This window comes from Leucoraja erinacea, chromosome 16 (genome assembly GCF_028641065.1).
Source record: "Leucoraja erinacea ecotype New England chromosome 16, Leri_hhj_1, whole genome shotgun sequence".
Lineage (NCBI taxonomy): Eukaryota > Metazoa > Chordata > Chondrichthyes > Rajiformes > Rajidae > Leucoraja > Leucoraja erinaceus.
This window is the reverse complement of record NC_073392.1, coordinates 43146335-43390127: the sequence shown is the minus strand read 5'-3', so window position 1 is coordinate 43390127 and position 243793 is coordinate 43146335. Positions and strand designations below refer to the sequence as shown.

At 42.2% G+C, this 243793-nt stretch overlaps 2 protein-coding genes across 12 annotated transcripts in view; both read left to right on the top strand.

Annotated features, from left to right (window-relative positions):
- The first annotated feature begins 3639 nt into the window (after positions 1 to 3639).
- Positions 3640 to 177896, top strand: iars1 (isoleucyl-tRNA synthetase 1). Of its 2 annotated transcripts, XM_055648264.1 has the most exons (34): positions 3640 to 3705; positions 12874 to 13001; positions 14501 to 14657; positions 15233 to 15352; positions 18120 to 18202; positions 29818 to 29935; positions 32342 to 32489; positions 39786 to 39873; positions 45753 to 45813; positions 46230 to 46325; positions 52168 to 52290; positions 52592 to 52683; positions 65397 to 65495; positions 75440 to 75566; positions 80354 to 80427; positions 83747 to 83941; positions 87532 to 87618; positions 90318 to 90401; positions 94935 to 95079; positions 95262 to 95382; positions 95689 to 95780; positions 97970 to 98047; positions 106361 to 106482; positions 107883 to 107985; positions 110151 to 110234; positions 122815 to 122989; positions 123808 to 123920; positions 128664 to 128759; positions 134372 to 134548; positions 138583 to 138703; positions 142938 to 143063; positions 157824 to 157967; positions 166722 to 166874; positions 175954 to 177896. In XM_055648264.1, exons 2-34 carry the CDS (start codon positions 12883 to 12885, stop codon positions 176034 to 176036), a joined length of 3804 nt encoding a protein of 1267 aa, XP_055504239.1. In that variant the 5' UTR covers positions 3640 to 3705; positions 12874 to 12882; the 3' UTR covers positions 176037 to 177896. The 2 variants fall into 2 exon arrangements, with proteins under 2 accessions (XP_055504239.1, XP_055504240.1); XM_055648265.1 differs by lacking the exons at positions 3640 to 3705; positions 12874 to 13001; positions 14501 to 14657; positions 15233 to 15352 and adding an exon at positions 16335 to 16473.
- A 56689-nt stretch (positions 177897 to 234585) lies between these two features.
- The window catches only part of atp2b2 (ATPase plasma membrane Ca2+ transporting 2), an 840804-nt gene continuing 831596 nt past the window's right edge, over positions 234586 to 243793 (top strand). For 3 of the 10 annotated variants that reach the window (XM_055648256.1, XM_055648257.1, XM_055648258.1), the window contains exon 1: positions 234586 to 235079. The gene's annotated coding sequence lies outside the window, so the exon portion shown is untranslated. The remainder of the gene's footprint in view (positions 235080 to 243793) is intronic. The other 7 variants (XM_055648263.1, XM_055648261.1, XM_055648262.1 and 4 more) reach the window with 6 other exon arrangements.

Here is a 243793-nt window from a genome sequence, read left to right as displayed (position 1 = left end):
ACCTAACAACCTCCATACATGTAGGTTCATATAAATACACTGCAATGTTCATCAATTTAATTTTAGAGACACAATGAACTACAGATGCAGATTTACAAATCAAGACAAAAAGTGCTGGAGTAACTCAGCAGATCAGGCAGCATCTCTCGAGAATACAGACGGGTGACGTTTCGGTTTGGGACTCTTCTTCAGTGAGCTGACCTGAAATATCACCCATCCATGTTCTCCTGCGATGCTGCCTGACCTGCTAAGTTACTCCAGCACTTTGTAACGTTTTCAATTTACTTTTAGTTCCATATACTTTCTGACCTCCATTCGCATCAGTCTCGCAATATATTTATTTTCAAATGCCTATCCTCATATATAACCATATATAACCATATAACAATTACAGCACGGAAACAGGCCATCTCGGCGCTTCTAGTCCGTGCCGAACACGTATTCTCCCCTAGTCCCATCTACCTGCACTCATACCATAACCCTCCATTCTCTTCTCATCCATATGCCTATCCAATTTATTTTTAAATTATACCAACGAACCTGCCGCCACCACTTCCACTGGAAGTTCATTCCACACCGCTACCACTCTCTGAGTAAAGAAGTTCCCCCTCATGTTACCCCTAAACTTCTGTCCCTTAATTCTGAAGTCATGTCCTCTTGTTTGAATCTTCCCTATTCTCAAAGGGAAAAGCTTGTCCATATCAACTCTGTCTATCCCTCTCATCATTTTAAAGACCTCTATCAAGTCCCCCCTTAACCTTCTGCGCTCCAGAGAATAAAGACCTAACTTATTCAACCTATCTCTGTAACTTAGTTGTTGAAACCCAGACAACATTCTAGTAAATCTCCTCTGTACTCTCTCTATTTTGTTGACATCCTTCCTATAATTGGGCGACCAAAATTGTACACCATACTCCAGATTTGGTCTCACCAATGCCTTGTACAATTTTAACATTACATCCCAGCTTCTATACTCAATGCTCTGATTTATAAAGGCTAGCATACCAAAAGCTTTCTTTACCACCCTATCTATATAGAGATCCACCTTCAAGGAAATATACACGGTTATTCCCAGATCCCTCTGTTCAACTGTATTCTTCAATTCCCTACCATTTACCATGTACGTCCTATTTTGATTTGTCCTGCCAAGGTGTAGCACCTCACATTTATCAGCATTAAACTCCATCTGCCATCTTTCAGCCCATTTTTCCAAATGGCCTAAATCACTCTGTAGACTTTGGAAATCCTCTTCATTATCCACAACACCCCCCCTATCTTGGTATCCCTTTTTAAACAATGGAACAACATGCGCAGTATGCCAATCCTCGGGGACTATTCCCGTTTCTAATGACATTTGAAATATTTCTGTCATAGCCCCCGGCTATTTCTACACTAACTTCCCTCAATGTCCTAGGGAATATCCTGTCAGGACCTGGAGACTTATCCACTATGACTATGAGTTTCAGATAACTATGATGGGTTGCATTTAGGGAAGTCAGGCCAGAGCAGGATCTTTAGCGTGAACTGTAGTGCCTTGGGGAGTGTTGTAATGCAGAGGGATTGGGGAGTAGAAGTACATAATTCCTTGAAAGTGGTATCACAGGTAGATGGATGCTGTAGAAGGCTTTTGGCATGTTGACCTTCATTAATCAGGGAATTGAGTATAGAAGGTACACAAAAATGCTGGAGAAACTCAGCGGGTGCAGCAGCATCTATGGAGTGAAGGAAATAGGCGACTTTTCGGGCCGAAACCCTTCTTCAGACTGATGGGGGGTGGGGGGAAATCTTGAGAGTGAATGTTTCTGGATTAATTTATGGGAATTAAACATTAAATTCCTTCCATTTGACATATAAATTCATGACAAAGTGAGTTTTAAAAATCATGTTATATTGTGAATTCTTGTGTGAATGGGATCAGTTTGTTATTTGTTATTTGGATATTTAGGCTATTTAAATTTGTTTGCCTTTTCTTAAGAAATGGATAGATGTTTAGATCTAGTAATTGAAATTAGATGAATTTAATTGATTTGATGAAACTGATTAATATGATTTTTTTGTTGGGTATTTACTATTTGTTATAGCATTTAACTTCATCATTTCTATCTTTTTTTCTAAAACTGCATTAATAACTCGTTTCTGTTAATGCTGTTCAGTGTTTTTTTTCTTGACATTTTAAACAGATGTCTTTGAAGAAGAAATGCAAAATTGTCAATCCAAATGCCCTGCAAAAGAGACTGATTTAGACAGCAATCGCAGAGATTATCCGAATTAGGACTACTCCAAATGTGATGATCAACAGGACATTCTTAATGGGAAAGTAGCGGGCAGAAAGGCATGTCATGTGTGGTTTGAAGAGCAAAAACCTGTAGTTTACAATGCCAACATTGAAAAGTTGAGGAAAAACAAGTTGTACAGAGTTGCTTATTGGTTACAATCTGAGGAATATGATGATGCTACTGATTATGATATGCCAATGTACCATTATGATCTTCTCCATAAAGACTTGGTCTTTTGCTAGAAATTGTAATTTCTTTACCTGTCTGTTATGGACTTACAGCATATAATACAATAATATTAAAGTTCTGATCTTGAGAATATTACATTTTTGAATTTTCAAGGCAGTCTGGGTGTTTATTACTATTTCCGTCACAACGGTCAATTTTGTAATTAGCTACAATTAGGTAACTAACTAATTATATGCTTTAATTTCAGGTCATCCAAGTAAGATGTTTCATATTTGTTTCAGAATGCTTCAATCTATAATAACTGAAAATTTCATTCAGTTCTCTTAATTTTTAAGAAAGTTATGGGCTTTTATGTCAATTGATTGTCCTCGATCACAGCTTTTGTGTTGTCAATGGAATAACAATAGGGAACAAGATGCTAATTTTTGAGTATGAAAATAACCATAACTTTTTTAATGCTGAAGATATGAAAGTGAATTATGTATCAGATTAGAGTTATTTTTATGCTTTATCTGGTGGGATAAATTACAGGCTTGATTTTTTTAAATCTCAAAATTGTGTAACATTCCTACTACCTGACCCGCTGAGTTACTCCAACACTTCATGTCTGTCCTCGGCGCTACCTGACCAGTTGAGTTACTCCAGCCCGAAGAAGGGCCTCGACCCGAAACGTTGCCTATTTCCTTCGCTCCATAGATGCTGCCTCACCCGCTGAGATTCTCCAGCATTTTTGTCCACCAGCATTTCACAGTTGAGATACTTTGCGTGTACATTATCTTCAGTACTACCCGAGCCGCTGAGTTTCTCCGGCATTTCATGTCTGTCATCGGCGCTACCTGTACGTGACCATTTTACTCCAGCAATTCGTGTCCATGAAACATAGAAATTAGGTGCAGGAGTAGGCCATTCGGCGCTTCGAGCCTGCACCGCCATTCAATATGATCATGGCTGATCATCCAACTCAGTATCCCGTACCTGCCTTCTCTCCCATTGACCCCCTGTTACCCTTAGCCAGCACATTCGTGTAGCCAATGAACTGGCCTCAACTCAGTCTTCGGCCGAAGGGTCTGTTGCCCGGCTTGCGTGGCGATGACCCCCATCTGTCGACGGCCTAACCAACGGGAGGCGAGTACATTGGGAGGTGCCGCCCTTAGTTACGGGGGAGCCAATGGGCGGCGGCGTTGCTGATCGGACGGGGGGTGGGTGAGGGGCTCGGCGCTGCTGTGGATGCGAGAAGCCGGTGAGTGTGGCGGCCATGCGGCTGCGAGCAATGCTTGTGTCTTTACAGCCTTTAGTCGCGGAGAACACTCTCCCGTGTGGCGGGGCACTGAATCTGGCCGAGAAAGGCAACGCTGTTGGATGTTTGGAGCCGATTGAGGGAGACAAGCATGACAGCCGGCCGGCTCCTCGCAGCCAGGCCCTTCCCTTCCTCACCCCTTCCCTCCCTATGTGTAACCATCGGTCAAATGCCCAGACCTCTGCATTAGCTTGGCACCCCACGGAATTGCCGATCTAGGGGCTCTCTTCTGTAGATACCATGCAAGAAGCAAGTGCCCACTTTCGCTTTGCTCTCGATTCGCGTGTCATTCCGATACATTGGGAAGCCGGCTTGTGTTGCAAGTTGCCTGAAAAGATGTTTATTTTGTTTAGAGCGTAGATCCCTCGTCAAATCTCTAAACTTTAATTTGCTGAAACATTTACATCGTATTTCAAATATATGATTTATTTTCTAGTTTAAAAAAATCTATTATAAAGTAGATCTTGCGACCATTTGCTAAATATTGCATCAGCCTGCGGTGATCGTGCGATGAACTTGCTTTAGAACAGGAAAAGGCAGAAAGACTACTGTGAAGATAATTTATGAATTATCAACTTTTTGTAATTGCCTATGCTAAATCAAAACACATTATGAAATAAAATGTATTTTCACCTATAATTATATGTTTTAGCGGTCATTGTTTAACTCTGCATTAGTTTTGCCTATTTTCGTAGCTTGTCATTTTAAGTGTGAATGATTTCGGAAAGAACATGTGAAATTGTGGCGTATCATTTTGAGCAACAATATTTTGTTCTTGGTTGTTGGTTTCTTGGTCCTCCAAAATATTCCAAATGGAATTTAAACTGGAGGTGGTTAGGGTTTGTTTCTCTTTTCACAAACCACTTGATTGAAGATTGTGCTGTTTACCTGTCTGATTTTACGTTGTGTCCCTGACCATAAGTGTTTATTTTAAAACATTGTTAAATCGATGGGATTTTATCTAAACACTATATATTGATGTTACCAATGCACTTAAACAACATCTGTAATTTACCAAGACCATTATTCATTCATAATTGATTACTTTGATAATAGAGTATTTGAAAACTGTTTGTAGATGAGCACTAACAAGTGCAATCTACTTTAGGAGAATTGTTTGTTCTCAGAATTAGGATGGTAGATTTTGTGCCTGCTTTAATGACAGTGTCCACTTCTTCTTGATTGTGGCGTGCACAGCCTAAAGTTGTAGGACAACTTGTTCTATTTGATCTTATATGATTGTGCACACCAGGTTGATTGCATTCGTCGAAACAGGGCGGACCAGATGAAGGTTCCAATCTCCCACCCCAACAGTGTCCACTGATTCATTCACATCAGTTTAGCATTTTCTGGTAATTCTGACTATGCTTAATGCTAAACTAGAGTTTGCTTTGATCACCCAAGTGAGAATATTACCACTTAGCTATAATGAGGAAATCTTTATAAATACAGGTAGCTCTAATGTGTTAATAGAAAGTCCTGTGGGCATGAATTTTATTGATTCACATTTCACCACAATTTAATGAATATTTGCGTAATGGTTATAGAAATGACCAGATGTAGAAATAGTCCTTGTTCCAAACGTACACTGGCACCATCCCCCAATTCTTTCTCTGCTATATCAATAATTACATTGGGGCTGCCTCCTGCACCTGTGCAGAACCTCTTGATTTCATTAACTTTTGCACTAACATCCACCCTGCCCTCAAATTCACGTGGATTATCTCTGACATCTCTCCCCTTTCTTGATCTCTCCATCCCATCACAGTGGACAGGCTATCGACTGATGTCAATTATAAACTCACCTTGTCTCCCATAGAAATTTGGACTATATTTCCTCCCACCCTATCTCTTGCAAAGAAGAAATCCACTACTCTCAATTGCTGTGTCATGGACATGTGCTATTTCTTTAGTAAGTGTGATCTTAACCCTGCTGTCATAGATGGACCCCTCACCCACATCACCTCTGTGCCCTGCTGTTCAGCTCGTGTTCCCTCTCTAATCAGATGGAACAAGGTAAAGTTACATTGATCTTCATTTTCCCCCATCAGCCTCCACATTCAATACATCATTCTCCCACATTTCCACCATCCAAACATGATCCCACCACTAGTACATCTCCCCATCCCTATCTGTTTCCTCTTTCTGCAGAGACTGCTTCCTCTGCATCTCCTTACCTCACTCATCCCTTCCCACCCAAGTCACCTGAAACCACTGGTGATATAACTCCTCTCTCTATGGCTCTTCCATCATATATATCCAGCAGTCCATCCAATTGAGACATAGGTTTGCATGAACCTCCTCTAACGTCATCTGCATACGGAGCTCTTAATATGGCCCTTAAATAGGCAAGATCAAGTGTAGACTAGGTGATCGTTTCACAGAATACTTGCACTTGGTCCACCAAGGCCTGCAGGAACTCCTCAAAGAAAACAATGAACATTAATAGCCCATTATCTATTCATGTGCACTTTATCTGTTTTATTTATACATGTGTGTGTATATTTATACAATGGTATATAATAATAATAATAATAATAATAATACATTTTATTTATGGGCGCCTTTCAAGAGTCTCAAGGACACCTTACAAAAATTTAGCAGGTAGGGGAAAAACATGTAAGGGGAATGAAATAAATAGTAGAGACATGACTAGTACACAGTAAAGACAGAATTCAATTCAAAACACAATATGAGGCAATTAATGCACAGATGAAAAGGGAGGGAAACACACTATGGACACACTGATCTGTTCTGTATTCATGCCTTCTATATTCTGGTGTGCTGAAATAAAGCAAGAATTTCATTGTCCTATGTGGGACACATGACAATAAACTCTCTTGAATTTTGAATCTCTTTGTTGATCGCCATGTTAACTCCCTTTCCCGTTCCTATATTGATCTGTCAGTCCTGGGCCTCTCTCCATTGCCAGAGTGAGGGCACATTGCAAAACTGGTGAAATAGCATCTCACATTCAGTTTTGGTAGCTTCCAACTCAATGGTATGAACATTTAATTCTCCAATTTTAGGTAACATCAAAACACCACCCCTCCTCTCTCTCCCCCCTCCCTCTCCTTCCTCCTTCCCCCCTCTCCACGTCCCCCCTCTCCTCCTTCTCCCCCCCCCCCTTCCCCTTTCCCCCTCTCTTTTCCCCTCGCTTTTTTCCCCCCCACCTCTTCTTTCCCTCCCCCACTCCCCCTTCCACCGATTTCATGTCCCTTTTATCCTTTTCATCACTGGCTCTTGTCCAACCATCTGCAAATTAAAAACAAAAAACTTTCACCGATAACCACCTATCACTTACCAGACTTTGCCCCAGCCCATCTTTTCAAGCACTCTCCCCCCCCCACTACAATCAGTCTGAAGAATGATCCCAACCTGAAACGTTGCCTATCCATGTTCTCTGGAGATGCCGCCTGACCCGACAAGTTACTCCAGCACTTGATTGATTGACTATTCAGTTAAATAGTATTCTATGTTTTCAAATGGAGACCAGATAAACATTAAAAGAAAATAAGGCATTCAGCAATGATGAACGAGCAGTACTGTCAGATTATTTTTGGAATACACTAGCTAAGAATCCTGAAATATATGTTTTGTATTTCAGTGATAAAAGTACTAATAGTCCCTGATACCCATGCCTAGTTGACACCTTCCAAGACAACATACGGCTCTCTCCGCTGTTCAGTTCACCTTTTTTTAGTGTTTCCTACACAAATTCCATAATGGTTCCTCTGTAGTGCGGGAGGAGAAGGGTGTTATACACAAACGTTGATTGCTGGTTGTAGTCAAATTATGTGAATTTGTGTATACCACTCTGTCCTACTTTGCTGAATACCATACGCCAACACGGCACTGATTTTTATTCATGTTACACTTGCATGTACTCAGTGCTTCCGATTCCTATGGTATGACTTCTTATGGGTTTCAGTAAAGTTCTTTACCCTATTTGTTCTTTTTGGCTGTTTTCCTGGATAATTCATTTTATTTTGCATATTGACATCAACTTTTGTTGTTGTCTGATTATTATCTAACTCTTTTCCAGGCTTCTAAATTTGCTTGTTGTGTTTTGATATTTCTTTCTCCGGGTTTAAATTCAAATTTGAGGATTTGAATTTCTGAGGATTTTGGTTTTGTTGGTTAGGATTTGGATGCTTGAATTGAAAAAGTATTGTCTTCATTCAGAGTTGGTCGGTGTACCAATGAAATTTGTCCACATGTTTGAAAGACTTCACTGAAGGGACGAATGATGTCATGGAGGCAAGATGGCATAAAAATAAGAAATAGGTGATCAAGGTTACATCCTTGGTTGAGAACTAACTGTAGAAGTGAAAACAAAATCCACTATTTGTGGGTTTCTGATAGTGAGCTTATCTTTAGCAGCAACTGCTCAAACCTCCTTTCTAAGCCATGCCATTTTTAAAGCACAATTTCCTTAAAATCAATTAGACCATTCCTTTGTTACATCTTCTAATCCTAATATCAATATTCTTTGTTTTACCTGCAAAGCATCTTAGGGTTTAAGAAGGAACTGCAGATGCTGGAGAATCGAAGGTACGCAAAAAAGCTGGAGAAACTCAGCGGGTGCAGCAGCATCTATGGAGCGAAGGAAATAGGCAACGTCTGAAGAAGGGTTTCGGGCCGAAACGTTGCCTATTTCCTTCGCTCCATAGATGCTGCTGCACCCGCTGAGTTTCTCAAGCATCTTAGGGTGTTGCTTGCTGTTGTCTACTCTAAAGGGTCTGTCCCACTTAGGTGACTTTTTAAGCGAGTGCGGGAGACTCTGCGCACGCCTCATGATCATCACATGGTCGCCACATGTTCACTGGTCGTCTCTGGTGAGTCTTCTTCATGGTCGCGAGAAGTTCTGCATTCTGGGAACTAGTTTTGGCCTCAGTATGGTCGCCGCAAATTTTTCAACATTTTGGAACATTTTCTGCGACCAAAAATTGGTCGCCATGGAGAAAATCGATAATCCTGTATTCGTAGGTGCAGTTGTGGTGGGGTCGCCATGTAGTTATGGGTAGTCGAGGTACTTGTAGGTAGTTTTAGTTATTCGCCTTTGCTGACTCATTGTTAATCGCATTTTCATTGGCTCATTGGGGGAAAAAAACGTAAGCACGAGTTTTCAGAACCAAGGATAACCGACCGGTAATGTGAAATGCCTGCCAAACTTCACAGCTGTGTATCTCTGGCTTCTTAAAGGATGTCTGGCTTCTTAAACGTGTCTCCCCTCCCCCCCTCTTTTAAAGGACTTACCGTATACTGTGCTAGCTGTCTTAACCTTCCTGTTCATCACGGTGTGTGTCTGTATCACTTTGACTTTTCAGACAGTGCTCTCCCGCTTTCCCTGGTCCCCGCCGTGTGTCTGTGTCTGACAATCGCCGTTCCAGTTCCTGGTTTTTCAGCCAAGTGCCGCGAACTTCACAATCGCGGGCAGTCGGCTGAAAAACCGCTTAAGTGGGACAGGCCCTTAAGCATGTTATCATTCCTTTGCCCTACTGTCAGTATTCCAAATTTGCCTTGTCTCATGTTGAAGGAAAACAAATATTAATTGTCAGTTCTCTTTAAAACTGCCTGAAACTTTACAATAAAATGATGTTTGTTTGTGTTTTCATATGTCACAACTGGTAAATTTTATATGAAACAACTGGAGATGATCTGTTTCGACTAAAAAGTCAAGCAAATCGCCAATATCACATAAAATACTACAAAGTTACTTTCCCAATCTGACTAGATGGGATCTTGGAGCCAAATTGCCATTCTCCTGCAGATATTTTTCCTGTGACACCATCACTCCTATTCCCAATTCATACTTGATAGGGAGTTTAGCCCACAGTTTGTGTTGTCAGATACATTTCTCACCTCCTAATTTAATCTGGAGTTCTTCATCCTGTATGTTCTGTTCTTTGTTTGTTCTTTGTTCTTGTTCTAGATTACAATCTAGTTAAATTGTTTTACTTCTCAAATTAAATTGGCATGTCCTATTCATTTTCTTCTCGAATTCCAGCTCTAATTTTTTTGCTCTATTTCAGTTCCTCCTCGTCACAACTTACATCTTCAACCCATGCTTTTGCCTTGTTTTCCCCATGGCCATCTTTCTATTTATTTTTCCTTTTGGCATCCTTTTTTGTAATTTACGGTATTTGATCAGGCACTTCCTGCACCCACACACAACTTCCATCCGGCACTCAAATACACCTGGACCATTTCGGACACTTTCCTACCATTTCTTGACCTCACTATCTCCATCGCAGGTGATAGACTTCTGACCGACATCCACTATAAACCCACTGACTCCCATGGCTATCTTGACTATTCTTCTTCCCACCCTGCTTCCTGTAAGGACTCCACCCCCTACGCCCAATTCCTCCGTCTACGCCGCATCTGCTCCCAGGATGATGTGTTTCACACCAGGGCACCGAAATGCCCTCATTCTTCAGGGAACGGGGGTTCCCCTCCCCTACTATAGATGAGGCTCTCACCAGGGTCTCTTCCACACCCCGTAACACTGCTCTCTCTCCCCATCCCCCCACTCGTAATAAGGGCAGAGTCCCCCTAGTCCTCACCTTTCACCCCACTAGCCGTCACATACAACAAATAGTCCTCCGTCATTTTCGCCACCTCCAACGTGACCCCACCACTCGCCACATCTTCCCATCTTCCCCCCTGTCTGCTTTCCGCAAAGACCGCTCCCTCCGTAACTCCCTGGTCAATTCTTCCCTCCCGCACCACCCCCTCCCCGGGCACTTTCCCTTGCAACCGCAAGAGATGCTCCACTTGTCGCTTTACCTCCCACCTCGACTCCATTCAAGGATCCAAGCAGTCATTCCAGGTGCAACAGAGGTTCACCTGCATCTCCTCCAACCTCATCTATTGCATCCGCTGCTCTAGATGTCAGCTGATCTTGTTGAGACCAAGCATAGGCTTGGCGATCGTTTCGCCGAACACCTCCGCTCGGTCTGCATTGATCTCCCTGATCCACCTGATCTCCCGGTGGCTCAGCACTTCAACTCCCCATCCCATTCCGAATCTGACCTCTCTGTCCTGGGCCTCCTCCATGGCCAGAGTGAGCACCACTGGAAATTGGAGGAGCAGCACCTCATATTCCGCTTGGTCAGTCTGCACCCATGCGTCATAAACATTGAATTCTCCAATTTCCGGTAGCCCTTGCTGTCTCCTCCCCTTCTCAGCTCATCTCAGCCCTCGGGCTCCTCCTCTTCCCTTTTCCTTTCTTCTCCCCTCCTTCCCCTCCCCCCCCCCCACCCTACATCACTGAAGAAGGGTTTCGGCCCGAAACGTTGCTTATTTCCTTCGCTCCATATTGCCTCTCTCTGCCATGTCACCCAGCCAAACTACTATAGATGCTGCAGCACCCGCTGAGTTTCTCCAGCATTTTTGTCTACGTTGTCTACTGGGTGCAGTTTACCAACCTGTATATCTTTGGGATGTGGGAGGAAACTGGAGCACCCGGAGGAAGCCCACAATTCCCTCTGATACCTTGGGCTATCATCTTCCGCAGCGTTACTTGCAGCACCTTATCAAAGGCCTTCTGAAAATCCAGGTAAACAACATCCACGGCCTCTGTGCGTGTAAGAAGGGACTGCAGATTCTAGTTTAAACCAATGATAGACACAAACAGCTGGAATAACTCAGCGGGATAGGCAGCATCTCTGGAGAGAAGGAATGGGCGACGTTTCGGGTCAAGAACCTTCTTCAACTTAAATTTCAGGTCGAGACCCTTCTTCAGACGGGTCTGGTCCCGAAAAGTCACCCAATCCTTCTATCCAGAGATGCTGCTGTCCAGCTTTTTGTAACTATCCACTGACTCTACTTGGTGTATCATGTATTTACTTAAAGAATTCCAACAGGTTCGTCAGGCAAGATCCCCCTTTCAGAAAACCATGCTCACTTTGGCCAATTTTATCATGTGCTTCTCAGTACTCAGAAATCTCATCCTCTATAATGGACTGTTATTAAAATCTTACCAACCACTGAAGTCAGTCTAACGGCCTATTGATTCCACTCTTCAGCTTTGTTCCCTTCTTGAACAGGGAGCAATATTTGAAATTTTCCAATCATCTGGAACCACTCGTGACTGTAGCGATTCTTGAAAGATCACTACTAAGATCACTACTAATGCATTCGCAATCCCTTAGTGCTACCTCTTTCTGAACCCTATATGATATCATAATTGGTCTGAACTGATGTTTGTATTTCAGGTAGAGCCTCTTCCATTATGTTTTCATAATTTTAGCCCATTGTTCCTTATGTTTTGTACTCCTTCCAATTTTCATATCAAGATACATAAAATGTTTAAATTATTATATTAAAATTGTGCTTTTTACGTCCTGCTTTATTGTCTGAGAATTGTTTAGTACGTTGAATGGTCCTCCTGCTTGATGACTGCAACTGCTGGCCCCAACTGGTACAGATACCCACTGGCTTGAGCAAATGTCAAATCCAAGCACATAGATTGTTAGATCTTTAATCAACAGTGAGGTTTTGATCGATTGAAAGATATAGCATGGTAAAGGCCCTTTGGCCCGCCAAGTCCATTCTGAGTATTGATTACCTGTTCTATGTTGTCCCACTTTTGCAACCTGTCCCGACACAACTTGCAGAGGGAGGGGAATTAGGAGATTTACACAGGTCAATTAGTTTACCAATCTGTATATCTTTGGGATGTGGGAGGAAACTGGAGCAACGGAGGAAGCCCACAAGGTCACAGGGAAAATGTGAAAACTTCACACAGACAACCCCCAATGCTTGGATCAAATCGATCTCCAGCACTGTGTGGCAGCATCTCAACTAGCAAGGCTAATGTGCTGCCCATAATGCCCCTGATTTCCAAATTACTTATAACTACTTGAACCTCTTTGCGGGGATTGTTTCCCCAAGTCATAATTTCTTGTTACTTGTTTGACTTAAACCTTTCAATTACTTGAATGTGATATTAGTATTAACAGCTTGGCTGTCCAATGTTTCTGATATCTATTGCTAGCTAAGACATGATCATAATTTTTGATCCACTGAGTTTATGAATTTGCTGAATTTATAACATCACTTTGTTCCCTATATTCAAAAGATTATTTCTTTCTCACAAATTAGATGTAAAGAATGGTTCAACCCGTGCCCGAAACCATCAACTTCCCTGCCGAGGAAGAGCAGATACTGAAGATCTGGAAGGAGTTGGACTGTTTTCAGGAATGTCTGAAACAATCTAAAAACAAACCAAGGTAATATATCTCAGGGTTTAAGAGGGAACTGCAGATGCTGGAGAATCGAAGGTTACACAAAAAAGCTGGAGAAACTCAGCGGGTGCAGCAGCATCTATGGAGCGAAGGAAATAGGCAACGTCTGAAGAAGGGTTTCGGCCCGAAACGTTGCCTATTTCCTTCGCTCCATAGATGCTGCTGCACCCGCTGAGTTTCTCCAGCTTTTTTGTGTAACCTAATATATCTCAGGGTTTTGCCCAGTAATTAAAAGAGAGCTATTGACATTTTGGTGAGATTTTCTCCAGTCTTTCTTCATTGTACAAACAAGGTACCAGTGAACCCTGCTTTATGGAAGTTTGGGTAATGGAAATTTGCCCCATACAACTCATGATCAGAAAATCTGAGGTATGGAATACAACTGTATTCAGTCAGAATATATGTGAAACATAAACACATTTTTTTTTTTCGTGACACTCACCCAGATGATGCGAATTTGCGTTGCGGAAATCATGATATGGACTGTTTTCTAGGAATGTAGCTCATCTGCCCCATATCTTCCAAACCTTTCAACCCTCACCCCACCCCACCAAAATGCAGGCTACCTGCAAAAAGTATATTATTACCTTAGTTGCCGAGTGAAATTGGGTGGCACTTTCAGGTAACATTTATTTTACTATACAGTTTCATTAGTTTATTTTCTATTTGCTAATTGCTAATGTGTTGTGCTTGAACTCACTAAAACAGCCACGATGAGAAGTTTAATTTCTTGTGAACAGCAGCCATGAAAGAGTACAAATGTTCCACTCCACTATCACAGCAATATTTATATTTGCCTCTCCCTCAATATCTGTGAAACTTTATATTTTTCTCACCACTATCTAGTTTTGAATGACTGACTTGACGTCCTTTTGATCTCCATAAACTCAATTTTTAAAAATAATCATCTCTCGGTATTGTCCTTGACATATTCATGGCTGTACATCAGTCTAATCTGCCATCCTGAATTTGTCTCCAGGTACATTCATTGGAAACCTTCATCCTCCTTATTAAATTGTGTCATCAATCATGATTCAACTCCACTATCTGTAAGGTTCTCAGTCTCCAGTCTAACTTTGTTCCAAATTGTTCTTATTTTCTAGAACACCCACCTACTCTACCTCTGGCAGTCTACATTAATGTTGGCAAATCTTTCAGCTTTGTTGGAGGTGCATTTTCACACTCTGTCTTTTAACCTTATGCACCTTCCAACTTTTTTCTTTTTTCGAAATGTTTTTCTAAAATACGATTTGTTCTCTTTAAACAAACTTTCAGTCGCCTTTTGCGCCCTTTGTCCTTTTACTTTATTACTTTTGATGTTCATTTTCCTTTCATAGCAAGCAGAAAATATGCCAAAGTATTCCTGTATAACTATATCATTATATTTATTTTCAGTATTGACTTTGTTGATAATTGAATATGTGCCTGATTTACTGATTTGAATTTAATTGTGGATTATTTATTATCAATGTTGGATTTCACAGGTACACTTTTTATGATGGTCCACCTTTTGCCACTGGCCTTCCACATTATGGTCATATTCTTGCTGGGACAATAAAGGACATAGTGACCAGATTTGCTCATCAGAGTGGATTCAGTGTGGAAAGAAGATTTGGATGGGATTGCCATGGCTTGCCTGTGGTAGGTTGCTGGAATTGATGTTATTTCACCAGATTGTTATTCTACAGGTGCACAACCTTTTATCCGACGATCCAAATAACGAAAACCTCCGAATAGCGACATTTTTTCGGTCTATTGATGAAAGGTCCTTGAAAACTTTACCGTGTAGGTGACAGCGGAACCTCCGTCGTATAAGAATAACTAAATCCCCTTTCATAAATTATATTGCATTTTTAACTATATACTCACCTCATTATCGTTAGCAATTTTTGAACTGACATTTACACAGTGTAAGTTGATTGCAGTTTTTTAACTCATGCAGGCAGCAGTAGTTTGTCAATGCTTCAGTTTTCACCCCACCTGTCCCGAAAGGAATCACTCCCCTCTCCAGCTCAGCATTGCCCATTTTGTCTTAAAATGCTACAGCATTGATTCATTAGACGTTTTAACCAACGGAACTTGACCCCCATTTTACTGCAATGTCCCAGATCAGCAACTGAGGTTCCAAAGAAATTAAAGAAGCTGAGGGTCAAATTAAAATTTGATCCCTGACAGTTTATCATGTATGAACAATTTTCTTTTAATTTTGTGTGTAGGAATATGAAATCGACAAGACGCTGGGTATAAAAGGACCTGAGGATGTAGCAAAAATGGGAATAGCTGAATACAACAGACATTGTCGAAGTATAGTGATGAGATATTCGGGAGAATGGGAGGTAAGTGTTGCTGTACAGCAGAAAATTGGAAACATTCAATTTCAAAACAAAAATATATATATATATATGGTCATGGCACCCGCGGGGGCTTTGCACTGTCTTCGGCGATGGCTGCAGGTCCCCCGGAGACACACCAATTGGATTCCACCAGGCTCTCCGCAAGCCACCCAGAGGCCCAAGATTGCTGGCCCAATGTGGGGCGGGTGCGGCTTTCTGGAGTGCTAGCATGGGGAGTTCCTGTTGGCCGATGGGAACTGGTTTACAAGAGTGGGGTTGTTTGCATTGTAGGCCGAAGGGCGACAGTTCCCAGTCTCATCCAGTCCAGGGGGTGGCAGACTCAGTAAACTCACCCCCAGCCTGCAAGCACGGCTGGACAGCCAGCAAAAACTGCCAGGGGCAATTCTGCTGAAATGAGGAGGCAGGGGCTGAGGGCAGCCACTGTCGCCGTAGAGAATTCCCTCTGGAGTTGGAGGGGGAGGGGAGTAGGGTTTGGCCCCCTGCTATCCCAGGGACAGGGAGACATTTTCATATTTTTTTACAGTTGCAAAAGGCACATTTCAATAGACACACAGTTGCAAAATTCACAGTTTAAAAACACAGCGAGGGCACTCACAGGTCAGTATTCTCAGTGTTCTGTAGATTTACCAGCTCAGCCACCAGTCGTGACCCAAAAAAATCTCCCTCCCCGACATCTGAATTACAAAGTGTCTGGTCCCAAGCCATAAAAGGTTGTGCCCATTATGAAATAAGAACTTGCGGTAGTTCTGTTTTAAATATATCTGCCTTTTGCATTTATTCTTTTTAACCCCCTCCCACCTGATGAAACAGGGTTGATTGCAGTTTTTCTGATTGTTTCATTGCGTGTCTGAAAGGAGAGCAGGATTGAGGAAATCTTGCTGTTTTTGAATGTTTGAGGAAAGAAATTAAAATGAGGGTCAAATTAAAATTTGATCCCTGACAGTTTATCATGTATGAACAATTTTCTTTTAATTTTGTGTGTAGGAATATGAAATCGACAAGACGCTGGGTATAAAAGGACCTGAGGATGTAGCAAAAATGGGAATAGCTGAATACAACAGACATTGTCGAAGTATAGTGTGAGATATTCGGGAGAATGGGAGGTAAGTGTTGCTGACAGCAGAAACTGGAAACATAAAATTAAAAAAAATTATATATATATATCTCTGGCCAATGTGGGGCGGGGGCTTTCTGGAGTGCTAGCATGGGTGTTGTTGGCCGATGGGACTGGTTTACAAAGGGACATTGTAGGCCAAATGGATTATTGGGCTGGCAGCTCAGTAACTCAAGCCTGGCAGGCTGGCAGCTCAAAAACTGCCAGGAATTCTGCTGAAAACAGGTGAGAGACTGTGAGAGAGAAGGGGGAAGAGGGTGGCCAATCAATTTTAGACATTTTCATATTTTTGTACAGTTGCAAAAGGCACATTTCAATAGACACACAGTTGCAAAATTCACAGTTTAAAAACACAGCGAGGGCACTCACAGGTCAGTATTCTCAGTGTTCTGTAGATTTCCAGCTCAGACAGTCGTGACCCTCTCCCTCCCCCATCTTACAGAGATGGAGCCACACCCACACTTGCGGGTTTTATAGCCCCTCCCCCTCCCACCAGAAGGGGTGCGGCCTTCATTGCGTGATTGAGGAGAGAGGATTGAGGCGTCTTTTCTAAAATCAATATACAGTGCAAACAGGAAGTGGTCAAGTTTAGAATTTTAATTATATAGCTATATGATCTCTCAATGGAATGAACAATGTAGAAAACGTAGAATCAAAAATGTTTTAGGTTGTAATGGAAGAGGGTTGGAGAAAACAACGGTGGGGGAACTGAGTGCCAACTGAGAAAAGTTGGTGAACACTTATTAATTGCTGCTGGTCTGTCAGATAACAGAAGATGAATGAGAATAGAGAGAGGGGTTAAAATAATACTGGAATTGTGAGGAACAAAACTGTGATTTCTAAAACCAGTTGTGAAAGAGAAAGCTAAAAGTACTCAGTGTGTCAGGCAGCATTTGTGCAGAGACAATAAAGTGGCTAATGCTATAGTTGGAACTATCCAGTCTGAAATTAACTAAAAATGGCTGGTGATGTGAATTCACTGAGTCTCGATGGCTGTGATGTGTTTAGTTGAGAGACAAGCTGCTCCTCCTTGAATTTCGTCCTCAGAATTTAATACTGAAGATTGCATGCTATAACGTAATCTTCAACATTTTTTTGGATAATTATTGAATATAGCATACACCCTCCCATATTGGTGTGTATGATTTGGGAAGTCCTCAAAAATTTTGTAAGAACTCTTGTTTCAAAAATAGGATCTCTTTGGCTGGTTTGGCTACATGAATTGGCCTCAATTACCTTCTGTGGCAGAGAATTCCACAGATTCACCACTCTCTGTGAAAAAAATGATTTTCTCATCTCGGTCCTAAAAGACTTCCCCCTTATCCTTAAAGTGTGACCCCTTGTTCTGGACTTCCCCAACATCGGGAATAATCTTCCTGCATCTAGCCTGTCCAACCCCTTAAGAATTTTGTAAGTTTCTATAAGATCCCCCCTCAATCAACATGATGTAATACATTAACAGATTGGGTCAAGTGTGTTAAATTTTGTGAAGTTATTTTTTCATTATCAATTATCAAAATTATCAATATTATCAATATTACAAGACAACAAAAAACTGATGTTCATTATTTAGCTTTTGCTGTTTATGATAAAGCTGAATTAAAAATGTTTATGAATGTTATTCTTCTCCATCAGACTGCTATCACTAGATTGGGACGCTGGATTGATTTTAAGAATGATTATAAGACCCTGTACCCATCCTTCATGGAATCTGTCTGGTAAGTCATAAAATAAACATGCATTTTTTTGATGATAATTTAATTTAAATATATTTGGTGACTGATTACTCTTATTCATCCATTTAATAAAGTATAATTGAATAATTGAATTGAATTATCATTGAAGACAAATAAAGAGGAAGCCCATTTAAGATGGAAGTGAATAATTCTTGAGGTTTATGCATTTTTGGAATATTTCACCAAAAGAAAATGAGACATTGAACATATTTGTGACAGACATACAATGATGTTTGCAGTGCATGGATGTCAAGATGCATGTGCAATAGGCAGGAAGATGGTTGCAAGTCCAATGTCAGACTGGCCATATTAAGAGTCATAGATAAGAAAGCACATATTTAACATTGCAGATCTCGACTGAGTGACTCTAAATTTTGGTGGTGGATTTCCAATTTGCGGACTGCAAATACTTTCATAACAGCCCACATTTATTAGCTTTTACCTGCATAAGCTTATTCTCTAGCTTCACAATACACCAAAACTGAAGTGTTGACCTTCTGGTTCACTGCATGCCAATCCCAGATTGGGTGTGCTGGAACGCTGATTCCTTAGTAATCAATATATCGTGCAACCTTTAAAATCTTGCAGTGTTTACAACCCCCTGTGCCCATCAATCATGATTATGCTGACCTCTGTTGCTGTAGCTTGAGAAACACGACCAGGATGTGAAAGCCATTGTCTGTGTTGAATGTTGTATTATTCCTACTATAAACCAGCAAGTGACGTTTTATGAGTTAATTAATGTAAATTATTATTTTATGTGATTTGGTTGTCATTATTCACCTATCTGTATCTGCTGCTGATGTTCACTAGATTCCCTGCACACAGCTTAAAAAAAAATCTCTGTGAAGGCAAACTGAGTAAACATTTCATTGGCTTCATTTAATAAGTAGCTTTATTCTACTGTAGAACACGAAGTATAATGGAAGACAGATCTCACAATGAGTTCATGTCCTGTTTGTATACATTTACAAAGCTAATCTATATAATGTGCATTTATAATGGGCCAAAGATAGACCCAAAAAGCTGGAGTAACTCAGCGGGACAAGCAGCATCTCTGAGAGAAGGAATGGGGTTGGGATCCTTCTTCAGAATGCCCCCTTATTGATTGTAAATGCCCAAAAAGGGGTGAAATTATTTTGGACCAACTGCTGGCTGAAATACAAACTAATATCAGGGTGAAGCTGCAGGTGGCTGTTGATGCTTTGAAAGTGTGAATAATCTAAAAATATTAATATTTGTCTGTTTGCCATGATCAGATTAGCCTGAAGATAAATTCCAGATTTGAGTACGGTGAAGTACGGAAGATAGAGTGGCAGGTGGCAATAATAAACAGCCAGAGAGCCTTGATAGTTCGTAAATCTGTCAAGCGGGTCATGCTGAGTGTCAAGTCTTTCGAGGATGGGGTTGGCATCGTGATTGGAACTCCATTATTCTGGCTACTGATCTTCAGTTGGATTCGTGCCAGGGGACATCCTGATGGAAATATAGTGTGATTAGGAAAGTTTGGATGGTGTTCTAATCATTGAAGATTGACTTCTTCGCTTCTAGGCTTTTACAGTTTAACTGCAATTTGTTGAAAATATTTTTGGAAATTGTCTTACTGCTGCAATTGTTCTATAATGTTTATAAGAACTAGTTCGGTTTCACGTTTTAATAAATGTGAAACATTTGTTGACATTTATATACAATGTAGTATGTATTTATTTGTTTCCAAAGGACTGAAAGACTACTTTTGTCATCACCTTCATATGATCAAAGAGCTTCTTGGCCTGGATTTTCTTTGGTGTAATTCTCTGCTTACAATCACCTTTCCTGTTCCCCAGAGTTCAACATTTACCTTCTGTGGATCAGTAGGGCTGAATTAGCTTGCTGAGATGAGCAGCAGATCCCAGAAGGTAGAAATGTGTCTCACTAGAAACGGTCGCACCTGCAAAGCTCGTGTGGAATGACAAATGACAAATCTATATCCTCTGTGTGTCAAGTTTCAATGCTGCCAGTTGTCATTGTTCTTGAAGAATTAATTAAGAATGAGATTATACAATTTACTAACATTTAAAAAAATCAATTAAAACACTGTTAAATATTTAAACAGTAAAATAGACGTAATAAAAATTTGTACTGTATCCCAGCCATTCTTCCCTGAAGCCAGAATGCTTAATGTCTTGCCGAGCTTTTCTACCTAGTTGGTTTCTACATGTAGTCCAGTGACAGAGTGCAAACTGGAAATCACAATTGGAGTTTAGCAGCAAGATTGAAACGCCCACTCTTATGTGGGTAAATGTTGAATCTGTCAGTAATTACATGCAAAACGTGGACTCTTGGCTGCCATAGATTTTGTCTGGACGTCTCTGTAAAATCATTTCCTCCCACAGCCTTCATTGCTTCTAATTCTTCACTGTTTTTGCATCAGCTGTTTTGTCAAATTCATCAGGCACATCATTCATTCAATGAAAACATCATCCTATTCAATAGTTTATTCTTGCACAATCATAAATCACAAATTAATGAGCAATTAAACCAGGTTTAATGCCCAATCCTAATTGGGATACGTTGGTGATGTGGTAAAATTCCCAGATTAATAATTCAGTGATTTGGAATAACAATCCTTAGATTTCAAATCCACCAGGACAGCTATGGAATTTAAATTCAATTAATAATCTGAATTTGGAAATAAAATCTGGTTTTAGTAACAATAAGCATAAATAATTACTGGATTGTTGCCAAAAACTATCTAGATTGCTATGTCTTTGGGGGAGGATACAGGGCCGTCTTAACGCATGGGCACGCTGGGTAGTTGCCCGGGGCCCCATGAGCACATGCTAATCTATGTATCGTAAAATATTATTGTAGAACATGAAAACGGAGAAGAACATCGCAAGTGCATGACGGCATATTTGATTCGGCATAAAGAAACTGGAAGTGTAGGTGCACTGCTCTGCCCGGGGGCCTAGAATGCTGTTAAGATGGCCCTGGGAGGATACCTGCTATTCTTAACTGCCATGGCCTCTATGTGCATAAAGACCCATGCCTTGTGGTTGATTCTTAAATGCCTTAGCAAACCACTCAGTTCCATCATTAGTACTGCATTTAAACAGAGGATAAAACTTGATGAAGTTAGCATTGACCTAGGCACCAAAGTTATTCCCAGCCCTGTTGCTGTGCAAAGTCCTCTTCACCAGGGACTGGTGTACAAATTGGGAAAGCTGTTCCACAGATGAGTTGGGCAACAATCTGACTTGATTGCTTTCACAGAATCGCACCACCAATAGGTGAGATTCATAAGCGGTGGGAAAGCCCTTTCCTGAAAGCTGTTCAATTCCACCAAAAGTGGTGGCATCATAGTACGCAGTTGAAGGAATTGGTTCTTGAAGTCCCCAACACTCTGCAGACAGTGCAAAGTCACATGGCAATAGTTCAAATGTGGACAAGATAGCTTCATCCTGATCGCCACCTACTGTCCTCCCTTAGCTGATAAATCAGTGGTCCTTTATATTGAGCAACACCTGGATGAATTTCTGTGTCCATCACTAAGGCTCGAAGGGCCGAATGGTCTACTCCTGCACCTATTGTCTATTGTGTTTACAGCAACAGCACTGACTGAATCTTGAGAAGCAGCTTTCAGTCAGAGTCATCACTTGGGACAAATTTACCTGACAACATCCTCGTGAATCTCAGTGACCTGTGCATCTGTCTATGCTGGAGTTGGCACAGTCTTTGTGGAGGCAATCTTCTGTCTCCACACTGAAGATTATGTTGTCCACCACAATCGTGCTTAATAATTTGGACTCAGAACCAACCTGGACGCTGTAAACTGGGCATCCACGAGGACCTGGGATATCAGCAGCAGTGTAATCTCATGACCCTGTATATTCTTCACTCAACTATAATGCAAGATGATCAAGCATGGTTCAAGCTCCAACAGATAAGTGGCAAATAAAGTTTGTGCCACAAAAGTGCTAAGCAATGATCATCTCCACGAATGGCTCTGCCTTCAATACCATAATTCCAACCAAACTTGTCTCCAAACTCCTTGTCCTAGGATTCAGCATTCCTCTCTGCAAATGGATCATTAACTCTCTGACCCATAGAGCACAATCAATAAGGATAGGCGACGAAACATAGGTGATGAAACTCCATAATAATTCTCAACACTGGCAAGGTTGCATTCTTAGCCCCTTACCATACTCTCTTTTACATTGGTTACACAAAAAAGCTGGAGAAACTCAGCGGGTGCAGCAGCATCTATGGAGCGAAGGAAATAGGCAACGTTTCGGGCCGAAACCCTTCTTCAGACGGGTTTGCTTTTTTACATTATTGTGTACTACTCTCTTTTACATTATTGTGTGACCATATATTGCTCTCACCTCACGTCTGCAGATGACATTATTGTGATAGGCCATAGAAACATAGAAAATGTGCAGAGTAGGCCATTCGGCCCTTTGAGCCAGCACCGACATTCAGTATGATCATGGCTGATCATCCAATATCTGTATCCCGTTCCTGTTTTTCCCCATATCCCTTGATTCCGTTACCCCTAAGAACTATAACTCTCTTGACAACATCCAATGAATTGTCCACTGCCTTGTGTGGCCTACCCCATATTAAATGGCCTACCCCATATTCTTAAACTGTGACCCCTGGTTCTGGACTCCCCCAACATTGGGAACATTTTTCCTGCATCTATCCTGTCCAATCCTTTAAGATTTTTATATGTTTCTATAAGATACCCTCTCATCCTTCTAAATTCCAGTGAATCCAAGCTCAGTCAACCCATTCTTTCATCATATGTCAGTCCTGCCACCCTGGGAATTAACCTGGTGAAATCGCTCAATAGCAATAATGTCCTTACTCAAATTATGAGACCAAAACTGCACACAATACTCCATGTGCGGTCTCACCAGGACCCTGTAAACTACAGTAGGACCTCCTTGCTCTTAAACTCAAATCCTCTTGCAATGAAGGCCAACATGCCATTAACTTTCCTCACTGCCTGCTCTACCTGCAGGCTTACTTTCAGTGACTGATGTCCAAGCACAACCAGGTCTTGTTGCACCCCCCCTTTCCTAATCTGACAGCATTCAGATAATAATCTGCCTATCTTTTCCTGCCACCAAAGTGGATAACCTGACATTTATCCACATTATACTGTGTTTGCCATGCATCTGCCCACTCTACCAACCTATTCAAGTCCCCCTGCAGCCTCATAGCATCCTCCTCGAATCTCACACTGCCACCCAGCTTTGTCTCACCCACAAACATGGAGATGTTACATTTAATTCTCTCGTCTGAATCGTTAATTATATATTGTAAATAACTGGGGTCCAAGCACTGAGCCTTGCAGTACCTCACTGCTTGCCATTCTGAAAAGGACCTGTTAATTCCTACTCTTTGTTTCCTGTCTGCCAACCACTTCTTTATCTGTCAATACCCTACCCCCAATACCATGTGCTCTAATTTTGCACACTAATCTCTTGTGTGGGACCTGGTCAAAGGCTTTTTGAAAGTCCAGAAACACCACATCCACTGGCTCTCCCTTATCCATTCTACTTGGTACATTCTCAAAAAACTCCAGCAGACTAGTCAAGCATGATTTTTCCTTCATAAATCCATGCTGACTTTGAAGGATTTTTTGAGGATGTAACTAGGAAAATGGACAAGGGAGAGCCAGTGGATGTAGTGTGCCTGGACTTTCAGAAATCATTTGATAAGGTCCCACATAGGAGAGTAGTGGGCAAAATTAGGGCACATGGTATTGTGGGTAGAGTGCTGACATGGATAGAGAAGTGTTGGCAGACAGGAAACAAAGAATAGGGATTAACGGGTCCCTTTAAGAATGGCAGGCAGTGACTAGTGAGGTACCGCAAGGCTCGGTGCTGGGACCGCAGCTGTTTACAATATACATCAATGATTTGGATGAAGGGATTCAAAGTAACATTAGGAAATTTGCAGATGACACAAAGCTGGGTGGCAGTGTGGACTGTGAGGAGGATGCTATCAGAATGCAGGGTGACTTGGACAGGTTGGGGGAGTGGGCAGATGGATGGCAGATGAAGTTTAATGCAAATAAATCTGAGGCTATCCACTTTGGTAGCAAAAACAGGAAGGCAGATTACTATCTAAATGACGTCAAGTTTGGGAAAAGGGGAAGTACAACGGGATCTGGGGGTCCTTGTTCATCAGTCTATGAAAATAAGCATGCAGGTACAGCAGGCAGTGAAGAAAGCGAATGGCATGTTGCCCTTTATAACAAGAGGAATCGCATATTGGAGCAAAGAGGTCCTTCTGCAGTTGTACAGTGCTCCAGTGAGACCACACCTGGAGTATTGTGTGCAGTTTTGGTCCCCTAATTTGAGGAAGGACATTCTTGCTATTGAGGTGGTGCAGCGTAGGGTTACAAGTTCCCGGGATGGCGGGACTGTCACATGCTGAGAGAATGGAGCAGCTGGGCTTGTACACTCTGGAGTTTAGAAGGATGAGAGGGGATCTCATTGAAACATATAAGATTGTTAAGGGTTTGGACACGCTAGAGGCAGGAAACATGTTCCCGATGTTGGGGGAGTCCAGAACCAGGGGCCACAGTTTAAGGAGTAAGCCATTTAGAATGGAGACGAGGAAACACTTTTTCTCACAGAGAGTGGTGAGTCTGTGGAATTCTCTGCCTCAGAGGGCGGTGGAGGCAGGTTCTCTGGATGCTTTCAAGAGAGAGCTAGATAGGGCTCTTAAAAATAGCGGAGTCAGGGGATATTGGGAGAAGGCAGGAACGGGGTACTGATTGGGGATGATCAGCCATGATCATATTGAATGGCGGTGCTAGCTCGAAGGGCCAAATGGCCTACTGCTGCACCTATTGTCTATTGACCGATTCTGTCACTGCTTTCCAATTACGCTGCTATTACATCTTTAATAATCGACTCAAGCTTCTTCCCCACTACTGATGTAAGGCTAACTGGTCTATAATTCCCTGTTTTTTCTCTCCTTTTTTAAAAAGTAGGGTTACATTGGCTACCCTCCAGTTCACAGGAACTGATCCAGAGTCTATAGAACATTGGAAAATGATCACCAATGCATCTACGATTTCTAGGGCCACCTCCTTGAGTACTCTGGGATGCAGACCATCAAGCCCTGAGGATTTATCTGCCTTCAGTCCCAACAATTTACCCAACACCATTTCCAGACTAACGTGGATTCCCTTCAGTTCCTCCCTTCCTTAGTGAAGACAGAACCAAAGTTTAAGTGGTCTGCCATATCCTTGTTTACCATTATAAATTCACCTATCTCTGACTGTAAGGGTCCTGCATTTGTCTTTGCTAATCTTTTCCTTTTTGCAGATCTAAAGAAGCTTTTACAGTCAGTTTTTATATTCCCTGCAAGCTTTCTTTCATGCTCCCCCCCCCCCCCCCCCCCCCCCCCCCCCCCCCCCCCCCCCCCTCTCCTCTTAATTAACCCCTCTGTCTTCCTCTGTTGGATTCTAAACTTCTCCCAGTCCTTTGGTTTTCTGCTTCCTCTGGCCAATTTATATGCCTCATCCTTGGATTTTGATCTTTGGATTTAAATCTTAGATCTTCCTTGGATTGGCCAGATCTCAAACAATGATGAGACTATCAGGAAGCAAATAAGAGACATTGGTAGCATAGTATCAAAATAATAAGTTCACCCTCAATGTGAGCAAAACAAAGGAGTAAGTTATCAACTTAAGAACGCATGGTGTAGTGCACAATCCAATCTGTATCAGAGGTGCTGAAGTGGAAATGGTCGAGAGTTTCAAGTTCCAATGTGTAAATATCACCAATAATTTGTCCTGGTCCCATCACATTGGCACTATAAGCTTGCTGATGTTCTGCTTGCTTAGAAGACTGTGGAAATTCGGCATGTCTCCAATGATTTTTACCAATTTCTATAAATGCCCCATAGAAAGATGGCGATACATCATACATCACAGCTTGGTATGGAAACTGCTCTGCCTATGACCAGAAGAAATTTCAAAGAGTTGTGCATACATCCCACTAGGTCATGCAAACCATCCTCTCACCCTTATCAACTACATCTACACCACACACCCTTCAGATAAATGTCGATATAATCAAGGGCCACTCACACCCTGGTCATTTTTTTCCTTCTCTCCTGTCATTAGGGTAGAAAATATAAAAGCTTGAAAGCACTAACACCAGATTCAAGAACAGCTACTTCAAGCTGTTATCAAACTCTTAAACAGAACTCTCATGTACTAAGGATGTACTCTTAATCTCCCATTGTGACTCGTGCATTTTTAACTGTATTTTCTCTGAAGCTGCAACACTATATTCTGCTGTCTGTTTTTCTCTTGCACACCCTAATGTACTTGCGTATGGTATGATTTGCGTTGGTAGCACTCGCAATAAAGTTTTTCACTGTATCTTGGTACACGTGACAATAATAAACCAATACTAATACCTTCTCCAACAAGAGGAAAATCTATTGCTTACCCTTGGTTTTACTGTGGCCAATTTCCCCCACCATTAACATCTCGGGGGCAGAAACTCAACTAAATCAACCTCAGAAAGCAGGTGAAAGATCCAGTGGTGAGTGATTCATGTCCTGATACTCAAGCCACAAGTTAGGAACATGGCAAAATACTCCCCACTTTCCTGGATATGTGTACCTCTGGCCACTCTAAAGCTTGACACATTCTTGGACAAAGCAAACTGTTGAATTGGCATTCTGTCAAGCACCCTAAACATTCCCTTCATTACCAATTCACAATGGCTGCAGTGTGTTCATTCTACACAGTTTACTGCAGTTAAATGCCCAGGTATTCTGACAGTAACTACACCAGTAGGGCAAGTAGACACGTAGCAGTACTGCCACCTGCAGATTCATCATCCTGACATTGAAAAATATTGCCAGTTTGTCATTGTCACTTGTTCTTAATCCTGGAATCCCCCCCCAAACAGCATTCTTAATCTTGAGAAGATGAACTGCCACATATTCCCAAGGGCAATTAGGTGGGCAATAAATGCTATGCCCAGATGCCAGCAATGCCCAGATTCGGAAAAAAATAAAATACAAATATAGGTGATAGAAAATGCTAGAAGGGTTAGTAGAAGGGAAATTAATCGATACAGTTTGATTCCTGTCCCACAGATGTTGCTAACTGGTTTTATAACATTGCTATTATCAGATGGCCAGCAATATACATGATTTTTAAAATGTTCTGCAAATAATTGGTACTAGGAGAGGTTATGTGGGCATCTAGCAATTGACGATACTTAGTTGAACAAGACAACGATCATTTTGGGAATGAGAAATAAAGGAAAATATTTTTCCACCAAGTTCTTAACATCAAAAATAATTGTTGACCTCTTAAAAAATATATATTTGATTGATTTGTTTGCAAATCAAATAATATGTTTGGTCACAGTGAGTATGCAAAATATAGATCCACAAACCGGTGGAACTGTACTTTCATAACATTTCCAGGAGGTGGCACTATGGATCCTGTAAAAAGCTTACATGATGATGTTTTCTCATGTTTCTGGGAGCAGCATTTTTCATTGGCGATTGTGGAAATTGCTGGAAATTCAGCATTTATTGCCCATACTAATTACCCGTTTTCACTACTTGTTCAGATGCTTTTAAGATCAGCAATGGTGTCTGGACTCTGCACTTCCAGGTAGTAAAGACCTGACTGGGATTGTTTGATTAATGCAGTTTAATTTGCCCATTGCTAGTTAGATTACAATAATTGTTAATATAATGACCCTGATACTGTCAGTCGATACCACTGATTACGAGTTTTTGTCAAGGATTTGTGTTGACCAGTCTACCTCTGATTCTTTTGAATTTCTACCAATTAAATTTAAATCTAATACTGAGGACCCCATCATTGCACAAGCCAGTCACTGACCAATTTGGTTCACCCTTTGATTCAAGAAACTACTGGATGCACAAATAGACTTAACATAAGAATATAGGAAATGGAAGCAGAAGTAAGCCATTCAGCCTATGTGCCTACCTTGACCTTCAGTAACATGGCAAATCTTTTTCTCCAGCACCACTGTACTCCACTCACCCTATATGTCATGATTGACTTAATATCCAGAAGTCTAGAAATCTCTGTCTTGAATACACCAAGTCATTGAGGTTCCACAGGCCTCTTAAGTATATAATTCCAAAGTTTCACTACCCACTTGAAGATTTTTACTGATCTCAATCCTGTTTATCAAACCCTTTATATTGAAATTATAAACAGTGCAGGTCTATCCACCACATCAACCCTATAAGAATTTTGTGTGTTCAATAAAATCACACCGCATTCACCTAAATCTTGTTGAAATCAGCTGCAAACACTCCTTCAATCTATCGTTGATAGTAACAGCCCTTGATAGCAGGTCACTGAGCATGCCATTTCACTGAGCATGCCATCAACGAATTGGAGTAAACTTTAAAGTCAATTGAAGCAAAGCTGGTGGATTGGATTGGATTTGGTGGAATTTGTCATGGTCTGAAGTCATCTTTAGCATTTAGGTGGATTGCTATAAACTAATACATTTGTTTTAGAACTTCACAAGTTTTTCAGCTCAATGTTCATGGCTGTTTTAGAAGTCCCTACCCTGGGAAAAAGACTGTGACTATAGACCTTATCGATTCCCCTCATAATTTCATAAACCTCTATAAAGTTATCTTAACCTCTTAAGCTCAAACGAAAAAAGCCCCAGCCTCTCCTTATAACACAAGCCCAGTCCTGGTAACATCCACGTGAATTGTTTTTGCCCCCTTCGCAGCTTACTGACATCCTTCCTATAGCTGGGTGACCAGAAATCCACACAGTACTCCAGGCCTGAGCTCGGCAACGTCTTGTACAATTACAATGACGTCTCAACTCCTGAACTCAATACCTTGACCAATGAAGGCAAGGGTGCCAAAATCTATCTTCACTGCTCTGTCTGTGTTGCTATTTCCAGGGAATTATGTACTTGTATCCATAGGTTGTTCTACAATACTTCAGGTCTCTGACATTAAATATGTACGTCCTATCCTGGATCAACCTCCCAAAATGCTCTTTTCTGAGGGTGTTTCCATCTGCCGTTCCTTTCCCCGTTTTCCTATCTAATCGGCATCCTGTTGTACCAACAGACAACCTTTATCATTGTCCATAGCACCAATTCACAAACTAATCATGCTACCTTACATTCCCATCCAAATAGTTAATATGTATGACAAACAACAGGGGACTCAGCATTGATCCCTGTAGCACACCACTGGTCACATGCCAAGAATCTGAAAAATAGTCCACCACTACTACTAGCCTCTGATTCCTTTCACAAAGCTAATATTGGAGAGCTAACTTTAGATCTCATGTGAACTAACCTTCCAGGCCAGCCTAGTATGTGGGCCTTACTATACTGAATTGTGGAGTGCATCAGCATAAAGTTGCTGCTTGGTTGAGTTGAAACAAGGAAAAGAAAAATCAGCAGACAAATTTCCCCATCTGTCATTGAGAGAGCTATGAACTTCATGTAAAAAATTGTGACGGAATAAACTTAAATGGACAATAATCTGACTTTGAAATGCAAATGTTGCTATAATGTACATATTTACATCTGTTTTCCTTTCAGGTGGGTGTTTAAGCAACTATACGATAAAGGACTTGTCTACAGAGGTGTAAAAGTTATGCCGTTTTCCACCGCATGCAACACTCCTCTTTCCAACTTTGAAGCACATCAAAATTATAAGGTGACAAACAAACTTTTAATTACAATATTTGTACTAGTGTGGTTCTAGTTATGGCACTAGGGTAGTCTACTTCAAACTCTTCAGAATTTTGCATTCCAAGACTAGGTGTTTTGTGATTTTAATTGATTATAATTCTGGAAGAAATATAAATCAATAGGAAATGGCTCTTATTGCAAAGGAGAAAAGGTCTGTTTTCATGCTGTTTGACTATGACTAACTATCGGGTGAAAAGCTTGGTGATTTGCAATTAATCTCTAAAAGCATTGATTTCTGCCCTATATGAAGAATGATGCATTGTAATGTTTTTTCCCTCAATAATAAATGAAAATTACAAGCCTTATTTGGCTCAGATGCTTTCGTTAATTTATCAGTGGTAAAAACAATTTTCAAAGGTAAGTTTATTGTCACTATTTTCTATGTGTCTGGGGAGAAGGCAGGCACGGATTATTGATTGGGGACGATCAGCCATGATCACAATGAATGGCGGTGCTGGCTCAAAGGGCCGAATGGCCTCCTCCTGCACCTATTTTCTATGTTTCTATGTACCAATTAAGGTACAGTGAAACTCAAATTTTGTTGGTATATCTATCTTCTCAGCCCTAGTTGTGAAACTGATTTGATCAAATTTACGAGGAAATTTGCTGCAATGATAATAAACATGATGTAAAGTTGCTTGCTGGTAATGCCTTTCCATCTTTGCGTTATCATCATTGGGTGAATGGGTACCTTTCATAAATTTCCCCCAAAGAGATAGATTTATTTGAAGAAAGTTATCCTTTTTGACCTCCTGATGGGATATAATACTTCTGTTCAGAGGCGACGCAGTTGCCTTCATGTGTTGAGTTTAGTAGCGTTAGATCAGCTGAGGTGCCCTGGCTTTTAAAGATTAAATTGCTTTTGTAGTGTGAAATTCGGCAGATCTAGATGTGAAAAATCTTATTAGTTTTTATTCTGAAGATGAGGGATTGACATTTTTGAGAACCAGTTAATATTTCTTAAGGGTGAATTAATCATTTGTTTAAGATGCAAGTTTTGTAAGCAGTCATGAAACTGAAACTGAGGTTTTAATTTCCTTTCTATTTATTCAGCCTTTGTGCCACATTTCCACATTATGGATTTTATTTCTGAGTTTTGTATTCTGGTTTATTATCAAATGACATTGTAAATGCCACGATTGTATCTGCCTCCACCACTATTCGCAATGCATTCCAGGTACTCACCACTCTCTGTAAAACAAAATTTGTCCTGCACATTTTCTTAAAATGTTCCCTTCTGATGTTAAAGCTATTCCCTCTAGTCTCTGACATTTCTACTCTGGCAAAACGGTTCTGACTGCCGATCCTTTCTATGCCTCATAATTTTATATATTCCTATCAGGTTTCCATTCATCTGCTAAGGCTCCAGGGAAAACAACCCAAATTTATCCAATCTCACTTAATAGGCAATACCCTGTAATCCAGACAGCATTCTGGTAAACCTCTTCTGCACCCTCTCCAAAGCCTCCACGCTCTTCTTGTAATAAGGTAACCAGAAATGCACACAATGCTCCAAATATGGCCTAATCAAAGTCCTGTAAAGCTCTCAGCACAGCAGCAGAGCTGCTGCCTCACATCATCCAAATATCTGGGTTCGAACCTGTCCTCGGTGCTGTCTGCATGGAGTTTGCATATGCTCCCTGTGACCACATGGGTTTCCTCTCACAACCCAGACTTGCAGGTTTGTAGGTTATTTGGCCTCTATAAAATAGCCCGCCAGCGGGTGAGACACTTTGGTCTCGAACCGTCATTCGCCAAGCTCGAACACTCGTGTGGAGCTGGCGTAATCTGAGCCGACCAATCAAAGCCGACCTAAGTGAACAGCTGAGGGTATGTGCAGCGGACGACGGAGCTCGTCTTCACTTCACAGTCAACACGTTAACACACACACCTTGCCCTTTTGTACTAATTGTTAAGCTGCATTGTTTATATATTAAACTGAGTGTTTATACAACACGTGAACCTCTTCACAGCAGTGTTTAGAGTGGATGCAAAAGTGGGTTAACATAGAACTAGTGTGAATGGGTGATCAATGATTGGTGTGGACTCGGTGGACCGAAGGGCCTATTTCCAAGTTGAATCTCAAAACTAAATTACACATTGCTTCCTGACTCTTATACTCAGTGCCCCAATGAAAGCAAGCATACCATTTGCTTTCTTTATTACTCTTGTCCTGAAACATCTTGAAATCAATAGCCATTAAGAGCATTGTTCATTTTTTAATAATGATTCAAAAGGCATGGTAATTGTTAAAAATATAGTTTGGGATATGATCTCTTCCTATATGTCAATCGAAATGTGCAAATAATTTGCACTTTAATGTTAATTCTTCGACTGTGGAAAGATGTATAATTTGATTTAATGCTTGTAGGATGTTCAAGATCCTTCTGTGATTGTGACTTTTCCACTGGAGGAGGATGAAAATATTTCATTGGTAGCTTGGACAACAACACCATGGACCTTGCCCAGCAACCTTGCTGTTTGCGTCAGCCCTGAATATCAATATGTGAAAATCAAAGGTACTTGTTCTGAACTTATGTGCATACGTTTCTAAAGCTTGGAAGATAAAAACAACTTTGCATTCCACTGTATAATCCAGTTAATGTTAACAAATCTTTTGTGATGTTGTTTACTAATGAGACAATAGCTGGTTATTAAGAGGAAGTGTGGACATGTGTACTGGAAAGGTGCCCAAGGCATTTGTAAGAGTAGATAAAGTTAATATTCCGGTTCCAGAAATGTAAGTCGTTTCCTCCTGAGCCCCAGATGCCATCCATCATTTCCACAAATTAATCAAATAGTTTGTTCTAAGTCCATGGTCACAAGTGTGGTTCTCATTAAGATTGCCTTAGGTTCTGTGCTAATTGGCAGAGATAGGAATGGTTAATCTTTGGATTGACATTTTTTCATCAAATCTAAGAAAAATTAACAGTGACACAAATTTTAAGGTGTAAACAAAGTGGGGAGGAGAGAATAAAATGGAAGTCTGTCATTTAGTGGAGAGCAGGAGAAGTTAAATATAGATGGGCAATGCAGCCAAGCGGGAAGGCATTACCAAATAATGAGAAACGGGTTTAGTTTAGTTGAGAGACATAGCATGGAAACAGACCCTTTGGCCCACCGATCCCACACCAATCAATAATCACCAGTTCACACTAGTTCTATGTTATCCCACTTTCCTACACGTCGGGGGTAGAGAAGGCAAATCAATATATAAAATTAGAAAATATGCCTTTTCTGGTAAATAAATTGTCTCAGAAAAATGGTAACCATGGTTTCATTATGTACACTGGGAATATTTTACACAAAAAGATTATTCCACTTACATTTTTTGAATTGGCTCTTTCCAGATCCTGATCTGACCATGATCAATATTATGGTGGTTATGTTAGTAAGACAGTAATCCAGACAACTGGGATATGGTATTTCAATTCACTCAGTAGTCTGGAAACTTAAGATTATTACGAACATTTCAGACGGGAGGAAATCTGCTGTCCTATTCTGATCTGGCTGAAATGTGGCTTCAGACCCACAAAATACAGATGACACTTGAATGGCTTCAGAAGCCATTCACTTCATGGATAATGAGGGATAGACAATAAATGCTGCCTTTTACATTGATGCTTAAATCGCAATCAGGGAGTAATTAAAAAAAATCAACCTTAATTGAGGCAGAGGACGTAGAATTATTATTTTACCCAACTGATAATATGATCCCATGTGGTCACATGACTTTGGGTTCAGTTTGGGTAATGAGGTTGTAGTTCTGGCATCTTCTGTAAATTAGTAGCCTTCGTTTGCTGGAGATAAATAGAATAGATAAATAGAATAGATGAACCTTTTCATCTGAAAGTGATACCTCTCACACTTGCTTTCAAGTATGGTTTGCTTTCAAGTAGATTTTGGTTTCAAGTAGTTTTTCAGAGGCAGTGCATTGTCAAATTAAAAGAAGCTCGATTGATGTTCTGTTCCTATTCTGTGGTGCTACGGAGTGGTACAGTGTATGCTTGTCACTGTAATGCCTTGCCACAGTTGAAATGTGCATTTTATTAGCGGTGATCATATTGTAGCAATATATAAGTTTACTGTTGGAGCCTATCTGAACACTACATATGAAAAATGTATATATTATTTTCATCTTGTTGTTCATGTGATTGACAAGAGTGGGATTAATTACTAACCTCCTACTCTCTGCAAAACATGGCACCCCAAGTGCCTCCCCACAGGGTTCTCTGATCTCTTAGCTGCTGAAAACAGTCCAGGAAGACTCAGTTAAGAATTGTTTGCACTGAGTCAGTTGCTTTTGAGTAAATTTGACAAGAGTCACTCAAACAAAAAGAAAATCTGCTGTTGCTGGGAGCATGAAATAGTAAATAAGGTAGCATCTTTGAAAAGAGAAACAGAGTTATCATTTCGGGTTCTAACAAAGGGTCTTGGAGTTGAAATATTAATTCCCTTTCTCTTTCTGCTGATGCTGTCTGATCTGTTTAGTCAGAGAATTATACAGCATGGAAACAGGCCCATTTACACTAATCCCATTTGCTCATGTTTGACCTGTATTCGTCTAAATCTTTCCTATCCATGTACCTGTTCAAATGTATTTTACCGGTGTTACCAGCATTTACTGTTTTCATTTTTTAAAGACAGTCATTAGGGTGTACTGGTATATGTGTCAGCACTTTTGGGATTGAGTTTGCCTGCAATGCATCTATAATTCAAAAGCCTCCAAATCCTTTGTGTTAAGACTCACATATTAATAATGGACATTTGAGCAATGTATAGAGGCTAGCAGATGCTGATGAATATGCACCTAAGCAAGAAGTTAATGCTTTCAGGGGAGAAAATAAATGAAATTGATCAGAAGAAAATGCCCTTGTTCGCTGCACAGTCCCTTTATTTTGGAAGTCTATGCAGCCTCTGATTTTGTTTTGTCCTTCACTGTCCTTCAACACCTACGTTGCCATGGTAACAAAGTCCGACAAGTAGCCTGTATTGCAGGTACTTTTTTTTTTCAGACGTTGAATCGTATGACACATACGTTAGTAGCTTATCAGCTTAGCTATGCCTATATTTAATTGTAGAATTATTTCTGTGACTTATGTTTTGCTCACCAACCAGTAACAATTTTTGATGTCTTTGACCCAGATAGAACAGTGTTGTTCCCCATCCTCTTCACTCAACAACAAAAGTACGCGTTTATAAGGAAGTGTAAGGTACTTCATGGGAGGTTTTTATGAAAGAAATGTAATTGAATCACAAAAGAAGACAGAAGATGGTTAAAGAGTTAGATTTTTAAGAAAAGGGTGGAACAGAGAGTGTCATAGAGAGATAAAGCATTGAAATAGGCCTTTGGCCGATCAAGTCACAGCCTACCATTAACAACCCATTTGCATCAATTCTATATCAATCATATTATTTATATCCTGCATTCTAATCAATTTCACACACACAAACACACACACACACACACACACACACACACACACACACACACACACACACACACACACACACACACACACACACACACACACACACACACACACACACACACACACACACACACACACACACACACACACACACACACACACACACAAATTAAACCAGAATCAATTTGCAGGGGGCAATTAACCTATCAACCTACACATATTTGTTATGTGGGAGGAAACCAGAGCATGGAGGGAACCCGTGGTCAGTATTTAGGTAGCTCTACTGACTGCATCATTGTATTGCCTGGTTCAGTGAGTTATTTCAGAGGCTGTGGAAAGCTGAAGACACCTGCAAAGATGAAATCGGGATGGACAGGGTTGGAATTTAGGTTCTGTGGATGTTTTGATGATTAGAGGAGATGCAGGGACTATTATGGATGAGACCATTGCTAGGCAGGGAACCCATAATGATCAGTGAGTGCAGTGAATGGAGTAGTAAGTGTTGGGATAATGCTTTTCATGGATCAAGGATGCAACATTAGAGACCCACCAGGACAGCTGTGGAATATTCGATGCATGTTAACAGCAAAAAACAGTATTTGTATGTTTTTAATGTTGGAAAATACTGAACAAGCTTCAAAGGATCCTTATCAAATGAAATTTGTCAGCCTATCATGAGGAGCTACTGGGCCACATATCCAGAAGCCTGGCTGAAGAGAGAGGTTTTAAGAAGCATCAGTCAATATGGAGGTCAGCGAGCACATGTTAATGTGTGGATTGGCATTTAGTAAGAGTTAAGACACAAAAGTTTTGGGTAGGTTTGTAGGGTTGAAAGCGGCCAGCAATGCATTGGAAATAATAAGTCTGTGTGTAACATAGATATAATTGAGGATTTTAGTCGCAGATGAGCTGAAGTAATTAATAATATCAAGGTTGAACTTTTCCTACATAACAAAAGCCCCTTTCAGATCACCTTGTCTATGCCAACTATGATGCCTATTTATACCAATCCCATTTTCCTCCAATCGGCCTATTCCCACTAGATTTTTTTTCTGTCCAAGCCATTGCCCAAGTACTTTTTAAATGTTGTAGTTGTATCTGCACCCACCACCTCCTCTGGTAGCTGGTTCCAGATATTCACCCTCTGTGTGAAAAGCCGACCCCTCAAATCTCCTGTAAATTTCTACCCTCTCACCCTTGATCGATGCCCTCAAGTTCGAGATTCCCCTTCCCTGGGAAATAGATTCTCACTATCTATGCCCCTTACAATTTTTTAAACCTCTAGAAAGTTTCAACCTCTTGCGATCCAGTGTGAATAAAACCATCCTGTCCAATATGTCCTCTCTCCAGTTGTAAGCTTGTCTTTTTCGACTTCAGCCATTTGCTTGGAAAAGGTATAGTGTTGTTGGCTCAGAAAAGTATTTGTTTCAGCATTCCAAATTGTGATTATGGTCATTTGCAATATTTCACTTGGCAAGTTTCTGCTTGTTGAATCCTGTAAGTCAGTGAAGCTCACTAATACTTCTGAAATGGTAGAGGGGCCAAGAGAAGTAGTGGTGAGGCAGAATTGGTACAGTTGGTGAGCGTGTGGAAACTGCCAACTTGTTGTGGGCTAGTACAGTGGAAGGACAGTGTATAAATTAGATATAGGAGGGTGCTACGGATAGATCCTTGAGATTAGCATGCAAAAATGGGAGATTTTGTAATTAATGCATGTCTGGCTGTGAATGCCTAGCGAAGGTAGATGCTAATGGCAAGCCGTATGAAGTTGGATGAATAGAACAATTTATCTGTGTCAAAGGTTGCTGACATTTCAGTTGCACAGAATGTCTATATTTTTCTTTCGAAAAATTCTAAGCTAAGAAGTAGCAGGCATGGTTCATAGATCCTTCGATTCAATTTGTTTAGTCGATATTCAAGGGTGGTTTAGTTATTTTGGCTTTGGTGCAAGGGTAGAAGCATGACTGTGAAATACCAAGTTCTTACAAAGGAATGAATAAGGTTTCAGAAGTGTGTGAGCTAATGATGTGGTGGGATGATGATGGTGATGATAATTTATTGTCACTTGTACCTAGCTAGATGCAGCACAATTCTTTGTTTTTGCACACAAAGCACACAAAAGAGTCGCCACAAAGGCACCGACAAAGTTACAAAAAGTACTCATCCCTTCTTCGCCCCCCCACTGGGTCCCGCTTAGTTCTCAGCGCCTCCCCCCACCCCCCACGCAGGGACCCTTTTGTTCTCAGCAGTGTGGCTCATGCACCTCGGCCCAACCTCGACCTTGGCCCGTCTCGACATTGAGGCTCCGACCCAAGCTTGAGTGTCCGAAACAAATTATCCTCGGCCCGACCCGACCCGACCCGAGCTTGCCCGCGGGCGAGTCAGCCCTGCGTGCTGGGAATAGCATCATATCAGAGATGACAGTGGGTGATGTTGTTGGTGGACTAGATATTTCACCTGCTACATGGTCTGTTTACCCCTCTCATAACTATTCCTGATTGCGGTGTTAAATGGATTTGGCCATGTGTTGTGAGATATGGTACTAGGAGCACAGATACCTGGGTATAATGTCAAAAGTCTCCCAGCATTCAAGCACTCTACAGTAAAAAAAAGAGCTGATTTATGAAATGGTAAAAGAAGGGATATAAGTTGCTTGAAGTTTAGTGTTTTCCCACTAATTATTACAACATTAGGGTAGACAAAAATGATGGAGAATCTCAGCGGGTGAGGCAGCATCTATGGAGCGAAGGAAATAGGCAACGTTTCGATTCGAGACCCTTCTTCAGACTGATGTGAGGGTGGGGGGGCAGGAAGAAGAAAGGAAGAGGCGGAGACAGTGGACTGAGGGAGAGCTGAGAAGGGGAGGAGAAAGCAGGGACTACCTGAAATTAGAGAAGTCAATGTTCATACCGCTGGGGTTCAAACTCATTCAGTTATTGTACAGTAGCTGATAGCTGGCTAGGCGTGGATAAAAATGTGTTGAAATCTCCACAGTCATGATGTACCCAACTGGAATACTGTAATATAGATCTTGTTAGTTTTCAACTGATTATATTGCTCATTTGATCTTATGGAGGTGAACTTCATGCCTCCAGAAGCTGATTTTTAATGATGTCCCAAGAACTGCAGTTGGAGTTGGTTTTGAATGAAAGCTTTTTATCTCTTTTGTAGTCCTATGGCTAACCATGGTAAGCAAAAATAAAGATCACAACATTCTCAGATTCCAGGTTTCCATTTGTGTGTTTTCATATCAGCCAGTGTAAAGCAACACACTTTTGAGTAGTTAAGAATCATTTCATGTGGTATCCTTGCTGTGCTAAACTGGTTACCTTTGCTGTGTTTTTCAACTAAATTTGATGATGATAAAGTAACCGAGCAAATGTCTGTAAAATCATATTTTAATTGGGATTTTTCAGAAGTTGTGCACAAAACATTTATTATTTTGAGATATGGTGTTAATGCAGAAATGTGACATGATCCGAAAGATCATCCATGGTCTTGAATCAGAGCAAGTTCAAGCGACCAAATAACCTTGCGTTTATATTTATTTTTGTCAGCACAACACAGAATAGTGGAACTGTAGTCAGTTAAGAACAATATTTTGCATGGTGTAAATTGAAAGAAAATTTGGCTTAAAATACGCTCTTTATCTGTAATTTATTAAAATTTATGAACTTTGTACTCGCAAGAAAATGCATAAAATGCTATCGGAGTGAGTAAGGGGCCATGTATTCTGAGCTAAGTGATTTGCCTACTGACTCCCCCAAATGTTTGCCCATAAACAAGGATTGCAATGGAATACTTATCATTTGATTTGAAAGAATAAATGCAGAATCCAGCACAAAGCAACCTATTCAATTGTCATCCCAATTACCACCCTGAGAATCCACTTCCCTCAGTCGCTTGAGGCACTGTTATAGCTGTAAAGTGCACTTCAGCAACTTATCAATGTTTCTTTAACAGTACCCCCCCAATCTGCAGCTTGTGCCACTTAGATAAATAGTGACAAGCGATGATGATCTCCAAATTTTCTTGCTGGCTTTTCACATGGAAATTGATCATATTTCACTGCATCTCAGTCTAAATTCTGGAATTCCTTGCTTAAGAGCACAGTAAGAATAACTTCATCACAGAGACATCTATCATGAAAGATGTGTGGTTTGGGTATTAAAAGGTAGGCAAACTAGCGATTTTAACATCCCAGCAAAAAACAAAAGATAGTGACAAATAGTTTTCTGATCTGAGACTCTGTTGCATAAAAACATATTCTGCCTTCTGATTGATGCTGAGATCCTGTCTTTAAAATTAAATAAGCAAGGTAGCAATTTATTTCTTGTAGGGTTGTCAAACTAAACTGATGCCATGTCATTTTTTTTATAACAGAGATCTCTTCTGGAAACATTTACATAATAATGGAAGCCAGACTGGTAGCACTCTTTAAATCTGACACTGAATATAACATCCTCGAAAGGTTAGTGTAGGATCTCATGCTTATCATGTGATGGTGTATTGACTGTTTGAAACACTTGTTCTATTCCTTAAAACACGTTCAGAAATTGAATGATTCACTGCTGTATTTTTTTTTGTAAAATAACAAATTGAATATTACAAAAGTAACTATTTACCAGTCAGTTGTTCATGACAATGCAGATGGACTTCAATATTTGTTTCCTACTCTTGTCTACAAAAACAAAATGCTGCAAACACTCAGCAAGTCAGGCAGCATCTGTGGAAATTGAAATAACATCATGTTTTAGCCAAGGACCCTTCTCAGAAAGGTTCTTTTTCCCTTCTCTTTCACTCGCCGTAAAGTTTATTCTACTTCTGGCAATGATGTTGTACTGAAGGGTCAAGGGTGTTTAACTGTCTAATGCACCAGAGCAAGAACAATTAAATACCTGGTTCAGGTATTCAAGGAAGAGGAGTTCAGTTTCAATCTGAGCATGTTTGATTGCAGAGAGACGGGAGAGCATGCAAAGATATTGAATCTGCATAACTATATATATCACATGAATATTTTATATAATGTATATGTCCATTGTCTATCTTTATTGGTATATAGTCTGTCTGTGTTATAAATATTACTTGCACATTTGGAGTATGGGGGAAGGCAATTTCAATCCTCTGTGTAACTACATGTTGCATTATTTGAATTGACAATAAAGTTTACTCTTACTTTTACTTACTTTTACTTACTCTATGAGCTTCACGTAAACAAGGAATTTCATTGCACACTGGTGTATATGACAACAAACTAAATCTGACGTGAACTCGTTAAAACTAAAATGATAAAAGCAGGTTTATGGTTTGCTTCATAACCAGTATATTGAAAAGTTAAAATGGGAAGCAGTGTTTTTTTTTAAAAGACAATTTTATTTTGAAACCTAAAATCTTTTATCAATGTAAACATTGAATTAATTAGGGAAAAGTTAGTGTCCTTCTCCAACATGCAAATAACAGTGGAGGAGAGATCATTTGTCAATAATTGATATGAAAAAGCTATAGCAAAAACCTGGAAAGAAAATTACCATGATTGAGTGGTTATAGTTACGTCAAATAATTGGGAAAAGTTAATATCACTGTTCTTGGATTGAAGACGATTGTGAGATGTTGCTTAGAGAGGGTTTCAAATTGATTGAAGGTTTGATAGTGAAAAATTATTCCCACTTATGACTGAGCAGGAACTAGAGTTCATAGATTTAACTTTATAGGTATACTATTTAAAGGAAAGATTAGGAATATTTTAAGGATGGGGTTAATATTAACCTGTTTGCATTAGTAATTTAAACATGGATTTGTACAGTTAAGCACATGCTCTTTGAAAGCTGCAATACAGTTTTGTGCTGGTCAATGGCTGATATGTTGTGTTCTATGATTTTTACTTTCATTTTTCTAGGTCACTTCCTCATTTCTTCCCTCCTCTGCCAGTTTTCCCTTTGCTTTTATATCTATTTAATAGTTTTCTTACCTGCTATCAATGTTTAAAGCAAAGAGCGGCACAGTGATGCCGCTGATAGAGCTGCTGCCGCACAGCGCCAGAGAGCACATGATCATGACTTTGGGTGCAGACATGAGCTACGATCAGGATTGTTTGGAGTTTGTATGTTGTCCCTGTGGTTGTGGGTTTCCTCCAACATCCCAAAGATGTAGTTTAATTAGCTTCTGTAAAATTGTCTCGAGCGTGTGGAAAGTTGATGAGAAGGTGGGACCATTGAGAATTAGTGTGAACGGGCGATCAATGGCGTGGACTTGTTGGGCTGAAGTGCCTGTTTCCGTGCTGTATTTTTATACTAAAATGAAACTATCACAGTCATAATCACAAGAATACTTTATTAGCCAAGTATGTTTTGCAACATACGAGGAATTTCATTTGCCAAGTCAGTCATACAAATAAAAAGCAACGGAACACACAAAATACATTTTAACATAAACATCCACCACAGTGACTGCTCCACATTCCTCACTGTGATGGAAGGCGAAAAAAAGTTCAAATCTCTTCCCTTCTTTGCTCTCGGGGGCCTTAAGCCCTCCGTTGACGGGACGATCTTGACTCCTGTAGCCGGCAGTGTTTGGGCCCTCCGCATCTGGGGGATGTCAGCTCCCCTGCGCCGGCGATCAGACCCCGGGTCGGGGTTGGTCGAGCCTCTGCGTCGTTGGACTATATGTTATTTACTATCCAATTCCCAATCTATTGCATTCAATCTGTCGCAACCACACTCAAAATTTGAGGTCAGCTCTAGGTTCCAAGACCCTTGAGTTTTGTCAAAAATTGATGTCTCCCAACTAAGAAGTCATGGCACAGGGGTGTCATTGTGAAACCGGATGTTATTTCTGAGGAGTTTAACCATCTCATGCACAATTGTACTGTATTTTTTATCAGATTTTTAAAAGAACTCGTAGGAGATTTATTGGTCCTTTGACAAAATCCATTGGTCGCTTTCACTTATTTACTTCCTTGTAACCTATTCTTTCCCACATGCCGTTCATTTCTCTTTTTATTTATTTTGCCAAGTACCTGTAGAGAAGGGTACTTTACAGTTACTAGTCAACCTTGTAGCATATCTTTATATGATGGGAGGAAACTGGAGCACCAAACGAAACCCATGTGTCACAGGGAGAATGTGCAAATTCTATCAAGCCATCAGCTATGATCTTGAATGAACCAGATTATTGAAGCTATGCAACTGCTGTAAATCTGTCCAGACAGTTATAAATAAATATGAGGTTACACAGAAAAGCTGGAGAAACTCAGCGGGTGCAGCAGCATCTATGGAGCGAAGGAAATAGGCAACGTTTCGGGCCGAAACCCTTCTTCAGACTGATCAGGGGTGGGGGTGGGTGGGGACAAGAAAGGGAAAAGGAGGAGTAGCCGGAAGGCTGGAGGGTGGGAGGAGACAGCAGGGGAGCTGAGGAAGGGGAGGAGACAGCAAGGACTAACAGAATTGGGAGAAGTCGATGTTCATGCCCCCGGGGTGCAGACTCCCCAAACGGAATATGAGGTGCTGTTCCTCCAATTTCCGGTGCTGCTCGCTGTGGCCATGGAGGAGACCCAGGACAGAGAGGTCAGAGGCGGAGTGGGAGGGGGAGTTGAAGTGCTGAGCCACCGGGAGGTCAGCTAGGTTATTGCGGACCGAGCGGAGGTGTTCGGCGAAACGATCGCCCAACCTCCGCTTGGTCTCACCGATATAGATCTGCTGACATCTAGAGCAGCGGGACGCAATAGATGAGGTTGGAAGAGATGCAGGTAAACCTCTGTCGCACCTGGAACGATTGCTTGGGTCCCTGAAAGGAGTTGAGGGGGGAGGTAAAGGGACAAGTGTTGCATCTGCTGCGGCCGCAAGGGAAAGTGCCCGGGGAGTGGGTGGACCGAGAGGGAAGGGAAGAATTGACAAGGGAGTTATGGAGGGAGCGGTCTTTGCGGAAGGCATAAATATGATCAAGTATGAATAGGATTATGATGTGTTGGCATAAATATTGATCCGGGTAAAGTAAAACAACTTCAGTACGTTGATAGCCGTAAAAGGTTCAATGAACAAATCTAGATTTTCAACAGTCTATAACTCTCAGGCAAATTAGATCACTGTCTGCTATTTCCTGAGTTCATTCCACCTAGGATGGCACAGTGGCGCAATTGTAGAGTTGCTGTCGTACAGCGCCGGAGACCCGGGTTCGATCCTGACTACAGGTGATTGTCAGTACGGAGTTTGTACGATCTTCCCGTGACCTGTGTGGATTTCTCCAGGATTTCCGGTTTCCTCTTAAGAATTTCAATTCTTATTGTCCCTTCTTGATTCATTCAAAGCAAGGGGTTGAGACAATAATAATACTGAAACATAATTTGTATAATTTATTCACATATTTGAATAGAGACTAATTCCTCCTCACTGGGTCATCAACAGTGCTCTGATGGCTTTAAAAATAGTCAGTTGAAATGGATAGATGCTGTGAAGATTTAAACTTCTGCTATTGTGACTTGCACTAAATATATATTTAATAATGAACAGTCTGGAAAGCAATTAAAATTATTACTAACTATAAATGGCCTGATGCATTTTGCAAAAAAAATTAATTTGCATTGTCAGATTTGGATTGCTTAAAGAACCCAGAGAATTGTGTTGAAATGTTTGCATGCTTTCTTCAAATAACTAACATTTCCATATGTATGATCCATCTAAATCAGTAATGCATAATTTTGCATCATCAGTGTGATTTGTTTTTTTGACAATTAGATTGCCATTGCATTAATGTTAATACTATAGTGTGGAAGTTATTTAGATGCACATTGCTATAAATCATTGATGCAAAATGGTAAGAGAGCTCAGGAGTCAGGAGATTGCTTGACTTCAAAGCACACTGAAACCATCCAAGTGAATATTTTAATGCTTATGATTTACAAAACAAAAATGTTTCATCTAACTTTCTGAAGCTTTGACAAAAAAGCCAAATTTAATGTACTGTACTATGCTTATTCTTCACGGTTATGGTAGCTCTTTTTTGGGAGTAAAAGTGGTTCTAAGTAAAAATTGAAGAGGTGCAATATTTCATGGATAGTTCATTTTGAATGTAGAATTTTAAAATAGAACCAGGACCGAGAGCACAAAGCACATCAGGCAATATCTGAAGAGAAATTAATTACGTTTTCAGGTTTGTGATCTTTCATCACAACTGGACAAAGCTAGATTCCAAAAGAAGGCTAAATTGTAGAGAAACTGGAGAGGTGTAGAGAACAAAAGGGAATGTTAGTTGAGGGGAAAGCGATGACTGACAAGTGGTGGGGAAGCTTTGTGAAAGAGGTTTGAAATAATAATTAAATCGTTTGAAATAATGTCTATATTTTAATTGTAGCTAAATGAAATATCAAATTTGCATAAAGAGAAGAAAAATGAATTTGAGAAATGTGAGATACAATGCTGAAATGGCTGATTATTTTAAATCATTAAATTCATTTATAAGTTCAAAATATTATTTTTGGAGGATGAAGTATTCTTCAATTTGCATTGAGCTTTGTTTGAACAAGGAGGGAAGCTAAAGATCAGAAGGTAAGAGTGGAGAATTGGTGTCAGAGAGAAAGGAAGGGTTGGAGTCATTCTTGCAGGCTAAATGAGATATTCTTTAAATCAGTCACTCAATCAGTGCTGTGTTTTCTGCAATGCAGAGAATTGTAAGCTGTATACTGAATTGAAAGAAGCATGTGTAAATTGCTGCTAGACCTGAAAGATTTTTGGGAGGTCCTGGATGGTGGGAATGGATGATGTCTCTGGTGGGATGAAATCAATAATATGCTGCTTTAGTACTTCACATGAAGATGCAACCAAGTATAGTTTGCTTGTGATGTTTCAGAATGATATCAAAGATCCTATGATTAAACGATGTTGCCATCCATCCTTACTGCAGCAATGAATACCACAAAAACAGGAGCTAATAGATTGATTGGGCATTTATCGCCTTCCTATTTGAAAGTCACACTTCACTTCCTGAAAGTCACAGGTTCACAACTATTCCTTATATGGCGGTCATTTCATTCAAATAATTTTGAATTAATAAACTGTGTTTGAAATATTTGATAGCATTAGAAATCAATGATTTTTTACACAGTTTCACTGTTAGTGTTTGTATCCTTAATGTTAATACATGCTTTGTATCTCATTTTATTTCCTTTTCTCAATAAATAATTTTCTGCAGGTAGAAATAAATGGACAGTTGGAGTGTGGCTAAATATATCGTAATTTAGCTAGAACTGATAATTGTGATTTATTCTATTGGCTCGTCTGGAAGAGTCAAATTACATTCTTGTATCGTCGGTTAAATAAAGTCAATTAAAAATTTGTTTTTTTCCTTTCCCAAATAAAGATTCAAGGGCATTGCCCTGAAAGGCAAGAAGTACAAACCATTGTTTGATTATTTCTTAGAGGTAAGGACAGTGGTACACCCATATGCAATTTATCACCATTGCTAATCATTGACAAAATACAAAATGTTACACCATGTTATTGATAAAATAATCAACTGCAAACTCAGCAGTCTAAAAGGAGGAGGAAGGGGGAAGAGGGGGAGAGAGAGAGGAGGAGGGGGGGGGGAGAGGAGGAGGAGGGGTGGAGAGAGGAAGAAGGAGAGGGGAGGGGAGGAGGAGGAGGGGGGGGGGAAGAGGGAGGGGGGAAATATACATTTCTTTAGTCAAAGGGTGCTGAATCTGTGGAATTCTTTACCACAGAAAGCTGTGGAGGCCAAGTCAGTGGATATTTTTAAGGCAGAGATAGATTGAGAAAAGAACAGGACTAATCAGGGTTGGCAACAAATGACTATGTGCTGTATGTGTTTGTCTTGTAGTGCAAAGAAACTGGAGCTTTCTCAGTGCTTGTAGACAATTACGTTAAAGAGGAAGAGGGTACAGGTGTTGTACACCAGGCTCCATACTTCGGTGCTGTAAGTATTCTTATCAATTTTCATGGGAAAATTGGGTAACATTTCCAATGTGCAGTCGTACCTTTTGTAAATTCCATTTCTTCTCCATCAGTGTATATACCACATACCCATTGTGGCATATTTTCTGTGTCTCCAATTAGTTCTAGTTCCATTTAAGTGGCTCTGAATGATAAAACTGTTATAAGAAAAACTCTGGAGATGGAAAAAGGAATACTCTTTTTTGATTTGAATGATTGATGGGGACCATTGCATTGCCTGGAATTCTTCAGAATGTTATTATTAGCAGTAAACTGAAAATATAACAATTGGGACCAGTGCAGCATTTGTAGGATTTGCATCCTGTACGCTTTCCAATAAACATATTAATCTAGTCCATGTTTCTTTGTGTGTGAACTTTTCAGTGGAATTACTAAATCTTCGCATTGGTGATGATAAAGTATGTTTACCTCCGTATGAAGTTATTGTTTTCTGAAGAGACAAAGTGGATGAATACACCTTGAAGTGTATTTTTCAATTGTTTTCAGTTACGTAGATTCTGTTTCTCAAGTATGAAATGGAATGCCACTAAATTTAAAAAATCCACTCCATCTTGTGGCCCTGATAAATTTCACTCAGTTTTGTTATCCATTTCATGAACACACCAGGGAATAGTTTTCAGTGGCAATATCATCAGCCTTAAAAAAAAAATAAGTACCACACAGAATTTAACATCAGTGGGAAAACCACATCGTCATTGGTATCACATTAAAGTTCTGACTTGTTTGTGGCTATGTAATGGCTTAAAACATGGTTTCAAACAGGTAAAAGCAATGCGCATGGCTGTTTGGTTAAACTTCTGATCGTAGCCATTTGCAATGGATTATTTGTGCTAAATCTAACGTGATACCTTTGTTAGACCTCCTTGGTAATTCTGCACGGATCCTTAACTGCCGTACCTGCAGGATGATCTGAGCTTGGGCCCTCCATTCTGCTGCCTCTCTTGATGGCAGTGGGCTACAGTTGGCATTCGTGTCTTGAAGAACCAGTGACCCCACCACTTGACCACCACCATGTTGCCTTTCATAGTTCACTGCTTTTAAAGGGCATTTTCATTATTTTTTTAAAGGTTTCATATTTAGGGACATTTAAAAACGTTACCCGAACGTGGCGCCGACGGACGAGAAGCCGAAGAAAATAAGTCGAAGCCAAAGAACCGAATGGAAACGAGGCCGAAACGCCAAAAAACCGAAAGAGTACGAAGACGAAACGCCTACTAACCGAAAGAGCGGGATGCCTAATAGCCAACTAACCGAAAAGCTGCGTCGCCTAAAAGCAAACTCACTGAATGGCCGCTCTGTCGAAACAACACCTACCCGAAAGGCGGCGTCACCTACAAGCCAACGAACCGACTGCCGCTCAACAGAAAAGTCCAATAATGGACATGACTTTGCTGGGGGGGCGGGACTTGTCAGCGATTGGTCCAGACCCCCCCTGTCCATCACATCACTGTGGACGGATGAACATTGTCCCACACCTTCGCTCCACCCGACCCGCAGCCCGCGGAGGGTGGCCGTGGGAGAGTGGGGGCTGTCCCGAAGGATGCACACCTTCAACCGCTTTCAACTTGGTGCTTGGGTTCAGATTCGCCTATGGCTTGTGTGGGAACATGAACCTCATGCTCCCGTCTCCCCTTTTCTCTCCCCCTTCTCTCTCTCCCCCCTCTCTCCCTTCTTTCTCCCCCTTCTCTGTCTCCTCTCTCTCCCCTCTTCTCTCTCTCCTCCTCTCTCTCCACTCTTCTCTCTCTCCTCATCTCTCCCCTCTTCTCTCTCCCCTCTTTCTCTCCTCCCCTCTCTCCCCTTTTCTCTCTCTCCTCCTCTCCCTTCTCTCTCACCCCCTTCTCTCTCTCCTCTCTCTTCCCCTCCTCTCTCTCCCCTCTCTCGCTCCCTCTCTCTCTCGCCCCCCCTCTCTCTCTCTCTCTCCCCCTCTTTATCTCCCCTTGTCTTTATCTCCCCTTCTCTCTCTCCCCCTTCTCTCTCTCCTCCTTCTCTCTCTTTCCCCTACTCTTTCTCTCTCCCCTCTCTCTCCCTTCTCTCTTTCTCTCCTCTTCTCTCTTTCCCCCTTCTCCCTTGTGCTTGTGTGCATTCTGCAGGCAACAAGACGGTAATAAATAAAACATGCTTCTTGTTGTCAAAGGGAGAGGGGGGGGAAGTGGGAGGAGATAAAATTGTCCATTGTCATGCAGACTTGTCATCGACCCGCCAGGGAATGTGTGTGTGTCCCATGTTTTCAAAGAGATTTACTCTGCCCCGAGCCGTCTGTCCCCGTTGCTGGGGTGGGGGTGAAGGTCCGATGGCGGTGCATTCCGGTCAGTGACTCTGGGTGGGCGGACGCTCCCGCCGGTGGAGACGGAGGAGAGAGAGAAGCGGGGGAGAGAGAAAGGAGAGGGAGGAGAAGAGAGAGAGAGGGGAGGAGAGAGAGAGGAGAGAGACAAGGGGGAGAGAATGACAGGAGAGGAGGAGAGAGAGAGAGAGGGGAGAGAGAGAAGAGGGGAGAAAAAGACAGAAGGGGAGAGAGAAGGGAGAGAGGGGGAGAGAAGAGGGGAGAAGAGAGGAGAGAGAGAAGAGGGGAGAGAGAAGAGGGGAGAGAGAAGAGTGGAGAGAGAAGGGGGAGACGGGAGCGTGGCGGTCATTTTTCCACACAAGCTGTAGGTGACTGGGCAATCTGAACCCAAGCACAAAGTTGAAAGCGGCTAAAGGTGCGCATCCCTCGGGACAACCCCCACTCTCCCACGGCCACCCTCTGCGGGCTGTGGGTCGGGTGGAGCGGAGGTGTGGGACAATGTTCATCTCTCCACAGTGATGTGATGGAAGCGGGGGTCTGGACCAATCACTGACAAGTCTCCCCCCTCCCCCCCCCCCCCCCCCCCCTGGCAACGTCATGTCCATTGTTGGACTTTTCTGTTGAGCGGCAGTTGGTTCGTTGGCTTGTAGGCGATTCCGCCTTTCGGGTAGGTGGCGTTTCGACAGAGCGGCCATTTGGTCCTTTTGCATTTAGGCGACGCAGCTTTTCGGTTAGTTGGCTTTTAGGCGTCCCGCCCTTTCCGTTAGTTTGCATTTAGGAGTTCTATCCTTTCGGTTAGTTGGCGTTTCGTCTTCGTACTCTTTCGTTTTTTTGGCGTTTCGGCCTCGTTTCCATTCGGTTCTTTGGCTTCGACTTATTTGCTTCGGCTTCTCGTCCGTCGGCGCCACGTACGCACACGTTTAAAACCAGTTTAAATTAAATTAAAAATACAAATTTTTAAAGATAAATATATTGTCACTTTGAAGCAGTTAAGACATTTTAAAGAAAAATATACCTGAACATCACCCTGCCTTATTAATTATTTTCAGCAATCCAATTCAAAGGAATGAGATCATTGTTTGTACACCAGTCAATGCTGGCATAAAATATAATGTGGCGGGTGAGGGGATATGATGCCCTTCCTTTCCAGCAGTCCTGTGGATTTTGCTACTGTCTCTAATGTGGCAACGTTGTAGGTCAGGTGACCCTGCTGGTCATTATGGATGTGCTATCTATATCGGAGTGTGATCTGGCCCATGAAGTAAGATTCTCTCATGAACAAGTTAAGTGAATAGTAGAATACAGTTTACCAGTTGAATTCTGCAGTGTCCACCTCTAATCTCTAAGCACTCCGATGGATGTGAAAACAACTGAGAAATAATTATCTAATTTTAGGGAGAAAACCCAAAATATGCATCAGAGAATGGATTTCGATATAATTGCCTCTGAGATACAGATCTTGAGACTGGGCAATGTGATAAAAAAACTATTTTGTGTCACAGCTAATTTTGCAGTGAATACAGGGATCCAAAAGGTCGAGGAGATCATTTGGATGATGAAGACTCTTTTTAAATGATTTGTTTTACTGAGTTTTTTCCCATTAACTGACAGTCTTTCCTTTTGTTACAATCACGAGTTTTGATCAGTTTCCTGTGCATTAGTGGAGTGATCTTTTATTGACTCAGTTTCAGAAATAAGGGATAAATTGTAAATTAATCATCATTTACCATGGCCAAAACTACTATCAACACTTGAAAGGATTAAGTTGTTTTTTAGGTACTCAAAAAAGCTGGAGAAACTCAGCGGGTGCAGCAGCATCTATGGAGCGAAGGAAATAGGCAATGTTTCGGGCCAAAACCCTTCTTCAGACTGATCGGGGGTGGGGACAAGAAAGGAAAAAGGAGGAGGAGCCCGAAGGCTGGGGGATGGGAGGAGACAGCAGGGGGACTGAGGAAGGGGAGGAGATAGCAAGGACTAACAAAATTGGGAGAATTCGATGTTCATGCCCTCAGGATGCAGACTCCCCAAGCGGAACATGAGGTGCTATGCCTGCCTATTTGTCGGTTACGTCGAGCAATCCTTGTTCAATACATACCAGGGCCCCATCCCCGACCTCTACCTCCGCTACATCGACGACTGCTTTGGTGCCACCTCCTGCACCCGCACACAACTGACTGACTTCATCCACTTCACCACTAACTTCCATCCGGCACTCAAATACACCTGGACCATTTCCGACACTTCCCTACCATTCCTTGACCTCACTATCTCCATTGCAGGTGATAGACTTCTGACCGACATCCACTATAAACCCACTGACTCCCATGACTATCTGGACTACACTTCTTCCCACCCTGCTTCCTGTAAGGACTCCATCCCCTACTCCCAATTCCTCCGTCTACGCCGCATCTGCTCCACGGATGAGGCGTTCCACACCAGGACATCTGAAATGTCCTCATTATTCAGGGAACGGGGGTTCCCCTCCACCATAGATGAGGCTCGCACCAGGGTCTCTTCCATACCCCGCAACACTGCTCTCTCTCCCCATCCCCCCACTCGCAACAAGGGCAGAGTCCCCCTAGTCCTCACCTTTCACCCCACCAGCCGTCACATACAAAAAGTAATCCTCCGTCAGTTTCGCCACCTCCAACGTGACCCCGCCACTAGCCACATCTTCCCATCTCCCCCCATATCTGCCTTTCGCAAAGATCGCTCCCTCCGCAACTCCCTGGTCAATTCTTCCCTTCCCTCTCGTACCACCCCCTCCCCGGGCACTTTCCCTTGCAACCGCAAGAGATGCAACACTTGTCCCTTTACCTCCCCCCTCGACTCCGTTCAAGGACCCAAGCAGTCGTTCCAGCTGCGACAGAGGTTTACCTGCATCTCCTCCAACCTCATCTATTGCATCCGCTGCTCTAGATGTCAACAGATCTATATCGGTGAGACCAAGCGGAGGTTGGGCGATCGTTTCGCCGAACACCTCCGCTCGGTTGCGTAATAACCAAGCTGACCTCCCGGTGGCTCAGCACTTCAACTCCCCCTCCCACTCCATCTCCGACCTCTCTGTCCTTGGTCTCCTCCATGGCCACAGCGAGCAGCACCGGAAATTGGAGGAACAGCACCTCATATTCCGTTTGGGGAGTCTGCATCCTGGGGGCATGAACATCGAATTCTCCCAATTTTGTTAGTCCTTGCTATCTCCTCCCCTTTCCTCAGTCCCCCTGCTGTCTCCTCCCATCCCCCAGCCTTCGGGCTCCTCCTCCTTTTTCCTTTCTTGTCCCCCCCCCCCCCCCCCCCCCCCGCCCCCCCCCACCCCCGATCAGTCTGAAGAAGGGTTTCGGCCCGAAACGTTGCCTATTTCCATCGCTCCATAGATGCTGCTGCACCCGCACTGAGTATCTCCAGCTTTTTTTGTGTACCTTCGATTGTCCAGCATCTGCAGTTCTTTCTTAAACAAGTTGTTTTGTATGCTTCTTCCGAACTCCATCACCCGAACAAACTTAATTTAGTATTTCATCTGCAGGATGATTTTCGTGTCTGTGTGGATTATGGTATAATTCAGAAAGATTCATCCCCTGTGTGCCCTGTGGATGCCTCTGGTTGTTTCACAGCTGAAGTGAAGGACTTTGCTGGACAATATGTGAAGGTCAGTAGTTGTGTCATGTTCTGATTGTGCAACATTTCTAGTTGGCTGAGCATATCAACAGATGGATTAAATGGTAACTGATTGTCAAACTTCCATTCAGTCATGTAAAAAAAGTTAAGATTCACAGTTAAGGTTTATTTCTGCAAAGTGCTAAATAAATAATAGTTTAGAAGATTGCTGCATTAATTTGTATTTGTCATGAATTGTGTAGATATATATTTAAAATATTTATTTCAAGATATGAGTTTTAACTTGAAATTGTTTAGCGTTTGGAATTAAATCATGTCTAATTTCCTTTTAGGATGCAGACAAGAACATCATTAAATATCTGAAAGATAAGGGTCGACTGGTTCATTGTAGTACCTTCAATCACAATTATCCATTTTGCTGGAGGTAAGAGCTGTTATAAATGCGTGAAGCCTTCAATCATTCTATAAGGAAATTAAAAATGTGCTTGCTATCATTTGAGTGACATACCAGGGCTTCTGATTGTGGACAATTATTGGTGCAAAAATAGGCTGCTCAATTATCAGAAAAAAAATGAAACACCTTACGGTCTTACCCTCTTCATGTAATCACTCTCTGGGAAGTAAACTTTCCCAAGGTAATTTCCAGATGAATGTATCCTCCAGAATCGGGTGAGGAATTTGCCATCTTAAATCAAAATCTATTGCATTCAGTTACATCATTTCCATCACTGCCTTAACTAAATAAATCAAAGAACCAAACTGAACAAAATGCTCACGTTAATTTTAAAAATAATCTTGCCATTTATAAAGTAGTCCAGATTTTCATGTAAGTGACCAGGCATTCCTAGAGGTTTAGGCTATTGTAGCGATGTATGCATTACATTAGGATTGTTTATTAAAGATGTATAAGAGATCATATAAGTGACATTATTATTCACTGCAAACAATTTTCTGGGATTGTTTAATTTAATTTATCAAGACCATTGACAGAAAGCAAGAAAAGAAATGATGATCAGAACTCCATTCATTAGTTACATTAGTGAACTTTAGGATAAATTGCATGAAAAGGCATTTGAGCTGCAAATATTCATTTTACTTCTCATACAATCATCTTCATTATATCAAGTATGTTTGAAATGTTATAATGATTTGTCTGAAGTTGTCTTGCTGTTTCCAGAAATACATTACATTTTTTAATGCCAAGAAATTTCCCATAACATCATAATATAATTTCAGATGAAGATGACCTATAAAGCAATATTGTGAATATAGACAGTTATGCTGCTTGAACTCATTCCAACCTTTCCGTTAATCATGGTTCATTCGAATTTCAACTTCAGTTAACCACAATATCAAAATCAAACTTTTCATTTATACATGTATCACCCACTTCTCATGTAATGTCAGAAGAACACTCAGGGTTTTATCAAACAATATTTTGTATCTAGTCCCAATGAGGCAATATTAGGCCAGATGAGCAGGATTTGGTTAAAAAGGCATGTTTTAAGAACATAGAAAGCAGAACAGTTCAACACAAGAACAAACCCTTCAGCCCACGATGTCTGTGCCAAACATGATGCCAAGATATGGGTATTTTTAAAGCGGAGATTGAAAGGATGTTGAATAGTAAGGGCATCTAAGGTTATGGGGAGATGGCAGGAAAATAGGGTTGAGAGGGAAAAGTAGATCAACCATGATAGAATGGTGGAGCAGACTTGATGGGCCGAATGGCCTACTTCTGCTCTTGTGTCTTATAATCATAGACCATCTCTTATCTTCCTGCATACAATCCATATCCCTTCATTCCCTACATATCCATATGCCTAACCAAAAGTATTTTAAATGCCACGATCGCATCTGCCTCAACCACCACTCTCGGCTGCACTCACCACTCACCGCCCTTGCTCTGCACATCTCCTTTAAACTTTGCCCCTTTCACCTTAAAGCTATGCTTTCTGGTATTTAATTGTTCCTTCCTGGTTAAAAGGGTCTACCTATCTATGTCTACCTTATCTATGCCTCTCATTATTTGATATACTTCTATCACGTCTTCCCGCCATCTCCAGCATTCGAGAGAAAACACTCCAAGTCTGTCCAACCTCTCCCTGTGCTAATAACCCCTAATCCAAACATAATTCAGGTAAATCTTCTCTATACCCTTTCCAAAGGCTCCACATCATTCCTGTAAAATGGGGTGACCAGAACTGCACGCAGTACTCCAAATTTTGGAAAACTTCATCATGATTTCCTGAGTCGAATTCAATGTCCTAACATATGAAAGCAAGCATACCATATGCCTTCCTCACCACTCTATCTACTTGTGTTGCCACTTTCAGGGACTTATGGACTTGGACTTCATGAGCTCTCTGTACATCAATGTTAAAGGTCTTCCCATTAATTCTAATAATTATACAATTAATATAATTTTCCCTTACATTTGACCTCCCATAGTGCAACACCTCACACTTGCTCGCATTAAACTCCACCTGCCATTTCTTCACCCATTTCTGTATCTGATCTACACCTGTTGTATACCTTGACAGCTTTCCCCATAGTCCACAACCCCAGCAATCTTGATGTAATCTACAAACATACTAACCAATCTGTCTGAAGAAGGGTCTCAAACCGAAATGTCACCCATTCCTTCACCCCAGAGATGCTGCCTATCCTGCTGAGTTACTCCAGCATTTTGTGTCTATCTAACGTTTACGTCCAAGTTCATTTGAATATATCGCAAATGGCAGAGGTCCCAGCACATATCCCTGCGGACCTCCACTGGTCACGGACCTCCACCGTGAAATTTGTATTTTTACCACAAACCCGTGTCTTCTATCAGTAAGCCAGTTCTGAATCCATACGAACAAATCACTGTTAATCCCATGCATCTTAATTTTCTCGATCAGCCTACGATAGGGGACTTGATGAAATACCTTACTAAAATCCATGCAGAGCCGATCCACCACCATGACCTCATCGATCACCTTTGTCACCATTTCAAAAAAAACTTGACAAAATAAGACATGACCTGTCATATCACAATCACAATAATACCCCAATTAACCCATTCCTCTCCAAATGGAAATCAATCTTATCCCTAAGAATCCTCTCCAATTGCTTCCCTACCACTGACGTGCAGCGCACTGGTCTATAATTGCCCAGATTTTGCCTACTTCCCTTCTTAAATAAAGGAATGTCATTAGCTACTCTCCAGTCCTCCCAGGCCACGCCAAGACTAGAGAAGACGTAAAGGTCTTCGTCAACGCTCCCGCAATCTAATTTCTTGTCTCTCTCAATAACCTGGGATAAATTCGATCAGATCCTGGGGATTTATTGACCTTATACCTCCTCCCTTTAGTTTAGAGATACAGCATGAAAACAGGCCCTTTGGCCCACCGCGCCGACTGCAATCGCCCATACACTAGTTCTACCCTAAACACAAGGGACAATTTACAGAAGCCAATTAACCTACAAACCAGCACATTTTTGGAATGTGGGAGGAAACTGGAGCACCCAGAGAAAACCCACATGGGCAAAACCGGCAACTGGAACAGCGACTGTCAAAGTAGAACGAACACACACACACACACACACACACACACACACACACACACACACACACACACACACACACACACACACACACACACACACACACACACACACACACACACACACACACACACACACACACACGCTCTGAGTGAAATTCACTCGATGCAAAGCCAAGGTGAAACCGCGATGAACACGAAGGCTGGCACTGTACTTAAGACGGTGAATGCACAGTGTACGGGAAGGGTCACGTAAGTCCTTTAAAAGAGGGGGGGGGGATTGGAGAAGGAGTGGAGACAACTTTTAAGAAGCCAGAGATACACGGCTGTGAAGCCCAGCAGACATTTAACATTACCGGTTGGTTATCTTTGGTTCCGAAAATTACTGCGTACGTTTTTTTTTCTCCCAATGAGCCAATGAAATTCACCGGTCAGCACCGGCTAGAACCTAGGAGAACCTTCGACCTTCTGGCGACCCACCTACGGCACGAGAATTCTCGCTACTCTCCTTGGCGTTATTCTAGTCGCCGCTAATTTTTCTCGCTAACTCCCCGGCAACCACCGCGAACATGTGGCGACCATGTGGCGACTGCATTGTCTCCTGCAGTCGCCTAAAAAGTCGCCTAAGTGGGACAGGCCCATAAGACAGCAACTCCACTGCTGCGCCCCTGTGCCACCCTCCCCCTTAATTACAAACTGTCCTTGCATATTTGTATTTTCCACACTGATCTCGTTGTACTCCATGCCCTTCTTCTTGGTGAAACAGTTGTAAAGTGCTTGTTTAGTACTTCATCTACATCCCAGACTCCAAGCACTAATTCCCTCCTTTATCCATAAGCGGTCCTATTTTCTCCCGGATCGCCCTCTTGCTCTTAATAACAATATAACATGCTTTGGGATTTTCTTTAATCTGACTCATCAAAGACATTTTGTGGCCCCTTTTAGGCCTGCTAATCACTCGCACAAATTCTTTCCTCATTTGCTTATATTCCTCAAGATTCCATCTTCTTAAATCTTGCATGTGCTTCCTTTCTCTTTTTGACTACATTTACAACCTCTTTGGACATCCAATGTCCCCTTACTTTGCCATGCTTATCACTCCTTCTGACTGGAACATACCCGTTCTAAACTTCGATCAACTGGTCTTTAAATGACTCCCACATGTCAGATGTTTAAGAAGGAACTGCAGATGCTGGAAAAATTGAAGGTAGATAAAATGCTGGAGAAACTCAGCGGGTGAGGCAGCATCTATGGAGCGAAGGAAAAAGTGTCGAGAAACGGCCCAGAAACGTCACCTTTTCCTTTGCTCCATAGATGCTGCCTCACCCGCTGAGTTTCTCCAGCATTTTTATCTACCCACATGTCAGATGTGGACTTACACAATCACAATCGATCCTAGTGTACTCTACCGAGCTTTTGCCTAATAACAGCGTTGTTTGCCTCACTCCAATTTAGTACCTTTCCACAAGGTCCAGCCTTCTCCCTAATCAAAACAATCGAGGGAAATGTGCTCACTATCCTCACAGTGCTCCGCCATTGAAACACCAGGCACCTGGCCAAGTTTATTTCCCAGCACAAGGTGCAGTATGTTACCTTCTCCAGTTGGACTATCCACATACTGTTTCAAGAAACCCTCTTGGATACATCTCACAAATTCTGCTCTGTCTAAGCCTTTGGCACTGTGCAGTCAATATTGGGGATGTCAATTTGGCATCTTGCAGTATTCTGTACACATATCCATTCCTCCATCTCCCGCTCGCTATATGGGAGCCTATAGTACAATCCCATTGGAGTGCTTTGATCTTTCTTATTTCTTAGCTCTACCCATATTGTCTCAGAGGGCAAACAGTCCAGTATGTCCCCAAACACTGATTCAGGCTCCATAAGTTCATTTGCTTTCCCCACAATATTCCTTGCATTGAAATAAACAATCTTCAGCCCATCAGTCTCACCAAATTTCTACACCCCCTTGCCTTCTATTTTATATCCTCCTGTGTTGCACTAGCAAACCTCCCTGCATGGAGAGGATTTAGGAGATTATTTTGAACCTGGAGAGTTAAAAAATAAAAGCAAAGTTGCGTTGGGACAGAATTCCGGGCTTTAGGGTCAATGGAGCAAAAGGCTCCCAACAGCGATTTTGTAAAGACCAGAATTGAAGTCATGCAAAGTGCTTGGGAGAGTGCAGGTTTGGAGCTTTCAAAGATGCGGAAATATGGGGAAATAATAATGAGTGGTAGCTCATGTTAATATAATCACTGAAGTGATTGGTTATAAGATATGGAGCTAAGGAATAGTTTTGCTTGGCTCAAATTGGTGGATTGTTCAAGTGAATACTGTTTTTGCTGGTAATCAGAACATTTTGGAAATGGTGATTAGGTCAGACAGCATCTATGGAGAGAGAAATAAACGGTCATATCAATTATCCTTTCATCAGATCTGGAGAAGGTTGGAGATAAGATCCGTTTTAAGATGCAGAGAAAGGGATAAGTTAGATTTCAAGTTTGAAAATAATGCACGGGTCAAAGGATTTGGTAATTATGTCACTTTCCTCTCGATTTGCATCATTGCCCATTTGCCATTTAGTATGTCCTACATTCAACCCCTTCACTGTTCCACCACATCCTTTCCTCAGCCAATAGTCAAAGGAAATGGTTTATGCAACACATCAGCTAAAACAAAAGCAATTTTGTGAGGAGGAAATAGATGGACTTTGTTAAATTAAAAATTGGTGAGTACATCAATTCAGGGTTAATTCGAACACCATTGTTGTGTGTGGTCAGGTACAATATTAGACAGTGGCAGTGGCAGTGGGAGAATAGGGTTGTCTCAGGGGAATAATGTTTCAAAATCGATATCAAACTTAAAGTCTTGTAGGTAAAACACTCGATGGACTGTCTTGAAATTTTAATTTAGCTGAACATTCATGGTATTTTGGAACAGGGAGTTCTATATTTCTAGCTGCTTCAATATTAAAATTCTTTCCACATTATACACTCAATTTAAACAGACCTGTTTCCGATAAGGTCTTATTTGTGCTGTTATCTTTAGGTCCGGTGTGACAGGGGATTGAAAGCCTTTTTGTTGCTGTTCCAATTGCACAAATGCGTCAGTATTTTTAATACATTAGATACCTGAATCTGATCCATGTTTTCTATTGGCAAGGTTTCATCTTTTTAGTAACAAATATACCATTGTGTAAACATGCATGGGATTGCCCTGAGAAATTTTGAAAATTGTTGTTCACTTATTGCTTAAGTAATGAATTGGGTTAACAGTTTATTTTGTCAGTTTAAGTTTCAGTTATAAGAAAGTAATTTTCCAAACCAAAATTGAATTAGCGAAATTATCAGAATTCAGGTTCGGAACTGCTGTAGATTTGGGAGGAACAGCAGCAGCAGATTAGCAAGAGATACGACTGATTGGCTCTAGCCCAAGTGGGAGGAGAGAAGTGAGTCAGTGTGGGAAAACAGTTGAAAACTGAGGAATTTGCTTTGTAAATTGGTAAATCAGGCAATTTATCAGTCAATTTAAGCAAGACGGCTCTTAGCGAGCGGCAGTGAGGGAAGTGCCCTGTGAGTAAAGTGTGAGTCTTTGGCTCGAGAGTCTTCGGCGAGGAGGCTGAGGAGAGGAGACCACGCAATACGCTTGAGAGGTAGAGACGAAAGAAGGAGATGTCAGGCAAGCTGATTCAGTGCGATGCTTGCAGTATGTGGGAGGTCAAGGACACCGCTGGTGCCTCTGGCTGCTACAAATGCGAAAAGTGCATCCAGGTAGAGCTCCTGAAGGGCCGTGTTGGGGCACTGGAGAAGCAAGTGGATGACCTCCGGTTCGTACGAGAAACTGAGTCGTTCCTCGATAAGTCCTACAGTATGATTGTTACACCTAAGGTACTGGAAGAGAGAAGGTATTGTATTGTCTTGTATTGTATTCTCGACAAGTCCCGTACAGTACGACTCACAAGTTACAAAAATAAATAATAAATAAATAATAAAACTAAGGAAATTGACTGTACAAACACAGAACATAAAATGGCAGAGGATGGCACCATAGTGGTGGAGACAGTGAGAAAGGGAGGGAAGCATGGAATGCCAACGTCCCCGGGTGGTGTACCTCTTGTAAACAGGTTCACCTGCTTAGAAGCTGTTGGGACAGAAGACGTGAGCGGCGGACTGGCTTGCGATGCGAATAGGGCTGTTGAGCCAAAACCAAAAAGGCCTAAGGCAGGCAAGGCCATTGTAGTGGGAGACTCCATCGTGAGAGGTACGGACAGGGGTTTCTGCGGCAACAGACGGGATGCGAGGATGGTGTGCTGCCTTCCCGGTGCCAGGATCCAGGATGTCACGGACAGAGTGCAGAAAATCCTCAAGGGCGAAGGTGAACATCCGGAAGTGGTAGTGCATGTCGGCACAAACGATGTCGGAAAGAAGGGGATGAATATTCTGCAGCGTGACTTTAGAGAGCTCGGAAAAATGTTGAAAAGCAGGACCTCCAGGGTTGTTATCTCTGGTTTGCTTCCAGTTCCCCGTGCTGGCGAGAGCAGGAACAGGGAGATACGGGACCAGAACGTGTGGCTGAGGAACTGGTGCATGGGGCAGGGATTTAGATTCTTAGATCACTGGGATCTGTTTTGGGGTAAGGGGGAACTGTACAAAAGGGACGGATTGCATCTTAACAGGTGTGTGACCAGCATTCTGGCAGGCAGGTTTGCCACTGCTACACGGGTGGCTTTAAACTGAATAAGGGGGGTGGGGTGTCGAATGGGATAGTGGAGGATGGAGTTAAAGGGAAAGGGTTTCTTAAATGTGTGAGCGTAGAGACCGAGGGGTGTAAAATGAGGGTAGAAGCAATAGGTAGCAAGGTGAAAAGTAAAAGTGGCAGGCAGACAAAAATCAAAAAGGGCCACTTTTCAACATAATTGTATAAGGGGTAAGAGTGTTGTAAAAACAAGCCTGAAGGCTTTGTGTCTCAATGCAAGGAGCATTCGTAATAAGGTGGATGAGTTAAATGTGCAGATAGCTATTAATGACTATGATATAGTTGGGATCACGGAGACATGGCTCCAGGGTGACCAAGGCTGGGAACTGAACATCCAGGGATATTCAATATTCAGGATGGATAGAGAGACAGGAAAAGGAGGTGGGGTAGCGTTACTGATTAGAGAGGAGATTAATGCAATGGAAAGGAAGGACATTAGTTTGGAGGATGTGGAATCGGTATGGGTAGAGCTGTGAAACACTAAGGGGCAGAAAACGCTGGTGGGTGTTGTGTACAGGCCACCTAACAGTAGTAGTGAAGTTGGAGATGGTATCAAACAGGAAATTAGAAATGCGTGCGACAAAGGCAAAACAGTTATAATGGGTGACTTCAATCTACATATAGATTGGGTGAATCAAATTGGCAGGGGTGCTGAGGAAGAGGATTTCTTGGAATGTATGCGGGATAGTTATCTAAATCAACATGTAGAGGAACCAACGAGAGAGCAGGCTATTTTAGTCTGGGTATTGAGTAATGAGGAAGGGTTAGTTAGCAATCTTGTTGTACGTGCCCCCTTGGGCAAGAGTGACCATAATATGGTTGAGTTCTTCATTAGGATGGAGAGTGACATTGTTAATTCAGAAACAATGGTTCTGAACTTAAAGAAAGGTAACTTTGAGGGTATGAGACGTGAATTGGCCAAGATTGACTGGCAATTAATTCTAAAAGGGTTGACGGTGGATATGCAATGGAAGACATTTAAAGACGGCATGGATGAACTACAAAAATTGTTCATCCCAGTTTGGCAAAAGAATAAATCAGGGAAGGTAGTACATCCGTGGATAACAAGGGAAATCAGGGATAGTATCAAAGCGAAGTATAATGCGTACAAATTAGCCAGAAAAAGCAGCATACCGGAGGACTGGGAGAAATTCAGAGACCAGCAGAGGAGGACGAAGGGCTTAATTAGGAAAGGAAAAATAGATTATGAAAGAAAACTGGCAGGGAACATAAAAACTGACTGCAAAAGTTTTTATAGATATGTGAAAAGAAAGAGATTAGTTAAAACAAATGTAGGTCCCTTGCAGTCAGAAACAGGTGAGTTGATCATGGGGAACAAGGATATGGCGGACCAATTGAATAACTACTTTGGTTCCGTCTTCACTAAGGAAGACATAAATAATTTGCCGGAAATAGCAGGGGACCGCGGGTCAAAGGAGTTGGAGGAATTGAGTGAAATCCAGGTTAGCCGGGAAGTAGTATTGGGTAAATTGAATGGATTAAAGGCCGATAAATCCCCAGGGCCAGATAGGCTGCATACCAGAGTACTTAAGGAAGTAGCTCCAGAAATAGTGGATGCATTAGTAATAATCTTTCAAAACTCTTTAGATTCTGGAGTAGTTCCTGAGGATTGGCGGGTAGCAAACGTAACCCCACTTTTTAAGAAGGGAGGGAGAGAGAAAACCGGGAATTACAGACCAGTTAGTCTAACATCGGTAGTGGGGAAACTGCTAGAGTCAGTTATTAAAGATGAGATAGCAGCACATTTGGAAAGTGGTGAAATCATTGGACAAAGTCAGCATGGATTTACGAAAGGTAAATCATGTCTGACGAATCTTATAGAATTTTTCGAGGATGTAACTAGTAGCGTGGATAGGGGAGAACCAGTGGATGTGGTGTATCTGGACTTCCAGAAGGCTTACATAAGAGATTAGTATACAAACTTAAAGCACAAGGCATTGGGGGTTCAGTATTGATGTGGATAGAGAACTGGCTGGCAAACAGGAAGCAAAGAGTAGGAGTAAACGGGTCCTTTTCACAATGGCAGGCAGTGACTAGTAGGGTACCGCAAGGCTCAGTGCTGGGACCCCAGCTATTTACAATATATATTAATGATCTGGATGAGGGAATTGAAGGCAATATCTCCAAGTTTGCAGATGACACTAAGCTGGGGGGCAGTGTTAGCTGTGAGGAGGATGCTAGGAGACTGCAAGGTGACTTGGATAGGCTGGGTGAGTGGGCAAATGTTTGGCAGATGCAGTATAATGTGGATAAATGTGAGGTTATCCATTTTGGTGGCAAAAACGGGAAAGCAGACTATTATCTAAATGGTGGCCTATTGGGAAAGGGGGAGATGCAGCGAGACCTGGGTGTCATGGTACACCAGTCATTGAAGGTAGGCATGCAGGTGCAGCAGGCAGTAAAGAAAGCGAATGGTATGTTAGCTTTCATTGCAAAAGGATTTGAGTATAGGAGCAGGGAGGTTCTACTGCAGTTGTACAGGGTCTTGGTGAGACCACACCTGGAGTATTGCGTACAGTTTTGGTCTCCAAATCTGAGGAAGGACATTATTGCCATAGAGGGAGTGCAGAGAAGGTTCACCTGACTGATTCCTGGGATGTCAGGACTGTCTTATGAAGAAAGACTGGATAGACTTGGTTTATACTCTCTATAATTTAGGAGATTGAGAGGGGATCTTATAGAAACTTACAAAATTCTTAAGGGGTTGGACAGGCTAGATGCAGGAAGATTGCTACCGATGTTGGGGAAGTCCAGGACAAGGGGTCACAGCTTAAGGATAAGGGGGAAATCCTTTAAAACCGAGATGAGAACTTTTTTCACACAGAGAGTGGTGAATCTCTGGAACTCTCTGCCACAGAGGGTAGTTGAGGCCAGTTCTTAGCTATATTTAAGAGGGAGTTAGATGTGGCCCTTGTGGCTAAGGGGATCAGGGGGTATGGAGAGAAGGCAGGTACGGGATACTGAGTTGGATGATCAGCCATGATCATATTGAATGGCGGTGCAGGCTCGAAGGGCCGAATGGCCTACTCCTGCACCTAATTTCTATGTTTCTAAAACGAACATCAAACAAAGGTCAGAAATGGGAAGTAAATATATATTGCATTATACATATTGTTCTTGTTTTAGTCTTTTGCAAAGTATGCATTGGCAGTGAATGATCCTCAACAAAGGAATTAGAAGAAAAAATATTAAACTATCAAATTTACTTCCCAGTGGGTTTATTAATACATTTTAATGTTAACCTATCAGTACAGTAAATCTTCAAATTTAAAACATTTGGCATTTAGGGTTGAAATGAAGATGAGACATGATAGTTAAGTGTAATTTTGTCTCAAGTGCTGAAACACAGTGACGAAACAATGGTTAATCTAATAAAGGAAGCATTTTTGAGATGAAATATGTACAGAACACAGAAATTTGGGATAACCAGATTCTTATTTTATGCACCATATTGTGAAACAGAGGTTTTATTACTTTTTAATGCACATTACCCAGCTCTGATACATCCTAACATTGTTCATCTGCTCTTACTCATCATACATTTCACATAATCCAACAGAAGAGTGAATAAACTAAAAATAATTACTTGAATGTGATGTGATATGTGACGTTTGCATTGAATTTAGATTTTCTTCTGCAAACTTGTCAGTGAATTTGTTCCAGAATTTATTGGTAAAATTATTTGAAAATGCTGCAACAAGCTTAAAGGAGATTGTAGGGTCACAGAAATGGTGCAGCAAATAACATCTCATCTACATACATTAAGTGGATCAATAACAGCATGACTTTAACCATAGAACTTATGTTCTTGATCTTGAACATAACCACTCCTAGTAAATTGTTTGAGTTTGCTATTTAATGGTCTACTCAAACATTGCATATTTTTGTAAGGATATGTTAGTCATCTAAGCTACTCACTCAGTCAAATTCCAGGTGGGTGTGGAAGAGCAATTGACATTGAAGTTTGCTTCACCAAATTTTAGATATGACCCAATGGCAAAAATGTTCTGTTTCAATAACAATATTCAATTTCCCAATGACCCTCAGAATAGACACTTATCCTACATACAGTACAATATACCCCATGCCAAAGGGGTTGCATTCCTAGAAAATTATCACCATTTTCCATCATGCAGTCCCTTGACAGAAATTGACCATTTTTTGTTTATTTTTCTTTTTTTCCTCATGAATTCTGAAAGAGCAAATTTTTATTCTGTATCTTAAATATTTTGCCAATGATTTGTTAATTCCTTAAGGACAAATTGCTGTTACCGAATTGCCTTAATGTGAGGGTACACTATAATTGTTCCGATAACATTCAGGCAATCCTGATATTTCATTTAAATAAAATTGGTGTTCAAGGTTCAAGTCCAGAATTGGTTGGAAATTGAGTAGAGCTTGCACAAACATGCTCACATTTACGGGTTCCTTTTGCACCCTTCAGAGGAACTTGAAAGGTAATTTTCTTTTTGTCGACATAATGTGGCCAGGTGCGGCAGGAGTGATCGTGTGCTTCCTGAGTTCAACCGTGAAACTTGTCTAAAGATTGTTGCATGCAATGCAAGTAACCCAAAGAAAACTGACAATCCAGCATGACCAGCAGCTCCCTGGAATTATTATCTGCTGGATTAGCTTTTAAATTGCCTGAGATATAACATCCTGTTTTGTTTGGTTAGAATTGGGTTTGCAATTATGTTATTTGTGGATATATAATTTTCTTAGCTCTTATTTATGTTTCAGGCCATTACGTCCATGGAGTTTGTTTGTCCAGTAAGATCCTCCAGAAATGTCATAGGTTATTGTCTTTTCACAGGTCGGACACCCCACTTATTTACAAAGCTGTTCCAAGTTGGTTTGTGCGAGTGGAACACATGGTGGACAAACTACTGGAGAATAATGACAAATGCTACTGGTAATGAATCATCTAACTGAACATAAATATTAAATTGTGCTGTAAAATTGCGATAGTACGTTAATCATACTGCTTAGTTTAAACTGCATAATACTCCTGGTATTGATAGAAGTAGATATATGCTGCGCAGAGTACGACCTAATTCTGAAGCAGTTTTTGCTGCACAGTAATACTTAAGAGTTAAACATAGAAACATAGAAATTAGGTGCAGGAGTAGGCCATTCGGCCCTTCGAGCCTGCACTGCCGTTCAATATGATCATGGCTGATCTTCCAACTCAGTACCGTACCTGCCTTCTCTCCATACCCTCTGATCCCCTTAGCCACAAGGGCCACATCTAACTCCCTCTTAAATATAGCCAATGAACTGGCCTCAACTACCCTCTGTGGCAGAGAGTTCCAGAGATTCACCACTTTCTGTGTGAAAAAGGTTTTTCTCATCTCGGTTTTAAAGGATTTCCCCCTTATCCTTAAGCTGTGACCCCTTGTCCTGGACTTCCCCAACATCGGGAACAATCTTCCTGCATCTAGCCTGTCCAACCCCTTAAGAATTTTGTAAGTTTCTATAGGATCCCCTCTCAATCTCCAAAATTCTTGAGAGGATAAACCAAGCCAATCCAGGCAATATTCCTAAGACAGTCCTGACATCCCAGGACTCAGTCTGGTGAACCTTCTCAGCACTCCCTAATGGCATTTCGTTGTCTCCTACAGTATTTGGACAATGAAAATTAAAATTGAATCTGAATCTGAATCTGAATCTGACATCCCCGGAATCAGTCTAGTGAACCTTCTCTGCACTCCCTCTATGGCAATAATGTCCTTCCTCAGATTTGGAGACCAAAACTGCAGGCAATAACCGTACGCAAGACACACGCAATGGTGTGGTCTCACCAAGACCCAGAACAACTGCAGTAGAACCTCCCTGCTCCTATACTCAAATCCTTTTGCTATAAATGCTAACATACCATTCGCTTTCTTCACTGCCTGCTGCACCTGCATGCCTACCTTCAATGACTGGTGTACCATGACACCCAGGTCTCGTTGCATCTCCCCCTTTCCCAATAGGCCACCATTTAGATAATAGTCTGCTTTCCTGTTTTTGCCACCAAAATGGATAACCTCACATTTATCCACATTATACTGCATCTGCCAAACATTTGCCCACTCACCCAGCCTATCCAAGTCACCTTGCAGTCTCCTAGCATCCTCCTCACAGCTAACACTGCCCCCCAGCTTAGTGTCATCTGCAAACTTGGAGATATTGCCTTCAATTCCCTCATCCAGATCATTAATATATATTGTAAATAGCTGGGGTCCCAGCACTGAGCCTTGCGGTACCCCACTAGTCACTGCCCGCCATTGTGAAAAGGACCCGTTTACTCTTACTCTTTGCTTTCTGTTTGCCAGCCAGTTCTCTATCCACATCAATACTGAACCCCCAATGCCGTGTGCTTTAAGTTTATATACTAATCTCTTATGTGGGACCTTGTCGAAAGCCTTCTGGAAGTCTAGATACACCACATCCATTGGTTCTCCCCTATCCACGCTACTAGTTACATCCTCGAAAAATTCTATAAGATTCGTCAGACATGATTTACCTTTTGTAAATCCATGCTGACTTTGTCCAATGATTTCACCACTTTCCAAATGTGCTGCTATCCCATCTTTAATAACTGACTCTAGCAGTTTCCCCACTACCGATGTTAGACTAACTGGTTGCTGTTTTTTTAATGACATTTGATACTGTTATTGTCCATACGTGTATCACTTTTTTAGTTCTTGTGGTTAAGTTTAATTTGTCAAACATGACACAGTTGAAAATCTTTTTCCAACATTTACAGGCATCTAAAATGTAAGCATTTTTTAAAACAAATGCATTGGACTGCTCCAACTAATTCAACTTTGTGAAGAGTATCATAAACTAAGAACTAGTGAGCTGAGATTTCAGAAACAACTGCATCCGTTTGGTGAACATACAACTGCAGTGCTGTTAGGTGGAAAGTACCAGAATTTTGACCCAATGACAGTGAAGAAGTAATAATGATTTTTGTGTCCAACCTGGCCTGCTGCAATATTTGGAGATGATGGTTTGCAAATGTATTTGACATTGGATTCTTTGTTGGTGGAAGTTGTGGATTTGAGATTTTTGAGCAGCAGTCGGAGAATTGGTGATCTTTTTCTATTACCCATTGTGCTTTCCCCAATGGTGAAATTAATGGGATACCAGTTATCAATAGTTTAGAGCTTTGAGCACATATTCAATGGAACTTGTCATTTCAGTCTGCAAAGAAAGGAGACATCCCAGTTATTTTGACTGAACTTAGTCCCAGGTTTCCAAAAGTAATGCCATCCCATTCCTTCAATCAACTAACATTTGCATTCACACTAATTAACCTGCACAGTAGAAGAAATCGTTTTTTATCATGTACACGCTCACCTTCTGAAAAGGTGAGTTGTATGAAGCAACATTGAGCTTCAGCATTAAGCTATGTGAATCTATCTGAATTGGGTGGAATAACAGTTAGTACTGCTGGTAAGCAGCCCCAATGATCAAATTGGAAGTTTTGATCCTAACCTCCAATGCAGTGTGGAATTTGCACTATCTCCCTATGACCATGTAGGTTTTCCCAGGTGCTCTGTTTTCCTCCACATCCCAAAGATGTTGATGGTTTAATTGGCTATGGTAAATTATTGTTGTAGGTCTGTGACTGGAGAACTGAGTAATGGAGCTGGAAGGGGCAGTTAATAGACATGTGAGAGAGCTTAGGTCACACAGAATTGGGAGAATGGGAGAATGTTCAGAGTCATCATAGATTTGATGTGCCGAATTGCCGCCTTTCTCATAAAACATGAATTAGGATGAGACTCTTTAGATTAGGAATGTTTACAACAAGCAATTGGATCGGGAAGGAGTAGAGGGATATGTTCCAAATGCAGCCAAATGGGATTAACAAAGACATCACGATTGACCTTTGAATGAGTTGAAGGACCCGTTTCTTAACATATTAAAGGTACTTTCTAAATGTAAGTTGTTGAGTTAACTTTAGGTTGGAGTGGGTTATAGTGATGAATTGCACCTGGAGAGCACAGAAGAAAGAGGGAGAGATTGGAGGACAGCATGACGGAAAGTTTTGACTGGACTGGTGTGAGGAAACTAAAGTTCAGATAATCCTTTGGCGTGGTTCACAGATGATTTAGGAGACTGATGGAAATGCATCATTAACAAAGCCAAAAATGCTCTGGAAGGTCACCTGCCTGACTCAGTCCACCAGTTCCTGAAAGAAAATGAACACCTAGGTTCAGCAAATTATTGAAATGACATCCTTTGTTTCTGAGGAGTGGATTAATCTCCCAGAGAATTGTAGAGCACAGAAATGGGTACTCATTGGCCAACCTCCACCAGGCCTACCAGGACTCCAATATATGCTAATCACATTTGTATGCATTAGCTGGCTTCCTTTTATTCCTTTCCTGCCGCACGTACCAGTCCAAATGCTATTTAATTGTAATTATATCTGCCTCCATTGCCACTGATGGCAGCTCATTTCAGATATCCACCACCCTTTGTGCAGAAAAACTAGTCCCTCATATCTTTATTTTTTTCTGCTCTCACTTTAAATCTGTGCCTTTCAGTTCTAGATTCCCCTGCCCTGGGAAAAATATCCTGAATAACTATCCTATCCATGCCCCTTATAGTTTTAGAAATCTCTGTGAGGTCATCCCTCAGCCTGCTATGTTCTAGTGAGAATAAACCCAGCCCTATTGAATGTTTTTTTTAATAAAACTACATCTCTCCTGACATCCTGGAGAATCTTTTCTGCACCATCTCTATTGCCACTGCATCCTTCCTGCAGTGTGGCGACCAGAAATGTGTACCATCCTGCAAGTGTGCTGCAGCCAATATTTTGTACTGCTGCAAATGATATCCCGACTCTTGTACTCAGTGCCATGGTCAATGACAGCATGTTTACGATATTATTTCTTCGCTACTCTATCAAGCTCTGTCACCATTTTCAAGACCTGTGTACTTGCACCCCAATGTCTCTCCGTACATCAATGCTCTTGACATTTACTCTGCATGTTCTACCAGAATTTGACTTCCCAAAGTACATGAACTCATATTTATCTATTAATTCCTATTTGCCATTGCTTTGCCTAGCTTCTGAGCTGATCTATGTCCTGCTGTAGCCTTAGGCTACCTTCCTCTCGATCTACAACTGCACCAATTTTTATGTGGTCTTCAAATGCATTAATCAGATTACCTACAAATTACAAATCTCCAAACTCTGATCCATGTGGTGCCACTGCTTCGAGATTTACAATCAGAAAAAGGAACCCTTCACCACTCTGTAATGAAGATCCCATGTAATTGTCAAAATAATTGTTTTGGTGGTGGAGCTTTGTTGGTGTCATCGTAACACATGATGCACTTCCTGGGCTATTTATTTTTGTTTCTATTTTCAAATTTATTAATTGCACCCAGCTTAGTTTTATAGCTTACAACTTGAATTCTTGTAGGCGGTGCAGAGTTTAACTGCTGAGTATTTTAAAGTAATTTTCAGATGTGCAGAAAAAATTGTGTTGAATCCCTTTGAGTAAGTGGATTCTGTGAACTTGATATTCTCAACAAAGTGGCTTGGTACATTATTGGCTGTGATTGGTTTGCTTTTTGTCATAGTAAAAAAGCTTTGTCAAGAAGGACATGTAATCTCAATAGTCAATGGTGTTATACCAAACAATTATAAATCAATTGTGACCTGTACAGGAAAATTAACTTTGCAATGAAATGATAGGTCAGAAAAAATACCAGGCAATGACTTTTTCTCAACTAAAAGTTGATGTTATTTATTTGTGTGAACAATAAAAGCTGGTTGTTCAAGAAGGAACTGCAGATGCTGGAAGATCGAAGGTACACAAAATTACCTGGAGAAACTCAGCGGGTGCAGCAGCATCTATGGAGCGAAGAAAATAGGCGACGTTTCGGGCCGAAACCCTTCTTCAGACTTCAGACTAAAAGCTGGTTGTTAACTTGTGATTAAAACAAATTAAACATTAAAGAAACCACAACTTCACAATTCAGTGGAATAAAACCATGTTTGTATGGCAGTACAATTAATCCCACTTGACCAGGATGCATTGTTGGAGAGCAGTATTGTACGTCTGTTAATAGTCTGAATTTACATTGGTCTTTTAACTCATTGCCATGTGAATTTATACCACAAGGTGGGGCCATTTAATGCTTTTGCAGAAGACAAATGAAATTTTGAGCGAGCTTTATATATTTATTAGCTTTGTTCAAACTGCCTTTTGCAGATTTCTGCATCTTAGTTCCAATCTATTTTTTGGAGAAAAAAAATTGATAATAGGTCCAATGTATGTGATAATGTAAAACCGTAATACTAAAGTATCTTCAGAAAGTGCACAGTTCATTTATTTTTAATTTGGAGGATCATAATTTCAGTGAAGCACTGGCTAATGGGGCTACTCGGTTTTGGCCGGTTGCTAATTAAGAAGAATGGCCTGGTTCACCTGCCTAGGGTCTCACCTTCCTGCTACTGTTGTCATTCTTTCATCTTTGCTGGGTCATTATTCTGGGACTTCCTATCAAACAACACAATGGCAGTATTTTCAATATTACAGTAATATCACACTCCAAAGATGTACAGATTTGTAAATTAATTGGCTTGGTATAAGTGTAAATTGTCCCTAGTGAGTGTGGGATAGTGTTAATGTATGGGGATCGGTGGTCAGTATGGACACGGTGGACTGGAGGGCCTGTTTCCACGCTGTATCTCTAAACTAAATTAAACTACAGTAGTCCAAGAAGGTAACTGAGCAATGTGTTCCCATGTCCTTTTGGAATGAACATTAAATGCCAGCATTTTAAATTGTAAGCAATTTTGTAAAACTATTTCATGATTAAGAAATAGTCTGAAGAAGGGTCTCGACCCGAAACGTTACCCATTCCTTTTCTCCAGAGATGCTGCCTGTCCCGCTGAGTTAATCCAGCATTTTGTGTCTACCTTCGATTTAAACCAGCACCTGCAGTTCTTTTCCATATATTTCTTGATTATGTTGTGTCTCTTGTCGTATGTGCTAACTGTTTAATTATGTTTCAATCCCAGTTTGGCAAGGCATAGTGAAAGGTACAGTGCCTTCCATAATGTTTGGGACAAAGACCCATCATTTATTTATTTGTCTCTGTACTCCATAATTTGAGATTTGTAATAGAAAAATCACATGTGGTTAAAGTGCACATTGTCAGATTTTAATAAAGGACATTTTTACACATTTTGGTTTCACCATGATGGAAGAATTCTCAGAATTCCCTCTATAATGAAGAAAAATCCCCAAACACCTGTCTGACAATGCAGAGGCTGCACTGCAAGATGCAAACCACTGGTTAGCTGTAAAAATAGGATGGCCAGGTTACAGTTTGCCCCCCCCCCCCCCAATTTCAAGGCACCATAATGTTTGGGACACAGCAATGTCATGTAAATTAAAGTAGTAATGTTTAGTATTTTGGTGCATATCCTTTGCATGCAATGACTGCTTGAAGTCTGCGATTCATGGACATCACCAATTGCTGGGTGTCTGCTCTGGTGATGCTCTGCCAGGCCTGTATTGCAGTCATCTTTAGCTTATGCTTGTTTTGGGGGCTAGTCCCCTTCAGTTTTTCTCTTCAGCATATAAAGGGCATGCTCAATTGGGTTCAGATCGGGAGATTGACTTGGCCACTCTAGAACTGACCATTTTTTAGCTTTGAAAAGCTCCTTTGTTGCTTTTGCAGTCTGTTTGGGATCAATGTCTTGCTGTGGCCATTGGGTTTTGAGGCATTTGTTTGATCTTGAGCAGATAGGATGTGTCTATACACTTCAGAATTCATTATGCTACTACCATCAGCAGTTGTATCATCAGTGAAGATAAGTGAGCCAGTACCTTCAGCAGCCATACATGCCCAGGCCACAACACCCCCACCACCGTGTTTCACAGATGAGGTGATATGATTTGGATCTTGGGCAGTTCCTTTTCTCCTCCATACTTTGACATTGCCAACACTCTGATATGCTAATCTTCGTCTCATCTGTCCAGATTTTCCAAAAATGTGGTTCCTCTTTTAAGTACTTCTTGGCAAACTGTAACCTGGCCATCCCATTTTTGCAGCTAACCAACGATTTGCATCTTGCAGTGCAGCCTCTGAATTGTCAGACAGGTGTTTGGGGATTTTTCTTCATTATAGAGAGAATTCTTCCATCATCAGCTGTGGAGGTCTTCCTTGGCCTGCCAGTCTCTTTGCGATTAGTAAGCTTACCAGTGCTCTCTTTCTTCTTAATGATGTTCCAAACAGTTGATTTTGGTAAGCCTAAGGTTTAGCTGATGTCTCTTGACAGTTTTATTCTTGTTTCTCAGTCTCATAATGGCTTATTTGACTTTAATTGGCACAACTTTTGTCCTCATGTTGATAAATAGCAATAACATTTCCAAAGGTGATGGAAAGACTAGGTGCTGAGAGCTCTCTTATACCTGCATTAAGGAGGCAATTAAACACACCTGAGCAATTACAAATGCCTGTGAAGCCATGTGTCTCAAACATTATAGTGCCTTGAAATGGTGAGCAAATGGTGAAACCAAAATGTATAAAAATACCCTTTAATAAAATCTGACAATGTGCACTTTAACCACATGTGATTTTTTTCTAATCTCAAATTGTGGAGCTCAGAGGCAAATAAATAAATGATGGGTCTTTGTCCCAAACATTATGGAGGGCACTGTTTGTCTGGTAGTCGAATATGTATGTCAGGTAATTCTAAATACTTCTGATAATCTTGTTCTCCAAAAGGCAAATATGTCATGAAACTCAGATTCTCTCTACAGTATTATGAAGTACAATGTTACTGGGCATACAAGATAATTAGTTAATTCTTAAACTCTTTAGACTTGGTGTGCTAAATTAATTCTTCAGAAAGAAAGAAAAAACGTATCACTTTTTAGTGGAGTTTTCAGCACGTTGGTTTGAGAAACTCTTGTTCATAGAAATGGGTTTGTAACTATTTTTGGGTGGCCAAATCAAATATTTGTATTAAATATTAATTTTAAATTTGAGGAATAAAATTAGATATTTCAGATGGGTTTCTGAGTATTTTGGATGGCCACATCAAATTCTGGTATTAAATATGAATTCAGCAGTTTAGACACTCCCATAATAAACTACAGCGCATTGTCAACAAAGCATCCAAAATCATCAGCACTCCCCTCCCATCAATAGAATCACTCAATCTCAAACGGTCCGTGTCAAGGGTGAAGAAAATCATTTCTGATCCCTCCCACCCAGCTCACTACATCTTCCACCTGCTGCCCTCGGGGAGGCGCTACAGCTCACTGTCTGCCAAAACACGATTTAAAAACAGTTTCTATCCATATGCAATTCGAACTGAACACTCTATGATAATATCACAAAGCCACCTCATGCATGTACTGTATACTGTATGTTGTTTGTGTTTCATGTTATGTTTGACGGGAATCAGCCTATTGTGTAACATCCTGTACTGAATATGAATTCCACCAGCTTGACTGTGTGATCATTACATAATCTGAATCTGAATCTGAATTTGAAATTTATGGAGTAAGGTGAAATATTTCTGAAAGAAATGCCTGATGTTGAAACTAACTTGAATGCTGCAAGAGTACAGTCAAATATGATTAAACATCAAATTCCTCTATGTATCATGTGAGACATGAACACTAGTTTCAAACATAATCATTTTTCAATAAAGACTGTAAGAATTGGAAGCAGAAATATATTTAACGATTTTTCCCCCCAAACAACATTGTTGCAAATTTGTACTGGTTGCTAAATGCAGAGCATGAAGGATGCAAAATAATTAATCATTTTACTTGCAGTCATTCATTAGTATGGTGCCTCAACTCCATCAATTAGATCAGCACTGGCAGAAGCTGGATAGTGATTACTCAGGAAATCTTATGTGTGCAATTTGAGGCAACTAAATGTATTTAAAAGATAGTGTCGATGGCTAAGGAGGTAAAGAACAATAAGAGATGGATGTAATTTTCTGCACAATGGAAGTGAAGTGATTTAATAAATTTGTGTCCTATGGATCACATGTCCTTTATATTTTGCTTAATATCCTTGAAAGGTGTTATCTTTAATGTTTCTGACTTTTCAGAAATGGAATAATTTACGGATTGTGATTTTTTTTGGTTTGACTTCAAGAAAACTTATAATTAGTTTCATTTTCTGCGGTTGAACAAAACGACAGCTAAATGTAAAAATCCCAGCGCTATTTATCATTCTGATCCACTTGAATGGAATATGGACTCAGTGGAATGCTGAATGAAACTGGTCATTCCAAATAAATTCAGCTCTGCCTGTGAAAATTAATTACTGATAACCTTCCTTGCCCGCTTGCATATGTGTTTGACATGAGCAGACAAAGTATAGGTTAAAGGAAAGGAAGAAAAAAGTTGATTTTGAATATCAGCTCATTACTTAAAACTGTCTAATATCTGCCTGGTGGATGTGGTGTACATTCAAGCACATCTCTGCGCCATGGTATTCACCTTAAGCTCCTATTGTCCAAACCTCTTGAACAAACAATGGCGTTGCATTTTTACCTTATTTTCAAATCCAAACATGTTCTGCCCATCCCACTTCTGTGACATCTAACAGAACCCTCTGAGAGACTTGACTGCCAGACCCATTTTCATGCCACCATCTATTTCCACCTTTATAACCCGCATCTCAGTTTATCTGCTATTCACAGCATTCGCCGACCGTCACAATGAATTCAATGCCATTATATGTTCAAATCACTTGAGAGCTATTTGAATTGACTATCTCCTGACTCAGAGGCTAGACTGTAAAACAAAATGAAAGGAAATGCATTCTTTATTTTAATTCAATTGCATTCCCAATTCCCATGCACAGGGTTCCCGAATTTGTCAGAGAAAAGAGGTTTGGGAATTGGTTGAAGGATGCACGCGACTGGGCCATTTCTCGCAACAGATATTGGGGAACACCCATTCCTTTATGGGTTAGTGAAGACTTTGAGGAGGTGAGTAATGAGTTGAAAAAGTAACTAATTCAGATTCTTAACATGGTTCTCAGATAAAATATTTCAAGGAAATAAATAGGAGGCTTTGATTATCAGATTTAATAATCTTGTTTATGTATTGATATGCGATTTTTTGACAACTAAATTAATGTAACCGCTGATGCAAAATGACCTGCCCGCGGTTGGCATCTTAAAATATATTTAAAACATCCGTCGACTGGAAACTGAATGACATTCCAGTTGCCAGATAATGTTTTGGAAGCATTCCCGTTGAAGTGTATTTTTAAGAAGATTTCTTGTAATACAGATTTTTTTGAAAGCCTGTTTTTTTTTTTTACAAGAGTGTTGTTGACTGTTGTGGTAAACTTTGTTTTACTCAAGGTATAGATCATTCTTAATCTTGATTCCATCATCAAATAAGAATCAAATTAAATCTCTGTTCCCCATAATCATTGTTTGTTTGGGTTGACAATCATGTTCTCTGTCTTGATTAGTTTGAGCAACTAGAACATTAGAAAGAAATTCAAAGTTTTGCTCCTCTGAGTGCCAAAATATCCAATTTCATTCCCAAGGTTCCCATTCTCTCTTTTAAGAATTTTTTTCCCCCATTCCCAGAAAAACATTGTGGCATTGCTCCAATGTTCAGTCAACCATACCTTGGGTGTGGAAAAATAAACCGTGCATGGGAATACAGTGTCTCCCAAAATGTCAGCAATGTCCTTAATTCTGAATGTTAATCTTGCAATAATCAATTTATGATTCATATTTTATTGGATCACCTACATTTTTCCATTGCACCCGTGTGTAAAAATACACGCAGATGCTAGTGAATGATTTTTTAGTGGAATACACCAGCCAGTAGCATGACAGTGGTGACCTCAAAGTTATAATATATGTAAATTAATATCATTTTGATTGGCGCATGTTGTTAAGATTTCAATTTAATTGTCTTTTTGGGTGCCTGAAAATTGCTGAATCTCTTGACTTTTTTAACATCTGAAATTTTGCTATTAAAATTGAACATACCCGAACAGAAGAAATTTAAACTGAAATATTCAGGTCCCGTGTATTTTGAATCACAAATGGCATGCGGTTGCATTGGTAAACAAAACTTGAAATTTAATTTACCTGTATTCTTAACCCATCAATTTTTTTTGCATCATCTCTTTTTGCACAGATTAAAAACAAAAAAATGTAAGTAAATACTCAGCAAATCAAATGCGTCTTTGAAAGAGATATAATTAAGGTTTAAATAAAACTCTTAATTAGAAATGGTTAGGTGATACAACAAGGTAGATTTAAGTTTTGGATGGGGTTTGGACAGGATAAAGGGATTATCTCTTAACATGGGGAGCCCAGGGTTATCGTGATGTTATCGATGTTTACAGAGCCATCTGGTCGAAAGATTAACGAGGAAAGGTATGAAAAGGTAAGCTGGTACAACAGAATTGGCCCGTCAAGTTGAGTTTATTGTTATATGTACAAGTACGGTGAGGTACAGGTTCAAAACAAAAACCTTGCACACAAAACACAAATTCCACACATGTTCTACAAGAGGGAAGACACATTAGTACGAAACAATTAAAAAAAAAATTCCACGATAGTGTTCCTTGCTCAGGTAGGATTAGGATTGTGCAGAACCTGCTCGAAGTCTCGGCAGATGGCTCAACCCACCCAAAGGCACGGCAGTACCAGGAGGGAGCCTTTGGAGACTTTGGACGCAAGGAGTGGACCAGTAGGAGGGCGAACCGGGTACTGCCTCCAGTGCCGTCAAGTTCGGCGGCAGGAGGCATCCCTGGGACACAAAGATGGCTGGGCAAGGAGAGACGTCAAAAGCAACGGAGGAAGCCCCTGCAGGAGCCTGGGGCTTACGTGGATCGGGAACTGCTCCAGTAGACCGAGCGTGCGGGCTGACCGGACTTTGGAAATGGCACCAAAACATGGCGGTGCCCGCACGTGTATATATTTTAAAGAATTTCACTGTGCAGTTGCATTTGTGACAAATAAAGCTCCATTGACCATTGAATTCAAGAATCTGTTGATTGTTGGAAAGTAGCTGTTCCTGAACCTGGTTTATTGGGGCTAAGTCTTCGGCATTTCTGCCCAAATGTATCAGTGAGAAGAGGACATAGCTCGGAAGATAGATGCTGCCTTCTTGAGACAATGCCATTGATCCTGGAGAGTTGTGCCCATAATTGACTGGGTTGAATCCACTACTCTGCAGATTTGAGTTCCTCTGCTTTGGAATTTTGATTAAACAGGAAAAGTAAATTGTACACTCTTTACCTCTAATTTACTGATGAGAAAGGAATTAGTAGAATTTTCAGCTCACAAATAGGCCACTTGGCTGAATGGACCAAACCATACACAACACACTCGCCATAAATGTTATCTATCTTCCATGTAAATACAAGATACACTACTCTGATCATGACCTGATCCAAGACTTCAACTGAGCAAAGAGATGTGGGCCAGACTGTGCTAAGACAGACCCATATTCAGGAATTGTCGCCTGTAACTAGGCCAGATACAGAGGGCCTATTTCAATGACAAGACCTAGATGCCAACTGCATTTTGGACAGCAGAATGCAGTCCCTTCACACAAAGCAAAACTGGTCTTATGCTAAAGCTAGCACCGATGTTAGATTTTATAACTCCAATTGTCAAGGATATTTTTAAATAAAATGAAATAATTAACCTGCATTAAACTTTAAAATGGAAAGTTAAATTTACGTTCTGGGAAATTCTGTTCAGTTGTATAATGGGTTGATGTAGCTGCAATGGGAGTGCTGTGTTTAGTTTTGCTCTGCTATAGGAAGGATGCCAATTAGCTAGAAAGAGTGCAGAGAAGATTTACGAGGATGTTGCCAGGACTTGAGCACCTGAATTGTAAGGAATGTTTGGGCAGGCTAGGACTTTATTCCTTGGAAAGAGTCCTTGGATCTTGTTGAGATGTATAAAATCATGAGGTGAATAGAAAGGGTGAATGCATAGAGTCTTTTACCCAGAATAAGTGAATCAAGAACTAGAGGATATAGGTTTAAGGCAGGGGTCGGGAACCTACGGCCCCTGGGCCGAATGCGGCCCATAACCCGAAATCATCTGGCCTGCAGGCAGAGTTTTTTTTCCTGTAATCTGGAGCGGTGAGCACGGTCGAGCGCCGAGCTCCGGCCGTACCGCATCCTGCGTAAAGTCGCCGGCAGGGCCACGCACCTTCTGTGAACACGTTTAAAAAAGAACTGCAGATGCTGGAAAAATCGAAGGTAGACAAAAATACTGGAGAAACTCAGCGGGTGAGACAGTCAAGGGTTGCATGAGGCTGCCTCACCAGCTGAGTTCCTCCAGCATTTTTGTCTACCTTCTGTGAACACGTGATTTGATGCCTGCTATCCGGAACGGGATGGGGGCGGGATCCATGTGTACACGTGATAGATGTGGCCCGCCATCCGTTCCCAGATGCATCCTGGCTCCTATGCAGAACAAGGTTGCTGACCTCTGGTTTAAGGTGAGAGAAGCAAGATTTAATAGGAACCTGAGAGGCAACTTTTTCACACAAAGGTGGTGGTTATATGGAACTAACTGCCAGAAGAGGTACTTGAGGTAACTGCATTTTTAAAGACGCTTGGACAGGTACATGGATAGGAAAGGTGAAGAAGTAAATGGGCCAAATATGGGTAAATGCTGTATGACTGATTCTAAAAGCATAACAATGCTGGATGTACTGTGGAGCATATAGTGAGGGTGGACTGACGGCCTTGCTATCCTCCACCCCCACCCCAGAAAGATGAGGCCTATGTTTAATCACAATCCTGTTGCAACTTTACTAAAAGCTTGTTTTACTTTTGTGGTAGGGAGAGCATTTGATTGATAGAAATTGATCCATGAAAGATATGTATGGATTTGTGTGCCTTCACTTCAAAGGCTTTGGAATGGAAAGATGTATGGCTTTGTAGGAAATTAGAGTATGCCCAGGATGGTGTGGGTTTTTGATATTAGCTGCCTTTTTGAGGCATGCTTTGCCTTGACTCCATAACTGGTGGGGAAATCAATACCTGTGATAAACCAGGCAATGTCCACCAATTTCTGCAGTCACCTTCCGTCCTGAATGTTTGAACCAGTCCATCATGCAATCAGTCAGTATGCCCACCAGTGTAAACAAAGACACAAAGTACCGGAGTAGCTTAGCGGGTCAGGCAGTATATCTGGAGAATATGGTTAAGTGACGCTTCTATTGCCACCCTCTTCAGACTGAAGATGCTGCCTTACTGGATCGGTTTTTTTGTAAACTATCATCTGAAGTTCCTTGTGTCTGCTCTCCCCTGTACACCTGTCGGCGTTCAAAAGAGTGTCTACGACATGCCAAAGCAAGGCTCTGAACCGAAACATCGCCTATTCATGTTTTCCAGGTATGCTGCCTAACTCACTGAGTTAGTCCAGCATTTTATATCTCCCTTTATGCCAAATCTTCTCTTGTGTTCCTTACTTAATTTAAGGTGCGTTTCTGCAAAGTTAATCTAATGAGGAGCCTTGCTTTGTTAATTGGTTAAATTAACGATTATTCTACATTTGCAGTCTCAATTATGATAATAACTTTTTTATTATTGTGCCTTTTATATGCATTGGTACACCTCTCAACCAAAATGTTGCATCTTGGTTTACACAGAGTATCATTGCCTGTTGTTTACCACATTAATTTTATTAGAATTCTTCACTAATTATTGTCATGAAAATAGATTGATTCTTTGTTCAGAAACTTGTTGTGATTATAGCCATTATTTTATTGACAGGTGGTGTGTGTGGGATCAGTAGCAGAATTGGAAGATCTGAGTGGAATCAAAATTGAAGATCTTCATCGAGAGAGGTGAATCATATTTGAATGCAAACATTGTGGTTCTTCTTCTGAATATTTGACGATACTGTTTTATTTTGTTTGTTGTTGGTCTTACCAGGTTTATCATTTATAATGAATAAACCATTGAGGTGAAGTTTGGTGACATGAGATCATTTCTACCTGCTGTTTAACCAGAATGAGTTCAGGGGTAACACTTCTACTTTTGAGAAGATTGTAGATTCACACTCCTGAACACGTAATCAAAGCTGACACTTTAGTGCAATGTGGAGAAAATGCTGCACTTTCTAAGCTGCCTTTACATACGACATCACACTGCAATTTATGTGTCTTTCTAAGGTGGATGTGAGCAATGTGTGGTACTAAGTAGAACAGAGAGTTGTCCTGATCAATATTTGTCCTTCAACTAGCAGCATTTAATTCTAAAATCAAATTACCTAGTCACTTATTTAATTGTTGCTGTTGAGATATTTGTTTGGACATACTTGCTGTTATGTGTGCCTGCTTTTTAACAACTTGGTTCAAAAGAACTTTGAATTTCCCTGTGTTTCAAAATATCATTTAAATAAATGTTCCTTCACTAATTGAATTAATCTGACGAAGGGTCTCGACCCGAAACGTTGTCTATTCCTTCTCTCCATAGATGCTGCCTCAACCGCTGAGTTTCTCCAGCATTTTTTGTCTACCTTAACTAATTGCATATGTCTTTGCAAGTGTTGTAAATGGGCAACAAATATCACCTTGCATCTCTGTACAATCTGTGTAAGACTTGAGAATTAACAGTTGTGTTCCTTTCTTCTTTAAAAATATCGGATAGCATGCCAATTATCAAAGTGTACAGGCTTACTCTGACAATTATGTTTTTAAGTAAATAGAATTATGAAAGCAGTGTGAATTGGCTTTTTAGAATGCATCCACACTGTTTAAATGTCAGATCTTCAAAATTAAATCATCTTTCATCAATTTCTGATGAAGAAAAAATCCTGTTGATCCTTGGTTGGATCTACCACGACTTATCTAAATCCAATGCCATTTTTTGTTTTATATTGCAGCTATATCTTTGAGATTTTGTGAGGTGTTTCTGTTTTGGGTACTAAAAATAAAAATTGAAACAGGAGAGGTCCCGGTGCATACCCAGCTAGTTTATGCCATTCCTGTGTGCCTGCTAAATGCTCATTGCTTGATTTCCCAGTGGTGAAAAATAAATAACTCATGATTTACAGTGTACACTGTAATGATGTAGTAGAGACCTTCAAAGATTTAGACCTCTCAATAATTCTCTTACTATTCCACATCTAAATGTACCAACTTCTGAAATCATATAATTCAACATGGATTTGTGCCTCAACATGGATTTGTGCCTGGAAGGTCGTGTTTGACTAATCTTCTTGAATTTTTTGAAGAGGTTACTAGGGAAATTGACGAGGGTAAAGCAGTGGATGTTGTCTATATGGACTTTAGTAAGGCCTTTGACAAGGTTCCTCATGGAAAGTTGGTTAAGAATGTTCAACTGTTGGGTATAAATGCAGGAGTAGCAAGATGGATTCAACAGTGGCTGAATGGGAGATGCCAGAGGGTAATGGTGGATGGCTGTTGGTCGGGTTGGAGGCAGGTGACTAGTGGGGTGCCTCAGGGATCTGTGTTGGGTCCTTTATTGTTTGTCATGTACATCAATGATCTAGATGAAGGTGTGGTAAATTGGATTAATAAGTATGCAGATGATACCAAGATAGGGGGTGTTGTGGATAATGAAGAGGATTTCCAAAGTCTACAGAATTATTTAGGCCATTTGGAAGAATGGGCTGAAAGATGGCAGATGGAGTTTAATGCTGATAAATGTGAGGTGCTACACCTTGGCAGGACAAATCAAAATAGGACGTACATGGTAAATGGTAGGGAATTGAAGAATGCAGTTGAACAGAGGGATCTGGGAATAACCGTGCATAGTTCCTTGAAGGTGGAATCTCATATAGATAGGGTGGTAAAGAAAGCTTTTGGTATGCTAGCCTTTATAAATCAGAGCATTGAGTATAGAAGCTGGGATGTAATGTTAAAATTGTACAAGGCATTGGTGAGACCAAATCTGGAGTATGGTGTACAATTTTGGTCGCCCAATTATAGGAAGGATGTCAACAAAATAGAGAGAGTACAGAGGAGATTTACTAGAATGTTGCCTAGGTTTAAACAGCTAAGTTACAGAGAAAGGTTGAATAAGTTAGGACTTTATTCTCTGGAGTGCAGAAGGTTAAGGGGGGACTTGATAGAGGTCTTTAAAATGATGAGAGGGGTAGACAGAGTTGATGTGGACAAGCTTTTCCCTTTGAGAATAGGGAAGATTCAAACAAGAGGACATGACTTCAGAATTAAGGGACAGAAGTTTAGGGGTAACATGAGGGGGAACTTCTTTACTCAGAGAGTGGTAGTGGTGTGGAATGAGCTTCCAGTGGAAGTGGTGGAGGGCAGGTTCGTTGGTATCATTTAAAAATAAATTGGATAGGCATATGGATGAGAAGGGAATGGAGGGTTATGGTATGAGTGCAGGCAGGTGGGACTAAGGGAAAATAATTGTTCGGCACGGACTTGTAGGGCCGAGATGGCCTGTTTCCGTGCTGTAATTGTTATATGGTTATATATCCATTTTATATGCCTCTTCCTTCATTACCTGTTTCATCTGCCCATTACCCCTCCCCACCTCACCTGGTTCAATCTATTACCTACATTCTCTCTAAACTGTTATGCTGCAACTCTCCACTCCAATGCATGGTCTCAGCCGGAATCGTTGACTGTGCCTTTGCTTCCACAAATACTGCCTGACCTACTGTCTTCCTTCAGCAGTTTGTTCTTTGCTGTAAACTCTGCAGCGTGACAATAGAGTCTGTCAACATCTACCCCATTGCTTTATCTTAGATTCTTCTGAAATATTTCAGTGAGCCTTTATTCATGAAGCAAGGCCGTCATCATCTCTGTGCCATTAACTGATTAGATATAGTGATGAAGAGGTCATCGTCTGTCCATGAACAAAGAATGCTTGCTAAGGTGAAGGGCACCAAGATGTTGTTAAACTATTGCTCAACATCTTTCATTGTCCAAAAAAAACAAGAAAATTATTTGTGTAAGAAGCTAACTGTTGTATATTGTCTTTCATGATGTTGGAATATCTCCAAATAGTTTCTTGTCAATGGACTACTTTTGAAATGCAGTTTCTGCTGTACCATAGAAAATGCATGCTTCTTTGGTTGAGAATGTATTTCTTGCAGAGTTTAATAATCATTAACGTAAAGCTTGGCTTTTTCAACTTCTTGAAAGATGTATTAATCATATTATTTTCTAGTGTGGATCACATCACAATCCCATCGCATGGTGGAAAAGGTGTATTGCGACGGGTTTCTGAGGTCTTTGATTGCTGGTTTGAAAGTGGAAGCATGCCTTATGCTCAGGTTCACTACCCTTTTGAAAACCGAAGAGAATTTGAGGACAGCTTCCCCGCAGACTTCATTGCTGAAGGAATTGACCAAACAAGAGGATGGTAAAGATTTCATTTCTATTGCAACAATTTTATCCTTTTAGTCCTTTATTAGTTCACAATATCCATAGTGCTTAACAAAGGATAATTTACTAAAACTGATATTCTAATTGGAAAGTAATGCCCTGTTGAATTGTGTTTCATTATAGAAATATATTTCTTTTGATTTGTTTCTGCAAAACATTTTTTTAGATTATGAGAAGTTTGGGTAAGAAGTCAAAGCACAGTCTCCACAACAAGTCGTCATCCCTGATACACAACAAAACTTGTTATACCGAGACAATATTTCAATTTCTCATTTTGGCTAACTTGACGGTCTCTGACATGACCCATATAATTTGAAACTGGGTTGTTTGAGTGCTGTGACCCAGTGGGAAATAATTCAAGACTGAGTAGAACATTTAGCAGATGTTGCTGAGTCATGTAATTGAAGGCTGTGCTTGAACATGAAAATCAATGAACAGTATTATATTTTGAAATAAAAACAGAAAATATTGGAAATACTCAGCAGTTTGGGTACATCTGTCGATGGAGAAATAGAGTTAACTTGAACTGCTGACATTTCCATTATTTCTGTTTTTCATTCAGTTCTTCACCATTTGCGTGGGGGTTTGACAGTTGGGTACAACATTTTGAGTTCAAGATTCTCTAATTAAAGAAAAATTAATAAACTATGAATTAGAAATTATGATTGCTGTCTCTGTCAGATTATGTTCACCAAATTCACTAATTTCCCCATGGAAGTATTTTCTATCTGAATATATTGGATCATTAATGAGGAAAAGCTGGTTAATGCAGAGTTAAATGTGTTCTCATTTTTGCAACAATTATTATAAAAGATAAGAAACATTTTAAGATGTTCACTTCCATGTCATTAAATGCATATTTATAATCTTGAATCAACTAAATTTTCACTGCACATCAGCAGTATATTTGAACATTTTCAAATAAATAACTGTTTTAAATGCATCTGTAGGACATATATAATTGTGTGCTAATAGTTAATCGTCAGTGCTAGAGTTGAAAGTGAAACAGGTTTAGGAGGGAGATAAATGAAAAGAGACATGCAGATGTCATTCATTCCTGAAGTCAAACTGGCCCCATTCTTCCAGTTAAAATTGTGTGGACATTTGTAATGAAAGCTGCTGATATAAATCAGTTTAGTTGAAGTGACATCTTCACACAAATGGTGTGCTATAATATGTTTATGACAGGAGAGTTAGTAACTGCGGCAATTGAATTGTTTCAATCCTTTAATCTTCAGAGCTAGACTAATCAAAATGTGCAGAGGAACAAATTCATTTTCCTGATTGGTATGATTTCTCCAGATTTATCTTGGTATCTGTTTTAAAACCAGCTGTTGGTCACAGAATTGATAGCAAAGACAAGGCATTTGGCTCAGTTGATCTATACCAAAGTTTATAGTGGACAAATTCATACACACATGCACACCAACACACACATCTCTTGAACCGTATTTACAGTGCCTTTTCTTGTTCGTGCAGTATCCTTATTTTAATTGGCATTACGGATATCTACGATGTGTATTAAGAAGCTTCTTTTATCAATTCCTTATTGGCTTTATTAAATATTTATCTTTTACTTTTGTCCTGCAATTTTGGATTTCAAAAGGGGAAACCGAACCAAACCTCATAATTACTTTAAAGATATGTTAGCTTTTCCTCAGTGTTCCTTTTTGTAATGAAATAACCCCCTCAGGTTAGGTCCATACACAGTTATATACACACAGTACTGACATTATTTGTATAATTCCTTTTGATATCTTTGTAGAAACAAAGAATTGCAGATGCTGGTTAACATACAAAGGGATACAAAGTGCTGGAGTAACTTCTCTAGTTTGATATCTTCTCTCATATAACCATATAACCATATAACAATTACAGCACGGAAACAGGCCATCTCGACCCTTCTAGTCCGTGCCGAACACATAATCTCCCCATGTCCCATATACCTTCGCTCAGACCATAACCCTCCATTCCCTTCCCATCCATATAACTATCCAATTTATTTTTAAATGATAAAAACGAACCTGCCTCCATCACCTTCACTGGAAGCTCATTCCACTCAGCTACCACTCTCTGAGTAAAGAAGTTCCCCCTCATGTTACCCCTAAACTTCAGTCCCTTAATTCTCATGTCATGTCCCCTTGTTTGAATCTTCCCTACTCTCAGTGGGAAAAGCTTTTCCACGTCAACTCTGTCTATCCCTCTCATCATTTTAAAAACCTCTATCAAGTCCCCCCTTAACCTTCTGCGCTCCAAAGAATAAAGCCCTAACTTGTTCAACCTTTCTCTGTAACTTAGTTGCTGAAACCCAGGCAACATTCTAGTAAATCTCCTCTGTACTCTCTCTATTTTGTTGACATCCTTCCTATAATTAGGCGACCAAAATTGTACACCATACTCCAGAATTGGCCTCACCAATGCCTTGTACAATTTTAACATTACATCCCAACTTCTATACTCAATGCTCTGATTTATAAAGGCCAGCACACCAAACGCTTTCTTTACCACCCTATCTACATGAGATTCCACTTTCAGGGAACTGTGCACAGTTATTCCCAGATCCCTCTGTTCACCTACATTCTTCCCTACCATTTACCATGTACGTCCTATTTTGATTTGTCCTGCCAAGATGTAGCACCTCACACTTATCAGCATTAAACTCCATCTGCCATCTTTCAGCCCACTCCTCCAACTGGCATAAATCTCTCTGTAGACTTTGAAACTCTACTTCATTACCCGCAACACCACCTATCTTAGTATCATCTGCATACTTACAAATCCAATTTACCACACCATCATCCAGATCATTGATGTACATGACAAACAACAGTGGACCCAACACAGATCCCTGTGGCACCCCACTCGTCACTGGCCTCCAACCTGACAAACAACCATCCACCATTACTCTCCGGCATCTCCCATTCAGCCACTGTTGAATCCATCTTGCTACTCCACCATTAATACCCAACCATTGAACCTTCTTAACCAACCTTCCATGAGGAACCTTGTCAAAGGCCTTACTGAAGTCCATATACACAACATCCACTGCTTTACCCTCATCAATTTCCCGAGTAACATCTTCAAAAAATTCAAGAAGATTAGTTAAACATTAGATTAGTTAAACATTAGTTAAACATGACCTTCCAGACCTCTCAATTAAGAAAGATATGTGGTTAAAAAACTGGAGCAGTATTTAAAGAATTGTTTTCCACCCTTTTTTTGTTCTCATTTCTGCATCATCTTATTGTGTTTAAAAGATAATGGGGCAGAATAGTTTCAAGCATGCATTGGAAATAAAGTAACCACAAAGTTGTTTTATTAGCTGCTGCTGGAAGAATAGGTGAGAAGAGTACGTATTCATGAAATCAATAACAAATATAGTTTTTTACTGAAATACATTGATTTGTAAAGTTCATAGATTTTGTGACCCTTTGAATATTTCCAGTGTTTTCAAATTTTATAACAATTAAATAAGTGTTGTATTGGGGATATGTTGCACCTCATTCATGAGACTATATGATTGAAAATTTGCTGTGGTTCTCAAAGTATATGAACTTATTTTCATAGGTTTTATACCCTCTTGGTACTGTCTACAGCTCTATTTGGCAAACCACCTTTCAGGAATGTGATAGTAAATGGACTTGTACTGGCAAGGTAAGTGTTTCTAATACATATCAATCCATCCATATCCATATCCTTATAACTATAAAACTCTGATCAGAGATGTATGTGTGTGTGTATTTAATTATTGGTTTGTGTATTTTCACATCTCGAAAAAATGATGCGCGAACAGGAAAATGTTTACATATTCTGGTAGAGATTTACCCTCGTGGAGTCCGAAATCAGCTTACCTGAAAAATGTGTGCATTATTTCTTGAGTTATTAATAAAAATGTTCACAAATCTGATCCAACTTTGAAATCAAAACACTTGTTTTTCGCTGATGACGTGACAATGGATCTGCCTGCCGTCGGCTCGGGCTGCGTCTGCTCGCGCTGCGACTGACGTCAACTCCCACCGCTCCCTCTTTCCCCCCCCCCCCCCCCCCCCCGTTGTTCAAAAGTCGCCCTGTCGACTGAAGACTGCGTCGGCCCAACCAGCGCAATGACAGGAAGGGATAGATCCTGTGCAGGGTTAAATAAAGGAGACATAAAAGATAGACACAAGGTACTGCACTTGCGAGAATCTTGAACCAGGTGCTGGAATAATTCAGCAGGTAAGGCATCATCTCTGGAGAATGGATAGGTGTGTTGGTAGACAAAAATGCTGGAGAAACTCAGCGGGTGAGGCAGCATCTATGGAGCGAAGGAAATAGGCAATGTTTCGGGCTGAACCCCTTCTACAGACCTTTCTGTTGGGTCAGGGCCCTTCTTAAGACTGATTGTTGTAGGGGGAGAAAGCTGGAAGAGAGGTGGGGGCGGGACAAAACCAGGCAAGTGATAGGTGGATACAGCTGAGAGTAATTATTTTGGCAGCAGGGTGTACAGGGTAGAGATGAAAAGGAGACAAAAAGCTGAGAGTTAAGAGAAATGATGTGAAGGGTAAAGTGTGCATCCAGGGGAGATAAAAGAGGGGGAGGGGTGGTTGTGCTCTGTGCAAGCGCAAATGTTCGGTGAAATGGTTGTCACGGCCAGGTCTACGCTTGGTCTCATTGATGTAAAGGAGGCAGTGAGGTTAGAGGAGGAGCATGTGAAACTCTATCTCACCTGGAAGGACTGCTGGAGTCTCTGGATGAATTTGAGGGAGGAAGTGCAGTGCCTGGTGTTACATGTTACATGTCCTGCGGTTGCAGGTGGAAGTACCTTGCGGAGGTGGTGGTTTGGGTAGGAAGGGATGAGTGAAGCAAGGAGTTGTAGAGGGAATGGTCTCTGGAAAGCAGTGGGGATGAGATGATGCAAAGCCAGTTTTCTGTTCAGTCAGCTTGCTCTCCCTGGATCCCATGCGATCTGACCTTCCAGTACAGCCTACCAAGCAGAACCTTATCACATGTCTACGGCTTCAACCTTTCTGTTTACTTCTTCAAAAAACTCAAATCAATTCATAAGACGATCAGATTCGTAAGCCACGATCAGATTCATAGGACAAGCATACTATGAGATAGACAACAAATTCAATGATGCTACATCACATGTACCAATAAATTCCAGGCATTTATCTCCTTTGTGGAGTAAATTGGGTCATATTTTCAGAAGTCCAGGAACATTGTTGTTTGACGAGGTGAACGCAAGGAATAGGCGCAGTTTTGTTTTTAAGCATGGCCATACTGGCTCCGTTTCAGTATTTTGGAAATTGGAGTTAAATGCAGCTTTAAAGGCTAGCCTTTTAGAACTAATTTCTAAAACAGCTTTTTGATTTTCTTTTTGACTTCACTGGACATGAAGGCGTTAGTATACATTTTGAAACCCAAGGGAGGTATTTTACCAAAGATGACAAAGATGACGATTGGCTGTTAGATGTTAATAGAGAATGACGCATGAAGTTAAATTCAAGGATGACATGATCTTACCAGAAATGGAAACAGAAAGGTTCAGCTCAAGGTCTCAAGGTCTCAAGGTCAGTTTATTGTCACATACCAATTAAGGTACAGTGAAACTTGAGCTACCATACTAGCCATACTATGTGAAAAGCACCAAGACATACAACCACATAAAAGTTAACATCAACAGCCATCACAGTGGCTTCCACATTTCTCACAGTGATGGAAGGCAATAAAGTTCAATCTTCTTCCTCTTGTTCTCCCGCGGTCGGGGCAGTCAAACCATCCGTGTTCGGGGTGATCAAAGCCCCCGCAGCCGATGATCGAAGCCCACATCGGGGTAACCGAAACTCCCGCGTTGTGGCGGTTGAAACTCTCTCCGCGGCATGGAGCTCCTGAGTCGGCCTCATCTTACCAGAGACTGCGGGCTTCACAATGTTAAGGTTCACAGGCCCCGCGGTTGGAGGCTTGATCCCCGGCCAAGGGATCGCAAGCTTCGCGATGTTAAAGTCCTGCAGACTCCCGTGGCTTGGAGCTCCCGTCGGTCTCCAGGAAAGGTCACCAACTCCACGATGTTAGGCCGCAGTGGGAAAGGATATACGAAAGGGAAAAAATTTGCAGCTCTGTCGAGGTAAGAGATTGAAAAAACGGTTTCCCCCAACCCCGCACATAAAACAAACCAAGGAAGGCTAAAACATACTTTTTAACACATACTGAAATGAAGAAAGGGCAGACAGACTGTTGGCGAGGCACCACCCAGTTGCCTAACAAAATAAAATAATTTAATTAGTACACTTAGTTTTGAAAATGCTAATAATTTTAAACATATAATTATTTGTATCTTATTTTTTGCATCCTATTTGTGTTTGTATCCATAGTGATGGTCAGAAAATGAGCAAACGCAAGAAGAATTACCCAGATCCAATTAATATTGTTAATAAATATGGCGCAGATGCACTGAGGTAAGATGCATCTATGAATTCATTGCATCACACTTGATTTAGAAATCTGTACTGGAAAATCTTACTGAACAGTAGTAATTGAGAGTTGCATGTTAGTCAATGACTGCTATGTGACGTAGATCCTGTGTCTCAAATCTGATGTTCCTATGTATGATCAAATAATATGAGATGTCAAAAATAAATAGGGTGCTCTAACACATGAATTTATCTATGTAGATAATCATTCAATAACCTTATGACATTTATGCCATCACTACTGTTTCTCCTTGTTCATTATTTGTTATACACCAAAAAATGTCAAATGTGATTTAACCAACAGTTTTTCAAATGAGCTTCTCTACTCTTCGTAAAAAAAGGTTAAAAAAATTATTTTGGTTGTTTTCCTTAGCAGCAGCGATTGATAACATATGGAATTATAGATAGTGTTCCATATGCCATCCCTTTATTGTGTGTTCAATTGTTCTTCCATTTAAGATGAAATGGTTAGATTTAATAGGAATCTGAGGGGTAACTTTTCCACATGTGTGGAACATGCTGCCAGAGGAGGTAGTTGAGGCAGGGACTATCCCAGCATTTAAGAAGCAGGTAGACAGGTACGTGGATAGGAACGGTCTGGCGGGATATTAACCAAATGCTGGCAGGTGGGAGTAGTATAGCTAGGACATGTTAGCCGGTGTGGGCAAGTTGGGCCGAAGGGACTGTTTCCACACATTTTCACTCTGTGACTCTATTTGAGCAGCCAAAGTTATACAGCTAGAAAGGAAGCAAAAATGCAACTTTTGTTTCCTGTTTGTTCCGATCAGTTACATATAATTTCAATCCAAGATCTTGCTCTAAGTTGACCTAGCCAATTCACATTGACGTAATTGGAAAAGTTGTTTTTTTTGTATCTGATGACCAAATAATCTGATGGATAATATTGAAATGCTGCTCAAAAAATCTGACACTCAATATGAAAAGTGAGATTTATTTTTGATACGTACTATCATCATGTGACAAAGATTTTCAAATTTGCAGATGACACGAAGCTGGGTGGCAGTGTGATCTGCAAGGAGGATGCTATGAGGCTGCAGGGTGACTTGGATAGGTTGGGTTAGTGGGCAGATGCAGTATAATGCGGATAAATGGGAGGTTATCCACTTTGGTGGCAAAAAAAGGAAGGCAGATTATTATCTGAATGTTGGCCAAAAATGCTGGAGAAACTCAGAGGGTGAGGCAGCATCTATGGAGCGAAGGAAATGGGCAATGTTTCGGGTCGAGGCCCTTCTTCAGGATGGTGTCAGATTAGGAAAAGGGAAGGTGCAACGAGACCTAGGTGTGCTTGTACATCAGTCACTAAAGGTAATAATGCACGTACAGCAGGCAGTGAAAAAAGCTAATGGCATGCTGGCCTTCATTGCGAGAGGATTTGAGTTTAGGAGCAAGGAGATCCTACTGCAGTTGTACAGGACCCTGGTGAGACCGCACCTGGAGTATTGTATGCAGTTTTGGTCTAATTTGAGGAAGAACATTATTGCTATTGAGGAAGTGCACTGTAGGTTCATCAGGTTAATTTCCGGGATGGCGGGACTAACTATGATGAAAGAATGGGCCAACTGGGCTTGTATTCATTGGAATTTAGAAGGATGAGAGGTTATCTTATAGAAACATATAAAATTCTTAAGGGATTGGACAGGCTAGATGCAGGAAAAAAACACAATGTTGGGGGAGTCCAGAACCAGGGGTAACAGTTTAAGTTGATGCTGCTGCACCCGCTGAGTTTCTCCAGCATTTTTGTGTACCGTCACAGTTCAAGAATAAGGTGTAGGCCATTTAGGACTGTGATGAGGAAAAACATTTTCACCCAGAGAGTTGTGAATCTGTGGAATTCGCTGCCACAGAAGGCATTGGAACCAATTCACTGGATGTTTTCAACAGTTAGATTTAGCTCTTGGGGCTAAAGGAATCAAGGAATATGGGGGGAAAAAACAGGAACGGATTACTGATTTTAGATGATCAGCCATGATCATATTGAATGGCGGTGCTGGCTCGAAGGGCCAAATGGCCAACTCCTGCACCTATTTGTTTCTAAATTTGTATGTTTTGATCAATGGAATGGCAATTTTAATCTCAAAATTGTGATGCTTATCTAATAGTCAGGAGAATACTATAACTTGACTTTTATCTTACATAAAGATATTAAACTTTCAATATTTGCAGTACTAGTTGTGAGTCATGCATTTTTTATGGATGGATTCTGTCACACCACGTTATAGTTTGAAGTAACCCAGAAGGATAATTCTGTTAACAGTGAATAAGTAGAGAATTTGTGATTGAAATCTTCATATAACATGACATTAAGTGTTAAAGGTAATATTTACTTCTGAGAGTGAGTCGTGTTGGAAAATAACAGAAACTCTTGAATATCTAACAATTTTTTCAGAAAATTTTACTTTATTGGAAAGACTTATAAAATTTATCTTACGGGACATAGTTGTCCTAATCTTGAACAACATCTATCCTTATTATCACTATCTTGGATGTGGGTGTGTGTGTGTATATTTATTTGTTTGTGTGCGATCACATCTACTCAAAGAAACAAAGCTATTGACGGAGTGCAGCGTAGGTTCACCAGGTTAATTCCCAGGATGGCGGGACTGTCATATGCTGAGAGAATGGAGCAGCTGGGCTTGTACACTCTGGCGTTTAGACGGATGAGAAGGGGATCTGAAAGATTGTTAAGGGCTTGGACACGCTAGAGGCAGGAAACATGTTCCCGATGTTGGGGAGTCCAGAACCAGGAGCCACAGTTTAAGAATAAGGAGTAAGCCATTTGGAGCGGAGACGAGGAAACACTTTTTCTCACAGAGAGTGGCGAGTCTGTGGAATTCTCTGCCTCAGAGAAGGCAGGTTCTCTGGATGCTTTCAAGAAAGAGCTAGATAAGGCTCTTAAAAATAGCGGAGTCAGTCAGGGGATATGGGGAGAAGGCAGGAACGGGGTACTGATTGGGGATGGTCAGCCATGATCACATTGAATGGCGGTGCTAGCTCGAAGGGCCAAATGGCCTGCTCCTGCACCTATTGTCTATTGACGCGCTAATGGGAAATCTTTACATATTCCGGTAGAGATTTACCCCCTGGAGTCATAAAACGGCTTACCTGAAAATTTCCTGCTGTATTTCTTCAGTAATTAATAAAAATGCTCACAAATCCGATCAATTCAAAACTTTTTTAATTCAAACACACCCTTCCCCCCTTTTTTTCTTTCCACCCTCCCCCCCTTCCCCACACACCCTTCCCCCCCCCCCCCACACACCCCCCCTTCCCCCACACCCCCTCCCTTCCCCCCCTCCCTACCACCCTCCCCCACACCCCCCCCTCCCCCATACGCACCCTTCCCCACACCCCCCTTCCCCCACACCCTCCCTTCCCACACCCTCCCTTCCCCACACCCTCCCTTCCCCACACCCCCCCTTCCTACACCCCCTCCTACACCCCCCTCCCCCACACCCCCCCCCCCATACCCCCATACCCACCCCCCTTCCCCACACCCTCCCTTCCCCCACACCCTCCCCCCCACACCCCCCCCTTCCCTCCCCCCTTCCCTACACACCCCTTCCCCACACCCCCTCCCTCCCCCACACCCCCCTCCCCCATACACCCCCTCCCCGCCCCCTTCCCTCACACACACTCTCCCCCACACCCCCCCACCCCCCCCCCCTCCCCGCCCACACGCCCCACTTCCCCCACACCACCCTCCCCCATACCACTTCCCCACACACCCCCCTTCCCTCCACCCTCCCCCTCCACACCACCTCTCCCCCCATGCCTCCCCATTCCTCCTGCCTCACCCCCACCCCTTCTCACCTCCCCCACCTCCCTCTCTCCCAACTCCCCTCCCCACCACCCCAACCCCCCACACCCCCCGTGGGGGGGTTTAAAAGGCAAGGGGCAGAGTGGGGGGGGCGGGGTATCAGAGGCGTCACAACGGAAACCCGTCAGCCACGCCTGCGCAGTTGGGGCTATGCGTGAGTGGTGGAATATCGCGTTGGGGGTCCAGGCCTCCCGTGTGAGAATGGGACCCAATGGGTCCCACTTAGTCTAGTAAATATAATTTTATAATGATTTGGAAAGTAAAAAAAACATATAATCAGAAATAAAAATGGAAAATGTTCTGATGCTGGAAATCTAAATTGAAATGCAAATTCTCATCAAGAAGCAACGATTTTGAGAGAAACTGTTAACATTTCAGGTAACTAACCTTTCATCAGAATTTTGATTTTGAATTCCCACTGTCTGCAGTATTTTTCATTTGAAAAATTAATTGCAAGTCTGTTTTGTAGCTTGTTTCCACATTTGAAGATGTTAAATCTGAAATGAGTATATTTTATCTATTTCAAATTATAAGCCGATTACTGGTTAACTTTCATATCAGGTAAAATTGCAGTTCAGTATTCTTGACTACTATTGGAAAAATTAGTGTTATTGTAATTCATTGTAGGACTATATAAAAAATATACCATTCTCCACAAATTATGCTCATTTTTTTTTCAGACTGTATCTTATTAATTCCCCTGTTGTGAGAGCAGAAAACTTACGGTTTAAAGAAGATGGAGTGAGAGATGTTCTCAAGGATGTCTTCCTGCCTTGGTACAATGCGTACAGATTCCTTATTCAGAATGTTCAAAAATTGCAGAAGGTAATGGAATATGTTTTTGTATATATCTACAAATTGTGTACATCAATTGTGTAGAGATTGTTGTTTAATTTCAGTACACTAATGCTGAAGTACTTAGAAGTATACAAATGGACCGTTGGCTTTAGTTCATAATTAGATATTGGTCAATTATTTGTGAACATTCTGATGATTTATCATTCCAGGAGGAAGGTATTCAGTTCCTTTACAATGAAAGCACAGTTGAGGACAGTAACAACATCATGGATAAATGGATACTTTCATTTACACAATCACTCATCCAATTTTTTAAAACTGAAATGGAAGGTAATTATATATATGAAAACCCTTATTCCAAAAGTTTTGATCTGGATTCTTTAATTTTGTTGCCCCCTCAAATGCTAATGATATAATCCCCTGTAAAGTTAACCTGTTAACCGATTGTGACTATTTTTCTGAGCCTGCCTTCTGCCTGCTTGTCTAGTCTTGACCCACAATTTACATTGGAGCATTATGCTAGGTTGTAACGTGTCATTTTGAAGATAATAGCGGGGAAATTTCTGAAAAGAAAATGTTTAAAATATACAGCTACTTTGGATTTTCCTTCAAACACAATTTTGTTTTATTTTGAAGCATACAGGCTCTACACTGTGGTGCCCAGACTAGTCAAATTTGTGGACATGCTAACCAATTGGTATGTGAGAATGAATCGTAAAAGGTTAAAGGTAGGTACATTTTTAATTCCTTTTCAATGTAACCCGTTAGGGTACTAGAATTTAAGAAATCTTTAGACCCGTTATTATGTATTGACGTATGAATTTGGAGAAAGAATAATTTACTCAGCCCCTCAAGCAAGCGCTGCGATTCAAGGGTCTTCTGATTATAACGTCAACTCCGCATTCCTGTCTTACTGCAGTAACTTTCCATAAAACTGTATACAAAATATTTCTCGACCTGTTTAAAAGTAACAGGAGACCTGTTTCCAAAGGCATTTGAGGAAGTCTTCCAAAAATCTAAATTTCCTGAGAAATGATTCGCCTTAACACTGTCATAAATGGATGATTAACCTAGTTCTCAATTCTCCAACAAAAGGATAGATACTCCCATCATCCATCTGACAAACCCTTCAGGATCTTTCATGTTTCAAACAATCCCCAGTCATTTTTCAAAATGAGTGGATACAAGTGTAGCCTTTTCAATTTATCTTTGTAAGTCAAGCCTCCTGTTCCTAGTAGAAACAAAATGCTGGAGTAACTCAGCGGGACAGGCAGCATCTCTGGAGAAGGGTCTCGACCCAAAACATCACCCATTCCTTCTCACCAGAGATGCTGTCTGTCCCGCTGAGTTACTCGAACATTTGGTGTTTATCTTTGATTTAAACCAGCATCTGCAGTTTTTTCCTACACATTCCTGTTCAAAGGTTTCTAAGGTATTTTATTGCCACATGTACCAATTACCATGCAGCCATACAAAAAAAAGCAACAAAACATACATCTACATAAAAGTTAACATAAACATCCAACACAGGAAACATTCCCCACATTCCTCACTGTGATGGAAGGCAGAAAAGTCCAATCTTCTTCCTCTTTATTCTTCCTCGGTCGGGGCGGTCGAAACTCCTGCGGTTTGGAGTTCCCGAAGTCGCTCTGACCAGAGACCGCGAGCTCTGTGATGTTAAGTCTGCAAGCACCCATGGTTGGAGCTCTGAGGTCGATCCCTGGCAAAGAGATTGCAGGCTCCGCGATGTTAAAGTACTGTATGCTCTTCGCGGTGGAGCTCTCAAGAGTCGATCTCCAGCAAAGGCCGCCAACTCCTCGATGTTAGGCCGCAGTGCGGATGGAGATACGATACGGAAAAAAAATTGCATCTCCATCGAGGTAAGAGATTAGAAAAAGTTTCCCCCAACCCCCTCCCCACCTCCCACCTAAACAAGCTAAAGAACACTAAAAACATACATTGAACACATACTATTAAAACACAAAGAAAGAAGGGACAGACAGATTGTTGGCAAGGCAGCCATTGCTAGTGCCACCCCGTTGTCAGTTGAATAAACCTATTCTGAATTGCTTACAAGATATTTTTTTTTTTCCCCCAAACTAAGGAGACTAAAGCCTAGAAGTGGTCTCACATCTAGAGTGTCGATGTGAGACCCCTTGCTTTTATGTCCATTAGTTTCAGCATCTGCATTTTACCTTCTGCAAATTGTGTACCGGGCCATCTAGGTCCCTCTGCCTCTCAGAATGTTGTAATCTAACACTATTTCGATAATATACTTTGTAAATCGTAATCTGTTCTCTCATTTTACGTGGCACACCACTTGCTACATCTTGTCATCCAGACAAAGACTAGTTTTCTAACTGTTAAATTAACTGATCCTCTGTCCACACCAAAATGTCCACCAAATAGTTTTAGGTGGAATATAAATGGAAGAGTTGTCTCTTTGCCCTTCTCCCCTGTCCCCTTACACCTATATTCCTTTTACATTTCATGCTTTTTCTCTCTTTACTGGCTCTCATTACCTTTTATCTTTTCATCCCTAGCTTTTGTCCAATCATCTGCCAATCAGAACATATGCCGTCACCTGTGTCACCATCACTTGTAGGCGTTGCTGTGCACGCCGCACCTTTCTTCCAGCTTTCTTTTCCCTACATAATCAGCATGAAGAAGGGTCCTGACCCAAAACTTTGCCTATCATATTCTCCAGATATGCTGCCTGACCCACTAAGTTACTCCAGCAATTTGTAGTTCTGCACCTTGCGCCTACATTTTACTAAGTATAGGTAAAGTTATACTTTACTAATGACAGTCTGACTTTTACAAAGGCTTCTAAGCTAGTAATTTCTAATCATCTTTGCTCTCTTATTTTCTTTGGGTGAATTTTCTGCTAATTCTATTTTCTTTTTTACCTCAATAGGGTGAAACTGGTACTGAAGATTGTGAAAGGGCTTTGGAAACGTTGTTTGCTGTTTTGTTCTACATGTGTCGGCTGATGGTGAGCACATACAAACTCTGTTCTTATACTTCAGACAAATATTTATAATTATCTGAAATTTGAACTGCCTAAAAACTGCTCAATTTACCAATATTTCTTCTTGAAGTCACGTTCAGTAACAATTGCTTCGTTTTTTTCTGCTCTTTACACGTAAAATTATCTTTTCTCAATTAAGAAACAACACATCAGGTCAAACAATACTAGGAGGAATCGCATAACCAGCAGAACTGAAATCATTAAGTCTCTAAGAAATATTACTTGAGCCTTTGTTGACACGATTCTGTTCAGTATATGTACAGAATTTCTCGTAAGGATTTTTTTTACTGTCTTTGTTCAGTTAAATATTGTTAAATATTTTTCCTGACTGAATTTATTCAGTTAGGTTGCCTTTTCTTCAGTTACATTTCCTTGAACGTGGATAACTAAAGAGATAATCTTGCCATCAATGATACAATGAAAGTATCAGGAATTTTTAGATATGATATGAGGGATGGTAATTAAGTCATTTGTTCTATTTTGAGAAATCCTTTTGAATCACTCACATTGGCTTTCATATTGTCTCTTTTTGTTCCAAGGTTTCAGAATAATGAACAATGAATGGTTGCTTGAATGTCTAAACTCTGACAGGAAAATGTTGTATAGAAAGTGTTTCGAAAATAAGTTTTTTATTTTACGAGTAAACTGGAAAACAAAAAAGATCAATCATTAGCATTAAAATACATGGAAATAGGTGGGTGGTGAACTGGATAGAATGTTCTGAGAACTAGCAAAGAGTAAATAGACTGAATTACCTATTTTACTACGTGAAAACATATAGCGTTTTACAGTGCAAATTACATGCAACTGATATACACATGCTTTCTTATCTTTGATTTCTGTCGATTGTTTTTTGTTTGAAAGAGTCTTTCTTCACTACAATTAACTTCATAGTTGTGTTCACCGCTTTAGGTTATGCCAGTTAAATAATCTGTAAAAGTCTGGGAAAGACTACATTAAGTAATTATTTTACCTTATTTTTATTAATTACTGTAGTTAATGGCTAGGAATTCTCTGTCCATATTGTTGTTACATTTTTTTTTACTTTGCAGAAAATTGGAATGATTATTTTATTATGTAAGAGTTGAATATTAATAATGTAGGTGCAAAGACATTTAAATTCCTTTTTATATTTTACCATGTTCAGGGACTGATAGAATTATACAGGGAAAACTTGAAGAAAGCACATAAGGGTAGATACAGTAGCTGTTGGAAGTCCGTCCCTGTTTTCGCATTTACAATAGTCTAATAAGATTGGTGACATTGCAGAAACCCTGACCAGGGAATTTTAGAAAAGGACTAGAACTGGAATTCCATATTCTGTAGTGAAAACGCTCATTGATAACTAGAGCCAGGAATTTGCCATAAATGCCATGAGTGCCTTTTCATACCTTTTTTGATGATTTCATGAGGATAATGCCTTTTTCACAATCGAGTGCCTAAATCAGCCTTTTTTTGCCAAAAGGTTGTGCTATTTTCTCTCGTTGTACCGTGATTACAATGACGTTTTCTATGTTAACACGTTAATATTAATAAGTTATTATTAACGTGTTAACATAGTATCTTACAAGAAAACCTCCACCACCGGGGCGAAACCGGGGGTGCCACCGTCGGTCGTTCATTCGTTCGTGCCGCTGCCCGCAGGTTCAGTCTTCTCCAAGATCTATTTGAGAAAGAACTGCAGATGCTGGAAAAATCAAAGGTAGACAGAAAATGCTGGAGAAACTCAGCGGGTGAGGCAGCATCTATGGAGAGAAGGTATAGGTGATGTTTCGGGTCGAGACCCTTTTTCAGACTGATGGGGTGGGAGAAAGGAAGAGGCGGAGACAGTAGGACTAGAAGGAGAGCTGGGGAGGGGGTGGAGGGAGAAGACAAGGGCTATCTAAAATTAGAAAAGACAACGTTGATACCGCAAGGGTGTAGACTGCCCAAGCGAAATACCCAAGCTCGTCTCCTCACTACATTTACTGCTGGCTCCAGTCGCAAATCTGAGTTTTTGAAGTTAACAACCATCTCTTTAGTCTTGGTTATATTCAGGATGAGACAGTTCTCTTTACTCCAGACACAGAAAGCATTGGTCAAGTCCCCGTATTCTCCTCATGCCCGTTCCTTACACATGCTACAATCGCTGTGTCATCTGAATATTTCTGTATGTGGCATGTGTCAGACTTATATTTGAAGCCTGCAGTATACAGGGTGAAGGGGAACGGGGCCAGAACCGTTCCCTGTGGGGCTCCAACATTGCACACCACTGTCCCGGAAACACAGTCCCCCAGCTTAACAAATTGGTCAACCCGTCAGGTAGTTGTGTATCCAGGAGATAAAGGTGGAATCCACCCCCATCTTCTCAAGCTTGTCTTTCAAAATCAGTGGTTGGATGGTGTTGAACGCACTTGAAAAGTCGAAGAACATAACCCTCACGTAGCCACCTGGTTGGTCCAAAAAGAAGTAAATCCGGTGCAGCATGTAGATGACTGCGTCATCCACACCAAGGTTCTCCTGGTACGCAAACTGTAGTGGGTCGAGTGCGTGCTGGACCTGTGGTCTCATGAGACGAATGAGTAGCCGCTTCATTGTCTTCATGATATGAAATGTGAGGGCCATCGTAGTCTGTAGTCGTTGATCTCGGTCGGTCGGCCGCCCTGCTTTGGGAACCGGCACGAAACATGATGTTTTCCACAGACCTGGTACCCTCCCAGACTGGAGACTCAGGTTGAAAATGGTCCAGCTGAGCCGCACAGTCTTTTAGTAGCCTGGAACATACACCATCAGGGCCAGCTGCTTTACCAGGGAGCAGACTCCTCAGCTCAGCTCTCACCTCGTCCACCATGAAGAACAGTTGAGGGGATGCTGGCATTGGAGGTGCTGCAGATGTGGTGTTATTGGGGCTGCTTCGCGGAGGTGATGGTGGGGGAGAGGCTGCACCTGCAGAGGTGGGAGGGGATACCAGATCAAACCTGTTATAGAACAGGTTAAAGTCATTGGCCCTGTCCACGTCTCCTGACAGCTGGCTTCTCTTCTCCTTGAAGCCAGTGATGGTCTTCAATCCTCTCCACGCCCCTTTGATGCTGTTGTGCTGCAGTTTCCTCCAGCTTCCCTTTATAGTCCCCATTTGCCTGCTTCATGCTCCTTTTCAGGTGGTGCTGTACCCTCTTGATCTTTTCCCGGTCACCAACCTTGAAAGCCTCCATTTTCTTGTTTAGGAGGCTCTTGATGTTGCTTCTAATCCAAGGTTTGTTATTGGGAAAGCAACAAACAGTTCTTACTGCCACAACAACATCCCTGCAGAAGTTGATGTAGTCCGTTATGCATCCAGCCATCCTGTCGATGTCCATACTGCTGTTGAATTCCTGTGGCTCCATCAGTATGTCCGAGTCTGTGCATTGAAAGTAGGCCCTCAGTGATTCACTGGCCTCTGGTGTCCACTTTCTAAAAGACCGGGTGGTTGTAGGCTGTCTCAGTACACATGTTTGTAAGAAGACCTTAGGTAAACAGGCTGTGATCTAATTTGTCAAGCTGTGGAAAGGCTAAAACACAATAGGCCTCCTTGACATTGACATAGCACAAGTCCAGTGTCTTATTGTGCCTTGTGGGACAGTCAACATACTGAGAGAAGCCCGACAAGTGGGGGCTGATGTTCACATGATTGAAGTCCCCTGGTATGGCAATGAGTACGTCCGGGTGTCGGGTCTGTAATCTCGCGACAATCTCTTGGATGATGTCACACACGACTACAGGCTCCGCTCGAGGAGGAATATAAACAATAATGGCGACTATGTGGGAGAACTCCCTCGGTACATAATAAGGTCTCAATCCAACCGCCAGGAGCTCAATATCCCGACAACAGATCTTATCTTTCAGTGTTCAAGAAGGAATTGCAGATGTTGGAAAATCGAAGGTACACAAAATGCTGGAGAAACTCAGCAGGTGCAGCAGCATCTATGGAGCGAAGGAAATAGGCAACGTTTCGGGCCGAAACCCTTCTTCAGACTGATAGGGGGTGGCGGGGAGAAGGAAGGAAAAAAAGAGGAGGAGGAGCTCGAGGGCTGAGGGATGGGAGGAGACAGCCCGAGGGCTGAGGAAGGGGAGGAGACTGCAAGTGACCTGCATTACGCCATCTATAGTTCACCAGCAGAGGAAGACCCCCACCTTTGATCTTCCCACTCGCCTTCGGGTCTCTATCCACTCGTACCGTCGTGAAGCCGGGTAGATCCACACAGGAGTCCGGGATGCTGTCCGTGAGCCACGTCTCAGTAAAACACATGAGACTGCACTCACGGTAGACCCGCTGGTTCTTCATGAGGGCCTCCAACTCCTCACACTTGTTAGGGAATGAGTTGACGTTCCCCAAATGGATCGATGCCAGATACGGCTTGTTGGATGCAGGAATTCCACTGTGGAAATTGGAAAACAAATCTCTCAGAGGTATTTCTTCTACCGCGGGCGCGGTATGGACTTACCATCTCCCCTGGAGGGGAGCTTCGACCGCCGGCCCTGCAGACTGCGGTGCTTCCGGCAGGTACTTTAAAACTTTGACCGCCAGCCTGCAGCCTACACCAGCCTGAAGCCGCGGTCTCTGGTTGGGAAGAGCCGATCCTGGACTCACCTTGACTTTGACTTTGTCCCTTACCATCTGGATGCCTGCAGCAACGGCGTGGAGGGTGGAGGTCCTGACCACGGGGGAAAATGGAGGAGGACTGGCCAAGTTCTGTGCCTTCCACCACAGTGATGAATGCTGTGGTGGATGTTTGTGTAAAATTTTTATTGTGGTTGTGTGTTCTTTATTACTGTACCGCTGCTGGCAACCCAAATACCACCGACCCTGGTTGTGTGGCAATTCAATTATATCAATATATAGAGAAACATACACCAAGCGAGTCATCATTACGGAAAAATCATGTTGACAGCAACTTCAACATCGTTGTGCAGAAAATTATAGATGAAATTGTATGCAACAAAATATGGATCTCAATAGATGAGACAACCGATGTAGTCATCGGTGCACTGGAGGCAGGTCAACCATCAAAGGAGTATTTGTTGACATCGGAAGTATTGGAGAAGTCAAACAGCTCAACTATTGCCCAGTTGTTTACATCTTCACTTGTTGTACTTTGGCCAGAAGGTGTAAAAAACGAGAATATTCTTCTGTTTGTGACTGATGCAACTCAGTACATGAAAAAAGATGCTTGTGCTCTTAAAGTTGTATTCCCCAAAATGTTGCATTTGACATGCTTAGCTCAAGGACTTCATACAATTGCCAAGCACATACGTAGCTTGTTTCCAAATGTCGATCGCCTAGTTTCCAATGTCAAGAAAATCTTCCTCAAAGCACCGTCACATGTGCAGTTGTTCAAGGAAATGGCACCCGAGATTCCGCATCCTCCTCAGCCCGTTTTGACTAAATGGTGTACATGATTCTCTGCTGTACTCTGCTGCAAATTTTGAAAAGATAAAATAAATCATCAACTGTTTTGAAGAAGAATCTGCTGCAGTCAGGATCGTCAGTGAAATCATGCAGAAAAAGTAACCTCCACCGCGATCTTGTGTTTATTGCTTCCAATTTTACAAACTTCCCATAAGCTATCACTTCTCTTGAGAAATGTGGCGAAACATTAGTGATTTTAGGTAACAAAGATCTTGAAGAAATACAAAACATTGCTAAAGTTCTCAAAGGTAGTTGTAATGCACAAGATATCAACATGAATATAGAGTCTGTAGCTTGTTTTGAGTATGCACCAGTGACCTCAGTTGGGTAGAAATAAGTTTTTCACAACAAGCATATTTTGTCTGACAGACGTCATAATTTGAAAAAAATGCTAGTAATTATGTGCAACCAGGCAACTTTGGTCATTTAATGTAGTATACTTTTATATTATCATTTTTAACCATATTTTGGCTGGGGCGGTGGTGGGCGAAGATACGATAGCAACATCTAAGAGGCATTTAGACAGACACGTGAACAGGTGGAGTTTGGAGGGATATAGACCACGTGCAGGCAAATGGGATTAGTTTAAATGGACATCATGATCATCCCATTTGTCTGTGCTGTACAATGTTATATAGTATTATTGCTTAACAAAGAGAGCAAATTTTAAATGATTGGGCATTTGAAGTTTCAGATGCTTTTGTTGAAACAACCTGTTCATGTAAATATTCTGAGGATAGGACCCAGATATCCACAGAGCATGTGTTTATTACAGTTATGAAAGCAAGCTGTTTGGATACTCAGTTCCACAGTGGAACTGGAGCACTTGCGTTTAGGCCAAAGGGGAAGTGATTCAGAGGGGATCCGAGGAATTTGGATTCTGAAACAGATTTAAGATGTATCAAGACAACACTTGAATTGCCAGGGCATTGAAGGTGAGGGAACAAATGCTGAGAAACAGAATTAGTGTGTAACCTATGGTTGTTCTGGACATAGCCGCTGTTTGAATGTGTGGTGTGACTCTTGAGGCCAGACTTGCTGTTTCCCCACTGTCACCCTGCTGTTCTGTTTCTCATAACCCCCAGTTTTCTAAATGTAGTACTAGAGCATGAGGAAAGCTACTCTACAATTTCTAGGTTTTGCACACAGACCAGCGTTTCCACTTTGAAGGAAATTACCCGAAATGTTCAAAATTCTGGTTGTCTCAAGTCAAGTCAAGTCAAGTTTATTTGTCACATACACATACGAGATGTGCAGTGAAATGAAAGTGGCAATGCTTTTGTGCAAAAGACAAACAAGCAAACAACCAAACAAACTATAAACACAATCATAACACACATATTCTTTTACATAATAAATAATGGAATGAAAAACGTTCAGTAGAGTTAGTCCCTGGTCAGATAGGCATTTACAGTCCGAATGGCCTCTGGGAAGAAACTCCTTCTCAACCTCTCCATTCTCACCGTATGGCAACGGAGGCGTTTGCCTGACCGTAGCAGCTGGAACAGTCCGTTGCAGGGGTGGAAGGGGTCTCTCATGATATTGTTGGCACTGGAGTTGCACCTCCTGCTGTATAGTTCCTGCAGGGGGGCAAGTGAAGTTCCCATAGTGCGTTCGGCCGAACGCACTACTCTCTGCAGAGCCTTCTTGTCCTTGGCAGAGCAATTCCCAAACCAGATGGTAATGTTCTCGGACAAGATGCTTTCCACCGCCGCTGTGTAGAAGCACTGGAGGATCCTCGGAGACACTCTGAAATTCCTCAATTGCCTGAGGTGGTAAAGGCGCTGCCTTGCCTAACTCACAAGTGCTGAGGCGTGTGATGCCCATGTCATATCCTCGGAGATGTGGACTCCCAGATATTTAAAACAGTTCACCCTATCCACAGGATCCCCATTTATCTTTGGGTAATTTTAGGAAAATTAAATAATTATGGGAAATTTCCAGGCCCAGTAAGCCTTCCCCACCAGCACATGTGCGACTGCCGCCCCAACTGCTCATGTGCGGATACCGGGCCCACTGCACACACGCGGGGAGATGCGAAGCGGTCCAATCAGGCCCGGGAAAAAAGTGTATATTTACGACCATCCACGCCTGCGCAGTTGGGGGAGGCCCGTCAACCGCGTCATAATTGAAAATGGCACCGGTGACGCGTTAGGGACGCCGTCTCCCCGCGCATGCGCAGTGGGCCCGGTATCCGCACTTGGGCAGTTGGGGCGGCAGTCGCACATGCGCAGTTGGGGAAGGCTTACCTCCAAATTCCAGCTAATTTGGAATTCTATTTCAGGATAATAAATTTTGAGGTGTGGAAGCACTGACATACTCATTGTGCAGTGCTTAATTCAGGTACTGACAGCTCCTTTCCCTGCAGATATTGCTACATGATCAGCAGCGAAGAAGAAAATCATTTTTGCTATTCATGGTTGTAGCTGCCCACAGAGATTTTGTGAGCTTTGAGCTAAAACTTGTTCAGTTCCAATGCATGTTCTGGGAGGTCACCCTCTACAGTGAACTATGGCGTGCATCAGCTGGACAAGAAACCGTGAGGTTCTAAAACCAATCATATGGAAGAATCCTCAAGGGTGCACATACAGTCTAAACCAGATTAAATTAAAAATAGATTTAAATAATATAGAGAAAGCAAAATAAAGTTTGTGATGAAAAGATAATTTCTTGAATTAATATTACAATTCTGATAAACGTATGCACTCTGGGGAGATAGTCATTCAGAAAGGATATACAGATAAGCAGGATGTTTGCATTTACAGTACTGCGGTGTCATTGCATTAAATTGTATTAGTGATAATTAATTCTGTTATTGCCAAAGATTAAATGTTGAAATTGTGATTTCATAGGCACCCTTTACACCATTTATCACTGAACTGATGTACCAGAACTTGAGACACTTGATAGAGCCATCTTCTGTCGAAAATAAGGACACAAGCTGCATTCACTACCTCATGCTTCCACAAGTAAGGTATGATGTTTTCCATATTATTCCAACATAAGTACATTTTCTTAAAAAAGAAGTTTAACAACATTTCAAAAACAGTGTTATTCCAGTTAAGAATTTTGAAATATATTAAATTATGCAATTTAATTTTTTTTTAATCCTGTTAAGTAACAGAGCTGTCAAAATATATTTTGAATAAGCTATTTAATTTATAATTTTTGTTATCGTGATTGGTCAACATGCAGTATGAACTTCCAAATGTTTAATGGTTTAATTTACATATTTCAATTTGAAGCCTTTCATCCTTGTGCTTTTATCGTTTCCCCTCATCTTATTTGCATTTCACATTTAGTTTTACCCATTTGTCTGGTCTCTGCAAGTGATTTCTTTAAAAATGTTAAAACCTGTTTTTCTTATCTGAATCCCAAAATCTACTTGCAAGTTTGTTTTTGGGTGCAATTTGTATTGGTTAACCATTAAGCAATACCATTTACCCCATCAGTTATCAGGGAATCTACTGGATGCTAGCTGGTTTGTGGTTCTAAAATTGGTATTGTACAGTGGATGTATGAAATAAAAAATGTGAATGATGTCAGAGAAACCTGAAGAAAATTAATGTTGTGATGAGCTTGTCTATACTTTGTGGCCACTGGTTTGGTGTGCAAGAAAACACCAGTTGGATGGCCCCAGTAACTTGGGTACAGTATATTTATGGATCATAGACCAACATATTTTCTGCCATGTTCAAAATCCTACTGAAATATCCTTGAATCTTTTTTATGTATTATATGAATGATCACTTTGGATGATGCTTCATAAACAAAGCATGGCTTGTAGACTTTTACATATTGTATTTTCAATTTATTGAATCTCCTGAACATTTACAGTCTATTCCATTAATCATATTGAAGGTGGCAGTGGTTCAAGATGACTATTATGCTTGAGAATTTCATTGATATTTAACTTGAGTGACACTGGAAATAAGCAGTTGACATTATCCTTTGGGAATGTGATTGATCTCTGTTAGGTAACAGCTTTCTATTTACTCATTCTCATTGGACAATAAAAGTCTGTGGGGTAGAAGGGATTGAGGGTACAGGCGCATAAATCACTAAAAGTACCAAAGCCAATAAACAAAAAAAAAAACTATATTTCAAGAGGGATAAAAAAAAAACTGAAGTAATAATAATATATGACGTTGGTTAGTTTGAAAGTCTCAACAGCAATTCAAACAATTATTTGCGCTGATCAATGCCCTTTCCCCTGCATTTCATAATACTTTGGAATATATATCACGTTACTCTTTGTTTTGCTTCTATTTAGCTTGTCCTGAACTTCCATTTTCTTTGTAGCGAAGTCTTAAATCCTACCGTCATTTCTGTTGTGTTTGTTAAGTAATCACTTATGACTTGTTTTTCCCCTAGGGAGTCCATTATTGATAGACGCATTGAGACAGCAGTTGCCCAAATGCAGTCAGTTATTGAGCTTGGAAGAGTAATACGAGACAGGAAGACACTTCCAGTTAAGGTCAGTCATCGTGGATCTCGCACCTATACCTTTTATTAAAATATTTTTTGATTTTGGCTTGAAATATGAACTATTTAATTTACTGTGCTTATCCAGAGACACTGACTATAATTGCAGAGCTTGCAAATTCTTCCTCGGACAATGCTGATTCTACTCCCTGCTTCTGCTTCCTCCCATATTCCACCGCTGTGCTTTAAGGTTAATTTGCAGCTATGAATTGCCACTTGGTGTAGGTTAATGGCACAGAGAAATTGAAGGGTATGTGAAAGATAACACATTACAGAGCTGCAGTGGAAATGGGGAAAAGATTGATGGGAACACATGAGAATACAGATGGTGGTATCTTGAGCAAATGCAAACCATTAGAGAGATTCAGGGCTAGGCAGCATCTGTGGACGGAAATGGACAGATGATGTTTTAGGTCAGGTGGAGGGAAGGTAACTGGGAGACAGAGTTGAGGGGAAAGAGTGTGTGGATCCAGGTAAGGAGGAATTGTTCGACAGATGAGTCAGATTGGGGAGAGAATGGAGGAGATATTAACCAAGGCTGGAGGTGATAAATGGAAAAAATAATGGAAGCAAATTATGAAATTTGATAAGAAGGGAAGGTGGGGAGTAAAATGTAGAACTAGAGGAGGGATGGTGTTTAATTTGGAACAGGGGAAAGGGAAAATAAAATGGGGGACTTGGACAGGTGGATGATGTGAATGAAGGAGCAGAAAGGGTCCGGGGAAAAGAAAGCTATGCGGAGGCGAGTGGTGGGTAGATAAGAAGGGAGGGTGGTTTTTACCTGAAATTGGAGAACTTGATTCAACACAGGCATATTAGTTTCATATTAGTTTATTTGAAATTTTATACAAATTAAATCTTTGATTCTGCATTATATTTATCAGTAGAGATTTTTTCATACCTTTGCAAATATTTTGCTTGCTCTTTTTGTCAGTTGGAGGTTTGTATGTAAATTACATTTTATTCATCTGTTTTTTTACCCATTTGTGGTTCAGCAGTTCAAGAATGGTAAATTAAACACTGTACTATGCGTACAAATTAACTTACACAATCAAGAAAATGTAATGATATTTCACATTATTATAGTGTTAATTGATGTGCATTAAAATCTTATGGTTATAGAGTCATGGAGTTGTACCTTACAAATAGGCCCTTCGGCCCAACGGGCCTGTGCCAGTCATCATACCTATCTGTACACATACCACTTGCCTGCATTCATTCCATATCCCTCAATGACGTGCTTATTCAAGTATCTGTCGATAATTTAAAAAAATATTGTTACCTACCCCCGTCACCTTTTTTGGCAATTCATTCCAGTTATTAACTTTAGTCTTTGTGTGCAAAAATTACCTCACAGACCCCCTTTTAATGTTATTGTCTTTTGGGTCAGTTTCCATATTTGCATCTTTTTCCTTGTTTTCTTTCCTGGCTGCATTTTTCATGATATGACATGGATATGACATGGGCATCACACGCCTCAGCACTCATGAGTAAGGCAAGGCAGCGCCTTTACCACCTCAGGCAATTGAGGAAATTCAGAGTGTCTCTGAGGATCCTCCAGTGCTTCTACGAAGCGGCTGTGGAAAGCATCTTGTCCGGAAACATTACCATCTGGTTTGGGAATTGCTCTGCCCAGGACAAGAAGGCTCTGCAGAGAGTAGTGCGTTCCGCCGAACGCACTATGGGAACTTCACTCACCCCCCTGCAGGAACTATACATCAGGAGGTGCAACTCCAGAGCCAATAAAATCATGGGAGACCCCTTCCACCCATGCAACGGACTGTTCCAGCTGCTACGGTCAGGCAAACACCTCCGTTGCCATGCTGTGAGAACGGAGAGGTTGAGAAGGAGTTTCTTCCCAGAGGCCATTCGGACTGTAAACTCCTATCTCACCAGGGACTAACTTTACTGAACGTTTTTCCTTCCAATATTTAATATGTAAAAGAATATGTGCGTGTTTGTGATTGTGTTTATAGTTTGTTTGGTTGTTTGTTTGTTTGTCTTTTTGCACAAAGTCCGCGAGCATTGCCACTTCCATTTCACTGCACATCTCGTATGTGTATGTGACTAATAAACTTGACTTGACTTGACTTTTCAGTGATGTGACAAATGTTAGAATTACGAGTGAAAGGCTTCTTCAATTAATTTGTTTTCTAGTATCCTTTGAAAGAAGTTGTGGTTATTCAGAAGGATTCAGAAGCACTGGAAGAAATCAGATCCTTGGAAAAATATATTCTCGAGGTATGATCATATTTATTTTAAATTATCTGAATTTTTAAAATGTAAATATTAAAATTATTTTGTGATGGCCCTCAGTCCTAAGGTTTGAGCCATCCTGTGGGGTCAGTGCTGATTGGATTTTTCTATATATTGTTTTCACTTTTGATGTTTTCTCCATTGACTTTTCTTGTATACCTTTCACCTTTATTTTGAACCTCCTTTGGCAATAATTATTTTCCTCAAACCAATTACTTTATTTCATCCTGTTGTCTCTAATTGCTCTGTTCATTTTATTATATAATCACTAGCTATCCAATTCCACCACTAAAAACCAGTCGGGACAGTAAATTACCAAACTGTAAATAACAAATTTAACAAACCACATTTGACATTGGTCAATTTTGTGTTCAATCACTGGTAGAAGTGCTAGTGTGCAGTAGTGTCTAAAGCAAGTTTTTTCTTCTTGTAACTTAAATGAATTTAATTCTGAGGAATGGAGTTCCTCGTTTTTTGCAAAATGTGTGTGTAGTTGAGCTTGTTGAGCGTTGGAAGTAGTGCTTAAGCCCATTGATGATGGCAATGGAAGAAGTAAAAGGGTGCATGTTGATTTGCTTAGACATGCAAAAAATGCTTTGGAAGAACCAGGAGATGGGATGTTTAAAAAAGTGATGGTCACTCTTATAAGCTGAAAGAAGAAGGGTAAGGAAAGTGCTTTTAAGTGATGACACTAGTGGTATGTGGAGGTGGTATCACATGGAAGTGGTAGAAATGCTGGAGGTTGACTTGTTGAATGTGAGGATGAGGGATGTTGGAAGGAGAAGACTGGTTCTTATGGGAGGGCAGGGAGGAGTTGAGAGCAGAGGGCTGGAACTGGGGCAGGCATCTTCTCAGCATTGTAAGAAGAGATCTGATGGTGGTAAAGGAGCTGCAAAATGCAATAGTCTAAAGGAACCATTGTAGGAAGAAATATTGGCACCTGTGAGAGTTGGTGTGCTAATTATTTTTGGCAGTTAACTAAAATGGCAGTCGAGAAATTAGGAAAGGGAAGTGTTGGACAGGGATCATATGAAATCAAGAGTGTCAAATATGTTTTAATGCCATTTGTACCAGGATTGGAACAATGAAATTCTTACTTGCTACATTAATGCAGTAAGTAAACAAATAATAATAAATAATACAATGTAGTGCGTGGGTCTCAGAATGAGGCAAGTAGTCCGCAGTTTGAGAAGCACTATACTTTATTTCCTCCCGGTTCAGGGGAAGACGAAACCAGGGGAAGATGGCACCCAAACCCTGCCTTTTATACCCTCCGGCTAAGGACCGCCTCCGGACTGCACCACTCCTGTGCCGAGGGGTTCGGCAGTATAATGGGACGACCCTTAGGAGCCGCCACAGGACCCCCCCCCAGAACCAGAGGCACAAAACGCACCAGCGGGCGCACGACCCGGCCGGCCCGCGTGCGGAAGTCAGCAGATCCCGGGGCTTGCGGGGCGTAGGTGGAGGGACAGGTCGAGGGGCCGGCGGGAGGACAGGTGGAGTGACAGGTGGAGGGAGTCGTGAGGGGGGACGCCCTCGGGGCCGAGGTTGAGCAACCAGCACCGGCTGGTCAATGTCCAGGTGCGCCGGCTTCAAACGGTCAATCGACACGGCATCCGGCCGGCCCCCCATGTCCAGGACAAAAGTCGACTGCCCGTGTTCCAGCACCCGGAACGGGCCCTCGTACGGCCTCTGAAGTGGCGTCCGGTGGGCATCATGGCGCAGGAAGACGTATGGGCAGACCGTGAGGGCCATTGGCACGTGTGGTCGAAATGTCCCATGGCGGGATGTCGGGACGAGTGCGAGCCTGCCAACTCGCTCGCGAAGGCGTTGAAGGGCGGAGGAGGGCGTTTCCTGATGCTCCGGCGCCGACGGCACAAACTCCCCGGGCACTGTGAGTGTTGACCCGTACACCAGCTCCGCCGATGATGAGGCCAAGTCCTCTTTGGGAGCGGTCCGGATGCCCAGCATGACCCACGGCAACTCGTCCATCCAGTCCGGGCCGGTGAGCCGTGCCTTCAATGCCGCCTTCAGCTGCCGGTGGAACCTCTCCACCAGACCGTTAGCCTGCGGGTGGTAAGCCGTGGTGTGGTGCAGCTGCACCCCCAGCAAGCGAGCCATGGCTGACCACAGCTCGGAGGTGAACTGTGGCCCCCGGTCGGAGGAGATGTGCGCCGGCACCCCGAAGCGAGCAATCCAGTGCGCGGACAACGCACGAGCACACGTAGCCGATGAGGTGTCAGCCAACGGAATGGCCTCCGGCCACCGCGTGAAGCGGTCCACCATGGTCAAAAGGTGGGTGATGCCCCGGGACGGTGGAAGGGGCCCCACAATGTCCACGTGGAGATGGTCGAACCGCCGGTGAGGTAGACCGAACTCCTGGAGAGGTGCGCGGACATGGCGCTGGATCTTTGCTGTCTGGCACGGGATGCAGGTGCGAGCCCAATGGGCAACTTGCTTGCGCAGACCGTGCCACATGAAGCGAGCTGCCACCAGTGCCGTTGTTGCCCGGATTGATGGGTGAGCCAGTCCGTGGATGACCTCGAACACTCTCCGGCGCCAGGTGGCAGGGACGATGGGGCGCGGCTGACCGGACGACACATCGCACAGGATTGTCATACCCCCAGGACCGAGAGGGACATCCTCAAGGCGGAGGCCGGAGATGGCAGTCCGGTAGGCGGGCACCTCGTCGTCCGTGAGCTGTGCCGCCGCCAGAGCAGAATAGTCCAATCCGGGCGCCACCTCGAACACGGCATTTATAGCAGGGCGGGACAATGCGTCGGCCACCCGGTTCTCTTTCCCCTTGACGTAGCGGATGGCTGTGGTGTACTCGGAGATGTAAGCTAAGCTGCTGACGTGCGGACCAGGGGTCGGAAACCTTCTGCAGGGCGAAAGTGAGCGGCTTATGGTCGGTGTAGGCAGTGAACGGGCGGCCCTCCAGGAAGTAACGAAAATGGCGCACAGCCAGGTACAGAGCCAGGAGCTCACGATCGAACGCACTGTACTTGGTCTGCGCGCGGTTGAGGTGCCGACTGAAGAAGGCCAGAGGCCGCCAAACTCCGCCCGTCAGCTGCTCCAGCACAGCACCAACTGCCGACTCCGAGGCATCCACAGTGAGAGCAGTCGGGGCATCTTCCCGCGGGTGCACCAGCAGCACGGCCCGAGCAAGGGCCTCCTTCGCGCCGTCGAAAGCTGCCGACGCCTCGTGGGTCCACTCAACGCTCTTCGGCTGCCCACCCGCCAGAAGTTGATACAGGGGCCGCATGATGTGGGCTGCGGATGGCACGAAACGATGGTAGAATGCCACCATGCCGACAAATTCCTGCAGGCCGCGCACCGTGCGTGGGCGGGGAAACCGACGGACTGCGTCAACCCTGTCAGGTAGGGGAACTGCGCCTAGCGCAGTCACGCGGTGGCCGAGAAAGTCAATTTCGTTGACCCCAAAACGGCACTTGTCCAGGTTGATGGCCAAACCATGCTCGCTGAGCCGCTGACAGAGCTTTCGAAGGTGAGCGCAGTGTTCCTGCTGCGAGCGGCTGGCCACCAGGATGTCGTCCAGGTACACGAACACGAATTCGAGGTCCCGACAAACCCCGTCCATGAGGCGCTGAAAGGCCTGTGCAGCGTTCTTGAGGCCGAACGGCATCCGAGTAAACTCGTAAAGCCCGAATGGCGTGATGATAGCCGTCTTGGGTACGTCATCCGGGTGAACCGGGATCTGGTTATAACCCCGCACCAGATCCACTTTAGAAAAAAATGTGGCCCCAGCCAAATGGGCCGTGAAGTCCTGGATGTGGGGTACGGGGTATCGATCCGCTGTTGTTGCAGCGTTCAGCCGTCGGTAATCCCCACAAGGTCGCCAGCCCCCGCTTGACTTAGGGACCATGTGGAGTGGGGACGCCCAAGGGCTGCTCGAAGGGCGGACGATCCCCAAGGCCTCCATCGTGCGGAATTCCCGCCGTGCCAGACGCAGTTTATCTGGTGGCAGTCGTCGTGCTCGTTCATGGAGGGGTGGGCCGGTAGTCGGGATATAATGTACAACTCCGTGGCTGGGGGTTGCTGAATGAAACTGCGGAGTGAGAATGTCCGGGAACGCAGCCAAGATTCGTGCGTATCGGGAGTCCACGGACGCCAGTACCGCCACAACAACAAATTAATGATCAGTAACTAGACATTTAGGGTGCAAAACCAAAGTACTTAGTGTAACCAAAAACAAAGTCCTTAGTAGATCGTTGCTGTGATGGGTTGTGGTTAGAGTTGTGTAGTGTGGTTTAAAAGCCTGATGGTTGCTGGGAAGAAGCTGTTCATGAACTTTGAGATCACCTTTCTCAGATTCCTGTACCACCTTCTCTATGGTAGCAGCAAGATGAGAGTGTGGCCAGGGTGGTGTGGGTCTTTGACACTAGCTATGCCTCCTGTACATCCCTTCATTGATGGAGAGATCATTATCCATGATGCACTGGGCAATCCCTCCCACTTTCTGCAGCCTCCTTCATTCCTAGGATTTCAAGTTACTGAACTAGGCCTTGATGCAACCTGTCAGTATGTTCTCACCAGTAGAAGCTTGATATTTAGGAGTTTGATAGACTTTGGCAACATATCAAATCTCCTCAAGAAGTACTGGCGTTGATGATTTTTCTATGTGATGCATCAATGCGCTGGCTCCAGGACAGATCTTCAGAGATATGCACCCACAGGAACCTGAAGCTCATGACTCTGCATTACCATGCCATCGATGAAGTCGGGTTTATTGATCCTCGGCTTTCGCCTTACAAAGTCTATAATTAGCTCATTGATCTTGCTGACGTTGAATTTTGTTCTGGCACCATTCACTCAGTCTATCAATCTATCTTCTGTAGCCTCATTAATCGTTACCCATGGTTCGTCCAACAATGGTGGTATTTGAGTTGTGTCAAGCTGCACAGTCATGGGTATAGAGAGAGCAGACCAGGGACTAGAGCATGGACTGAGAACGTAGCCCTGAGGGGCTCCTGCACTGTGGAGGAAGTGTTGATCCAATTTCATAATGATTGAGGTCTGCAGATGAGGAAGGTGAGGATCCAATTACATTGGGACAAGCAAATTCCCAGTACCCTGTGTTTGATAAGTTTAGAGGAGATGATGATGTTGAACGGCAAGCTGTAGTTGATGTGCGTGTTCTTCTTGTCCTAGTGCTCCAATGCAGAGTGGAGAGTTAGCAAGATCAGATCTGTTGTGCAACTACACTGGGGCACTCTAGAATTATAGTGGTTACTAGACTAAGTGAGACCCGTTGGGTCCCTGCATCACACGGGAAGGCTGACCACCAACGCAATATTCCACCTCCACCAATTCCAATACTGCTCGCCAGTGGGGGGGGGGGGTGTTTGTTGCACTAGTATGGGTGTTGCGGGCTGAAGGTACTGGTTTCCAGAGGGCTAGTATAGACATTGTGCACCGTATGGATGCTTGGGCAGGCATCCAACTGTTGCAACGATTTTAAAAGCCAAGCCAAGGCAAACAATTGGGCTGCAGCTACCCGACAACCAAAATTCATTTTGTGAACTCAAACTTGTTAAAAAGGGCGAGGCAAACAATTGGGCTGCAATAATATCTCTCATTTTTCATCGACGGAAAAAATCCTCCGCACTCATACGGCGGAGGGGGGCTCTCAGCGAGGTGGCCAAAAATGATTGCCGCAGGTGGCGCCGTTCTCTCGGAAATCACAGCACAGTCGGCCAAAGGCGGTCAAGATTTAGTAATATAGATAGGTTCTTACTAAGGCAAGAGTTGATTGCGTCATAGAAGTGGTTTGGGGGATTCCCGTTCATTGTGGTTGCAGTATTAATTTTGTTTTCTCATACCCTTGCCCTTCGCAACCAGAATCCAGTCAGGGTTCTTCTACTTACACCTGGCCAGCTTGTGCATTCAAAGGATCATTACCATTTCAGCCTCTTCAAGTGTAATGCCCATACTAATATATTTTCTTCTTCTTAAGCATCTTGATGCAATTTCACTGCAACACCTCGATTCGCTGTCATGTCATCCCTTGGATCTATGGCCAAAAGCATACCAGCACTTTTACTTCCTTAGAAGGCTAAGGAAATTTGTCGTCTCCAGTAACTTTTACCAATTTCTACAGTTGGCTGGCTTAAGAGTTCTGATGGAGGGTTTTTGATGTGAAACATTAACTTAATTTTTCTTCCCACAACCTGATCATGCTGAGTATTTCCAGCAATTCCTTTTTTTAATTAATGGGATTAAATTGCCTGTGCATTATAGAACTCAACTCATTCATCTACTTTTAAAACTTTGGTTTGCTCATTGAACCAATCCACTCTGGTATAGTTTAGTGTTCATTTATGTACATTAACATTTTTATGGGAGAGACCAGTAATTTTTTTTAGACAAAAAATGTGCCATTATGCATATCAATTGTAAATCAAGCTATTTCTTTTTTGTCCATCCCTTCATTTTAGTAATCTTTTTGTAATAAAATTGAAGAGCATAAAATTACATTTTGAAAAAAATTAAAATCTAGTCTTACACTTTTAGAGGCGCTGGTACCATTACAAAAAGAGTACAAGGAAAGAAACATAGAAAATAGGTGCAGGAGTAGGCCATTCGGCCCTTCGAGCCTGCACCGCCATTCAATATGATCATGGCTGATCATCCAACTCAGTATCCCGTACCTGCCTTCTCTCTATACCCTCTGATCCCCTTAGCCACAAGTGCCACATCTAACTCCCTCTTAAATATAGCTAATGAACTGGCCTCAACTACCTTCTGTGGCAGACTTTGATCAAACATTTTACCCTATTTGGAAGTAGCCAGATCATTGTTAGAATGTGCTTACACTTTCATAAGTAATAAGTGGAATCCACATCATAAATAATTTAACTTTGTTGGGGCACATGATTGGAATCCCTAATGGATTCTGGCATGTAATTTTGTTTCTCAACATACATAGTTGTTAATACAGTACCTGTGGTTCATCAAGCAAAGTGCTGTCTGTGAATAATGAAGTCAACACTGAAATGTTTCAGTTTATTACCGTGTAGAGAGCTGTTTGAGATTTGTGGTGCCAAAATACACTATGTCACTTACTGTAAAAATTGGTCTCCTTGTTTAAGGATGCCTGTAACCACGTCAAAGTTAGTTTACTAGACAAGTAACAGGAATTGGTTCTTAACCATCTGAGGAAAAGTTGGAAGTGCTAACCACTTATCCGTTGGAGTTTAGAAGATTGAGGGATGACTTGTTTGAAATGTATAAGATTCTCTGGGCCCTGATAAGATGTACATGGAAGGAGGTTTCTTTTAGAGTGATAATGTGTGGAAACAGACCCATCAGCCCAGCTAACATGTCCCAGCAACACCAGTCCCACCTGCCTGTATTTGGTATATATCCTTCCAAACCTGTCCTATCCATGTACCTGTCTAATTGTTTATTAAATGATGGGATAGTCCCTGCCTCAACTACCTCCTCTGGCAGCTTGTTCCATACACCCACCACCCTTTGTGTGAAAAAGTCACCCTTCAGATTCCTAGTATATATTTCCCTCTTCACCTTCAACCTATGCCCTCTCTGGTCCTCAATTTGCCTACTCTGGGCACGAGATTCTGCATTGTGCATTTTGTGAGAGATGCTAAATTATGGAATAACTGCTTAAAAAATAACAGTTCTCTTTTAAAAGTGAGATTTAGAGTTCAGCTGCTTTTTTCAAAGCTTTGTGACTGAGTTGATTGGTTTGAAGGCTGACAGTATCTTTCTGGACACAGTTAGGGAAAACATCATGGAGTCCACCAAAATTTTCTTGATAGATTCTTATTGTCAATATTAAAAGTTTTAGTAGAAATTTGAATTGATCTATACATTTGGTTTTGTGTGTGTGTGTGTGTGCGCATAAAACGATTCTCAAGTTATTACTGAAAATGTTCAAAAATCTGACAAGACTTTTAATTTTAAAACGACTGTCTTTCGCTCATGACGTCACAACGGGTCTGCGTCGTGTCCCGTCTTCTTCGCGCTGCAAGTGACATCACCCCCCCCCCAACTGCTCCTCCCCCCCCCAGTTATTTAAAAGACGCAGAAAGAACGAGCAAGTTGGACCCTTTACTCGCCCTGGTTCGGCGCATGGCGGGGACGTTGCTGCCACAGGCCGAGCTCGGCGATTGTACCTGGACCTGGGCAGAAGCGGAGCCTGGAGCTGGAGTGATTGAGTATTGCGTTCGGGAACCAGCCCTCCCCTGTGACATCGCGCATCCCCCCCCTCACCCTCTCAAACTCCCCCCCCCTCCCTGTCCCCCCGCTCCCTCTCTGCCCCCCCCCACTCCGCCCCCTGCTCCCTCTGCCTCCCCGCCCCCTCTGCCCGTGCCCGCCCTCTGCCCCTGCCCCTGCCCTCCCTCTGCCCCTGCCTGCCCTCTGCCCTGCCCTCCCTCTGCCCCTGCCCCTGCCCTCCCTCTGCCCCTGCCCTCCCTCTGCCCCTGCCCTCCCTCTGCCCCTGCCCCTGCCCTCCCTCTGCCCCTGCCTGCCCTCTGCCCCTGCCCTCCCTCTGCCCCTGCCCCTGCCCTCCCTCCCTGCCCCCTGCCCCTGCCCTCCCTGCCCCTGCCCCCTCTGCCCTCCCTCTGTCCCTGCCCTCCCTCTGCCCCTGCCCCTGCCCTCCCTCTGCCCCTGCCTGCCCTCTGTCCCTGCCCTCCCTCTGCCCCTGCCTGCCCTCTGCCCTGCCCTCCCTCTGTCCCTGCCCTCCCTCTGTCCCTGCCCTCCCTCTGTCCCTGCCCTCCCTCTGTCCCTGCCCTCCCTCTGCCCCTGCCTGCCCTCTGCCCTGCCCTCCTGCCCCTGCCCCTCCCTGCTGCCCTGCCCTGCCCTCTGCTGCCCTCCCTCCCTGCCCTCCCTCTGCCCCTGCCCCTGCCCTGCCCCCTGTCCCTGCCCTCCCTCTGCCCCTGCCCTCCCTCTGCCCCTGCCCTGCCCTCTGCCCCTGCCCCCCTCTGCCCCTGCCCCCCTCTGCCCCCCCTCTCTGCCCCCTCTGCCCTCTGCCCTCCCTCTGCCCCTCCTGCCCTCTGCCCCTGCCCTCCCTCTGCCCCCCCTCCCTCCCTCTGCCCCTGTCCCCCCTCTGCCCCCCCTCCCTCTGCCCCTGCCCTCCCTCTGCCCCTGCCCGCTCTCTGCCCCTGGCCCTCCCTCTGCCCCTGCCCGCTCTCTGCTCCTCTGCCCCTGCCCGCCCTCTGCCTCTGCCTGCCTGCCCTCCCTCTGCCCCTGCCCTCCCCTCCTGACCCCTGCCTGCTCTCTGCCCCTGCCCCCCTCTGCCCCTGCCCTGCCCTCCCTCTGCCCCTGACCGCTCTCTGCCCCTGCCCTCTCTGTGTCCCTGCCCTCTCTCCCTCTCTCTAGCCGTGCATGCGAGTTGGGGGCTATGCGTGAGTGGAGAGGGCAGGGATTGGGTAAATGGAGCGAATGAATAATATAAATATAATATCAAGTGTGTGTGTATGTGCGGTGGTTAGTGTGAGTGTGTGTGCGTGCGTGTGGGGGGGGGGGGGGGGGGGTTAGTGTGGGAAAAAGGGCCACAAACCCCCCCCCCCCCCCCCCCCCCCCTCCTCTGCCTGCTTGGTCTAGTCAACATTAAAATGTGGATGAAAAAGATGGTGGATCTGTATTGCCATTTATAAATTATTACTATTGCTATAATCCTAACTTTTGTCTCTGACATAGTTTGAACAGTATTCTATGAGGATATGCCGGTTGTGTCCAAAAATTATAGTGATGAAAGAGATTGTGGTATAATTCAAATTAATGCATTAGTGAAACAGATGAATATTTTGTTAAACTCTCGGGAAGTCTTGAAAAAAAGAATATTTATTTCATAGCCCAGGCCAATTAAAGGAGTTAAATATTTATAATTTCATAAGAAATCATCTCAACAAATAATATGGTTGCCACTTCATCAATTCCCCTACCATTCCCAGGCCACTTGCGAGGCCACATGCAATCTGGAGAACGGCATCTCATCTTCTGCTTGGGTAACCTACAACCCAACAGCATGAACAGTTAAATTCTCCAAGTTTGGGTAACCTTCTCAACCCCCACCCCTGAATCTCTCTTCTTCTGATCTAACCAGGTCTTTTAATGCACATCTTTTTTCTCCATCACTCCATCTTCCCATCAACCCTCCCTCTTATTTCACATAGCACCCCTTGCCCTCCTTTCTTTTCAGTTTTTACTATCCACAGCCCAGTTATCATCTCCAGCCTTTGCGACCATCTCCACCCTCCCCTCCCCCACAGAACCATTTATCTTTCAACTTTTCCTTTTCTGGATCCATCCATCACTTGGCAGCTCTTGCACCGCCCCTTCCACTTGCCTCTTTCTACCAGCTATCTCCCCTTTACTTGAAGAAGGCGCCTGAACTTGGAATGGTGTCTCAACATTCCTTTCACCGATATTGCCTGACCCGTTGAGTTCCTCCAGCAGGATCGGTTTTGTTCAAGATCACAGAATCTGCAGTCTCTTGTGTTGCAACAAATAATGTGGTTTTTCATCTTTTTCTACTAAAATGTTGCACTTTCATTAATTTATCTAGAGAGTTAAAAAACATGTGTATAAAACCATAAGAACGTAAGTTTCTTATAGAAACTTACAAAATTCTTAAGGGGTTGGACAGGCTAGATGCAGGAAGATTGTTCCCGATGTTGGGGAAGTCCAGGACAAGGGGTCACAGCTAAAGGATAAGGGGGAAATCCTTTAAAACCGAGATGAGAAGAACCTTTTTCACACAGAGAGTGGTGAATCTCTGGAACTCTCTGCCGCAGAGGGTAGTCGAGGCCAGTTCATTGGTTATATTTAAGAGGGAGTTAGATGTGCCCCTTGTGGCTAAGGGGATCAGAGGGTATGGAGAGAAGGCAGGTACGGGATACTGAGTTGGATGATCAGCCATGATCATATTGAATGGCGGTGCAGGCTCGAAGGGCCGAATGGCCTACTCCTGCACCTAATTTCTATGTTTCTATGTTTCTATAATACCCTCTCCATTCCATCTAAAAGATTTGAAACTTTTGGGTCCAGATCTTGTTTAATGTTTGAATAAATATTGTAACACTTTAAGATTAAACAATCATTGTATTGATGAGTATATTCAAGGATAATCTGTCTCAAACTTAATTAAGCAGTTGGCCAACTGTATGAGGGAATTAATTACGCAGTAAAAATACAGCGAGCTTTTGAACAGGAGAGCTTTTGTTCCCCAGTATATGCTAGTATTCATAATGTTAATTAATAGACAGGAAATAGAAGTGTGACAAGCTGTTGTTTATGGTATGTTATTTTCTGGAAGCCTCGTGGTTTTGTTTAAAACCAGAGTAATCATAATTTACTTTAAACAATCAAAATATACTTGAATTTTTAATAATTTTAAGCATTCTTAAATTAAACATAGAATTAAAATTATTAAGGGTGAATTGTGGAACAATGGGCAACTTGTTCATTTTTTTCAGAAACTTGTTGTTCCACAGCAATAATCCTTTTTAACATTTTATTTTAAAAAAATCTGTTAACCTGATTTATGGTAGGTTTATCCTTTCGATCCTGGAACAAATGAACAAGATTAGTCAATTCAGCCCTTAAACTGTGGTCTGGAATTTAATTACATCATAGCTGATGTGTGACCTTACTCTATTTACCTACTTCATATAACACCAAAGTGTTCCCAAGCGGATTTTCATTGGAAACAAAGTAGTTTTTGCCAGCTACAGTAATACTACTCAAGAAAACATTTTGACAGCTACATAGATAGGAAAGGTTGAGAGGAGTATGGTCCGAATGCCGAAAAAAAAGGACTAGCTTTGATGGGGCATATTGGTTGGCCTAGACGAGTTGGCATAGATTTATTTTCTCTTTTCCATGCTGTCCTTTTTCAAGGAGAGGAAAAGTAAAAGAAAAATGCTCTTGTTCCTTTTGTATTATAAAATAGAAACTGTAATCATTCTCCTTGACAGTGTGCTCACTGATATCCCCATTGTGTCACCTGTTCCTGAATTAGTTGTTATTTATTGAGCCATGATTTAAAAAAAGTGATGGACAAGGAATAAATTATTGACCTTGTCAGGGAACTAACTTCATTTTGACTCCCTCCATATAACACACTGAAACCAAGTACAACATTTCTCAAAGGTATAGGAAGAGTTAGTGATGTACGGTCTTAACTTTTTGTTGCCTTTCCCCACAGTGGAAAATTTTGATTCTGTTGTGGGGGGACGTTCTTGGTGAATTCTATAATGTGTTATGTAATTTTTCTGATTTTTTTATTTTTCTATGGATGTACGGAAACTTTATTATTTCATTATTTCTTTTATGTAAAGCACTTTGGTTTCAACGTGAGTTGATTTAAACGTGCTATATAAATAAAATGTACTTACTTAGAGTCAGATATTGATAGTTATTCATATATTTTGTATCAAAACCTATTGTTGAAAAAGCTAAATATGTAAATTAAAATGTAAAATTATGTACAGTTTTTAAAAAAGGTATAACTAATACATTAAAGATCTAATGGCTGAAAATGTCTAATTAGTCACGACTGTTTTATAATTCCTCATAGGAACTAAATGTGCGTCAGCTGACATTGTCCACAGATAAAGACAAGTATGGCATTCGGCTTAAGGCAGAACCAGATCACATGGTGTTAGGAAAGCGCCTAAAGGGAGCATTTAAATCTGTTGCAGCCGCCATCAAGGGACTCCAGAGTGTACAATTGGAAGAATTCCAAAAGTCAGGTGTGTATTAGGAAACTATTGCCTTGCTATAACATAATGAAAAGTCCTCTCCTATTCAAACCCTAGTGTATGTGTCATCGCCATATTTTAAAAGAAAGAAAAATCATGTTGTAGTTTTTCATCTAAGTTTTTATCCAAGTCAAGAACATGGGGACATAGGCAGTCAGTTAAAACTGAGATGATCATTAAAGGGTGGTGAATCTCTGGATTTCTGTATCCCAGAGTATTGTTGAGACTTAATCATTGGGTGTATTTAAAGATGAACTGAATAAAGTTTTTTAAATTTGAAGAAGTGCTATTGAAAAAGTGACACAGAAGAGGAGATGAGGCCTTGGGCAGATCAGCCATGATCATATTAAATGACAGGGCAGGTTTGAGGAGCAAATGGCCGACTCCTGCCCAAATTTTCTTTATTCCTTGAGATGTACATTTAAGAAAAGTACTTTTCTTCGGTGAGCAAATTTACCAACACAAAATTTTGCTCAGAGCTGGCGAATTTCCTATTTTGTTTCATTTTTAACATCATATTTAGTTTTAATTTTAACAGAGGTAAACTAGCTTAATCTATTCCTTTACCACTACTTTTCACAGTTTCAAGAACTGGTATTGAGGTCAGTTGTTCCCAATGCATCAGTTTGTGGTACCAGCGAAAAGAAGCTGGTGATGCTAATCATTTCCATGGAAAAGTCAGTATGTAGTGAGTGTGGTCAAGATTACAATTGGAGGAGTTCCAAAAGTCAAGAACTCGATATCTATTTCTTGTCACAAATCAGTGGATGTGCTGGTGTGATCCTACAAGCTCAGTGTTCTGTTAACAGGTTCCATAATTGTGGAAGGACATGAACTTCACGAGGAGGACTTGCGTCTTATGTATACATTTGATGCAAGTACAGCAGGAAGCGCACAGTATGAAGCTCATTCTGATTTTCAAGTAAGTGCTTTTTTAAAAAGGAAAATATATACTGCATATTAATCAGTCACACCAGTGCAATTACAGTCGTGATATTGGTAACTTTGTACTTGGGATACTGTTTAGCTAGCCTTGGTTACCCGGTAAACGTTGTTTTTGGTGTTCATCTACTCATGCACCATAAATTAGAGAGGGCAAAGGAAAGAGAGAGGGGGAAGTGGGGTAAATGATAAATCAATGTTCTTAGCAGATGAGAGGATTTTTTCTGGTGCAACTCCTTCCGAGACTGAATAATCTACTGGCTCCCAATTGTGTTGGCCTGGAATATGCAGATTATGGTTCATGGCAACCCCTGGTTTGGCCTACTAGCCCAAGCTCAGATATATTACTGCATAGAAAGGTCAGCGATGAGCACAATAAAACGACTTCAACTACTAAGTTCTATCATTGTAAACAGTGGAGTGTATGTCAGAAGTGTTAGGGGGTGGTGAGAAAGAGGAGATCTAGGGAAAGTAAAGGACCTCTCCACTTAGGCAATTTTTCAGCGGACTGCCTACGACCTTCAAGCTCGAGGCTGTTGCTTCAACACGACTGAAAAACCGCTAACTGGAACGGCAACCGTCAGAGCCACACACACACACACACAGCTAAGCGGGGGCCAGGGAAAGTGGGGGAGCGCTGTCTGAAATTCACACGGTGCAAAGCCAAAGTGATACAAAGAAACATAGAAAATAGGTGCAGGAGGAGGCCATTCGGCCCTTCGAGCCAGCACCGCCATTCATTGTGATCATGGCTGATCGTCTCCTATCAAGAACCCGTGCCTGCCTTCTCCCCATGTCCCTTGACTCCACTAGCCCCTAGAGCTCTATCTAACTCTCTCTTCAATCCATCCAGTGATTTGTCCTCCACTGCCCTCTGTGGCAGGGAATTCCATAAATTCACAACTCTCTGGGTGAAAATGTTTTTTCTCGCCTCAGTCTTAAATGACCTCCCCTTTATTCTAAGACTGTGGCCTCTGGTTCTGGACTCGCCCAACATTGGTAACATTTTTCCTGCATCTAGCTTGTCCAGTCCTTTTATAATTTTATATGTTACTAGACTAAGTGGGACCGGTTGGGTCCCATGTTCACACAGGAGGGCTGGTCCCCCGACGCAATATTCCACCTCTCCCCCAATTCCAGTATTGGTGGCCAGTGTGGGGGGGGGGGAGGTTTTCTGGAGCGCTGGTATGGGTGTTGTTGGCTGCAGTGACTACTGGTCTACAGAGGGCTAGTGTGAACATTGTGGGCCAAATGGATTCTTGGGGTGGCAGCTCAGTCCCTCAAGCCTGATGTGCTGGCAGCTCACTCACGGCTGGTGGGCTGGCAGTTGACTCACAGCTATTCCTTGAAATTCCATTTCAAGCAGAGTACTAGGCCACCAAATTCAAATCCATTTTCCTACCATTTCAAGCAGGGTGCAAGGCCACCAAATTCAAGTGCAGTTTCAGACCACTTCAAGCAGGGTGCAAGGCAGTGCCTTTTCACTTCAACCCAAATCCCCCAAACAACCATTTGCAGGCAGTGCCTTTTCACTTCAACCCAAACCCCCCAAACAACCATTTGCAGGCAGTGCCATTTTACTTCAACCCAAACCTCCCAAACAACCATTTGCAGGCAGTGCCTTTTTACTTCAACCCATACCCCATAAACAACCTTTTGCAGGCAGTGCCTTTTTACTTCAAACCAACAATATTTTCATTTTCAAACCACATTAACCATATAACCATATAACAATTACAGCACGGAAACAGGCCATCTCGACCCTTGTAGTCCGTGCCGAACACATAATCTCCCCTAGCCCCATATACCTGCGCTCAGACCATAACCCTCCATTCCCTTCCCATCCATATAACTATCCAATTTATTTTTATCACCATCACCTTCACTGGAAGCTCATTCCACACAGCTACCACTCTCTGAGTAAAGAAGTTCCCCCTCGTGTTACCCCTAAACTTCAGTCCCTTAATTCTCAAGTCATGTCCCCTTGTTTGAATCTTCCCTACTCTCAGTGGGAAAAGCTTTTCCACGTCAACTCTGTCTATCCCTCTCATCATTTTGAAAACCTCTATCAAGTCCCCCCTTAACCTTCTGCGCTCCAAAGAATAAAGCCCTAACTTGTTCAACCTTTCTCTGTAACTTAGTTGCTGAAACCCAGGCAACATTTTAGTAAATCTCCTCTGTACCCTCTCTATTTTGTTGCCATCCTTCCTATAATTAGGCGACCAAAATTGTACACCATACTCCAGAATTGGCCTCACCAATGCCTTGTACAATTTTAACATTACATCCCAACTTCTATACTCAGCTGCTGGAGGGAGGGCACTCACAGTTGAGTAGACATGTGTTCAGTGTTATTCAGAGCTCAGAGAGATGGCTTCTTCCAACTTGCAGAGACTGAGTGAGGCACACCACTTCCTGTTTTTATAGTCCTTTCCCCTCCCTCCAGCAGGGGCAGCAGAGAGAATGGCAATTAAAAAAAATATATTAATATTTCTCTGATTTTTCATCGATGGGAAAAATCCTCTGGTGCAGGAAGGCAGAGGGGGACTCTGAGCGAAGTGGCAAAAAATGACGGCCATAGGTGGTGACGTTCTCTCGGAAATCGCAGCACAGTGGGCCAAAAGCGGTCAAGATCAGACTTTTAGTAATATAGACTAGACCAACTGCAGACCCGTTGGGTCTGTTCCCCCAACGTGTGGTTGTGGGGGGGAGGCGGCATGCAGCGTCACACACTAACTACCCCCCCCCCCTCCCCACTCACGCTAATGGAGGGGAGGAGGGGGGAGAGAGAGAGAGAGAGAGAGAGAGAGGGGGGGGAGAGGGGGGGGGGAGAGAGAGGGGGGGGGGAAGAGAGGGGGAGGGGAAGAGGGGGGGGAGGGAGAGGGGGGGGGAAGGGAGGGGGGGAGGAAGAGAGGTTGGGGGAGGGGGAAGAGAGGGAGAAAGAGAGGGGGGGAAGGGAGGGGGGGGGGGAAAAGAGGGGGGGGGGAGGGAAGGGGGGAGAGGATTTCAAACCAAATTAAGGGTACTCACAGTGCTGTAGACATTTGTCAGTGTCATTCAAAGCTCTGATCGAGGCACACCACTTGCAGAGACTGATTGAGGCACACCACTTGCAGAGACTGATTGAGGCACACCACTTCCTGGTTTTATAGTCACTCCCCCTCCCTCCAGCAGGGGCAGCAGAGAGAATGGGGAATCTTGTAAAAACATTAATATCTCTGTCAATTTTAATCGACGGGAAAAATCCTCGGCACATACGCGGCGGAGGGGGGCTCTGAGCGAGGTGGCCAAAAATGACGGCCGTAGGTGGCGACGTACTCACGGAAACCGCAGCACAGAAAGCCGAAACCGGTCAAGAACAGAGTTTTAGTAATATATAAGATTATAAGATTGCCCCTCATCCTTCCAAACTCCAGTGAATACAAGCGTAGTCTTTTCAATCTTTCCTCATTTGACAGTCCCATATGACAGACACATACCGGTATGAACAGACGGCTAGCGCAGTGTATGGTAAGTCTTTTAAAGGAGGACTTTAAAGGAGGGGAGAAGAGAGGGTAGAAGGAGTAGAGACTTTTAAGAAGCCAGCCAACTTTTAATAAGCCAGAGATACACAGCTGTGAAGTTTAGTGGGCATTTAACATGACCGGTCAGTTTTTTTTTCGGTTCTGAAAGCTCGTGCTTACGTTTTTTTTCCCCCAATGAGCCAATGAAAATGCCCCGGTCAGCAAAGGAGATTAACTAAAACTACCTACAGCTACCTCGACTACCTACAACGACTTGGTGACCCCACTACCACTGCACCTACGACTACAAAAGTATCGATTTTCTCCATGGCGACCAATTCTTGGTCGCAGAAAAATTTTCAACACGAGGCCGTGACTAGTTACCACAATGCGGGAACTCCTATCGACCATGAAGGTGACTCACCAGAGACCACCTACGAACATGTGGCGACCTTGTGGCGAGCGCAGAGTCTCCTGCACTCGTAAATAAGGTCACCTAAGCCCTTAAGATTGGTGAGGAAGGATGAATGAGAAATGTGACTGGAGAGATTCCTACAAGGGGGAGGTCATTCTTCTGAGTACTGTGTACAGATTACATTATCAGAACGTTCAAATGAACTGGGAGGCACAATGGTGCTGCGTTAGTCCTGCTACTTTACAGCGGCAGAGACCCAGGCTTGATCCTGACTACGGGTGCAGTCTGAATGGATTTGGTTCTTTCTCCATGTGACCGCAAGGATTTCCTCACACCCTCCAAAGACGTACAGATTTGTCGATCGATTGGCTTCTGCAAAATTGTAAATTGCCCCTAGTGTGTCGGATAGTGCTAGTGCACAAGGTCGGCACGGACAGGGTGGGCCAAAGCGCCTGTTGCCTCTCTAGTCTAAAGTGAGATAACTGGTGATGGGCGATTACACAGTATTATTGATAGAATCTCTAGCATGTTAATTAGAACCCCAAATATAATCGATGAATTGCTCCCTTAAATACTGGAGATACAAATTTTGATCTCTTAATTCTCTTTATTATGAAAAGGAAGAAAATTCCTGGTGTTGATCTTCACTTTCACTATTAACACTATTGCAGCTCTTTATGAGGAATGTATTAAAATTGTTCCCTTCAGACTTCACTATGATCTAATATACTTTACTTGTTTCATTTGATAGTGTGGAGTGTCAGCATTTTGAATAATTTTTCAAAAGGCTTTTACATTTTTTCAGGCTTTGGTTCTTTTAGATGTCACACCCGACCAATCAATGGTGGATGAAGGAGTGGCAAGAGAAGTTATAAATCGTATCCAAAAGCTTCGGAAAAAGGCAAGTTCAGTCTACCTTTAAAGAGTCGCCTATCTTTTGAAAATCTATAATCAAACAGGTGCTCAACCACTCAGCAAGTCAGGCAACATTGGTGGAAATAGAGGCAGGTTTAACATTTTAGTTGAAGATCTAACGACAGGTGTCAACCAAAATGATAACCATTCCTCCTAATGATGTCATATCTGAGTTTCCAACATTGTCTTTGTAATCATCTTCTGCCTTCCTACATTTTGAATTTTTGGTAAAGTACAATTCCATGCATACCCGGGGTGGAAATGTGACCTCCATTTCTATCAGGCGCAAAATATTGTAGAGCGTGAACATTTGACTCTGCTTTTGTTAATATATTTTGTTGATGTCAGAGCATAGGCACTGCTATTTTGCACATCAAATGCAAGTGACAGAGACTCATTTCTATCCAGAGGTATTCTGTAGATTTTCACCAAACTAGCTCTTTTCCTGTGTGAGTCAAGATGATTAATATTGGCAGACTGTATAGATGTGCACCACAGCAGATCTCGGTTCTCTCCATAGCTGAAAACCCACAGCACAAGCAGTGCTGATATTTTTTTTCCTCACCTGCCTCATTTTTTTACTCCCAAACTCAATTTAACCTCGAGCTGCTGAAGCTAATTTTAAGTTATGGCTGCTGCCGAGGTAGCTAAGAACAGAGTTAAGATTCTCATAATTTGTCTGTCTACTTTACATAGCTACTAATTTAGATAATCCATCAGCTTTTATTTTTAAACCTGAGGTTCTTCATGCTCAAGTGGTGGTGTTATAATAGTGAGGTGACTGCAGACACATGATGTTGATTCACTAAATTTCTTCTGGAATAAAAGCATAGAATTAAAAAAAAATGCTTTTATTGCTCATCAAATGTGAATGCATCTGCCTTTTCCCTGCCCCAGCATTTGGAATTCTCTAACACAAAATACTGCAATTATTCAGCCATCACTGATAGATTCATGGCACTGATAGATTCAAGGGAATGGAAGGATTATGGACATAGGACAAAATTCAAGTTGATCATGAGCATTTGCTCTGATCAACTTGAAAGCAAAGTGGACTTGGAACGTTCTGGACAGCTCCTACTTATGCAGAGTACTGCCCTGCCGACTACAAATTCAGAAGGTACTTGTGTATCACGTGTTCTTACGATACTGGGTGACAGTTCCTATTAACTTACCAAAATCTCTAGCATGTGCAGGAAAAAAATGAGTCGTAAATTTTTCGCAGCTTCTAAATGTATTACATTTTTCATTTCCCATTGCAGATAATTGAATTTTGCTATAAATATTAGTTATATTTCCCCATAATAATTCTGTAAAATTTGTGAATGCCCAGTTGTGATTTTTGATCTATTAAATTGATCTACCAAATTAATAAATTAGCAGTTATCAATATGTAATTTAAAAGAAACACTCGAGGGCTCAAAAGAATTTCCTGTTTTAAACCCTTTTTGCAGCTTTTTGCTAAGAGTAAAAATTGGAAGTGTCATTCAGAGTTAGCTTGTATCCAGTGGACAGTCTCTGTCAGCTCATTTTCTGTTTTCCTGGAGGGCAAATAATGATTGGTGCCCGAGAAGTTGAAGGAACTGTCAAAATATAGGCCAGGTAGTGCAAAACATGAAAACCCCAGATGATTAAGTCATGATGAACTCACAGTTTTATTAAAGTGGATTATTCAATCAATCTTAGTGCTACAAATTGAATGCCACAATTCTATTGATCTGATTACCTGTATCCTAATTGTAGATTTTTGGCAGCACTACTTTTTGAGTTTACTAAATTAAATAGTTTTGTTTTCACAGTTAATGTTTTATCTTCCATATCATAGTAATAATTACTGAAACTTGTTCGGTAATGGTCAATAAGGGGCGGCATGGTGGCGCAGCAGTAGAGTCACTGCCTTACAGCGCCAGACACCTGGGTCCCGGGTTCGATCTTAACTACGGGTGCTGCTGTACGGAGTTTTACTTTCTCCCCATGACCTGCTTGGGTTTTCTCCGAGATTTTTGGTTTTCTCCCATACAAGTTTGTAGGTTAATTGGCTTGGTATAAAATGTAAATTGTCCCGAGTAGCATAGTGTTAATGTGCAGGGATCACCGGTCGATGGGCCGAAGGGCCTGTTTCCATGTTATATCTCTAAACGAAGCTAAACTAAATAGCAGTTGTTAAAATGTCCTTATTTTGTTTGAAGTCTTGTTAAATTATGTGTACTTTTTCAGAATATTCAGCATAGAACATTCTGAAAAGTTAACAAATAATTATTTAGTACTTATGTATGTACAAAATTGAATGTACCTATTCAGAGTAGAAAATAATTATATTCCAACTAGAGACAAAGACATTTTGAGATTATTTTCCTATCTTAATTTTTATCTGATATATCGTTTTTATCTTCTTGTTTCCAATTACCTAGTCAAGTTAATATTCTGTAAGTTTAATGAGTGATTTTAAAGCTGATAAATGAACTTACTATTGCCATGGCATTGTTGCATTTTATTGATGTGGTTTTGAATTTTGAACTGAAGCAAGGATATGAAAACCTAGTCGATGTCCCAATTATATTTTTGCTGTTCCTTGATGTATTGTTGACATGTTTTGTTTCTACTTGTCATAGAGGTAATTGTATTGAAACCTTCAATTTTGTTTGTTCTGATCTGATCCTTTAAAGTTGATACTTGGATAGATGGAAATCATTCTATTTGTTCAACATGTAGAGTGCATCATCGTATTCCAATACTATTTATTGACTGTGTTTAAAACATAAGCAATTTCCCAATGATGCACACTATTTGCCAATTTACAGAGTATACAGTTTTGTGCGCTTCGTGCTGGTTGGCTTTGTGAGATCAAGCACTTTTAATTCCTTATGAGCCTACTGTCATTCCATTATGCATCACATTGTTTGTAGGCTGTGGGCCGAGCCTCAAAAATGTGTCTAGAAATCCATTTTCGTGTCCCACGTCTCGGAACTACATGAACTTTTACACAGATTTAGATGAAATATAATTGAGAAGGAAGTCATAACTCGTCATTGCCAAAAGTTGCACATTAATTAATTAAACTAATGAGAAAATGAGATCTGAAAAGTAAGCGCCATCTATTGTCCAATGCCCTTATTACACCATGGGGAGCCTATTTCCATGTTGCAGTCTATTTAAACTATATATTATACCATCTATATATATATATATATGATGTGAATATGACTGTAATCATATATAATTATGTATAATTGCATTCTATAAAAATAATATAATGAACTAATATTCTTGAATTTTTTGAAGAGGTTACTCGTGAAATTGATGAGGATAAAGCAGTGGATGTTGTCTATATGGACTTCAGTAAGGCCTTTGAAAAGATTCCACATGGAAGGTTGGTTAAGAAGGTTCAATTGTTGGGTATTAATAGTGGAGTAGCAAGATGGATTCAACAGTGGCCGAATGAAAGATGCCAGAGAGTAATGGTGGATGGCTGTTTGTCAGGTTGGAGGCCAGTGACTAATGGGGTGCCTCAGGGATCTTAGTTGGGTCTACTGTTGTTTATCATATACATCAATGATCTGGATAATGGTGTGGTAAATTTATTAGTAAGTATGCAGATGATCCTAAGATAGGTGGCGTTGTGGATAATGAAGTAGATTTTCAAAGTCTACAGAGAGATTTAGGCCATTTGAAAGAGTGGACTGAAAGATGGCAGATGGAGTTTAATGCTGATAAGTGTGCGGTGCTACATCTTGACAGGACAAATCAAAATAGGATGTATATGGTAAATGGTAGCGAATTGAGGAATGCAGTTGAACAGAGGGATCTAGGCATAACTGTGCATAGTTCCCTGAAGGTGGAATCTCATGTAGATAGGGTGGTAAAGAAAGCTTTTGGTGTGCTGGCCTTTATAAATCAGAGCATTGAGTATAGAAGTTGGGATGTAATGTTAAAATTGTACAAGGCATTGGTGAGACCAATTCTGGAATCTGATGTACAATTTTGGTCGCCAAAATATAGGAAAGATGACAACAAAATAGAGAGAGTACAGAGAAGATTTACTAGAATGTTGCCTGGGTTTCAGCAACTAAGTTACAGAGCAAGGTTGAACAAGATAGGGCTTTATTCTTTGGAGCGCAGAAGGTTAAGGGGGGACTTGATAGAGGTCTTTAAAATTATGAGAGGGATAGACAGAGTTGACGTGGATAAGCTTTTTCCATTGAGATTAGGGAAGATTCAAACAAGAGGACATGATTTGAGAATTAAGGGACGGAAGTTTAGGGGTAACATGAGGGGCAACTTCTTTACTCAGAGAGTGGTAGCGGTGTGGAATGAGCTTCCAGTGGAAGTGGTGAAGGCAGGTTCGATTTTATCATTTAAAAATAAATTGGATAGGTATATGGATGGGAAAGGTATGGTGGGTTATGGTCTGAGTGCAGGTAGATGGGACTAGGTGAGAGTAAGTGTTCGGCACGGACTAGAAGGGCCGAGATGGTCTGTTTCCGTGCTGTAATTGTTATATGGTTATAATGGTGAGGTTTTTTTTTGAATGAGTGCCGCAGAGGTCCTCTTGAACCAGCCTAATTAATAGGTCAGGGCAGTTCTTCTGGGTTACCCAGTTTACTGAACCCCACTGACTGCCAGTGTGCAGAGTGGGGGTCATGGCCATAGTGGGATTGGGGCAGTGCCAGGCTGGGGGAAGGCCAAGGCAGGAAAGTGCCTCCTAACCCTAACATCCTCCCCCCCCCCCCCCCCCCCCCCCCCCCCAGAGCTGCCCACGGCTGGAGCTGGAGCCGCTTTGGGACTGGTACTGTGTCCACCTCGGCCAGCATGCCCTACTGGTGGGGGGCAGCACTGCCTTGCACGTCGCCCGGGCCACCTTCAGCACCCAGATAGTGCTGGCTCCATCTGTCCGCCCGCTTGCTTGCTGCCGGCTGACAGCCCGAGCAACTCCTCGCAGCACCCACCTCCCGGATGCCCGGCCCAACCCGCACCTCCGGCGGATGCCCGGCCCAAGGCTCACCACCGACGGCCCGACCGACAGATTGACAGACAGACAGACTGACAGACAGACTGACCCTAATCCTAACCCTAGCTCTCCATTTGTTATTTATCATTTTTATTTACCAGTACACATTATAACATTATAAAGATAAATCAAATGAAAAAAAATGATCAGCAAGGTTAGCATTACCTTTATCCGTGGAAACCTTGCTAATGCTATTGATGTAATGAGGAGGCAGCCATGATCCCAACGTCCTCGCTGCCTAGCGACCATAAAACAAAGCACGGGATTGGCCAATTTGCGTCCGACCTCAATGTCAAACGTACATTGATTGGGCAATTATTACTCAAAAAATTTGAGGTTTTTCTCCTATTTCTTAAATATGTGCAGGCTTTGGTCTTGACGAGTTTCAGGTATGATTTACATAATATTTTTACTCAATATGTTAAAAATTCAGGTAGTTCTGTGAGTTGGGTCACGAAACTAAACCGAAAAAGCTCCTCGGTCCACAGCCTATTGTCAATCTACAACATTTTTCAAGGATATTATTATCAAATTGATACAATAATGCTTGCTATCAATGACATTGTGTTTTATAAAATTTACACTTACAGGCTCATCTTGTGCCCTCAGACGAGATCACAATATATTACAGTTCCCAACCAACAGGAGAATATTTGGATAACGTTATTAAGAATCACACTGATTTTATCTTGGGAACTGTGAAATCCTCTCTGAAGCTCTATCCAGTACCAAATTCTGCTGAAATAATTATACAAGAAAAAACACAGGTAAATCGTCAAACTCCGTTCGTGTCGTGGATAAATTAATCATGGGAACGCGATCCTTTAAATATATTTGGTGACAGTATTATCCTGTTTACTGTTTGCTCATAAAGTAGTGATTCATCATTGGGCTCTAGATTCTTTTTTTTAAAACAGTGATGGAGAAAGTAACTTCAATAACAATCAACAGGAGGTGTTGAGAGAGATTATAGTCTAGACGATCTGTCATCTCATGAAGAAGGTGTTGGCTCACACTCATGGTGTCAAACAGGGCGAGGGCAGCCTTGAGCCTTCATCTCGATATTGAGCATCCACACTGCTCAACCTGGCCTACCCAATACTAGCTTCACAGAAAGCCATTCCATACAGAGCTATGGGGTGATTCATTGTTAGATCTGCACAGGGTACCAGTACCACATTACATGGTAACAGGAAGGGCAGGCATTCATGCCGGGTTCCTGGCAGTACTAATTTCAATAACTTCTCTCTACCTATAGTCCCATAATGATCCCTTTCAACGCTGATTCCATTAGCTTTTTTAATTCCTGGGAATATGTCCTGCTTTCTAAGCAAGATAGATATTCGTGTATATTTGGCAGAAGGAGCAGAGCATGCCTAATTCTCTTGAATATCTCTCCTGACATTTACCTTGATAGGATTTGGCTAGTCAGTTTACTCAGTGAATGCAAATTCATTTGCATGGAACACATGTAAAGAACAATCTGTGCTTTGTTTAGTGGATTTTAAAATGATTTTTATGCAATTAGTAAGATGTATTTCATTGCTAACTTTTACTAGTTTACAGGAAATTAGCTCTTTTATATTGTGATCCTGCCTCTTTGATTAACACAGGAGAGGGAATTTATTACACCCAGTATTTAGTTATTGACGAAAGAGTGGGCAAAGTGAGACTTTTTCTGAATTGCATAAATTGCATAAGACCCAGTAGAAAGAAAATTAGAAACCTTTCAGGTGTTTCTGTTTTAATGCCAATCAATTTATGTTCATCAGTGATAGGAGCAGAATTAGGCCAGTCGGACTGTCAAGTTTACTCCGCCATTCAATCATGTCTGATTCCATCTTTCCCTCTTAATCCCGTTCTGCCTTCTCCCCATAACCCCTGACACTGGTACTAATCAAGAATCTATCTCTCTGGTTTAAAAATATCCATTGACAATCTCCACAGCCTTTTGTGACAATTAATTCCACATATTCACCACCGTCTGACTAAAGAAATTCCTAAAGGAATGTTCTTTAATTCTAAGGCTTTCTCTCCCACTAGTGGAAATATCCTCTCTACATCCACTCTATCCAGGCCTTTCACTATTTAATCATTGAGAGAGAGAGAGAGAGAGAAAATGGGGAATTATAGACCAGTTAGCCTTACATCGGCAGTGGGAAAGATGCTTGAGTCGATTATTAAAGATGGTATAGCAGCACCTTTGGAAAGCAGTGACAGGCTCGGTCAAAGCCAGCATGGATTTATGAAGGGGAAATCATGCCTGACTAATCTTCTGGAATTTTTTGAGGATGTAACTAGTAGAATGGATAAGGGATAGCAGTGGATGTGCTGTATCAGGACTTTCAAAAAGCCTGTGACAAAGTCCCACACAAGAGATTAGTGTGCAAAATTAGAGCACATGGTATTGGGGGCAGGGTATTGACATGGATAGAAAACTGATTGGTAGACAGGAAGCAAAGAGTAGGAATTAATGGGTCCTTTTCAGAATGGCAGGCAGTGACTAGTGGGGTGCCGCAAGGCTCGGTGCTGGGACCCCAGTTATTTACAATATATATTTCCGAATTAGATATAACATCTCCAAGTTTGCGGGTAACACAAACCTTCTGGGTGACTTGGATAGGTTGGGTGAGTGGACAGATGTAGTATAATGTGGATAAATGTGAGGTTATCCACTTTGGTGGCAAGAACAGGAAGGCAGATTATTATCTGAATAGTGTCAGATTAGGAAAAGAGGAGGTGCACACAACCTGGGTGTACTTGTATATCAGTCACTGAAAGTAAGCATGCAGGTGCAGCAGGCAGTGAAGAAAGCTAATGGCATGTTGGCCTTCATTGCGAGAGGATTTGAATTTAGGAGGAAGGAGGTCCTACTGCAGTTGTACAGGGCTCTGGTGAGACCGCACCTGGAGTATTGTGTGCAATTTTGGTCTCCTAATTTGAGGAAGAACATTATTGCTATTGAGGGAGTGCTGCGTAGGTTCACCAGATTAATTCCTGGGATGGGGGAAATATGGTGAAAGAATGGGTCGACTGGGCTTGCATTCACTGGAATTTAGAAGGATGAGAGGGGAACATAGAAACATATAAAATTGTTATGGATTGGTCAAGCTAGATGCAGGAAAAAATATCCCGATGTTGGGGGAGTCCAGAACCAGGGGTCACAGTTTAAGAATAAGGGGTAGGCCATTTAGTACTAAAATGAGGAAAGATTTCTTCACCCAGGGAATTGTGAATCTGTGGAATTCTCTGCCACAGAAGGCAGTGGAGACCGATTCACTGGATGTTTTCAAGAGACTTAGATTTAGCTCTTCGGGCTAAACGAATCAAGGGATATGGGGATAAAGCACATATTTTATGGGGCCCACCGATTTTAGGTGATCAGCCATGATCATATTGAATGGTGGTGCAGGCTGGAAGGGCACCTATTTTTCTATGTTTCATTAAACATATCCTTTATCAAGTACTACTATTTTGAAAAAAACCCAGAAAGTACAGGAAACACATGGGCAGGACCTACACAGTGAATGGTCGGCCTCTGGGGAATGTTGTAAAGCACAGGGACCTAAGAGTGCAGATACATAGTTAATTGAAAGTGGCACCATGGGTAGATAGGATGATCAAAAAGGCTTTTGGCACATTGGCCCTCATCAGTCAGAGTATTGATTATAGAAGTTAGGAGGTCAGGTTGCAGGTATATAAGGTGTTGGTGAGGCGGTGTTTAAAGTATGGTGTTCAGTTCTGGGCACCATGTTAAAGGAAAGATGTTGTCAAGCCAAAAAAGGTACAGAGAAGATTTCCCATGATGTTGCCAAAACTAGAGGACCTGAGGTATAGGAAGAGGTTAAGCAGTGTAGGACACTATTCATTGGAGCGCAGGAGAATGAGGGGTGATCTAATAAAGTTGTACAAAATCATGAGAGTAATAGATCGGGTAGACGAACACAGTCTCTTCCCCGAGTAGGGGAACCAAGAACCAGAGATCATAAGTTTAAAGTGAGGGGGGAAAGATTTAATAGGAAATTGAGGGGTAACTTATTCACACAGACGGCGGTGGGGGTATGGAATGAGCTGTCAGAGGAGGTAGTTAAGGCAGGTAATATTGCAACATTTCAGAAACATTTGGACAGGTACATGGATAGGACAGGTTTAGAGGGATCTGGGTCAAACGCAGGCAGGTGGGACGAGTGAAGACAACATGTTGGGTGGTGTGGACAAGGTGGGTGCAAGGGCCTGTTTCCACGCTGTAAGACCCTATGACTCGGCACATCACGCACCATCTGTGGGAAGAGAAATAGAGTTAAAGATTTAGAATAGGTATCTGTAACCAAAATTGTTAACACAGTTTCTTCCATAGATGCTGCCTAATCATTGAATGTTTCCAGCATTTGCGTTTCTGTTTCAGATTTCTAGAATCTGTATTTTTTAATATTTTAGAGAAACTTTGAACCAACCTGCTTGCCAGTGTAAAATATTCTGACACACATGCACAGAAATATTATTGAATAGTTTTTTTTGGTAAAGATTATTGATCATTGGAATTTGGCTTCTCACAATGTTGCCTTTTTGAAGGGAATTATTAATGATAGTGGAGAATGTTGAAAGCTGAAAATCATGCTGGAAGTTGCAGTAAGAATTCTGCAGATAGATTTGTTCATTTGCACATGATTCTGGAGCATTGACCACCTACTAGGATCCCATCCAAACATTGCAGGAACCTATTATCTGAAAACAAATTGAATGGGCAGCCAGCAGTTTAACAACCATTTCTGTCTAACCGTTTTTCTTCTTTTGTCATTAGTTGAAGGGCTCAAACCTGGATTTGACTCTTGCGAAAGGAACCTCGGATGTTGGTGCTTTACCTTTGGGCCTTAACTGTGCATATGTTAACATCAAGCTTTCTGTGGATGGTAAAAAGCAAGGTAAGGCAAGCAACATCATAATTAAGATTATAGTTCTATCAATATACACTACAATTGACATTATTGTTTAAACATATGGGTGACAATGCTTTGTCATGCTTTGGAACTCGTCAACAGGAAATAGAAAAGCTTTCTTTTGCTCACTTGCAAAATTCACCGCTGCACCACTGATTATCCATATAAAAATAGGAAATAGTTGTAAAGGAAATAGTCGGTACACAAAAATGCTGGAGAAACTCAGTGGATGCAGCAGCATCTATGGAGCGAAGGAAATAGGCAACGTTTCGGGCTGAAACCGCCCGAAACGTTGCTTATTTTCATATACAGGTGCACAACCTTTTATCCGAAAGCCTTGAGACCGGACACTTTTCGTAATTCAGAATTTTTCGGCTTTCGGAATGGAAGATTTTTAGCGTAGATTTTAACGGCCGGCTCAGTGGTAGAGTGCTCGGCTCATATCCGCAAGGTCGCGAGTTTGCGCCTCGATCCCGGCAGTTACTCGATCGCGAGTTTGAGTTCAATGTAGTTTTTTCTTGCAGAATAGGAGAGAATAGGGAGGGTTAGGCTGGGGTCATTCTCTGCGAGATGATCTTAGTGCGGGAGACAAGTGTAGGAGAGGTGTACTGACTGTGTGGGCAGAACTTTGGAAGTGATTGCCCACCATTCTCAAAAGCCGCTGTGTCTCCCTGTCCCTCCAACTCCAGAGGAAGCCGCTCCCCGATGGGCCGCTACGGCGACAAGTTGCAGTTCGCCCACAGCCCGAGCTGCGCCCCCTCATCCGCAACCCGGGTTCCTCCGGAGTTGGAGCGGGGCTGGCCTAGAGTTGTTGCTGGCTGTGAGTCTCTGGGATCTCCGTGCTTGCAGTGGGCCTGGGGGTCGGTGTCCCGATGAGGGGGCGCAGCTCGGGCTGTGGGCGAACTGCCACGTCGCCGTAGCGGCCCATCGGGGAGCGGCTTCTGGTGGTCCTGACGTCTCTCAGCTCCTGTCCAGGGGGATGGCCGGAGACGTCAGGACCAACAGGAACCCGCTCCCCGATGGGCCGCTACAGCGACAAGTCGCAGTTCGCCCACAGCCCGAGCTGCACCCCCTCATCTGCAACCCGGGTTCCTCTGGAGTTGGAGCGGGGCTGGGCTAGAGTTGCTGCTGGCTGTGAGTCTCTGGGATCTCCGTGCTTGCAGTCGGTGGCCCGTTGGTCCTGACGTCTCCGGTCACCCCCTAGAATGGAGCTGAGACTGGGAACTGTACCGCTCTTGCCCCCACCCTCTGCAACTGCAAACAACTCCACAGTTCCCAGTCTCAGCTCCTGTACAGGGGGGTGGCCGGAGACGTCACAGCCCGAGCTGCGCCCCCTCATCCGCAACCTCAAGACCAAGACGCACCTTGCACACCATCACCTTCTGTCCCTACGGGGAGCGTGTTCCTCTGGAATTGGAACGGGGCTGGGCTGCTGCTGGCTGTGGGTCTCTGGGATCTCCGTGCTTGCAGTGGGCCTGGGGGCCGGTGTCCCGTTGGTCCTGACGTCTCCGGTGACTGGCACTGGCTCCGACGTGAAGACAGTGCAAAGCCCCCGCGCCGGTGCAATGGGCGAGGAGCTGGAGAGGGGAGGGAAGGGGTCACACATATGGCCGGGAAGCAGAGGGGTGTAGGTGGGGTGAAACTGAAGGGAGCGACAATTTGCTGCTGCCTGCCCGCTGAGTTAAAAAGTTCCCACGCAAGACTCACGATACACTGTGTATCGTGAGTCTACCGTGGGAACATTTTAACTCAGCGGGCAGGCAGCAGCAGATTGTAAATTATTAACCCTCCCGCGCAATATACCCTCACCTTCTCTTTTATGAATGGGGATTTAGTTCCCCTTTCTTCGAGGACCGACCGGAGGTTCCGCTGTCACCTCTGCGGGCCGCCCTCGGTGAACGTCTTCAAGGACCTTTCTTCAAGGACCGAAAAAATGTCCGCTATTCGGAGCTTTTCGTTATTTGGATCGTCGGATAAAAGGTTGTGCACCTGTAACCATATAACCATATAACAATTACAGCACGGAAACAGGCCATCTCGGCCCTACAAGTCCGTGCCGAACAAATTTTTTTTTCCCCTTAGTCCCACCTGCCTGCACTCATACCATAACCCTCCATTCCCTTCTCATCCATAGGCCTATCCAATTTATTTTTAAATGATACCAATGAACCTGCCTCCACCACTTCCACTGGAAGCTCATTCCACACCGCTACCACTCTCTGAGTAAAGAAGTTCCCCCTCATATTACCCCTAAACTTCTGTCCCTTAATTCTGAAGTCATGTCCTCTTGTTTGAATCTTCCCTATTCTCAAAGGGAAAAGCTTGTCCACATCAACTCTGTCTATCCCTCTCATCATTTTAAAGACCTCTATCAGGTCCCCCCTTAACCTTCTGCGCTCCAGAGAATAAAGACCTAACTTATTCAACCTATCTCTGTAACTTAGTTTCATTCGCTCTATAGATGCTGCTGCACCCGCTGAGTTTCTCCAGCATTTTTGTGTACCTTCGATTTTCCAGCATCTGCAGTTCCTTCTTAAACACAAGAAAATAGGTGGCTTCTTTGGTGAATTTCTGATCAGCATAAAATCAGTTATGTCAGTGGCCATTAGCCAGACTCCCTTGAAATGTGGGGTATTGCGGTGATTCACATGATCCTTGCTATAATAAGTTGGTCGTGAGGCAAATTTATATCTGCTATTGGACATTGATAAAGAGTTTATTAATACAACTGCAACTAGGAAAGCAAGTTGCCATCAGATATTATATCGTCACTGTTGTGATCAAGAGGATAAGGCCATTTTACGTTGACATTTTATATTTCCTTTACTGTTGATTTGTTTGTTGTTCCTGCATGCCTAGTTAAGTCTGAAACATATTTTCCAGTGAACAAAACACTATAACTATTATGGGCAGACAAGAGTATATCCCTGTTCAAGAAGGAACTGCAGATGCTGGAAGATCGAAGGTACACAAAAATGCTGGAGAAACTCAGCGGGTGCAGCAGCATCTATGGAGCGAAGGAAATAGGCTACGTTTTGAGCCAAAACCCTTCTTCAGACTGATGGGGGGTGGGGGGGAGAAGGAAGGGAAAAGGGAGGAGGAGGAGCCCGAGGGCGGGGGGGATGGGAGGAGACAGCTCGAGGGTTAAGGAAGGGGAGGAGACAGCAAGGGCTAGCAAAATTGGGAGAATTCAACGTTCATGCCATCCGGACGCAAGCAACCCAGGCGGAATATGAGGTGCTGTTCCTCCGATTTCCGGTGTTGCTCACTCTGGCAATGGAGGAGACCCAGGACAGAGAGGTCGGATTGGGAATGGGAGGGGGAGTTGAAGTGCTGAGCCACCGGGAGTTCAGGTAGGTTATTGCGGACTGAGCGGAGGTGTTCGGCGAAACGATCGCCCAACCTCCGCTTAGTCTCCCCGATGTAAATCAGCTGACAACTAGAGCAGCGGATGCAGTAGATGAGTATATCTCTTTCAGTTTAAGTTCACCTCAAAGGATTGGAACAGCGTTGACCCTGCCAGAAACCTTGATAATCTGTTTCCTGACCCTGCTCAGATCATGTTATTTTAGGTTATCATAATATTAATCAACTAATCTTGTTTATAAATTATATTTAGAGAAGCAGACATAATTTAGATGAATATCAGCAACGTCAAGCTTTTCAGGACCCCAAATGCATTTCTGGGTATTCCAGGAGTTTAACTAAGTAAATGCACGCAATGATGAACATCCTAATATTCATTCTGTTACTTGTCAAATTAGCTTGAGCGAAGAAAGAAGAATCTCATAGGAACTGTAAGGCCAGCTTAAGTGATGTGGCTTCATCCAGGGCTAGATTGTGGTCTCCATATTAAACATATGAAAAACTAGATCTGAACTTTCTCTTAAGATTGATTTGGAGTCCTGTTTATTGATTGGATTCTGCGTATGATAGAAGTTTTGTTCTTACTGTAAAATACTAAGTAAATGTAATCTACTTAATGACCTACTGAAAGGTGAAAGGATTATCTGACTGTTCTTGAGTTTCCAACTCTGTCAGATAACAACATGTAGCTGTTTACTAATGTAGACCAGGTGTCCTTTTAATGATTCCGGTCACTTTTGATGCACAAAGGGACTGAATATAAGATAATTTGTAGCATTGCAAAATTGAATCGGTGGACTATCACGGCAGTTCTCTTTAGTCGAAAAAAAATCTTTCTCAATTTATATTTCAGATGGTGTGATATTACTGGAAAATCCAAGAGGCGATAACATTGTGAACTTGATCAAGCTGAAAAATATGATTATCAGCATATTCAGGTTGCAGACATCGAAACTGGCTATCTTTCATGAAAAAAAAGGTAAAATTATTGGTTCATAATTAATGCATGTATCAGGATCAGATGAAACATTTTGTTCTACGTTCTATCCAGTCAAATATCACACATGACTACAGTCAAATCATACACAAGTAAAATGGGTAGGGCAAAGAGAAAAAAATAAACAGACTGCAGTATTTAGTGTTACAATTGCAAAGAAAGTGCAGATTTTTAAGAAATAACCAAGGGTTGCAACATTGTTGATTGGGAGATCTGTAGTTTCAGGCATTGTATGTTGAAAGATTTTCCACAAGTTCTTTGAGCTAATGGTTCAGATCTTGCTGGCAACTTTAGGTCAGATCTTACTGACAAAGATGGCACCTGTCTGCACAGCAGAAAATCATCAAATATAGTACTCGGCTTACATGTATAAAAGAAACAGCAGAAATCAAGCTGCTTATGCATTTAAGCGCATTAGTGCTATTGCGATCTACCGGCAGCAACGGAGCTGCTGACTGTAAGGGAATTCCCGATCGCAGGGGAATCCCCCACCTGGCGGAGGGAGGATCACAGGAACAGTAAGTACTGTACCTGGAAACACCGGCGAGACCTCCATTGTGTCCGGAAACATGGACAGCGGGCAGATCTACAAGTCAGACTGAAGCGCAGGGGACTACGACCCCCTTTCCCTACCATCCTACTAGCCAATGTACAATCACTGGAAAATATAGTGGAGAACTTAAGGTCAAGGCTGCTTTACCAAAGGGAGCTGAGAGAATGCTCTGTGTCATGTTTCACAGAGACATGACTCACCCCCAGCTCCCCAGGTCCAGCCTGAAGGTTTCTCCATCCATTGTATGGACCATACGCAGGCATCTGGGAAAGGGAGAGGCGGGGATGTCTGCCTCATGGTCAACTCGTCGTGGTGCTCAGACGTGGCAGTTCTGTCTAACTTCTGCTCTCTGCACCTGGAACATCTGGCGGTGATCCGCCCCTTCTACCTCCCGAGGGAGTTCACCTCCATCATGCTGGCCGCGGTCTACTTCCCAGCCCAGGCAGACGTCCGTCTAGCATTGGAGGATGTGCACGCCGTGGTTAACAAGCGTACCCCGAAGTGTTTAACCGGGGACTTCAACAAAGCCAACCTGTAAAAATCACTTCCAAACTCCCACCAACATGTCGACTGCAGCACCAGAGGATTAGACACCCTTGACCACTGCTATACGACCATCAAGAATGCCTATCGTTCTATACCTTGCCCTCACTTCGGGAAATCCGACCATTCAGCGGTACTGCAACTGAAGAACGGAACAACTCCAGGACTGCGCTATGTTCAAGGACTCGGCAACGGACCTGAATGAATACAGTCCTTACAGACTTCTTAAGGAAATGTGTGGAGGACTGTGTTCCTACAAAAATCTTCCCAGTGTTTCCTAACCAGAAGCCTTGGATGAACCAGGAGATCCACATTCTTCTGAGGACCAGATCCAGGCATTCAGGTCTGGTGATGTATAGGTCTCTAAGAGATCCAGATATGACCTTGACAAGGCCATCAAAAAGGCCAAAAGGGACCACCGCTCAAAGCTGGAGGATGTGGCAGATGTACAGCAACTGTGGCAGGACTTGAATGCCATGACCTCCTACAAGTCGAAGCCAAGAGTCAGCTCAAGCGACAGCGAAGCATCACTCCCTGACGAGCTCAATGCATTCTATGCACGCTTTGATAGGGAGTACACTGATGTGCCTTCCCGAGCCCCCATATTGGTATTACAGTCACAGAGGCCGACGTCAGAAGATCCTTCAGTGGGGTGAACCCTCGGAAAGCGCCTGGACCTGATGGAATACCCGGGCAAATTCTCAAAACGTGCTGATCAACAGGCTGGGGTTTTTGCGGACATTTTCAACCTCTCACTACTGAGGTCTGAGTTTCCAACCTGCTTTAAGAGGGCATCAATAATAGGAAGGTGACGTGCCTCAATGACTATCGACCAGTGGCACTAATGTCTGTAGTTTCTTCCCTACAGCGATCAGGCTATTAAACACTACAACCTCAAATAAGCTCTGAACTACAATAGACTATTATTAATATTATTATTGCACTACTATTGTTTGTTTTTTGAGTGTATATATATATATATATATATATAAATCTATATAAATATGTGTGTGTGTGTGTATGTATATATATGTGTGTGTATATATATGTATGTGTATATATATGTATGTGTGTCTTTATATATATGTATATGTGTGTGTGTTTGTGTATTTGTGAGAAGGTGTATATATACACACTGAATTTTTTTTCTCGGTTATCATGTTGTTTACAGTGTACTACGTTTACATATTCTGTTGTGCTGCAGCATGTAAGAATTTCACTGTTCTATCTGGGACATAAGACAATAAAACACTCTTGACAACAGAACATGTATAAATATGTCAAAGAATTAAGGCAAAAAACAGGTGAGGTTTGAGTTGTAAATGGCTATGACTTGCAAGTCAGTTTATGCCATTTCACGAATAAAGGCGCCTTTTGCCAAATGGGAAAGGAATATTTCCATATGCCTTCTTTACCTAAGCCCTCGCCGAGTCACAACAATTGGGGAGTGGGCTCGAACTGAGCAGAGCTGGTAGATTCACTCACTGAGTCGCTGAAGCTGGTTGACAGCAGTACTTCCCACTCCTGCTCGCTCACCCATCACAGCCACTTCTGTTCATTTCCACTACTTCTGAACAGTTCAGTTTACGGACGGTTCTCAGGAACACAACCCTATCGTAATCTGGGGACTTCCTGTGTGAACATGCACATTCAGAAGCATTTATCGCCTTCAGGTTGTCTATCTATTCACACACCAACATGGTTTGAAATTATTGGGTTTGATGTTTGGAACCGAAGCAGTTTAAACATTCTAAGCAAGACTTTACCAACATAGCCACCATCTCCCAGCAGGGATTAACAAAAAGAAGCATTTTTGTCAGGTGTTCACCGCATACCAGGAACAAATATATTAGTCGATAATTTTAATTTTGATGCAAGACTAAGAAAGTTGAAGCATATAGTGCATTACAATGTGATGTATCAAAAAACTACCTTCCATCTAAATTTGAATGATGACTAACCGAGGATAGTAAATGTTATGCCTGGTGCTATACAGATCCTCTCCAGGCTACAACACATTTCCATTTCTGAGAACTGTTTGTAACCCGTCCGCCCGGCTATATATTTAGATAAAAACATAGACCAAACCACGGTAACCTGTGCAATGAGGATGATCAGCTTGGATTCAGAGAAACTGAGGCACAGGTCACTCACTACATAGAATACAGCGCATTGTTTCCAAGGCCTGTTGCCACAAACTGAGTTCCCACACGGTAGAATTTGCCTGCAGCCTCATGACAGCTGGCAGACTTTTGGTTTTTCAAAACCCTTGTTCATACTTACGGTTCTAGATAGGTTGAGTGTTCATAATTTGGGAGGACCTGTTATAATAATTATTAAGAAATAGATAAAATGGCAGCAATGATAATAATGACCTGTTATTCCTCTGAATTGTGGTTCAGTGTTAGTTGACTATTCTCCGCTCAATAGGTCTCCAATCTACACGTTACTGAAATACTTTTCATACATAACACATTCTTTTGTATTAACATCACAGCAGCTGGAGAATTTTGGTCTTAAATGCACTTATTTATAATTGATCTAACCTTGAGAATGCATTTTTGGGAAATCTGAATTAATCAGTATAGCAAAACTCAAAATGTTTTGGCTTGGATTCAGAGAAACTGAGTCACAGGGCACGTGCCATTATTTGGAAGTATATTGGATACCCATCTGCACCTATACAGTGAATGCAATGCTCAAGAAGTTGCTGTTTGATTTGCCTTGTTCTTTCGCAACAATTCTGTAACAAATATGTAGTACTGATCCATGAGATTCCCTTAATACTAACCTTCTTTCCTTCCAATTTCCCTTTCTGGGCAAGATTTGACACAGAATTTAATAGTTGAATTTCCTGATCTTGTTTCAGCTTGTTTGTTTGAGCATTATATATATATTATATAATATATGCGAGCTGTATAAATACATACCAAAAGCAGTAAGATTTTATTATTTATATAACTTCATAGCCTGATGGATTATTACATATTGGAACATAAAACGATCTGTTACTGTTCAAATTTCCCTTAATTGTCATATTAATATCCATTATGGCTATAGCCAGCCAAGAAAAAACATAAATATATTTTATTTAATTGGACGTTAGATTGTGTCGTTTTCAATAAAAGGACCCAGCACATCACATTACACTGCAGTAGACTGTTACAATTCCCAGTGGACACATTGGTCATTTCTTGCTTGGAGCATAATAAAAAATAAAACCATGTGAATTTACTGCAGGGACAGATGCTAAGTGATTACTGCAGGGCAGGCTTTTCAAAAATTGAATTGAATTTGGTAATAATATGTCCTAATAATAGCAGAGTTCTGGTTCACACCTATTTGGCTGCATTTTCATTCCACAGTCAGTTGGAAGATGTAAAAAATAGGACACAGTGCCTTCATATCCTTGGATCACCAGAGATTTGAATAATTGTTCCATATAAAATGGTAATTTTTTTTTGCCTGTTGTGCACAAGACAGGGTGAACTTGCCTTTTTGTGGTAAGTTGTTGGAGGGTTCTATGTGCCTGACCTAAAACTGGTTTTCACATGGGGCCCAGGTTATGGAAAATTATGGAAAATCTTTGACAGCATGGTGATTTTTTTTTGAATATTTGGGACTCGGCAGTATATAAACTGGGTAGCATTTTATACTATTCATGTTACAATGGTTACATGTGGATTTTATATTTTTTGCAATAATTCACCAGTAACCCACTTTTATTTGTAGTTCTTGATTTGTGTTTTGTCTCTGCTGGAGTTATCTCTATCTATGTGACAGCTAGTATTTTTGTTTCCTGTGCTCAGAGTAAAACCAGTCTCCCATTTGCTCTGTAAATGGGTGTCATAAAGTGATTTTTTATGTTTATCCTTGCTCTAGCTACAGTGCCCTCCATAATGTTTGGGACAAATACCCATCATTTATTTATTTGCCTCTGTACTCCACAATTTGAGATTTGTAATATAAAAAAATCACATGTGGTTAAAGTGCACATTGTCAGATTGGATTAAGGGTCTTTTTATACATTATGGTTTCACCATGTAGAAATTACAGCTGTGTTTATACATAGCCCCCCCCCCCCCCCCCCCCCCCCCATAATGCCTCCTTAATGCAGTTATAAGAGAGCTCTCAGCACCTAGTCTTTCCTACAGTCTTTCCATCACCTTTGGAAACTATTATTGCTGTTTATCAATATGAGGACCAAAGTTGTGCCAATGAAAGTCAAAGAAGCCATTATGAGACTGAGAAACTAGAATAAAACTGTTAGAGACATCAGCCAAACCTTAGGTTTACCAAAATCAACTGTTTGGAACATTAAGTTGAAAGGGAGCACTGGTGAGCTTACTAATCGCAAAGGGACTGGCAGGCCAAGAAGACCTCCACAGTTGATGACAGACCTGGCCAACAGATCATAAACACTCTTCAGGAGTCAGGTGTGGATTTGTCAATGACCACTGTCTGCAGAAGACTTCATGAACAGAAATACAGAGGCCACACTGCAAGATGCAAATCACTGGTTACCCACAAAAATAGGATGGCCAGGTTACAGTTTGCCAAGAAGTACTTGAAAGAGCAACCACAGTTCTGGAAAAAGGTCTTGTGGACAGATGAGACGAGGATTAACATATCAGAATGATGGCAAGAGCAAAGTATGGAGGAGCGAAGGAACTGTCCAAGATATAAAGCATACCACCTCATCTGTGAAACACGGTGGTAGGGGTGTTATGGCCTGGGCATGTTTGGCTGCTGAAGGTACTGGCTCACTTATCTTCATTGATGATATAACTGCTGGTGGTAGTAGCATAATTAATTCTGAAGTGTATAGACACATCCTATCTGCTCTAGTTCAAACAAATGCCTCAAAAATGGCGGTTCATTCTACAGCAAAACAATGATCCCAAACATATTGCGAAAGCAACAAAGGAGTTTTTGAAAGCTAAAAAATGGCTTTGTCAATCACCTGATTGAGCATGCCTTTTATATGCTGAAGAGAAAACTGAAGGGGACTAGCCCCCAAAACAAGCGTAAGCTAAAGATGGCTGCATACAGGCCTGGCAGAGCATCACCAGAGAAGACACCCAGCAACTGGTGATGTCCATGAATCGCAGACTTCAAGCAATCATTGCATGCAAAGAATATGCAACAAAATACTAAACATGACTATGTTCATTTACATTACATTTCTGTGTCCCAATCATTATGGTGCCCTGAAATGGGGGGGCTATGTATAAACACAGGTGTAATTTCTACATGTTGAAACCAAAATGTATAAAAATGACCTTTAATATCATCTGACAATGTGCACTTTAACCACATGTGATTTTTTTTCTATTACAAATCTCAAAGTGAATTGAATTGAATATCCTTTATCGTCATTCAAACAAGTTTGAACGAGATTTCGTACCATGCAGGCATGACAGAAAAAAAGCAACAAAACACACAATGAACACAATTTAACACAAACATCCATCACAATGAATCTCCAGGTATCTCCTCTCTGTGGAGTATTGTGGAGTAGAGAGGCAAATAAATAAACGATGGGTCTTTGTCCCAAACATTATGGAGGGCACTGTGCCTCTATCTTGTAATCTAAACACATTCCTAATTTAACTACTGCCTGTTTAACATGACCCTTAAATTATATTCACTATGTCAGCCTATTTTCCCATCATCCGCTTCCAGTATGTAAGGCTTGTGGGTTCACCCTATTACAGGCTGCCCAATTTTCTTATTTTTTCTGAAATTCTTACATCACAAGTGTACCTGATAAAAGATTTGCATCCCTTATTTAGATATCTCTCCATACCGCAAATTAACTTGCTGATAATTTAAGTATTCTTCATTGTTAATATTCTTCCCTGCACTTTAAAGACGGGCTCTTGAACCTATTCTCCCTGCACGAAAGATGGAAAACAAAAATAGAACATAGAATAGTACAACATTGGAATGAGCCCTGTGATCCGATGATGTCTATGTCAAACATGATGCCAGATTAAACTAATTTCTCTGCTTTGACGTGATGCATGTTCCTCCATTCCCTGCATTTACACGAGTCTTTCTAAAAGCCTCTTAAACACGCCATCATAAGTGCTTGCACCACCACCCCTGGCAGCGCTTTCCAGATGCCTGCCATTCTCTGTATGTTAAAAAAAAGACCTTAAAGCTATGTCGTCTAGCATTTCAATTTCCACCCTGGGATAAATATTCTGAATGTCTTCTCAATCTATGCCTCATAATTTTACCAAACATCCACCTGGGCTTCCCTCAACCTCCGATGCTCCCGAGAAAACAATCCACATGCGTCCAACCTCTCTTTACAGCCAATACCCTCTAATCAAGGCTGCATTCTGGTAAACCTTTCCAAAATCTCCACATCCTTTCTGCAATGGTGCAACCAAAACTGCACACAATATCCCAAATGCAGAAACCAAAGTTTTATAAAGATACAACATGATTTCTTGACTCTTATGCTCAGTGCCTTGATTGATGAAGGCAAGCATACTACATACTTTCTTTACCTCTCGACCTACTTGCATTGGTACTTTCAGGAACTGTGGTCTTGGATCTCAAGATCCGTCTGTACATCAATGTTGTGCAGGATTTTATTTTACTTCTGGACTTCTTTAAAAAGAGTTTTAAACATTAACTTGCATATTGAAAATAAAAATACTAGTATTGCTGAAATAGCCAACTTTGGCTGTCTAATTGGTTTTCAGTATTTTGGTTCATTTAACTATTGGCTTTTTCCGCTGTGTTTTCACCAAGACCATTGAAGCCATGATTCTAATTTTCTTCTCGTGAGATAAAGAGAATAATGGAAAGAAGGTCTGACAGGCAGTTTCTATTCTCAATCTAAATTGATTAAATCGGAAGTGCTGCTTGCATGGACAATGCAGACAACACACATTGAAATTATCTCTTTCCGTGTTGTAATATGTCATATCCATGAGAATCTGATGAAGGAGGTGGAAGTCTGATTAAGTGAATTTCCTTCACTGATAACGGATCATTATTGTTAAGCGTAACTGTTTAAAATCATTTCATCAGGCCAATCTGTTTTACTCTGCTTAAAATTAGCTTTTTCAAAGTTATCATTTCAATAAATGTTTCTGGAATTTTGTTTTGGAAATCTAATGCATTCCCACAAGCCGTCTTTGCTAGCCTTATAACCATATAACAATTACAGCACGGAAACAGGCCATCTCGGCCGTTCTAGTCTGTGCTGAACACTTACTCTCACCTAGTCCCATCTACCTGCACTCAGACCATAACCCTCCATTCCTTTCCCGTCCATATACCTATCCAATTTATTTTTAAATTATAAAATTGAACCTGCCTCCACCACTTCCACTGGAAGCTCATTCCGCACAGCTACCACTCTCAGAGTAAAGAAGTTCCCCCTCATGTTACCCCTAAACTTCCGTCCCTTAATTCTCAAATTATTCCTCTTGTTCGAATCTTCCCTACTCTTAATGGAAAAAGCTTATCCACGTCAACTCTGTCTATCCCTCTCATCATTTTAAAGATCTACAGAAAGTTTTTCCTTCCATTATTTATTATGTAAAAGAATATGTGTGTTATGATTGTGTTTATAATTTGTTTGGTTGTTTTGTTGTTTGTCTTTTGCACAAAAGTCCGCGAGCATTGCTACTTTCATTTCACTGCATATCTCGTATGTGTATGTGACAAATAAACTTGACTTGACTCGACTTGACTTGATCTCTTATCGTCCCCCCTTAACCTTCTGCGCTCCAAAGAATAAAGACCTAATTTGTTCAACCTTTCTCTGTAACTTAGGTGCTGAAACCCAGGCAACATTCAAGTAAATGTCCTCTGTACTCTCTCTATTTTGACACAAAATCCTGCACAACATTGATGTACAGACAGATCTTGAGATCCAAGACCACACCCCCCTCAGGAGAAAAGCTCAACCCACCACCAGGACTGTTAAAACTTGGCCTGAAGGAGCTTCCTCACAGCTACAGGACTGCTTTGAAAGGACAAACTGGGACATTTTTGGAAATCAGGACATCCACGGTACTCTTTTACATGCAGAACTGTGTTGACAACGTCACCGTCGACAAACTCATCTGGGTGTACCCCAACCAGAAGCCGTGGATGACAAAAGAGGTCCAAACTCTCCTCAAGGACCGCAACACCCCCTTCAGGTCTGGCGACAGAGCCCTGTACAGCGCTGCTAGAGCCAACCTGAGGAAAGGCATCAGGGATGCCAAAGCGGCCCACAAGAGGAAGATAGAGGACCACTTTAACCACAACGATCCACGGCGGGTGTGGCAGGGCATCCAGCACATCACCAACTACAAGCCCAGCAACAGCACGACGGCGACGCCTCACTGGCAGAGGAGCTGAACTGCTTCTTTGCTTGTTTCGAGGCAGAACCAGAAGAGTTTGTCACCATTCTCCCACCAGCCCCTAACAACAACAACTACACCCTCACTGTGCAGGAGCATGAAGTGAGGCGTGTGCTCAGGGCGGTGAACCCGAGGAAGGCTGCCGGCCCGGATGGCGTGACAGGAAGGGTTCTGAAGGAATGTGCAGACCAGCTCTCCGAGGTCTTCACGAAAATCTTCAACCTGTCCCTGTCCAAATCCATCATCCCACCGTGCCTGAAGCCTGCCACAATCATCCCACTACCAAAAACGCCTGTTATCAGCGGCCTTAACGACTACCGACCGGTCGCTCTCACACCAGTCATCATGAAGTGTTTCGAGAGGCTGGTCCAGCAGCACATCAAAGCCAGCCTCCCGCCCACCTTCGATCCACACCTACAGAACAAATAGGTCCACTGAGGATGCCATCGCCACTGCTCTTCACACTGCACTGACCCACCTCGAACACAAGGGGAGCTATGTGAGGATGCTTTTCATTGACTTTAGCTCCGCCTTCAATACCATCATCCCCAGCAGACTGGTCACCAAACTCATGGATTTAGGACTCTCCCAACCCACCTGCCTCTGGATCAAGGACTTTCTGTCTAACCGCCCCCAGACCGTCAGACTGGGCCATCACCTCTCCACCCCCATCACACTCAGCACCGGCTCCCCACAGGGCTGTGTGTTGATCCCCCTCCTCTACGCCCTCTACACCCACGATTGTGCCCCTGCCCACTCCACCAACACCATCGTCAAGTTTGCGGACGACACGACTGTGGTTGGACGCATCTCAGGAGGAGATGAGACAGCCTACAGGGAGGAAGTCGAAAGACTGGCAGCGTGGTGTTCAGACAACAACCTCATCCTAAACACTACAAAAACAAAGGAAATTATCATAGACTTCCGTAAGAACGTTGCAGCCCCCAAACCCATATTCATCAATGGGGACTGTGTGGAAAGGGTCTCAGACTTCAGATTCCTGGGCACACAAATTACGGAGGATCTCTCCTGGACTACAAACACCACCACAGCAGTCAAGAAGGCCAGCAGCGACTCTACTTTCTGAGGATCCTCAGGAAAAACAACCTGGAGGAGAAGCTGCTGGTGTCCTTCTACCGCTGCTCCATCGAGAGTGTGCTGGCGTACTGTATACCCACATGGTATGCCAGCTGCTCTGCAGCGGACAGGAGAGCCCTTCAAAGGGTCATCAACACCGCACAAAAAATCACTGGCTGCCCACTGCCCTCCCTGAAGGACATCTTCAGCTCTCACTGCCTTGGCAGGGCAGCCAACATCCTGAAGGACCCTTCCCACCCTGGACACAACCTGTTCCACCTGCTGCCCTCTGGCAGACGGTACAGGTCTTTCAAAACTCGCACAAATAAACTCAGAGACAGCTTCTACTCCATAGCCATACGTGAATTTAACAATGCAAAATAAGAAATAACACTCACATTCAACTGAATGGTTCTACCTCAGCTGCTATTGTTATTTATCTGTAATTTTTTTTATATGGATATATTTTTACCTTTTCTTATATATTTAAAATTGCTCTTGTGAATCGCACCGTGGGATTGACTTTTAAATTTTGTTGTACCATGTGCAATGACAATAAAGAGATTCATTCATTCACTCATCGATTTCCCTAGTAACCGCTTCAAAAAATTCAAGAAGATTAGTCAAACATGACCTTCCAGGCACAAATCCATGTTGACTGTTCCTTATCAGACCCTGTTTATCCAGATGCTTATATATATTATCTCTAAGTATCCTTTCCATTAATTTGCCCATCACTGACGTCAAACTACCAGGTCTATAATTGCTAGGTTTACTCCTAGAGTAAATGTACTCTATGTGGTCTGCGACGTGCTGGGAAATGCCAGCAGTTCCACATGGATCTAATGACAAATATAATTCAACTGCCAAAAAGTTCACAATTCCTCCATGAGTGCAGAAGTTCTGAACTTATTGGCTGGTTTCCCAGCTCTACACTATCTAGTCCAGTGTCAGGACATTAACTCGCTGAGTTTACAAGCAATTACCATGAGAATCTCCCCACTTAACCTACATTACAACCAGGCACAAGATCAACAAGCTCATTCATGTCAATAGACTGGAATGGCTGTGAGAGCGAATGGTTTGACAAAGTTATTTTAAAAACATTAATTGCCATTGATATATTGTTTGCGTTCTTAAGTCATTATAGTTTATTTTATTATTTTAAAAAATGTAGCTATTTAATTGATCTTTAATAGTTTTGTATCGCCCTGAATTTCAGACACAAACAGAAGCATTCTTAAAGCTAGAAACCCTGAAAAATCGCCTGTCCATTGATCCTCAGATGCTGCGTGACCTGCCGAGGTCCTCCAGCACTTTGTGTTTTGCTCAAGATTCCAGCATTTACTATGTCTTGTGTCTTCTTAAAAAAAATTCCTGAGTGTGGCTCACTGAAAGTATTCATGAAAGAGATGATTATTTATTGTGCACCTAGCTGATTCATATTGAAAAGGCTGTACAGTGCCCTCCATAATGTTTGGGACAAAGGCCCATCATTTATTTATTTGCCTCTATACTCCACAATTTGAGATTTGTAACAGAAAATTTAAAGTGCACATTGTCAGATTTTAATTAAGGCCATTTTTATACATTTTGGTTTCGCCATGTAGAAATTACAGCAGTGTTAAAACATCATCCCCCCATTTCAGGGCACCATAATGTTTGGGACACAACAATGTCATGTAAATGAAAGTAGTCATGTTTAGTATTTTGTTGCATATCCTTTGCATGCAATGACTGCATGAAGTCTGCGATTCATGGACATCACCAGTTGCTGGGTGTCTTCTCTGGTGATGCTCTGCCAGGTCTGTATTACAGTCATCTTTAGCTTATGCTTGTTTTGGGGGCTAGTCCCCTTCAGTTTTCTCTTCATCAGCATATAAAGAAAGGGCATTCTCAATTGGGTTTAGATCAGGTGATTGACTTGGCTACTAAGAATTTACCATTGAAAAACTCCATTGTTGCTGTAGCAGTATGTTTGGGATCATTGTCATGCTGTAGAATGAACTGCTGGCCAATGAGTTTTGAGGCATTTTTTGAGCTTGAGCAGATAGGATGTGTCTATACACTTCAGAATTCATTATGCTACTACTATCAGCAGTTGTATCATCAATGAAGATAAGTGAGCCAGTACCTTCAGCAGCCATGTATGCCCAGGCCATAACACCCCCACCACCGTGTTTCACAGATGAGGTGGTATGCTTTGGATCTTGGGCAGTTCCTTCTCTCCTCCATACATTGCTCTGATACAAGTTAATCTTCGTCTCTTCTGTCCACAAGACCTTTTTCCAGAACTGTGGTTGCTCTTTTAAGTACTTCTTGACCCTGGTTCTGGTTGATTACTGCGCAGACAGTTCATAAGTGGTTATCTCGCGCAGGTCGGAGTGAGTAGAGTAGTGACTACATTAAGAAGTGGGCCTTTTTGACCATGTTGAGGAGATCTAGTTGCTCAATCCCCTTTTGAAATGACAACATCGGGAGCAGCACATGTGTTGGGTGGTAACCTATTCCATTCCCTTATCGTCCTTGGGTAAAGGGAATATTGGTAGCAAAGTTTATTGAAATGTAGCGAGTTGATGATGTAGGGACCATTATTTTGTCTTGTTTCATGGCAGTTGGTGGTCTGGGACGACGGAAGATTTGATGGCGTGATGTTGTGAATCTCCTTGTAAATTACAATAAGTCTTAGCCTGATTCTGCGGAGCTCTAGAGTATCCCATCCGAGAGATGTCAGCATATTATTCACACTTGATTTGCGCTTGTAGTCATTCCATACAAAGCGGGCTGCTTGGCGTTGTACTTTCCCCAGGTGATCTTGTTGTTGTTGTTGAAAGGATCCCAGTCGGCTCCACAATACTCCAATTTGGGCCTGACTATGGACTTGTAGGCATTCTCTTTGATGGATGTACTACGTGCGTGAATTCTTTTAAGAAGGCCGAGAGTTCTATTAGCTTTATTAGACACCTGACTAATTTGCGTCGCCCAACTTAAATCTTTGCTTAATTCGCCTCCTAGATATGGGTGAAGGTCGACAGCAAGCAATGTATGGCTACCCATGTTGTATTCCAATGAAAATGGTTTAATCTTGTGTGAGACATGCATGGTATGACATTTGGTTGTATTGAATAACATCTGCCAGGTTTTTCCCCACTCACATAGAGCATCCAGGTTCTACTGTAAGGACAAGCTGTCTTCTGGTGTTTTAATCTCTCTATAAATTATGGCATCATCTGCGAAGAGTCGAACTCTGGACGAAACTGCATTTGGAATGTCATTGATATACAGTAGGAAGAGCAATGGACCCATGCCAGTCCCCTGTGGTCCACCTGATGTCACAGAAGTTTCAATAGACGTCTCTCCCTCCAAGAGAACTCGCTGGTGTCTCCTTGTCAAACCCTGTTTATCCAGATGCTTATATATATTATCTAATGGAGGAAGGATGTTGAGAGGGTGCAGAAGAGGTTTACTAGAATGCTGCCTGGATTAGATAGGAGAGGTTGGACAAACTTAGATTGTTTTCTTTGGATCATCGAAGGGTGAAGGCAGACATGATGGAAGTATGTGATAAAATGAGAGGCGTAGATGGGGTAGATATTTGAAATGGTTTTCCCAGAATGGAAATGTCAAAGATTAGAGGTCATAGCTTTAAGGTTTTAGGGGTAAGTTTAAAGGAGGCACGTTTTTTTACATGAAGTGTGTACGGTGCCCGGAAAGCACTGCCAGGGTGGGTGGTAGCAGCAGATATGATAGTGGTGTTTAAGAGGCTTTTAGGTAGGCACATGGATGTGCAAGGGACAGAGGAATGTGGACCACGTGCAGGCCTAGGTGATTAGTATAATTTGGCACATACATGGTGGGCCACAGGGACTATTCCTCTGCTGTAGTGTTTTGTGTTTTATGTTCTGTGAATTGCCACACAGTTTCTGCAATGTACCACTGCTTGATATTTCAATTAATCATCATAACTGATTAAAATAATATAGTGCAATCAATTTTGTTTTGAGAGATGTCAATTGGAAAATGCACGTACGAGTTATTAGGTTTTCAGGCCTTAATGTACAATTTGCACGCTCAAAAGTAATTAAGTAATTGAGAAAGATGTAATATGGAATCAATCTCCTGATACCAGGATTTTTTTGCATGACGACTAGTAAAAGTGCATCCTGCAACACTGATTCTGTTTGCCTCTTCCAGAACTAACAAACGAGACTGACCTGATGATCCTCAGTGGAAAGACTGTGTATGTGACAGCTGGAACTGCACCAGAAGCTATTATACAGTCTGAAAATCTGCTCTGCAAGTATGTCAACTTGCAGCTAGTGAATGCCAAACCCCAAGGTATGACTAGAAAGACTAATACATTTATTTTATGTATATTTTACAGATTGAATATAATAATTATTTGTTATAATATCTTGCTGCTTTGAGGGGTTTTTTTCCCCACTGAAACTTGTGAAGCAACCTAGAATGTTCTACCACGTTAAAATGTTATTAAATTGCAGTTTGTCGATATTGAAATTCTTGCACATCCTTTCCCTACTGTCAGTTGCATTTGAGCAACTTCAATATATTGCTGCAAATTTATAATTGATTCATAATATAAAGGGAATCAAAACTTAGTAAGATGTTCAACATGACTTCTACCTGCCTGAAAAGTAGAAGTTGAATCAATTAATTTTTGCAGGTCATTTGTGTGTCCACAGTAATCCTTAAAAATGAAGACAGATATACCAAAATTAGGAATAGAAATAAATGACTATTATTATTCTTGATCTTGATTAAATAGACAACTATTGCATCAGGTTAAATTAAACCGAAAAAAAGGATTTCCTTTTGCATCTTTCATTTACCATTTAAATTTTATTCAAATGAAAAAATATTCCCCACATAAAACATTGTAGTCAAGTAGTTTTATGAATACTTTCAGCAAATTTTCAGCATATAAAAAATATTAATCAATTTGGGTGTATTAACGAACGTTCATGCATATTAAAGAATGTTGAGGAAGACACATGGCAAACACAAACAGTCGTCAGAGAAAGGAATAGTCGCAGAAAGTTTCGGTATACCAACCCAGGCAATTTCTCTATACAGGGAGAAAAATGAATAGCAACACCAGTGGCATGCAAGATAACAGAATGCGTAGTTAAAGGAGCATCAAGTAATTAAAACAAGACCCTCGGACAGCATGAAAGATCCCATGCATTGTTTTGAGAAAATATCAGTGCTGTTATCCAGAGAGATGAGCAGGCAATTATCATATTTCTCTTTGAGGAAGTTTACTGTGCAAATTAGCCAGCATTACAAGCACGCTTCTGAAATTATTTGACTTAGAAGCTGCGGTTGCCTTGAGATCATGAAAAACTGTGCATATCTCCCTCTCCTTAATTTCCCGTATTCTCAAAGCCAGAGGGATCTAAGGTGTGTGCCTGGGGTGTGTTGTGGAGCAGAGGGATCTAAGAGTGCAGATATATAGTGCCCTGAAAGTGATGTCACTGGTAGATTGGGTGAAAGAAGGCTTTTGGTACATTGGCCTTCATCGGAAGGGTTTTGAGTATAGAATTTGGGATGTTATGTTACATTTGAAAATACGTTGGTGAGGCCGTATTTGGAATACTATGTTCAGTTTTGGTCATCCTGCTACTGGACAGGTGTTATTTAGCTGGAAAGAGTGCAGGGAATATTTTTAAGGACTTTGCCAGAGACGGGTGCGCGGGAGGGGGGGGGGTGGGGCGGGGACTTATTAGGCGTGGTGGGTGGGGGGTGGGGGAAGGGGTGTATGGGTGGAGGGGGGGGGTGGTGTGGGGCAGGGGTGTGTGGGCAGGGGGAGAGATTGTGGGGGGAGGGGGGAGAGAGAGAGCTCGGAGAAAAGATGGGGGAAGAGCCAAGGGTAGAGGGGGGTATCACAGCGGCAGGGGGCCGGAGCCAGCGAGGGGGACCAGGGGGGAAGGGGCTGGAGCTGGCGGTGCGATGGGGACTCACAGCGGGCGCTGGTCGTACTGCTCCGCCGGGATCAGAGTCTCCACTTTCCCTTTAGCGACATCTCCGACTCCGCGCCGGCCTGGGCTGGGCTGGGCCGCTTCCGGTCCCTCCGAAAATTGTTTCCAGTTGGAGACCTCTGCCAGTCACCCGCAACTACAGTAAAGACGCAATGGAGCAGGAAGGGGCAGACCGTCCCGGGTAAGTGACAGGAGAAGAGACTAAATCCACGCAACGCTGACTGGCAGGAGAGGAGATCGATCTGCGCACGCGCGGTTTTTAAGATTTTTAAACTTTGCTAACTTTTACAATAAGCCACCGATCAGAACGAAACTTGGTGCACTCGCAGCACAGGGGAACATGCCGTTTTTGTGCAAATACAAAAACCGTGCACACCAGAAGATAACAAGTTCAGAGTTTTAGTTGTATAGAGATAGATAGAAGATAGAAGATAGATGGATGGGCCAAAAGCGAGCAGAGGGGATTATCTTGGATGAGGCATATTGGTCGGCATGGACATCTGTGCTATATGACACTATGATTCTTAGCGTTTTCCATGGCATATATACACCGAATGTAATCTATTATCTCATTGCCCTGACTAGCCCAAGTCTAAATCAATTACTAAAAAAACAATAGTGCTACCACAGCAAAATTACCACAAAAGAATGATCCTGTTGGGAATGTATCTTTAAATCATGTTGCTATTCACCTTGTACATATTTGCCTGTGCTTTTGCATGTCAACAATTATTGTGGGAAGTTAAAAAAATGTAAGTATTTAAAATTCTTCTGTATTTTAGGAATGAGCATCTGGAAATAAGTATAAGTAGTTATTTGAATTCCATCCTGCTGACTTTATGTTCAAGAATAATGGATTCATTTTATGCCACTTAATGAGATCACTGGTTTGCAAATCACTGACAGGTATAATATTAGAAATAATATATGCTGGGTTTACCAGGGACAAAATAGGTAGGAATTGTGCTGGATTATGACAAATCATCTATATACTAATAAAACTCTGATCTGGGAGAGGGGTGGGCTGTGTGTGTGATCATACTGCTCGAAAAAACAATGCTCTAACGGTAAAATGTTTACAAATTTTCCACACAGACTGGGAAACACATTCTGTAAATGGGCTGGATGGTTTGGAGTTTGTAAAATGTGTGCAGGTTATTTTTTTGCAGCAATACATAGAGGTACCTACTAGAGAAGGGGCAGTGCTGGACCTCCTGTTAGGAAATGAGACAGGTCAGGTGGCAGAGGTATGTGTTGGGGAGCACTTCACGTCCAGTGATCACAATACCGTTAGTTTCAACATAATTATGGAGAAGGTCAGAACTGGACCAAGGGTTGAGATTTTTGATTGGAGAAAGGCTAACTTTGAGGCATGCAAAAGGATTTAAAAGGAGTGAATTGGAACATTTTGTTTTATGGGAAGGATGTAGAAGAGAAATGGAGACATTTAAGGTGAAATTTTAAGAGTACAGAATCTTTATGTCCCTGTTCGGCACAGAAATAGTAATAATTGGAAAGAGCCATGGTTTTCAAGGGAAATTGGACACTTGGTTCGGAAAAAGAGAGAGATCTACAATAATTATAGGCAGCATGGAGTAAATGAGGTGCTTGAGGAGTATAAAGAATGTAAAAAGAATCTAAAGAAAGAAATTAGAAAAGCTAAAAGAAGATACGAGGTTGATTTGGCAAGTAAGGTGAAAGTAAATCCAAAGGGTTCCTACAGCTATATTAATAGCAAAACAATAACGAGGGATACAATTGGTCCATTAGAGAGTCAGAGTGAACAGCTATCTGCAGAGCCAAAAGTGATGGGGGAGATATTGAACAATTTATTTTCTTCGGTATTCACCAAGGAGAAGGATATTAAATTATGTGAGATAAGGGAAACAAGTAGAGTAGCTATGGAAACTATGAGATTTAAAGAAGAGGAAGTACTGAAACTTTTGAAAAAAATAAAAGTGGATAAGTCTCCAGGTCCTGACAGGATATTCCCTAGGACATTGAGGGATGTTAGTGTAGAAATAGCAGGGGCTATGACATAAATATTTCAAATGTCATTAGAAACGGGAATGGTTCCGGAGGATTGGCGTGCCGCACATGTTGTGCCCTTGTTTAAAAAGGGTTCTAAGAGTAAACCTAGCAATTATAGACCTGTTAGTTTGACGTCAGTGTTGGACTAATTAATGGAAAGGATACTTAGAGATAATATATTTAAGCATCTGGATAAACAGGATCTGATTAGGAACAGTCAACATGGATTTATGCCTGGATGGTCATGTTTGACTAATCTTCTTGAATTTTTTGAAGAGGTTACTCGGGAAATTGATGAGGGTAAAGCGGTGGGTGTTGTCTATATGGACTTCAGTAAGGCCTTTGACAAGGTTCCATATGGAAGGTTGGTTAAGAAGGTTCAATTGTTGCATGTTAATGGTGGAGTAGCAAGATGGATTCAACAGTGGATGAATGGGATATACCAGTGAGTAATGGTGGGTGGTTGTTTGTCAGGTTGTAGGCTGGTGACTAGTGGGGTGCCTCAGGGATCTGTATTGGGTCCACTGTTGTTTGTCATATACATCAATGATCTGGATGATGGTGTGGTAAATTGGATTAGTAAGTATGCAGATGATACTAAGATAGGTGGTGTTGTGGATAATTAAGTAGATTTTCAAAGTCTACAGAGAGATTTAGGCCATTTGGAAGAGTGGGCTGAAAGATGGCAGATAGAGTTTAATGCTGATAAGTGTGAGGTGCTACATCTTGGCAGGACAAATCAAAATAGGACTTACATGGTAAATGGTAGCGAATTGAGGAATGCAGTTGAACAGAGGGATCTAGGAATAACTGCATAGTTCCCTTAAAGTGGAATCTCATGTAGATAGGGTGGTAAATAAAGCTTTTGGTGTGCTGGCCTTTATAAATCTGAGCATTGAGTATAGGTTGGGGTGTAATGTTAAAATTGTACAAGGCATTGGTGAGGCCAATTCTGGATGTACAATTTTGGTCGCCAAATTATAGGAAAGACTAGACCAAGTGCAGACCCGTTGGGTCTGTTCCCCCAACGTACGGTTGTGGGGGGGACGGCGGCATGCAGCGTCACACACACTAACTATCCCCCCCCCCCGCACTCACGCTAATTGCCCCCCTTGATATTATATTAATATTATTAATTTGCTCCTTTTACCCCATAACCACCCTATTTACTGATGCATAACCCGCAACTTGCAGTCACATCTAGAGAGGGAGGGGGGGGGGGGGGGGGGGGTTAGAGAGTGAGGGCAGAGAGAGAAGGGGCAGGGACAGAGAGAGAGACAGACACAAAGAGGGGCAAGAGGGATGGGGGGTGGAGAGGAGGAGAAGAGGGAGGGTGGGTGAGGGGGGAAAGGTGGGGGAGGAGGGGAGGAGAGAGAGAGGGTGAGAGTGAGGGGGGAGAAAGGGGGGAGAGGTGAGGAGCAGGGAGGTGGATGGAGGGTGAGGGAAGAGAGGGTTTAGGGGAGGGAGGGAGGGTGAGGGAGGGGATGGAGGGGAGGAGGGGAGAGAGAGAGGGGGAGAGAGGGGGAGAGAAAGGGTGTGCTGAGAGGGGGTGAGGTGAGGGGAGGGGGGGAGAGGGAGGGGGGAGGGGGCGGGGAGGGAGGGAAGGGGGTAGGGGGGTGGAGGGGAGGGACGGTGGGGGAGAGGGGATGGAGGGGAGGAGAGGGAGAGGAGAGAGGGGAGGAGAGAGAGGGGGGAGAGGGGGAGGGGGAGAGGAGAGGGGGGGGGAAGAGGAGAGAGGGGATAGAGGAGAGGAGGAAGGGGGGAGAGAGAGAGAGAGAGAGAGAGAGAGAGACGGGGGAGAGAGAGAGAGAGAGAGAGGGATAGGGAGAGAGAGAGGTGGGGAGAGAGAGGAGGGGAGAGAGAGAGAGGGTGCCTTTTTACTTCAACCCAAACAACCATTTGCAGGCAGTGCTTTTTTCCCTCAAATTAACCATATTTTCATTTTCAAACCACATTATGGGTACTCACAGCTGTGGAGATATTTGTTCAGTTTTATTCAGAGCTCTGATTGAGGCACACCACTTGCAGAGACTGATTGAGGCACACCACTTCCTGGTTTTATAGTCCCTCTCCCTCTCCAGCAGGAGCAGTAGAGAGAATGGGGAATTTTGTAAAAACTTTACTATCTCTGTCATTTTTCATCGACGGGAAAAATCCTCGGCACACATGCGGCGGAGGGGGGGGCTCTGAGCGAGGTGGCCAAAAAATGACGGCCGTACGTGGCGGCGTTCTCTTGGAAATCGTAGCACAGAAGGCCAAAAGCGGTCAAGAACAGAGATTTAGTAATATAGATAGATGTCAACAAAATAGAGAGAGTACAGAGGAGATTTACTAGATTGTTGCCTGGGTTTCAGCAACTAAGTTACAGGGAAAGGTTGAACTAGTTGAGTCTTTATTCTTTGGAGCGCAGAAGGTTAAGGGGGGACTTGATAGAGGTCTTTAAAATGATGAGAGGGATAGACAGAGTTGACGTGGATAAGCTTTTTCCATTGAGAGTAGGAAAGATTCAAACAAGAGGACATGATTTGAGAATTAAGGGACAGAAGTTTAGGGGTAACATGAGGGGGGACTTCGTTACTCAGAGAGTGGTAGCTGTGTGGAATGAGCTCCAGTGGAAGTTGGGGAGGCAGGTTCGATTTTCTATATACTTTTAAAACTCTGTGTTTGTGTGTGTGTGTATGTATGTCATTTTTTTGGCCTTTGATTCGTTACTCCGCCAAAAACCAGACGCTAGCCATTTCACTTTTACATTTACTCATCTACTCATTAAATGTAGTCATTTTTCTGTACACATTTTTAATAAAATCAATGATGCATAAGCAATATATTTCCGAGATGGTGCATGCCGTGGAAGGGGAAATGCAGGTGATGCAGGTGATGGTATTCGCATGCACCTACTGCCCTTGTCTTTCTTGATGGCAGAGGTCCTGGGTTTGAGAGGGACGCTCACAATTTGTGAGTAACTGCCGTGCATTATTGATGGTGCACACTGCAGCGACTGTGCGGTGATGGGATTGAAGGTTATGGTGATTAAAGGTAGTGCCAGTCAAGTGGGCTGCCTTGTCTTGGATGTGTTTTTGACATATTGGAGACTACTCTCCATTTGCCTGGGTGAGTACTCCATCACACGTCTGGTGTACCTTATAGATAATTAAAAGACCCAGAAATGTCAGGATGTTAGCCATTTGCTACAGTACACTCAAAGTGATCTGTTCTTGTTGCTAGGGAATTTGTGTGGTTGGTCCATTTGAATTTCTGCTTGATGTTGACCTGCCAAGATATTTGTGCTGGGGGATGTGATAGTGATAATGTCAAGAATGTCAGGTGCAGGTGGTTAAACTCTCTTGTTGGAGCGGGTCATTGTCTGTTACTTTTATTCACAAATCTTATCACCCATGTCTGAATATAATGCAAGTCTTGCAACATGTAGGGTGGGTTACTTCATTTCCTGAGGTGTTGCTAACATTACGAAATCAGGAAAAATCCCCACTTCTGGCCTGAAGATGGAAGGAAGATTATGGATGAAGATTATAGTTGAAGATGGTTGGACATAGGGCATTGCCTTTAGGAACTCCTGCATCAGTTAAAATAGCCACCTCAACAAACCTCCGCTCTTCCAAACCGGTCACAAATTAAATCAGTGAATCTATATGGGAATTGGACTGTATCACAGTATGGTATGGCAACTGCTCTGTCTCCGACCGGAAAGCACTGTTCCTCACTCCCCTCCATTGAGTCTGTCCAAAGCAAGCGATGTCTGCGAAGGCCGCTTAGCATCGTCAAGGACTGCTCTCACCCCAACCATGGACTGTTTCCCCTCCTACCATCCGGGAGGCGCTACAGGTCTCTCCGATGCCGGACCAGCAGGTCGAGGAACAGCTTCTTCCCTGCGGCTGTTACATTACTCAACACTGAACCTCGGTGATTGACAACCACCACCGCCACCCCCCCGGAGACACCTTCCACCAGGAAAAAACAGGAACAAAATAATTGCACCACCATGTCTGTATGCATGTAAATATATTTATTTATTGCTCATATTCTCTGTCGCTCTTCTAGGGAGATGCTAACTGCATTTTGTTGTCTCTGTACTGTACACTGCACAATGACAATAACATTTGAATCTGAATCTGATTTGATATTATAGATTTGTCCAAGTGTTAAGGTGATAGCAATTATATCCACAATGCATTTTCTGCATTAAAATTTAACACTGAAAATCTCAAGAAGCAAAATGTGATTTTAATTGACGAATTATGTTCTTTAATGTAAATCACATCTTTAATGTAATGTAAATGTGGACGTGAGTAATTACCTTTTTCTCTTCGCAGAGATGCAACTTGACTTGCCGAATATTTTTAGCGTTTTTGACAATCACAATCTGTTTGTAAAACAATTAAACCAACACAAAAACTGCAGACAAAAAAATGGCGTTGGTTCTGTTCATTTTGATCTCGTTCAATTTTTGGTAATTTGCAGTCAGATTTGTGTTCTTTAGAAAGCACCTCCAGTGATATAGTGATGATATCTATTAATACTAGGATCAGAATTTCTACATTTAATGCATAACAAGAAAGCCAAAGTCCTCTGTGAGGCAACCTACATATTAGTCCAAGGCTCTTCATAATTTTTCACATTGTTTCAGTTACATCACCTGAACTTAAAACGTGTAAATTAAATTGTGAACCTTTCATTGGGATGAAAATGAGATACATTTGGATTTCATACAAATACAGTCCAACTAATTTTTTACTTTGTAATTTTATTCTTGTGTAGTGGCCTGGACGTGGTCATAAAAAGATTAGACGCCAGGCAGGTTCAAAGGTTCTTTAATGATGGTTGGGAGCATCCACTCACGAGTTCCACCGAAGGGAAAAAACAAACTCCCAGAAAACCCCCTGAGCAGAAACCGGAAGCCTGTGGGCAGTCCCTCGTCCCTGTCCCTCAAGTGCCGAGGGGGATGCCCCAAGGAGTGGCCTAATATCCACACTTGCATGTATTATAGAAATCTGATTGTTACTTTCTCAGCATCCTGCTAACAATTTCTGTTGTTCTTTTATAGAATGCCTGAAAGGAACGGTTGGAGCTATTTTGCTGGAGAACCCAGCAGGTGATACTGGGCTGACATACCCTGGACTTCTTCACGAGACGGCCAAAGTATTTGGCCTTCGAAGCAAAAAACTAAGATTGTGCCTTGATGATGCCAAAGCAGAAGGTATGTACAACTGATGGTTTAGACAGTGCCGGGGAGAGCTGGGGGATAACAAATCTTGTTTGCGGTTCATTGGACATAGAATGTAGCAAAGTACAGCACGGGAACAGGCCCTTCAGCCCACAATGTCTCTGCTGAACATGATGCCAAGGTAAACTAATCTCATCTACCTGCCATGATCCATATCTCTCCATTTCCTCATACCCATCTGCCTATCTAAAAGCCTCTTAAATGACACTATCTGTTTCCACCACTGCCCCTGGCAGCGTATTTCAGTCACCTATGACCTTCTGTATAAAACATAAACTTGCCCTGTGCATTTCTTTTACACTTTGCCCCTTTCCCCTTAAAGCTATGCCCTCTACTCACTGATATTTCCACCATGTCCACCCATGCTCCCCTATCTATGCCTCTCATAGTTTTATATACTTTCAGATCTCCCATAACATCCGACATTCCAGAGAACACAAACCAAGTTTATCCATCCTCTACTTATAGCTAATACCCTCTATTTCAGGCAGCATTCTTGTAAACTGTGGAACCTCTGCAAAACCTCCACATCATTACTGCACACAATATACCAAGTCCGGCCAAACTGTAGTCCTATAAAGCTGCATCAAGTCTTCCTGAATTTATATTCAATGCCCCTACCAATGAAGACAAGCATAATCAGTATATCTATTTGTGTTGCCATTTTCAGGGAGCTAGGGACTTGGACCCCAAGATCATTTTTGTACATAATGCTGTTAAGTGTCTTGACATTAACCGTGTACTTACTTTAAGTGCAATACCTCACACTTGCTTGGATTAAACTTTATCTGTCATTTATCTGCCCATTTCTGTAGCTGATCTGTATCCTGCAGTCTACTTTGACATTCTTCTTCACAGTCTACAACTCGAGCAATCTTGGTGTCAGCTGCAAACTTACTCACCAACCCATCTATATTTTTGTCCATATCAATTATATAACAAACAGCAGATATCCTGCCACAGTTCCCTGCGGAACTCCACTGGTCACAGACATCCAACCTAAAGTACACCCTTCCACCGCAATTCTTCCTCTTCACTTAGTAAGTCAGTTCTGCATCCATACAACCGAGGCACTGAATCTGGAGCATCTTGATCTGGATCAACCTGCAATGGGGGACTTTATCCATACTAAAATACTAAAAGGCCTTACTAAAATCCATGTAGCCATTCAATATCCATCATCCTACTCTCCTTGATCACCTTTGTCACCTCCTCAAAAATCTTGATCAAGTTAGTAGGACCAGACACGTACAGATCCATGCTGATTATGGATCCACGCAAATTGTAGAAGTGGCGGAGCTGCCTTGCAGCTGCGGCTCGCCTGCAGTCCGTTTGTCTTTTCTGTCTTTTGTTTTCTCTTGTCCCGTTTTTACAGTTTATTTCAGTTTATTTAGTTGTGTATGTGTGGGGGGGGGTGGGTGTAACAGGATTTTTGACTCTTCTTCGGGGGGGGATGCGACCTTTCCTGCCGTATCCCCCGTCTCCGTGTCCGTCTGCGCTGAGGCCTATCGCGGAGCTGGCGGCCTCCAACTGCGACCGACCTCGAGGCTGCGGAGGCAGAGCCAGGACTTACCAACGCGAGGCTGGCCGCCTTCGGGGCTGTGGTTGCGGGGCGACCCAACTTCCGACCCGACTTTGGAGGCTCGGCCGCGGGCCAGTGGACGACATCATCGGGAGCTTGAGTTCTGTTTTCCGGAGCTCCCGCAACTACAGCTGCGTCCGCTGGACTGGAGGACGGCAGCTTTGACCGCCCCGGGCCGCGGAGTTTGAACCTGCCCGTTTGCGGAGCACGGATTCAGCCACGGGACTTACCTACGATCACCCAGCGGGGCCACAACATCGAGGCTTGGATTGCCTCAGCGCAGAGGGAGAGCAAGGAGGGAAGAGATAATGACTTTGGGACTTTAAACTGTGTTGAGTGTTTGTTATTTATTCTATGTTATGACTGCAGGCTAAACCATTTTGTTGCACTGAAAAGTGCAATGACAATAAATTGAATCAAATCAAATCAAATTATTCCTAATTAGCACATTTGCTTCCAAATGGGAATGAATCCTATCGTGACCTACCTTCTCCAATAGCTTCTTCACCACTGACAAGAGGCTCACTGGCCTAAGATTCCTGGATTCTCTCTACTTCCTTTCTTAAACAAAGGAACAACATTGGCTACTCTCCATCCTCTAGGTCCTCACCTGTGGCCATAGAAGATGGAAAGATCGTCACCAAGGGTCTGCAATGTCCTCTCTTGCCTCTCTTAATTACCTGATCTCACTGTCTCACATTGCTATTGAGGGAGTGCAGCGTAGGTTTACAAGGTTAATTCCCGGGATGGCGGGCATGTCATATGCTGAGAGAATGGAGCAGCTGGGCTTGTACACTCTGGAATTTAGAAGGATGAGAGGGATATCTCATTGAAACATATAAGATTGTTACGGGTTTGGACATGCTAGAGGCAGGAAACATGTTCCCGATGTTGGGGGAATCCAGAACCAGGGGCCACAGTTTAAGAATAAGGAGTAAGTCATTTAAAACGAAGATGAGGAAACACTTTTTCTCACAGAGAGTGGTGAGTCTGTGGAATTCTCTGTCTCAGAGGGCGGTGGAGGCAGGTTCTTTGGATGCTTTCAAGAGAGAGTTAGATAGGGCTCTTAAAAATAGCGGAGTCAGGGGATATGGGGAGCAGGCAGGATGGGGTACTGATTGTGGATGATCTGCCATGATCACATTGAATGGCGGTGCTGGCTCGAAGGACCGAATGGCCTACTCCTGCACCTATTGTCTATTGTCCTCCGTCTATTGTCCTCCATGTTCTTGGTGAATACAGATGCAAAGTACTCGTATAGTATTTCGCCTGCATCCTCTGCCTCCAAGCACAAATTCCCTCCTTTATCCTTGAGCCTTCCCATCTTCTCCCTGGTTACCCTCTTGTCTTTCATTATAGCCAGAATAAAGTGAGCAATGGGCCTGGATAATCAGTGAAGGAACAAGCTGGTCGAGTTTAATTTGAGCAAGTGTGAGGTCGAATGTAAGGGGAAAGCATACTGTTAAAGGCAAGATTCTTAACAGCATTAATGAATAGAGGGATCTTGGGATCCAAGACCATAGCTCCCTGAAAGTGGCAACGTAAGTATAGAGTCATATCATAGAGTGATACAGTGTGGAAATAGGCCCTTCGGCCCAATTTGCCCACCCACACCAGTCAACAATGTCCCAGCTACACTAGTCCCATATGCCTGCACTTGGTTGTGGATGGAAGGGCGTGTGGGCGGGGGGGTTGTGGATGGAGAGGTGTGTGTGGGCGGGAGGATGGGAGGGGGAAGAGAGCTGGGAGAATAAACTGGGGAAGAGCCATGGGGAGAGGGGGGTATCACAGGAGAGGGTGGCGGCAGCCAGAGATGGGGATCAGAGGAAAAGGGGCTAGAGCTGGCATTGTGATGGGGACTCACTGCGGGCACTGGTCACTAGTCGTTCTCCCCTGCTGGGATCAGAGTCTCTGCTTTCCGTTTGGCGACATCTCCTGGGCTGGGCTGAGCCGCTACCGATCCCTCCGAAAATTGTGTCCGAGTGGAGACCTCTGCCGGCCACCCTCAACTCCAGTAAATACGCGATGGCGCAGGGAGTGGCGGTCCGTCCTGGGGAGTGACAGGAGAAGGGACCAATCCCCGCGGCACTGACTGGCAGGAGAGGTGATCGACCTGCGCAAGCGCGGTTTTTAAGATTTTTATATCTTGCTAACTTTTACAATAAGCTACCGATCATAACGAAAGTGGATGTTTTCAAGAGAGCTAGATAGGGCTCTTGAAGATAGCGGAGTCGGGATATGGGGAGAAGGCAGGAATGGGGTACTGATTGTGGATGATCGGTCATGATCACATTGAATGGCGGTGTGGCTCGAAGGGCCGAATGGCCTACTCCTGCACCTATTGTCTATTGTCTATTGAAACCTGATGCACTTGCAGCACGGGAGAACGGCGAGTGAGCTGGCGAAAAATCGTAGCGCTATCGCGTACCGTTTTTGTGCAAGTAGAAAAACCACACAAACCGGAAGATAACGAGAGTTTTAGTTATGTATAGATAGATAGAAGATAGATATTTAAACTGGCTGCCTTATTCTGCTTGAAGCTTTATGTCAGTGGATAAACATTCATGCACAGATAAGTTTATTATTGCCATGTATACTGAGGTGTACTTTGTACTGAGGTACAGTGAAACGTTTCATTTCACATGCAATCCATACAGATTAGACATACCATACATAAATACAGCCTGGTCAAACGCAAATACAATGGATAAACCAAAGACGAAGATACAGGGAGCCAAATATATTTCTATGCATACAGGTAGAAGAATAGAACAATTGTATAGGATGGCAGTAGATCCTTATCTAGGAAGAGCACACAAAAAGTCACCATGCACCAGCGCCATCTGCACTTAATAGTGTAGTGATATTGAACATAAAGTGCCATCTGTGGGGAGAGAAATAATAGCATTGACATTTCTGGTGGATTGTTTTTTATTAGAAGAGAAAAACTTAAATCAAACATGTTTTAAGTTTCAAAAAGGGAAAAGGAACATCTGGAGACCAAAGGAGAATAAATGATGCAAGTGATGGTGACAGAATGGTGAAGGCTTGGAGAGTGGGTAAATGTTTTAGTGTACAAGCTACAGCTAATGGGCTGCATTCGGTTCCAACAAAGTGGTGGCTGCTGCATTGGGGAAAACAAATGAAGATCGGTTAATCATTTTGACAGAATTGTCTCCTTTTAGTTTACATGGATAACCTTGAACTTCCAGTTGCTTGTTCCTTTAACCATCCATCCTACTCTGCCCCCCCCCCCCCCCCCCTGCCATTGGACTCCTAGTGTTGTATTGAAGTCCAGTTTAAGCTTCAGGAATATCTTCATTGCAGCTGAGATTATGCATCAATGAATTGCCAGAATAGGCTGTTTCTGTTGCAAGGTCACATATCTATAAGGTCAACTCATTTTTTCTCTCCACAGACAATGCCTTGCCTTCCATGTATTTCCAGAATTGCCTATTATATCCAGTTTCTAGCAACTGCTGTGTTTTATATCTGACCCTGTTCATGAGTTTGTTCCCACGTTTCTCATTTGTCATTGGTCTTGTCTGCATGAATCTCCCACATACAGATCAGCTGTAATCAACAAATCATCTGCATTCTCTCTCTGACGGTCTTTCCATCATTTGTGTTAGACTATTTCGATCTCCAGCCTATCATAGACTTCCCCTTGTTCTCTTCACCCATCCCCTTCCCTGCAATTTAAATCATATTTTGATTTCAAACTTTTTGGAATTCTGATGGTCATGGGCCAGAAATGTTACCTTGTTCTGCTTTCCATAAATGCTGCCTGAATTGTTAAGCAATGGCAGCATTTTTATTGAGGAAAAGCTGCAATTAAACAGGATCAAACCTAAGCAGGGAATTGGGAGGGCCAAAAGAAACTGAAATATCATAAGTAAGTCGGGTTAAAGAAAACCCCCAAAATGTTTATAGATATATTATAGATACATTATAACCAAGAGGGTAATTAGTGAGATGGTGGGACCACTGAAGGATAAAGGAAGGAATTTATATTTGGAGTCAGAATGTAGGAAAACTACTAAATTAGTACTGGAATTGATATAATCAAGGAGAGGACATGGAGGATAATAGGGTACATTAATATGCTAGGGCATTTTGAGATTAAGAAAGAGGTGTAGTTGTGTCCCTTGATGTGGATAGGTCATCAGGGCATGATGGGACCCATCCCAGGCTATTAAGAGAGGCAAGAGAAGAGATTTCTGGGGCTTTGGTATCTTCACTAGACACTGGAAAGTAGCCAATGTTGTTCCTTTGTTTCAGAATGAAAATAAAGGTAATCCACGAAATTATACGCTGCACGCTGATAAGCGTCACATCAGTGTTAGTGAAGCTAATCGGGAGGATATAGTGAGAATGGGCTATGTCCAATCAGCATGGTTTTGTGTGGGACAGATCATGTCTTGCAAACTAAACTAAGATATTTGAGGAAGCAACAAAGATGATTGATGTCTACATGGACTTCAGTAAGACACTTGACCCCAATGCATGGGATCCATGCTGATCTGATAGTTTGGATTTAAAAATTGTCTTACATTTGACCTACCAACAGTCTTGGGAGGTCAAATGTAAGGGTCAAGTATAAAGTTAATGGCAGGATCTTCAACTGCATTAATTTACAGAGGGGTGGTGGTGAAAGCAGATATGATAAAAAAAAAGTAAGGGGGGGGGGGGAAGGTGAGTGGAATATGGATCATTTGCAAGTAGAAGGGGTTAGTTTAGTTTGACATCATGTTCAGCACAAACATTGTGGGCCAAAAAGCCCATTATTTTGCTGCATTATTCTATGTCCCAGGTTCTTGAATGCAAATTTAATTGTGTGGATAACTGACCACGTTATGATGATTGAAATCATAGCTACTTTTGTCAATAATGAAAAAGGCACAAAATATTTTCCAAAGCATCAGTTAGGAAACTTTAAAAGAGAAACGCTTCACTACTTTCAATTACCTTTAATACTTACCAAATAACAAATACCTATTATAGAGCGTCATGCTGAACGTGAGAGCATACTGTAAATTGTAATTATTTTTTTAAATTGTCATGATCTAAGAGTATAATTTAAACAAAATATCATATGCATTGGAATGTTTACTAATTCAGATCTATTAAGATAATTACAAGTATCTCAACGAACCCATGCTGTTAAGGTTCAGTGATTTGTTAGTCACTCTACTGGCCGTGTTCATTTACATTAAAGCAGTGAGTTTCCATCAGCTTAGATTTCTTAAAATATTTGAAGATCTGCACAGTTTTCAGTGCTGATGTGACTCTACTGCAGACATTAAATCTTTTTACCTCTGTATTTGCAAGTTACATTCATTGTTTGTTGCTTGTAACTGCCCTGAATAAAACTTCCTTCGATTTAAAATGAACATTTTACAATCTGAGTCCAGCCACTAAACTGGATTTGTGGGTGAAATAGATGTGTTAATGATCTAGCATTTGGTATTTGGGGCGGCATAGTGGCGCAGTGGTAGAACTGCTGCCTTACAACGCCAGAGACCCGGGGTTGATGCTGACTACGGGTGCTGTCTGTAAGGAGTTTGTACGTTCTTCCCATGATTGCATGGGTTTTCTCCGGGTGCTCCGGTTTCCTCCCAAACTCCAAAGATGCATTTTTATAGGTTAATTGGCTTTGGTAAAATTGTAATTGTCTCTTGTGTGGGTGTAGGATAGTGTTAGTGTGCGGGGATCGCTGGTGGGCGTGGACTCGGTGGGTCGAAGGGCCTGTTTCTCTAAATTAAACTGAACTAAAATTTGCAGCATCTCAACCTGTGTCATCAATTAAAGATGAAAATGTTAAGTCCATTCATGTTTGACTCATCAACAAAATGCACCAAAAAATCTCTGTAATGGTATTTCTTTAAGCTTTCCTATGACTATTGTGTTACTTATGCTAATCATTGCAGTTTTAAAGTAAGTAAAGGTGATGTTTTTTTTATTTCTGGTACAACTCTATTTGGGCACCATGTTCTCAATTTGAAATAATCCTTGACCTGTAATGTGCAGATGAAATGTCAGTGCCTTGCAGATAGGCCAATGAAATGGGCTACCTACATTTGTGGAGGCTTTTTTAAACTTTAAAATGGGTCAAAGTCTATTGCAGGATCCTCATGAGGGAAGGCACAATTTCAAAAAGAATAGCAATCACATCAAAAGAACATTATTCATTGTACTCACTTTGTTCACTTGGCTTCTCCACCGTTTTTAATGCAGTATGAGTGTCAAGACAGGGTAGAGTGCAGAATTAGCAGTGACAACTTGCGACAAGATAACAGTGATCTACGGTAGAGTCATTTCAGTGAAGCTGAATATGAAAGTCAAAATACAAATTGAATCAGAATTACATTAAGTATGCTTCAATTTGGAAAATGTCTAAAATTTTGATCAGTGAAATTTTGGATGCAATTTGAATGGCTCAAAAAAATTTGCAGACGATCCAATGATGTATATAGAACAGCATTAGTTTCAAAGAAGTAACCTAAATTGTCTATTAAGGTTGAAGTTAACGCAGAGTTATAAATAAACCAACAAAAGACATTTCTACAACGTTCTACATACATTTCTACAAATAGATTTTATAATTTCTTCAGAGGAGTTCCCTTTTGCAAGTTTATGGTTGATTAACTGACGAATACCTGTTTTTAAAATGGTGGTTGTTATTGAATATTTATAATCATGCAAGGTTTAAATTACAGCAGGAAATGGTCAGCAGGTTAGGCAGCATTAACAGAAACATTTAAGTTCAAAGACTTTTTCATCGAATATTTTTGTGCTGCTTACAGGATGTGACTGTACGGTATCAAATTTTTTGAAACATTGCTTCTACAGTTGAACATTTATAGGGAAGTTATTAATGTGTGTTATTATGTAAATCAAAGAGGTATTCCAGAACATTTCACTAGATGGAGACACAAAAGACTGCAGAAGCTGGAAATTAGATCAACAATCTGCTGGAGGAACTCAACAGATCAAGTAGTGGGGAAAGGTATTGTCAACATTTTGTGTCGTGACCTTGCAACAGGAGGATGTTTCATCGTCTCCTCATGCAGGTTCTCGACCTGAAATGTCAAAAGTTCCTCCCCCCACTCCTCAGGGATGGTGCTTGACCCACTGTGTTCCTCCAACAGATTGTTTGTCATTTCACTGGATGGTATTAGTTTGCGAAACATTGAATAATACTATGAAATGAGGGTAGTTTGAATTGGAGATGATGGAGTTTCTGGGAAATTAGAATTGGATTGCATTTTATTTAGTTCATCAGTAGTATTTGAGAAGGTTATTTAGAATTTAATCTTTATTCACATTCCATTCAATTTTAACTCGCATGATTCATTGTTTTGGTATAAATTGTATGTCATTCTGGTAGATTATTTTAAAAATTAACCTCAGGTTGGATGTGTAACTGTTTTTATGAGAAAATTACTCATAACCTTTGTCTTTCTTCAGGAATTACAAATGACTCTTCTTTGAAGTTGTTGAACACAAAGACCATTTACATTCATGTTTTACCAAGAACAGCTGAATCCTAAGATCTGAACAGATATGTTAGCTTTCATCACTGCATTGCAGCCACCTTCTGGGGTTAATGGAATATTTATATCTGGATTTTTTTTTTTTAATTGTTTACAGTATTGCTTCACAGAACATCATTGCACTTAACATAACTGTTTCATAAACTTATTGAACACATATTTCATTAGTTTTGGTTGGCTTAATTTAGGGCTGATTTTCATTTTGATCCCAGTTCATACAAATCTGTGGTCAGGCACAATACTTTGGGAGAAGTGCGAATAGGGAATATATAATAAAATGGAACTGCAGATGCTGGTTTCTACCAAAAATAAACACAAAATGCTGGAGTAACTCAGTGGATCAGGCAGCAGATCTGGAGAAAATGGAAAGGTGATTTCTGCTTGGGACCCTTGCACCTAAGGTTGAACCCGGTCAGCAACTCCAGCATTTTTTGTCTGTCTTTTCCGAATAAGAAATGTCTCAATCATTCTTCAGAGTTTCTAATTTCCACAATACTTTGTATTTAAGGTGTTGGGTAATAACCAGTCACATTTCCAGAGAGAGGAAAAGAAGGGAGTTATTTCTGGGCTATTGTTGCATCCAATTTCTGATTTTACTAGCACTCTTGATGGTTTATGAAGGACAAAATAGAGAGACTGAATTCTCATCAATGCGAATATCCAATATATGAGATAAACTATTACAAGAATGTTATAACTCTGAAGTAAGTGCTTGACAATCTTTCTCACTGTTGCTGTTATCCCTGATGTGTTGCAATCTATTGCAATTAAGGAAAAGCACAATTTTTCCAAGATTTCCTAAACACATATTTATATTGTGTGGAAACATAACTACAGATGCATGGTTAACACAAAAGTGCAGGAGTATCGCAGCAGGTCAGGCAGCATCTCTGGAGACATGGATAGGTGACGTTATAGATTATACCCTTAAGCAATTCTGATTTATTAATTCATTAGTTTGTTTGTTATTCCATTCATAACACAATCTGCTTAACAGTACTGTCTTCATCCCTGTTTTCATTAGTTCAATCGAAAATCTTTTACCAATGATAGCATCAGTTTATTTGTGACACTGTAAAAGTAAAAGGTCATTGAATTTTCTCAATTTCAGTGGCACAAGAAGTATTGTGGTTTAGATTCTTTGACTAGTTACTAGTTTTGCAGGAAAAACACTGGGTAACTGTGCGAACAGTCTTCTGTCCTCTACTGTATGTAGTTTGTAAAACACACTGCCAGAATGAAAATATAATTAACTTTAGGCTTTAACATTGGGATGAAAAGCTAATAACCAACAGTGTCATTCAATAAGCAATTATCATCTCACAATTCACATGCTGGATTTCTTTGTTTATTCAGTCCCAATTTAGATTCATATTGTATTAACCCCAGCATGCTTTGACTTACGAATTTTAATATAACACCTCTAGAAACAACTTTACACCCTTGTACTTCCAAAAGGCTTTGGCGAGATGAAAATGGTGCATGCTGGTGTATTTCAATAGTTTCCAAAGAGCCATTGCAACAAAAAATGTCTGACTATATTCCACCATGAAACTACGCAATGCAATTTCTCACAAATGACCAAGAAAAGTATTGGGTACTAAAAATATGCAGCTGACACATTACATTTTGGAAATTCTTTTTTGTTTTTTTATGCGGTTCCACATGTGCCTAGGAATGTTACTTAAAGGTTTGTAAAAATCTCATGGGTCTGTAATAAATATGTTATTGCTAATAGCACAATATGAATGCAATTGATTGTGAGCTCTCAATTTACTCTGAAAAATCAAGCTGAAATTGTTTGTTTCTTGATACATGGTGTTAATTTTAAATAAAGATTATTATGTTGCAATGTAATGACAGCTTTAATGACTTTGTATGATGCCAGTTTGTTATTATGTAATCGAAAAAAATTGCAACTACCCCAAAATAACCTGACAACGTTAAAAATGTATATTATGAACGAGGTTTTTGCCAAAGCTGTTGTCATTAGATTTCCATGTCCTAAATGTGTAACAATAAATCAAAGGAATGTAATAGGAAAGTTAGCAACATCTCTAATCCAGATAGGTCCTCCAATTCAAATGGGTTGCTTATGTAAGAGATATAAGACAAATTACTCAATTATGGTTCAGAATCTTCCAAACCTCCCAATTTTGTTTTTAAAGTAAGAGGCAAACATATTTTATTTATTTGGAACGGCCACATGGATAGACTAACAAATGAAAGTCGGCATTGATTTCTTTTAAAAAAAAGTATATGTGACCAACTTGAGAGTTTTCCGAAGTTAACATATGTTATTTGTTAAATGTACAGAGAAAAAAGATTGCGTATGTGTACGTGAGCGAGCAAAGGTTTGAGTAAGCATTAAATAAAGGCACTGGATTTGGGTATTTAATATAATTAAAGCCAATGGGATACAATGATAATTGCAGAAGGAAAATGTAGTTTCTGGCTGTTATTTTGTGGCTGATGGGTGGTACATAACTGAGTTCCTCAGGGTTTGGTATGTTCTTTTGATATATATAAATGACTGTATTTGAGATGCAAGGCATAATTTTGAAGTTAAAAGATTATAGAAGCAATAAGGACATAACAAGACAAAATAGAAGCCCACAAGCTTGCCACGCCATTCACCGTCATCATGGCTGATCTTTCCCAATCTCATCTCTTCTGTGCCAATTCCTCAAACCACTTAATTAGCCTGATCTTTAAAAATTGTATCCACTTTCCCTATAATGAAATACACCTCAGATGTAAATGACTTGCCCAATCTTGCCGAAATCTTCCCTCATTTCATAGGTGGAAATAGCTCAACATCTACCCAATTATGCCCCCTTAGGATCGTGCAAGTTTCTCAAAGATCATCCCTCATTTTTCTAAACTCCAAAGAATATAGATCAATTTTCTTTGCTGCTTATATCGATCAATCCTTTCAACCCAGGATTTAGCTCAGTGTATCTCTTTTAGGCTGCATCCAACGCCAATATAGCCAAACATAAATAAAGGTACCAATGATGTGCACAGTACTCCAGGAGTGGCCTCACCTGCACCCTGTATAATCGCAACAATACTTATCTAGTGTTAAACTCCAAGTCTCTTGCAATAAAGGGCAATGTGTCACTTACCTTCCTAACGACTTTCTGCACCTGATCGAGAATCTTTTGCAGGTAAACCAACAGATTCCTCTGTACTTTGCTTAATTACATTCTCCATTCCTTCAACACAGTGAAGGACATTGTTTATATGGACTTTCGCAAAGTCAGATGGTCGACTAGTTCAGAAGGTTAATCACATGGGATCCAGGGTGAGTTAGTACATTGGATTCAAAATTGTCTTGATGGAAAACGTTAGAGGGTAGCAATGGAGGGTTGTTTTTCAGATTGGAGGTCTGTGACCAGAGGCATGCTCAAAGGATTAATATTAGATTTATATAAATAATTTGGACAAAAATGTTTTGTTTATTGTCACAGGTACAGTGAAAAGCTTATTTTTTGCATGCTAACCAGCCTGCGGAAAGATTACAATCGAGCCGTCCACAGTGTACAGACACATGATAAAGGGAATAATGTTTAGTGCAAGATAAAGACTAGTAACGTGCGATTAAAAAGAGTCCCAAGGCCTCCTATAAGGTAGATAGTAGCTCAGGACTGCTCTCTAGTTATTGATAGGATGGTTCAGTTGCATGATAACGTACGATACATTATGATAGAACTTTATTTATCCCAGGAGGGAAATTGATCTGGCAACAGTCGTAAAACACAAAATACATGAAGCATAATGTTGATGTGATGAATGGAAAGGATTGGGGATGTGCAAAGATTGGGGGGGGGGGGGGGGGGGGGGGGGGTGTCAGTCTACCCCACGACAGAAGGGGGAGTAGTTGTACAGTTTGATAGCCACAGGGAAGAAGGATCTGTGGCATTCTGTCCTGCATCTTGGTGGATCCAGCCTGGTGCTGAAGGTACTACTCAGATTGACCAGTGTGTCATGGAGGGGGTGAGCTGTATTGTCCAAGATGCTCCACAGTTTGAGGAGCATCCTCCCCTCCAAGACCAGGTCCCATGAATCCAACTCCACCCCCGGGACGTAGCCAGCCTTCCTGATGAGTTTGTTGATCCTACTGGCGTCCACAGCCTTCTCTCTGCTGCCCCAGGCACACGGCAGCGTTGAAGATAGGACTGGCTACCACCGATTGGTAGAACATCTGCAGCATCTTACTGCAGACGTTGAAGGAGCGGAGTCTTCTCAACAAGTACAGCCTGTTTTGTCCCTTCTTGTACAGGACCTCAGCGTTCCTGGACCAGGTAAACTCCAAGGTATTTGTACTCTCTGGTAAGCTGCCCTTCCGTACCATTGATGGAGACGGGACAGGGGTGTTCCCCTCCTCCTAACTCCTTAGTCTTGTCGGTGTTGAGCTGCAGGTGATTCAGCCCACACCAATCAACAAAGTCATTGACTACACCTCTGTATTCACCTTCCCTCCCCTCACTAATGCAGCCCATAATTGCAGAGTCATTTGAAAACTTCTGCAGGTGACAGGAGTCTGAGTTGTATCTGAAGTCCGAGGTGTAGATGATGAACAGGAAGGCAGAGAGGACGGTCCTGTGGGGCCCCTGTGTTGCTCACTACCATGTCTGAAACACAGTTCTGTAGCCTGACATGTTGTGGTTGCCCAGTCAGGTAGTTGGTGATCCAGGACACCATTGGAGCATCCACCCGCATCTTTGACAGTTTGTTCCCTAGCAGTGCAGGCTGGAAGGTATTAAAAGCAAATGTTTTTGAAGACAAAAAACATGACTCACAATGCTTTGTGGCTTATTGAGGTGAGGATACGAACGATGGATCAGGTGGATGATGGCGTCCTCAACCCCCATCTTTGTTTGGTAAGTGAACTGCAAGGGGGTCCAGGTAGGGTTTAACCAGGGGTCACAGGTGAGTGAGCACCAGCCTCTCCAGGGACTTCAGGATGTGTGAAGTCAGTGCCACTGGTCTGCAGTCATTGGAGGAGCTTGGGCTGTAGGTGGCATGATAAGTAAGCTTACGGATGACTTCTAAATTGGTGGTTAGTGGACAGTGAAGAAGGTTCTTTAAGGTTGCATCAGGATCTAGATCAACTGGGAAATTGGGCAAAGGAATGGCAAATTGAATTGAACTCAGACAAGTGCAAGGTGATGCATTTTGGGAACCTAAACCAGAGCAGGATTTATATGGTGAATGTCAGGGCCCTGGTGAGTATACAATACAATACAATACGGGTTTATTTGTCACATTGCACATAAAGTGCAAGTGAAATGAATATGTCAGCAGTGATACAATGAGAAAGAACACACAATACACAATAAAAATTTAACACAAACATCCACCACAGCAGTCATCACTGTGGTGGGAAGGCACAAAAATTGGCCAGTCTTCCTCCATTTCCCCCCGTGGTCGGGACCAGAGTCCAGAGCCAGTCCATAGTCGGCTCATCCCCACCGGAGACTGCGACTTCAGGATGGTGTAGGCCGCAGGCCGGCGGTGGAAGATTTAAAGTCCCCGCCGCAGCCAGAAGCACCGTAGACTGCAGGGCCGGCGGTCGAAGCTCCCCTCCAGGGGTGATGTTAAGTCCACGCCTAGTCCACGGTAGAAGTTGGCCGTGGGCCGGCATTCGGAGCTTCTTCCCACGGGTCCCCCATGAGGGATCCTGGGCTGTAGACGCCGCGCCAGCTGGAGCTCTGCAGACCGCGGCTTCAGGCCGTGGAAGAGGCGACCAAAGCGGTTTCCCCCTCACCACTTCCCACACCAACCCCCACACAAGACACACAAAGAAACATCAAAAACACACTTTAAAACATACTAAAAAAACAAAAAAAAGTTGGGGAAAAAACAGACATGCTGCTGACAGGGCGCCGGCTTGCAGCACCCCCACTGACCGACTGACCGCCCACAGACCAAAGGATACAAGTATGTAGTTCCCTGAAAGCGGCAACACAGGTGATGAAGGAGGCATATGGCATGCTTGCCTTCATTGGTCAGGACATTGAGTAGCAGAGTTAGCACATCAAATTGCAGATACACAAGACATTGGTGAGACTGCACAGGAATTTTTACTGTGTACAGTTTTGGTGCCAGACTAGGAAGGATGTGATTCAGATAGAGCTGTTTCATAAAGGTTTCACAAGGATATTGCAGGGATTGTGGTACATAGGTTATATGAAGAAACAGGATTCGCTGGGACCTTTTTCCCTGGAGCACAGGAGTCTGACCCCTGTATAAAGCTTTATAAAATAACGAAGGACATAGATAAGATGAATGGTCACATTCTTTTCTCCAGGGTAGGAGACAACGTGTGGTGGCTATATAGAATGAGTTGCACATGACCTGGGGAAGTTCTAGATGTGGGTAAATTTGCAACATTTAAAAAACATTCAGACTGGTACATGGATAGGAAAGCTTTAGAGGATACTAGACCAAGGGGGGGGGGGGGTCCCGTCCACTAAACGCGCGGCTGTGTGGGGGGGGGGGGGGGGGGGGGGGGGGGGCTGCGGCGTCACACACACACTAACCACAAACACACGGGGGGGGGGGGGGGGGGAGGGAGGGGGGGATGTGGAGGGGGGGAGGGGAGGGGGGGGGGGGGGGGGTGGGGGTAGGGAGGGAGGGACAGAGGGGGAGGGGGGGGGGGAGGGAGGGGAGAGAGAGGAGGGAAGGAAAGAAGGGGATGGGGGGAGAGAGGGGAAGTGGGGTATTCCCTAAGAGGAAGGAGGGAAGTTGCGGGGGGTTCCCTAGAGAGGGGGGGGGGGCAAAGAGAGTTGGGGGTCAGAGAGGAAGGGCCCTCCCCCCTCTCCATTCCCCCTCTCAATCCCCCCCTGTTTCCCCTCCTCCCTCTACCCCCTTCTCACCCCCCTTCCCCCCTCTCTCTCTTTCTCTGCCTCGGGGAGGGGGTAGAGGCAGCAGCTACCCAAGTCGTAGAGCACAAGCCTCTCTATCAGGCGCCAGGCCCGAGCTAGGCTGCGGGCGTCGTTGACCAGAGCAAGGCCCGCAATGCTCTGAGGACGGTGAAAAACAGTGGAGGGCCTGCCATTCGTGGCTTCCGTAAAAGTAAGCGTACTCACTAGCGTGACAGACGATCGGGCAGTGACGACTGAGAGGAGGTTGTCCCTTGTGACGGGCGCGACGGTGACCTTTCAACTGCGATTGTCCACGGCCATGCTGCAATAACGACCGCCACTATGTTGTTGAACTTGAAGAAGTAATGCAGCTGGCTTCAGCAGTTAGATTTTGATATGATATGCCATTTATTGTCACTATATATGTACAATGAAATTAAAAGCTGCTCGTACTCAGTGCATACATATAATTTAGTACAAAAAACACGAAACAGAAAACAAAAACAGAAGGGAGAAGGGGGAGGGGGGGGATAGGTGCACAATTCTGCGGCGCTATATACATATATACAGATGGAAGTCCGGGTGTTGGGCTGTGAAGTCAGTGCATGTGTGAATTTGAATTAAGAGTAGTTATAATTTTCGGAAAACAACTATTCCTGAGTCTATTTGTCCTGGATTTGATGCACCTATAGCGCCTTCCTGAGGGCAGCAGGTCGAACAGTCCAAACGCAGGATGGGAGCTGTCTTTGATGATATTCTTTGCCCTGCTAAGGCAGCGGGAGGTGTAGATATCCATCAGGGAGGGGAGAGGGCAACCAATGAACTTCTGCGCTGTCCTAGTTACCCTCTGAAGCCTCTCCCTGTCTGCCATGGTGTAGCTGCCATACCATGCTGTAATGCAGTATGTCAGCAGGCTCTCGATGAACGAGCGATAGAAGGTCTGCAGCAGGTTAGAGTCCAGGTTGTGCTTCCTGAGGACCCTCAGGAAGTGCAGCCGCTGCTGAGCCTTCTTGATGACCGCTGTCATGTTTAAAACAATTTTAGTAAAAAACTCGGGAAATAATTAACCATATTTTCAGATGAGTGGATTTTTGAAATCATGAGGTAAATCTCTACCGGAATATGTAAAAATGTCTCCATTACCGCGTCGGGCCTTGGAGGAGATGTGACTGACAAACATCCAAAACAAACGTACATCCAACATCAGAGTTTTAATAGTTATATGATGGACCAAACGCAGCCAAATGATACCAGCTCATGTAGGTACCATCATGGGCATGGATGAGTTGGGTCGCAGGGCCTGTTTCCATGCTGCGTAATTTATAGTGCTGGATAAATGTCTACTGTTAGATTCTTCCCAAAAAACTCGGAAGTTGCCAAGTTATTATGTACACTCTCACACTATTTATATCTTGTCGCAGAGTCCAAATATCCTCATCGCAACATAACATCCCACCTATCCCACCTATTATCATGTCCCCAGCAAAATTGAATACCTTACTGTCCTTTTTCTCTTCCTTTTTTGTTTTGTTTTATAGAAACAGGTCCTGCAGTCCACACTGACTATCTATCACCCGTTCACACTGGTTCTAAGACTAACATAATCAAGGCCCAATCTCACTCAGGTCACTCCCTCTTCTCTCTCCCCATCAGGCAAGAGATACAGACGTTTGCCAGCTGTTATCAGGCAACAGTCCTTTAATCAGCTAGAGTGTGGTCCTGACCTCCCATCTACCTGATTGGAGACCTTTGGATCATCTCTAATCAGACTTTATCTTGCACTAAATGCTGTACCCTTTATCTGTGTGGTGTGGATGGCTTGATTGTAATCACGTATAGTATTTTTTTCGACTGGATAGCAGGCAAACAAAGGCCTTTCACTGTACCTTGGTACACATAACAATAATAAAGGAAACAAAACTATGTTATTGTAGCGGCACCATACGTGGCGAATAAAGAGTCGTCAGGCCGGTTTAAAGAATCATTTATTCGGTGGTAGTTGGTGCGCTAACTATAATACAATGTTGTTGCAGCTGAGCGAGGTTGTTCCCTCGTGCTCAGCCGTCAGTTGTCTCCTAGGTCTCGTGGTGAGAGAGCTTTAGTATCAGGACACTCCCTCTAGCCCATGACGTCACGTGCCCGCCTTCGTATCTCCTGACGAGGGTTCGAGCATGAGTGGCCCTGTTTAGGCTGCCGCCACAGGACCCCCCCAGAACCGGAGGAAGGTATAGAATGGTTGAGGGCGGCTCCTGCATGTGTGTCGGGGACACCCCGGGCGAGTGTCGGGACGAAGGCTCCACGGGCGCAGTGACGCTCTGTGTGGGCGATCCCGAGGTACCGAGGGGTGCGAGAGGACCGATGCAGAAGCTGCCGGTCAGAAGAGTTACGGCCGTATCTCCTCAACCAGTGAAGGGAGAGTGTCCTGAGAAATACGTCCCCCAGCAACGGCTGGGAGACGTCGGCAACAAGGAAGGAAAATAATGGTTGAGGGCGGCTCCTGCACGTGGGCCGGGGACACCCCGGGTGAGAGTCGGGACGGAGGCTCCACGGGCGCAGTGACGCTCTGCGTGGGCGATCCCGAGGTACCGAGGGGAGCGAGGGGACCCGTGCAGAAGCCGGCGGAGACTCTGCTCCCCGGGCCGTCGGGCGTGCGTCGGTGTTGCTGTGGGGCAGAAGACTGCTGAGCTCGCAGCTCCTGCAGCAGCTGGTGGAGCAGCGGCGGCTGATAAGGCCTCTCCGCTCCAGCGGTCGGCTCCGGGCAGGTCATGCGGGGGAGCACAGCGGCCGTCGCACAAGGCGGCCTGCCCCGTTGCGGGGAGCGGGAGAGCGGCAGCAGCGCCGGCTTCTCAGCTCCGTTGAGCAGCAGCTGGTGGGGAAGAGGCGGCATACCTCACTGCAGGGCCGGGTTGGCTGCAGCATTCGGACAGTCGGGGGTCACCAGTGTTTGGCACCATACGTGGCGAATAAAGATGAGTCGTCAGGCCGGTTTAAAGAATCATTGATTCGGTGGTAGTTGGTGCGCTAACTATAATACAATGTTGTTGCAGCTGAGCGAGGTTGTTCCCTCGTGCTCAGCTGACAGTTGTCTCCTAGGTCTCGTGGTGAGAGAGCTTTAGTATCAGGACACTCCCTCTAGCCCGTGATGTCACGTGCCCGCCCTCGTATCTCCTGACGAGGGTTCGAGCATGAGTGGCCCTGTTTAGGCTGCCGCCACATTATCCTACTATCTCATGTACACATTTCTCACAAACAACTCCAACAACTCATCGATTAAAAGATAACAACTTTCATCACCTTACAAAATGGCCAACAGTCGGCTACCAAAAGGAACTGCTATCAGGAATGCAAGGCTGCAGTCCAGAAGAGCACTCGAAACATGAAAAACCGATGGTGGAGGGAGAAAGCTCAGGAAATCCAACAACTAGCAGACACCAACGACACTCGAGGCTTTTTCAACGCCACCAAAGCCATTTTTAGTCCATCCACTCACGGTCAAGCCCCTCTCAAAAGCAAAGATGGGTCAACCATCCTGAAGAGCAATGCTGACATCAATTCTAGATGGAGGGAGCACTTTGAAGATCATCTAAATCAAACTGCCTCATTTGACAGGAAAGTGATCAACAACATTCCAAAGCATCTAAGGAGCGAAGGAAATAGGCAACGTTTCGGGCTGAAACATCGCCTATTTCCTTCGCTCCATAGATGCTGTTGCACCCGCTGAGTTTCTCCAGCTTTTTTGTGTACTAGCATCTGCAGTTCCTTCTTAAACATTCCAAAGCAGCCTGTTGACGACTCCCTAAGCAGTTTACCATCACTTGAAGCAGTCAAGGAAGCCATCAAAACCTTGAAAAACACCAAGGCAGCTGGACTCGACGGAATACCAGCCGAGGTCTACAAAATTGGATGCTCCATTACTATCTGATTCAACTTCTCATCAAGATCTGGATAAATGAAGACATACCAAGAGATTTTAGAGACTCAGCAATCGTTACCATCTACAAAAGGAAAGGCGATCAATCCGACTGCGGGAACTATCGTGGAATTTCCCTGTTAGCAACGTCCTTGCCTGCAACATGAACAACCGACTCAAGCCTTTACCTGAGAAGATTCTTCCAGAGACACAAGCCGGTTTTAGACCATCACGTGGAACAGCCGACATGATCTTCACCATGCGTCAACTACAAGAGAAATGGTGTGAACAACTTCAACCTTTGTACATGGCATTCATCGACCTCACTAAGGCCTTCGACTCGGTATCAAGGGAACTCTTATGGGACATCCTATCCACCTTTGGATGTCCTGAAAAGTACATTTGAATCCTGAGATTCCTCCACGATGACATGCTTGCCACAGTCATGGCCAGCAACAGCAACTGTGAGCTGTTTCAAGTCAGATCAGGAGTGAAACAGGGACGCGTGATTGCCCCAACACTGTTCACCATCTTCATTGTGACAACCATCCAGGATGACCTACCCCCTGGAATCGAAATCGTCTACAGAACGGATGGCAGACTTTTCAATCTTGCTCGTCTCAAGTCCAAAACTAAGACATCTATGAGATCCCTCATTGAGTTATAATACGCAGATGACAACTGTGTTGCAGCTCTCTCAGAAAATCATCTGCAACAGATCCCGACTGCCTTCAACAGTGCGTACATGGAACTTGGACTTACCATCAACTCCAAGAAGACTCAGGTTATCTACCAATCGTCACCAACTGACACAAATCAGAAAGAACCGTCAATTCAACTTGGTGAGACAACCCTGTGGATCACTTTCCGTACCTTAGAAGTCACCTCTCCTCCAATGTCAACCTTGATGACAAGATCCAACATTGTCTTAAGTGTCCTGGAACAGCTTTTGGATGTCTTCGAATGAGAGTCTTTCAAAATCGTGAATTCCGATCAGACACCAAAATGTTAGTGTACAAGGCAGTGGTGATTCCAACGCTCTTGTATGCATCAGAAGCCTGGACACCATACCGACGCCATCTGAAAACACTTGAAAAGTGCCATCAATTATGTCTTTGAAGAAGCTTAAGTATCATCTGAGAAGAGAGAAGTACCAACGTCAGCGTGCTGAATGAAGCGAAAACATCTAGCATCGAAGCCTTCGTCATCAAGAACCAACTAAGATGGGTCGGTCATGTTGTTCGGATGGAAGACGAGCATCTAACAAAGCAAACCTTCTACTTCCAGATTAAAGAAGTCAAACGGAAATGAGGTGGACAAAAGAAGAGATTCAAAGACGCCTTAAAAGCCAGCATGAAGAAATGTGCAATCGACATCGACAATTGGGAAACCAATGCCAAGGACAGGAAACTCTGGCAAACCATCATCCAAGAAGGAACAGCGACCTTCAAAGCCAAGAGATGCACAGAATTAGAAGAAAAGAGAAGAAAACGGAAAGAGAGGCAACGACAACCAAAGCCTGATCTGCCATCTGGAATTACCTGTCCTGAATGCCGAAGAACTTTCAAAGCCAGGGTTGGACTCATAAGCCACCTGAGAGTCCGTAAAAACAATAGAACGTAAAAACAACAACGTAGACCATCATCCTTGACCTCGAGGGATAGCCACAACAGAGACGACACATTGGGGCAATTAACGTACAAACCCGCATGTCTTTGGGATGTGGGATCAGAGAATACATTACAGTAGGTGGCATCATAGATAGTGAAGATGGTTCTTAAAAATTACAGCAGGATCTTGATCAACTGGACAGGAGGGCTAACGAATGGCTAATGGAATTTAATGCAGATAAGTGTGAGGTGTTTCATTTTGGGAAGTCAAACCATGGCAGGACCTTCACAGGGAAAGGTAGGGCCCTGGGAGTGGTGTAGAGCAGTAGGAATACAGGTACACAGTACCTTGAAAACGGCATCAGAGGGTGGTAAAGAAGATATATGGCACATTGGCCTTCATCTGTCAGGGTACTGAGTGTAGAAGTTGGGATGTTTTGTTATGGTTGTAAAAGTCATTGATAAGGCTGTATTTGAGGTATTGTGTTCAGTTTTGATCATCCTGCTATTGGAGGGATGATATTAAACTGGAAACTGCAGAGAAGATTTACGTGGATGTTGCCAGGACACAAAGGCCTGAGCTACAGGGAGAGATAGAACAAGCTAGGATTTTATTCCTTGGAATGCAGGAGGCTGAGGGGTGATCTTATATGGTGCATAAAATCATGAGGGGGATTGATAGGGTGAATGTGCAGAGTCTTTTACCCAGGACAAAGGAATCAAGAACCAGTGGAAATAGGTTTTAAGGTGCGAGGGGAAAGATTTAACAGGAACCTGAGGGACAAATGTTTTGCTTGGAGAGTGGTGGGCATATGGAATGAGCTGCCGGGGGAGAAAGTTGAGGCAGGTACGATAACAACAAATATGGGCATGTACAGTGGCTTGCAAAAGTATTCATACATCTTGAACTTTTCCACATTTTGTCACGTTACAACCCCAAACGTAAATGTATTTTATTGGGAGTTTATGTGATAGACCAACACAAAGTGGCGCATAATTGTGAAGTGGAAGGAAAATGATACATGGTTTTCAAATTTTTTTACAAATAAAAAACTGAAATGTGTGGCGTGCAAAAGGTATTCAGCCCCCTTTACTCTGATACCCCTAAATAAAATCCAGTGCAACCAATTGCCTTCAGAAGTCACCTAATTAGTAAATAGAGTCCACTTGTGTGTAATCTAATCTCAGTATAAATACAGCTGTTCTGTGACGGCCTCAGAGGTTTGTTAGAGAACATTAGTGAACAAACAGCATCATGAAGCCCAAGGAACACACCAGACAGGTCAGGGATAAAGTTGTGGAGAAGTTTAAAGCAGGGTTAGGTTATAAAAAAAATCCCAAGCTTTGAACATCTCACGGAGCACTGTTCAATCCATCATCCGAAAATGGAAAGAGTATGGCACAACTGCAAACTTACCAAGACATGGCCATCCACCTAAACTGACAGGTCGGGCAAGGAGAGCATTGATCAGAGAAGCAGCCAATGTAACTCTGGAGGAGCTGCAGAGATCCACAGCTCAGGTGGGAGAATCTGTCCACAGGACAACTATTAGTCGTGCACTCCACAAATCGGGCCTTTATGGAAGAGTGGCAAGAAGAAAGCCATTGTTGAAAAAAAGCCATAAGAAGTCGCGCTTGTAGTTTGCCTCAAGCCATGTGTGGGACACAGCAAACATGTGGAGGAAGGTACTCTGGTCAGATGAGACCAAAATTGAAGTTTTTGGCCTAAATGCAAAACGCTGTGTGTGGCGGAAAAACTAACACTGCACATCACCCTGAACACACCATCCCCACTGTGAAACATGGTGGTGGCAGCATCATGCTGTGGGGATGCTTTTCTTCAGCAGGGACAGGGAAGCTAGTCAGAGTTGATGGGAAGATGGATGGAGCCAAATACAGGGCAATCTTGGAAGAAAACCTGTTAGAGTCTGCAAAGACTTGAGACTGGGACAGAGGTTCACCTTCCAGCAGGACAACGACCCTAAACATACAGCCAGAGCTACAATGGAATGGTTTAGATCAAAGCATATTCATGCGTTAAAATGGCCCAGTCAAAGTCCAGACCTAAATCCAATTGAGAATCTCTGGCAAGACTTGAAATTTGCTGTTCACAGACGCTCTCCATCCAATCTGACTGAGCTTGAGCTATTTTGCAAAGAAGAGTGGGCAAAAATTTCAGTCTCTAGATGTGCAAAGCTGGTAGAGACATACCCCCAAAAGACTTGCAGCTGTAATTGCAGCGAAAGGTGGTTCTACAAAGTATTGACTCAGGGTGGCTGAATACTTTTGCACGCCACACTTTTCAGTTTTTTATTTGTAAAAAAATTTGAAAACCATGTATCATTTTCCTTCCACTTCACAATTATGCACCACTTTGTGTTGGTCTATCACATAAAATCCCAATAAAATACATTTACGTTTGTGGTTGTAACATGACAAAATGTGGAAAAGTTCAAGGGGTATGAAAACATTTGCAAGCCACTGTACATGGATAGGAAAGGTTTAGAGGGATATGGGTCAAATATGGGTTAATGGGACTAGCTTAGATGGGGCATCTTGGTCAGCATGGATTAATTGGCCTGAAGGGCCTGTTCCCAAGCTTATGGGGGAAAGGTGCAAACTCCACACAGTTAACATCCAAGATCATGATGGAATCTGTGTCTGCGGCATTGCAAGGCTGTAGTTCCACCAGCTGTGGCACTGTGTCTCCAAATATAAATAACAGGGACTGGGAAATGTAACAATGAACATTGATGAAGTCGGCATTAAAATTCAAACGCACCAAATGGTGGCTGATCTATATTGGCCTGCTCCTTAGCTTCGTCATTGCTCCATATCCCTCTCTTACTCATATCTATCATCTGCCAACCACTTTAAATACTTCTGAGGTTGCAGCTTCCATCACTGACTGAGTTAGGGAAATTCCCCAACCTCTGAAAAAATAAATTCATACCTACCTCATATTTAAATACCTGGCACTGAGTTTTTGGCCCCTTGTCAGAGATTCTCTCAAGTAGATATGAACTAGCTGTGCACTTTATTTCAAATTCAATGTAGAAAAGTGCAAGGTGATACATTTCAGAAGGAAGAATGAGGCGATAATTTAAGTTAATCTAAGGACTTTTAAACAGGGGTGGGTGCAAGGAAGGAACTCAGTGTTTGTACACAAATCTTTGAAAGAGACAGAACAGATTGGCACAACATTTGTTAAAGCTTAAAGGATTCTGGCTTTTCTAAACAGGCTCAATAAAGACAGGAAAGTTATTCTAAACTTGTGTAATAAACACAAGATTGCCTTTGCTGAAATATTCTTTTCAATTCTGGACTCCATATCTTGGGAAGGGTTTGGCAAGATTGCAAATGTACCAATATAAATGTGCCAGGAAAAATGGATTACTGATGCCTGGAAGGATTAGAGAATCTAAGCTTATTCTCCTCCGAGCAGAGAAACCTAAGCCAATCTGATAATAGTGTGTAAAATCATGAAGGATTTAGACCTGGAAAGTGATCGATTAAAGGTCAATAACCAGGTGTCACAGATTTATGGTGAATGACAGCAAGCACAGAGGGATCATCAGGAGAAACACGTCTTGCACCACGTGTCCTTTACGTCTGAATTGCCGTGCTTGATGGGGTGATAAAATCAATACAGATTCTATAGTTGTGTTCAAAAGAGTTTTGGATAAATATTTGAGGGAAGTGGCAAACCCAATACATTATTCCAGAAAATCATGAGTGTAGACTGATTGGTCTCCTGCTATTCTGTGCTAAACTAAACTACTGTGGCTTGCCCATCACTACATCACACCATGATGACATCAGAAGTCATTCCATTTCCAAATCTTGTTTTAAAAGAAATACATCACAAAAGTCGATGGCTATTTGGTTTCATTTCCATCATTACAAACTCACTCCAAATAGTCCTTGCTTTCTCCCTCCTTCCATTCCCCCTTCCCAGCTCTCCCACAAGCCTACTGTCTCCGCCTCTTCCTTTCATCCCCCCCCCCCCCCCCCACATCAGTCTCGACCCGAAACGTCACCTATTCCTTCCCTCCACACTTGCTGCCTCACCAACTGAGTTTCTCCAGCATTTTTGTCTTCCCACGTTGTCCATCAGTTACTTTGTGCTGTGTTAAGAGCACATTGTGAGGAGAAATTGCTGATCAGTCAGCAGCACTGTCCAATAATGCCCAGGACAGATCTGAGGCTTGATTTTAGTTGACCTTTGAGCCTTTAACAGGATCTCTGGCTGCACTATTCGAGCAGGATGACCCAATCATAGGCTGGCCTAGATGTCAAACTGATCTACCATGAGTAAGCTGGGTGGTGAGGGAGACCAGACGTGAACTAGTCAGTGAACAAAGATGTATTCCATAGTATCATACACCTAGAAAAGCAGGTTCCCAAACTATTGAAAAAAGTTATGATCGTGGAATATTCAAGAGACCAATTATTAATCCTGCATTTTGGAATGATGTTCAAGGGTTGGATGGTCACATGATCCAACCTAACTCCCTCATATCAACAGTGCACATTGTCCAAAAATACAAATGCACTACAAGTCAATTTCTTGCACACTTGCCCAAAGAAAATTTTATATTTCTTATTACTCCCAGATACATTGCTTTGGAAGCCATGTGACATTTTGTTTTTCTTTTGTAATATTTTTAGTCCTGCTTTGGCCTGTGTTATTTAAATTGTCCGATGGTTTGTTCAGCAGTTATGGGAAATGTTCCAGAACAACTGAAAGCAGCCTTCTGACTTGAACTGCCAACCATTTCAATTAGCATGCAAAACAAGAATGTTCTTTTTTTTTAAAAGAAAGCCAGTTATCAATTGACAGGTCAATATTTAAACAGAAGAAATCATTCATGGTTAAACAAAGCAAGGCTATAACAAAAGACCGCCGAGCCAAGGCTGACACTTAATAATACGTCTATAAGAGAAATTAAAACAGGTCCGTTTGAAAGTTTTGGGAAGCTGTCTCCAATCCACCCACTTCTGCATTTAACCTGAGAATTAGTTGGCAATCCCCACAAGAGAGTGGAACTGCCAATTTCAATATTTCAATAGCTGATAATGAGGAAATGTAACAGCTGCTTCCAACTTTACCTCAGTTTGCATCGTTTCCTGGAATTTGTCACTGCAAGCAAGGTAAAAGACAGATTACAGGTAGACAAAAATGTTGGAGAAACTCAGCGGGTTAGGCAGCATCTATGGAGCGAAGGTATAGGCAACGTTTTGGATCGAGACCCTTCTTCAGACTGATTATGGGGGGGAATGGGAAAAAGAAAGGAAGAGGTGGAGACTAGGCTGTGGGAGAGCTGGGAAGGGGAGGGGAAGGAGGGAGAAAGCAAGGACTAGTCTGAAATTGGAGAAGTCAATTTTCATACTGCTGGGGTGTAAATTACCCAAGCGAAATATGAGGTACTGCTCCAATTTGCAGTGAGTCACTCTGGCCATGGAGGGGGTCCAGGACAGAAAGGTCCGATTTGGAATGGGAGGGGGAGTTGAAATGCTGAGCCACCGTGAGATCAGGTTGGTTATCACGAACAAAGCGGAGGTATTGGGCGAAGCGATCACCAAGCCTGCGCTTGGCCTCACCGATGTAGAGCAGTTGACACCTGGAACAGCGGATGCAATAGATGAGGTTGGAGGAGGTGCAGGTGAACCTCTGCCTCACCTGGAACAGATTTCAGATTAGACAGATTACAGATTAGTTTATTGTTATTTAGACCAGGATCCAATGTAATTCCTGCTCACAAGAATCTCACATGAAGTAAACGATGTACAATATGTACATATCACTGTGGGTACTGCTTATGTTCACCAGTACACTGCGACTCAAATGAGGAGCCTGAGCTTCAGCACAATAAGCAGGAGGTTGCCCGAAACATGCTAAAGTGAAATAATCCTTATGCTGACAATTAGTCATAGAAACAAAAGAAACAGACAAGATCAGCCAGCATCTGTGGAGGCAGAAACTGACTCATCAGTCATACCAAGATCATCAATCCGACATAAAGCTATAAGTAGAGACATACGTTTTGTGTTGAGACCCTTCTCCGGTCTGAAGTAGAGTACTGACCTGAAACATCCCTGTTGTCCAGAGTTGACCTGCTGAGTCTGAGACACAGCCCTGCTGAGACGCAGCACTGTGTCTTTGTAAACCATCATCTGCATTTTCTTGTGTCTACAGAGAGCCATACAGCATGGAAACAGATCCTTCAGGGTAACTCAGCCAACAAGGTGCCCCATTTAAGCGTGTCTCATTTACCCTCATTTGGCTCATCTCTCAAAACCTGTCTATTCCATGTACCTCTCCAAAGATAATTTAAAATTTGAAACAAAGAACTGCAGATGCTGGTTTATACCAAAGATAGACACAAAGTGCTGGAGTAACTTAGACCGAGGAAGGGTCCCGACCCAAAAACGTCACCCATCCTTTATGCTCCAGAGATGCTGCCTGACCCGCTGAGTTACTCCAGCGCTTTGTGTCTTTGGTATTTTAAATGTTGTTATTTTAAACCCTGCTAACTCATGCAAACTCTGTTTCTCTCTGTTACTTCTTGGAACAGGCTTCTTGGTTTAATTAGCAAGCTTCTTTCTCAGCAGGGTATATAATGTTTTTGTAGCCTCTGATAGCACACAGCATGACTTCAAGTGAGGTGTCACTGAATCAAGAGTCAATCTTGGCTCCTTTGCAATCCGTTTTTGGCATGTTGATTTGCTGTGCACCCATTTCCAGAACCCATGAAATGTCATATTTGCACTGTTTCTTTAAACAGTGCAGCTGAAACTGAGTTTATGCACACACAAAAAAATCACACCAGCTTATTCTTGATTGTTTGAAAATCTGGAAATAACATGTTAATAGAGCAGCAGTTGCTGTGAAAGTTGCTACAGAATAACAGGATTTCTTGCACAGAATTTCACATCTTCGAAAGTTTGAAGCATATGACTACAATAAAATCCAGTTCATAGAGACAAATGCAATCGGATAAATTCATTTCAGATCATTGATTCACACAAGGTACACAAAAATGCTGGAGAAACTCAGCAGGTGCAGCAGCATCTATGGAGCGAAGGAAATAGGCAACGTTTCGGGCCGAAACCCCTTCTTCAGACACAGGTTGATTCACACACCTCTAATCACTCACCTAGAGATTTATTTTCCAAAAAATCCTGCTGATCTTTATAAGAATAAAGGTGGAGACCACAATTTATATTATAAAGCACCCTGAATGTAATGCATGTTTCACAAGGATCACCAAACAATGGCTGACCAGGTAGCATAATCTATGACAACAAAGAAGGGAGATGCTGGAATATTCAGCAGGACAATCGGCAACTATGGTGAGACAGGCAGTTAGCTGTCTAGGCCATTGACTTTTCAGCAGATCTGGGAATACTTTGTAATTAAATAAGTTTCAAGTTGCGGTGACAGAGAGGAGTGAAACAAATACACGGGGAAAGTCCGTGACAGTAGAGAGGCCAGAGGTGTTTGGGTGACATAATTGATACTGGTAAGGGAATAAGAAGTGTTTCTGAAGGAGGTTGTAAATCGAAACATGTAAACATTCCTCTGTGTTTTTTATCATTCTCCTTTTTCTCTGCATTTTAGTACATCTTTAATTTCCAATTTTTCTAATTCTGATTAAGTGGCATTGACCTGTAGCATTGACAGTATTTGTACCATGTTCTGTTTTTATTTAAAATTTCCAACATCAACCATAATTGTTTTTGATGTACCAGGACAGATAACCTTGAGCTTGGTCAACGAACTTAAAATAAGAAATAAAAGACAAAGAGGTTTATAGAAAGACAGGTTCGAAAAGGGTCACAAGGCGGGCCTCATCCACGCCTACGATACAGAGTGGCACCAGGGCCTGATCTTGCAGCTCCTCCGCAACATTCCTGATGGCCATTTAATGCGGTTCCTTGCCAACATCCTTGCCAACTGAAGTTTTGTTCTCAAGACCCTAAGAAACAGGTGCTGTGCTGGCTCGGTGCTGGCCCCCATGCACTTTAATCTCTATCAGCGATCTGCCATGCATGACCTCGCATCAGTATGGATATGCAGATGACCTGGCCCTACTGCACTTGGACAGGAGTTGGTCAAACATGGAGGATGTGCTCTCGTCGGATATGGAACTTGCCGCGGGCTACCTTAAGACCTGGAGACTAAAACTGAGTGTGGCAAAAACCACCACAACGGCCTTTCACCTGAACAACAAGGAAGCTCAACGCCAGCTAACCGTCACCCTCAATGGATCACCCCTACCCTATAACCCATTTCCTACATTCCTCGGGGTGAAACTAGATCGGCAGCTGACCTACAAGCAACACCTTGAAGCTCTCCGTGCTAAAGTCTCGGCGCGGAACAACCTCCTACGTTGCTTGGCTGGATCGTCATGGGGCGCCCAGACATCTACTCTCCGAACCAGTGCTCTTGCACTTGAGTACAGCGCAGCTGAGTACGCCGCCCCAGCATGATGCAGCAGCGCTCATACTAGCAAGCTAGACGCCATCCTCAACGACACCATGCGGATCATCACCGGCTGCCTACGTCCTACTCCGACGGATCTTCTGCCGCAGGTATCGCACCCGCCAAGCTTCACAGACAGTACTTCACCCACAGGCTGGTGTGTAAGGCACAATCGGACACCAAACATCCTTTGCACCACCTTGCCCAGGACTCACAGCAACTGGGGACCTCAACACCTGTCATCTTCTCGCCCCTTCTCCCGTCACGCAGCGACCCTCTGTGGCTCCGGTTTCAACACACTAGGAGCATGGAGAACCAGCTGGGAACAGACTTCACGACCTCAACAATTCACTGTTGCACCGAACACCACAGCCCCAATGGCTCACAACTGCCCCACAAAGAGTGGGTCGCCCTGAACTGGCTCCGTACAGGGGTCGGCCGGTTCAACACCAACATGCATCGCTGGGGGCTGCGTCCATCAGCAGCCTGCGTGTGTGGAGCAGACTCAGCAGCACGGCATTTTCAACTGCGCTGTCCTCCACCCCCCTGGTGTAGGGGTAGACCTCACGGCCCTCGACAACAGCACATTGAATTGGCTACAGCGTCTGGAGGGCGTTATATAACCTCTGCTGCCTCAAACGCAAGAAGAAGAAGAAAGGATTAAATGTTGGGGCCTAACCCACTGAAGGGAAAAATTAAAATCAAACAGGCAAGAGGGATGATCTGGAAGCACTGAGATTGCCTAATCACAGTTTTAAATGTATTGCACACAAATTTATATGTAAATGCCATTTAAATTTGATCTTCGGTTTAACATTTTGAGCTGCAACTCACTTGCTCAATATCACATTTCTACATCTTATTACCATGGGCAGTGTAAGTATAAGTTCATCAATGCATCTTTGTAAATAATTCCTCCTTTTCAAGCTTTTGTGAAAATCATAATCCAAAAATGTATTTGTTTCAATGTTTGCACAGCCTTTTTGTGTTTGGTGATCAAAGCTGATCAGATCTGGAAGTTACCAAATGCATTGGAGACATCGAGTGAACTGGATTATTGTGATCCTGGTGTTTTAATGGCTTGTTATGTTCATGAATAATGAGATATTGCTTAGCTGATATGTTTTGAGGTCGATTGGTGTTATCAAATTGAATTCTATGTTTTGTTAAATGATATGCTTCAGTGTTAAATTTTACTAATCACGTGTCTGCCATGATGCAGTTTGCCATGCACCAAACCACAGGAAAACATTTCCAGATCCCTATTCTTCAATTCAATTCAATTCAATTTTATTTGTCATTTGGACCCCTTGAGGTCCAAACGAAATGACGTTTCTGCAGCCATACATTACAAACAAATAGACCCAAGACACAACATAATTTACATAAACATCCATCACATTGCTGTGATGGAAGGCCAAAAAACTTATCTCTCCACTGCACTCCCCCCCCCATGTCAGAGTCAAAGTCAAAGCCCCCGGCTGGCGATGGCGATTGTCCCGTGGCCATTAAAGCCACGCCGGGTGATGCAAGGTCGCACACCGGGTTCTTGATGTTAGAGCCCCCGGCGTGCGCTCGCATAGTCCCGCGGCCATTCCGAGCCATGCGGGGCGGTGATGGCAGGCCCCGCTCCAGAAGTTCTTCGACCCCGCAACTCGGGCGGGAGAAGTCGCCGTTGCGGGAGCCCTGAAAAGCGGTCTCCCTCCAGGGACCAGATCCGCAGTTGCAGCCTCCGAATCTCCGGAGGTCGGGCCGCAGCAGCAGCGCTCCACCACCGCTCCACCCGCTCCGGACTCGGCCAGCTCCGCGACGGTGAGGTGAGTCGTCGGCACCAGAATCCCCGGTCTTCCTGCTGGAGGCCGCTCCACGTTGCAGCCTCAACGACAACGGAGACCCGACAAAGAAAAGGTCGGGTCTCCCGTGCAGGGAGAGATTAAAAGTAACCCCCTCCCTCCGACCCCCCACACACCCCCCAACAAAAAATAACAAAAACTACATAAAAACATAGACAAAAAATAATAAAAACGCAGACGGGCTGCAGAGGCTTCACGTGTTTATGATTTTAAGGCCATACCCTTCACTTATCACTTACCAAACCAGCATTAGTAGGTGGTTAGTGATATCGAAGCTGTTATTTTCAGAGCGTGTAGTTTGAAAAGGGGATCCAGCTTCCACAAAGTTAAAAATTTGACTCAAAACCATGCACTTTCTGGAGTTTACATTGATTGCTATTATTATACCCATCTGTCTCATCATCAAATCGAAACTTGTGAGTTTGCTTTGCAGTTTGAAGGCTATTAATAATTTAGGGTGTCAAGTGGGAATACATTGTATATTTACTGGTTTCATTTCTACACTAACAAGGATAAGTTTGACATTTTATCATTATGCAATTTTTCACAAACAAACCCAACTATTTTCAAGGATAGTTTTGTGCCAGATTAATTCTGAACCACCTACTTTGACTTCAGTACGTAACACAAGCAGCCCCACATTATGGCTGTTTAGGTTACGGAAATTCACTCTTACAGAATTCACAAATCAATATATCAAGCCCCAAAATTGGATATCTATATTACTAAAAGTCTGATCTTGACCGCTTTTGGCTCGCTGTGGCGTGATTTCCAAGGAAACGCCGCCACCTACGGCCGTCATTTTTGGCCACCTCGCTCAGAGCCCCCCTCCGCCCTCCAGGACCGGAGGATTTTTCCCATCGATGAAAAATCAGAGAGATATTAATATATATTTTTTAATTGCCATTCTCTCTGCTGCCCCAGCTGGTGGGAGGGACTATAAAACCCGGAAGTGGTGTGCCTCACTCAGTCTCTGCAAGATGGAGGAACCAAGAGGTCAATTCCTTAATGTGATTTGAAAATGAAAATATTGTTGGTTTGAAGTAAAAATGCACTGCAAATGAAGTAAAAATGCACTGCTACTGAAGTAAAAATGCACTGCTAATGTATAAATGCACTGCTAATGGTTGTTTGGGTTGAAGAAAAAATGCACTGCTAATGGTTGTTTGGGTTGAAGTAAAAATGCACTGCAAATGGTTGTTTGGCTTGAAGTAAAAATGCACTGTTAATGGTTGTTTGGGTTGAAGTAAAAAATGCACTTCTAATGGTTGTTAGTGTTTAAAAAATGTTGAGAATCTCTCTCCTAACAATCACACCATGAAGGCCACACCTTTTCCGATGGAAGGGGGGCGGACTATAAAACCCGGAAGTGTGAGTGTGGCTCAGTTTCTGTATGATGGGGACGGAGAGGTCACAACTCTGTCTGAGCTGTGAATCAACTGAACACACTGAATGTCGACTGAATTGTGTGTGGTGTTTTGTGTGGTTTGATGGTGGTTTCACCTTGCTTGAAATGGTAGGAAACTGCATTTGAATATGGTGGCTGTGCACCCTGCATGAAATGGTATGAAACTGCATTTGAATGTGGTGTTGTTGCACCCTGCATGAAATGGTGTGAAACTGCACTTGAATTTGGCGGCCTTGCACCCTGCTCGAAGAGGTAAGAAGCTGCACTTGACTTTGGTGGCTTTGCACCCTGCTTGAAATGGTAGGATAATGGATTTGAATTTGGTGGCCTTGCACTCTGCTTGAAATGGAATTTCAAGGAATAGCCGTGAGTCAACTGTCAGCACGCCAGCTGTGAGTGAGCTGCCAGCACATCAGGCTTGAGGGACTGAGCTGCCACCCTGGGAGAGGAGGGGGGTAGGGAGGGGAGAGGTGTTATGGAGGGAGGGAGTGTCTGAGGGTGGGGGAAAGAAGTGGGAAGGAGGGAGTTGGGGAGGAGGAGAGAGGGGAAAGAAGAGGGAGGGTGAAGAGGAAGGGGACTGAGTGCTGGGGGATGAGGGGGAATGGAGGAGGATAGGGGTAGGAAGAGGGATGGCGAGGTAATGGAGAAGGGGAGGGGGAGAGGAAGGAGTGGTGCGGGAAGGAAGCAGAGGAGGGTTGGTGGAGGGTGGGGAGAGGGAGGATAATGGAGGAAGGGAATAGGGGACTGAAGAGGGAGAGTGAGATGCGTTCACATTGATCTTATATTTTACAGGTTATTGCCATTTTGAACTTTAAAAGCGTCGCAGTCGCGCTCCCACTTACCGGCCGCGCCTGCGCAGTTGGGTTAGGGTTGCCGTGACTTGCGTCACAACAGGAATCTCTGGCGCCACAACGGGAACACGTCAGCCACGCCTGGGCAGTTGGGGGCTATGGGTGAGTGGTGGAATATTGTCTTGGGGGAAGGCCCAACGGGTCCGCACCTGGTCTCGTCTCCTTTAAACTTTGGCCCTTCCACTTCAAAGCTCTGCCCTCTAATCTTTCACATTTACATAATGGGATAAAAATTCGGACTGTCTAGAAAAGGTTTGATTGTCTAAAGGACTTTGATCGAAATGTGATAATTTGTTTAAAGGAGTGAGAAACAATTAAGGTACAATTCTGCAAGAAATGGTTAAATTCGCAGAAGCAATGACATAAATGCAGCACCACAAAATGGCAGAGAAATGCCTTAGTCTGTGCATTATACAAAAATGAATGTTCGGTAGCCTCACACTAAGGAGAATAAAGTAAGGTCCATACAACATAGAAAGGAGGGACTATTATCACTCAAGGATTATGACAATAGTAGAAGTATTTTTATACACTGAAGAAAGTAACCTTCAGTCGGCCTACTTACCAGAAGTTGTGCCACTTTAGAAGAATATGTGCAGGTACACGTAAAGCATTTCCTGAAGTCGTAACTTCATTTATTAATTGATAGCACAAAGAGTTGGTACAATCTCCCTATAGAATTCATTGAAGTGTCAACTGTTTGCAACACCAGAACTTTAGAGCATTGTCTTATTTGTATAAGTCATTCTAATTTTGTACCATTTTGTGATTGATGAAACTAATAGATTTTATGACACTATGTTCCATTACACCCTATTAATAAAAATATGAAAATAAATTAGTCCCATCAGAATACATTCCCAAATCAAAGAGCTAATTTTATAAAGAAGCTAAAGGTATTGATGCATCATATAATTTTATTATGCTAATGTCAATTGTAGTAACAAGCATATATTGACCTTGACAGACCAATTAAGGTTCAAGACGCAGTAGCAAAAGTCTAAAGACAAGTAATTATCCAAACAGTGATTTCCCCTTCTAAATTTCATTGACGATTCTAAATATGTCCCATTCACATTTTGATAATTAGATGCTTAAAACAAAGCCTGTACGATAAAATCTTTATGATAGAGGTAACCATTAAACTAATTTTCATAAAATTTCATTATATTAAGCAATTTAATTTAGTTTGAAATGATGGGCAAATCAGCACATCAGATTGGGAGTAGTTAGTGTTATCTATTAATTCTGGCACTAAATATTTCCAAGTCAATTAAAGTAAATTATTGTGTAGGGGAGAAACATACTTTACTTCAGCAATGATCTATTACCTTCACGAGAATGCTTCAGATGAATATGACAACGTTTTTCCAGTTTCTGGAAATCATAATCATTTGAGGGCTTTGTACTTTAGTTTCCATAAAGCTGGCTTGCGTTCATTCATACCTTTACTGTTACCAGGTGAGAAAAAATTCACACCCAGGCTTTGAACCATTGGAAGAAGAGAGAACATATTGCATCCCATTCTACTGCATAAATAAGAATTGTCAAGGTTAAATCTAGAACTTGAGGCATTCTTTTATGTTTAGTTTGTTAATGTCACATGTACCGAGCGAGGTACAGTGAAAATCTTTTTTGTTGGCGTGCAATTCAGCCGAATAAAAGACTAAACATGAATCCACTCAAGCAGTCTACCGTGCACAGGTAAAGGATAAAGGGTAGAACATTTAGTGCAAAGATATAAAATTGAGGTCCGATTAAAGCTAATTCAAAGATCTCCAATGAGATAGAACGGATGTCAGGACCACACTCCAGCTGATGAGAGGACTGTTCATTTGCCAGATAACAGCTGGGAGGAACCTGGAGGTATGTCTGCTCTTTCAAACATCCTGCCTGATGGGAGAAGGGGGAAGAAGGAATGACCGGCTTGAGACTGATCATTGATTATGCTGGCGGCCTTGTCAAGGCAGCCTGAAGTGTAGGTGGAGTCAGTGGAAGGGAGACTGGTTTGTGTGATGGATGATCCATTAAACTGGAATAGAGTCTGACATATAATGGCATCAAGTGAGCATTTTGCTAGCAGCAAAAACAGCAAATGATCAGCAAGTTGGGCATTATCTGTGGAAATAATAACACAGCTACTGTTTTAGGTCGAGGTATTTTCATCAAAATTGAGAAAAGTTAAAAATACAACAAGTTTCATGGTGCAGAAAAAGGGGATGAGAGAGAAAAATAAAAGGTGAGGGCAAAACAGAAGTGTTTTACTTTTGGATTACATGCATGGTGTTCCTATTAATTAGCTGTATTTACATCTCAAATAAAGTGTGACGATGACGTTCTAAGTTTAGGAAACTGCCTGCAGTTTTTAGCCTAACCTGAGACCCAAACATGTTGGGGAGGGTGATTGGCAGGGGAGGAGGTTGGAGTAGTTGCAAAGATGGGGTTGAGGAGTTGGCACTATTGGTGGAACTGGCTGTATGGTTCCAGTATCAATTTCCCAGTCTGTTCCCAGACTAAGCTGAGATTTCTTCCCATTAGCAATATTCTCAATCAAATCCAGTAGCAGCAACCTACAGAGCTGTCATCTGCCTTTCTTAGTCCTGATGGACAAGTAATTCATTTTCTAGAATTTTGAAAATCTCTGTGAAATAATATTTGGACTCTAAAAGTGCACCAGTTGTATGAATGGTGCAATGATGTCCCTACCATCATCAAGGATGTCTGGAATAAAATAAAATGACTGACTGACGCTAGTGGGAGTTGTGTACAGGCCACCTAACAGTAGTAGTGGAGTTGGGGATGGCATCAAACAGGAAATTAGAAATGCGTGCAACAAAGCTAAAACAGTTATAATGGGTGACTTCAATCTACATTGGGTGAATCAAATTGGCAGGGGTGCTGAGGAAGAGGATTTCTTGGAATGTATGCGGGATAGTTTTCTAAGCCAACATGTAGAGGAACCAATGAGAGAGCAGGCCATTCTAGACTGGGTATTGAGTAATGAGGAAGGGTTAGTTAGCAGTCTTGTTGTGCGTGGCCCCTTGGGCAAGAGTGACCATAATATGGTTGAGTTCTTCATTAGGATGGAGAGTGACATAATTAATTCAGAAACAAGGGTTCTGAACTTAAAGAAAGGTAACTTTGAGGGTATAAGACGTGAATTGGCCAAGATAGACTGGCAATGATTCTTAAAGGGTTGACGGTGTATATGCAATGGAAGGCATTTAAAGATTGCATGGATGAACTACAACAATTGTTCATCCCAGTTTGGTAAAATAATAAATCAGGGAAGGTAGTGCATCCGTGGATAACAAGGGAAATCAGGGATAGTATCAAAACAAAAGATGAAGCATACAAATCAGCCAGAAAAAGCAGCCTACCAGAGGACTGGGAGAAATTCAGAGTCCAGCAGTGGAGGACAAAGGACTTAATTAGGAAAGGGAAAATAGATTATGAAAGAAAACTGGCAGGGAACATAAAAACTGACTGCAAAAGTTTTTATAGATATGTGAAGAGAAAAAGATTAGTTAAAACAAATCTAGGTCCCTTGGAATCAGAAACAGGTGAATTGATCATGGGGAACAAGGCCATGGCAGACCAATTAAATAACTACTTTGGTTCTGTCTTCACTAAGGACGACTTAAATAATCTGCTGGAAATAGCAGGGGACCGGGGGTCAAATGAGATGGAGGAACTGAGTGAAATCCAGGTTAGCCGGGAAGTGGTGTTAGGTAGATTGAACGGATTAAAGGCCGATAAATCCCCAGGGCAAGATAGCCTGCATCCCAGAGTATTATGGAAGTAGCCCCAGAAATAGTGGATGCATTAGTGATCATTTTTCAAGACTCTTTAGATTCTGGAGTAGTTCCTGAAGATTGGAGGGCAGCTAATATAACCCCACTTTTTAAAAAGGGAGGGAGAGAGAAAACGTAGAATTACAGACCAGTTAGTCTAACATCGGTAGTGGAGAAACAGTTATTAAAGATGGGATAGCAGCACATTTGGAAAGTGGTTAAATCATTGGACAAAGTCAGCATGGATTTATGAAAGGTAAATCATGTCTGACGAATCTTATAGAATTTTTCGAGGATGTAACTAATACAGTGGATAAGGGAGAACCAGTGACCGGAAGTGGCGACGCTGCCTTGCAGCTGCGGCTCGCCTGCAGTCCGTTTGTCTTTTCTGTTTTTTGTTTTCTCTTGTCCCGTTTTTACAGTTTATTTTGGTTTATTTAGTTGTGTATGTGTGACATGTAACATGTTTTTTGACTCTTCCTTCGGGGGGTATGCGACCTTTCTTGCCGTATTCCCCCGTCTCCGTGTCCGTCTGTGCTGAGGCCTATCGCGGCGCTGGCGGCCTCCAACTGCGACCAACCTCGAGGCTGCAGAGGCAGAGCCAGGACTTACCAACGCGAAGCTGGCCGACTTCGGGGCTGTGGTTGCGGTGCGACCCAACTTCCGACCCGGCTTTGGAGGCTCGGAGGCTCGGCAGCGGGCCAGTGGACGATATCATCGGGGGCTCGCAGGTCACAGGTGGTGACCTGTTTTCCGGAGCTCCCGCAACTACAGCTGCGTCCGCTGGACTGGAGGGCGGCAGCTTCGACCGCCCTGGGCCGCGGAGTTTGAACCGGCCCGTTTGCGGAGCACGGTTTCAGCCTCTGGACTTACCTACGATCACCCAGCGGGGCCACAACATCGGAGGCTTGGATTGCCTCAGCGCAGAGGGAGAGCAAGGAGGGAAGAGGCAATGACTTTGGGACTTTAAACTGTGTTGAGTGTTTGTTATTTATTCTATGTTATGACTGCAGGCTCAACCATTTCGTTGCACTGAAAAGTGCAATGACAATAAATTGAATCCAATCCAATCCAATCCAGTGGATGTGTTATATCTGGACTTTCAGAAGGCTTTCGACAAGGTCCCACATAAGAGATTAGTATACAAACTTAAAACACACGGTATTGGGGGTTCAGTAATGATGTGGTTAGAGAACTGGTTGGCAGACAGGAAGCAAAGAGTAGGAGTAAACGGGTCCTTTTCAGAATGGCAGGCAGTGACTAGTGGGGTACCGCAAGGCTCAGTGCTGGGACCCCAGCTATTTGCAATATATATTAATGATTTGGACGAGGGAATTGAATGCAGCATTGGATTAGTAAGTATGCGGATGATACTAAGATAGGTGGGGTTGTGGATAATGAAGTAGATTTTCAAAGTCTACAGAGAGATTTATGCCAGTTGGAAGAGTGGGCTGAAAGATGGCAGATGGAGTTTAATGCTGATAAGTGTGAGGTGCTACGTCTTGGCAGGACAAATCAAAATAGGACGTACATGGTAAATGGTAGGGAATTGAAGAATGCAGGTGAACAGAGGGATCTGGGAATAACTGCACAGTTCCCTGAAAGTGGAATCTCATGTAGATAGGGTGGTAAAGAAAGCTTTTGGTGTGCTGGCCTTTGTAAATAAGAACATTGAGTATAGAAGTTGGGATGTAATGTTAAAATTGTACAAGGCATTGGTGAGGCCAATTCTGGAGTATGGTGTACAATTTTGGTCGCCTAATTATAAGAAGAATGTCAACAAAATAGAGAGAGTACAGAGGAGATTTATTAGAATGTTGCCTGGGTTTCAGCAACTAAGTTACAGAGAAAGGTTGAACAAGTTAGGGCTTTATTCTTTGGAGCGCAGAAGGTTAAGGGGGGACTTGATAGAGGTCTTTAAAATGATGAGAGGGATAGACAGAGTTGACGTGGATAAGCTTTTCCCACTGAGAGTAGTGAAGATTCAAACAAGGGGACATGACTTGAGAATTAAGGGACTGAAGTTTAGGGGTAACATGAGGGGGAACTTCTTTACTCAGAGAGTGATAGCTTCCAGTGAAGGTGGTGGAGGCAGGTTCGTTTTTATCATTTTAAAATAAATTGAAATATGGACGGGAAAGGAATGGAGGGTTATGGTCTGAGCGCAGGTATATGGGACTAGGGGAGAATACGTGTTCGGCATGGACTAGAAGGGTCGAGATGGCCTGTTTCCGTGCTGTAATTGTTATATGGTTAACATCTCCAAGTTTGCGGATTACACAAAGCTGGGGGCAGTGTTAGCTGTGAGGAGGATGCTAGGAGGCTGCAAAATGACTTGGATAGGCTGGGTGGTTGGGCAAATGCATGGCAGATGCAGTATAATGTGGATAAATGTGAGGTTATCCACCTTGGTGGCAAAAACAGGAAAGTAGACTATTATCTGAATGGTGGCCAATTAGGAAAAGGTGAGATGCAACGAGACCTGGGTGTCATGGTACACCAGTCATTGAAAGTAGGCATGCAGGTGCAGCAGGCAGTGAAGAAAGCGAATGGTATGTTAGCATTCATAGCAAAAGGATTTGAGTATAGGAGCTGGGAGGTTCTACTGCAGTTGTACAGGGTCTTGGTGCGACCACACCTGGAGTATTGCGTACAGTTTTGGTTTCCTAATCTGAGGAAGGACATTCTTGTCATAGAGGGAGTACAGAGAAGGTTCACCAGACTGATTCCTGGGATGTCAGGACTTTTATATGAAGAAAGACTGGATAGACTCGGCTTGTACTCGCTAAAATTTAGAAGATTGAGGGGGGATCTTATAGAAACTTACAAAATTCTAAAGCGGTTGGACAGGCTAGATGCTAGATTGTTCCCGATGTTGGGGAAGTCCAGAACTAGGGGTCACAGTTTAAGGATAAAGGGGAAATCTTTTAGGACTGAGATGAGAAAAACATGTTTTACACAGAGAGTGGTGAATCTCTGGAATTCTCTGCCACAGAATGTAGTTGAGGCCAGTTCATTGGCTATATTTTAGAGGGAGTTAGATGTGGCCCTTGTGGCTAAAGGGATCAGGGGGTATGGAGAGAAAGCAGATACAGGATACTGAGTTGGATGATCAGCCATGATCATATTGAATGGCGGTGCAGGCTCGAAGGGCCGAATGGCCTACTCCTGCACCTATTTTCTATGTTTCTAATGTTGATATTTACACCAAGAGAAGGCAAGGCAGGTATCATTCTTGCACGCATTCAAAGTCTGAGATGAATGCAGATAATATGAAAAGTAAGAGTTTTAACTTTTTTTTTTCCACTTAAATTTTTATTGATTTTTGAGAGATATTTTCAAAACCGTGCAACACCATCACCATAAATAAAACAAAGTAAGAAAAACAGCAATCAAAATAAAAAAAATAAGTAGATGGGGAAAAAAAGAGGTAAATAAAAAAAAAAATTGGAATAAGACCATGTGGTTCACTTACCAAATTAAAAAAAGAAAAACCATTACATTGATTAATTATCTGGAGATAATTCAACATTCATACAAACATACCATCTAGTTCTATATAACGCAATCTTCCCATATTTAGCTCGGCATTTATCTAATTGGTGTCATGGCTCAAATAAACAGTCCATTTTTCCCAAATCTTCTCAAATGAATTCTCCTTGACTCTCAAGGAATATGTCAATTTCTCCATATTCAAGATGTCTCGCACAATTTCTAACCACTGTTCCTGTTTTGGACTTTTTTCATTAAGCCACTGCCTGGTAATGGCCTTCTTACTTGCTGAAAGCAAAACTTTAATCAAATATGTATCTTCTATTTTTACACTATCTTTAATATGCCCCAGGTACATCACAGGGCAGGTATTTGGGATTTTATAACCCAAGATATTATTTACAGCTGCATTAACATTTTCCCAGTATGGCCTTATCTTTACACAGTTCCAGAAAATATGCGAGTGGTAAGAGTTTTAACATTTACTAGTGATAAAACTTCATAGAGATGTGTTTGAAAAATTGAATAATTTAAAATGCAGAATAGAATAAAAAGCTTCACATCCTGTAATCTTCCAGACGTCCTTGGGGACTGTTGAGAAATCAATGCACTATTCATTAAGTTCAAATTTGTATTAATATCTTGCCGCACGGAAACATCATACAAACATGCAAAAAAATCTCACTAACCGGTTTATTGTCGTGCCACAAAACTGTGGTATTATAAGTACTTACTTACTTAAATACTTACTTATAATGCATTGTTAGAAGTTATATGTACTTATAATGCATTGACAAAGAGATTGGTGGAGGCAGATTTAAAGGGAAATCAAATAAAAATACGAATGGTGAAAATGGGAATCAATGGAAATTCGCAAAAGAGGGGACTTTGTTAATTGCCATTCACATTTATAAAAATGCCATTTATAAAAATTCATGTAATATTTCTGAATCGTTTAATCACTATATTACTTTCCCTATTCTGGTTAAATATGCTTTGTTGGTTAATTGTGATGCTGTTATTTTCAAAATCCTATTATGAAAGATACACTTCTGGAAAAAATATATGTTAGTGTGGTTATAAACAGGATAAGTATTTACATACTGCACTAAATGAGCGGTAGAGACAATTTTGAAGAAAAATAAGATAAAAAGGATAAAATGACCCAACCAAGGTTTATCAATGTTTCTGGACATCTGTAAAATGCAGAACTATTTAAAAAGAAAACTAAACATTTTAAAAGAAAATAATTAAAACAATATTATTTTTTATTTATTTATCCCAAGGCCACTTCTAAGTTATTAAAAACCTGAAACCAAACACATGGAGAAAAATGTAATTAATCTTTCTCACAGCACTACCTTCCCCATGAAATGATGGAAACCCCTTAGGTCGGGGCAACTTCGGGGCATTCAGGTGTAAATGTTTGAAAATCTCAGAAGCTTATTTGGAAGCCCGAGAGCACATAGCCACTGAGAAATCGTGAACTGAGGTTGGCCAGCAAGTTCAGTATTTCTTTGTGAAGAACTGACAGTCCATTACTGCTGGCTAAATCCAATTAAATCTCGCCTGTTCTTTGCTGCTTGTGTTGTGCTAATGGGACAAACATGTGCGCTGCGCTTCATTACTTAAATCAAAATGTAATTAATTTGTAATAGTTTGGTTTTGCTTAAATAAACAAGCCATGGATTTGCTATGACTGTATGATATTAATTTCCTTCTTACCAAAAGTAATTGTGTCACCTGGGTTCCTGTGGTCCCCACCACCCAGTCACATACATGCCCTTTATTCTCTCCACCCCTCTCCCTTCCTGAAACTTAAAACAGGCGTGTTTTCTCCATTTCCCAGTCCTGTAAAATTACGAGAGGCACGGATAGGGTAGACAGTTCAAAACTTTTTGCCAGAATAGAAATGTGCTGATATTAAAGGGCATAGCTTTAAGGTGAGAGGGACAAAGTGTGGAGGAGATTTGTTGGGCAAGTTTTTTAACAAGAGGGTAGTGAGTACCAGGAGCATGTTGCCGAAGGTGGTGGTGGAGCCAGATACAGTAGTGGCATTTAAGAGACTTTTGGATAGGCATATGGATATACAGGGAATGGAGGGATCTGGATTAGGTGCAAGCAGATAAGAGCTGGTTTTAACATGATGTATATCACAGATATTGAAGGCCAAATGGCTTGTTGCTGTTTTGTACCGTTCTTTGTTGTTTGATAAAGGACCGTTGTTTGAAGTATTAACTTTGTTTCTCTCTCCAGAGATGCCTGATCTGCTGAGTGCTCTCTCCATTTTATGCTATTATAGCCATATAAACATATAACAATTACAGCACGGAAACAGGCCATCTCGACCCTTCTAGTCCGTGCCGAAACAACTTTTTTTCCCTTAGTCCCACCTGCCTGCACTCATACCATAACCCTCCATTCCCTTCTCATCCATATGCCTATCCAATTTATTTTTAAATGATACCAACGAATCTGCCTCCACCACTTCCACTGGAAGCTCATTCCACACCGCTACCACTCTCTGAGTAAAGAAGTTCCCCTCATGTTACCCCTAAACTTCTGTCCCTTAATTCTGAAGTCATGTCCTCTTGTTTGAATCTTCCCTATTCTCAAAGGGAAAAGCTTGTCCACATCAACTCTGTCTATCCCTTTCATCATTTTAAAGACCTCTATCAAGTCCCACCTTAACCTTCTGCGCTCCAGAGAATAAAGACCTACCTTATTCAACCTTTCTCTGTAACTTAGTTGTTGAAACCCAGGCAACATTCTAGTAAATCTCCTCTGTACTCTCTCTATTTTGTTGACATCCTTCCTGTAATTGGGCGACCAAAATTGTACACCATACTCCAGATTTGGTCTCACCAATGCCTTGTACTAGACTAAGTGGGACCCATTGGGTCTCTGTCACACAGGAGGCCTGGTCCCCCAACGCAAACCATTCCCCAATGCAAACCGTTCCCCAACGCAATATTCCACCACTCACCCGTTCCCCCAATGCAATATTCCACCACTCACCCATAGCCCACAACTGCGCAGGCACGGCTCAATTCCCCTCATCCCCCAGCACTCCCTCCCCCCTCCTCTTCCCCCCCCTTTCCTATCTCTCCTCACCCCCAATCTCTCCCTCCTCCTTTCCCCTACCCTCTCCTCCCTCCCCTCCCCCCTCCCTCTCTCCCTCTCTCTCCTTTCCCCCTCCTACCCTCAGTCACTCCCCACTCCTCACCTCCCTATCCCCCCCCCCCCATAACTCCTCTTCCCTCCATATCCCCCTCACCTCCCCTCTGCCCTCCTCTCCCTCTATTCCCCACCCTACCCCCCCACTCCTCACCTCCCTATACCCCCCCCCCCCCACTATCCCTCCTCACCTCCCCTACTGCCCTCCACTCCCTCACTCCACCACTCTCCCTCACCTCCCCAGGATCTCGAGGGTGCCGCTCCTTTCCCAGAGCCACCAGCGCCGCCGCCCTCAGAGCCAGGCTCTGCGCCCAGGCCTCGGATCGACATGGCCTCTCCCCGTTCCTCGAGCCCGCCCGCCTGCCCACTGCCGCCTCAGCCTCAGCGCCAAGGCGGCGGTTCCCCAAGGGCCTGGAGTAACAGTGAACTGCTGTTTTTTAAATCTTACCTGTTTCACCGTTGTGAAAAAAAGATGTCAATAAAAATTCTGGAAAGGCCCCAACAGCACAGGCGTGGCTGAGGACCCGTCGGGTGCCTTTTGCGACACCAGTAAAGACACGCACGGAACTCTCCCCCAACGGCACATGCACGGATGGGGACGCTGTTTTTTTGAAACCTTAATAACTTTTAAAATATACCATCGATCTGAACGAAGGACAACGGTGACTAAAGATTGACCATCTATCAATCTTTATCCCCTGTACCCGACTCCCCAGCATCTACTCTAACACCTACCAAGGCTCCTCCTATCAACATCTCCACTGACCTCCTTACCCCTCCTCCACACTGCTTCCTCTCCCAGTTTGACCTGGTCACCCCTACTGAAATCTCCAAACTCATCAGCTCTTCCAAACCACTACCTGCTCCCTCGACGCTCTCCCCACTCCCCTGCTGAAGTCCTGCCTCCCCGTTCTCTGCCCCTACCTCACTAATCTCTTCAACTCCTAATTGTCCCAAGGAATTGTCCCCTCCGCTTTCAAAACTGCTGCTGTCACACCAATCTTAAAGAAACCTGGTCTTGATCCCTCCTCTCTCATTAACTACCGCCCAATCTCAAACCTCCCCTTTCTTTCAAAAACCCTGGAGTGTATCGTTGCATCACAACTTCACTCCCACCTCCTTGCGTATAACCTACTTGAACCCCTCCAATCTGGCTTTCGCCCCCTCCATAGCACAGAAACTGCTCTCCTCAAAGTCCTCAACGACCTCCTCACCTCTGCTGACACTGGTTCCCTCAACATCCTCATCCTCCTCGATCTGAGCGCAGCCTTCGATACAGTGAACCATAACATCCTGCTCACCAGTCTCAAAGACCTCGGCATTGAAGGCTCCGCACTCAGCTGGCTCCGTTCCTACCTTTCCAACAGATCCTACTTCATCTCTCTCCACAACCACAACCTCTGCTACAGCCACAGTCACTCAAGGCGTTCCCCAAGGCTCCGTACTCGGCCCCCTCCTCTTCATCATCTACATCCTCCCCCTTGGTCAGATACTCCGCCACTTCAACCTGGACTTCCACTGTTACGCTGATGACACCCAAATCTACCTTGGCACTAAATCCCCCCACAACCCCCCCCCCCCCCCCCCCCCCCCCCCCCCCATATCAACTCCTGTTTGTCAGCTATAAAAACCTGGATGCAACATAACTTTCTCAAACTCAACAGCAATAAGACAGAATTCCTCCTCATAGGCTCCAAAGCCACACTCAGCAAAATCAATAACCCCACTCTCACCATCGACGGCACCACTGTCTCCCCATCTCCCCAGGCACGCAACCTTGGCGTGATCTTTGATTCCACCCTCTCCCTTGAGCCTCACATCCGCCATGTCATTAAAACCTCCTTCTTTCATCTCCGCAACATCGCCAAACTCAGACCCTCTCTCACACCGCCCGCTGCTGAAAGACTCATCCATGCCTTCATCTCCTCCCGACTGGACTACTGCAACTCACTTCTCCTTGGCATCAGCTCCACCTACATCAACCGACTCCAACTGGTCCAGAACGCAGCCGCCCGACTCATCACCCACACCAAATCCTGGCATCACATCACTCCAGTCCTCAAACAACTTCACTGGCTTCCCATCTCCCACCGGATCACCTACAAAATTCTGATCCTCACCTACAAAGCCCTCCACCATCTGGCCCCCCCATATCTAACTGACCTCCTCTCCCCCTACCAACCCTCACGGTCCCTCAGATCCACATCAGCCGGTCTCCTTTCCATCCACAAGTCCAACCTCCGCAGTTTTGGGGACAAAGCCTTCTCCAGGGCAGCTCCCAGGCTCTGGAACTCCCTCCCCCAACTGATCCTCAATTCCGTGTCCCTCACCATCTTCCAGTCCCGCCTCAAGACCCATCTCTTCACCTCTGCCTATCCTTAGCCCCACGTCCCCCTCCCTTTTCATCTGTGCATTAATTGCCTCATATTGTGTTTTGAATTGAATTCTGTCTTTACTTTGTGTACTAGTCATGTCTCTACTATTTATTTCATTCCCCTTACATGTTTTTCCTCTACCTGCTAAATTTTTGTAAGGTGTCCTTGAGACTTGAAAGGCGCCCATAAATAAAATTTATTATTATTATTATAAGGTGGGGCAAAAATCGTAGCGCTATCATGTACCATTTTTCCGCAAATAGAGGTACAAGATCAAACCTGCAAACAAATTAGATGAAAGTTTTAGTTATATATAGATTTCATATTTCCATAATTTATCCTTTTTTTGCTTTTCTATTACAGTGGATTTGTGCCTTGGGACTTGCCTAAAGAAGAGACTTCTATAGATACATTTTTATTTATAAATCATGATTGTGGTAACATCTGTTGGGATAATTGAGACAATAAACAGTTAGAATTTGTCTTCGTGCCTTGAGGACTCAGTTGGTGCATTAATGGGTGAGTAAATCTGGGGACAGCATTGAGCCAACAGAGATTCCAGCATTCTTCTCAATGTGAGCATTTTGCCATGGGCATGGCACAAGAGGTTAAGCAGCACCTCTGGAACTGCATCCCTGCTAGACATCAATATAAACAAGGAGAGACATAGATAAATATTACTAAAGCAGATGGCAAAGACGAAGAAACATGCTTATTTACTGCTTTAAACTAATTCTGAGTGTGTTTAGGTGTTAAAGGAAAGTGATACCAATCCCAATTAGCAATTGCATCTGATTCTTGGTTTCAGGGTGAAATGATTTTTTTTCAACTTTACATATTGATCACATATGGCAATTTTTAGAAATAAGACACAACATGTAGCAGAGTGTAGTCAACTTTGCCTGGTTGAATTTACCATAAAAATAGGTGTCTTAAAATATAGCAGCGATTTCCTTTTCTACTGATAAAGTAAAAAACCCCTACTCTTTCACCTTCCTGATAACAAATCTTAAACCTTACATAGGTCTTGCCACCATTGCTTCATGAAGGCAGCATACCCACCATCCATGTCATGACCTGTTCTAGGGTAGGAGGAACAGAAGCCTCAAATTCCTCACCATCAGGTTCAGGAACAGCTCCTTACGACGAGAGGGCCTGTACATCTGGCCGTAAGTAGCGGCGACTACGGAGGGTATATGGCCCCGACCACGGATGAACAAAGGAGGAGGACTGGCTGAATTTTGTTGCCTTCCACCACAGTGAAGAACGCTGTGGTGAATGATTGTGTTAAAATTCTATTGTGTATTGTGTGTTCTTTTTTAAAGTCTATCACTGCCGGCAAATTCATTTCACTGCACCATCGGGTGCATGTGACAAATAAATTTGACTTTGACTTTTGACTTTGACTTACCTATAACTAGCTTACACTCAGCTGCACAACCCCAATTTCACCTCAGCAACAGACCTCTGCGAACCACCTCTTACACAACCGTGGTCTAGTTTTCCAATTATGTATTTTTGCACCAATGTCTTTTTTATGCTGTCTTTTTCTGTTTACTCTCTTGCACAAATTCTGCACTTTATATATCTTTTATGTTTCTGTGTGTTGTCTGTCTCCGCCTGTGATGCTGCTACAAGCACGATTGCTTCATTGTACCAGTACCTCACTGTACATGCAAATTGGCAGCAAATTGCACTTGAACTTGAACAAAAGGAGTTAGTACAGATTTTGACGGGTAAAATGCCTATGAATTAAATATTAGTTTAGAATATAGTTCATGGCAGAGTTTCTCCTACTCAAAAAGGGAGAAATTTACAACTTTTTCCATAAATGTGGTTTGAATCAGTGAAGATCATCTGAAATTATTAAGCTTGACATATATTCCAAGTTAATGAATGATTTGTTCTGATTCAATTATGTGTTTGTGGTGGTTTAGAAATTATGATTTGTTCTATTGTGAGAAATATAAAAAGTTACTTTGTGCATTATTAATACCAATGTCTATCTTCTTAACTGGAATATGGCCATTGTTCACCAATGGTTAACGGTTTACTTAAAACATTACAACTATTCAAGACTTGCATGAACAAACTTCAGGTTGCCGAGAAGGATTATTATCTTAAATTTTATTTGTTAACATTTGGTGGAGGAGCTTGTGATTTTAATTATCAAGACGTCTGCACAGAATTTAACACACAAATAGGTGTCTTAAAATATAGCAGTGATTTCCTCTTCTACTGATAGAGTAATAAAAACCTACTCTTTTACCTCCCTAGTAAGAAACTTTAAACTATACCGCAACCAGTATCTGCATCATTATTGCTATCACTCTGTATTTGAAGTTCAACTCTGATTCATGATTGACCTTGATGTAACCAATATTTCATGACTCTGTTACACTTTGCCAACAAGTTATGCATCTAACATATATTTAAGCTGCACTGCAGCCCTCCTTTCAGTGTATTTGTCACGAGTCTGAAGAAGGGTCTCGACCTGAAACGTCACCCATTCCTTCACTCCAGAGATGCTGCCTGTCCTGCTGAGTTACTCCAGCATTTGGTGTCTACCTTCGATTTAAACCAGCATCGGCAGTTCTTTCCTACACACGCCTGTTGAAAGGTTTCAAAGGTCTTTTATTGTCACATGTACCAATTAAGGTAGTGATATGCAAATTACCATACAGCCATACGGAAAAATAAGCAACAAAACACAAAACTACATAAAAGTCCACCACACCAAACATAAACATCCACCACAGTGGATTCCCCACATTCCTCACTGATGGAAGGCAAAAAAATCCAAATTCTTCCTCTTTTTTCTCCCGCGGTTGGGGCAGTCGATCCATCCGTCGGGGCGATCGAAGCTCCCGTGTTGGGGCGGTCGAAGTTCCCGCGTCCGGGCGGTCGAAGCTCCCGGCTTGGAGTTCCCGAAGTCGCTCTGACCAGAGACCGCAAGTTCCGTGATGTTAAGTCTGCAAGCACCTACGGTTGGAGCTCAGGTCGATCCCTGACGAAGGGATCACGGGCGCGCGATGTTATCGTCCTGTAAGCTCTCCGCGGAGGAGATCTCAAGAGGGTCTCCAGCAAAGGCCGCCAACTGCTGAATGTTAGCCGCAGTGCGGACGGAAATATGGTAAGGAAAAAATCGCATTTCCTTCGATGTAAGAGATTAGAAAAAGTTTTCCCCAACCACTCCCCACCTAAAACAAGCTAAAGAACACTAAAAACATATATTTAACACATATTATTAAAACACAAAGAATGAAGAGACAGACAGACTGTTGGCGAGGCAGCCATTGCCAGAGCCATCTGGTGCCTAGTGTTTGTTGAGTAAACCTTTTCTGGATTACTTACCAGATATTAATATTTTTTTCCAAACTAAGGAGACTATTCTCTAGATCTGGTCACACATGCCCTATCTCCCTGAAGCAGAACACCCCTTGCTTTTATGTCCATTTCCCCAGTCACTGAAGAATAAACATCTATTCATTTCTCAATTAGTTTCTACGCCAGTGGTTTAAATCTTCGGTTTAAACCAGCATCTGCAGTTCCTTTCTACACACATTTGCATTCCTTTGGTCCACTTGCTCCTGTTCTCTGGCAGTATCACACAAGTATTTTGACACAGTACTGTAAATTTAACAAAGATTCTTTTCAACTTGCATGTCTTTGATAGTGTTGTTAACAGCAGAACAGTGCACAAGAAGTTGTACTACACACATTTGCTCCAGATTTAAAGATTATGTTTACAAGCAACATTCTGAGGAATTACTTTAATGGCAGTGAGGAGATTAGACCAAAGTATGATCTTTTCACTGTAATCCAGGAAAATAATTCCTATAAAGTTTGTTTTGTGCCAGATTTACCAACGTAACTGAGAATTAATTAAACCTTCAGACACTATGTTGTCAAGGAAGTTGTGAAAGCTATTCATATGAAATGTTACTCAATTTAGTTGATTGCTAACCTAGATTGGAAATGTAAAGCCAAATAAAATGAATGAATAGGCAAAATATTGATGGCGTACAGTATATGGTCGTCTGATCTTATGAATAGGTTGCCATGGCTTCAATGACTATTGAGAATATCAAACTGTACAGTTCCCTAAAAAGAAACATCAGTCATGAAGAAAATGTTTTTGGATTCCTATTTGATAAAGGCCAAATCCCTTTCAATGTAACCGTTTAAGCTGTTACACTCAATTAATTATGTTTGATCACTTACATTATGCCACATGCTGCACTATTTAACATAAACTAACTAAGCAGTCTTGCAGTTTATCATATGTGCCTTTGTTGTCTCACTTGGATTGCATACCCCTTCTCCATCATTGTAAGCAACATGGTCACAAATGTAACTGCATTCAATAGTGGTGTGGAAATAGATGCATGTTTTGCTATTTGATACTTATTAATTAATGGTTCACTTTCACAATTTACTATCATGTTTTAATAACAGTATCAGGCCTATCTTTTTACCCAATTTACATATTTCTGATTGAGATGGTGTAACCATTCAGTTGCTGTTGAGACTTTGAGTTTGTTCGGAATTGTTTTGCACATTGGAAACCATCTATGAACATCACACCCACTGTATCACTTTCCCTGTGTTTGCCTTCTTCCCACCACTCTTTCCCAATCCCATTGCCATTTCCTTTAATTGATTTTTTAAGGCTACCTAGGCCACTCACCCAACAGGTTACTCACCCAACAAGTTACTCACCCAACAAGTTACTCACCCAACAACCCAAAACATATAACCACAGATAACGATACAGAGCTTGGTGCATTTCCCTTCATTGTATTCTGTTGTGAAGCCATTGTTTTTCTTGATCTCTTGACAAGTACCATTATCGGGACGGAACCTGGGTCTGTCAGGCAGCATCTCTACTGCTGCACCACCGTGCTACCCTCATAGAACCTAAATATGATCAGATAATGACACAGAGCTTGGACTCTATCATGTTGGAGTTTAGAATAAAGTTATACCCACCTGTCCCATCATCAAATCAACGTTTGTGAGTTTGCTTAAGTTTTGCTTGAGTTTGAAGGCTTTTAATAATGTTGGTAATCCTAGGACGTCACATATCGCACCTGGTTTGTATATTTCACAACTTTTGTTGCATGCAGCCAAAACTTGCTTCATTATCTGAATCCTTCTTTATTGATGGGGAAATGTTTTCTGTAAAGTGGATTTTTTTCTTCTTTCATGGATTTCGTGCTGTTCTAATGTCCATTGAAATAAAGCAACCATGTCTGATTCTTAGGAAATAGGGACTGTGCATAAAGTCCTTCTGTAACATTCATTATTCCATGTCTTTCAAAGAAGTGTGGTAATTTCCGTCATGCAATATTTTCTAAAGTCAGTAAAGAAGTAAAAATAGCCTTGAACTGCTCTTGTGGAACTCTATGGATCAATGGGTCATTTTGTAATAATCAAAGTTCACGATAAATGAAGTGAACAGTGTTGCTTCAACACTATTTTCTTTCCATTGGACCTTGACAAGATCACAGTTTAACATTGATGCTGATGATATTTCCATTCTAAAGGTTTTTAAAATGTTTATGGTTCATAGAATCCAATCAACAATTCCTTCACAAATTAGAACATGCAGGAATCTAATGCTTAGGAATATAAAGGCCAATGGTTTAATGCAACTTTCCATTGGCTGGCATTTTATCCGCCTTAAATTTAGGTACACTTCAATGTTTTGAGTAATTTAAAATTGATCTTGAGTTAACCCTCAGTTTGGTCATAAGCCACAGGAATAAAAGTCTGTTATATATTTGCCACAGTGGGCTGGATTTCATTTGACCGAGCCTGCAGTTGTCTGTAGAGATATAAAGATGACAGAACATAAAAATTCCCAGTCGTTTAGTTACACGGGAAATAAGTTAATTTTTGTATTACAGCAAAACTCTGAGATGAAAAGGAAAATAATATGATGAATATGCCTTAAAATGCATGGATAAAGAAATAGTCCATAAATCTAAATAGACATTTTTTTTAAGAAGTGCTTTTCTACTAAATAAATCAATAATCAGTGATTAACATCGAATCTCTTGTCCTAAATCATTAAAAATGTAATATATGATCCACGACGTTAACCACACTGATATAACCCAATGATATTTACACAAAAATTAAAAACTGCAATGACCAAGTCATAAATTATCAACAAGATGAATAAAGTTTGCATTTCTTTTAAAAGATGGAATAATTATTTGCATGTTTAATGTTTGAAAACCCAAATTGTTGGGAAGATGAGAATGGTAAAAGTGAGATCAGGTACCTATATCGTGGAAGCTTACTGGTTTGGGCAGGAAAAGTAAGAAAGAACAGTGATAGCTCCAAAGCAGATCTAAATGGTAAAATATTAATTACAGTGTATTTATAGTCCAAATCATGCATTAATTTGCATTATTATTGTTACTTAACATTTTAGGATCTTGTATCAAGACTGCATGCTATGAAATCAAGTACAGTTCTCCAAAAGTAGGTCTATTTCTCTGTTGTAAGAAATACCACAGATATTTTTTGAAAATAAATGTACATGAGAATAAGTAATGTGGACATTTTATTGCAAAGCTAGGGATAACTCTAATAATAAATACACTCTGATGTAAACTGATTGGAATGACATTAATCATTTAACTTTTCATTTGAAAGTACATTTATATCTCAAGGTTTAATCCTAATGTCTTTAAAAATCACACTAGCCTGAGTGCATCGATTCAATGTTGCCTGTTGGGCGACCTTGTTATTAAAGAGCTTGGAGGCAGGGTGATTGTGGCCTAATGTATAGCAGACTCCATCTACTCGAAGGTTAGGTAACATTGCAACAGGACCTTAGAGACAGTCAAACTTGAACAAGAACATGAAAGCAAAATATTGAATATGCTGAAATCAAATAGAAAAATAAATGGCTGCAAATACCCAAGAAATCAGGCACCATCTGTGGAGAGAGAGAAACAATGTTAAAGTTTCTAGTTGATAATCTAACTAACCACATTGCAACACTGGGAACTCAATCATTTCAGATATCCAGTTTTTCTAGTTTATATCAGAACTGGCCAGTTCTGTTGAAAAATAATCAACTTGTAATATTAACTTCATTGTTCTCTCTCAATAGATATTGCTTGAATGATTGAGTATTTTTAGCTCTCTCCACAATTTCAGATTTCCAGTAACTACAGTGTTATGCAAGTTGTAGGTTTGTTTTTTATGTCTTCCTTATTCCTATTGCCTTCTAATTACATCTCTTCCAGACAGACAAGCTGAGGACAGGACAGAAAAGTAGAATTGAGCTCAATGATAAGACCAACTGTAATTTTATTACATAGCGGAGCAAGATTGATGGGTTTAATACTCAGACCCTCTCCTGGTTATGCTTTCTTATAACTTAATGTTTGTCAGAACAATAGAAGATAACTTATTTTTTGATAATCAAATAATGAGCTGCCCCAAACACCTTGCTAATGGTTGATGCTGGTGAAATTAAATTGATAGAAGTCATTTCAAATCAACTCAAGTTTATTGCCATATGCACATGTGTGGTGAGGTACAGGCACAAAGACACGATTGCCTCCATCAGCATCATAGCCACATAGACTCATACAATACACAAAATACATATTATACATATATTATACAAGACAGTGATAAGATAAAAAGCGCAAAACAAGATATTAGCGCAAATAGTAAAACGTGGTCTCTGGTTGTGCAAACGATGGCCTATAGTAATCGTTGTTGAGCTAAAATTAAGGTGGTGCATGTAGGTTCTAGAATCAGATGGTTGTAGGAAAGTAGTTGCTTCTGAACCTGGTCTTGTGGAACTTCAGGCGTCCTGCCTGATGGTAGCAGCGAGAAAAGGGCAAGGCCCAGATCGTGGGGATCCTCGAAGATAGATGCCATCTTCATTAGGCAGTGCCCATGTCAAAGGTGAGGAACTTTCAAAGGTGAGAAGGGCTGCGAGTCCATCACTCTCTGCAGCCTCCTGCATACCTGTGCATTGAAATTGCCAGAACATGATGTAAGCAGCTAGGATACTCCCGACAGCGCATCTGTGGAGGTTTGTTTAAGTATTTAGTGATGTGCCGAATCTCCTTAAACTTCTCAGAATGTATAAACACTGGCATGCCTTCTTCATGCTTACATCTTTGTGCTGGGCCCAGGACAGGTCATCTGAGATGTTAATGCTCAGGAATTAGAAGCTGCTAACCATCTCCATCGCCGATCCACTAATGAAAACTGGTATGTGGATTCCGTGAAGAAGCCCCGCCAGTCCGCATTCGCGTCATATCGTCGTTCGCGTGTCAAAGCATCACTCCTGCCATTGGTAAGTTTAAACATACAGGTAAGTTTTTATTACTTACCAGGTTTGATTTTCGTGCAGGAACCTCTCTTCACAGAGGTATCCTGCTAGATTTGTGGCAAAGTCCGGCGAGTGAACCGGCTATGGGCTGTGGGGAGACCCCGGTTCCGACCATGGAAGCGGATAGTCGGCTGATGTCGGGTTCGCGGTACCAGCCACTGACAAAGCGGTCAGTGGTTTCCAGCCTGCTGTGGTTCCCGGGGACGGGCAAATCAAGCAGGAAGGCAGTATCACTGCCAGAGTCGCTGACAGTGCGGTCAGCGGCTCACAGACATATTGTATTGTATTGTATTGTATTTTATATCTTTATTGTCATTTTGCTGAGTACTCACATACCCAGAGGAAACAAAAAAACGTTGCTCAACCAGTGTCCATTCAGTGTGCAGTAAAAGGAAATAGAAATAAAAATACATATATCATGAACAAATTAACACTCTACTCTCTACTAAACATCAACAGGCGTTCCGATCGGCAGCGGCACGACAGTGGCTCTGCTGCAGTGTGTCCAGGTTGATGGTTGGTGCGCGATACTTTGGCAGGGGGCTAAGTCCGTTTATCAGTCTTATAGCCTGCGGGAAGAAGCTGAGGAGCATCCTGCTGGTTTTGCAGCTAATGCTCCTGTACCTCTTCCCAGATGGCAGGATGGAGAATATGTGATGCGATGGGTGGTAAGGGTCTTTGATGATGGAGATGGCTCTGCTGATACATCTCTTACTGTACATCGTCGTTCGCAGTGGTCCCCAGGCATGGGGTGAAACCACCAATACATCGATCAGCCCTATTGAACTCGGACGAGTCGGGCTGCAAGGATTCCCCTTCGGAAATAAGTATGTGTTTGGATGGATTCTGTTGTCATTTAACCCTTCACAGGTGAAGCACCACACTCCAAAATTGAATTTGGACATGCATTCCCTGAGCTGAGGACACCATGCCCGGTCAGGTCACCTCAGACACCGGATCTGTGGGACAGGCCGTGCCAGCAGCGCCTAGGACAGGGCTGCTTAATGTCTCCCTGTTGGAGGGGGAGACCATCACGGGTCAGTGTAATTCTGACGCAGAGTCTGAGGGTATAGCCATGGAGCATACCCCAAGGGATGAAGGGAAAGAGTCAGAGGTATCATTTCCTGACAACAAAGTTGCCATCCCAACAGTATGTTCCATCCTGGTCTAGGTCTATTGGGGGCCGTATCAGCGCTGGTATCCTCAGGGGCCTGCGGCAGCACCTGTTTCAGGGCTGCCTACGAATCGCCCTCTCTAACGAGGGGAGTGCGAAAGGTCAGATGTAACTGACTTCAGATTCTAAAGATGTCCGTGGAACATACTGGAGCACGTGCGTGCTGGCAGTGAACAGCGCTATCAGGGGGATGTGCGAGCCAGCTGCTGAATCTTCTATTCAGGTAAGGTCTATCAACAGGAAAAACCTGGCGGACAAAGCAAAAGCTGTCGGACCAATCAAGACCAAAGGCGGGCAAAGGTTCATCGTTTCAAGTTAGGGCTTTATTCTTTGGAGCGCAGAAGGTTAAGGGGGGACTTGATAGAGGTCTTTAAAATGACGAGAGGGATAGACAGAGTTGACGTGGATAAGCTTTTCCCACTGAGAGTAGGGAAGATTCAAACAAGGGGACATAACTTGAGAATTAAGGGACAGAAGTTTAGTGGTAACATGAGGGGGAACTTCTTTACTCAGAGAGTGGTAGCTGTGTGGAATGAGCTTCCAGTGAAGGTGGTGGAGGCAGGTTTGTTTTTATCATTTAAAAATAAATTGGATAGTTATATGGACGGGAAAGGAATGGAGGGTAATGGTCTGAGCGCAGGTATATGGGACTAGGGGAGGATACATGTTCGGCACGGACTAGAAGGGTCGAGATGGCCTGTTTCCGTGCTGTAATTGTTATATGGTTTCAGAACGCACCCCATGCCTTCATCGGCAGTAAGCGGTTCACTAAAGCTGGTGGCAGCATGACAGCTGGGCACAGATTCCACGCACCCTACCAGTCCTACTCAACAAGGTGGGTCTGGCACTTCCGAAACATGGGTAAGTGGACCATTCACAGGTTGGTCATATTTAGAACTTGTTTGTACAGCACACAAAGGATAAAGGCATTGTCATCTGCTTCGAGGCATCTAACCATGTAAAACTGCACAATACTAGCATTCCAAGCAAGTTTGGAATTAGGGCCAGAATTGTTATTTCCAAGACAGGCTCGGTAATCGAGCCAGAGTTATCGTGCGAAGCACCCATGGAATGATGGCAGGAGTGGCCTGTTCATTATGAAAAATGGAGAATGTTGTTTAATTCGCATATGAATTTTCCGAATAGGAAACTTCTTTACTGACTAACAACGGATTCATAAGGGTCTCAAAGATCCATTCTATGCAGTTCCCAATACAGGGATCATTGGAGACATTGGAAATTATCAAAAGGCAGTGATAACTGTATTAATAACAGTAAAACATTGCAAAATGGGATAAACTATTTCCCCAGGTTATTTAACTAATTAGTAAAATCAATGTTTGGACTCAGAGTTCAAAAACACTTGTTATGTCTTGTCTGGATGATATTCTAACTCTGTATTTTGTTAAAATCACCTGTTTCAGCCTCAAACTATATTTGAGAAATTGGGCTAATCCATCCAGTGAACTTTAAGTTGTTACCAAATAGACTTGTTGGTCATTGGGATTTACCTTTAACTATTAATTAGCCTATGACTCCGCCTTGTGGCATGAGATTGGAGTTAATAGAAATCTGTTATTAAGCTGAATTCTATTCATCAAGAGTAATTGGCAATATAGTAGCTGTGATTCAGCTGTGCAAGTCGGGGAACTGACATCTTGCAAAGTAGCAACCTCTCAAATGATATGTAGGTCATTAACAGGCTTATGCTATCTCCAGCTGAAGCTACAATAATGAACAAACAGTATTCAGCAATGCTCCAGTAGTTTGGTCAGTCGAATTTCAGTTATTTTACAAACTGATGTAGGCGGCGCGACTCTCGTCAGCAGCGGCCTCTGCAGCCCGCCTGCGTTTTTATTATTTTTTGTCTATGTTTTTACGTAGTTTTTGTTATTTTTTGTTGGGGTGTGTGTGTGTGGGGTGGGGGGGGTGGGGTAACTTTTAATCTCTCCCTGTACTGGAGACCCGACCTTTTCTTTGTCGGATCTCTGTTGGCGTTGGGGCTGCAACGAGGAGCGGCCTCCATCAGGAAGACCGGGGGCTCTGGTACAGACTACTCACCTCATCGTCGCGGAGCTGGCCAAGTCCAGAGCGGGTGAAGCTGTGGTGGAGCACTGCTGCGGCCTGACCTCCGGAGATTCGGAGGCTGCAATTGCGGGTCTGGTGGACGGCGGCACCGGGAGCCCGCGGGTCCCTGGAGGGAGACCGCTTTTCAGGGCTCCCGCAACGGCGACTTCTCCCGCCCAAGTTGCGGGGTCGAAGAGCTCCTGGAACGGGGCCTGACATCACCGCCCCGCGCGGCTTGGAATGGCTGCGGGACTCTGCGAGCGCACGCCGGGGGCTCTAACATCAAGACCCGGTGTGCGACCTTGCACCACCCGGCGTGGCTTTAATGGCCGCGGGACAATCGCCATCGCCAGCCGGGGGCTTTGACTTTGACTCTGACATCGGGGGGGGGGGGGGGGGGGAGAGAGTGCAGTGGAGAATAATTTTTTTTTGGCCTTCCATCACAGCAATGTGTTGGATGTTTATGTAAATTATGTTGTGTCTTGGGTCTATTTGTTTGTAATGTATGGCTGCAGAAACGTCATTTCGTTTGGACCTCAAGGGGTCCAAATGACAAATAAATTGTATCTTGTATCTTGTATGCTAAGTGGTCTAAGATGGAAAATTGCGAATGTCATCTCTAGTTAGAGGTGGAGGAGATTTGCATGAGTTGCCAATTCTTCATTTGTTGGTATCATCTAGCTATAGACACTAGACGCATCCCATAGGTAAAGGGCTATTGAACGAATACATAATCTACAAGCTCAACTTCAAGTTGATACACTACAGTGGTGGCATATGTTAGTCACATGGCAATCAAGTAAATGTATCCTGTAATATTTACCTAATTTCCTTTGCCACTGGTGTATCATCAAGTTCAGATACATGACAACACAGAATAAGTGTTGGATCACAAAGTATTTATGAAAGTATGGTTCAATGGAACACCGAATATCAACATGTTGGTTCATGCTTTTTCACTGATTGCAAAAATATGTGGCATAACAGTGGTGAGAGATAGATTCTCGCTAAAAGAAGGAGGAATGTTCTTTTATGTCTTCCTCCATTTTGCCTCATCAGTCGGGTTTGAAATAAAGTTAGCAAGATCTCGCTTTAGTTTTCGTACTGTATGACAGGCTATGCAGCCATGCTTCCCACTTCCGTCAGGCATAATAATACTACCATTCTAAAGAACTAAAACTTTGCTGGTTCAAACTGTGGTTCAGGAAACCAGCCTCTGCATAATAAAACAATTATTGGCTTACACATTCTGAATGGACTGCGTTACGTCTCAGATTGTCACATCAATCCATGGACGTGCTCACTGCAGAGTGCAGGGATAGCACCAAAAAAGCAGTACATTTCGTATTGAGGAGGTCGGAAGCGGTTTGTTTAATGTTAATGTTTCCTTTAATATGGTACAGATTACTGACGTCTTCCAGTTCATGCTTAAATGGACTTTTGACAATAATTCAGTTATAGGGCCATTAACTGTGCCCAACATGCCTTCCCATCATATTAGCTGCAGCAAATGGGACCCACTCTGTCGGGTTTCAACCCCGGATATCGAGTTTGTAAAAGATATCTTTAACACAAGTTCTCCCATTACAAGTATAGGCAGTATTGGATATTGACAGTGTGTTAACAATACTTCACCAGGGGGCTCCAGCTACATCCTTAGTCATGACACTAGTATCAGCGCAACGAGGGCTGACATTTCAAAAGCTGAGGTTAGATAGGATGGAAGTGGCTGCAGATGCCATTACGTTTTACATTTCTGGTCTACACAAGCAGAGCAGACCAGGGGTGACAGGGTTAAGATCATATTTCGGCATACCCCACTGACTCACGTCTATGTGTACGGGCACGCTTGCTATATTATATCAAGGACACCAGAACCCTAAGAGGTGTGGAATCAGCATTGTTTATTAGCCACAAACAACCACACAAGAAAAGGTCGGTTCAGACTATTTCAAGGTGGCTGAAACAGGTTCTGGTTTATGCGGGTATTAACACTACCAATTTACATCTCATTCCACCAGGGCGGCATCAACGTCAGCGGCCAGGGCAATGGACATTCGCATCGACCATCTCATCGCGGCCGCATGATGGTCAAGTAAATTAATTTTCGAACATTTTTTTTTACCATAGGCCGATTGCCAACCCAGGGCTATTTGCCCTTTCTGTTTTGAGTTCAATTTTAGCCTTCCCTGAGATAGACGGGTTGCTATTGATTTATTTATTAACGAAAACCATTAATACATAGAAACATAGACATAGAAATTAGGTGCAGGAGTAGGCCATTCGGCCCTTCGAGCCTGTACCGCCATTCAATATGATCATGGCTGATCATCCAACTCAGTATCCTGTACCTACCTTCTCTCCATACCCCCTGATTCCTTTAGCCACAAGGGCCACATCTAACTCCCTCTTAAATATAGCCAATGAACTGGCCTCAACTACCTTCTGTGGCAGAGAATTCAACGTTTAAATCAATGTCATGGTTAATGCATTGTTGATTATTCACTCATCCTGAGTCAATCGATGCAGTGAGACGCCGGGTTTTGAATCTACGGCATGAAATCACAGAGCTTTGAACTCTTCACGGAATCACTCACGTGACTCTGAAATAAAATAGTAAGATTAAACGCGAACTTACCAGTTTGAAGTTTGATCTTCATCTTATGAGGAGTTGCTTTGGTGATTACGTGCCCTCCACTCCCAACCCTCTCTCACAAAGTCATCTGGTAGTTCTCAAGTTTCTGATCTTACTATGTTATTTCAATTATTGTTACTTCAAACTGGTAAGTTCTTGTTTAATCTTACTATTTTCCCTTACTGAAGTCAATGATTAATTCCTTGGTTTTGTTGACGTTGTTTGAACTTGTGTTGCAGCACAATTGTTCTATCTCTCTTCTGTGCATGGACTCATCACCACCCGTGACTTGGCCAATAACTGTGCTGTCATTGGCAAACTTACAGATGGCAGATACAACAACTTGATTTAAACGTGTAGTCTTATTTATTTCTGAAAGGTAGGTGCATGATAGATTGTCTGAAAGAAGGAGGACATAAGGGCAGAATTGACTGTTATTACAACAGCCACTGACTGTTAGGAACAGCTGTCACACCCCTTGGCTGGCTTTCTATTAACTCAGTGATTGTATTAAAAAGTCCATGTGAGAATTGCCAGAAATATTGGACACTGCTATTCCTTATTCCAAGGATAAAAAATAATGAATGTTAAATGTTACTTTTCAGTGCCTTGCACTTGAAGCAAAACTAGTTTACAAATGCATACAATCAATACACTTACACCAAGATTTTGATATCAGAAACAATAATGAAGATTCTGGTTCAGAAAGGATCCTAGTTCCTCACATAGAAACAGTTATTTCTAAGAGATTTTATATTTTTGAATAAAATTTCTTATTTTCCATTTATCATTTAAGAATGTTTTAACTATTCTAAATTGTTGTGACATCTTTAATAACTGCTCCAAATATTACATCCTCCAAATGTTTTAATTTATGATGCTTGTGACAAATAGTAATAACATTAATATATTAAACAACAATATTAAGAGATGCAGCATTATAAATCTGCTGAAGTTTCTAAGTCTTATGATAAACTTATATTTACACAAAAAGTGCATAATTTTGTAGGTTTACTACTTTTCACAAAGGTCATCTTGCCTTTTGTTATGATAACATGCTGATTATGCGTCATTGCTGTTCCTTAGATTTGTACAGGAGCTTGGTGAGATATTAAGAGATGTATTGTGGGAGTAAGGTAATCGGGAAGAAGAATAGTGTTGAATATATGGATGATACACTGAGGATTGTGATTCCTTTAAGTTAAAAGTTTATATCAGAAAGGCTTGTTGAGCCATTGGTCTTTCCTATGTATCACTTCTGAACATCGTTATGGTTTACTGTGCAGTGCAGATGAATTCTTAAGCAAATTACTCATATTTGGATAGCTCAGCCGACCTTTTAACGCTTTAACTGGAAGCAACTAGCTAGGCTTACAAACCTGTACTTCTGAATTGTTTTGCTATCTTTAACACTTAACATTTTAGAACTATTACTTGCTTAAAATTATTTTGTTAAAATTTTATGAATGCAGATTCTTTAAACTACATTCATTCCAACTTTTTATTTTGCTGTTCCATTTGTTGACGTGTTATCTTTTATAGCCGGATTATCTTTGGATGAATGTGTCTAAAAACATGGAAGTGAAAATTACATTTCAAGTCAAGGATGCAATGGTGAATATGATAATTATTCTACTTTCGGTAATAATAAGGCAAAGATAAAAATTTCAAAACTAAACCAGTCAATATAATATGAAATAGCATGACACTATTGTTTATGAAAATGGAAAGATGGAAGATTAAAAATGGTTAATAATTGGAAATAGGAAGGGATAGGATGATTAAAATAAAACTGTGAGGAAACTTTTCTCAACTGTAAATAGTTTTAAAGTCTCCCTGGATTGATTGGATAACATATGATGAGCGCTTAACAGGTTGGGGCCTGTACTTGCTGGAATTTAGAATGATGAGGGGGAAATCTCATTAAAACTTATAGAATAATAAAATGTTGATATTCAGTCCTAATAATTATTTATGTGATTCACCATTCAACTTTATTTATAATTGTATAATTATAATGCTCTTGTGAAGTTTCTTGGGATGTTTTATTATGTAGATGGTATGCTATCAAAGCTTGTCCTTGTTTGTTGCTAGCCATATAAAAACATGTTGTGAGAACATAGATGTGATCTGAAATCTGTAATCCAGCTATTCAATTGGTCTTCATTGTTAGAAATTACCTATTTTATTCTTTACGTAACCACTGAGCCATGTAATTGTTTGTTTCCTTAACAAATCATTGCCCTCAGCATCAATAACCAGAGAATGACACACTGGCGCAACTAGAAGAGCTGCTGTCTTACAGTTCAAGCAACGTGGATTTACTCAGAACCTCTGGTGTGCCTGTGTATGACCTGCAGTTGCATGATCCTCTCTATAGGATTGACTAAAACATGGTATCTCAGAAAGTGCCTAACAGAAGTGGAAATGTCTTCTTCATTTTCTAGGGCCATTTCCAGTGGAGCTTGAACCCATAATCTTCAGAAACAGAGGTTGCAATGCCATTACCAAAACTTACTTAACAACTAAATGGACTAATACAGAGGTAATTGATTACCTTGCCAAAATGAAAATCAATTAATTCATGTAACTAAAGATCAGTAAGTCATGGCAGTGGATCTATTATTCAGCAATGAACATGCACTGATAAGTAACTCAGTACTGAAAGAATGGCTTTGCGCTCCAGTAATCATGAAGCAGTTAGATTTTGTAACAGGAAGTGTCAGAAATAACAAGAAAGGGTTATGGACTTTAGAAGTAGAATGAAGACAGACAAGTTGAGTAATTTTTACAACAGAATGGAAACTAACACTAACTTTTTTTCCCTATGAATAAATATTTGGAGTCAAGGAAGATAAAGAGCTATGTGAAGAAAAAATATTGGGATTAGATTTGCATTATTCTTCAAGAAAGGGAAGAATAATGCAAAACTAAGTGAGGAAATTTTTCTCAACTGTAAATTGTCTTAAAGTCTTTCTTTCATTAGCATTTTTATAGAAAGTCTCATCAGAAAGAAAATTGGTAAAAGGGTAATTGTTAGGATTGAGTTGACACGGCATCTTGAAGGAGTAAGCTTAACACCTTCTTCTGTCCTGTGTTTTGTACTCTTGTATTTATTTAAAGTAAATTATGTTAACTCATGAGCAATTCCTCTTACATTGCCTCCGGTCACATTGTGATAAATTTAGTTAATAAAATGTGATGCAGTTAAAAATGACAGGTTTACATAAATAAGGAGGGAGAGTAAATTGTGGTAAATTCAGAATCAAAATGTTAAAGGAAGTTTACACATAGGTAGGAGATTTTAGTGGTAATAAATTCTAATATTTGAAATAAAACTAAATATGGCATCATGGATGCCTCGAAATACTGAAAGCATTGGGAATTGAGGCCAAGAGTTGTATTTCACACTGTATTTCAGCAATATAGAGATGGTTGTTGTGATCAAGCAAATCATCTTCAGAATATTGTTGCCAATGTTCCTCAGGACTGTGCCTCATGCCCAGCATTCTTTAACTGTTTCATTAATTACTTTTTATCCAACAGATTCATCGATGATTTACTCTGTTCTCTATCTTATTTTTAGTTATGTCTTATTTTATGTTTAGTTATGTCATTTTTATTTATGTGTATCACTGCTGGCAAATTCATTTCACTGCACCTTCGGGTGCATGTGACGAATAAGATTGACTTTGACTTTAATCTCTCAGTAAATAAAGCAATATTTTTTCTTGTGCAGCGAAACCTGGATGTGGATGATCATTGGTAACAAAAAAAAACAAGTGTTAGGCAACAACTATTGCTAATAAAAGGGAGGTGATGGAATACTTTTTATTTGATAGGATGCTTGGAGCGCTAGCAATACAGAAAGAGAGTTTATAACCATCCTGGACAAAGCAGTATACAGCTTGAGCAAGAAAAAAAGGGAAATCTGCTGTAGAATCTCAGGAGGTCAGGGAGCATCTGTGGAGGGGAATGGACAGACAACATTTGAGGTTGAGACCCTTTATCTGGAATCTGGCTTAGCATTCTATGTGGCACTTTAGACATTCATTCCCTTCACCACCAGCTGCATCTACAAGGTGAAATCCAGGAATTCATCAATGGTCCTTCAGCAGTACTTTACAGCTCCTGATCTCTAGTGCCCAGTATGCAAGGAAATGTAGGGAATGTGAACACGATTACTTGTAAGGTCCACTGTAAATGTAAGTGTGAAACGCACACCACCAGAATCAGGGCCAGTTTCTTCCCAATTGTTATCAGGCCTATCACAGCCAGAGAGCAGTGCTGAACTACTATCTATCTCTATGATGTCCCTCGGACTATACTTGACTGGACTTTGCTGGCTTTACCTTGCACTAAATGTTATTCCCTTATCATGTATCTACACACTAAATGGATTGATTGTAATCATGTATTGTCTTTCTGCTGACTGGTTAGCACACAATAAAAAGCTTTTCACTGTACCTCGATACACATGACAATAAACTAAACTGAAACTGAATTGAATGGAAATGCAAACCAGCCTGACTTGACCTGCTGATTCTTTGCTGATGCTGGATCAAAATGCTGAACTTCTCTCCCTAGTCATCATGACCTAATTTGGGATGGACGGTAAATGTTGATGTGCCAAGGATAACAAAGATTGCAAAAGCATAATTTTTGAAAGATTGTTTAAAAAAAGCCTATCTGAAAAAAAAACAAGTGTCTTGTTCATGAAATTATCATCTTACTGATGAAGGTTCTAAGTTGATAACTACCGTAATTTGTGGTAAGAATGAACAAAACTGGACGGATAAGGTTTTCACTTTTCTAGAGTTTGTCAAACTCAGGCTGGATTTTACATTAAGGGAGACAGAGATATGGGAGACAGTCTGGGTGATTTTTGGAAAAGTGTCAGTTTTCAAATAATCTGCTTCATTTCTTTTAATCTTGCAATCCAATACATTTGCAAGATTAAGCAAGATCAAGAGAAACATTCAACTGTAAAATAAATATTGCTACCCTGATCCAATTACTGACTTCATTCTTGTTTAGAAATGACGTAAAATTAAAAGATTTTTACCATCTGGCCGATGTCCCGTTTGCCATAAAGGGCAATTTGAATACATGCAGTAAGCAAAATACCAAGTGAAGGCTATTGCAAGAAAACATCAATCCAATTGCCCAATCCTAAAATTGTGATTATTGACGGTTAGAATTTGCCAGCTTCTGGTGGAAGATTGGAGGAAGTGGACTTCAGACTCTTGATTATAGGCCATTGGCTGGATGCGGAAACATTGCAATGAGTTTTATTTTAATGTACCGAGAAGCAAGGAGGAGGAAATGCGTGGGACCATCTGTTTGGAGGTTGGTAAGGGCAAGATACGAAAGTTCAGGGAAACAATCGCTGGAGAAATATTAATTATGACAGGGAAGAGGGTCAGAGGCTAGAAATGACCCAATGATCACATAACAACAAATAATTTTCCTGAATCCTATTCAGAGTCTCAGAAGAGTTAATGCTGATGTTCAAACCTTTCACATTTGGGATTTGTTGAAACTATTGAAGGAGGAAATGCTCAATCTGTTTACCAGATTTATCCAGCTCAGAAATCAACACTTATTTCCACAATTAAATGTTTCTGTGAATCGCACAACAGTGATTTAATAAACCAACTAACTTGCAGTCTCTGAAATAAATGATAATCTCCGGAAGACGAAATGAGGATAACCTATGGATATTTCGAGAAATTTGAAGGCGTTGATTCTTAAAGTACAATCTTCGCCTGTGCATTGCCGCGCCATCACGTCTGTTCTCCCCCCCACCCCTCAATTACAGTAGTAATAGATGTTAGATACTTAACAACGCAAATTCTACCCGTTTTCATATAAAAATAATGTAATTCAGCCTGTGCTCTGTGAATGAAAACCAGATTGTTTCCAAACCCCAGCCTCTCTGGGTACGTAATGGAAAAATCTCAGTCACTTTCGCAGCAACTTGAACCTCTCCCGCAGACTAGTTTTTACTTGCTAAAAGTCTCCGTTGTTCTCCGCACTTAACGTGAAAGGATGAACATTAGACAAACAGATTCATCGATCTAATCGCAGGCAGAAATGCATTAGCCACTGGAGGCAAAGAGGGGGGAAAAAAGACACAGACAATGATTAAACGACCAATGTGATTTATATATTTACAGCAACAAAGTCTATTTAAAAAAAAGTCAATTTGCAAAGAAGTGCATAACATTCGACTTTTCGCGTTCAACGTTTTATAAGGCATTGTGAGATAACGGATCGAGAGCTGCCTGCACCCTAACAAGTAAGTTTTTACTTTGGTTAAGTAGCAATGACTTTGTAAGGTGTTGGGCGTGCAGGCAGGAGCTCGAGCCCTGATTGGAATGCGACCCTGGAGCTCGCGCTGCCCGGAGCCCGGAGCCCCGGCCCCGGCCCGCCCGGACACCAGCCTCATTGCAGCCTCATTAAACCTCAATAATTCAACTTTGTGTCACGTTGCTGTTGCTCGCGGTGGAGAGAGAGAGAGAGCGCCTGACAGCGAGCCTCGCCAATCGGCGTTGTACTGCCTCCCTCACGTGCCGCGGTGTGTGGCGCTTCAGGAGCATCTCTCCCAGTATTTGCAACTGTAATTAAACCTTCCCAATCATTCTAACCAAACGTTACCTCACTGTACACCCTTCTATTTTAATCAGAGCCACCCGTATAATACGTTTTCTTGTTTGCTTACAACTTCTGTTTAAAGAAAAAAAAGCGTATTGCATATATAAATATACACATTGCTTGTGATATGGGTGGTTAGTTGAAGCGCCATTATGGGTGAGAGTGTTTTTAAATGGGTTTTTTGGTGCATTTTTCAGTCAGTCAGAGCTGAGGAGCTGTGGTGACAGCAGCACTCAGTCACACACGCAAACACCCCCTCACACACAGGAAGCAGCCGGCACTGTCTTTACACACACTGAGCAGGTAGGAGCAAGAACCTTATTCTTTCTCTAGGCACCTCATATTGATCGTGTTAATTTTATATTGTGGGAACACCGCTGCTCTTTTTTTTATCCTTTCAACCTTATTTTGTTTGTTGTCTGACCTTGAGGTGGTGATGATGTACTACAGCAGCATCTAACGCAATGTTGATTCAGTTCCCCATGTGTACATTTCAGTTAGCTGGGCAGTGTCTAGTTTAGAGGAATGACAAAAAAGAAATAACGCTGCGGTATAATTAACCGTATTATGAACCTCTTGTTATTTTAACATTGACTTCTGCGGCTGATTATCTATTCCGCTTATCAATGGTGGAGAGCGTTTGCATGCAATATTTTACTATTTGTATCTTGTCAATTTTGATACGATTTAGGATGTTTCATAAGTTATCACCAGTGTTCGATAATAGAATGTATATTCTATTGTATTAATGACAAATACGCTCACTGTCAGAAAATGCACGTATATTATAAACGTTGCAATTCATTTAGAACATTTTTAAGTTTTGATGTGATCTGAGAATCCCAATTCGATTTTTTCCCCAGTAATACATAAGGAATTCTAATGGCACGGATCAATTATCAGAATTTGCAACTAATCTATAATTCATGTAGGCACAAACTTTGCATGCGTCAAATGTATACTCATCTCTGTTTCCACAATGTTTAGTTTATCTATAAATAGAACTAATGTTTTCCATTAAAAAAAACACTTCACATGAAGGGAAAGCAATGAAAATAGCAGTATTTCCTTTAACTGGAAGAATGCAGTTTATCTGGAAGAATGCAGTAAGTAGATCATAGCTTTCTATACTTTCGTCTGTGTAGAGATTCCAGTGAACATCAACATGTTATTGTGATTCTATGCAGTGGTGGAGACATTAAGGTTCAGGAAAATGTTTATGGTTTTGAATAATTTGAAACTCATTGGGTCATGAGAGTTTTAAAAAAATGACCAAATGTTATACTATATTTTATCAACAAGGGATAATTAACTTACTCCTCCACCTGTCCTAGCTCCTTTATCAAGAAGCAGTTTTGCTTATCTGTTTTGCTTGGCCATATTACTTTCCCCCAAGTATATCATATATTTTCTTTATGTACTAATAATTTGGAGTGATTTTATTTATTCATAGATACAGTACTGTTGTCTATTTCATTACTTTATTCTTCAGATATTGTTTCGTAATCTCGAAATATTCAATAGTTTTACTAAGTCACTTGTCAACAGCAATTACTTAATTGTATTAAATATTTCAAAGTAAATTTTTTTTTTCTAGGACATTATCACATTGAACTTGTATTTTGGAAACAGTTCTATGATTTTTTTTCTCATCTGTCAGGACATTGATTTAAATAATGTAACGTTCTTACCTTCTGTGAAGAAAAGCAGCATGTGATCGCAAAGTTGGGTATCACTGACATCTATTAACAGTTGCTATCTTTTTTTCTCTTTCTGTCAGGACCTTTGATTTTTAAAATGTACATTCTTAACCTTCTGTGAAGAAAAGCAGCATGTGATCGCAAAGTTGGGTATCACTGACATCTATTACCTTGCTTTAAAATAATTGCATCTATAAATCCCAATGATGTCCATAAGGGTTTCCTTCTTTGTCTTAGTATGAATTAGAGATGGATGGACCTTGGATGAAAGTATGCTGCATATGAATTTGGATGGCTCTTCACATATTTGTTCAATAGGGGAACAATCTAAAATCCGTATATATAAAGGTGAAAAATTAAATTTAGTCTTCTGTACCATATCCTGTGATTCAAATAAAAAATTAAAAAAAATCTTAATACTTGATCTATGATGCATTTATATCCCAAAAAAGTATTCTATTTTATAAATACCTGCAGGTTTAACACTAGGGTTGAATGCACCATTTCCTTTTGTCAGGAATGTTAAAATAGCTCTTACTATGCAAATAATACCTTGTGATGTTTCCCATTTTGTTAAAGTGTAATGGCATCTTATCATGCATAAAACGATTGGATATGTGGTTTGAGCAGAATATCAATCTAGGATGCAGTGGATTCGCTAAATTCTCATCATTTGCTTAACATGGACAAGTAGATGCGTGCCTTTTGTGAGGAGAATGCTGGAAATACTCAGCAATTCAGCAGCTTCTGTGTGGACAGAAACAGAATTAGTTTTTCATGTTGGCCGAACCACGTTGCCCCGCCCCACCGACCCGGACTCCCACCATCCTCTACCTATGTTCAAGACACCTCAGACACTTTCCGTCGTCTCCGGAAATTCCATTCTCTAGGCCCCCATCGCCTCATCTTCACCATGGACGTCCAGTCACTCTACACCTCTATCCCCCAGGAGGATCTTCCTCGACCGGAGAATCAACCTATATCCGTCCACTGATACTCTCCTCCGCCTAGCGGAGCTGGTCCTTACCCATAATAACTTTTCATTTGATTCCTCCCATTTCCTCCAAATACAAGACACGCGCATGGGCCCCAGCTATGCCTGCTTCTTTGAAGGGTACGTCGAACAATCCTTGTTCGAGGCGTACCATGGCCCCATCCCCGACCTCTACCTCCGCTACTTCGACGACTGCTTTAGTGCCACCTCCTGCACCCACACACAACTCACTGACTTCATCCGCTCCACCACTAACTTCCATCCGGCACTCAAATACACCTGGACCATTTCCGACACTTCCCAACCATTTCTTGACCTCACTATCTCCATCGCAGGTGATAGACTTCTGACCAACATCCACTATAAACCCACTGACTCCCATGGCTATCTGGACTACACTGCTTCCCACCCTGCTTCCTGTAAGGACTCCATCCCCTGCTCCCAATTCCTCCGTCTACGCTGCATCTGCTCTCAGGATGAGGTGTTCCACACCAGGGCATCAGAAATGTCCTCATTCTTCAGGGAACGGGGGTTCCCCTCCCCTACTATAGGTGAGGCTCTCACCAGGGTCTCTTCAATACCCCATAACACTGCTCTCTTTCCCCATCCCCCCCACTCGCATCAAGGGCAGAGTCCCCCTAGTCCTCACCTTTCACCACACTAGCCGTCACATACAACAAATAGTCCTCCGACATTTTCGCCACCTCCAACGTGACCCCACCACTCGCCACATCTTCCCATTCCCCCCCCCCCCCCCCCCCCCCCCTGCTTTCCGCAAGGACAGCTCCCTCCGTAACTCCCTGGCCAATTCTTCCCTTCCCTCCCGCACCACCCCCTCCCAGGGCACTTTCCCTTGCAACCGAGAGATGCTACATTTGTCGCTTTACCTCCCCCCTCGACTCCATTCAAAGACCCAAGCAGTCGTTCCAGGTGCGACAAAGGTTCACCTGCATCTCCTCCAACCTCATCTATTGCATCTGCTGCTCTAGATGTCAGCTGATCTACATTATATATAACATATAACAATTACAGCACGGAAGCAGGCCATCTCGGCCCTACAAGTCCGTGCCGAACACTTTTTTTTTCCTAGTCCCATCTACCTGCACTCAGACCATAACGCTCCATTCCTTTCCCATCCATATACCTATCCAATTTATTTTTTAATGATAAAATCGAACCTGCCTCCACCACTTCCACTGGAAGCTCATTCCACACAGCTACCACTCTCTGAATAAAGAAGTTCCCCCTCATGTTACCCCTAAACTTCTGTCCCTTAATTCTGAAGTCATGTCCTCTTGTTTGAATCTTCCCTACTCTCAATGGGAAAAGCTTATCCGCGTAACTCTGTCTATCCCTCTCATCATTTTAAAGACCTCCATCAAGTCCCCCCCCTTAACCTTCTGCGCTCCAAAGAATAAAGACCTAACTTATTCAAACTTTCTCTGTAACTTAGTTGCTGAAATCCAGGCAACATTCTAGTAAATCTCCTCTGTACTCTCTCTATTTTGTTGACATCCTTCCTATAATTGGGCGACCAAAATTGTACACCATACTCCAGAATTGGTCTCACCAATGCCTTGTACAATTTTAACATTACATTGGTGAGACCGAGCGTAGGCTTGGCGATCGTTTCGCCGAACACCTCCGCTCGGTCCGCATTAACCAACCTGATCTCCCGGTGGCTCAGTACTTCAACTCCCCCTCCCATTCCGAATCCGACCTGTCTGTCCTGGGTCTCCTCCATGGCCAGAGTGAGCACCACCGGAAATTGGAGGAGCAGCACCTCATATTCCGCTTGGGCAGTCTGCACCCTAGCGGCATAAACATTGACTTCTCCAATTTCTGGTAGCCCTTGATGTCTCCTCCCTTTCTCAGCTCTCCCTCAGCCCTCGGGCTCCTCCTCTTCCTTTCTCCTTTCTTCTCCCCGCTCCTCTGCCCATTTCCTTCGCTCCACAGATGCTGCTGCACCTGCTGAGTTTCTCCAGCACTTTTGTCTACCATAGCTTTTCATGTCGATAACTTTTCATCAGAATCCTTCCATGAAATGGTATACAGATCATTTTACAAAGTGGATTTCCACTGTAGTAATATGAATTTTGTATTTTGGGCACGATGCTTAATTTTTGCAGTCTTGGTTTCAAGTATGAACATACTACTTAATGAAATGTGAGTGACATTTGGATTAGACTGGACTGATATCAAATTTTCTCCAGTTGTTGCTGATGTGACCTTGGATGACTCAGACTTAATTAAAAAATAACACAAAACACAAGTAGATTTACTTGGACTTCTATTTGAATTTGTTGAAAACTCAACAATTTACATTGGTTTGGATTTTTTGTTAATCCGGGAGAATTATTTGCTGAACTTAAATATATTGAAGGAATATAGAAATATAATCAACCTTGTACAATGCTATACAATATTATTATTTCATTGTTTTAAAAAAAGGTCAAAATTCATATTTTTGGGGTCGTCTGAGCTTTGTATTCCCACCCTCACCCAAATATGACTAGTAAATCTTCTCAAATAGTTCTACCGTCGATGATAAAATGTGATTTTCAACAAAAATAAACTTGATATTGGGATCCCTGTGATGCGAATCATCAGATGGTTTGAGTAATTCTCTCGGAGCTGAAGGGCTGTACATTTCTTTCAAGGAGAATTGTCAAATTAAAATTCCCATCCAGACAATATGTCTGCAGAGAAGTATCGTAATGCAGGCTTCATTATCGATTTCCACCTGTATTTTAGTGGAAAGTGATTAATTGATTCATCACTTAGTACAAGCAAAACATTGTTGCCAATTGTAGCCATATTTTTGTTTGTTGTTCTTGGTGCAATTTATTGACTATTTTGTTGGCATTTTGCAGCTACTATGTGAGTGATTAGCTTTGTGTTTGGATGAACAAATCACATTTCCCATCAATGTTTTTCAGCACAATGGAATCCCACAATACAGGATTTGTTTTCTAAAGAGGTGTTAAGTTTTCCCTTTTCCCGCTGAAACTCTCAGTAAGTTTCAGACCAGACCTTTATTAAAATCTTAACTGCTGACTCTATTATTTGCCAACCTGAGGACATTCAATTTTCCTTTGCCGTATGGAGAATTGCAAATATTTCCAAGCTTTCATGTGTGCCAATAAAATTGATATGCAAATTACCATACAGCCATACTAAAAAAAGCACCAAGACACACAACTACATAACAGTTAACATAAACATCCACCACAGCTGATTCCCCACATTCCTCACTGTGATGGAAGGCAATAAAGTTCAATCTTCTTCCTCTTTATTCTCCCGTGGTCGGGGCAGTCGAACCATCCGTCAGGGCAGTCGAAGTTCCTGTGGCTTGGAGCTCCTGAAGTCGGTCTCAAACCAGAGACAGCGAGCTCCACGATGTTAAAGTCCGCAGGTTCCTGCGGTTGGAGCTCCCAAATCAATCTCCAGCAATGGCCACCAACTACTCGATGTTAGGCCACAGTACAGACTACGATACGAAGATAGAATACGGAAAGAAATCGCATCTCCATTGAGGCAAGAGATTTAAAACGTTTTCCCCCAACCCCTATCCACCCCCCCCCCCCCCCCCCCCCCCCCTCCCCCGCCCGCACCTCCACATGAAAACAAGCTAAAGAACACTAAAAATATACATTTAACACATACTATTAAAACAACAAATGAAGAAAAGACAGACAGTTGACGAGGCAGCCATTGCTGGTGTCACCTGGTCATCACACTGCATTGAGTATAACTTCAGTTATAAACTTGCTGTAGGTTTAGGAGGCGGGATAGACAGAGTTGACGTGGAAAAGCTTTTCCCACTGAGAGTAGGGAAGATTCAAACAAGGGGACATGACATGAGAATTAAGGGACTGAAGTTTAGGGGTAACATGAGGGGGAACTTCTTTACTCAGAGAGAGGTAGCTGTGTGGAATGAGCTTCCAGTGAAGGTGGTGGAGGCAGGTTCGTTTTTATCATTTAAAAATAAATTGGATAGTTATATGGATGGGAAGGGAATGGAGGGTTATGGTCTGAGCGCAGGTATATGGGACTAGGGGAGATTACGTGTTCGGCACGGACTAGAAGGGTCGAGATGGCCTGTTTCCGTGCTGTAATTGTTATATGGTTATATGGTTAATATCATGTTGAAATAAACGTTTTAAAATCTTGTTAATGTTGTGAGCAACCAGCTCATGGGCCAGCACCAACTCTCCGAATTGAAAATGCAACTCCACACGTGTAAAATGACATTTTTAATTGAAAGAGTTGGTAATGGCCCATTAATCAATCATGATAACAAATAACCTAACTTTTTCTTTGGAATGAGTCTCCACACTTGTAAAAGTCACATTTAAAGAAAAAAGATCATGACTGGTAGTGCTTTTACAATCCCCATCTTTCCAAACACTTTTTCTTCCTGCACTTGATTTAAATGTTTTAACTTTCTGATGTTAACATATTGTGACTCCGTGCAGATCTCTTAATTATTATTAAAGTTATAATTCTGTAGCACATTCTTATGTTTTCCATACTCTGCAGTTTAGTTCTTGTTGTCACCTGTTGGGTCATTTGCCAAATTGATGCCGTTTGCAGACTTTGTTTGCGATGTTTTTCTTTTATGAATTATTGGCTCCTCGCCAGTCTAATGCATTTAATGTTTCATCTGAGACAAACATTGAGATGTGGAATATTGAATGCATGTTGTGCGATGTAATGCCAGCTGATTTATTTCTCTGGTCCTCTGATATCGTTTCAATGACCTGTCTAAAAAATTTCCACATACAATTTGGGAGAAGCCCTGTAATGTTTTAGTGTTGCAAATTTCAAGAGAAGTATGATGTTTTATTTGAGAATGTGCTATTTTGAATTATACATGGGAATTCATGAAATCGACTCCTGACAGCTGAGACTTTGACAAAATTAGTAGATTGACATAATCACTTGTGGGGCTTGTGTTTAACACAGATAAGCAGTGCCACTGTGATGCTTGGGATAATTAGTATTATGGTTCATCACACTGATGAATCAGTCAGCAATTAATGTAACAAATTTTTACATTGGTTCTGGAGGTTTTTAAAAAGGTTTGTGAGCCTTATTTCCCAACAGTAAAACGATTGATGTCATGCATTAGTGGGAATTGGGGGAAATTATAATGGGAGCAAAGAAATGGCAGACCATTTAATTACATTTTGCCTTCACAAAGGAGCACAACCATCCAAAATTGTTGGAGAACATCAGGTTTTGTGAGAGGGAGAAACTGAATGAAACTAGAATTGGGAGAGACATTTTGTTGTAGAAATTTGACGTGGTTAAAGAACAATGACTGCTACATTCTCTGAGGAACATGTGATCTCAGTTTCTGAGGCTGATGTTGGAGCATCCTTCAAAAGGGTGAATTCACGAAAATCAACTGGTACAGACCGCATACCTGGCTGAGTACTAAAGACCTGCATGTATCAACTGACTGGAGTTTTCAAGGACATATTTAACCTCGAGCTTCTGAGATTCCTACCCTCTTCAATAGGGCATCTATCGTACCAAGTAGAGCACAGTGACCTGCCTCAATGACTACTGTCCAGTAAGACTTGCATCCACTGTAATGAAGTTATTTGAGGGGTTGATTATGGCACAAATCGCCTCCTGCCTCAGAGACCTGGATCCATTTCAATTGCCAAAGGTCGCTAGCAGATGCTATCTCACCGGCTGTCAACTCTGCTGCGGAATATCTGGATAACACAAGCACATATGTCAAGCTGCTGTTCATTACTAACAGCTCGACATTCAACACTATCCTTGCCTCCAAATTCATTGCTAAGCTTCAAGATGTTTGGGCCTGTGCACCCTCATTACAGACCTCAATTAGTACGGAACACGTCCATAGGGACATTCAACACAGAAGCACTTCAAGGCTGCATGCTTACCCCTCTGCTCGACTATCTTTATAATCATGACTCTGTGGCCAAGCAGTGCCATCTATAAATTCTCCCAATGTCACCACTATTATTTTCTGAATCATAGGTGGTGATGAGTTGGTGTACAGGAGAGAGATAGAATTCCTGGGTGAGTGATGCTGCAACAACAACCTCTGGCTCAAGTCAATAAGACATCGGAACTGTTGACTTCAGAAAGGGGAAGTCAGGAAACCAGGCACCTGTTTTTATGTAGTTCAGTGGTGGAGAAAGTTAGCAATTTCTAATTCCTGGGTTATAACATCTCAGATGATCTGTCTGTGCAAATAGATGTAATCATGAAGAAGGTGTGCCAGCACCTCTCATTTCACCAAAGTTTAAAAGAGATTCAGTACATCTCCAAATACTCTA

Excerpts from the sequence above, each read along its gene's own strand:
- iars1 (XM_055648264.1), top strand. The coding sequence starts at position 12,883 with ATGGTTCAACCCGTGCCCGAAACCATCAACTTCCCTGCCGAGGAAGAG. Across the intron at positions 46,326-52,167 it reads AGGCTCCATACTTCGGTGCT|GATGATTTTCGTGTCTGTGT; the intron begins GTAAGTATTCTT and ends TTTCATCTGCAG. Across the intron at positions 157,968-166,721 it reads AGTGAATGCCAAACCCCAAG|AATGCCTGAAAGGAACGGTT; the intron begins GTATGACTAGAA and ends GTTCTTTTATAG.